The sequence below is a fragment of the Takifugu flavidus genome, chromosome 6, assembly GCF_003711565.1.
Source record: "Takifugu flavidus isolate HTHZ2018 chromosome 6, ASM371156v2, whole genome shotgun sequence".
Taxonomy (NCBI): domain Eukaryota; kingdom Metazoa; phylum Chordata; class Actinopteri; order Tetraodontiformes; family Tetraodontidae; genus Takifugu; species Takifugu flavidus.
In genome coordinates this window covers 8,243,075-8,517,056 of record NC_079525.1, presented here as the reverse complement: position 1 = coordinate 8,517,056, position 273,982 = coordinate 8,243,075, and the positions used below count along the sequence as shown (strand labels likewise).

At 45.9% G+C, this 273,982-nt stretch overlaps 23 protein-coding genes and 3 long non-coding RNA genes across 92 annotated transcripts; 11 read left to right on the top strand and 15 right to left on the bottom strand.

Moving 5' to 3' along the window:
• Positions 1-1,262: 1,262 nt before the first annotated feature.
• Positions 1,263-28,619, bottom strand: ttbk1a (tau tubulin kinase 1a). 7 transcript variants are annotated; one of them, XM_057035833.1, is made up of 18 exons: positions 28,508-28,619; positions 27,515-27,707; positions 26,236-26,280; positions 24,602-24,760; positions 24,009-24,156; positions 23,380-23,453; positions 23,043-23,183; positions 22,040-22,144; positions 20,694-20,759; positions 20,518-20,610; positions 20,045-20,170; positions 19,814-19,968; positions 19,516-19,726; positions 19,228-19,391; positions 18,796-19,136; positions 18,050-18,231; positions 2,546-3,930; positions 1,263-2,423 (listed from the first exon to the last, which is right to left on the bottom strand). In XM_057035833.1, the coding sequence occupies exons 3-18, from the start codon at positions 26,239-26,241 to the stop codon at positions 2,021-2,023; spliced, it is 3,759 nt and encodes a 1,252-aa protein (XP_056891813.1). In that variant the 5' UTR covers positions 26,242-26,280; positions 27,515-27,707; positions 28,508-28,619; the 3' UTR covers positions 1,263-2,020. The 7 variants fall into 7 exon arrangements, with proteins under 7 accessions (XP_056891813.1, XP_056891814.1, XP_056891811.1 ...); XM_057035834.1 differs by having other exon boundaries at positions 28,573-28,587; XM_057035831.1 differs by lacking the exons at positions 26,236-26,280; positions 27,515-27,707 and having other exon boundaries at positions 1,263-1,933; positions 2,036-2,423; positions 28,508-28,601.
• An 829-nt stretch (positions 28,620-29,448) lies between these two features.
• tpcn3 (two pore segment channel 3) lies at positions 29,449-38,671 on the bottom strand. 5 transcript variants are annotated; one of them, XM_057035926.1, is made up of 19 exons: positions 37,819-38,088; positions 37,280-37,362; positions 37,082-37,196; positions 36,874-37,002; positions 35,654-35,770; positions 35,374-35,492; positions 35,173-35,274; positions 34,971-35,097; positions 34,615-34,822; positions 33,619-33,763; positions 33,274-33,459; positions 32,875-32,960; positions 32,395-32,482; positions 32,251-32,320; positions 31,895-32,114; positions 31,366-31,456; positions 31,163-31,276; positions 30,571-30,674; positions 29,449-29,748 (listed from the first exon to the last, which is right to left on the bottom strand). In XM_057035926.1, the coding sequence occupies exons 1-19, from the start codon at positions 37,843-37,845 to the stop codon at positions 29,615-29,617; spliced, it is 2,265 nt and encodes a 754-aa protein (XP_056891906.1). In that variant the 5' UTR covers positions 37,846-38,088; the 3' UTR covers positions 29,449-29,614. The 5 variants fall into 5 exon arrangements, 4 of the variants coding, with proteins under 4 accessions (XP_056891906.1, XP_056891907.1, XP_056891908.1 ...); XM_057035927.1 differs by having other exon boundaries at positions 32,896-32,960; positions 37,819-38,077; XM_057035928.1 differs by lacking the exon at positions 35,173-35,274 and having other exon boundaries at positions 37,819-38,090.
• Positions 38,672-38,971: 300 nt separating this feature from the next.
• pgap4 (post-GPI attachment to proteins GalNAc transferase 4) lies at positions 38,972-42,282 on the bottom strand. Of its 4 annotated transcripts, none has more exons than XM_057036077.1 (2): positions 42,148-42,282; positions 38,972-40,688 (listed from the first exon to the last, which is right to left on the bottom strand). In XM_057036077.1, the coding sequence occupies exon 2, from the start codon at positions 40,626-40,628 to the stop codon at positions 39,456-39,458; it is 1,173 nt and encodes a 390-aa protein (XP_056892057.1). In that variant the 5' UTR covers positions 40,629-40,688; positions 42,148-42,282; the 3' UTR covers positions 38,972-39,455. The 4 variants fall into 4 exon arrangements, with proteins under 4 accessions (XP_056892057.1, XP_056892058.1, XP_056892056.1 ...); XM_057036078.1 differs by having other exon boundaries at positions 38,972-40,636; XM_057036076.1 differs by having other exon boundaries at positions 41,984-42,195.
• A 552-nt stretch (positions 42,283-42,834) lies between these two features.
• LOC130527540 (myelin and lymphocyte protein-like) lies at positions 42,835-44,267 on the top strand. 2 transcript variants are annotated; one of them, XM_057036173.1, is made up of 4 exons: positions 42,835-43,060; positions 43,461-43,628; positions 43,877-44,005; positions 44,074-44,267. In XM_057036173.1, the coding sequence occupies exons 1-4, from the start codon at positions 42,971-42,973 to the stop codon at positions 44,146-44,148; spliced, it is 462 nt and encodes a 153-aa protein (XP_056892153.1). In that variant the 5' UTR covers positions 42,835-42,970; the 3' UTR covers positions 44,149-44,267. The 2 variants fall into 2 exon arrangements, with proteins under 2 accessions (XP_056892153.1, XP_056892154.1); XM_057036174.1 differs by having other exon boundaries at positions 42,848-43,060; positions 43,880-44,005.
• A 311-nt stretch (positions 44,268-44,578) lies between these two features.
• Positions 44,579-52,883, top strand: slc8a1a (solute carrier family 8 member 1a). 6 transcript variants are annotated; one of them, XM_057035908.1, is made up of 11 exons: positions 44,579-45,133; positions 45,304-45,405; positions 45,839-45,871; positions 45,948-47,460; positions 48,318-48,424; positions 48,920-48,940; positions 49,035-49,052; positions 50,383-50,445; positions 50,545-50,672; positions 50,913-51,012; positions 52,261-52,883. In XM_057035908.1, the coding sequence occupies exons 4-11, from the start codon at positions 46,103-46,105 to the stop codon at positions 52,635-52,637; spliced, it is 2,172 nt and encodes a 723-aa protein (XP_056891888.1). In that variant the 5' UTR covers positions 44,579-45,133; positions 45,304-45,405; positions 45,839-45,871; positions 45,948-46,102; the 3' UTR covers positions 52,638-52,883. The 6 variants fall into 6 exon arrangements, with proteins under 6 accessions (XP_056891888.1, XP_056891889.1, XP_056891885.1 ...); XM_057035909.1 differs by adding an exon at positions 51,092-51,361 and having other exon boundaries at positions 45,839-47,460; XM_057035905.1 differs by having other exon boundaries at positions 44,579-45,119; positions 45,839-47,460.
• Positions 52,884-54,824: 1,941 nt separating this feature from the next.
• On the top strand, positions 54,825-64,376 carry LOC130527477 (opsin-5-like). Its single transcript, XM_057036057.1, has 6 exons — positions 54,825-55,056; positions 62,487-62,692; positions 62,817-62,916; positions 62,976-63,080; positions 63,152-63,372; positions 63,507-64,376. Exons 1-6 carry the CDS (start codon positions 54,897-54,899, stop codon positions 63,978-63,980), a joined length of 1,266 nt encoding a protein of 421 aa, XP_056892037.1. The 5' UTR covers positions 54,825-54,896; the 3' UTR covers positions 63,981-64,376.
• Positions 64,377-66,332: 1,956 nt separating this feature from the next.
• alg13 (ALG13 UDP-N-acetylglucosaminyltransferase subunit) lies at positions 66,333-79,210 on the bottom strand. 11 transcript variants are annotated; one of them, XM_057035863.1, is made up of 27 exons: positions 79,024-79,196; positions 78,859-78,911; positions 78,635-78,762; positions 78,284-78,367; positions 77,174-77,224; positions 77,051-77,097; positions 76,847-76,919; positions 76,674-76,755; positions 76,176-76,341; positions 74,516-74,579; positions 74,268-74,385; positions 74,093-74,157; positions 72,898-72,998; positions 72,371-72,456; positions 72,036-72,297; positions 71,825-71,932; positions 71,333-71,471; positions 71,097-71,265; positions 70,705-70,737; positions 70,574-70,629; positions 68,689-68,757; positions 68,499-68,619; positions 68,279-68,398; positions 67,580-67,620; positions 67,391-67,496; positions 67,104-67,214; positions 66,333-67,028 (listed from the first exon to the last, which is right to left on the bottom strand). In XM_057035863.1, exons 3-27 carry the CDS (start codon positions 78,752-78,754, stop codon positions 66,667-66,669), a joined length of 2,754 nt encoding a protein of 917 aa, XP_056891843.1. In that variant the 5' UTR covers positions 78,755-78,762; positions 78,859-78,911; positions 79,024-79,196; the 3' UTR covers positions 66,333-66,666. The 11 variants fall into 11 exon arrangements, 10 of the variants coding, with proteins under 10 accessions (XP_056891843.1, XP_056891838.1, XP_056891841.1 ...); XM_057035858.1 differs by lacking the exon at positions 78,859-78,911 and having other exon boundaries at positions 79,024-79,210; XM_057035861.1 differs by lacking the exon at positions 78,859-78,911 and having other exon boundaries at positions 71,333-71,465; positions 79,024-79,210.
• Positions 79,211-79,240: 30 nt separating this feature from the next.
• aars2 (alanyl-tRNA synthetase 2, mitochondrial (putative)) lies at positions 79,241-87,562 on the top strand. 4 transcript variants are annotated; one of them, XM_057035848.1, is made up of 22 exons: positions 79,247-79,566; positions 79,954-80,142; positions 80,245-80,390; positions 80,493-80,684; positions 80,787-80,931; positions 81,034-81,179; positions 81,253-81,361; positions 81,446-81,484; positions 81,776-81,839; positions 81,906-82,033; positions 82,190-82,328; positions 82,394-82,563; positions 82,647-82,760; positions 83,700-83,840; positions 83,909-84,046; positions 84,233-84,336; positions 85,258-85,366; positions 85,468-85,593; positions 85,670-85,780; positions 86,783-86,866; positions 86,935-87,048; positions 87,122-87,562. In XM_057035848.1, the coding sequence occupies exons 1-22, from the start codon at positions 79,360-79,362 to the stop codon at positions 87,296-87,298; spliced, it is 2,892 nt and encodes a 963-aa protein (XP_056891828.1). In that variant the 5' UTR covers positions 79,247-79,359; the 3' UTR covers positions 87,299-87,562. The 4 variants fall into 4 exon arrangements, with proteins under 4 accessions (XP_056891829.1, XP_056891828.1, XP_056891827.1 ...); XM_057035847.1 differs by having other exon boundaries at positions 81,725-81,839; positions 83,909-84,010; XM_057035846.1 differs by having other exon boundaries at positions 81,725-81,839.
• Positions 87,563-90,860: 3,298 nt separating this feature from the next.
• LOC130527429 (calpain-2 catalytic subunit-like) lies at positions 90,861-100,629 on the top strand. Of its 6 annotated transcripts, none has more exons than XR_008951042.1 (22): positions 90,861-91,406; positions 91,994-92,063; positions 94,900-95,018; positions 95,279-95,412; positions 95,573-95,741; positions 96,183-96,266; positions 96,339-96,424; positions 96,539-96,604; positions 96,684-96,844; positions 96,917-97,086; positions 97,171-97,182; positions 97,419-97,630; positions 97,850-97,886; positions 97,969-98,034; positions 98,116-98,173; positions 98,248-98,312; positions 98,643-98,711; positions 98,978-99,021; positions 99,356-99,434; positions 99,889-100,005; positions 100,168-100,226; positions 100,516-100,629. XR_008951042.1 is itself a non-coding variant. In XM_057035948.1 (21 exons), the coding sequence occupies exons 1-21, from the start codon at positions 91,170-91,172 to the stop codon at positions 100,537-100,539; spliced, it is 2,094 nt and encodes a 697-aa protein (XP_056891928.1). In that variant the 5' UTR covers positions 90,861-91,169; the 3' UTR covers positions 100,540-100,629. The 6 variants fall into 6 exon arrangements, 4 of the variants coding, with proteins under 4 accessions (XP_056891928.1, XP_056891926.1, XP_056891927.1 ...); XR_008951041.1 differs by having other exon boundaries at positions 98,640-98,711; XM_057035948.1 differs by lacking the exon at positions 98,978-99,021.
• Positions 100,630-101,358: 729 nt separating this feature from the next.
• LOC130527565 (uncharacterized) lies at positions 101,359-102,860 on the top strand. Its single transcript, XR_008951067.1, has 3 exons — positions 101,359-101,560; positions 101,666-101,930; positions 102,009-102,860. It is a non-coding gene; the product is annotated as an uncharacterized LOC130527565 (long non-coding RNA).
• A 12-nt stretch (positions 102,861-102,872) lies between these two features.
• On the bottom strand, positions 102,873-103,624 carry mrps28 (mitochondrial ribosomal protein S28). Its single transcript, XM_057036165.1, has one exon. It carries the CDS (start codon positions 103,593-103,595, stop codon positions 103,065-103,067), a length of 531 nt encoding a protein of 176 aa, XP_056892145.1. The 5' UTR covers positions 103,596-103,624; the 3' UTR covers positions 102,873-103,064.
• A 7,534-nt stretch (positions 103,625-111,158) lies between these two features.
• On the bottom strand, positions 111,159-112,898 carry LOC130527509 (protein NYNRIN-like). The gene is made up of 2 exons (XM_057036122.1): positions 111,854-112,898; positions 111,159-111,767 (listed from the first exon to the last, which is right to left on the bottom strand). The coding sequence occupies exon 1, from the start codon at positions 112,892-112,894 to the stop codon at positions 111,941-111,943; it is 954 nt and encodes a 317-aa protein (XP_056892102.1). The 5' UTR covers positions 112,895-112,898; the 3' UTR covers positions 111,159-111,767; positions 111,854-111,940.
• A 29,746-nt stretch (positions 112,899-142,644) lies between these two features.
• sde2 (SDE2 telomere maintenance homolog (S. pombe)) lies at positions 142,645-145,592 on the top strand. Of its 2 annotated transcripts, none has more exons than XM_057036040.1 (8): positions 142,645-142,802; positions 143,553-143,673; positions 143,746-143,857; positions 143,937-144,106; positions 144,179-144,293; positions 144,509-144,625; positions 144,710-145,115; positions 145,246-145,592. In XM_057036040.1, exons 1-8 carry the CDS (start codon positions 142,695-142,697, stop codon positions 145,459-145,461), a joined length of 1,365 nt encoding a protein of 454 aa, XP_056892020.1. In that variant the 5' UTR covers positions 142,645-142,694; the 3' UTR covers positions 145,462-145,592. The 2 variants fall into 2 exon arrangements, with proteins under 2 accessions (XP_056892020.1, XP_056892019.1); XM_057036039.1 differs by having other exon boundaries at positions 145,243-145,592.
• mtif2 (mitochondrial translational initiation factor 2) lies at positions 145,469-158,112 on the bottom strand. Of its 5 annotated transcripts, none has more exons than XM_057035938.1 (14): positions 157,969-158,112; positions 157,638-157,795; positions 157,409-157,535; positions 157,163-157,334; positions 156,626-156,786; positions 156,230-156,406; positions 156,015-156,154; positions 155,630-155,754; positions 146,974-147,178; positions 146,660-146,909; positions 146,415-146,576; positions 146,174-146,338; positions 145,951-146,091; positions 145,469-145,878 (listed from the first exon to the last, which is right to left on the bottom strand). In XM_057035938.1, exons 2-14 carry the CDS (start codon positions 157,791-157,793, stop codon positions 145,709-145,711), a joined length of 2,151 nt encoding a protein of 716 aa, XP_056891918.1. In that variant the 5' UTR covers positions 157,794-157,795; positions 157,969-158,112; the 3' UTR covers positions 145,469-145,708. The 5 variants fall into 5 exon arrangements, with proteins under 5 accessions (XP_056891918.1, XP_056891920.1, XP_056891919.1 ...); XM_057035940.1 differs by having other exon boundaries at positions 146,415-146,555; XM_057035939.1 differs by having other exon boundaries at positions 157,409-157,532.
• Positions 158,113-158,429: 317 nt separating this feature from the next.
• Positions 158,430-180,129, bottom strand: LOC130527384 (echinoderm microtubule-associated protein-like 6). 8 transcript variants are annotated; one of them, XM_057035799.1, is made up of 44 exons: positions 179,719-180,129; positions 179,429-179,613; positions 177,945-178,104; positions 177,776-177,874; positions 176,816-176,884; positions 176,559-176,744; positions 175,876-176,011; positions 175,559-175,760; positions 175,273-175,410; positions 174,384-174,640; positions 174,004-174,213; positions 173,764-173,931; positions 173,583-173,689; positions 173,411-173,511; positions 172,196-172,382; positions 172,022-172,127; positions 171,577-171,670; positions 171,391-171,491; positions 171,080-171,282; positions 170,809-170,920; positions 170,611-170,738; positions 170,343-170,484; positions 170,068-170,220; positions 169,859-169,990; positions 169,439-169,527; positions 169,206-169,373; positions 168,919-169,120; positions 168,713-168,839; positions 168,566-168,644; positions 168,364-168,493; positions 168,189-168,287; positions 167,997-168,017; positions 164,767-164,940; positions 164,484-164,692; positions 164,035-164,192; positions 163,801-163,944; positions 163,572-163,686; positions 163,050-163,238; positions 162,787-162,959; positions 162,557-162,719; positions 162,374-162,477; positions 162,129-162,282; positions 161,953-162,053; positions 158,430-159,414 (listed from the first exon to the last, which is right to left on the bottom strand). In XM_057035799.1, exons 3-44 carry the CDS (start codon positions 178,017-178,019, stop codon positions 159,390-159,392), a joined length of 5,730 nt encoding a protein of 1,909 aa, XP_056891779.1. In that variant the 5' UTR covers positions 178,020-178,104; positions 179,429-179,613; positions 179,719-180,129; the 3' UTR covers positions 158,430-159,389. The 8 variants fall into 8 exon arrangements, 7 of the variants coding, with proteins under 7 accessions (XP_056891779.1, XP_056891776.1, XP_056891773.1 ...); XM_057035796.1 differs by having other exon boundaries at positions 162,125-162,282; positions 179,429-180,129; XM_057035793.1 differs by having other exon boundaries at positions 179,429-180,129.
• Positions 179,508-180,400, top strand: LOC130527558 (uncharacterized). The gene is made up of 2 exons (XR_008951060.1): positions 179,508-179,681; positions 180,123-180,400. It is a non-coding gene; the product is annotated as an uncharacterized LOC130527558 (long non-coding RNA).
• Positions 180,401-189,527: 9,127 nt separating this feature from the next.
• On the bottom strand, positions 189,528-212,594 carry LOC130527382 (spectrin beta chain, non-erythrocytic 1-like). 3 transcript variants are annotated; one of them, XM_057035787.1, is made up of 35 exons: positions 212,386-212,594; positions 210,630-210,781; positions 210,224-210,397; positions 209,333-209,424; positions 209,173-209,253; positions 208,974-209,089; positions 203,617-203,729; positions 203,351-203,538; positions 203,145-203,262; positions 202,769-202,927; positions 202,360-202,662; positions 202,127-202,280; positions 201,173-202,037; positions 200,966-201,103; positions 199,710-200,466; positions 199,417-199,619; positions 199,234-199,324; positions 199,013-199,159; positions 195,179-195,442; positions 194,870-195,094; positions 194,313-194,402; positions 193,958-194,236; positions 193,748-193,878; positions 193,471-193,675; positions 192,826-193,200; positions 192,505-192,749; positions 192,294-192,432; positions 192,107-192,191; positions 191,803-191,999; positions 191,562-191,671; positions 191,392-191,440; positions 191,006-191,229; positions 190,753-190,926; positions 190,634-190,676; positions 189,528-190,563 (listed from the first exon to the last, which is right to left on the bottom strand). In XM_057035787.1, the coding sequence occupies exons 1-35, from the start codon at positions 212,537-212,539 to the stop codon at positions 190,363-190,365; spliced, it is 7,041 nt and encodes a 2,346-aa protein (XP_056891767.1). In that variant the 5' UTR covers positions 212,540-212,594; the 3' UTR covers positions 189,528-190,362. The 3 variants fall into 3 exon arrangements, with proteins under 3 accessions (XP_056891767.1, XP_056891768.1, XP_056891770.1); XM_057035788.1 differs by lacking the exon at positions 212,386-212,594 and adding an exon at positions 211,314-211,730; XM_057035790.1 differs by lacking the exons at positions 208,974-209,089; positions 209,173-209,253; positions 209,333-209,424; ... (1 more) ...; positions 210,630-210,781; positions 212,386-212,594 and adding an exon at positions 204,152-204,300.
• Positions 212,595-220,076: 7,482 nt separating this feature from the next.
• On the bottom strand, positions 220,077-227,120 carry polr3f (polymerase (RNA) III (DNA directed) polypeptide F). The gene is made up of 9 exons (XM_057036124.1): positions 226,907-227,120; positions 221,979-222,096; positions 221,842-221,909; positions 221,679-221,746; positions 221,140-221,252; positions 220,929-221,072; positions 220,570-220,677; positions 220,282-220,473; positions 220,077-220,214 (listed from the first exon to the last, which is right to left on the bottom strand). Exons 1-9 carry the CDS (start codon positions 226,966-226,968, stop codon positions 220,137-220,139), a joined length of 951 nt encoding a protein of 316 aa, XP_056892104.1. The 5' UTR covers positions 226,969-227,120; the 3' UTR covers positions 220,077-220,136.
• A 1,509-nt stretch (positions 227,121-228,629) lies between these two features.
• On the top strand, positions 228,630-241,377 carry dzank1 (double zinc ribbon and ankyrin repeat domains 1). 5 transcript variants are annotated; one of them, XR_008951043.1, is made up of 19 exons: positions 228,630-228,687; positions 229,810-229,926; positions 230,056-230,203; positions 230,360-230,456; positions 230,632-230,742; positions 230,852-230,891; positions 231,088-231,158; positions 231,230-231,330; positions 237,618-237,726; positions 238,232-238,315; positions 238,397-238,513; positions 239,264-239,450; positions 239,524-239,627; positions 239,714-239,797; positions 239,869-239,929; positions 240,263-240,408; positions 240,481-240,608; positions 240,785-240,922; positions 241,089-241,377. XR_008951043.1 is itself a non-coding variant. In XM_057035962.1 (19 exons), the coding sequence occupies exons 2-19, from the start codon at positions 229,818-229,820 to the stop codon at positions 241,231-241,233; spliced, it is 1,917 nt and encodes a 638-aa protein (XP_056891942.1). In that variant the 5' UTR covers positions 228,630-228,687; positions 229,810-229,817; the 3' UTR covers positions 241,234-241,377. The 5 variants fall into 5 exon arrangements, 3 of the variants coding, with proteins under 3 accessions (XP_056891942.1, XP_056891944.1, XP_056891943.1); XR_008951044.1 differs by having other exon boundaries at positions 240,263-240,373; positions 240,785-240,859; positions 241,089-241,240; XM_057035962.1 differs by having other exon boundaries at positions 240,785-240,859.
• Positions 241,290-244,864, bottom strand: kat14 (lysine acetyltransferase 14). Its single transcript, XM_057035919.1, has 10 exons — positions 244,606-244,864; positions 244,402-244,523; positions 244,206-244,327; positions 243,933-244,105; positions 243,431-243,865; positions 242,744-243,330; positions 242,319-242,452; positions 242,061-242,236; positions 241,803-241,993; positions 241,290-241,727 (listed from the first exon to the last, which is right to left on the bottom strand). The coding sequence occupies exons 1-10, from the start codon at positions 244,862-244,864 to the stop codon at positions 241,554-241,556; spliced, it is 2,373 nt and encodes a 790-aa protein (XP_056891899.1). The 3' UTR covers positions 241,290-241,553.
• A 146-nt stretch (positions 244,865-245,010) lies between these two features.
• Positions 245,011-245,776, bottom strand: LOC130527546 (protein PET117 homolog, mitochondrial). Its single transcript, XM_057036187.1, has 2 exons — positions 245,627-245,776; positions 245,011-245,161 (listed from the first exon to the last, which is right to left on the bottom strand). The coding sequence occupies exons 1-2, from the start codon at positions 245,765-245,767 to the stop codon at positions 245,033-245,035; spliced, it is 270 nt and encodes an 89-aa protein (XP_056892167.1). The 5' UTR covers positions 245,768-245,776; the 3' UTR covers positions 245,011-245,032.
• Positions 245,777-246,049: 273 nt separating this feature from the next.
• On the bottom strand, positions 246,050-255,750 carry LOC130527410 (CSC1-like protein 2). Of its 9 annotated transcripts, XM_057035881.1 has the most exons (24): positions 255,488-255,750; positions 255,249-255,351; positions 254,128-254,346; positions 253,920-253,999; positions 253,238-253,328; positions 253,128-253,165; positions 252,913-253,055; positions 252,382-252,433; positions 252,181-252,289; positions 252,032-252,102; positions 251,856-251,936; positions 251,669-251,792; positions 250,710-250,843; positions 250,438-250,575; positions 250,212-250,365; positions 250,037-250,143; positions 249,707-249,793; positions 249,568-249,633; positions 249,321-249,483; positions 249,071-249,176; positions 248,399-248,566; positions 247,765-247,880; positions 247,600-247,683; positions 246,050-247,502 (listed from the first exon to the last, which is right to left on the bottom strand). In XM_057035881.1, exons 2-24 carry the CDS (start codon positions 255,288-255,290, stop codon positions 247,320-247,322), a joined length of 2,556 nt encoding a protein of 851 aa, XP_056891861.1. In that variant the 5' UTR covers positions 255,291-255,351; positions 255,488-255,750; the 3' UTR covers positions 246,050-247,319. The 9 variants fall into 9 exon arrangements, with proteins under 9 accessions (XP_056891861.1, XP_056891860.1, XP_056891862.1 ...); XM_057035880.1 differs by having other exon boundaries at positions 255,249-255,559; XM_057035882.1 differs by having other exon boundaries at positions 246,050-247,499; positions 255,249-255,559.
• On the bottom strand, positions 255,730-267,619 carry srd5a2a (steroid-5-alpha-reductase, alpha polypeptide 2a). 2 transcript variants are annotated; one of them, XM_057036093.1, is made up of 7 exons: positions 267,324-267,619; positions 266,932-266,988; positions 257,944-258,177; positions 257,319-257,482; positions 256,544-256,645; positions 256,319-256,469; positions 255,730-256,237 (listed from the first exon to the last, which is right to left on the bottom strand). In XM_057036093.1, the coding sequence occupies exons 2-7, from the start codon at positions 266,961-266,963 to the stop codon at positions 256,171-256,173; spliced, it is 750 nt and encodes a 249-aa protein (XP_056892073.1). In that variant the 5' UTR covers positions 266,964-266,988; positions 267,324-267,619; the 3' UTR covers positions 255,730-256,170. The 2 variants fall into 2 exon arrangements, with proteins under 2 accessions (XP_056892073.1, XP_056892071.1); XM_057036091.1 differs by lacking the exons at positions 266,932-266,988; positions 267,324-267,619 and having other exon boundaries at positions 257,944-262,152.
• On the top strand, positions 262,209-267,335 carry LOC130527566 (uncharacterized). The gene is made up of 2 exons (XR_008951068.1): positions 262,209-263,008; positions 264,152-267,335. It is a non-coding gene; the product is annotated as an uncharacterized LOC130527566 (long non-coding RNA).
• A 148-nt stretch (positions 267,620-267,767) lies between the features above and the next one.
• dpy30 (dpy-30 histone methyltransferase complex regulatory subunit) lies at positions 267,768-269,001 on the top strand. Its single transcript, XM_057036185.1, has 5 exons — positions 267,768-267,868; positions 268,376-268,416; positions 268,493-268,540; positions 268,607-268,749; positions 268,848-269,001. Exons 1-5 carry the CDS (start codon positions 267,859-267,861, stop codon positions 268,918-268,920), a joined length of 315 nt encoding a protein of 104 aa, XP_056892165.1. The 5' UTR covers positions 267,768-267,858; the 3' UTR covers positions 268,921-269,001.
• Positions 269,002-269,092: 91 nt separating this feature from the next.
• psen2 (presenilin 2) lies at positions 269,093-273,772 on the bottom strand. Of its 3 annotated transcripts, none has more exons than XM_057036054.1 (11): positions 273,646-273,772; positions 272,895-273,034; positions 272,626-272,825; positions 272,404-272,545; positions 271,828-271,895; positions 271,537-271,757; positions 271,265-271,363; positions 270,927-270,992; positions 270,771-270,845; positions 270,024-270,139; positions 269,093-269,526 (listed from the first exon to the last, which is right to left on the bottom strand). In XM_057036054.1, the coding sequence occupies exons 2-11, from the start codon at positions 273,024-273,026 to the stop codon at positions 269,371-269,373; spliced, it is 1,275 nt and encodes a 424-aa protein (XP_056892034.1). In that variant the 5' UTR covers positions 273,027-273,034; positions 273,646-273,772; the 3' UTR covers positions 269,093-269,370. The 3 variants fall into 3 exon arrangements, with proteins under 3 accessions (XP_056892034.1, XP_056892035.1, XP_056892036.1); XM_057036055.1 differs by having other exon boundaries at positions 273,552-273,709; XM_057036056.1 differs by having other exon boundaries at positions 269,348-269,526; positions 270,815-270,845.
• Positions 273,773-273,982: the final 210 nt, after the last annotated feature.

The following is a 273,982-nucleotide window of genomic DNA, read 5'->3' as shown; positions in this document are numbered from 1 at the left end:
AATTCCTGGGGTAAAATTCCCCAGGGGGCGTTGTGGTCAATTGTTACACCTCTCACACGCCACATGTAGGTTTTCTGTAGACTTCGATGGTGAGGGTTCTGTCCTCAGTGATCTTGACTGCAGTCCAGAAAGTCTAGACTGTTTCCTTTTACATCTTCCCGGGTGAATTTTACATGCTCATCTGTTTTGTTGAGGTTATTCGAGAACGCTTCCAATTCTTGTGTTCGAATTTTGACCCAGGTGTCATCAACATATCTGAACCAGTGGCTTGGTGCAGTTCCTGTGAAGGCTGTCAGGGCCTGGGATTCCATCTTCTCCATATATAGATCGGCAACTATGGGAGATAATGTTGAACCCATGGCACAGCCATGTTTCTGCCTGTAGAAGCCTCCTCTGTACTGAAAATAGGTGGTGTTCAAACACAGGTCCAGCATGGTGCAGATTTGGGCCGGTGTTAAGGCTGTTCTTTCTGGAAGATTCTTGTCCAATAGAAGGTGCTTGTGGATGGTGTCTATTGCGCTGGTGGTAGGGATGCACGTGAAGAGTGACGTGACATCTTAAGATACCATAGTCTCTTCTGGATGTAGTTTGAGTCGACTGACCTTTTGAACAAAGTCTTGGGAGTTTCTCCACTCCTTCCAACAACAAACCAAACGTTCACACCATTTCAGGAGACCTGGTGACTCACCACCAAATGAGCCAGCAGACAAAGGGGAGACACCTCAACTGAAACTAGGTGAACGACCCTGCCAACGACTCTCGGGTGATCACCCAGATCATTAACATTCCAAAGGTACACAAGGGCTATAGTTTCAAGCACGGTCCCCAGCGAGTTCAGAACTGAAGAAGCCTTCTGGATAGAAGGCGAAACGTCTTCAAATAGAAGAAACACTGTCCAGTTGACAAAGAAAACTACCTTGGATTATCAATGTTCATGTGACTGTTTTTTATTTTTAATGATTTTAGTGAGTGTGGTCCTTACATTTAACTGAAATATTGAAATAAGTGAATGATTAAATAAATTAAATGAATGAAATTTGTTGCTAACATCATTGTTGAACTAACTCTTCTTTTGAGTAAATTCAAAAACGCTTGAGAAAATTATTTCCTCTGTTTCTCATCACAACTGGCACAGTGATTAAACTAATTAATCAGAACACAAATATCACTTATCCTCCATTGGTGCCAAAGTCTTTGAGTCTGACAGTGAACACAAAAGTAACACTGAGCATGACAGAACCTTTCTCAGCATCTTAGAAATGAGTAATAATGACAGCCAGCCTCCGCTGTCTTCTTTATTCCTCCTAAATATTGTACAAACAGATCCCCGTACTGTTAACAGGTCACCACATGATCAACCCTGTACTCATCATGCATTAAAAAAGGAAAACAGCCAACACATCAGAACAGAATGATGAAATTCATACATCACAAGGTCAAAAATAAAGACATCATTATGGGAAAATGGGTCAATTATATACAATGTAGTGCATAAAGTAAATGTAAAAATCTTCCAAAATAGAATTAAAGCACACTCATTGTCATAGCATGAGGGAGGCAGAGGTGTATATTCTCTTTATATCTTTATACTGAGTATTAATACAGGATATATGTCATTTGTCAGATTAACATACTGCAGATTGGGACCACTTCATATTTTAGGGGGTCTCTTAATGTCACCATGAAGTGAGAACTTAAGGATAGTGTTAACCATCAACAACTGGTAGCTTTGGGAGAACTTTTTTAATCATGCAAAGTGATCCAAGCAGGAGATTGTCTGACTGGATGACTGTTCATGTTGTCTACCAGCAACAGTCCAACCACTCTTGTTCCAAAGATCCACATTAACCGACCTTCCTTCCTTCTTTACTTCCTTTCTTGCTTCCCTCCCTCAGTGAGCACTTAGCCTGCTGCAGTGCTACCGTGAAGATTTCTGAAAACGTACAAAAACGCTTCAGTAAGGTATCCTTGGAAAATATATGAGGTGGATGAGCAAAATCAGCATCTAACATAGAATCTATTATCTAGAAGGTACCACTTTCTCCCTGGCATTTGGCAACCCTTGAGTAGTCCCATTTGGTTTAGGTTTGTTCTTGACAGGGGTGGTACAAGAGAAGGTCTGGGTGGTGGCTTCCTGTGAGGTGCTGCGCCGCATGGTCCCTGCAGGCCGCGGCAGGAGCATGGGGACGGTTGGGGCTCGAACTGAGAGGGGCTGCCTGGTGGGATAAAGTCGTTGAGGAGAAGGGCTGTCGGTCCTGTAGTGAGCTGAGCTGAGGCTTCGGCGCGTTCGGATCGGGACAGATGGCAGCCTTCGAGGGCTGCTTGATGGGCCGGGGGTAGAAGTGGGGCGGGGACAAGAGGAGGAGGACCTGGGAAAACTCAGTTTATTTTTTCGATGTGTGCTCAGTCCAAATTTTGGGATTCTGCAGACAAAAAATAAGTGTAAGATGTTATTTCTCAAGACTTACAAAAAGGAACTTCTACACACACAAAATTGCATCTGACTTTAGTTTTAACCAATGTGTGTCTGTGGAAACAACCATACCCATTCATCAAGAAAGGCGCTTGTTTGGTAGGGTTGGGGTCTGCCACAGGCAGGGGAGTAGCAGCAGCTGAAGATCTTTTGAATGAAGTGACAGGCCTAGGGATCCTACTCTTGGTGTCCTTGGAGCGGTGTTTTTCAGTAACCTGAACAAAGATGTTCCTTCTGGACTCTTGGGAGATGTGTGTGTCCTCCTCTGAGCTGGAAGCTCTTCTTTGCTCATCATCCCCAGACGATAATGATGATGCCCCAGAAGGCACTCTTCTCCTCATCCAGCGATTCTGCTGCTTCTGTACTAAAAAACGGGCCAAATCCGGATTCCTCGTGCGCCTTTGAAGCCATGCTGAGAAGGATGTAGACTCCTCTGAGCCCGATTTCTCCTCAGAAATGAGGACAGGAATTCGACTATGGCTTTGAGACAGTGAAGGAGCCTGGGATTCTTGTCTGGTTGCCCGAACCGTTGAAGATTTTTCACTATTTAACTGTTGTTTCTCATGGTCCTGTAAAAAATCATGCGCTTCCGCTGGTACCTTAGGTTCTTGGATCAGCTTTGGAGACTCTGAGACAGTAATTGGACCATTCTTTGTACTGAGATGCCTTTCTGCTGGTAGGTTGTTCTCTGGGATAAAAACTTCTGGACATTCCTGTATCTTAGGTCCAACATCTACTTCACAGGAATAATTACCAGCTGAAGATTTGGTGTTTTCACAGTTACTGTCCTTGATGCAATGGCCATTAGAAGGCATGATGTTTAGGTGGGATGTCTCTGCAATATGGACGAAAGTGCGCTCCACTTTAGTGAAGGGTGGTGATGCTGGAGCGATGGGAAGAGTCGGTTTCAGATCTGATCGTAAGGCAGGAGACAGGCAGCCTGTCTCAGAGGATTCCAGCTGAACTGCTTGTTCATTATGGGATGTGAGGGTGCAGGGAGTGGCCAGTTCACCATCCAGAACATGATCGGCACCTGAGGGAGATTTGCGAGTGTCTCCAGGTGAAAAAAGGACCAGGGTTTTGGAGACATCCTCGAGATCTGGGTCAGCATCAGCCACTGAGGCATGCTCTCTCGGACCCCTCTGGTCCTCTGCCATGAGTGTTGAGGCTGCAGCTTCTTGGCTTCGCTCGGGGCTCTTCTGACTGGCTTCACTGCTGGACTCACTCTTTATGACGTCACCTTCCTTGGACGCCAATGGCTCTGGGATTTCTTCTTCAGGAGAAGCAAAGCTCCGATGAGGAGATAAAGTACCAGTCAACATGACAGTGAGGAAGTCAGCTCTCTTTGCCTGGAGCTGAGGAAGGATGTGGAAATGCTTCTTCTCAAAGCTTTGTCCCTTGGTCCGATAATCTGGGGAGGATGGCGAAATGATGCTTGGTGCTGTGGGTGATGCGCCCTAGAAATAATACAAGAGCAAAGTCATTACATTTTTCTCATTGGACAGAACAGCAGCTTCTGAAGAATCATTGACACATCTTGGTGGGTAAAACCCTCAGCAGTCTAAAAATGCAGCAGCCTGACCTGTTCCAGTATGACCTGGGACAAGATCAGTAACCCTGCTGGCAGACAGCTGTGGTCAGGTGATCTGATTGGGTCTGATGTCCTTCAAACACATTTGAAGATCAACTTCTTCTGGGTTTAATGATAAACTGGAATATTCTGCATAACAATGAAAGTACCTTTGGGTTCTGATGGTACCTGCTTTTCTACCTGTCCTCTCCCTTCTCCTCCCTCTCTGCCCAGCTGGCCATTAGCAGGAGGGTCCCCCCATATGAGCCTGGTCCTGCTCAAGGTTTCTTCCTGTCAAAGGGAAGTTTTACGCTTGCTTGTTGGGGGTGAGGCCCTGGGATTCAATAAAGCGCCTTGAGACAATTTTGATTGTAGCAGATGTTGATAAATAAAGGTGAAATGAATTGAAGAGAACAATATAAATATCACTGGTCCACATTTAAACCAGTTTCATACACTCTGTGTAAAAGGATGTGACAAGAAGCCATAAGCCCCTCGTCCTCCTCCTCTGATCATCAGCAGGTTTTTGACCTGACTGGAAAGCCTCAGATTAGCTGTGACTCTGAAAGTTCAACAACTTCCCAAAGAATCAGAAATTGGAGGTTAAACGTGTCGTTGGGCTTGAACCTCTGACTTTGAGGTCTTCTGCAGAGGTTCCACTGCAGCTGCTTCGTTAGCAGCAAACAATTTACTCAGCAGATACACAGGGCAGCAAAAAAGTAGACAAAACCATCCATCCTTATCCGGGGTCGGGTCGCGGGGGGCAGCAGCCTAAGAAGAGAAGCCCAGACTTCCCTCTCCCCAGCTATTTCCTCCAGCTCATCCGGGGGGATCCCCAGGCGTTCCCAGACCAGTCGAGAGACATAGTCTCTCCAACGTGTCCTGGGTCTTCCCGGGGGTCTCCTACCGGAGGGACATGCCTCACCAGGGAGGCGTCCAGGGGGCATCCTAAATAGGTGCCCAAGCAACCTCATCTGGCTCCTCTCAACGCGGAGGAGCAGCGGCTCTATTCCAAGCTCCTCCCGGATGGGAGAGCTTCTCACTCTTTTAGGGAGAGCCCAGCCACCCTACTGAGGACACTCATTTCGGCCGCTTGTGCCCGCGATCCTGTTCTTTCGGTCATTACCCAAAGCTCATGACCATAGGTGAGGGTAGGAACGAAGATCGACCGGTAAATCAAGAGCTTCGCCTTTTGGCTCAGCTCTCTCTTCACCACTACGGACCAGTGCAGAGTCCGCATTACTGTGGACGCCACACCGATCCGCCTGTCGACCTCCTGCTCCATTCTTCCCTCACTCGAAAACAAGACCCCGAGGTACTTGAACTCCTCCACTTGGGGCAGGATCTCCTCCTTGACCCGGAGAAGGCACTCCACCTTTTTCCGGTTGAGAACCATGGCCTCGGATTTGGAGGTGCTGATTTTCATCCCAGCCGCTTCACATGCAGTGGCGAACCAATCCAGTGATCGTTGGAGGTCATGGGCCGATGACGCCAACAGGACCACATCATCTGCAAAGAGCAGAGACCCGATCCTGAGGTCACCAAACCGGACCCCCTCAACACCATGACTGCACCTAGAAATTCTGTCCATAAAAGTTATGAACAGAATTGGTGACAAAGGGCAGCCCTGGCGGAGACCAACCCTCACCGGAAACGAGTTCGACTTACTGTCAGCAATGCGGACCAAACTCTGACACCGATCGTACAGGGAGCAGACGGCCCGTATCAGCGGGCCCGACACCCCATACTCTCGGAGGACCCCCACAGGATCCCCTGAGGGACACGGTCGAATGCCTTCTCCAAGTCCACAAAACACATGTGGACTGGTTGGGCAAACTCCCATGCACCCTCGAAGACCCTGCTGAGGGTGTAGAGCTGGTCCACCGTTCCACGCCCAGGACGAAAACCACATTGCTCCTCCTGAATCCGAGGTTCGACTATCTGGCAGACCCTCCTCTCCAGTACCCCTGAATAGACCTTACCAGGGAGGCTGAGGAGTGTGATCCCCCTATAGTTGGAACACACCCTCCGGTCCCCCTTCTTAAAAAGAGGGACTACCACCCCGGTCTGCCAATCCAGCGGCACCGCCCCTGATGTCCACGCGATGTTGCATAGTCGAGTCAACCACAACAGCCCTACAACATCCAGAGCCTTAAGGAACTCTGGGCGGATCTCATCCACCCCCAGGGCCTTGCAACCAAGGAGTTTTTGGACTACCTCGGCAACTTCAGCCCCGGAGATATGAGAGCCTGTCCCCAGGCCCTGCTTCGTCACTGGAAGGCGCATTGGTGGGATTGAGGAGGTCCTCGAAGTATTCCTTCCACCGATCCACAACATCCCGAGTTGAGGTCAGCAGCACACCATCGCCACTATACACAGCGTTGACAGTGCACTGCTTCCCCTTCCTCAGACGCCGGAAGGTGGTCCAGAACCTTTTCGGGGCCATCCGAAAGTCGTTCTCCATGGCCTCACCGAACTCTTCCCATGCCCGGGTCTTTGCCTCGGCAACCGCCGTAGTTGCACTCCGCTTGGCCTGCCGGTACCTCTCTGCTGCCTCAGGAGTCCCACAGGCCAGTAAGGCCCGATACGACTCCTTCTTCAGCCTGACGGCATCCCTCACCGCTGGTGTCCACCAGCGGGTTCGGGCATTGCCGCCACGACAGGCACCAACCACCTTGCGGCCACAGCACCGGTCAGCCACCTCAACAATGGAGGCACGGAACATGGTCTACTCGGACTCAATGTCCCCCGCTTTCCCCGGGACATGGTCAAAGCTCTCCCGGAGGTGTGAATTGAAGCTCCTTCTGACGGGAGACTCTGCCAGGCGTTCCCAGAAGACCCTCACAATACGTTTGGGTCGGCCGGGTCTGTCCGGCATCCTTCCCCACCATCGGAGCCAACTCACCACCAGGTGGTGATCAGTTGACAGCTCCGCCCTTCTCTTCACCCGAGTGTCCAGAACATGCGGCCGCAAATCCGATGACACGACCACAAAGTCGATCATCGATCTGCGGCCTAAGGCGTCCTGGTGCCAAGTGCACATGTGGAAGCCTTTATGCCTGAACAAGGTGTTCGTTATGGACAATCTGAGACGAGCACAGAAGTCCAATAACAAAACACCATTCAGGTTCAGATCAGAGGGGCTGTTCTTCCCAATCACACCTCTACAGGTCACACTGTCGTTGCCAACATGAGCATTGAAGTCACCCAGGAGGACGAGGGAGCCCCCAGAAGGAGCACTCTCCAGCACTCCCTCTAAGGACTCCAAAAAGGGTGGATACGCTGAACTGCTGTTTGGGCCATAGGCACAAACAACAGTCAGGATCTGTCCCCCCACCCAAAGGCGAAGGGAGGCTACCCTCTCATCCACCGGGGTAAACTCCAATATACAGGCACTGAGCTGGGGAGCAACGAGAATTGCCACCCCTGCCCATCGCCTCTCACCATCGGCAACTCCAGAGTGGTAGAGAGTCCAACCCCTCTCAAGAAGACTGGTTCCAGAGCCCTAGACAAAACCTAAAATAATAAAAAGTTCTACAGTATAGCCTGAAGAAAGACAAGAGTATATGATATTTGCTTCTTAAAACATTTTAATGTCATTCTTGTTTGTACAGAAGCATTTCAAGATTGTCAAGATTACATACATTAATAAAAAAGGCACAAAAATGCATTGCAGTTTCTCATCAGCAGAGTCTTATCAGGTGATTTCAAGTGTTTTCACATAAAGATCTAGCACAGGCTGTACACACATAAATCCGACTGAATAACATGCTAGCAGAGGTTTACTACAAACCTATTCTCTACACCTATATATTTACAGTTAGTTTAATATACAAAAGTTTGAAATCCATGCTTTATCTGCAGAATACACAAGCAAGTGTCCAATTGTAGAAAAAAGGTATATTACAGGTGAAAGGTCATGACTCAACACAAACTCTCTTATTGCAGAACTCTGAAGGAAACATCAGTCAACAGAAACATCAGTCAACAGAGCCCCAGCATTTACAGGGCTCCAACCAGTCTTTAGCTTAGCTTAGCATGACAAAAAGCAGCACTGTCTGCTTTCAAAGCAAAGCTGAATGAAGAACTGCAGTACTGAAAGAAAGCTGTGGAATACTCTGCTAAAGCACCAGGCTAACACACTAAAAGTGGGTGTTCCTGAATCAGCCCACAGAGGACGTTCAGATCGTTTAGCTGAATCTGCATGTCAACAAGTCAGTCTGCCATCAAAATGCCAGATCAGACCAGCCAGTCAATGCAAATGACATAACCGTCAACAGTTACTGTCTGAATCCTGAAATCATCTCCTTCACTCCAAGCCTAGGCTATGCCCACTGTCATGAGTGCCACCTTCAAGAAAGACTGACAATTCTTTAGAATAACTTGGGAATTTTTGGTACTGGTGGATGCCAAATCTGTCATGCTGAACAGTCTTGGGATGGACTAAACATTGACATGTGATGAAACTCCCAAACTCAGCAGCACAGACTGACTGAGTCTTCATGCTAACACTATGCTAACGCCTGGATATTTGGATCAAGTAGCCCTTTAACACACTGCAGCAGAGCAGCAGCTCTTCTCCCATCACAGAAAATGATACCAAAATATGAAAGGTAAGCATCAGGAGACACAAAGAAAAACCTGCTGACTAATATAGCAAAGCGGCTGATATACTCATCGGAAAAACCTTCAGATTTGAAGGTCACCAACCTTCAGCCAGGAGCAGGAAAAGAACCAACATGTCACAACAGTTAATTATCATTATTTAAGTCATAGCCCACCTCTGCGTTGGAAACTGAAGATCGTTGAGTTCACTAAGAGCATTTTAGTCACTTCCTCCACTGTTCCAGAGGTGGTTAGGCAGGAAGCAGTCTGATCAGGTCTGATGAGACCAGACCATCACACCAAATTAGTTAGGATGCAAACAACATAACCATCAACAATTACTGTCAGAGGTGAGAACCAGAATGAGCACTTAACCATCTAAGTGAGGACAGATGTGTGTAAAGACTCAGTTTGAGCTAGGCTTAAGGGATCTACAATGATCTAGAATGGTCAAAGAGGGTTCTCACAATAATCAAAACCTGTGTATTTGTGTGTGTGCGTGTGTTCATCATATCTGTAAGCATCAATCATCAAAACAACATTAACTTCGACCACAAATCTAATGATCGTCTTCGAACCTCTGACTTTCGTTCTTGATTAATGAAAACATTCTTGGCAAATGCTTTCGCTTTCGTCCGTCTTGCGTCGGTCCAAGGACTTCACCTCTAGCGGCACAATACGAATTCTCCAGTGGACCCACCACCCGCAGGAGGAGCATGAAGGGTCCAGTGCAGTGTGGATTGGGCGGCGGACCAAGGCGGGGGCCTTGGCAGTCCGATCCTCGGTTATGGAAATTGGCTTTTGGAACATGGAACGTCACCTCACTGGCGAGGAAAGAGCTGGAGCTTGTGGGGGAGGTTGAGTGTTACCGACTAGATATGGTCGGCCTCACCTCCACACATAGCATCGGCTTAGGAACCCAAGTCTTTGAGGGGGGTTGGACACTCTTCTACGCTGGAGTTGCTCAGGGTGAGAGACGGAGAGCGGGGGTGGGCTTTTTGCGTGCCCCCAGACTCTCTAGTTCGACGTCGGGGTTCTCGCGGTCGAGTGAAAGGGTTGCTTCCCTGCGCCTTCGGGTCGGGGAATGGGTTCTGACGGTTGTTTGTGCGTATGCACCAAACAATAGTTCAGAGTACCCGCCCTTTTTGGAGGATCTAGGATGGACGCTGGACAGTGTCCCAACTGGGACTCCATCGTGCTGCTGGGAGACTTCAACGCTCACTTGGGCAATGACAGCGTGACCTGGAAAGGTGTGATTGGGAGGAACGGTCTGCCCGATCAGAACCAGAGTGGTGTTCAGTTATTGGACTTCTGTGCTAGTCGCAGTTTGGCCATAACTAACACCATGCTCGAACATAAGGTTGTTCATCGGTGCTCTTGGCACCATGACAGCCTGGGCCGTAGGTCAATGATTGACTTTATAGTCATGTCAGCTGATCTGCGGCCATATGTTTTGGACACTCGGGTGAAGAGAGGAGCAGAGCTGTCAACTGATCACTACCTGGTGGTGAGTTGGATGAGGTGGGGGGGAAAGCCACCGCGCGGACCTGGCATGCCCAAACGCTTAGTGAGGGTCTGTTGGGAACGCTTGGCGGAGGAACCCGTCAGGCTGGTCTTCAACTCCCACCTCTGACAGAGCTTTGATCGAGGGCGGTAGGGGACATTGAGTCTGAATGGGCCATGTTCCGCTCCGCCATTGTCAAGGCAGCTGTCGCGAGCTGTGGCTGCAAGGCCGCTGGTGCTGGTCGTGGTGGTAATCCCCATACCCAATAGTGGACACCAGAGTTGAGGGGAGCCGTCAAGCTGAAGAAAGAGGCCTACAGGTCATGGCTGGTCTGTGGGTCTCCGGAAGCAGCTGACCGGTACAGGTTGGCTAAGCGGGTTGCAGCCGCAACAGTCGCGGAGGCAAAAACTCGGGCATGGGAGGAGTTCGGTGAGGCTATGGAGGAAGACTTTTGGTCTGCTCCGAGAAGATTCTGGCAAACTGTCCTGTGCCTTAGGGGCGGCAGGCGGCAACTCGCCCACACCGTGTTAGGTGTGCGTGGGGAGCTGCTGATGTCTCCTGGGGCAATTATCCGGCGGTGGAAGGAATACTTCCAGGAGCTCCTCAATCCTACCAACACGTATCCTCAAGGTGGAACAGAGTCGGATGATCAGAAGGTGGACCATCCAATATCCGGAGCGGAAGTTGCCGAGGTAGTGGAACAGCTGCCCGGCGGCGGAGCTCCGGGAGTGGATGAGATCGGGGTATCTTAAGGCTCTGGATGTTGTAGGGCTGTCCTGGTTGACACGCCTCTGCAACATTGCGTGGACATCGGGGGCAGTCCCCTTGGACTGGCAGATCGGGGTGGTGGTCCCTATTTTTAAGAGTGGGGACCAGAGGGTGTGTTCCAACCATAGGGGGATCACACTCCTCAGCCTCCCTGGGTCTATGCCAGGGTGCTGGAAAAGACTGATAGTTGAACCTCTGATCGAGGAGGAATAATGCGGGTTTCGCCCCAGTCGTGGAACCACGGATCACCTCTTTACCCTTGCTGGGGTGCTTGAGGGGAGTTGGGAGTTTGCCCAACCAGTCCACATGTGTTTTGTGGACTTGGAAAAGGCTTATGACCGGGTCCCCAGGAGCATCCTGTGGGGGGTGCTCCAGGAGTATGGGGTGGAAGGTCCCTTGATAAGGGCCGTCCAGTCCCTGTACCGAAGGAGCAGGATTTTGGTCCGAATAGCCGGTTGTAAGTCGGACTCGTTCCCAGTGAGGGTTGGACTCCACCAGGGCTGCCCTTTGTCACCGATTCTGTTCTAACTTTTATGGACAGATTTCTAGGCGCAGCCGGGGAGCGGAGGGTATTGAGTTCGGTGGTTGGAAGATCTCGTCACTGCTTTTTGCGGATGACGTAGTTCTTCTGGCGCCATCGAACAGGGACCTCCAACAAATGCTGGGACGGTTCGCGACCGAGTGTGAACAGCAGGGATGCGGATCAGCACCTCCAAGTCAGAGTCAATGGTCCTCGCTTGGAAAAAGGTAGAGTGCCTTCTCCGGGTTGGGGAGGAGGTCCTGCCCCAGGTGGAGGAGTTCAAGTATCTCGGGATCTTGCTCACGAGTGAGGGTAGGATGGAACGGGAGATCGACAGGCGGATCGGAGCGGCGTCAGCAGTGATGCGGGCGCTTAACCGATCCGTCGTGGTGAAGAAGGAGCTGAGCCGGAAGGCAAAGCTCTCGATTTACCGGTTGATCTACGTCCCAGTCCTCACCTATGGCCATCAACGCTGGGTGATGACCGAAAGAACGAGATCGCGGATACAAGCGGCTGAAATGAGTTTCCTCCGCAGGGTGGCAGGGCTCAGCCTTAGAGATAGGGTGAGAAGCTCGGACATCCGGGAGGGGCTCGGAGTAGAACCGCTGCTCCTCCACATCGAGAGGAGTCAGTTCGGGTGGCTCGGGCATCTGGCTAGAATGCCTTCCGGACGCCTCCCTTTAGAGGTGTTCCGGACATGTCCCACCGGGAGGCGGCCTCGTGGCCGGCCCAGGACCAGGTGGAGAGATTACATCTCTCGCCTGGCTTGGGAGAGGCTGGGGGTTCCCCCGGAAGAGCCCGATGGAAGTGGCCGGGGAGAGGGCTGTCTGGGCATCCCTCCTGAAGCTGCTGCCCCCATGACCCGGATCCGGATAAGCGGCAGAAAATGAAACTAAACTAAACAAATCTAATTAGTGTTTTTGGAACCTTTAAGGTTTTTAAATGTACTGTTTTTTTTTTTTTTTTACAAAATCACTAAAAGTGAAAAGCATAAATTCACACTTTCAAAGTGAAGAACAGAATAATATCATGTACTCAAAAGTTAAAAAGTGTGACAGCATTTGTTGCCTCGGACATGTGACAAGTTGAATCCCATGTAAAATGTAACCTTCATCAAAAAGACTGCACCTCAAAATTTATCATAGTCACTGCATCTTCCTCATCCAAATAGGCTAGCTAAGTCTGGCTGAATGGTTACACCCAAGAAAATCTCCAAATCAACCTGACAGTAAGTTTGTCAAATGTTTCCTTGTCTTCCTTTCATTATTCTCTTGGCCACTAGAGGGAGCTACAAACACAACACATTGACACGCCATCATACGTGACCTCTTGACCTTTTTACTAACGACTGCAACTCATTTCTTCCATCTAGTGACCTTTCAGGTACAAAGTGCTGAGTGATGAATAGGAAGCAGCTGGATGGAAAGAAGGCAGCACAAAGACAGCAGCCATGTGGAAGACCCGATTTACTCCATCTCTGCAGGATCAAAACCAATCTGACATACCCATATGAAGAGGGCTCCGCCCATTTACAGGTATAAAGGTAAGAATGAACCAAAACAAGAATTAAAAATAAATAAATATGAGGGAGGATTCAGAAACATACAAACATATAATGCAGACGTCAGGGCCATCGTTCTCATTCAAGATGCACAAATAGGTCAAAATACAATACAAAACTCTTTTAGAAGCAAAAACGTGATCTACAGATGAAAACAACCCAAACAGAAATGACTTTTCTATGACGTCATTAAGGCCACTACTGTATTTCATCTTAAGATTTCCTAATTTACTGAGGACTTTTATTGCTATTTTTAATTTTGGTAGTTTTGATCACAAACATCAGTCTAAGTGCTACTACAACATCTGTAAAAGGTAACCCCCAAAAGCTCCTTTGCTTCAAAGTAAAAACAAATTTTTACAAACTAAAGTCACCTCATCAAAAATCCAGTGTCAATTAGCTTCAACATTCAGCACCTGTATAGCTAACTGGCTGGTGACTGTGGTTGGAAATCACCTGTGTCTGCAGCTCTAGGCTCTGGTTCTTCAGTGGTCCCACCACCACTGCAAAAATCATCAAGAACATTGGAAAGTCTAGGTTAGCAGATGCTCCCGAAAGATTTCCAGCTGACCAGATGTCCCAAAGAGTCCAGTTAGCTCCGCCATTAAATGGAGGAGGCTGTTTAAATCTGCCCAGAACTGCAAAGTCACCACGCAAGAAGAATGGAGGAGGCCACCAAGACACCTAGCGCTACTCTACCTTTGAAGGAGGTCAAAGCTTCAGTGGCTCAGAGGGGAGAGATTGTGCAGACTGGTTCTACACCAGTAGAAACTGTCAGAGAGCAGCAAAGAGAAGCTACCTAGAATTCACCCAGACATGAGGGAGCCTCCAGGATCAACTGCTAGGTTCTTTGGTCTGATGAAACAGAGCTTTTTGGACAGCAGACAATGTCCAACAGCACAGCCACACCATCTCCAGATGGCTAACCTAGAATAAAGACTAACCATCATCAGTTTGTCAAAATCTGTTTTCAGTTTGACCACAAAAGAAGCTTTTGAGTTCTTGTGTTAGCAAAGTTAGCCACATGGTTCGCTGCAGAACACAAACATGACCTTCAGTCAAAGGGTCGTCCTCCGGGAACCAAAAACCCCTGAAACAAAATGGCAAATGAGGTGAAAACCTGCTGTCAGATAAACAAATAACCACTTATGATCAATCCTTCTGTGCCCCTATTAATAAACAAGTGAATCATTTTCATTTGTTAATTAATCTACATTCAAACTTTAAAAAGTGTCATTTTTGTTTTTTTAATGTTTTAGGAAACATTTGTATAAATATTGTGACATATCTGTACACTTGTGAGTGAATCAGTTGAAGGAATTATTTGTTTTTATTCCTCTTTCACTTTTAATCGTGCACATCTGTCTCACGGCATCAGTGCCACCAAGACATGTTAAGGTCTTCCTGTCCCTCCATTCCGCACCTCTGTCGCCATGTCATCCAGAAGGTAAAAGATGTGTGTTTTCACTTTATTGCAAAGAATTCTCTCTTCATCATCATCCTCTTCAGTGTTATATGGCTGCTCTGCTTTGTGTGTGTATGGTTGTTCATCTACATGTGTGGGGTCCTAGCATGGTGATTTCACTCACTCTGTGGTGGCCAACCCCACATTTTAGGTGTCATGAATGAACATTGAGACAAAACCTGTATGTCCATCAGCATGTGTGTTGGTTTGAGTGTGTCTCCTGTGATCTCAGCTGTTTTTGTTCATTAGCTTGGCTAACATCTGCTGCAGCTGTGATCTGGACACATTCAGGACTGAGTGCCTGCTCCGAGGGCTACCCGGTACTGCCAGCGTACCCGCACGCCGTCGTACAGTGATGGCGGCAGTGTGGGCGGGGCTGCTCTCTGCTGAGCGGCTTCTCTGAATAAAGCCTCCTCCTCCGTGTGGATATTGCTCCGTCTCCAGCGTGGAGGATGAGAAGACGTATGAGGCTAGCCTTCTCAGCTGATTGGGCCGCGGATGGTGCCGCTCCTCTTCAAACTGAAAACAAACCAATCAGAGAGAGGGAGGGCGGGGTTAACAGGTGGAGACTGGAACTCATTGTATCTAAAGAAATGCTATGGCTACATCCTAAAGCTTTCTGTGCTGTCTCCTCCCCCTCCCCGCCACAGTCTACTCAGGAGAGAGTTGATTGGTTGTCACACATCTACAGCTGACTGGTCAAAGTGGGCAAAGGGCGGAGCTACAGTTAGCAGGTAGAAGGTAACAGAGAACATGCTTTCCCGTGGGGAAGAGCAGCACAAACACGTTTGTATCTGAGAGGTTCTGCAGCAGAACATGAGGAAGAGAACAAAACAAAGGAGAGAGATGGAGTGATGAAGGAACATGATGAAGAACAGAAGGGGAAAACACAAAGTGAGAGAACAGAGAGTGTTCCTAAACTGTGCTTACCCTGAAACATTCTTCTTCTGCTGTCCCAGTGCCACGCTCGCTCTGTTCTCTCCTCGGCGACTCAAACTCGAAATACTGCGTACACTTAAAGCGATAGGTGGGGGGGGGGTGCTTTTCAGCAGTGACGGGAGGAGGGGCTAAAGAAGAGTAAAGAAAGAAATAGACAGTCCTCGGCAGTCAAGTCTACCTGTGACGACGCTAACGTGGCGCTAGCTGAGTCTTTAAACACAGACGAAACTTCAGCCTGACACGGTGACGACCAGCGGTACGGAAGAGCAGGAGGACCAACAGTCATCTGACCTCTGAAATGTGACCTTGAATATTCCAGCTCAGACCAAGAGTTTGTTTCTAAATTCTGACTTCAGAATCCAGACTACCACATTTTGGATTTAGTCATTTTTACACCAATGTTTAATGTGTGGCTCTAATTCTCTTCCACAGACCAAACCTGACTCTTCAGAACAGAAAAATGAGTGAATGAGGAAAATCAAAGGTCACAAAGTGAACATGGAAAAATGACGTGCACAAGTCCATCAACAAAACCAACATCTCAGTTTTTCCAGTAAATCTAATATGCCCTAATGTTCAGCTGTTGAACAGAGCTCAGTTGTTTAATTTGAATCATCTGGTGTCTCTGGGAAATCTGTCCTCTTCTAGTTTGTGTGTTTCACTTCAGCGCTACAGAAGTTTTTGTCCACTTTACTGTTGAATAGTCAGGTTTGGTCCTCCATAAGAAAGTTTATGTTTTCATGCTATTTTATCCCAAAACAAGTCAAATGTCTTTTTTAACTAAAAAACTGACTAGTTTTTATAATCTATGTATTAGTAGTAGTAGTAGTAGTAGTAGTAGTAGTAGTAGTAGTAGGAGTAGTAGGAGTAGTAGTAGTAGTAGTAGTAGTAGTAGTAGCAGCAGTAGTATTACAGCCTATAGTGTGAGTGAAGCATGGCTAGTGGAAAAAAAATCTCAGCAATTTGAAAATTGATAAAAAGAATCAGAACAAGAACATGAAGAAGCTCTCCACAACATTAAATGAAAGCCTGCTAAGCTAGCAAAGCTAACCATGGGGACTAGCTAACATGCTCAGTAGGATCCAAGGTCATCGTGACAAGTAGCCCAAGGAACAAAATATTGTCCCTTTAGTGTTCAGTTCTGAAGTGAAGCAGAGTGAAGGGCTGCTGCTTTTCATTTGCCTACCCTTGGCCTCCTTGAACCTGTAGCTTTGTATGAAAGAAGTATGAAGAGGAATCAAGGGTTGTTGTTGTTCAGGGTTACCTTGTTGGTATGCTTCATAACAGATTTTGTAATTACATATTAACTTTTTAAGCCCTAAGGTTGTTTTTTGAAGAAATCTGCCTGAAGATATCCTCAGACGGGAACAGGTGCTCATAGGGGAAGGGAAAAAGATTCTTGAAAGTCAGTGCCATCGTCGGCTTAACAGGTTAAAACAAGCCATCTCCGTTAAAGATAAACTGTTTATTGTATATTCAGTGTTTGTAGAAGCACTCTCATGAACTGGAAACCATGGAAACCGGGAAAAGGCCACACACCTTGAATATTACGCACGGGCAGAGCTTGTTAGCATCTAACTTCAGAAATACACTTTTGACCATTTTCTCTTCTCACTGAAACAGGAAATGACCTTTTATCCCCATAATAAGAGCAGACCATTGGAAGGCTCAAGCAGTAAAGGAGCCACAGATGAAGTAGAGAGGAGATAAAAGCTTTGACTCAACAGAATCTTCTGTGAGCTCAAACCTCTGAGCAGCGGAGGGACAGATGTCAGATTAAGATCAGACCGATTCAAGAACATTTTCTCACACATGAAACCATTTTGTTGTTTCAACTTTAGCAAATGTGAATAAATGTTTCAACAGTTTCAAGTGCAGAAAAAGGTTGAAATGACAACTTTGTAAATGATAAAAGATTTAGATGATTCAAACAAGAGCGAAGAGAAGAGATTTCACTTCCTGGAAAGGGGCCGACAGCATCTGTCTAAATCCTTCTCTTGTTTTTTTGTCTTTTATTTCAGCACTGAAGAACAAAATCAAACAACTACAATTCCCATAATGCTCACAGAGCAGTGGCCAGCTGAGAGATGCTAGCTCTGCTCTTTCTCGGTGGTTTCAGGGTGGAGAACATGTGCACAGCTCAATCCACAGTACTGAGAACACTTTCCATTGGTTGTCCACCTGCAGAATGGACCTGCTGCTGGACCAGTCCGCCTCCAGCAAAACACAGGTGAAGAATCAACCACACCACCACCCAGATCTATCCAGAACTATTTTTGGACCACATCTGTAGTGCTCCTGATATGTAGAGACATAAAATACTTACAGTAATATGTTCTTCACATGTACTAAAGGAATTAGAAGGGACTAAATATAGCAGCAGTATGCTGTTAGCAGATTTTAGAAGCTAATTGTGTGCTGAGAACTTCAGGAACTCCCGGCCAGAGTATCTGGAGTTCTGGCACTCAGTTGATGGGCTGAACCATGTCATTGTGCTGGCTTGTGCTGGCTTGTCCCTGAAGTTGAATGTTGGCTGACAGGCAGAGGCACAGCTGCTGCTGTAGGGCGCTACATTTCCTCATCTGTCCACCAAAATTCTCCACAGAGACCAGGTCTCCTCCCACTGGCTGAATAAGCCTCTTACCGCTCTCTGTGGTCCAACAGGCTCCGACTCTCTTCGATGGGGACGTCCTGATGGCAGCGAGTGACACGGAGACTGGACAGGGCTTGAGATATTTCTCCTGGATCCCTCCTCCTCTGCTAGCGTTAGCATCCCTCGGTTACTCTCTCTGGTGTGGGTCTTTGGACGGACCACCAGCTCCGCTCCTGCACACACAGAGTTAGACAACATTTGAGTACTTCTGGAACATGATCAGAACTCAGCACTGGGTCCCAAAGAGGCCCAGTAGAGTACACAGACACCAAAGGGTGCACTCACAGTACCCAACAGTACCGTGACTTAACATGTTTTCCCTCTAAAGTCTGGATTATTTTCTTAGTGTGAGTGCAGCTCTAACGTGTTACAGTTGATCACATAAGCATGGTTACATACTCAACAGAGCCTCGTTTCTGGACATTTGCAAGGGTGGACTATTTTGAAAATGGGAGGAAAACTGTTTCCTTATTAAGACGCTCCTGCAGCTGCATGTAAACAAGACTAGAAATTAGGGTTTTTCTCTGTGTTAATGTGGTTAACACAAAGGGGTCTGAGCAATCCGTGCTGGAGCACACTTGGCCTGAGGGTGATGTAAGCTGGGGGAAGACAAGGGAAGGTTCGCAGTACAGTACAGGACAACTGGCCCCCAATGTAAATACACCCAAAGACTGAGCGGGGCAGCAGAAAATCTTGCTCAGCCAGTGATGATTATTTCACACGAGCAAAACTCGCACCTCCAGCCCTGATCCTCCTCCTCTCCTCCTGCTCCTCAAGAGGGCGGAGCTCCTCTGGCTCCTCGTCAGTGGTTCCTGATGTGGTTGGCTGGAAATCGCGCAGTTCTGCCTCTTTGTCAATGATCACCCACTCTTTGCTGTCAAAGTCCTCCTCCTCAGCCAGGGGAACAGAGCGGATGAAGGCGTTGCTGTGTGCCTCCTGGTCCACAGATGCCGCCGAGGCTTCCTGGTGGCCGCTGGCTTGTCTGTCACCATGGCAACCAGGCTCGACCGACAGCATCTGAGCTGGCTGGGAAGAGTAGATGTGTCTAGACGGGGAGCCAAGGATGTCTATCCTCGACCTGGATCAAGTAAAATCAGGTCCAATACATTCACGTCCAATGACCTTTAGATCTTGATCAAGATTCAATACTGAAAAGTCCAGCATCTCACCGCTGTCCATAGCCCTCCACTCGACATTCAGCAGCAGACAGACGGTCTGACTCGGGGCTGTTGACCCGGCGGTACCTTAAAGACCGGCCCTGACCAGAGGGGGAGTCTGGTGCTCCTCCTCGACCAGGAGACACGGGGCAAGCCCCCCGGCCAGCCTCTTCTTCCTGTGGTAACAAAGGTATTTAGTGGTGTGACACGGACACCATTAACAAACTGCATTTAAGAAACTGTTGACAAAGTTAAAAGTGCAGAACATCAAACATAAGATATCAAAGCTGTCAAGTCAACCTTGGTGAGGCTAATCCGGAGTCTGTTGCGGTTAAAGTCGGTGTCCTCCCAGGCCTCACCCAGTTCCCCTGAGTTTGGGAATCCAGTCTCACAAGGGATCCGGCTGCATGGGGCCGGCGGTGCATTTTCCTGATCACTAAGGTGCTCATCTTGTAGAACATCATCTGTGTTCTCTCGCTGAAGATCTCCGGGACCAGGTGTAACGATGGCTCTGTGGAAGCAGGAAGTCCCAAAAGGTTTGGAATGTTTGCTTCAGTTTTTGAACTAAATAATAAAGGGCATGGGCTCTGCTTCTTACCCAACCATGGCGACAGTGGGCCGTGTATTGTGCTGTGGTTGGGTGGAGCCACTGGTTGAAAGTGTTACATCACTTCCTCCCTTTTCCCAATCAAAAGGCTCATTCTCGGTGATAATCCTCTCCTTCATGCTGTTGTCAAACACGGACATGAGCAGCTGGACACAAAACAACAGAAAGATGAGGTGGTGGAGCTAAATAAAACACAGACTGTTTCAGAGTGGGTGGTGCTACCTGATAGTCTGGTTTGGTGTAGTAATCCAGCGCTTGAATGTGGTCCAGAAAAATATTGAATTCTGAAGGCATGTGTTTGAGCAGCATTCGATGGTCATAACGCTCTTTGATCTGACCCACCTGCTCCTGAAAAAGGTCAAAAATCCACATTCATTTATTAACCGTCCTGACGAAAGGCTCCCATTCACATGACCAACTGGAACTAAACCAGCACTCATGTGACCAACTGCAGCCAATAGCAGATCTGTGGAAAGCCTCATCGGTGCCTCACAGCCTGGCTGGGGTGTGGAAAGTCAGAACGAGCATAACATAGTTAGAATATAACATCAATCAATCAATCAAACATTAGCACAAGTGACGATTTAATAACAATCTAAAAAATGATTTGACGTGAACGTTGATCTGAGGATTGATCAGGAGTTTGTAGTTTAGAGTGGACGTATGTGTATCATCCTCCTATTTTGAAACCCTACCTTATCTTTGATCTTTCGCCATGGCAACTGTCCAACAGCAAACTCCACCAACATGTAGAACAGGGACCACAAGTCATCATGGCGACCCATTTCCTGGAGATAGACAAAATAATAGCATGGTTGGATGAGCATTGACACTAAAGCCGGCTACGAGCAAAAGTGATGCTATAACCCACCTTGTTCTTGTGAGCATTGACGGAGGCGTAGCGCACCGTCCCTCTGAAACCCGCCACGGTCCTGGGCTGAACATCACAGGAAGTACACACCGTCACATAATCAGTCGCCAAAGAGGTATTATAGTCTCACAACCAGAAGTATTTTGTGATGGCATGAGGCTGAGGCTTGTCTTTTCATTAATTTGGATTCCTATCAAGAACCTTTTTGTTTCTCAGAACTATAAAAGGCTAGCATGCTAATGAGTTAGCCTCTAGTGTTTCTGTCCCGGGGTTTAGTGCCTTGAACATGATTTATATGTAGCACTGTCAGAATGGTGAGATGCTCGCTGTACTTCTGAGGGCTTTGTGATGTCATCAGGGAATACCACAAGTTGTCATGGCTGTACTCTTTGTTGTCTTCTTTTTGGACAGGAGGAATAAATTCTAAAAATATCCAGCTTAAACACTGGCCTTTATCATCCTCACAGCCAAACAGTGTAGGCTAGAAAACACCTTATAAAAGACTAGATCAAACTGTGGTGTTTACCCTTAAATAGGAAGCTGAAGCAATGCTAGAATTAGCCTGCAAATAAATCTAGCTGAGAATAGAAGAGAATGAAAGGACTTCCAAATAATAACAAATAGATCAAGACATTCAGAATTCAATCATACAAACTAAACATCAATGTTCAGCTGGTGATGTAGCTGTGACCGTTCTGTCACTATAGAAACCACTCACGTCCCTGGGTAACCATGGAGATGATGAAGAAATGGGAGACATGCACATCAAAATCATAAATCCAAAGGAACTGTAAAAAAAGATTTAAAAAAAAAAATCACAAGACTGAAGAATAAAGTGATGAAACATAGCAGACATTCAACTGAACGAACAGAAATCATTAATCAGAGAATGGGTGATTGGTGATCAATACTGAAACAAAACCCTCTTATCCCTCAACAGCTGGACAACTATCAGGTTTATGAACTGATTCATTGAGCCACGTTCTCCAAAACTAAAACCGAAGGTAGAAATGACCAACATCATACAGTCGTTCTTTTGCTATGGTGATCTGGATAGAGAAACAAAAAACACTTTTCTACACTTTAATTTTAATTCACAATGTGCTGTCATTAAATGGACCGTTATAGTAGCTTAATGTAATAATAATAATGTAAGCCAATAATGTTCCTTTTCTTAAAAATCAAACCTGATATTTTATTTTAATTGATTTCAAAAACAAATGTCCGAGAGTCATGTTAATTTAATTTGTAACCAAACTGTGAAAACTACTGATGATGTTTGTGAACGGCCTTCAATGGTCCATCATGAACCTGATCTGCCCAATCTGCTCAGTATGGTTCCTTACCGGTCGGACCTCTCCAGTGGTGTTGGTGTACTGTCTCGCCAGACCAAAGTCCAACATGTAGCACTTCCTATATGTAGAGGGAAGGCGTCCCATAGCAAAGTTGGACTGCACACACAAACACTGGTCTGAGTGAACTGGTCTAGTGGAACCATCGTTACAGTCCTGGAAGTCTTTTTCAGCTCCCATGAATCAGAACAATTAAATCCCCGTACTCATTAATTAACATCACCAGTTATCAGTACAAAAAAGGTTCAATCGACTTTGTGGCACTTGAATCAAATTTCTTATGTTAGTTTTGGAAAGGTCCATGTTTCCTTCTCACTCTAAGACACTTGTCCCTTCCCCAAACATACACGCTATAGTCAATGACAAATCACTGACCTTTGACCCCAACTGAACCCGTAACATCAAATATGTTATGCTTGCTCAAACATGTTTGCACGTGTCAACTAGTTTTGTCCTTTGAAGACACAGCTACAATGTCTTTTGTGTGGAATTAATTTAAATGCCAAAAAGAAGCTGATGCTTCTTGACCAAGAATGCTCAGACTGTTAAAATCTGGCAAGTCCCTATTAACAGCTCCAGTTATTTACTATATAAGCCTAGTTCGTGAGACAGCTGCATTGGTATTAATTAGGAGTGGGCGAGTATCGATACCATGTATGGGGCCGATACCAGCCTTATTTCAAAGTATATACAAGGCAAAAAAGCCACTCATGTCGAGTGCGGCTCATCGCCAGAAGATGTTGGTGAAATAATAACACAGCGTGCTGCCGACTCAAACGTCGCTGCTCACATCATGAAAACATGGTGATGGTGTAAATTCTGGTTTGTTTAACTATAGTAAACTTGCTAAAACAACTCAAACAGGCCTAATTAAAGTGAGCGCTGCAACTGTTTATCGGCAAGACATTGTTAATTATGTATCCAGATGGGATTGGGACAATCCTGTAGTCCACACACGGTCAGGTCGAGAACTTGTCAACATGGCATAGTGACATACCGGCTTGATATCACGGTGGAGGAAACCCACTGAATGGATGGCTTCAATGGACTCGAGAATCTGCTTGCCGAGTCTCAAGGTGGTGCTCATGGTGAATGTTCCTCTAGGCTGACTCCTCCGCAGGTCAGCCAAGTTCCGCCCCTACCACGAGGAGGTACAAAGTCATAGGTGATCACGTTGAATTTACACCCCATGAATTCTCCAACCTATTGTGAGCTACAGAGCAGGTTAACCCACAAACTTCATCTGAAAACAGTTCCTAATGCAAAAGACTGATTTGCAACAGTGCTGAGCACCACAGCCTCTTCATACACACGTCACATTTGCCCCAACTCACCTGAAGCTGCATTACTACATAGTTGAATTTGTCGTTGCGCCCGCAGCCAATGAACTTACAGACATGGTTTTTACCTAAAAGCAGATTCAAACAAAACAAACTTTATATTACCAACATGCTAGCAAAAGGGCAGGCTATCACACAAGTGGACATCAGCGTGGAGGGAGTAAAACAGTTTTCAGACCCAGATACAATAAAAATAAGGTGAAATTCAGGGCCAGATCCTCAACCAATCAGATCAAAGTGTCAGTCCATTTCCTGGTTTCTTGTACAAAACAGTCAACTCTGAGAAACAATATTTATCCGTTTTTATGACCTTCACCTGCATCCTTAAGAGCTGTCGAACACATGGAACACCATGGCTACTAGAAATGGCAGAGGAGGACATCCATGTTCCCGTCAAGGAAAACCAATATACATGCACACTCAAATACCACTGGACACAAGAGGAACTGACTAATCTCATTTAAGCATGTGGTGTGATGGTGTGGTCCTGCTGATGACTGAAGAGATGTGACGATGCTGCTCTTATATTTGAAAACATTTAGATTTGAATTTAGAAAACTCTTCAGAAATGTTGACAGGTTTACTGTGAAGTTGTGGAGAAAGTGAAATGGTTGCTTTCTTACCTTGAAGCTTCTTCAGCACTGCCACCTCCATCTTCAGCACCTGCTTTGGTTGCTGAGCTGACTCCACCTTCAACGCCACATTCTCCCGAGTCAGCAGATCCAACGCCTCGTAGATTTCTCCAAAACCGCCTCCTCCGATCTTCTTCAGCTGTCAGAACAGGACACAATGGTCACGATCATGGTCACTGCTCCCCAAGAGCTGCAGCAGTACAGTTCTTTCTTCTCTTTTCAGAACCTTCGCTAACATGACACAGGTAGCATGCAAACACCCAACATCTAACATCCACCTTGTATGGATTCATATATGCATATACGTGTACAGGAAACATTAGCTCATGGATACAGGCATCGCACCATGTCATGTCATTTCTGAAGGTTGCTGCACTGATATCCTTTCTGTTGCGTAGCAAATATTCAGGTCCTTTATTCATCTTTATTCATCTTTTATCAATGCTAAATTCAGAAAGTCTCTGACAGTTCTGTTCCTGCTGGGATCAGGTGGAGAATAATCTCAGTTATTACAGGAAAACATAAAATCCTGTGTGTTTACCATGTGACTCCATTCATGAAAGAAGCAACATCCGTGGACTTACCACTTTCCAGCGGTCTTTGACCATACAGTTTGGTGGCAGGATGTCGGCCTGTTCAGATGTCCCGTTCATGCTGGCGTTGTCCTGGAGACCCGGAACTAGGCACTGCATCTGCCAGCCAGACAGAACACGAGCAGCTCCCAGCTTAAAAGAGCCATTTATCTGTGTGGAGAACAAAACTGTCAGAGAATCCCTGTTTTGGGACAGAGAACCCCCGGAAAGAACGGTGGTACCTGGATCCTGTACATCACGCTACCAGGACAAGCCATTCATCAGTTGATCAGGGTACAGGCTGGGATGTTAGAACAGGGACACAAAAAGCAGCCAGATGTTCAGCTGCCAAAATTCTCATCAACCTACCAGAACCACATCAAGAAGCTCTAATCAAGTTTTCAACAATTCTTCCCACTGTGCCTGGTAAAACCAGACCAACAACGAGGTCCGAATAGAGACAACCCTCTCAACACAGCAGAACCTCCACTTAGATGAGCGTCCTCAGAACTGTGGATCCTCCACAACCAAAGACTGGATTTTACAATGAGATTTTCATTTCTGACTGTAGTTCCAGACAAGCCGTCAGACGTGACAGTTGTGGACATCAGACCGACGTTTGTCAACAGAAGAAAAGAATTTATTCTCAAAGAAATGGGCTGAAAAATCATTAAGATCACAAAAGATGACTGAAGTGAATGATGACAGAAAAACCTTCATGTCAAGGAGGAAAGTAAAGAAAATAATGGAGGAGGATCATCAGTCAGGAGATACCTTCAATAAGGTTCCTTCTAAGTGAAAGCGGAGTAGTAGTCTGATCTGAAGGGTGAGCTGATGATCATGTGACCAACACGGCTTCGACATGGACATGTATGTCTGCTGACAGAAGCAGAAGATGATCTATACTCTTCTCACCCAAAATGCTCCAGAAGTGGCAGGACAAATGAGCAGAAAGAGACTGATGAAGATCCTCTAGTTAATCAGCTGACCTCAACACAACTGAAGCAGAAAGATCCACAAACCAGCAGCAGCTGATGGTGTCTGCAGGCGGAACCCCTGCTCATCTTCCTGGACTCCAGGCTGGGGGGAAAGCCCATGCTCTTCCACATGCACTGCCAGGAGGCGCCATCATTGCATGCACAGCACAGACACTAAAACCAGTATTAACCAGTAATTCTGAAATATGCAAACTGGGAAAAGGAGATGCAAGCTAAAGGAGTGGGGCTTCTCAGCACCTGCAGTGATGCTGGGATCAATCACTGAAGTGGGTGGGACCACAGAGCCATGAGTTACATCCTATCAGAACAGCAGACATAGGGCAGGCAGCACAGTAGGAACATTTTCAACCTTCCAATTTATTCAGATTTTAAATGTAGTGATTTTAAATGAATCAGAAACAGATAAATTCATTTGACTAGCGAGTGTTTTTATTTGTGTGTTAAATTGACACCAAAGCTTAAGAGCCATCTAAAGCATTTAAAGCAGAAAATCAAGACTGAACCCTGGACCGTTCATCATGAAGGGGAACAACTCTGTGGTCCTGACAGGGGCAGAACTCAAGGTGTGTTGGTTGGGGGGGTGCACTCTGCCAAAAGCCAAATTTGCAGCATTCGAGTTTTGATGTGATGAAGTCGGTCAGAGCTCACCATCATTCTGAACTTTAGAACAAATGTTCCTTTTCCTGAGTTAGCCTACAATCCAAAAGAGAAGGCACGGTTACCCATCACGAGCACGCATGCACCCGCGCACACACTTCTGTGGTATCATCACATGTCCATAAAATTTTAGCCAACTTCACCCAAAACATTTGCTGAGTGAATTCAGGCGTTGGTTTTAAAATGTTATCGAGAAACCAGCGGGACTAACAATGCAGTTTCAGATGTCTACGCCAACTAGTGAGGACAGCATTCTATGGTGCTTACAAATGTTAAGCGAGGATTGCGCTACCCTGCTTAGTGCCCTTACGTAATTTATCCCATTGTGAAAAGTAGCATAAAATTGATTCGCTTTTACAACAATACATCCCATCATCCTTTGTGGTCATATAGGAGAAGTTAGACATGTTACTTATTACATAATAATGAAGTTAATTATTACTTATTACTATTACTAATTGCTTGATAATTAAGTTAATTGTTAAGATTGCATTACAACACCAACAAATAAAGGACTGGTCCGTGTTTCATGTTTAATGATCAGTAAAATAACAAACTAAAATTACTCCAATTAAAATTACTGACAGCTCATGTTTGCTTGTGATTGGACCGTTGGGTAAAACTGGCTCCAGCCACTCATCCAAACAGCTCAATTCCTCAAAATCTTGTACAAAGTCCAAACAGTTGATTGTTAAAGATGACAGCCAACCAGGAGAATTTTCTATAATGAGAATGTCTATTTCATCACAGCGTTAGATGTGTGTTTTGGTTTTGGTTTATTTTAGTTATGTTGTGATGTGAGAGCATTAAAAAAAAAAAATCTGGTTTGGAGACATCTGAGATCAGTTAGCTATAATATTAACTTAATCAATAAATATTACACATTATGGAAACATTCTTGCTAATATAATCATTACAGTGAATCGATTAATTTAGGAGACATTACTCATTACTTTCTTTTTAATTTAAAAAGTCGAAATACTAGATAACGCTAATCTGACCTGTTTTTATTTGTACTAAAATTGTTCCACAGAACATGTCTCCTGTTCTGTCCTGCTGCTGATGGAGGCTGGACCCCCACCCCATCCCCGTGCGCAGTCATGGGGGCTCTATGCGCACGCGCAACATCACATTCTGCAGATCAATAGGTCCGGCCCAGTCTGACCCGGTTTTTAACTAAGTCAGCGGGCTCTGGTTGGGCCTGGTTCTGAACGCCATCAGGCTCGCGCACACTTCAGCTTGTTAGGGCTAGAATCAGGAACGCGCCTACCTGGCGCACCGTCCACTCCTTTTCCGCCTTTTCGTAATCTTCATCTGGGAACAGATTCCGATGCCAAATGTCCTGGTCCAGAAAACCCACCGTTCATGAAAGGGGGCAGGTTCCGGGCCTCAGACTGTCCCGTCCTCCTCCGCCTAACAGCCCCTACAGGCCGAGCAGACCGGAAATCTGAGGCAGACCGTATCTTTGAGGGCAGAATGAAAGAAAGGAGACTGGTTTCAGTAATCTAGGACCTCCTGTGCGGGTGCAGGTCCTAGTCCTCCTTCGCTGTAGTGAGGAGGGATGATCCGGTCCTTCATGGGTCTACACAGACCCGCGACAGAACCTGAACCAGAATCCCAGGCCCAGTTCTACATGGGTGTTGTTCTCTAGGTTCTCCGGATCCAGTCGGTTTGTCCGCACTGCAGCCCCGCATTCACACGCGTCAAACTCGCATCAGCCACCGTAAACCCAAACATCCGGTTCAAAATTTCATTATAAAACGTTAAATAAAACGACGGCAAGTTGTTTCCGGTCACAGGGATACTTTTTATTTATTTATTTTGTTGTAGCTAACCTCTTCGGATTAGGGAATCGGGTCAACCCTCGATACAAACATTCGACTCAATGTTTTGAGCACACTTTTTAGAATCAGTAAAAAAAAGTACTGACGCAGAAGCACAGCCATTAATGTTGACTATAAACTGTAAAGGTTTATCAGATCATCTGTTCATGTTTTCAGCAGAGAGGTGCTCTTTTATTTTGAACATCCCAACCGGATATTATGACGCACCCTTTTCGATACAACGAAATAACTTCTAAGACGACCAGGGGGCGCTGTTAAGCCCCACCGTTCAGGGAGCAGCCGAACATTCTTCGAACATCCTGAGCAATTCGAACAACATTTTTTTAAACGTTAACGGCGTCGTCAGGACATTCCGCATGTATTGTTCTTTTAGAACATAGACGTTCGACTGCTTCCGGCCTCTTCGGTATCATCCTCACCTCGGTGCCATGTTCGCTTCGCTTCGCCCGCCGACTTCGCTTTGCTTCTGCTGACCGTTTCTCACCTGCAGTCATTCTGTTGTCAATTATGGCAGAATTGAGCAGCTTCCCTCTCTTCTTCTTTCACTTACACTCGGCTTTTGTGCGCCCCCTAACGAACTGGAACAGTTACCGCGTCAGCTCGGCCTCCTGCAGCAGACCTGTGGAGTGGGTCAGAATCCGGTATTACCAGTGTTAGGGTTCGGTCAGAAAACCCTGGTAGAAGCGGATTAAACATCCCAGCACTAGAGCTTTAACAATTGATGATCAACATATTGTCTGCCTTTGATCAGAATCATCTTTAATGGTCGTGAATAAATTTGGCTCCAGTCCAACGCCACTCTTCAAAAATAAATGAAGTTTTTATACATAATACTTTTAACAAAATCTAAAAATATCTACAAAATGTAGAATAAAAGACAACAGGGATGTTTATATGAATGTTTGTGGGAGACTATCATTAACCTTTATTTTGAAAAACTAAAATGTTTTTAAAAGCATGCAGTAGTGTATAAATGTGAAGTTCAGCTGTGTTCAGGAGGGTTAGCTGTTTCGTTAGGGTTTTTGTGTGCTGGAGTTCAGCTCAACATCTGTGTCTCTTTTGAGGCATGGAGCCCGTGCTTGTGTCTCGGAAGACTGTTACTGGCCCTCCTCCTGACCCAGGACTGGTATATGTCCTGGGTAGTCAGCAGACTGGTCCAGACAGTTTTGGACTGACTGTGTTAAGTTAATAACATTATGTCAATAATGTTACCACAAGCTCACAAAAAAATTCACATTTGTACATCTTTGAAAGGAGGACCTGAAGGAGGGCGTGACATTAAACTGGTTACCATAAAGCCAATTCTTATCAACTGTGGAAAGATATTTAATATTTAATCATTAATCAATCAACACATTCATTTATGCTTGCTGGGATTTTATTAAAATAGCAAAAACTGTAAACGTATTTTCCTGCTCATTCCCATGGTAACACCATTTTTATTTTTCCATGAAAAGATTTAATTTGTGTATTCAGGACATGTTCCTTTTCTCTCCCAGCAGAGAATCATGTCCTACTGGGTGCCATCACACCGAGCCGAAGGCTGGGTTAGCAAAGTTCCCACTGCTGTCAGCTTCAATTCTGTCGTTCTCAGCCAAGTCATCCAAGTTTAGATCAGCCTCAAACATCCGTTGCAGCAAAGTGTCGACGGTCCGATACCCTGACAGGAGAGAACCGGTCAACAGATCAACACATAACAGCAACCAGCCTCCCAATGCTGTCAGAGATAAGCGATTTTTAGCAGATTTTGTAGACCCTAGCCTGAACCCTTTGGACAGGAAAAGTGGTCAGTGAAGAAGTAGAGAGACTAGAGAATAGTGGGGGTTTGCAGGGAGCATCTGGCAGAGTAACTGGCAATCTCAAAATGATGAGCCAATGAAGAGAGGAACCAGTGAATGTCTGATGCTGGTGCTGCACCGGTCTGCTGCAGTGAAGCGTGAGCTGCCCTAGAAGCTAGACGTCTGTCTAGTCAGACTACATTCACAACCTCAACTATAGTCTTCAACCAGAGGTCAAATCATGGATAAAAAACAGCTGATAATCCAGCGAAGGGTGGCTAGGCTGAGGCTTGGGGACAGTCTGAGGAGCTTAGACATCTGGCAGGGGTTCAGAGTGGAGCCCCTGTCTCTTCACACAGCTGGGATGCTGCACACTAGAGAGACTTAATCCTTTTTACTGGAAACAGTGGAGAAAGAATGGTCAGAACATCTCCACAGAATCTGCTACTCCCATAACTGACAGAAGATCACGGGATACAGCTGGTCTCCTTAACTAAAGCTGATACAATCAAAGAATCTTTGCTCGAGGGGCACTGGATTTGTCTGGTTGCTCACATTTAACTCAAAACTCAACAGCTCACATTTGGACTTAAATCTTTGGAGCATCTTGTTGGGAATAGACAAATAGTCCCCACAGTCCTAAAATTCTTACCATTCCAATAGGATTGTGAAAATCCACTCAGTCTAGATAAACACATTCTTACTTTTTGAAGCAATTTTAAACATCAGGACTGGCTTGTCCTCTGCTGTATCACAGTTGCCCTCTGTGCTGTCCATGGCATTGACCAAGTTGTCCTCTAGCTTCTCTCTGATGGATAAAATGACAGAAACAAAGTCCTGATCAGCTACATCAGTCTAATACTCAATAACAGTTACAGAAACTCTGCTACAGTTGGGAAATGGAACTCCACTTCACTTCATTCACAGATGCTTTCCTCCTCTTCCAAGCTGCTATTCGAAGGATCTAATAGAGCTTTACTACTAGAAGGCGACACAGTACGGTTCTAGTGCCTTTCTAGTTGAGGGATGAGTAGCCACTTTTATAGTACCTAATCAGCTGGGGTTCCAAGAGGGACAATGACAGTCCATTGACAGTCCTATAATGTCCTGAGCATTTTTTGGATTTTCCCTTCAAATATTTATTATGGACACGTCTGTGTCCTTTACAGTTGTGTTTGTGTTGTCAGAAGCCTTTTTAATTCTCTGGATATGAATAGATATGGATATGCCCCTGTCCAGGTGGTAATGAAGTATGCTGGAAAACCAAGGCAACTGTGTGGTGGAACAAAAACATACTGTGCCACAGAGAGCTGTAGCTCCTCGATCTTCCTCTCAACAGACGTGTGCAGGTCACTCTTCTCCACTGAGTACTCCATGAAGAAGGCCTCCAGGACAAAAGCCACAAAGATGCTAAAAGACAGACAGGATGTGATGTCACCAATTAGTACAGTCACATGATAAGAGTCAACAACATCATGAAAAAGTTTCATTTTTCTTACTTGATTATGATGATGACAACAATGATGTGAAAGACAACAAAGAAGATCCTAGCAGACACGTGAGTGACAAAGGTGAAGCCGCTACTGAGCAGTGGAACCACGATAAGGAACAACAGTCTACATGCTAGCTGGCCAAGCAGGCCCCACCCCCAGACCTTGATCATTCAACAATTCTATACCTCAGGAGCTACAGTGAAGATGAAGATTGGTCCACAAGTGGAATACAGATCCAGATCCATCTGCTGACATGGTACCTAGAGATTCTCACACACATTCATCTTCCAACCATTATGAGGACACTTCTTTTGGGATCAGACTTGGAGCTTGACCATGTTCATACTGGACCTGAGCTATGATGCTAGATTAGAGATATCAACTTCCCATAATGCCCTGGGCTACTCTCTACTAGACCAGTACTAACATCAATAACCAGACACCTTGACCACCCCCTTTTGGTTAGTTCACAAGAACGCAGCAAAACCAACAGAACCTTCATTTACTGGTTCCTCACAGAGTAGATGAAGGATATCATGCCATTGATTGACCACAGTGAGCTCCACCAGCAGGATGAAAGATGACAGAATATCATTAAAATTGTTCTTGCAGTAGTTGAGCTGAGCAAAGGAGGTTCCGTTGAGGAGGACATTCCCACAGAACAACTTTGTCGGATCATCAGATCCTTCACCAAAGTACTTGATCTTTCCTTTAAATAGTTCCATCCCGACCATTGCAAAGATGTAGTAAACCACCTGAGGAGGAGCAGAAAGAGGAGAGAACAGGGGAGGAATGTGTGAGGGGGTAGAGGAGGTAAAAGAAGAGGGTAGTTTATTCAAACTCATATCTTCTCATCTCCTCAGTGGAAGGTGTAGAAACATCATGACATACAAGGATAAGCTGTCCAAAGGTCAGGATGGCTGGGCCGACCCGTATCATGGCATTGATGATGGTACGAAACCTGCGGAGAACAGGACCTGAGTTCAGCTGTTCAGCTGCCCATCCACAAAACCCAGGAGCTTGAAGCACACAAACCTCTGAACGCTGTCCACCACCCGCACCAATCTGAGGACTCGCAGGATCAGGACAATGTCCAAGATCTGATGGCTCCCATAAAGTCCAACTGCACATGTTGCCAAAGATAGAGGTGTAAATACATGTGTGTCTCTTTATATGTGTGTGTGTGTGTGTGTGTGAGAGTGTGTGTGAGAGTGTGTGTGAGAGTGTGAGTGAGTGAGAGAGACTGTGATGCATTTAGCATTAGCCAGGCTAATTGGTCAACATTTGCTGGACCCAAACCCAACATGAACAGTCAGACTCAACATTTCCATGAACTGGTGTAGCCAACAGGCTATCATCATAACTATACTATAACTGTAATTCATCAATTCGGATATTGAATTTTTTATTTAGTATTGTGCCATTTGAAGTGATTATTTTAAAATGATCACTGAAAAAATGACATGTTTTTTTTAGTCTAGATTTGAGAATGGTTGGAAAAATGTCAAATCTTACTTAAAATTGGCAGAAACTCACATGACTTCACAGCCGAGTTGACAACTGTTGCGATGAGGGCAGAGAAGACAATAATTGTGTCAAACCTGAAACAGACAGACACATAGCTAATATACAGCTTTTCCACACTATTCTGAATTTTTTTTACACATACTTGAAAATTTGTCGATAAAAGTTTGTTGTAAGAGGGGAAAAACACCTAAAAAACCCAGTTGGATTAGCTTTTTCTAGAGCCAGAAGTGTTTTAGGGAATCACAAAAAACAGTCACCAGCATGGGTGAACAAAACAGTTTATAGAGATTTGTCTTCATTAAATAGGTTTGAAGTCACTGTCTTATTAAAATGAGCTTCTGCATAACAGTTGTGTTTTTTAGATTTAACTGGTTAAAACATCCTCACCAGTTCCACAAGTTATGACGAGAGAAAAACGCTCGGGGCTCAAACACGTAGAGCTTCAGAAGGATCTCCAACAGGTAGAGCGACAGGAACATCCATTCTGAGTCAGCGATCAGTGGATTGTCCTCGTCCAGACCAATGAAGATGGCGTTCACCAGGATGATCAGGTCATACACCATCACAAAAGTCCTAAAACAGTTTCATTTCTACATTATCTGCCACTCTCAAAAGGAGCTGAAGGTACAAGCTACATTAACTTAACTGGAAACTAGAATTATAAAACAAGCTACCTCAGCTTTGGCTCTGTACACAAGAAAAAAACAGCCAATGACAGCTGAAATCTCTCACCGATGTCGAACCAATCGACAGATCAGACGGCTGGGGACCGACAGGTAGAGGGTGGGGAATATGAAGCGCAGTGGGTGTGGCCTTGATTTGAGTGTAATGACTTCGATGTTCAGGAGGTCGGCCAGCTGCACAAATGCTACCTTCCCTGTCAATCAAACAGCCATGAGAAGAATCAGCTAATTGTTGTTAATCTTACAACATTTGACTGTTTCACACTGTGACCTCCAGAGCATGAGTGTGTGTGGTTTCTTGTACGTCAATGTGTGCTTCACACTAGTTGTAGCATAACGGTAATAACAATGAAAACAATGAGCAAGTAGGTAAAGATGGATGAGCTGTGGTGTGAGTGTGATATTCAAAGAAAAGATGATGTCCTGCAGTTTCTTGAGTTTCGCCCACAGAACATTTTTATGGTTCAGATGGTGCTAACTGTATCTCTGAAGACATCAGTGTGTTAATAAATGGTAAACAGCACTATCGTGTTGTGATACTAGAAAATACCAAAGCAGACAGCCAGCTTCTGCGTTTCTGCTTTGTGCGTTGGTCTTCATGCTGATGGATGCTAGGCTAATGTTCCTCTTGTGGTGACTCATATCCTGCTCTAGATTTAGCCAATTGATGCCCAGGAAACATCAAACCCCACACCAGGAGTATTTTAGGGTCAAACAAAGTACTACCCTCGAGCAGGGACAGGGACTTAGGCCCTGTAAATGTCCCTGTAAATAGACGTTCGGAGAAGAGTTCCTGCAGTGGAGAGCACACTTATTGAGTACCACAATCCTCATTCTAGTAGCAAAGCGAGGACATTTTTTGTGAGGATAGTGAGGAGGTAAAGTGAGGATATTTTGGCTAGTCCTCGTAACTTCACTGTTTGAGCATTAAGACATTTAAAGTTGAGGTTAGAATTGAGTTTGGGTCAGGGGTGCCTCACAAAGATAGACATACAAGGATGTGCTTGAGTGTGTGAGCATGTGTGTTTGTGTGTGTGCCTGCTACCGATGCAACCCTGATTCTGAGGGTCCAACACACTCCACAGCAGTTCTCTGTGAGCATTGCGGATATCGGGCTGAACCAGACGGACCAGCTGGTTCCAGTTAGCCTGGCTCACCACCTGCTCCTCAGTGTCCTTTCTGCGCTCCTGCAGGACAGCAAAAGCTCGAACCATTTTATGCCTTTTAGCCCTGACCAGCTGCCGTATCTCCTCCTGTCACACACAACGATGTTCATTAGGTGACCCTGTGCCTCTGACTCTCTGTGGTTTCATTGATGGAATTAGAACGTGAGGGGGTTGGACAGTGTTGAGAAGGTTGGGCGGTGTTGTGTCCTGCATCAGCCCTGCAGGAAGCAGGTACCTTCAGGTACTTCTTGTAGTTGTTGTAAACGACTGCGAGGAAGACAGACATGAAGATGTAGGTGTTGATGAGGATGTAGATAATAAAGAAGAGCGCAAACCAGGAGCTGGCATTGTACGCTGGCATCCTGACAAAGAGAAGACAGCAGAAAAGTCACTTCCTGTTGACACACAAGCTGTGGTCTCACATGGTCAAAATTTACATGACATCAGGGCTGTTGGCTGTGGTGACGAGGACATAGAGGTCAAAGATAATGTCCACATAGCTGCTGAAGTATGGAGCTCCACCTGTGGTCTTCAAATCTCTGTCCAAAAACACCAGACACATTTTTGCTGAAGTTCTGACCAAACCCACAACAATAAGCATTCACAGCCACAACCAAAGATACAAGGAGCTTTCACACCGTTTTCCGACAAGTTTGAGCGCCATCAGTGAGAAGATGAGGAGGCTGAACAGGAAGAGGAGGAACACATAGATGATCTGAGGAAGAGCGTTTCTGATGCTTCTGAACGCTCTGCGGAGCTGAAACACAGAAGAGTCGTCAGAGAGAAGCCCGGCCCCCACCAATATTCACACCCCACATGCTCCCTGTTTCATTATAACCTGCCCTTATATTACCAGTTAATTTATCATCTCTGTCCCAGTACCAGTTTGGGGGGTGTTTATGGATGACAGAATACTACCTGTCGTCCCTCGGTGACGTTAACCAGCAGAAGTGGGCGGAGCACTCTGGTCCAACGGATGGCCTGATAGCTGGAGGCCTTCAGGGCTCCGTAGATGATCATGTCGATGAGAGTGAGCTGGATAATCAACAACTCCAGTTATTGATCACTGATGGAGAACCAACACCCCATTTATGACACATATAAGACATGTAAGACTCTCTCTCTCACACACACACACGAGCACAGACAGACACAGAAACTCACGGATACACACATAGATGAGCACAGGCAGGTACACAGACACCCAAAGATACACATACATGAGCACAAGCAAACACAGACACACACATAGATGAGCACAGGCACACACGGACACAGACACACATGGACACACACAAGCGCAGGCACACACACAGACATGCACATACATGAGCACAGGCACAAACAGACCCACAAGGACGCACAGACACACACATTCACACAGCGCAGACTCACACACACAGACAGACAAATACAGAATAACACACATTTAAGGACAATTGACAGATTTCTTTCTTTCTAATTTCAGGTGAAAATGATGAGTTGTGTGTTTTTGGTTGTAAAAACATGAAGACAGATCAGACAAATGGTTCCATCCCAGCTGTGCTCACAGGAACAGGAAGTGCTGACCAAGCCAAATGTCTGGTTAAAGGTTACTTTTACAAGCATTTATGAAGACAGCTCAGCACATTCTCGTTCGCTGACCGAAATCATCAAAAAGAGGAAATAGCAGGAAATTTGCTTTTCAATGGCTGATCAATGTATCGATCACCCTGAGCGATCTAAACAAAAATGGCTGCTGTGTCGCAGCGTCATTCCAACTGTACTGACTTCATCTACTGGTAAACCTCTGAGGATCTCATCAGACTTACAAACAGATGTGGTTGGGGGTGCGCTCATGCTAAGCCATTGATCATGATGTATCAGCAGCCAAATGAAAGTGATTAGTAAACTAATCATGACTGCGATAAAAACATCCATTTTAAAAAAGGGAGAATCCATCAGTTGTTACTGACACAGAAGGGGGCGAAACACAGAAGGGGAGGGGGCTTGGATTCTGCACCTAACCACCAGTGGCCCTCACACCAACCTCTTTGATGTCGCAATGTTAGTTTGTTTGCTGCCTCCAAGTTAGGGAAAAAGTCAAGAAGAACTAAAAGAACACTGGTCATGTAACAATGAAGATAAGCCCTGCCTACCGCGACAATGGCAATGATGCAGATGTTTTTGGGGTCTTTCCAGAATTTGTCTTGAGGGATGACTCTGGCGTAGTGAACCAGTCGAAGGGTGAAGACCAGCAGACAGAGCAACTCCACCAGCATGGTGGCCTAGAACACAGAACATTGCCACTCCATCAGTCTGAACATTAGCTCGCTTCTATCCGTTTGCCGAGCATGTCGTTTTTACCCATGAGGGTAGAGGAATGACAGCAGGCTCCTCGAAGAGTGCCAAACTCAGATCCAGGATAATGAAGATGTACAGGAGCACCTGAGGCAGCCAGTGATTGTAGAGCAGATAGAGCCTGAAAAAAAACAGACACTCCAGCAGAGACAGCAACAAAACAAGGCCACATTTGGTCATGACAGTGACACGTCAGTGTCTCACCGGACTGCCTGAGGGGACGTGTCAAAGTAGATGTTCCTGTTGTATTGAGCATCTGACACGAAGACCGATGCCAGGTACAATTCCTGGAAGACAAGAAGTTACCACAACATAACAAGACGAACACTGACATGTCAGGAAATAACGCACATCAATAACATCACACGCCCAAGAAGATGCTTCCTGCTGGTCCAGAGGGCTGTAAACAATGGTGGAATTAAATGTTTGCGAGCTGTGTTGTGAGACTGTTGAACATGTGAGACCAAATGGAGACGGTTACATTACAGTGACAATGGAGCTCATGGAACTCCAACATACGGGGAGAAAACGTAAACTGCTAAATAGGAGGAGAACGCCTATCATCACAATCAAATCCAATATATTGCCAGGTAACCCATCATGCACCAGTATTCCTGTAGCAGCTGCAGGTAAGGTTTGCGAGAAAAAAGTTTGGTGAAACTTCAGTGACACTTGAAGGACATGAGTCCATTAGTTTACTGGGGTCATGTGAAACGCGCGCGAGCTCTCCACACACTACTTACCTCTTTGCTCCTTCCGTTTTCGAACATTTCTTCAGTTTTTTTTCTTTTCAGGTAAACACAAACTTTCTCTCATTGAGCGCGCGTACGAAGTGTTAAACGTGCGTGAGATGCGCCAGTTGTCGTTGTTTTAAGTAGTTCTCAGCTTATCACCATCTTTTTCACGCTTCTCTCAGTCCATCAGCTTGTCCAAGCTGTTTGTCTTTAACTCCACCGTGATGCGTTCATGGACCTCAGGACACGCCGAGTAAATGGTCACGTGCATCTACCACGAAAGCAGCTTTGTTTACTGATCAATTTATTAGAACAAACTGGTCAGAGAAAATATTGTCAAAAGTAGTCAGTGTTTATTTTCCTAACGTCCTCTGGGTTTTGTGCTTTTAAACCTAAACACTATTTTATATTGAAGTGTTTCATCCGATGAGAACTGATGTGGAGATAAAAGTTTAATGTGCCCTTCTTTTTATGACATGCTTGTATATTCACACACAGCAACACTGAGGTGCAGTGTTGCTAAAAAGCAAACAACATGACCTGTAACACTACATCACCAGTCCAAACTAAACCAACAACCCCATAAGAAGAGCGCAGAAGTGTACACGAAAATTACACACAATTAATCTGTACACGCAATCATTATCCGTTACACTTGAAGGGACTGATTGACTGTCCATGAAGGCATCCGAACCTGACGTCATTAGTCGCGTTCGAAAAGGGTGACGTAACACTGATCTTTTTAAAAAGCATTCCCGTTCAGCCATGACCTTAATGGCATTACTTGATTTAAATTAGTTCGAACAATCCTTTCCTTTTAGATCAAACAGAACTTAACGTTAGGACATCAATGCTTCCACCTTCTGGCGAGTCTGTAGCACTACATGCTGCTTTTTAATTTCCGGGTCACATCACATCACAGAAAGACTTCCGGATTAGCATGTTTGCGTAAATTTACAAGAAATAAAAGCTGTGAAGTTAAACTGTAGCTGGAGGATATTTTTTGATGAGCACTTATAGCAACATAAGACTGAATGTGTTTTTTGTCAAAAAAAAGTCAGCAGCTATTGAGTTAGCAATAAAAGTTATTCTATATAAAAATGTACACATTCATATTTTAAATCAGGAAAAAAAAGAAATTAGAATAACTTAATGAAGAAACTGTAAAAGGCACAGAGGTTTATTTCTATGATCAGATAATTATCATGCTAACATTAGCCTGACAGCCGTGTGAATGACAAAAAAAACAAAAACAAATAATCAAGTTTTATTCTAAACAGTTTCAAATGCACAAGATGATATTTTGGAGATATTGGAGCAGTTTTTTCTTAACTTTCAAAATAAAAAGTGAATCATTCTGTCATCTGTAGTAAGATTTTTTTTATATTGTTTTTCCTTTGACTTTAGAGAGATCCATTGAATTGATGTATTTTTGGATTTTTTGAGAACCTGAAATTCATATTCATGTGTTGAACGAAGTGTGTGCTCCTCAGGAGGAGATTAAGGCCAAAGTTGTCGGTCTGTCAGAATACCTAATCAGAAGCAGATTCTGAGTCAAGAAATTCTCCACCAGAAATGACTACATTTACTGAGGAATAATCTTCCCAGTGACCCAGCATTCTGCTGGGATCGATCAGCAGAATCCCTCAGAGTAGTTTTGGTCGGGATGGATTGGGCCTGACTGAGGAGAAAGCACCAATGTGGGTGACCAGGTTCGGCTCCACGCTATGAGCACGCTCTCCGGGAAGCTTCTTCATCAGTTGGTACAGGACTGTGTCTTTGGCATTCCCTTTGGTGCAGAATGAAGCATCCAGGTACTCGGCCACCCTGAGTGAGCTGTTGCCAGGGAACAGCATGGCTGGGGTGCAGCACTCAGTTGCTGGCGAAACAGCATAGAACTGTGGCAAAAGCCTTCGCACCTCCAGCAGGTAATGACGACCCAACAGCTCAGTGACAGCCATGAAGTAAAGGGTGAAGAAAAGGAGGTGAGCCCATGACAGTGTGAAGGTAAACCTACATGGGTTTAGAAGGAGCACTGTGGCCAAGACCAACCCAAGCCCCACCCACTCTAAGAGGCGATACGGTTCAGGGTTCCAGTAGCGCTGCAACCGTTCAGGGTGGTACAGCTTGACATAAAGTGTATAACGAGCAAAGCGGCGGGACAGTAGATTGGTTACTACGCTGAAGAAGTCTGGTGTGGGCAGGGCATCATCCTCCAGAACCACAATGTTCCTGGGTTTCAGGAGGTTCCATCCCTTCCGGAGACAGAACACATAGTCCCTTTTTTCTCGCTCAAAGGTGTTGATCTTCTCCCAGCTCCTGAGCTGCTCTTCAGGTGAACGCCGAATCACCTTGAAGTGGGCCTCCAGCAGGCTGGAATCCTGGTTCTCCTGGGGACCACTTTCCACATCACAGACCAGGACCTCTGCACACCGCTGCCCCCCACAGCTGTGCAGGATGACACTGAGCTGCCGCATCACCTGCAGCAGGTAGTGAAAATCCCTGCCTTCGTTTCTCCTGGCTGTCACTATGGTCACCAGCAGATCAGGATTCAGACTGATGTTTTTAAACATGGCCGGTTCTGCTGACACTTTTTGCCAGAAATGGAGGTCATCCTGGCCTTGACGGAGACTTCTCTGCAGGGCTTGATCACTCATGGAGTCCAAATACATGGACCTGATGAAGAAGTAGGAGTAGAGAAGTCGGTGTCCACACAAAGGCAAAACCACGCAGAACGTGAGCGCAGACAAAAGTAGAGCCTGGGAGACGGCGCTGGACCATCGCAACCGCTGGACAATACACGCTGTCCATCGAGGCATCAGTGAACCTTGAAACCATGAAAGCAGACATCAGCAGAGTCTGGGATTAGTCCTGCTCATCTGTAGAAACAACAGTTTGCTAGTGTAAGTGATCAGTACAGAACTAGATTACTAGGCTTACATTAGGCTAACCAATCCAAGGGACAAGCAAAATTAATAGATCTGCAACGGCGTTATTGCCAACATTTCGTAGAACAGCATATGTGTGTCAGAAGCAAATAACAGTAGAGTCAGTTCTGGTTAATGGTTGACAGCAAACATCTGTATCTTGACCGCTTACAGCTGTATCTTGACCGCTTACAGCTGTAAGAGCAATAAGAGATAAATTCTGTTGCTATTCTCCTAAACTTTAAAAGGAGCCTGGTCCCTATTCACAAAGAATCCTGAGACTAAAGTAGCTCTTAGCGACATCATACTAAGAAAAATCATAGAATACCTTGAATCTTTTTCTTAGAATTTTCCCTTTTCAAGACAAAGGTTATTCACAAAGCCTCTTGGGCCTTAAGATGTTCCTAAGGTGGAAAACTGTAAGGGCTTTTAAGAAGCTTCAGAGTGTCTTTGAAAGAGCATCAAGATGATGAGCAGTAACATGATGGAATCTCAAATCAAGCTGCTTTTCACATCGTGACTGCAGCTGAATCACCAGTAATATCATATAGGTTAACTGGTAAAATGACCAGTAAACACAACAAGAAACAGCTCAATACCCCAATCATGTGATTGAACAATGTCCAAACATTTGAAGGTGTCTAAAAATTGTTTCATTTAGCTGAGTTATTAATATTTTCACTATTACACATTTCTTAATAAGGTTTAAAGTTCTATGATGGTTGATTTTACTGTCCATTCATTTTGGAAGAACCATCACAGCTTTCAGGAGAGCTGGTCACCTTGCAAAAGGTCAACCTCACCTCCTCACAAAAGTCAAAGGTTCTGTCTCCAACTGGTTTACAGATTATCTCAAACTTCAAGACACAAACTAAGACTCCATGCTGGGAATCTTTAGGCTACGTTATTAGCTGTGAGAGCGTGTGAATATGGGCCCAGGTCTGAATCACGTGTGAGCCCTGTTTCTACCTTCTTCACACAGGCTGAAAGTGATTTTTCAGGCCTTTTATAAGAGTTTAATGTTGTTTTGTTGGACTGATTCTCCTAATGTGGGGGGAAAAGAAGATTTTCAATACTCTTTGCTATTCTTAGTTTGATTATCTTTCGTGTTATTTTGCTCTTGTTCTAGAGCAGTTCATGACTATATGTGGATGAATATTTCTGTAAAACATCGAAAAGCTAAACATCAACCATATTTTGATCAAGATAAAATAATAAGTACGTGAATGTGCAAATACTAAACTCACCTGTAAATGTGTGCTGCTCGTGCACACACACACCGCATGTAACGGGTGTCAAAAATCAAAGATCATTGACGAGCGCTGTTTGCAGTTAAATAATTTAACGCTAACGCGGTAGTCAGTGTTGGACGTTTAACTGATATGAAAAAAACAGAAAATTGAAGACTTACAGCAACCTACGCCTCCATGTTGTCTCAGTACGGAAGTGTCACTCTCTGATCTTTAGCCGCGCTGTAAATCCTTCTTCTTGGGGAACACCGCCCCCTGCTGGTATTATACATCATGAACGCAGGAATCTCAAAAACTTAGTGGATGGATGGATGGATGGATGGATGGATGGATGGATGGTTCAGACCACCATCCAAGTGTGTGTGTGTGTGTGTGTGTGTGTGTGTGTGTGTGTGTGTGTGTGTGTGGTGTGTGTGTGTGTGTGTGTGTGTGTGTTGCCTTGCAGCAACCTTAGCAAATGAGGAACATACAGGTTCTTTCAGTGTCACCAGAGTGGAACAGCTATCAGTAGATGCATTTCATTGACGTCAATGAAGGTTCTTGTCAGGAAGGTGATCAGATGCTCTCACGACAACTGATCAGCATTAATGAATTGATTTGAACAGCACACGGCTTTGATCACACATCCACACTGAACTCTGTGGCCAGATCAAACCAATCATTCATCAATATTGTGTTTGACCTCATTGACATTTTGATCTATTAAAAATGTAGAACTGGTCATATGATTTTTCTCTGCAGACCAGTCCACACTTGACCGGTTTAGTGGTAAACCAGTCAGAAAAGCAGTGTGAGCAGTTCCAATACCACTTCAGGTCCAAGGAGGCGGTGGAACCTGTTTCAGCTGGAGAACACTGAAGAGATCCTAATAAAGATAAAAGCAGTGTTTGTGTGTGGTTGTGTCTCAGCTCAGCTGAAAGTTTGTTCAGGTCCCTTCTGGATCATCAGATCCGTCAGAGCGTCTCAGGTTTCGGCAGAAGGAAGATGTCCTCTAACACCGCCATCATGGGGAACCTCCCCAGTGGGATCGGAATCTACACCACCATACCCGACATTTTCTACCTACCAGAGCTGGTAAGCTGCATGACAGTGCAGTGTTAGTGGGAGCATTGTAAGAATCAGCAAAAATTGTTAAATTTCTAACCTGAGTTTAGACAAAACTCAGCTCTATAAATAACCAGTACTCAATGGTTAACCTTCAGCTTCAGTCACAGGATCACATCAGCAGGACCTGCTGTTCAGCTAACATCTGTTTGGGTTTGAGTTTCATCCGAACCTAGTTTAACCATGTACACACACACATACACGGCAGCTTCATGTCTGAGTATAGATTTTCAGTAAGATCAATGATGGTCAGATGCTTGTTGGTGAGCAGAGATCACTAAACCAGGAAGATTGCACACAGCGAGCTCTGCCCCCACGCGTGTCAGCAGATGACGGTCATGGTTACATGATGGCTTCGCTGTTTGTGCAGATTTTTGGGGGTCTGGTCTGGATCCTGGTGGCGTGCACGTTGGTGGTGCCACAGAACCCTCAGGGCTGGGTCATGTTTGTGTCCGTCTTCTGCTTCATTATGACGTTCATCTGGATGCTGGTGTTTGCCTGTGGAGGTCATCACAACAACAGTAGCTGGGCTACAGCGGTGAGCTGTCTGTCTGCCTGCCTGCCTGCCTGCCTGTCTGTCTGTCTGTCTGTCTGTCTGTCTGTCTGTCTGTCTGTCTGTCTGTCTGTCTGTCTGAGAGAAAAAAATTCTGCCCATCAACAACATAAAAGGTTAAGTAGTCACATGACTATGATGACTACGATCAGGGCATCTGAGCGTCCTGATGTCCTACAAGAGGTTCCTCACTGAGCTTTGATGGGCAGTCTTCTTCTGCTCTTGGTCACCAGCAGGACGTCCTCTACCATGTCATAGCTGCCTTCTTCTACCTCAGTGCTTCAGTGGTTCTGGCTAAAGTTACTCTGGACATGAAAGATGGCAGCAACTTCCAGATCTACCAGCTGGACATCTCTGCCGTGGTGAGTCCACACATTCACCTAAACACACTGACCTGATGGTGACATGTCTTCACTGTTTGTCTCTGCAGGTCTTCTCCTATGTGTCCACCCTGCTGTACTTCATCCACAGCATCCTGTCGGCCATCCGCTGGAAGTCTTTCTGAGTCGTCTCTCCTACTGATCAACATTCATTCACTTCAAAGAAGCAAAGATCACAACGCAAATCAAGTCTGGAACATTTTTTGTAAAGAAAGATTTGTAAAATTAAAAACTGAAAATTGTGTTTTTACATTTTACATCAATGATTTAACAGAAAAGATGTTTGTTTTTCAATCAAATTTTGGAAAAACACCAATAAGATTGAACTAAAAATGAATTATTTTCAGTCACTTAGCATGTGACATCGGCGAGTTGGACGCCGATCAGACAACACGAAACTTTGTCAGCAGTAAACCTCTGTCCAGCAAACCACAATGCAGCTGTGAATGTTAGTTGCATAGTTCCACTCGTATTTCACAGTTAACATTAATTTGTATCAGTTTTAAAATGTTACGTTTAACTTTTTTTAAAATATCAAATAAATAATTAATCTTCCTTTCTTTGAAATATACATTTTAGTAATTTACAAATCCTTTTGTCCAAAACTACTAGCTGCCATTCTTCAACTAACTGCTAGGGAGAGGAGGAGAAAGAGAAGTGCTGTTTGGAGAGCAGGACCTCTCAGAAGAGCTGTGGCAGAGTTGTTTTGGCAACTTTATTTTCTGCTTTGATATTTAATGAGAATTTGAATGAATGCACAAACATGTACTAATTTACTAAGTCAAATTAGTAGGATGTGAATACCAAAAATGCCACCTAGTGACAACAGATTTATTTAAAAAACATTACAGGCCCCACCCCCAATGGAAAATCTCTTATCCCAGCATTCCCGGCTGCCGTTACATGTTTGCTGTTATCGCTCAACATGTTTGTGGGGTCTGCAGTGCCTTGTATGGTCACGTCCTGCTGGCCTAAAGGTGATAAGCAGCTTGGCAGCTATGTTTTAAGGGTTTTTTAAATTTAGAGCATTTATTGTGGAGACCAGTGTTTGTTCTCTCAGTGTTGCTGCAGCAACAGGACGTGTGAGGAGCAACAGGTGAGGACAGACAGGTGAGAATGATGATGCTGATGTGTAGTTGTGTTGTTGTCCCAAGTTGTGAGGAGGTCTTTCGGAGTGAACTATAGTACTCCAGTGGTGAATCACTGTCATACTTTTGTACTTCAGTAAGAGTTCTACTTATTAATAGTGCTGCCACCGTAACCAAGAACTTTATCTGCAGCCATCTTCTTCGAACATTCAGGAGAAAGGGAAGAACCGAACGAGTGGATTGTTGGATCCTGAAACTGATCAGCGTGAGATGGGAAATGTTTCTGATGCTAGAGTAAGTGAAAATTAACTGTTGCTAATACTGAGGCAAGCTTTAGTTTTCTTTTAGCCAACGCACACCTTTATCCTTTGTAGTTTCTATGTCAGAATGAAGCTTTTTAACCTTTAAAACTGACACTTATCTTTTATTATCTTTGTAACTTTGATTCCTGGTGATAAATTCATAATTAGATTCTAAAGCCAAAGCTACTGTAGAAGTATCGTGTTCTGATTCCTTCTGCTGTGACTTGAGTGGCTGACAATTCAACAAATATGAGGTTGAAGTTGTTAGGTTCGATAAGAACCTTGAGCAGTTTGCCACATATACTAGAATTCTGGTGTGGGTATGTTCAATGGGAGATGTTAGAACATTCATGAAACCTGCTCAAGATTCTAGAAACCTACAACAGGACACTCAGAAGGCAACAGCAGAACTTTTTGGTTTCCAGGTTTCACGGAGCTTGGGTGTCGCCATGCGTCAGGTGGGATGGCAGTTTTCCAGTTACCAGCTGGTCCTTCTGCTGAGCTTCATCAGCATTGATCTTCCATTGGCTGCAGGGGGAGGTTCTAACAATACACTGAAGAACAGCACCGTATGTGAAGGGAGGACCAACTGCATTGAAGGTGTCATCCTGCCAATATGGAAGCCAGAAAATCCCACCTTTACCGAGCGCCTTTCCAGAGCCACCGTTTATTTTGTGGCCTTGGTATACATGTTCCTGGGTGTGTCCATCATTGCAGACCGCTTCATGGCCTCCATTGAGGTCATCACCTCCCAGGAGAGAAAGATCACAATCAAGAAGCCCAATGGTGAGAAAATCACCACCACGGTGCGCATCTGGAATGAGACGGTGTCAAACCTAACCCTCATGGCCCTGGGTTCTTCTGCCCCAGAGATCCTCCTGTCTGTGGTGGAGGTTTGTGGTCACAACTTTGATGCAGGCGAGCTTGGACCCAACACCATCGTGGGAAGTGCCGCCTTCAACATGTTTGTCATCATTGGCCTTTGTGTGTCCATCATTCCGGAGGGACAAACACGGAAAGTAAAGCACCTGAGGGTTTTCTTTGTCACTGCCATCTGGAGCATCTTTGCCTATACGTGGCTTTATATGATTCTTGCCGTCACAACTCCAGGTGTTGTGGAGATATGGGAGGGGCTCCTCACACTCTTCTTCTTCCCTCTCTGTGTTGGATTTGCATATGTGGCTGACCAACGCCTGCTCTTCTATAAATATGTGTATAAACGCTATAGAGCAGGAAAGCGGAAAGGAGTGATAATTGAAATGGAAGGAGAACCAGAACTTACAATGCACGTGGACCTCAACTCTCATGGAGAAGACCTTGGACATGAATGCAAGGGACTGGATGACCTACTAACTGATAGGCTTACTGATCAGGTTTTGAAGCAGCAGCAAGCCGGTGGACCTCTTCATCAATGCCAGATAAAAAACCATGTGCGAGCAACCAACTATGACATCTGCTCAGAGGTGTCTAACAGCCCCTCCTCTGAGGTGTTCTTCCACCCTGGTTTCTACCAGTGTGTGGAGAACTGTGGCAGTGTAGCGCTGAATGTGGTCCGGCGCGGCGGAGACCTAAGGACTTCAGTCCTGGTAAACTATCAGACTGAAGATGGTACAGCAAGATCTGACTCAGACTACCAGTTCACAGAAGGAGCTCTTCTGTTTCAACCTGGTGAAACCCAGAAGGTCATCAGCATCAACATTGTTGATGACGATATATTTGAGGAAGACGAGCACTTCCTGGTTCATCTCAGTAATGTGACGGTTCTGTCTGAGGGAAATGCCAAGGTCTCCTGTGCAACTTTAAGTCATCCATGCACAGCAAAGATCACCATTTTGGATGATGACCATGCAGGAATCTTTACATTTGAGGAGGAGACGGTGACCGTGAGCAAGAGTATTGGAGTATTGGAAGTGAAGGTTCTCCGAAAATCAGGAGCTTGTGGCGTTGTGGTAGTGCCATACAGTACCGCACAGGGCACGGCTAAAGGAGGTGGTGAGAACTTTGAAGACACACATGGAGTCCTGGAATTTGACAACGGTGAGATTTGGTAAGTCAACCTCCTGAACCTCCTCGATCGCGGCGTGGCAAAAAAAATATCAGCCTATCATTTATCCCGTCACTTGATTTATATACAGGGCAGCCAGTTAGATGACAACTGAATTTGACATTCAGGTGACCAATTAGGCGCAAACAACGGCGCTAAATGCAGCAGAACTTACGATGTCAGCCTATCATCAATCCCGTTACTTGATTGACATATAGGGCAACCAGTCAGAAGCGCTAAGCTATTCAGCGAATTACCGCTGATTTTATGCCATCGCTAAAGCTTATGGTCATCAAAATGAATGAGGGAGCGGGACCAAGTAAGAAGACAAAAACATATCACTTTCATTCGGAATGGGAGGTGGACTGTTTTTCACAATGTCATTTTCGAAGTGCGTTGAAGATTATTAAGTACATGAAGATTATTAAGTCCAAATACTTCCACCATGACTGATGAACATTTGGAAGTGTGCTTGAGACTGGCTGTCAGCAGCTACTGTCCGGACTATGCGTCCCTGGCTGATTAAATTCAGTGCAAATCATTAAAGTAAACTCAGGCAATTACAAAAAAAAATGTTAATAGTTAATTATTATGTGTGTTTTGCAAAATTGGCTCATTTGGTTATGCAAGGTACATCAACATACATTGTACATACAAAGAATCCTCAATACATTTGAAAATTAGATGTTTTGCATTTTTGTGGTGGGTAGATCACTTTGACTTGGTCATTTTGTAAGTAACTTGCATGCTGAAAAAATGTGAGCACCCCTGATCTACAGATTCTGAAAATGTTGTGTAAATGGGGTCTAACCAGCATCACACCTCCTCTGTCAGTGATCAATTTTTTTTGGCTTCTTTAGCAAAACGATTCAGGTCAATATCATTGATGATGAAGAGTATGAAAAAAACAAGAACTTCTTCATTGAACTTGGGGACCCCCGGCTGCTGGAGATGAGTGAGAGGAAAGGTGTGGGGGGTTGCCTGACTTCCTTGGAGTGACCACACCCAACCATGACTAACCTTTAACCTGCTGCAAGTTAAATTCCAGGAAATCTGCTTAACTCCTTTAGCAACACTTATACATGTAGCACTGTTGCTGTTTCCATGGTAACAGTGCATAGACGACTAACTTGCAAAGAATTATGGGTCATGTAGTTCTAACCTAGAAGCTGAGATGCTGAGTAATTCTAAAATCATATAGAAGCAGCATGAACATTTATATGCTTCTGTGTGTGTGTGTGTGTGTGTGTGTGTGTGTGTGTGTGTGTGTGTGTGTGTGTGTGTGTGTGTGTGTGTTTATGAGGGTGTGAATAAATCTAATATGAATAAACACATGTTTATCTATCAAGACTCATAAAAAGTCCTGATTGTTTCTGGGTTTTTTTATTTATTTTTGTCTGAATAAGAATTTAACCTTTTCCTTCTCTTCTCTTCCTCTTCCCGTGATGTCACCTGTCTGTAGCTCGGCTGCTTCAAGAAGTCGGTAAGTTTCTTTGATGCTTACAGATTTGGGGTTTTACTTTTTTTTTTGCAGTTCAATAAATGTGAACTAATCTTATTGTTTCCAAAACGTCCAGGTAAATTTGTCCAAACAGGTGAGTCGGCACATTTTCTTTGGTTGGATGATGGTTTATTATTATTTTGAACTCACTGATCATTGAAACAAGTGAGATAACCATCTTTGCTGGAGAAGTTACTTCATCAATTTTATTTCTGAATATTTTCTGCTCCACTGAAGCAACTAAAGAACCAACCTACAGTCACCTCTGACCTCCTGACCCCGTGACCTTTAGAGAACTCCTCATCATCCAATCACAAATCAATCACTACCCTTTTTTTGGCCAACTCTCAATGATTAAAATGATAAGTTGAGTACCTGGTCAACATTCCATTAAAGGACTATTTTACGGCTTTATTTTGTTACTATTAAAGAGTAGACTATTGTTTATTTTACACTTTCAGCTGTTTCAGTTATGTTGTGCCAAAGCCACCTTTGAAACATTGCTAGTCAGTATAGCGCCGTCCTCCTGAGAGCTGAGGGATGCCACGTATGTTTCCATGCACTGAATTCACTTTTCCCATTCACTCAGTACAGCACAGAGGTAAATTCATTGGGAACTTTTGGTAAGTTATGCAAAAAATATTAGTTATGATATTTATAAGCAGGTCTGTGTGCTGCTGTGTGCCCGTAGCAAGTGTGCAAGTCATTTTTGTGTCACTTGCTGGGACACAACTCAATTGCAAATTGTCATTCCATGACTCGGATCATACTGTTTTCGCTCCTCAAACAGCATTGTTTGGGGAGCAACAACAGTATGAACCACATTGTGGAATAAAGCTAGCAGCAAGTGGTGGAGCAACATTTAACTTTATGTGCCGATACATTTTAGGCAAGCCATGACAAAGGAAACAAGGCCTTTACCTCAGCCAAATACTCACTGCTAATTCTGAGTCTGCGCCACGGCGAGCTTCATCATTGTCCCCTTCATTTTCCCCCTTGAGAACCAAATACAATTCAGACACAGATTCATTCATTCATTCAATTTGAACTTTCAAGCAGTTAGATTTGATACACTCAAATCTTTGTGTGTCCAAGCTAAGCGCTTACGACACAGCGTACACAATTAATTATCTCCCAGTCTTTATAATCAAGAGCAAGCTAACATCTGTATGAACTCTTTTCTTCTCGTGATTATTAACCGTTTGAGATGCAGGGAGCAAAATTTTCTGGCAGTGGAAGTGATAAGGCTACTGTGCATCATCAGAAGACTAGCACATTTTGTTTGGTAGCAGAAATGGGCAGAACACCATCTCAAAACAGTAGACAAAACTTCATATGAAAGATGGATGTAGTCTTTCAGACCTTCATTATTGGCTCATCTATTAAATGTTGACAAAGTCACCTGACTCTGTTTACATATCCAGGGCGAGACATGTACAGGAAGGTCCAGGAATGGCATCCGTCCGCCGCTATGATCAACATCCCAGGTATGTCCACATCAACGGAATGACATGGCTCCACCACCAGCTACACACCACTGCCCCCCCAACCCCCCAACTCTTCCTCTCTCTCTATGTCTCTGTCAGGGGACAAAGACGAGATGCTTTTAACCAATCAGGAGAAAGAAGAACAGAGGATTGCAGTAATGGGTCGACCAATCCTCGGTGAGCACGTCAAACTCGAGGTCACCATTGAGGAATCGTATGAGTTTAAGGTGAGCTCCCGAAAGTAGAAATAAACAATCAGAGCTCCCAGTGAGCCCAGTTTATAACAATGAGAATAAAATGCTTTGATTAAAGAGTGCTGTTTTTGTGCGATGATAGGTTTGATGACTGACTGACCGACCGACCGACTCACTCACTCACTCACTCACTCACTCACTCACTCACTCACTCACTCACTCACTCACTCACTCACTCACTCACTGATCAATGTGCTGATTTGGGTCTCTCAGAGCACTGTGGACAAACTCCTGAAGAAGACCAACCTGGCGCTGGTGGTTGGCACCAACAGTTGGAGAGAGCAGTTTGTTGAAGCTATCACGATCACATCAGGTAAGTTCTCAGATGAGTTCTGGAGCCTGGTCTGCCTCCATTAATGACATCTCTTGTGGCCCTGCCTCTTTCTGCCAAGGTGACGATGATGACACCCATGGAGAGGAGAAGCTGCCCTCCTGTTTTGACTACATCATGCACTTCCTCACCGTATTCTGGAAGCTCTTGTTTGCGTTGGTGCCTCCCACCGAGTACTGGAGTGGCTGGGCCTGTTTCATTGTTTGCATTTCCATCATTGGCGTCCTGACGGCGATCATCGGAGACATCGCTTCTCATTTTGGCTGCACAGTCGGTCTGAAAGACTCCGTCACGGCTGTGGTGTTTGTAGCATTGGGCACGTCAGTACCAGGTGTGATAGCAGGCCACCATTTATCCACTATTCAGTTCAACCAGGGAGTTAGTTCAATCAGCGCTTAGTCGCAGTTACCCTAAGTGAAACTCCAGCATGAGGGTCTAAAAGCAGATAACACGAGTCACCATGGCAACAGGTGAAAACAAGCCTCGACCCTCCTACATCTCCTCAGTAGAGGAGATAAAAGTAGTGGAAATAATAATGATGGCATATGCAGAAAATTGCTGATCATCGCTTATTTGAACACAAAATGATGCACATTTTATTGAACTGATAAGGGACTTATTTGTATTTTAATTAAACAGCTTAGTTCTGACTGTTGCTGCTGACTCCACTTTTCTGGAATGGGCTCCTCATTGACCTTTGAGACACCTGGCCGTCACCTGGGTCAGGACACAAACACAGAGAAACCAGGGAGGTCCTTCAAAGCTTGTTGTCCACCTGGTGACTCCAGAGGCTGATCGAGCATATGTTGCTTATCAGATCGACTAAGACTGACTCCAGTTCACTGGTTCTCACTCATGAACAGGGACTGGCTATAGGCTGCTAGATACGTTCATCCAATTTAATCTTAAAAAAAGTTTTATTTAAAACTTTTACAAAAGAATAATTTTTCCCTTAATGATTTTTTAAAAATATATTTATAAAAGAAGAGATTCACCCCCAGGTCAACTTCCTGTCATTTAGGAGGACTTCCTGTCAAATCAGGCTGCAGAGAACAGAGAGAGGAAATGCACCTCTGTATCACTGCACCACTGTAGTACTGCCCACCTGTATCACTGCATACCTGTGGTACACCACAGAGGTTTAGTGTGATGTTTTGACACCTATCTTGTGTCCCATGATGCACTGGGAGACCATCAGTAACTCAAGTCTCTCCCTCTTGGCTCTTGCAGACACCTTTGCCAGTAAGGTATCAGCCGTTCAGGATCAGTACGCAGACGCTTCTATTGGGAACGTGACTGGCAGCAATGCCGTGAATGTGTTCCTGGGCATTGGTGTGGCCTGGTCCATCGCTGCCATCTACCACTACTTCCAGGGAGAAGAGTTCAAGGTGGACCCAGGGACGCTGGCCTTCTCTGTCACGCTCTTCACCATCTTTGCCTTCATTTGCATCGCTGTCCTCATCTACCGGCGCCGGCCTGAGATCGGGGGGGAGCTTGGTGGCCCCAAAGTCCCCAAAATGTTGACCACCGGTCTGTTCTTCAGCCTGTGGCTGATGTACATCTTCTTCTCCTCTCTGGAGGCCTACTGCCACATTCAGGCCTTTTAGGAAGCTACTAACCTCTGAAGGTGATGACAATGATATTGGTGACGATGATGATGGTAATGTTGATGATGATGATGATGGTAGTGATGGTGACAATGATGACGATGGTGATGATGCTAAATGATGATGTGACGATGATGATGATGATGATGGTGATGATGATGATCCTGATGATCATTGATGATGATGAAATGTCAAAAACTTGATGAAGATTCATTTGAAGACATCAAATAAAACCAAATTATTGATTATTCTTTTCTTCTCTTTGGTCACATTTGTTTTTTATCAGGAACCTGATCAAGGAATCAATCATTTACTCATATACAGTATATTAATAACTCATCACCCTGGCGCACAGTTCAGAAGAACCACAGGAGTCCGGTTCCGGGACATCTGGCCCTGAGCCCATTGCTGGCTGTTGGGGTCCAGGGTTGTGCCCTCTTTGTCCTGCAGGGGGGGGTGTTGAGCACAATTGGCGGCAGCTGGCACTGCAGGCAGGCATCCTGCCGCCTACTTAGGGGTGGGTGCGTCTGCCCATCAGTGCCAGGGTGTTGGTTCGGATTTCCTTGTCGTGTGTTGGTGTCGTTCGGTTTCCCCTGTTCATGTGTTGGTTTGGTTGGTTTTCCCTTGAGTGTTTTGGTTTCCGTTGCCAGAGTGTGGTGGGGTTTGCCTCTGGTTTTGAGCTCTCTCTGCAGTCCTGGAGGTCTGCTTCTGTTCCTGAGTTCTCTCTGCAGCCCTGGAGGACTGCTTCTGTTCCTGAGCTCTCTGCAGTCCTGGAGGTCTGCTTCTATTCCTGAGTTCTCTCTGCAGCCCTGGAGGACTGCTTCTGTTCCTGAGCTCTCTGCAGTCCTGGAGGTCTGCTTCTATTCCTGAGTTCTCTCTGCAGCCCTGGAGGACTGCTTCTGTTCCTGAGCTCTCTGCAGTCCTGGCGGTCTGCTTCTGTTCCTGAGTTCTCTCTGCAGCCCTGGAGGACTGCTTCTGTTCCTGAGCTCTCTGCAGTCCTGGAGGTCTGCTTCTATTCCTGAGTTCTCTCTGCAGCCCTGGAGGACTGCTTCTGTTCCTGAGCTCTCTGCAGTCCTGGAGGTCTGCTTCTGTTCCTGAGTTCTCTCTGCAGCCCTGGAGGACTGCCTCTGTTCCCGAGTTCTCTCTGCAACCCAGGAGGACTGCCTCTGTCTTCCTTGTGTTGTCCCCCCCTTTGAAAAATAAAACCCTTTGACCCTCTTACCACCGTGTCCTGGCCTGCTCTCGGGTTCTGTTAAACCCCCCTCTTCTGTAACACTGACAGCCTGATTTTGATAGAACTAATTTAGATGGACAGAGATAGATGAAGGACAGGAGGACAAAATGAAAGAGCAAAAGATGGAAGAACTGGTTCTCAGTTTGGCTTGAATGGATCAGAACATCCAGGATGGGTTTATTGAAAAAAGTCTTTAAAGGAAATGAAAATCTAAAATATGAAGTGCAGAACTGAGGTGAGGACAGATGACATCACAGCCTGTCCACACCAGCTACCAAGGGCTAAAACCACTAATACTGCTAATACAGCTAGTACAGTACAGGATAATACATGCTAGTACAGGCCAGTAGATACTAGAGCTGGGTAAATAACCACTAGAACAGGATAATAGCCACTAGTACAAGCTAGTTGCTAGTACAGGATAGTAGATACTAGAGTTGGCTAATAGACACTAGAAAAGGCTAATAGCTGCAAGTACAAGCTAGTTGCTAGTACAGGCTAATACAGCTTGTACAGGCTCATAGCTGCTAGTACAGGCTAATAGCTGCTAGTACAGGGTAATATAGTTAGTACAAGCTAATAGTTTCTCTTACAGACTAATACTGCTAGCACAGGTTCATAGCTGCTAATACAGGCTAATACAGCCAGTACCGCTAGTACAGGCTAAAAGCTGCAAGTACAGGCTTAGAGCTGCTAGTCAAGGTTCATAGCTGCTAATGCAGACTAATACAGCTAGTACTGGCTAAGAGCTGCTAGTATAGGCTAATACAGCTAGTACTGGATAATACAGCTAGTACATTCTAAGAGCTACTAGTACAGGCTAATACCACTGGCTCATAGTGTTGGTAGCCATATTTCTTTGAGTACAGACAAAAATAAAACGAACTCTCTGGTTGGCGTTAGGACAGAAGTGCAGATAAAACCTGAGGATCAAGAGCCGTCGGGAGGCCTGTGCATGACCTCTGAGCTTGTCCTGGTCTGTTGCCAGGAGCTGAACCAGGATCAAGCGTCTATATTTGTCACAGATGAAGGGAAACATTGAGCACCTTTCCTGTCTTCATCTCAGCATCATGGCGGATAGCATCCCTCCCTGGAGGAAGAACAGCTCCATCCTGGGGGGTGGCAGAGAGCCCGCACTCTCAGACCAGGGAGAGACCATCATCGGGATCTACCTGCTGCTGCTGGGTACACACATATACACACAGAACCATCATCCTGATGAAAGCAGAATCTGCTGGAGGGCGAACTACTGATTCAGAAGATCATGGACCATGCTGACAAACTAAATCAATCCACACTTAATTCATGTCGAGAATTTTTCTTAATGAGGTCGTTGGAAGCGGGTAACACATCTCTGCTGGCAGGAGATGTTACATTGCCTTGACCAAATTAGAGCTGCATCATATCTTTTAGGCTCCTTTATAGTCACATATTGTGTGTGTGTGTGTGTGTGTGTGTGTGTGTGTGTGTGTGTGTGTGTGTGTGTGTGTGTGTTTCTTAATTTCAACAGCAGCTGCTGGTTTGTCCTGTTATCATTGGTTAGCCTGTTTACGGTAGTATTGTTTCGTCATGTTAGTTCATTTAGAGCCCAAAATGACATTGTTGCCTGTTTGTCCTTAGACCACATTCTGGATCATTCGGGATCAGCAAAACTAGAAAAAGAAGACAGTCTCTGAAAGTAATATGAACATTTATGTGAATATATCATTTTCTAAGGGTAGGAGAAATGGAGGAAGAGAGAGAGGGTGTGTTATAGAAGCAGTCTGGTCCTACAGCAGCAGAACAGAACAGTTCTGTGTTTACCCTTGTAATGAGCCTGATCAAAAAGGAAGGTTTTAAAGAAGGATACTGGGTCTGCCTCCTAGATCCAAACTGGAAATTGGTTCCAGAGAACTAGGGCTTGAGAGCTGAGGGCTCTGCCCCCATACTACTTCTGGAAACCCTGGGGACTACAAGTACACCTGTGTTTTGAGAGTGCAGCACCCTGGTTGGATGATTAGGATTTATAAGGTATTTTAAACAAGAGGGACACAGACCATGAACAGCCTCATATGTGAGGAGGAGGATTTTAAAATTTCCTCTAAATTGGACCAACTGGAGAGACTTAAAGGACTTGTTCAGCCAGCCTGTTAAAAGCCAATTACAATAATCCAGCCTAGAGGAAATAAACACATGGACTAATCTTTCTGCATCAGTTTGGGACAGGAAGTTCCTAACTTAAGTGATGTTGCGCAGGGGATAACAGACGAACCTTAAGACATGATCAATATGGGTGTGTAAACATAGGTCCTGCTTGAACAAGGTTCCTTCCAGGGGTACTGGGAGGCAGGATAATGCCACTCAGCAAGGCTTCATCACTAGAGATCATGTTCCTCAGATGTTTTGGACCCAGTGTGATAACTTCAGTTTTTTTTTAGTTCAACTGTAGAAAATATCTGGTCTTCCGGGCCCTGGTGTTTTTGAAGCAGGCCTGGAGTTTCGGGACCTGATTGGTTTGGCCTGGATCCATTGATGGATATAATTGGGTGTCATTAGCATAGCAATTGAACTGTATTGAATGATTCCTGATTATACTACTGAGAGGGAGCATGTATAAAATAAATAGGATTGGACCAAGTACTGAACCTTATGGAATTCCATGGTAGACTTTAGTGGGAGTGGGGGATTCATTGTTAACATGGACAAAGAGAGGCGTCTCTGATGGGTAAGTTCTAAACCAGTTTAAGGCAGAACATTTTATACCCAGGAATTTTTCCATTCATAGTAAGATAAGGTAATGGTCAAGTGCATCAAAAGCAGCACTAAGGACTAACAGAACAAGAATAGACATCATGCCTTTATCTGATGCTGTATGGTCATTAGTGACTTTCACAAGTTCTGTACCATGATGAGCTCTGAATCCTGATTGCAAGGCCTAAAAAAGTCTGTTGCTTTGGAGGTAGTCATATCATTGCCTGGCAATTATTTTCCGGAGGATCTTTGACAAAAAGGTAATGTTGGAGATCGGCCTATAGTAAGCCAACTCTTCTGCATATAGTGTAGTTTTTTTCATTAAGAGTTTAATTCCAGCTACCTTAAAAAAAAACTGAGGTAAAAAATCGAAACAATCAATCCTCATTTATATAGCGTCCGTTACAATCAAAATTGTTTCCAGGTGCTTCACAGAATCCCAGGGTCTGACCCCCAACAAGCAACAGTGGCAAGAAAAAACTTCCCTTTAACAGGAAGAAACCTTGAGTAGGACCAGGCTCATGTAGGGGGACCATCCTGCTGATGGTTGGCTGGGTAGAGAGGGAGGAGAAAGCAGGTAGAAGCGAGAATAGGCATAGATCATAGAAATACATTAATAATACAAGCTGCTGGTATAGGAGTTGAGTGAGTCAGCAGGGTCGGAGGTTGGCAGGTCAGCATACAACTATAAAGGCAGCTACACCTGTAGATGAATACAGATGAGGGGGGCAGAGAAACTATACAAGAAATAAAATCATCACTGATCAACAAGGAGAGGAGAGGAGAGGAGAGGAGAGGAGAGGAGAGGAGAGGAGAGGAGAGGAGGAGAGTCAGCCATGACCCAGTGGGGTGACAGAGGCCTGTCAGGTGATCATGTTTCTGGAACACAGCAGCCTCAGTCTACAGCAGCATTACTAAGATATTAACCTAATAATTAGACAACCCTCTAAATATGATAATTATGTCTAGGATAATAACTGGAACTACAGAATTACTGACAATAATCTTTTTCAAAGAGGAAGGTTTTAAGTCTTAAAAGTAGAGATGGAGTCAGCCTCCCGTACCTGCACAGGGAGCTGGTTTCACAGCAGGGGGGCCTAGTAGCTAAATGCTCGGCCCCCCATTCTACTCCTAGAGACTCTGGGAACCACAAGTAGACCAGCATTCTGAGAACGGAGTGGTCTTTTGGGATTATAAAGCATCACTGCTCCTCTAGGTAGGATTGAGCTAGGCCTCTGAGGAACTTGTAGGTCAGAAGAAGAATTTTAAAAATTATTCTAAATTTAATGAGCAGCCCATGAAGAGACCTCAGTACAGGAGTTATGTGATCTCTTTTGTCAATACCTGTCAGATCTCTAGCTGCAGCATTTTGGATCAACTGGCGGCTTCTTAAACAGTTGTTTAGACACCCTGATAATAAAGAATTACAGTAGTCCAGCCTGGAAGTAACAAATGCATGGACTACGGTAACTTTTCAGCATCATGCCACGTCAGTAGTTTTCTGATCTTTCAATGTTTCTCAGGTGAAAAAGGAACTTCTAGAGACTATTTTAATGTGTGAGTTAAAGGACAGTTCTAGGTTAAAAGTTACTTGAAGATTTCTCACAGAGAGACTAGATGCTAGATACCATCTAGAGTGATCATGTGATCTAATCTATCCCTGAGAGGTTCAGGACCAAACACCATGTCCTCGGTTAAGAAGAAGGAAATTTGAAGACATCCAAGACTTTATGTCTTTAAGACAGGTCTGAAGCTTCACTAACTGCTCTGTCTCCTCTAGTTTCATGGATAAATATAGCTGAGTGTCATCAGCATGACAATGAAAATTTATTCCATGCTGCCGAATAATGTTTCCTAAAGGAAGCATGTACAAGGTGAAAAGGATTGGTTCAAGTACAGAACCTTGAGGAACTCCATGGCTAACCCTACTGTATGAGGAGGGAACGCCATGGACATGAGCAAACTGGTATCTATCAGATAAATATGATCTGATCCAGTCTAGTGCTGTCCCTTTAATCCCAATCACATGTTCCAGTCTCTGTAACAGGATGCTGTGATCAAAGCAACACTGAGGTCCAGCAGAATCAGCATAGAAACCAGTCCATGATCTGAAGCTATAAGAAGATCATTTGTAACTTTAAGAAGTGCTGTTTCTGTGCTGTGATGAGTTCTAAAGCCTGACTGAAACATCTCAAACAGGTTGTTTCTCTGCAGGTGCTCCAGTAACTGAGTCACCACAACCTTCTCAAGACTTTAAGAGATAAAAGGAAGGTTGGATATCGGCCTATAATTTGCTAATACGTCAGGATCCAGTGATGGTTTTTTAAGCAACGGCTTCATCACTGCCACCTTGTAGGACTGGGGTACATAACCTGTCACTAAATTGATCTGGTTAAGAATAGAGCTGCCTATCATTGGTAAAACATCCTTCAACAGGTGTGTTGGGATGGGATCTAAAAGACACATGGTGGAGTTGGATTTCTGAATTAGCGATGACGCCTCAGAAAAATATATAGGGCTGAAGGATTTTAAGGGCTCGTTAGAGAACCTGTATGTTCCCACAGTCAGGTCCCCAGGTCCCCAGGCCCTGCTTCCTCACTGGAAGGTGCATTGGTGGGATTGAGGAGGTCCTCGAAGTATTCCTTCTACCGATCCACAACATCCCGAGTTGAGGTCAGCAGCACACCATCGCCACTATACATAGTGTTGACAGTGCACTGCTTCCCCTTCCTCAGATGCCAGATGGTGGACCAGAACCTTTTCAAAGCCGTCCGGAAGTCATTCTCCATGGCCTCACCGAACTCTTCCCATGCCCGGGTCTTAGCTGCACTCCGCTTGGCCTGTCGGTACCTATCTGCTCCTCGGGAGTCCCACAGGCCAGTAAGGCCCAATACGACTCCTTCTTCAGCCTGACGGCATCCCTCACCACTGGTGTCCACCAGCGGGTTCGGGCATTGCTGCCACGACAGGCACCAACCACCTTGCAGTTGAAGCTCCTTCTGACGGGAGACTCTGCCAGGCGTTCCCAGCAGACCCTCACAATACGTTTGGGTCGGCCGGGTCTGTCTGGCATCCTTCCCCACCATCGGAGCCAACTCACCACCAGGTGGTGATCAGTTGACAGCTCCGCCCCTCTCTTCACCCGAGTGTCCAGAACATGCGGCCGCAAATCCAATGACACGACCACAAAGTCGATCATCGATCTGCGGCCTAAGGCGTCCTGGTGCCAAGTGCACATGTGGACGGCTGTATGCCTGAACAAGGTGTTTGTTATGGACAATCTGAGACGACCACAGAAGTCCAATAACAAAACACCATTCGGGTTCAGATCAGATCTGATCTGATTTGAATCCTTAATCATAAATGGAAAAATGATCAAAGAATGATCTGACAGGAGTGGGTTCTGAGGGAACACTGACACATGTTCTACCTCAACACCATAAATCAGAACTAGGTTAAGGGTGTGGTTGAAGCTATGAGTTGGTTGATTTATCTGTTGAAGGAAAACAACTGACTCAAGAAATGAAATGAAGCCGTTTCTAAAGCTGTCATTTACAACGTTTACATGGATGTTAAAGTCTGCAATAATAATGACTTTATCTGTTCTGAGGACCAAGTCAGATAAGAAGTCAGAGAACTCAGACAGGAATATACAACTACAAACAAAAGTGTCTTTTCTGTCCTCCAGTTCAGATTGGTGATGCCAAGAGACAGGCTTTCAAATGAACTAGAGCCATGTTTGGGTCTAGGATTAACTAATAACTTGCAGTGATAGATTGCTGCCACTCCCCCTCCTCAACCAGTAACATGAGGAATATGATAATTAAGATAGGTGGGAGGAGTAGGTTCATTAAAGCTAACATATTCCTCCTTCTGAAGCCAGGTCTCAGCAAGACATACTAAAGGCAGATTGATTACTTCAAACAGAGATATGCTAATAGATGTAAAGAGCTCCCTAAACAGTGTAGTGGGAACAGGGTCTAAGAGACAGGTTGTTGGTTTGGGTGAAGACGTTAGTGAGGAGAGTTCTGAAAGGCCCAATAGACGCTCTCAGAATGCTGGTCTACTTGTGGTTCCCAGAGTTTCCAGGAGTAGAATGGGGGGCCGAGCATTTAGCTACCAGGCCCCCCTGCTATGGAACCATCTCCCTGTCCAGGTACGGGAGGCTGACTCCATCGCTACTTTTAAGATCAGACTCAAAACCTACCTCTTTGAAAAAGCTTATTGTTACTAATTCAGTAGTTCCAGTTACTATCATAGACAGACAAATTATCATACCTAGGGGATCGTCTAATCGTTAGGTCACATCTTAGTTATGCTGTTATAGGCCAAGGCTGCCGGGGTCCGGAAACATGATCACCTGACAGGCCTCTGTCACTCCACTGGGTCATGGTTTCCTCTCCTTTCCTCTCCTCATCAAGCAGACTAATTATGCTGATTCTTGTGTAGTTTTTCTGCTTCTCCCCCCCCCCCCCCCTATTTATTTACAGGTATCACTGCCATCGGAGCTGCATAATGACCACCGGCCCCGCTGAAGTGATTGTGCATCATATTTTTTGTGTGTGTTTCTGTGCTCTGTGCCTCTCCTCTCCCTCTCCCTCTCCCTCTCCTCTCCTCTCCTCTCCTCTCCTCTCCTCTCCTCCTCTCTCTCCCTCTCCTCTCCTCTCCCCTCTCCCCCTCCTTCTCCTTTCCTCTCCCTCTCCTCTCCTTTCTCCTCTCCTCTTCCCCTCCTCCTCCTTCTCCTCTCCTCTACCTCCCCTTCACTCTACTTCTCCTCTCCTCTACCCCTCTCCTCTCCTACCTATCCTATCCTCTACCTGTCCTCCCTCTTCTCCTCTCTCTTTACCCAGCCGGCCATCAGCAGGAGGGTCCCCCTACATGAGCCTGGTCCTGCTCAAGGTTTCTTCCTGTTAAAGGGGAGTTTTTCCTTGCCACTGTTGCTTGTCTGGGGTCAGGCCCTGGGATTCTGGAAAGCGCCTTGAAACAATTTTGATTGTATAAGACGCTATATAAATAAAGATTGATTGATTGATTGATTGAAAGGCTAATAAGAGTAAGCCTGTCCAGGCAACTACTAGCTTTAATTGTATCTGAGTCTAATATTGAGTTAGATCGTGTGGAATTAGAGATGACAGAGGTCAGATCTTGTTAGAACGTCTTCCTAATGTTTAAAGTATTGCTATTAAAGAAGCTAATGACATCATTGCGACTTAATGTGAAGGAGGAGGTGGTGGGTCCAATGGAGTTTGGGCTCTATGTCAGCCTGACTACAGTGCTGAAAAGAAACCTAGGGCAATTTGTATTTGCTTCAATTAATTTTGAGCAGTCAGCTGTTGCACCATGCTTTCTGCTATGTTTTCAGACTCTATTTCCAGGCCAAGCAGCAGTCCCTTTATAATTGTCGTGTTGTTTGTTTTAACTTGTTGAGTTAATGTCAAATTTTCAACTTCAGTCCAACAGGTAAGGACCAAATCAAGGGTGTGATTGTAACTGACTTGGTGAATTTATCCTCTGGAATGAGATAAATTTCAATACTAAGACTGCTTCTATTCTGGGTCAATGAAAATACTGAAATCACCAGTCAAATTTGGTTGTATGCTCCTCCAGATGAAATAACAACAGTAAGACTTTGAAGTGACCTCTTGTAGCAGCGCTCTGCCTCCCTGAGACCTTCCCTCACGCATCCTGTAGGTTCCTAGATGTCCTGAGCAGAGAAGCATCCTGCTTCCTCTGTGTTTGTGGCTTAGGGAGCTTCCACCCAGTCCTCTCTGAAGGTAACATGATCTGGTTCAGTGGTCCCCATCTGCTCAGGGCAGTCCTATAGCCTGTTCATTGGTTATCTGTATCTTTAACCCACTTCTCATCTGTGTCTCTGCTTTTTTTAGGTTGGTTGTCGTGGTTTGGGAACACTGTCGTCCTTTTTGTCCTTTACAGACAGAGGTCCACCTTGCAGCCAACAGACTATTTGACCTTTAACCTTGCTGTATCGGATGCAAGCATCTCTGTCTTTGGCTACTCTCGTGGCATCATTGAGATCTTCAATGTTTTTCAGGACAGTGGCTTTATCATCTCCTCCATTTGGACATGTGAGGTAGGGCCGAGTGTCCCTTGATGGAAAATACCCTGAATCAGGCAAAAAGTTGATGAAAACAGTTGCACATCTTCTTGTTGCTGAAGCGGACAGGTGATCAGAGTGGTGTTATTTGCTCCTTCAGGTGGATGGATTCTTCACGCTGGTCTTTGGTCTGAGCAGCATCAACACCCTGACAGTGATAAGCATCACCAGATACATCAAAGGGTGTCAACCCAGCAGAGGTGACTCGGGGTATGGTGGGGTGTTATCGACATGGCATTGAACAATTGCTGTGTTTCAGCTGGTCACATCAACAGAACCTTCGTTTCTGTCTGCCTGCTGCTCATCTGGATCATGGCTGGGTTCTGGTCTGGATCTCCGCTGCTTGGCTGGGGGAGCTACACAGGCAGGAAAACTCACAGCCTTGTGTTTTTGTGTGCTTTGACCGACCCCCTTCATAGTCCCACCCTTCTGCAGATCGTGGCTATGGGACCTGTGAGATTGATTGGTCTAAAGCTGCCTACTCCACTGCGTACCGCTCCTACATCATCTCCATCTTCATCTTCTGCTACTTCATTCCCGTGTTTATCATGCTCTTCTGCTACATCTCCATCATCAACAGAGTTAAAAGAGGCAACGCTCTGGCAGCAGGAGACCTCACTGATCGCCAGAGGAAAATGGAGAGAGACGTGACCATCGTAAGTCTTCAGTGTTCAGTATCAGCTATGCTAATTTGCTAATGCTATCAATCCGGCAATTGATAGCATTAGTGGTCCAAGCTGGTGACAGGTTCATGGTTATGATGGATTGATGTGGATGGTGTCTCTAACAGGTTTCCATAGTGATCTGCACAGCCTTTATTTTGGCGTGGTCTCCCTACGCTGTGGTCTCCATGTGGTCAGCCTGGGGCTTCCACGTGCCGAACCTGACCAGCATCTTTACCCGCCTATTTGCCAAATCGGCCAGTTTCTACAACCCTCTCATCTACTTCGGCCTTAGCTCAAAGTTTCGCAAAGACGTAGCCGTGTTGCTACCGTGCACAAAAGATGCCAAAGACACGGTCAAGGTCAAACGCTTCAAGACGAAGGCCGACACCCACAGACGAGCAGCCTCGGGAGCCCGAGCTCGACTTAAAGCTCATCTGAACCAGACAGAGAGGAAATACTCACCTGTGATGGAGCCTCCTTCAGCACCCAAAGCAGAACATCCACTCTCAACACCACCACATGCTAACCAACAAGTCTTCCACATTGCAATGGCCCCACCCTCTGACGCTGGCTCCGAGTCCGAATGTGAGCGACTTTGATGGCCCAGATGAACGTCAATGTCAAGAGTAGAATGCAACTTGCTGCTTAGCAAATAGTTCCTGCTTTTCTTTTTCACGAAGTTGAAAATTACAATAAATTACACTAACATACCAACGGCCCCTCAGAAAGGTCTCTGGAGGTACTGGAATCACGAACTCCCCAACAATGGCAGAAGAGAAGAGAGGAAAACCCCCTCCACCCACCAACCCACACACATGGGTGCATATATCTTGTTTTTCTGTGGTGGAGCTTTACGGTGACGTCCAGAGGCCACCATATGGTAACAACATGCTAATTCTTTACTCTTTTAGAGGGGACCTGGGTCCTCTTGGTCCAATCTATTGTGGCAGTCGATGAATGAAGTGAAAATACCTTCAATAAAAGACTTAAAAACACTGTATCTTCCTACTGACATTACAGGAGTTTAACCTCCAGAGCAGAAAGCTCCTCCGTGGGTCCTTGAAGGCGGTCGAGCCTTGCTGTGTCATCCTGGGCAAACTCATAAGCTATCAGCCTGCAGAGGGTGCTCAGTCTGAGAATTTGACTGTAACTGATAAAAACCTTAAAGAGATTGTCCTGGAGGTGGATTTTCATCAGCAGAGAGAAGGCCAGAGTGAAAAAGAAGAAGTCTTGATAAATTTGACTATCGGAGATGAGAGTCTATGAGGCCGACGGTAGCAAACAGTCCCCGATTTTAATACATTTGTTTAGAGATTTCATAGATGTGGAGCAGAAGAGAGAGTTACAGGTGAGAGCAAGAATGAGGTTTACCTGAGTCTCTGATGGGCATTCAGAGGAACCAGCAGACACAAACACAATATTGAGAAAAACTAAAAACACTAAAGACCAAGGAACCAAGTGGAACAAGCGGGGACTGGAAGTGGTATTAATCAAATGGACACTCTTTATGGTAACGACCAGCGAGTAAAAGGAGGGACAGTTGCCAGTCGACTCAACCACCTAGATGTCAGCATAATTTGATAAATTGATGTTTTTGCAGTTACTTTTTTTCTAAACTATTGTGGCACACAGGATAGCTACCATCTAAGAAGCAAATGATAGATCCATAGAGCTCAAAATCCTTTTGGGGATTTAAGGTGGGTTGTTTGTTGACCAGCAAAAGATGGATTGATGGTCCTGAGCTTCGGTGGACTCCAGAGGAAGAGTGGCCAGTTTTCAGCAAAGACGGTGACTGTTGCGGACACACCAAGTGCCCCTCATGACAAGGATGAAGAGCTCAGATACGAGATTCTCCATTTTGAATGTACAACAAGGCAATAGAGAAAAAAATTGATGACTCAGCACTTGACACGCTACCTGTAAATCACTTAATCCACTGCCAATCCCTGGCATCATTAGTGCCCCCTAACATGAGGCTGTAGAAGTGTTGGCTTCCCTTATGCTTCTTCGCCAGCGATCGTATGGCACAAGAAACACATTACAGAGATATAGCTGTTGATGGCTCATTATATAAAATATGAAAGCTAAACTATGAAAATTTAGTTCATATAGTATTCGTATTTGAACATTTAATAGTGACATAAAGCCCCGCCCTCATCTGAGGCCCAGTCAAACCTGGCCTCTGGATGTAGGCGGTGCAGCACTGTGTCCGTTTTGTAGTCTCTTCTCAGTATTTTAATGGTAAAAGTGAAAATTAAAAGATAATAAAAAAACGGCAAAGTTAAATTGATAATGAGTATAAAAATCACTGGAAAAATACCATTTATTTTTTCATTTTATTTATTTTCTTTCCATGACCTGCCTCTTCTGAATGCACATGTAGGTCACGATAAGGTTGAGGCGTGTTGAATCCTCAACACGTTACTATGTCTTCCAGGGCTAGTGGATGTGGGCAAGACCTGGCAGCTTGGCACTGTAAGGTCTTGATGTTCTGACTGGCCCTGAGCACAAACACCTGACTCACTCATCCATCCCACTTGGTTGAAAAGACCACTTCAAATTCCAGGAGGTTGTGATCTTTGGACAGTGGAGATCCCCGCTGAACTGTTACTATGACTGTGGGACAAACCACTGAATGTTATGTTAATGAATCAAAAAAATAAAAAAATTTAAAACAATCTTCATTTTCAGCATGAGCTTTCTAACAACCCTGTTAGTACAGCACTGATGTTACAATGTCAACCTTGTTGAACAGAGACACCATGATTGTTAACATGTTAATTGAGTTATTTTAGCCCTAAAACAGACTGATCAAACTCTAAAACCATATTAAATTATCCTGTCATTAAGGACCCCAGCACTACCTACAACTGTAGTGGTTATGTCATGGCTGCCTCAGACCCAGGGCATGATGGGTAACTGATCACATGGTTACAGAGGATGACAGAGCCTGCTGGTGATGTGAACTTTATTCACCCAATAACAAACAAGATCAACAAAAATACATCCCATCATAATTACAGGGACTGACCACATAAACAGCCCCACTCCTCTTTCATATTGGCTGGTCTGGACTCCAATCAAAGTGTTAAACACAGTCGCCTTTTTTGTTGGATTTTTGCACTCATTTTCATGGTAACAGACATCCATTTTCAGTTCTGTGTGTGCCTAAAGTCTCAGTTCAGAAGAGCTAAATTTAGGTTTTAATGAACATTTGAACTTTTTTTTTTTTTTTTTTTAACCAAGATGAAATTTAGCGGCTCTTGGGCTCAAGCTAACTATGTGCTAAATGGTTGGAGGAATATAGTGTGTAGTTGTATGGTGGGGGGACGGGGTGGTGAAATACCCAACAATGTGGGTGGGGTTGGGGGTAGGGCAGTAAAGTCTTGGAGCTTGGCTTCCTGCTGGTAATGTCCCCCAGTGTGCAGAGGGTGGGACACAGGCATAATAGGAGGGATGATGAGAGAGGTGGGGAGAATGAATAGTGTGTGAAGGTAGGGGAGGGGCAGCAGACAAGTAGGTGGGAGGGAGTGGCGTTTCATATGGCAAATGCAAAAGTTGTGGAGGTGCCAGAGAATCCTGGTACAGAACAGAGGAGCCTGGGTTAGTTGGGCTGATGAGGGGGCCTTCCATGGAAGGGGTGGGGCCTGATGAGAGGAAGAACATCAGTTGATGTTTGTTCTGGTCTGATCCATCATTTAATATAGGAGAACCATACTGACCACTGGCACCAGGTCCATCTGTCTGCGCATCCATGCTTCTGGTAGATTCTGGGTAGGGAGATGTAGGCGGGTGGGGTCCTCGAGCTGTTTCAGTGTATAAAGGTGGAGCAACTGGGAGAAGAACAGAACCAGGTCAACGGTTCTAATTCCTGTGTGTTCGCAATGAAGAATTGTTGCATAGTGTACTAACAGAAATATGATAAAGCTGATTTTCTAAAGCTTTTCCAAGGAATTCAAGCACCTGTGCAAAGCTGTGAGGTAGCCACCAACACGAGAGGGTGCATTACCGTGAGAGGGCGACTCCTGGCTCAGGCAGGGCACGTAGTGCTGGAAGGGGCCCTCTGCTGAGTTGGTAGCATATGCCTGCTGCTGCCAGTAGCTCTGGTGGTACCACTGGGAAGGAGGGACAGACAGATGGACAGAGATGTGAGTCACTGCACATTTGTAAGAAAATAATTCTAAGAGAAATCTCTTACTTGAACTCCTAAATTGAAATAATACTGGAGAACTCTGCAGTCTGTCAAGACGTAGAGCACACACACAGACAGACAAGCACACACATTAGGCAGTTAAAGTAACCAATGACCGTTGAGCGATTGTGGCTCCAAGTCACCATATCTGGCATCAAACCACACCTGGACCACATCTGAAACCACCCTCTTGTTCTATTTCCTGCTCCCTACATAGTAAACAGGGCGAGTAAACTACTAGTGACCACCCTGATTAACCAAAAACTGTGGTACTCGTATCAATACCGCCAGATCTATGTCAGCACTGTTCAAGTTAATTTATTTGTTCAACTATAAAACATTAACTGGTTGCTTGTTGATGTTCTATTGTGTCATTAATAGTTAATTTGTTATGCAATAATTAGCTTTGTGTCTAGCTTCTCGTGTGCGACCGTAATGTTCGATGGGATATATTTCTTTGAGGCGGGATATATTTGGTTTGAGGCGCATCAGTTGTGCACTATTTTTCTAAAGTTCATTATAGGAAAAAGTGTACCAAGTAGGGTGGTGCAATGATCCTCATTTAACATTCAGGCACCCTCATTAGTGCAGTACAGGTAACAGAGGTGGTTTTGGACACAGGCAAGAACTTGCAGATCATTGAGGGTGCAGATATAAGACTGATTGGTGAGTTAGAGATAAGATGGACAAATAAGACAAGTGGACCTCTGGGCAAATCACTTCCATTAGGGTCGTAGGAGTAAGGAGGTGGAGCCACCACTGAACACAGAGCTTCTCCCAACTCATTAACCAACCAGGGTGAAGCAGCTGGGATCATCATGGCAACTGGGGGGGGGGGGGGAGAAATAATATTCATTCTAGCAGCACAAGTGAGAGAGTGTGTGGTGGGGGGGGGGGGGGGGGGGGGGGGGGGAGACACACGGACCTGGTCGTGACTGTGTGTGTGTGCTTGCTGGCAGGTGAGCTGCAGTCACTCGTGATGAAGGTGAGGAGGGGGAGGATGAAGAGGAGGAAGGTGAGGAGCAGATGACAGCAAGTGGTTTGACCTGAAACAGTCATGATGTCAGGTGTTGGTAGATGATTTGAAGCACTCGTATTGTGAAACTCATTATTACCTGCTGAGTGTAGCAGTAATTCAGCCCTGGTCTTGCTGGGGAGTCTGTGGTTTCTCCTTCCTGCTCATCCTTTCACAATAAGATGAAAATGACTACAGGTCAGAATGACTGTAAGGAGACAGCTTGATCTTGTCTGATTTCCCATCACAAGTTCATCTGGCAGCTACAATCATATTTTTCCCTAAACAGTCATAGCAAAACTAAACAAACTGACCTGATGGTCAATCTCATTAAAGGAAGCAGAGATTAACAGATATACATACAGTATGTACACATATACATTAATATACACTGCTCAAAAAAAAAAAAAAGAAAAAAAAAGGAACACTTTGAAAATACATCAGATCTCAATATGAAAAGGGTAGGGCAATGTCTTAGGAACGAAAGGATGGCAGATCTTTTAATGGAATTAAAAGTTTTCAGCCTCTAGAGGGCTTATTTGTATACACAGTCAAAAAAAATCAGAGTAAAATACTGTAATGTTGCGGCAGGCTAGTTAATTTTTCCAAAATTCAATTTCTGCAACTCAAAATGCTTGTCAATATCTTGTGTGGCCCCCATCTGCTTGTATGCAAGTTCGACAACCTCGTGGCAACCTCCTGAGAAAACGGATGGTGCCTTGTGGCATGTCTTCCCAGATCTGTGTAAGGGCATCCCTGAGCAGGAACCTGGCGGTGCCTAATGGACAGAACATAATGTTCCAGAGGTGTTCTATCGGGTTTAAAATCAGGTGATCATGAAGGCTACACAATTGTATCAATTCCTTCATCCTCCAGGTACTGCCTTTCAATCATCAGGAGGAGCCCAGGACCTACTGCATCATTGTATGGTCTGACAGTGGGTTGAACGATTTCATCCCAATACCTAATGGCACTCAGACTGCAATTTTCTAGCCAGTAGAGGTCTGTGCATCCCTCCGTGGATATGCCCCAAGAACCACCACCAAACCTGAATGATGTTGCAGGCAGCATAGCTTTCTCCTTGTCTTCTCCAGACTCATGTCTATCACAGGTGCTCAGGGTGAACCTGCTCTCATCTGTGAAAAGAACAGGGCACCAGTGGCGAACATGCCAATTCTGATGTTCTCTAGTAAATGTTAGTCGAGCTCCACAGTGCTGGGCAGTGAGCACAGGGCCCACTGCAGGATGTTGGTCCCTGAGGCCACCCTCATGAAGTCTGTTTCTGAGAGACGGTCACACTAGTGGCCTGCTGGAAACCATTCTGTAGGACATGATCAGTGCTCAACCTGTTCCGCCTTGCACAAAGGAGCAGGTATCGGTCCTGCTGATGGGTTGAGGACCTTCTACGGCCCTGTCCAGCTCTCCTAGAGTGACTGCTTGTCTCTTAAAATCTAGTCTCTTCTGGAGATTGTGCTGGGAAACACTTTAAAATTTTCTTGCCATGGCACGTGTGGATGTGCCATCCTGGAGGAGTTGGACAACCTGTGCAAATTCTGAAGGTTTAAGGAATCACCTCATACTGCCAGTAGTGAAAATGACTCAAGCCAATACCAGCACTAGTGAAAAACCAGCCAAAAAAGATATAGAGGGAGAAACTTAAAATTACCTCCACGTAAAACCAGTCCTGTTTTGGGGGTTTTCTCATTGTTGCCACTCTAGTGCACCTGTTAATTCCATCAACACCAATACAGCTGAAAACACCCTCTGCTACTTTACCATTTCATTAACAGTCAGGTTCAACTGATCTCATGCTATGCAAAATAGAAAAAGTGTGACTGACACACAATTTTAGGCTTTAGAAAACTTCCTCCTTTACCAAATAAAAATAAATACATTTAAAAAAAAAAATAAAAAATAATCAGTAGAAAATGAGACATTGGCTAGCAGTCTCAACTAACTGGTTTGAGTTGGAGGTCAGGTTTTACCTGATTGGCAGTTGGATCAGCAGAACTGTAAACACCTGAGGTTGAGTGGGTCTGATCTGCAACAGATCACACGTCATTCACTTCCTATCTGCTGCTCAAGAGTCAGACATTTGTCACTTGACTTCACTAACCTTGACTCGCATAGATGTAGTCTGTGAACTCAGCTAACAAACAGGAAGCAAAAACAAATAAGGACTTAAAGACTTTACTTTGTCCCAGGTGACGGACCAAAGATCAGTCCTGTAGCCAGCCACCAGCATGCTGTGGGAACTTTCATCCTTAAAGACTCAGATCAATTATATGAAGATACAAAGGTTAGCTTATAATTTTTCACTTCCTTTGCAATGTAGCACAATAAAGGGTAAAACCATTTAATTGTGCAGCTACAGAGACTGATTTAATGACCAAGATGATGTTTAAAAAATACAATATTAAATATATATATATATAAATACAATATTACAATATTTTCAATTTCAAGAGATCAGGAGAAAGATGATCACAAAGATTTACTAAATCTTACCGTGATCCTCCACAGTGCAGTTCTCCAGCTCCTCCTCTGATGAACACACAGGTGTATTTCCAGGTGGCAGTGAGGATGGGAGGGGTCCAGGGCCTCTCTGAACCTGGTATGTGGAGCTGGAGGTTCCAGGTGGAGCTCGCATGGTGGGGGATGGAGGCACTGCTGGACTCTAAAAATGAACATCACTCAGTAAGTTACTGACTCATAGGTTCCTATAGCTCATTTCCTTTTCTCACCGTCAAAGAGGAAAAGACAGCATCGCCACCATCATCGAGCTGGTAGTAGGCCATGGCTGGGTCCAGGTCTCCAGGCTCCCCCACAGGGAAGCTAAACTGACACTCTTTATTCAGAGCTGCCAGCTGGCGACGACTGCGCCTTGACAAACCATAGTACTATCGTTAGACCTGAGCCGAAGGACCTGTGGCTTATTCATGTCAAAACTCAGGAGTAATTTTCACCCTTAGTTGTCATTACACCCTGCTCCTGTGGGGGCAGCTGCTGACCTTTATTCATTAAAATGGCTGCAGCCCAAAGCATTTTAAATTCAGATTCACATTGGAGAAAGCTGCAGTCGTCACACCTTTGCGACCTTCCTCCTGAATCCCAGTTTAGATCAGCTAATCTTTTCACACCTTCAATGATTATTCATTGAATCCATATTTAAAGAGAACAACAAACTTATCCAAATTCTTGGCCACAATCTCTGACAAATGATTGTTCGTGGTTACCGCGACCTGAAGGTGTAGTTGTCGTAGTCCTGGCAATACCGTCTTCCAGGGTTGTAATAGGTCAGCTGGGGACCAATCAGATGACGGTTCAGAAAGCGAGCAGAGCTTCTGACCAGAATCCATCAAACAAATAAATATACACAGGCCGTCAGTCCAAATGTTCAGAGGTGTGTTAGTCATACAAACACATGAAACACAGATCAAACCTCACCTGGCTGCTCCGTAGCGAGGTCTGGCTGTTGGGGGAGCTTGGCGGTGAGGGGAAACGTAAGGGTCATAAGATATGGCCGCTGGTGTTGGGGGAGGGGGTGGACGAGGAGCTGCTGCTTGAAAACGAGGTGGCAGCCCAGAGGTTGCCGGAGTCCCATAGGAGCTCGGTGGTGCAATCAGGAGCTCCGCCCCCTTCACACCACTGCTACCGCGTGACTTTCTGAAGTAACGATGCCGGTGACGCTGACCTCTGGAATCCAAATCTGACAAAAATAAATAAATACAGTCACTCAGTCCAGAGGAGCTAGCAGTCAGTCAATCACAAAACATATGTACCAAGTTCTCCTTTTCGAGCAGGAGCAGCAATGTTCCAGGCAGGAACTGGATTGACGGGTTTAAGATCTGTCAGAGGAACCAAGTGCCTGATACACAGAGGGTTCAAGTTAGAACATTTCAGTTTCATCTCACCTGTCAGGTGATCAATAAGAGCCCTCCCACTGATGTCATGTGAAATGGTTGTTCCAGACTCTGCAAGAACTGACATTTGTTGATGAGAAACAGAACATTGGTTATGACCAGGACATTTCATACACAGGAAACTCAAGTGGTGACCTCCTGTCCCAGGCCCCTCCCCCTGCAAGACACATCATGCTCTTTGGCCACAGATGAATGTGCCATGTTTGTTGCTCCACAAAACCATCAATTACTGTTCAATCTTCCACATTGTCTATGCCCACTGAATTTCTGACCACTCACTCAATTGGTCTTAGACACCAGCAGACGAAAAAGATCTGCTGGTTCTTCCAAAGAAAGGATTGTCTGGTTTCTTGCAGAGTGTAGGACAGCATGAAAGTGTGTGTTACTTCTCTCCAAGCTCCTCAATGAAGACGGTGACGGCTGACGTTTGTGCTCCTACTTCCTGGATGAAGGCATTGTAGTACTTCCCTTTTGGCTCCAGGCGTACCTGAAAACACATCTTTTCTAAGTTCCCAAATAAAAAGGATCCAAGTTCAGAGCGTTCATCACTCCTCTGAATCATTTCTGGAAAATACTTTTGGTCCAGGCAGTCTCCTGGGATGACTCGGCACCACAGCAATAATCACAAATGTTCAGTCAGAAAATGATGATGATGTCCAGTTACAGTGCCCCCTGCAGCCACTTAGAGACAAAGACTTGTGAAGCCTGAAGTTGAATATTGACCAAGAACCATGAAATAATAAAAATGAAGATCAGCAGTTTGCCATGGAGACAATTCTGATGTTGTCCAGGAGTCCAGCCTCAAAGTGGGTGTGGTTGCTGCCAGCTGATTGGTCCGAGGATCTGAGGAATCTTTTCGGTGCATTGCTGGATATAAATCCAGGCGGGAGAAACTTTTTAATTAAATATTCACATTCCAATAGGTGAATGAACTGATCGGAGACCATGTGCCCATAAGGGTCCGGGATAGAACCAATGACCTAACTGGAACTGAAACTCCAGCCCAACCACACCTACAGGCGTGCATACAGCTAAAGCTAGGCTGCTGTGTGTTCAAACCTGGTCAAGTATGTGATACAGCATCAACTAAAGGAAAGCTGAAATCACCATCAGGAGAGGTCGAAATCAACGTGAACACCAGACACCAACTAATTCACGTCTCATGGCAGCAGCAGACCAAACACATGGCTGCAGGAACCACAGGGTTTCTGACTGAACTCCCAATTGCCAAGCCAAAACTGAAAAGCTGGGACTGGTAGTAGAAGCTATATGTTGAAATATCCAGGTCATTGCCAAGGTGCCCTTCAGAAGGGTACTAATCCAGTCGACAGCAAATCCCTCAGCCTGACAGATCTGTCAGTGACATCATGTGTTCCTCCTCTATGGAGACTAAGGTTGTCAATCAATAACTAGTCTAAGGAGCCATTAAACATTCAACTCTACTTTTATGCTCCCTAAACTAGAAGAATCTCAGACCCAACAGGAAGATTTGTGGGGCAACAACAGCATACGACAATGACAATACATCGCAGCTGAGACATGAGACGTATGCGACGGTGCTGGCTGGCTGGGCGGTGTTACCTGACACTTGTCTCCCAGGAAGTATTGCCTCCCTGCAAACACCATGTACTCCGCCTTCTGCATCTCTGTCAGCACAGGACACGCCTCATGTGTAGTGATGTCAATGATGATCTCACACTCAGGACTTTTGACATTTCCATAGTTGATGCAATCAGTTGTTCAAGTGACAGTTTACCTTTACAGTTGTCCTGCCACACATCGAACTCCAAGTTCCTGTAAACATCTCTGTCCAGAGACTTCATCACCTTGTAAGGTAGGGAGAGTCTGGAGAGGGGCGGGGCTTCTGAAGGAGGCTGTGCAATGAAAGCCACAGAATTCATCAGGTACTTAAATTTAGAGCAGAATCAGGAAATAAAGAAGTTGCTTCATCAGGTAACACAGAGCACCCTCGATCTTGCACACACTAGCGGTCACATGACTCACCTTTGCATCATCGCTCACAGATAATTTCTCCTCAGAAGCTCCACCCACCTCTGACTCCTCCCTGCTGGTGAAAGAGCTAGGGTTAGTTTTTTTGGACTATTTAAAAAAGGTCCCGTATTATGTAACATTTAAGAGAACTAATATTTCTCCGAGGCCCCCAGAAGTGCATTTTAAGTCTGTGCAGGAAAACTATCCCCATCTTCCAGATCAGGGAAATTTTTGGATCAACACATGTTGAATACAGTGTTGCGTGACCTCTGACAACTGTGTGAAACAGATGAAAATCAGCATAATATGGGACATTTATCACACATAATTTTTAGTTAGTCATGAAAAAGTGCATTTTTCATTACTGCAGCAACACAGGAAGAAAACACCCGCTGAGCTGGATATGCAAGATCACATTGTGCATTTTAACATCGCAATCCAAGAGGTGATCTTGGTGATGAGCAATGAAAACATTCGTGGGTGTAGAGCAGGGGTGGGGAACCTCCGGCCTCCGGGCCGTATACGGCCTACGAGACCATTTCTACCGGCCCGCAACGCAATAAGATTTTTATATTTTATATGTGCACTTATACAGTGGGACCGTTCGCTAAACTCCGCGAGCTGCGAGTAGCAGCGGTAGCGTATTTTTGCCTTTCGTATCCTGAAATTTCTTTCGTAACGAGGAAATATTTTCCCGTTTTCTGAGATAAAACAGACGGTTATGTTATGTCCGAGTCAAGGTCAGGGTCAGTGAACACAGCATGTGATGTACGTAGTGGGCTGGACTGATTTACACGGACGAAAAATGCTTAGCGAAACACGCTAAACTCGACGAGTTGAAAGGACAGATGAGTTTGGATAAAATTAACGCTCTTCGCCGGAGTTTGGAGGCTCAACAAGCAGCTTTCACACGACCATGTACCGACAGAGAATATTACGCGTGCAAGTTTTGTGGTGAGTGAATTAATAGCCACGAAGCTGAAACCTCACGCCGAAGGAGAGTTCGTGAACGCGCCTCGTAGCCGCCGCTGAGGCGCTCGCGCCGGACAAAGCTAAATTGTTTCAAAGCGTGAATTTTTTTTCGTGAATAACTATTGAACTAAGACATATATTGTTATGATTCCAGTGGCTAACGGTATGTTTTTATGGTCAAGGAATCTAAATATGTAGTCAAAGTATATGTGGGACTAATATTTATGGTGGAAATCACAATATGCCAGGAATTGTTGCGCTTGGCGGAGGTCTGCGCTCTCCGAGTGCTTTCTAGTTGTTGTTGTTATTATTGTCTTTATCTTTCTTTCTTTTTCATTTATTTTCTTGATTATCTTGTTGTATTGCAGTTTTTGTGAGTAGAGGCCTCGAACAGGCCCTTACGGGTCTCTTGCCTCAACTCTGCACCTCTTTTTATTGTTTTGTATGATCATGAAAACATATTTTACTTGTCATTTTATTCTATTTTTTTGGTGATTTTTATATGCATGTGTGCTAAATAAATAATTCAAACTCAAATGCAGCAATCATGAGACTTAGTAACACAGTAATTATAGACTTTTTTTTTTTTGCATCCCTAGGTATGTGTTCATAATAGTATGGCCCTCGGAGGACTTTATAAAAATTGAAATGGCCCTCGATATGAAAAGGGTTCCCCACCCCTGGTGTAGAGTATGTGTACCTTTGATTCCTGTCCTCTGGAGTGTCATAGCCAACATCAATATCACTACACACGGACAGGCTGTTTCTGTAGCGACGCCCTCCGACTCTAAAAGCCTCCATTGCCTGGCAGAGCTCCACCTCCGCCAAACCAAACACTTTGGTATACAGCAGCTCATAGAGGAGAGCTATAAACAAACATTGAACTTAGCTTGGTCCACAGAACAACCCTCCTGCACATGTCCAGACTCCAGTGACGAGAAGTCAAGTTTCAGTTATGACTCAGGTGATTCACAGCTGCTACATATGTTTTTCATCCAACCAGTCCTACAAGGGCTGTTATCCAGGCAACTTTTCTGTTCTACCCAGTTTTTACAAAGGAAACTGGGATCCCAGGTGAAAGCAGGCAGGATTGCAGGCTCTGTAGGACTGGGTTGATGACCACTGGTTTATGTTACTCAGGTGATGCATGTTAGCAGTCATCAATGGTTGTGAAAACATCTCAGAAGGTTGCACTCACACTGACAGTGGGCAGCAGACATGGGGTAGCTCTTCGGGTAAACTATATCATAATGTCCATTAATGGAGCAACACAGCGTTACCTAAGCAACAAGCAAGGTAGCACTGAATCACATTTCAGGCTGTGAAACCCACTTCAGTTCCATATTGCAAGAAAACATTCAATTGCTGCACCTTGTCAACAAAGTCCGCCTCTGTAATCACTGTTGCCGATTTTCCCGGATAACGATAGATCTGGAAGCACCGCCTACATACACAAAACACTGTTAGCATAGCATTGAGACAGGAAACGGTTGCTGAATTAATGTGATATCCACCACATTCAAATTATATCTTAAACACTTGATAAATTGGACTTGTTACTTGGGTAGTTCTCACCTGTACAGCTGAGACAGAGCTTTTATCTCCACCTGACCCACCGTCTCCTGAAAACACCATCACTGGGCATCAACACCTGCCACGATCATTGAACCATTAACACCCACATGATGACAGACTCACCTTTGGGTCCTCCAGACGCTCCAGGTACTTCTCGAAGGATCCTTCAACAAACTGACATTAATGAAACAAGAACAGCTTGATTCGGATTCTTGACACAATTCCTTCCATGGTTAAAGGCCTCAAACAGCTCAGTAACAGGTCAGCAACAAGCAGGTCACTATGTGACTTGTCAATAAAGTTGTTTGAAACTCAAACCATCAAACATGCCAGTGCGGTGAAACTTAGAGAGTAAATGAGATAAAACAAACCATCCACTCTCTATGGACAGGGGCTTCTTGGACAGTTTCTAAAGGACAGAAACCTCATTGACCGGGTCAATGAGAATTGAGAATAAAAATATCAATAAAAATATTGGCTGATCCGATGTAGCTGGTCAGACCGGCAGGAAACCTCAAACGAATGACTCTTCATTTCACCTTGTGAAACTGTAATTTTGCAGTTGATGTTTTGGTAAGCCGTTTGTGAGCAGTGTGATATGTTGGTTTAAACAGGACATAAGGGGGTGATTTACAGTAGTGTCACACCGCGGCGGTATCACTATCAACTGCCAAAGAGCACTACTCCACATAAGTTGGGTTTTTTGCCCAATCAGTGGCTGGTATTGACAGTTGTTACAAGAATCAATACTATGAAGTAAAACAAATCGGCCGCATACCTGGTATCAGTACTCACCCATCCCAATTAACAGTGTTTTCTGCACCAGTCCAAACACACTTTTACATCCACTCATGTAATCTCAGAGTGTTCAGGCGTTTATCACTAATGGGCACACCACCCTCAGGAATGATCTTGTGGACATTAATGGTCTCCCAGCATCACCTCTGTGGGTAGCCAACGGCTACAAAGCACTAAAAACGTGCATATGCCAACGACCAAGTTGGTGTAGAGCACAGCACATTCAGCTTAATCAAAAGTTAAAAGTATGCACACTTCTGTGCATACACACCCTTATCCCCGAGGCCCCTGCTCTGCGTACGATCTGGTCCCTCTAAGCCTTTGTTCGTTTGTGAACGTTGCTCTCACTTATTTTAACAAAAAAAAAAATGATGAAGTCCATCTTGACATGAACCATCAAAACTCCTAAAACAAAATAAATCTGAATCGACTCACCGGTTCAAAGTTGCACCTGTTGGCTCGCATGAAGTTGGCACAATCCTGCCGGATCTTTTGATGATAGTTCTGAGAGTAATACAACTAAACACAAATGAAGTTTCTTGAGGATGTATTAGCAATAATCGGTATTCTACTCATTTATTTCCTTCTCCCTTTAACGCTTCGAACTCAGATTAAACTCATGGCGCCTGCTGGAAAAAAAAAGGTCAACAATTCATTACAAATTGTCTGGTCTCCATGGTAACAGAGAACGCCCTTAACTGAAGTCTCCTCATCAGTCCTTAATTACTGTATTTCAGTTTAATTGCTAAACACGGCAGCGGCTCCCATAGCCCCGTGCTAGCCCACCTGTTCTGATACGGCTCGGAACAAACTAGATGCGTCTCGGGCCACCATCTTCCGGTACAGACCCAGGCTGCACAGGTACTCGTCCATGTTAGCGAAATATTTTTTAAGGCCTTTCTGCATCCCTCCACCTGTATGATAAGAACACAACACACAGAAAAGACGAGTTGTGACTTTACTACATGCACCGCCCGCACACACAGGTGAGTTTAATCACAGCTGATCACCTGCTGTAGACACGCCCACCGCCAGGCGCGCTTACAAACCAAAGCGGCGAATTCTGTAAACAGTTCCCAGCACAAAATGGTGTACAAATTTAGAATCGGAGCCATACATTAATTCGTAACATTTAAACAGGAATGTGAGCACTGCGACTTAAATCAACAACTCACAAAAATGTACACATATTATGACTCCGTCGATCCTTCTTCTAACCATTTTTCCCTTACGGGGTCGCAGCGGTCACAGGGACCTTAAACCTTACTGCCTCCGGGTCAGAGGCGGGGTCGCCCTGTATCATTCTCTTGGATTCTCGTGTATAAACATAAGTCTAGCCGTCAGCACCTGGTGGCAGTAATGTAACGTTATCAGGAGAATTAAGTCTAAGAAGAAGAACTCAACGGCCGCGCCTGCGCAGACAATCACAACAGCCTACTGTCACCGTGTGGGTCGTCATGATGTCGCTCTGGCTCAGCTCCATCCGTGTTTAACCGACTTCTTTGGACCAAATGACTCTTCTCCGGAGGATCGGTGGCTTCTCTGTTCGCTCATGTCGCTCCTTCAGCGGCTGTGCTCCGGAGCAAACCGCTACCTGGGTTCGAAGTACCTTCGTGGAATTCTTTCGGCAGAAATATGGACATCTCCTGGTTCCTTCCTCCCCGGTCCGACCCAGATTAGACCCCAGCCTGTTGTTTGTCAACGCCGGTATGAACCAGGTATGTGTGGACCAGCACGGTCAAGCCAACCAACAGTTCGACAGAAGCTGAAAAGGACAGAGGGTAAATAGCTGGTTATACTGGGACAAAGAGGGTAAATGAACTGCTTATTATGGGACAGGTAAATGACTGGTTACACTGGAACAGAGAGGGTAAATGGACTGGCTACATCGGGAAAGAGAGGGTAAATGAACTGGTTATTCTGGGACAGGTAAATGACTGGTTATACTGGGACAGAGAGGATACATAACTGGTTACACTGGGATAGAAAGGGTAAATGAACTGGTTATACTGGAATATTCTTTTCAAGATGTGGCATTTTATCAGTTGTGTTGTATCTGGATCCAGTAAAATGGCTGCTGTGTCCTGAGTGAAGTGTTGTTTCAGTTCAAGCCCATCCTCCTTGGGACAGTTGATCCACGCAGCAAAATGGCGTCATATCGCCGTGTGGTCAACAGTCAGAAATGTGTGCGTGCTGGTGGCAAACACAACGACCTGGAAGATGTAGGTCGTGACGTGTACCATCACACCTTCTTCGAAATGCTAGGAAACTGGTCATTTGGAGACTACTTCAAGGTAAAGATGGAATTGTTCCTGCTGTGGGACAAATGAAGGAATGTTTGATCTTCAGGACAAAGAAAATAGGTGTTATCTAAAGAACATGTAATCTTTGTTCAGGAAGAGGCATGTAGCATGGCATGGAGCCTACTCACTGAGCATTATGGGATACCAGCCAGCAGACTGTATGTGTCTTATTTTGCTGGAGATGCTGCCTCAGGTCTGCCAGCAGATGAGGAGACTCGACACGTCTGGCTGGACATTGGGTAAGTCCTTGTCCCACCATCATCCTCCATATAAGGACCTGTCTGAAATGGTTACCTTCAGCTTTACCTTTTGGGCTTTGGGTGGGTCTCTTCTGTCCTCAGGGTTCCTCCGAGTCGCCTACTGGCTTTTGGCTTGAAAGACAATTTTTGGGAGATGGGGGACTCAGGTCCCTGCGGTCCCTGCACTGAGATCCACTATGACCATGTGGGGGGTCGTGACGCCGCAGCTCTGGTCAATGCTAACGATCCTGACCTGGTTGAGATCTGGAACTTGGTCTTCATGCAGTACAACCGGTTGGTACTTTAACCCGAAGCAGTGAAACCAGTTACTTGTACTGGTCAGTTCCCAGTATAAAACTCTGTGTGTGTGTGTGCGTGCGTGTGCGCGTGTGTCAGGGAGGTCAACGGCAGTCTGCGTCTGCTCCCCCAGTTCAGTGTGGATACTGGAATGGGACTGGAGAGACTGGTGAGGGTCCTTCAGGGAAAGAGGTCCAACTATGACACAGATCTGTTCACCCCACTGCTGCACGCCATCCAGCAGGTGCTGCTGTTTCTGCTTGGCCCATTTTGTTGAATGTTGTAAACAGACACCCTGGAGTGTTGACTGAGCATTGACTATTGCTATGCTGATGTATACCACCAGAGGTCAAAAGTGGGGCCTTATCGCGGCAGCATGGGCACAGCAGATGCAGGGAGGGTGGACATGGCATACAGAGTGGTGGCTGACCACATCCGCACACTGACAGTGTGCATCGCTGATGGAGTCTATCCAGGCATGTCAGGAGCAGAGTGAGTCATAAGTGTGTCATCTGACTTGGAATCATCCAGTCAGTGCTGTGGTAATTGTGTCTCTGTTTGTCAGGTTGGTCTTGAGAAGGATTTTGCGGCGGGCTGTCCGTTTCTGTAACGAAGTACTTCAGACCCCCCCAGGAACGCTGGCCAGCCTGGTTCCCACCGTCTGCCATATTCTGGTGAAATACATTTCCCATAATCCCTTTGATCAGTGAAGAGAGTAACACAACCATTTACCAAACTGTTGATTTTTTTGTTGTCAGGGTAATGTGTATCCGGAGCTCCACCAGGAGTCCAACACGGTGAGGGACACTCACAGGATGCTGAACCAGCAAGGTTACAATGGAGACAGTTGTGATCACATGACCTCGGCAACCCCATGTCAATCCATTCAGTCTTTTTTTGCCTTTGTGTGGCTTTTCTAGTCAGTGTTTTTCTAGTTAGCATAGGAGGGACCAATGACACATGTTTTACCTGCAGTTCTGGAACAGGAAGTTTGTCACCAGACGATTGATTGATAGCAGCAGCTTCTTCTTCCTCAGATCATAAACATTATCAATGAGAATGAGCTTCACTTCCTGTCATCACTGCAGCAGGGCAGCAGGGTGATCCATCGAACCCTCAGCAAAAAGGACTACAAACATGGAGTCTTTCCAGGTCAGCAGTTTTTGCAGCTGCAAATCACATCAAACACCTTAACTTATACATGTGCCTGTGTGTCAGCTGCTGTGGCCTGGTCTCTGCACCGGGACCTGGGCTTCCCCCTGGACCTGGTGGACCTGATGCTGGAGGAGAGAGGGGTCCGTGTGGATCACCAGGAGCTGAACATACTGATCACTGAGAACAACAAGGTGTTTAGTCCTTGGCACCCAGGTGCATTTTGGGAAGATATTTCTTGCACTTTAAAAGGAATCGGATCCAAAAATATATTTTATATTTCGTCTGTGATCCATGTGTATGTGTCACCTTGGCTGTTGAGCTAAAATTCAGTATCGCCTCTGTCTCAGGTGAGGGGGCGACTGCAGTCATGTGATGAGAGTAAGCTGACGCTGGATGTGGCCACCCTGGCGGAGCTGCAACGCCTCAGAGTGCCTCACACTGATGACAGTCTTAAATACCAGTACCACCTGGAGGGTGACACATACGGTAGCTCCCACTGGGATGGCTAACGCATCTCTGTTCCGGCTGTACTAACGCATTGGTCCCTCCAGTGTTCCCACAGTGCCATGCCACTGTCCTGGCTTTGTATGACGGTCAGACTCTGGTTGCTGAAGTCCCCGAGGGTCGGCGCTGTAGTGTCATTCTGGACCAAACCTGTTTCTACACTGAGCAGGGGGGGCAGTCACACGACCACGGCTACTTTACCAAGAATGAGCTGCCGGTCAGATGAGTACAGAGGGAAAGGGAACTGTGGGAAGTGGCATGGTTCATGTGAGATGTGACTCCATCTGTGTGATTTCTTAGGACATGCCTTACACTGTGGAGACTGTGATCCAAGTTGGGGGGTATGTGGTCCATCAGGTGACTGCAACAGACCACCTCAAGACAGGAGATCAGGTCCAGCTTCATCTGGACAAGGTAGTCTTCACATGCACACAGTACCATTAACCTGTTTAGTTGATGAGTGTGTTCTACATAACCATGTAGAGCAGGGGTGCTCACATTTTTTCAGCATGCAAGCTACTTACAAAATGACCAAGTCAAAATGATCTACCCACCACAAAAATGCAAAACATCTAATTATTTTCAAATTTATTGAGGATTCTTTGTATGTACAATGTATGTTGATGTACCTTGCATAACCAAATGAGCCAATTTTGCAAAACACACATAATAATTAACTAATAACATTTTTTTGTAATTGCCTGAGTTTACTTTGATGACTTGCACTGAATTTAATCAGCCAGGGACGCATAGTCCGGACAGTAGCTGCTGACAGCCAGCCTCAAGCACACTTCCAAATGTTCATCAGTCATGGTGGAACAGTATTTGGACTTAATAATCTTCATGTACTTTATAATCTTCAACGCACTTCGAAAATGACATCGTGAAAAAAAAGTCCATGAAAGTGATATGTTTTTGTCTTAGTTCCGCTCCCTAAATCATTTTGATGACCATAAGGCCTTTAGCGATGGCTTAAATTCAGAGGTAATTCGCTGAATAGCTTAGCGCTTCTGACTGGTTGCCCTGTATGTCAATCAAGTAACAGGATTGATGATAGGCTGACATCGTAAGTTCTGCTGCAGCGCCGTTGTGTGCGCTTGATTGGTCACCTGAATGTCAAATTCAGTTGTCATCTAACTGGCTGCCCTGTATATCAATCAAGTGACGGGATGAATGATAGGTTGATATTTCACGCCGCGATCGACCAGTACTACCTCCGCGATCGACCGGTAGATTGCGATCGACATAATGAGCACCCCTGATGTAGAGGATTAGGGTGTGACTATATAGACTTCTTTTTCTGAACACCTGATGACTTGATGGTTCCTCTTTGGAACTTTTCTTATCCTTCAGATCCATAGACTGGCCTGCATGGTGAAGCACACAGGCACCCACATCCTGAACTTTGCCCTGAGGAACGTTTTGGGTCCCACAGTTCAACAGAGGGGATCACACGTCTCAGCCGATCGTCTCCGCTTTGACTTCAGTGTCATGGTCAGGCAATTGATTGTTATTGGCACCTAGGAAGTCAGAGCTGCTGAGTTATGGTTTATAATCCTCAGGCTTCACTGAGTGTGTGTGAGCTGCAGCGGGTCGACAAACAAGTGTCTGACATCATTTCAGCCAACCACAGCATCTACAGCCAGGAGATTCCTCTGCGGATGGCACGTAACATTCAGGGTTTGAGGACAGTAGACGAGGTCGGTTTGCCTGCCTGCCTGCCTGCTGCCTGCCTGCCTGCCTGCCTGCCTGCCTGCCTGCCTGCCTGCCTGCCTGCCGCCTGCCTGCCTGCCGCCTGCCTGCCTGCCTGCCTGTTTGCCTGCCTGCCCGCCCGCCCGCCCTTCATGGCTGTATTCCTCTTTTAATGTGTGTGTGTGTCTCCACAGGTGTATCCTGACCCGGTGCGTGTTGTTTCAGTGGCAGTGCCGGTCTCTGACCTGTTGGTTGGACAGCCAGACAGACAGACATCTGTAGAACTCTGCTGTGGAACGTGAGACGCGTCAGATGATCAAAGAGTAGCTAAAGAATGCAGAAATCTTTGTTTCTCATGTAGAAAGTGTGACCACACATGGAAATGTTCCCATCTAGAGGAGTGACACCTTTCCTTTTACTGTCCAAACATTTAGAACATATTCCCATTGTAGGCATTTAATACTTCAAGACACAAGCCACCATGTCATGTGACTAAACTACCAGCTTCCTGCTAGAGCCACCAAAGCAGAGCTGTAGGGGAGTGAAGAGAACCTAAAGAGGGAAAAGACAAGTGCTGTTAGGAGAGCAGGAGCTCTGAGAAGGGTTTTGGTTGATTCACACCAAAAGTGACAAAGTGGCCACAGCGACGGCAAAGCTCCCGCAACTGTATGTGTCACTTATGTTTTTCTATTTCCTACAATCTTTAACTGTAAACACACACATTTTGCCTCAGCATACAGACGCAGCCTGTTAGCTGGTTTACACGTCCCTCCGGTAGTCCACATCTTGCCAGATGTCCCCACAACCCCCAACACCTTCTGACAGGCATTATACTTTAGTTTTGTGTCTTTTCAAAAAGGTCAAATATTTGGATAAAGACTGCGAATATTCATTTTTCCTCCATTTTCTTTCTCCCTTTTAATTTTTTTTTGCTTTGGGAAACCGACTCGCCTGTGATTGGCTGTTGCCACAATCACATCACGGCTCATTTGCATGAAGTGGAGCTTCTCTCAGCTTCACCCTCACCCATCTGTGTGAGCGTTCATTGAAAATGAATGGCAGCCGATCACTGCTGTCTCTTGTGGTGTGAATGCAGCTTTGGAAGCTGTGTGTTGAAGGAAGATAGGATCACCCCTGTTTGAGGGTTCACAGGTTCAAGACAAATAGAGCTACAGCCACCAAAAGGGTTTGGTCAGTCATTCAGACTTTGTCTTCTCAGTCATCTGCTACAGACTGGAGCCATCAGGGATCTGTTGATCATCTCTGAGCAGCAGATTGTGAGGGGAATGAGTCGGATCATTGCTGTGACGGGACAGGAAGCCATACGGGTCTGCTATTGACATTTTAAATAGAAGCCTATTCTGTAAAGCTTATGAAGGTGGGTTTATCTTCAGCAGACGACCTGATGGTGTTGGTGTTGTTTCTCCAGGCCCGAGAGGCTGGTCAGCTGTTGTTGCAAGAGGTTGACTCTCTAGCAGCCAGACTCACAAGCTCAGCCTCCAGCAGCCTCAACGCCGCCCAGCATCTGGCTGAGCAAGTTGGAGTTGTCTCTGATGTATGTGTACTACCCATAATGCATCAGAGCTCAGGAGATGTGGAGATGCTGACTGAGGCTCTTCTGTGTCTGACAGGCTGTGGATAACACCGCCATCCCTCAGTGGCAGCGCCGAGAGCTACAAAGCCGCCTGCGAACACTGCAAAGGAGCGCCAACACTGCTGTCAGGAAACTGGAGATCAGAGAGGTGACAACCATGCACACATACACGCCTAGCTCCATCCTACCTGCAGGAGCTAGTGATACCTTATCAGCCCAATAGACCGCTCTGCTCTCAGAATGCTGGTCTACTTGTGGTTCCCAGAGTTTCTAGGAGCAGAATGCGGGGCCGAGCATTTAGCTACCAGGCCCCCCGCTGTGGAACCAGCTCCCTGTCCAGGTACGGGAGGCTGACTCCATCGCTACTTTTAAGATCAGACTTAAAACCTACCTCTTTAAAAAAGCTTATTGTTACTAATTCTGTAGTTCCAGTTACTATCATAGACAGACAAATTATCATACTTAGGGGGTTGTCTGATCATTAGGTTAACATCTTAGCTATGCTGCTATAGGCCGAGGCTGCCGGGGTCCAGAAATATGATCACCTGACAGGCCTCTGTCACCCCCCCACTGGGTCATGGTTTCCTCTCCTCTCCTTTTCTCCTCCTCATCAAGCAGACTAGTTATGCTGATTCCTGTGTAGTTTTACTGCTCCCCCCCCCCCCCCTTCTCTATTCATTTACAGGCATCGCCGCCTTCAGAGCTGCATGACGACCTCCGGCCCCGCTGACCCGCTGTATAAATAGTGTATTTTTGTGTGTGTTTTTGTGTGTGCTCTGTGCTCTCTCCTTCTCCCTCTCCTTCTTCCTCTCCTCTCCTTCTTCCTCTCCCTCTCCCTCTCCCTCTCCCTCTCCCTTTCTCTCTCCTCTCCTCTCCTCTCTCTCCTCTCCTCTCCTCTCCTCTCCTCTCCTCTCCTCTTCTCTTCTCTTTACCCAGCCGGCCATCAGCAGGAGGGTCCCCCTACATGAGCCTGGTCCTTCTCAAGGTTTCTTCCTGTTAAAGGGGAGTTTTTCCTTGCCACTGTTGCTTGTTGGGGGTTAGGCCCTGGGATTCTGGAAAGCGCCTTGAAACAATTTTGATTGTATAAGATGCTATATAAATAAAGATTGAGAGGACTTTCCTCAGTGTTGTTTCCTCATGCATTATTCAGGCTGCCACCAGTGCTCAGTCTCTGCTGGAGAAGAATGGCAGCAAGGACCTGCAGGTGGACTCTGTGAACACAGACAGTCTCTCTGTGAGTAAACCTCCCACAATGCACCAGGGCTGATGACATCATCAGTGTGATCACCTGTGATTTTTCAGATTTTGATGAAAACGGTGAATCACCTGAGCACTGCTGCTCCTCACAGTCATGTGATGTTACTTGCTCACCAGAAGCATTCTGGGAAGGTTCTTTGTGCCTGTCAAGTTCCTAAGGTAATATTCCACATCATCTGATGACATCACATCAGGGCAGGTTGGACTGATTTTCCTCTTTCTCACAAATCAGAGCTCCACATTTCTCTCAGCTTCTGATTGGGCAACAGCTGTGTGTGGTCACCTCGGCGGCAGCGCTGGGGGCTCGGTGTTGGTTGCCAAAGGAACAGGGAGCAGCAGTGACATCAGCGAGGCTGTGAAGTGGGCAGAAGAGTTTGCCCTGGCAAAAATCAAGCCTTCACAGGGGTGACAACATCACAACACCTGCTGACAGGGAGTGTTTGTGGGGTCTGGAGGGCGGAGCCACATGGATTACCTGTTAGAATGCTCACTGTTAGCACTTCTGTACCATGAAGGACTGCTGGCTCCACCCACAGCTGCATTCAGACATTTGGTTAAATATAAAGTGCTTTGATACTTAGGCTGAATGTTTGTGTTTGACAATGATCATAATCTGACTATATTTATTCCGGAATAACCGACTAAGAATAAACTGGGTGTTGCTGTAATCACATTCACTGGGACCAATCAGAACTCATCAACAATCATCAAAATTGATCCTCACATCGACTCGCAAATACACCAGAAAGGATCAGTGACAGGAAGTGCTCAGTCATGTTAGCTCACCTGTCCAAGCTAAAACTTGACACAGCTATATAGGTCATCGGTCACCACAGGAAACACACTGGTGTTTCTATGTTCTGTTACAGGAGGGACAATGACAAGATCACATGACCACAACTCATCACAGGGTTCCCATTAGGTCAGTTTATATGAATCAGCCAATTAGAGGAAGACTCAGGTACTTCTTGAGGCATGCTGCCAGAGACAAATAGTTTGAGTTGAGCTGAAGGTCGGTCATGTTACTCTGAAGATCCTCTGCAACTCATAGCACATCTCACGGCATTGCAGCACAAACTGCTCCATCAAAAGACGATGGGGAAGATCCATGTTTGTAAAAACGTCAGACTGGCTTCTGTGCTCTGAACGACATGACAAACCAGAAGGGAAGGCAACAGCAGGAGGCCCAGACTAGACCTCAGATTGTTAGCAGACACTGGTGGGGATACAAGATCAAACAAGTGCTTTTAAGGTTAGCAGTAGTGTTTTAAAATCACTCCCCAAATGCAACAGAAAACCAATGGAGAGAGAGACGAGTCTATTAGAGTGATTTTGCAGTAGCGTTTTGGATGTGTTGGAGTACATAAATAGTAAAAGAAAAAGGTACGCTGTTACCCAAACAACAAACCATGGGTGACAAGTGACCTGAAGGCCCTTTTGAACAAGAAGAAGAGAGCCTTCACTGCTGGGGACCCGGCTGAGCTCAAGAGTGTACAGAAGGAACTGAAACGCAGTCTGAAGGAGAGCAAGGACACCTATAGGAAGAAGCTGGAGGAGAGACTGGAGAGGAACCAGACCAGCGATGTTTGGAGTGGGATGAGAACAATCACTGGCTTCCAGAAGAAAGGAATACGCTCAGCTGATGGGAACGTGGACCAAGCTAATGAGTTGAACCAGTTTTTCAACAGGTTTGATTCTAGCTCCCCCTCCCCCAGCTGTCCCAATATTCCTCTGGATAACAATGGGTCCCCTTCACACCTCTCAGAGCCCCTAACATCTCTGCCAGCTTCTTCCCCCTCCCACCCTACATAGATTCCAACATGTCACCCATCCCCCCGACAGGACTATCCTTCACGTCTGGCCAGGTGAGGAGAGAGCTGGAGAGGCTCAACCAGAGAAAGGCTGCCGGACCGGACGGCATCAGCCCACGAGTGCTGAAGAGCTGCTCCAGGCAGCTCTGTGGAATACTGCAGCACCTGTTTAACCAGAGCCTTCATCTTCAGAGGATCCCAGTGCTTTGGAAGACATCCTGCCTGGTCCCGGTGCCGAAGAAGACCCGTCCTGTGGCACTGAGTGACTACAGGCCAATAGCACTGACCTCCCACATTATGAAGGTCATGGAGCGGCTGGTGCTGTCACACCTCAGACCTCTGGTGAGCCCCCTTCAGGACCCTCTGCAGTTTGCCTATCAGCCCAAGGTGGGGGTTGATGACGCAGTGATATACCTGCTACAGAGGGCTTACTCCTCCTTGGACAGACTAAACACCACAGTGCGGGTCATGTTCTTCGACTTCTCTTCTGCCTTCAACACCATCCAGCCAAGACTGCTGAGGGCTAAGTTGGAGAACATGCAGATGGATGCTCCCCTTGTTTCTTGGATCGAGGACTACCTGACAGGTCGGCCACAGTTTGTGAGACTGCGGAGCTGTGTGTCCGACCCCCTGATGAGCAACACAGGAGCTCCTCAAGGAACTGTGCTCCCCCCCTTTCTGTTCACCACCTACACAGCTGACTTCCAGTACCACTCTGAGACATGTCATCTCCAGAAGTACTCGGATGACACAGTCATAGTCGGGTGTGTGGAGAATGGACAGGAGGATGAATACAGGGACCTTGTGGAGAGTTTTGTCAGGTGGAGCAGGGAGAACCTTCTGCAGCTCAATGTGACCAAGACGAAGGAGATGGTGGTGGATTTCAGAAAAAGCAAGTCCCCTCCCTCCCCAGTCTGCATTAGTGGGAAGGATGTGGAAATAGTCTCATCTTACAGGTTCCTGGGTGTTCAGCTGGACAATAAACTGGAGTGGTCCACAAACACCGATGCTGTCTACAAGAAGGCCATGAGCAGACTCTATTTCCTCAGGAGACTCAGGTCCTTCAGTGTTTGCAGCAGGATGCTCCACATGTTCTACCAGTCTGTCATGGCTAGCACCATCTTCTTTGCTGTAGTGTGCTGGGGTGCAGGCATTAAAGCAAAGGATGCCAACAGATTTAACAAACTCATTAAAAAGGCAGGGTCTGTTGTTGGATTTAAACTTGCTAACTTAGACGAGGTGGTGAGGGACAAGATGGTGCTGAAATTGCGGACAATCATGGACAATCCCTCCCACCCCCTCCATAACACAGTGGACAAACTGAGAAGCAGCTTCAGCAGCAGACTCCTGCAGCCTCGCTGCTCTAAGGAACGGTACAGGAAGTCATTCCTGCCGTCCGCCATCAGACTGTATAACTCATCCTAACCCAGCCAATAACAATAACTGTGTAATGCTTATGTTGTAATTTTATTTCTATTTTATTCTATATTTATGTATATATGCTTATAATATGTATATAGTATGTATATATATATTATATATATATATATATGTGTGCTTATAATATATGCTGAATATATGCTTATAACATTCTAATCTTATCTGTATTTATTTATTCTGTTTCTATACTTTGTATAGGTTGCTACTACAATTCAATTTCCCCACGGGGATGAAAAAAGTACATCTTAATCTTAATCTTAAAACAACTGGGAAGAAACAAGGGTGCGGCTGTAGCTAGTCATTGTGCAAGCTAAGCTAATGCGTGTAGTTAGAACAGGAGCCGCTAACCTTTAGCGTCATCTTGGTGATACTATATGATACTATAGGCTGAGGCTGCTGAGGTACAGAGACCTGATCACCATATCTGTCTGTAGGTATCACTCCCCTCACTGACTGCTCAGTTTTCTTAACCAGATGATGTATAACTAAAGTTGAATATAAAATTTGAATGTTGTAAAATATTTTTGTCTCTTTGAATATCCGTGAAAGTTTTTTTCCCTTGACCTCTTTAACCCTTTCAGGGTCCTGGGGGTACGGCAGCCTATCCCAGCTGCATACAGTTGAGGGGAGGGTAGACGTGCTCATCGCAGGGCCCTGTGTGAGCATTTGGGGGTCGGTATCTTGCTCAAGGGTAGCAGTGCTCTGAAGGTGTCCACCTGCTACCAGGACACCTTCTAAATTTTGCCGACATTTGGGCTTGAACAGAAACCCCTCCGCTCCTCCTGTAGCCCCCTACCGTCTGAGTTGTTTGGGGTTTTTGAATATATGTGTAAGTTCAGTTGGTTAGATCTCTTTAGCGAACTCTGTCTCCGTGTTTGCTCACTTTTTTTTCTTCCTGACTGTCGTCTTCGATTGGCCACGCCCCTGGATGTGGTTTTGGGGCGGAGGTCTGTTCTGGAGTTTTAACGGAGAAAAAGTCGGCTGTTGTGAATTTTCCAAACTTGTCCGGATACTTTTTACTTCATCATCATGTCAGGTGTGGCGTCCACTCTGGCCAAGAAGCGGGCCCTGGCAGCAGGCTTCGGTACCAACGCCAACGCGGTTCCGTACCTGAATCAGAACTTCGCGGCTCTGCGTGCCGAGTGTCTGTCTGCGAGGAAACTGTTCTGCGACCCGGCCTTCCCCGCCGCCCCAGAGGCCCTGGGCTTCAAGGAGCTGGGCCGGAGTTCATACAAAGTCCGTGGAGTTACCTGGAAGAGACCCGCGGTAAGAGTAACCGGGTTTGGGTCCGGCTCTGGGTCTGGGCCGGGGCCCGTGGGGTGTGGTGGTGTTTTTTGGGGGTGGGGCGGTTGGTACAGTACCCGCAGTGGTGCTCAAAAACAGCTTAAATCTAGATGAAGTACTCTGTGTAAGCTGTGATCGAAGTACTCTTGGAGGGTTAGAGTAATTAAGGGTTAGGGTTAGTAAGGGTTAGGTTAGGGTTAATTACCCTCCCAACGAAGTACAAATACCACACTGATGCAGCACTACAGTAGCTTTTAACAGAGTATCTACAATACTGCATTTGAGTACTGCACTCGTTTATGATGGATCATCTCTGTCCGTGCGCACTCGCACGGTTCAGCTCAGCTGTGATACTGTTTACATGTATGTCAAATACATGAAGTACTGGGCCAGCGCTGTCAGAGATCCTACATACTCAACAGATGAGTCATTACAAAGTCTAAACAGGATGTTCCTGCTTTTTCTGACACACGCATTTTAGTGTTTAGTTTTTTCAGGGTTTTATTTTTTTAAATTTAGATCTTTCTGATTTTTCTTTTCTTTTAACACTGAGTTCATTCATCCATCAGGAGCTGGTCTCTAACCCCGAGTTCATCATGGGCGGAGCCACCAGGACCGACATCTGTCAGGGGGCTCTGGGTAAGTTTTGTACTTTAGGCTATCCTGAATGCAGCGTGACAACACAGGTAACGCTCTTCTGTCCAATGGGATGGTAGTTTTAACACCTGTGACTCATCATGTTCAAACGTTTGTCTGTCCGTCCATCCATCCATCCATCTTCTGCTAAAGTTGCACTATGTGATCTTGTTTGAAACAAATACAGAGCAAGTTACGAACAGAGCAACGAGTCATTGGTTAGAACATGGTTTGTTATGTTTTGGTGGACAGTCTGTCCCCAGCGTGTGTGATTTTGACAATAACAACCGCATGTTGACTCCAATCGCTCTGAAACCATGCAAGGCCCAAAGTGCACCTTTAGTTGTTCCCGATGTTGATCCCTGGGCGATTCTGACCACAGAACCTGAACAAACTAGGGATGGGCCAATCTGATCCAGTATCGGGTTCCGATACGATGTAATTCACTGATTGGAACTTTCAAATCCTGTGACGGGTGCAGTTTGGACCCAAATGCAGCACTCTGGAAAGCTGGACCGTAGTAATGACTTTTATTAACACACGGGCAAACAGGAACTCAGGCAGACAAGGAAACACAGGAAATAGTCCGTTCTTCAGGCTCTGGGCCCGCACAAAGTCTATGGGTTGCAGGCTCGGGGAGTGGGACGAGCAGCAGCGAAGTCGGGGCCGGGCGGAGAAGTCTAAACCAGGTGAGCAGACAGGAACCAGAGACGCTGAGGCAGAAGTCGTAGTCAGAGGCAGAAAGCAGGTAGGTTGTCCGGGGAACAGGCAAGGCAGGCAGAACGAAGACAGGCAGGGTCGGTAACGGGTAATCCGGCAGGGAAACAACGCTGGAAAGTCTCGCATGAAAGCAGAAGAACAATCTGGCACTGAGTGAGTGTGAGGCTGGAGAATATATACACTGGTAGGTGAGCTGATTGATGAGTGAGGGCAGGTGTGGTGATCAGTGACTGAGAGCAGGTGTGGTGATCAGTGACTGAGAGCAGGTGTGGTGATCAGAGGGTGTGGTGTGAGCAGGGCAGTGGAAAAGTACTGGGACAGGAGGGAACTGGGGAAAAGGGGCTGTGACAAATCCAATCTGTAAAAATTTGCAATCCATGCGTTATGTCTGTCCTTTAATGTTGTTTGCTGAAATGACTCTGCAAGTGATTCCTGGCTGGTCTGCAGCTGGCTGCAAACTACAGAATGGATTTCCTGAATGGATGTGTGTCTTAAGACATTAGAGAATGGAGATACTGTTCCACAATTTGCAGCCAGCAGGCTCAGGCTAGCAAACTTTTACACACAATATGTCTGCTGTGTCTACACTGTAAATGTCGCAAAGCAAGATCCAGCAGCTCCTTCGTGAGGTACAATACCATTAACGTAATCAAACTTCTGAAAAAGCACCACATGAGAGAGAGCATGAGAAATATTCAACCAAGGGGCAGAACGATGAAAACAACTGTTAGCAATCATTTCTGAATTGGTTTTCAGGATGGGATTTTTCCTGTTAACATGATTTCCTGTTTTTCTGACCTGCTACTCTTGGTATCAGATCCAAAGTGGAAAAAATATGGATCCATGTGTCTCTTGAACCAACCACAATTTTCTGAGTTCATACAGAACCAAAACCATTGCCATGAAGCTTGACTGTTCAGCTGAGACGTCCAGTCAATATTCAGGTTCAAAGAGGTTTCATCATTTAGTCCTCAGAGACATCTCAGTGAAGTCGGCGCCACATAGAGTCCAGCACTTATGCTAAACAAATATTCTGCTGGCACCATCACGCTCGTCTGTGATTGGCTGAGGCGGGCTCTATTGTTTTTAACAACCACCAAGGAAACACACACCCAGCACACGCGCACACACACACTAACATGGACACCCACAGTTTGTTGTCATGACTCATAAATGTCTCATGCCTTTTTTAGCCCAAAGCAACTCTGCTTGTGAAACAGATTAAGACAAACACAAACTCGCTCACACAGAAGTCTTCAGCTGCTGATAGTAGGAATCAGTCTCGGAGTGAAACACCTCAAAGATCTCATGGATAGCTATGGACATGGATAGCATGGATAGCTCATGACGCCAGTATTATTATAATTTTTAGTAGCATGTTAGCATAAGCAGCTACAGATCCAGTTCTATGTTCTACTGAGTTTAACATTTACCTGATGCCAAAGGTGGTTAAAATGATAATGACAAACACTAGGAGCATTTCTAGACACCTTGGAGGGCCCAATAGAAGCACTCCTACCAGGATGAGGATTCAATCCAGAAATCCTTTTGAAATACAAATGTGCAAAAATTGTATAACATACTAAGTTCACTTATTTCTATCTTAGTCTGCCTATTCTGCAGAGAAAGTGAAGTGCTCCCCGTGGCTCAAACTGGAATCCTAACCGTTTGGCTAATGTGCTGCTGTGTGGATGAGAACCTGTCCAGCAAACATATCTCCTCCTTTGGTTGATTCCAAAAGATGTGATCTGAGTTTCTGCTTTGGTCATCTGCTTCTTTCCATGTCTAACCCTACTTAGAACACCTATAACACATTATTGTGTATAAAATCCAATAATTGTATGAAAGTGCATACATTTGAAATGATAGCTGAAAGCTATTAAGGGGCCCTGTGTGTGTGTTGGGGGGTTTCCTGATGCATGGACCTTACAGTGGCTACAGCAGTTCAGTTAATTTCTCATTGATGTATAGTGACAGTGTCAGCTGTCCCTTGGGCCCCCTTCTACCTCGGGGGCCCTAGGCAACTGTTGTGCTGACTAGACTTTGTTTGGCACTGTTTTTCTTTTCGCTGCCTTTGATCTGGTTGTAACGTTGCAGTGTGATTGACTGAAATGTTCAGGTGACTGCTGGTTGCTGGCCGCCATCGCCTCACTGACTCTCAATGAGTATGTGATGGCCAGAGTGGTTCCCAGTGACCAGGGCTTCGGTGATGACTACGCAGGCATCTTCCACTTCCAGGTAACAAAGAACTGTTCTGTCCTGACAGTCCTTTTCAAGTAGAAGAAGAGAACATCTGCCCACATGTTGTAATTTGTTCTCCATGATGATGACTGAATGTTCTTTACCATCTTAATCAACAGTTTTGCTCACACATGTTAGTGGCTATGCAAGTGAGGAGCTGTGATGTTTAGATCCAGGGGCAGATGGAGTCACAGATGTAAAGCCAATTAAAATATTCTTTAATGTGGAGCGTGTGTGTTTTGTCTTGCTGTCTGTAGTTCTGGCAGTTTGGCGAGTGGGTGGACGTGGTGATCGACGACCGTCTGCCAGTCAAAGACAATGAGCTGATGTTTGTCCACTCTGCAGAAGGACGAGAATTCTGGAGTGCTCTTCTGGAGAAGGCCTATGCCAAGTAAGAGCAGTCAGTCGGTGGATGTGTGTTGTCTTCAGTCACACCTGTTGAAGCACGTGAAGCATCTGCAGCCTGTTTCAACATGTCCAATGCAGAACAGTCACACGTGTCCATGTCCGGATGCATTTGTGGGCCTTCAGCCTGTGTCTTCTGCTCTCAGAGTCAATGGCTGCTACGAAGCTCTGTCTGGTGGCTCCACCACCGAAGGTTTCGAAGACTTCACCGGAGGCATCGCTGAGAACTACGACCTGCGCCAGCCTCCCTCCAACCTGTTCCAGATCGTGAAGAAGGCCCTAGAGGCTGGAGCTCTACTGGGCTGCTCTATCGACGTGAGGCTTTTAAAGTGGTGAAACAGGATTTCTGACAAACTGGTCCCTCTGGCACACCTGTAATGTGTGTTACTTTAAAAATGTGAAGCTTTTCACCACTTCACAAGATGAATGAAGGGGTGAATATGAAAAGTCAGACTCATGAGACACTTAAGCTGCTTAAAGTTCATGCTAACATTGAGCTAAAATGGTTTTAAAGTGATGGTGATTACTGGTTTGTCCTGATCCCAGTGAGACATTTGATCACTGCGGTGGAGCTATGAACTCAGCATCACAACCATACCTGGAAAACCCCTGTGTTCTCCCAGAGGAGTTATTTTGGAAATACTGTGCTACATGTCAAAGAAAAACAATGTTTCATTCAAAAAAGTGTTCTCTGTAGTCTGAGTTCTTGATTTATAGCAAGTTTTACATCTCCGGAAATCTGTTGCTTTGGTGCAGATCACCAGTGCGGCGGACTCTGAGGCGGTCACCCGTCAGAAACTGGTGAAAGGCCATGCCTACTCCCTGACAGGAGCTGTGGAGGTGACGTCACTTCTTTGGTCATAACACAGAATGCCGATGGAACGATGTGCAAATCCAATCTTGTACTTCCAGGTGAACTACCGGGGCCGTCAGGAGAAGCTAGTGCGGATGAGGAACCCGTGGGGTCAGGTGGAGTGGACCGGTGCATGGAGCGACGGGTACGTCAGTCTCAACAAGCTTAAGTGTCCTCACAGTCATCTTCTAATAAAGCGCAACCTCCTCCATACATCATTTGATGTCATGTGACTGTAAGTGTGTCTTCTTTATCACAGGTCGTCTGAGTGGAACTACATGCAGGGGGACTGTCCACATGCTAATGCCGAGGACGGAGAGTTCTGGTAATGCAGCCTTCCTACGGTTCTGCTGGGTTCTGTTTGTATCTTTAGAGTGAGAGATCCTCTTGTTCCGCCTCTACAGGATGTCCTTCAGCGACTTCTTACGCCATTATTCTCGTATAGAAGTGTGCACTCTGACCCCCGACACCATTTTAGATGACTCTGTCAAACATTGGAGCGTCAGTAAATTTGATGGCACCTGGAGAAAAGGTTCCACTGCCGGAGGCTGCAGGAACCACCCCTGTAAGTTCTGTCACTACCCATGAAGACACCTGCTGCTTTCCCTGTCAGTTGACTCTGACGTTTGATCGACAGACACCTTCTGGATGAATCCTCAGTTTGTGATAAACCTGCAGGAGGAGGATGATGACCCAGATGATGGAGAAGAAGGATGCAGCTTTGTGGTTGGCTTGATTCAGAAGAACCGCAGGAAGCTTAGAAAACAAGGCGAGGACATGCACACCATCGGATTCGCCATTTATGAGGTGTTTGGAGAGGAGATGCAGAAGAACCAGTTGATTCTCTAGTTGATGCTCTAGCTAACCTTCTCCTGTCCTCCTTCTTTTTAGGTTCCAGAACAGGTAAAGGGAGGCACTCAGCAGGGTCAAAGGGTGGCACTCAGCAGGGTCAACCTGTTTACGATAACAATAAACAAATCCTGATCGTCTCCTTTTGTTTTGTAATGTAGACAAAGTGTGACCAGTTAAATTTCCACTGTCTTTGCTGGTGACCAGGATCTTTGATCTGTGAACAGACCAAGTGCGGGTTGTTTAGTGAATGTGTGAAATACACAGTCTGTGTTGTGACCTTCCTCCAGTTCAAAGGTCAGCGTGAAGTACACCTGGACAAGAATTTCTTCCTGAGCCACGCTCAGACAGCCAGGTCCGAAACCTTCATCAATCTGCGGGAGGTGTGCTCTCGCTTCAAGCTCCCCCCTGGAGAGTACCTTATCGTCCCTTCCACCTTTGAGCCGCACCAGAATGGAGACTTCTGCATCCGAGTGTTCTCCGAGAAGCAGACAGACACCCAGTAAGACTCTGATGTTAGGGATACTGGTGGGTCTCTGAGTCTCAGCAGTGCTCCTGTTTTCCTGTTTCTCCTGAGGCAGTTCGTGTTTACTTGGTTTTCAATGGAGCTTTTGAGACCTGTGCAGTGTGTGTATCTGTGAGTGAAATGGTGACCTGTTTAGGGAAGAGCAACAGTATTGGGACACGGCTGAGTATTTCTAACCTTGCGATTTCCCATCAGGCCTTGTGACGACCCCATCAACGCTGATTTGGATGATGTGAGTGAGTTCTTGGAGGTCTGTGGGGCACTAAAGTAAAGGAGCCACAGCTAATGTGTCTGTTGTCATGGTAACTGTTCAGGAGACAGTATCAGATGAGGATGTGGATGCAGGATTCAGAGGTCTCTTCACAAAACTGGCAGGAAACGTACGTCTGTAATTGTGTTTTGTGGTCTACAGGTGATGACACAATGGAGGTCAGGTTTAAGTGTGTGCTTTTTTTTTTCAGGACATGGAGATCTCTGCAGTGGAGCTCCAAACCATCATGAACAAGATTGTTGGCAAACGTAGGTGTCGTTTCCATACAGGTGCTCAGGTTTTTCCTCTGTTCACATTTACACTTCCTGTGTCCTCCCCACAGGAAGTGACATCAAAACCAATGGCTTCAGCATGGAGACCTGCAGGGTCATGGTCAACCTGATGGATGTATCCTTCACCATCAAGTTGTTTAAACTTTGTCCCACCAGAGAGAAGAAAATTCTCTTGCTGAAGTTAAACTTCAGAGTTTGCACTGAAGTCCTGGACATCCTGACAGTGTCATTTAGGAACTATTCATTGTTTCATGGCGAATCGTCACAGATTGGACTGAACTGATGTTCATGGCAACATTCTGGCCGCTCACCTGCTGGTTCCTGGCATAGTTTTCCCCTACAACCCTGAGTAGGAATAACGGGAGGCCAGCAAAAGATGGAGGGTTTGGGGGGATTGGAAGGCATTGACATGGGTTTGTTTCACATTTCTTTAACTTAGCAGCAGGACAGTGGAAATGGAAAGCTGGGCCTGGGAGAGTTTGCCACCCTGTGGAAGAAAATCCAGAGATACCTAGTGAGACCTAACTGTCTGTCAGTGTGTCTGTCTGTCATTACCTGTACATGACATTTTCAAAAACCAATTATTGCCTCAATCCGACTGTAACTGGACAACTTATTGTGTGTAAACTGATATCACAGCTTTGTATCTGACTAAGACCCCAGATAATGAGCTAGTAGAATGATGGTCCAAAACCTCCACACTGGTGTCTGACCCTGGAACAAAAACTTTTAAGAAAGCTGGCATTAGCATACGACATTCTTGTCTCTCAAACTCACCAGGACCAGGAGGGCATGTCAACGTCTTCTCATGTACAATCAGTGAGGTAAACTTTAAATAAAGATTAACAAAGCTGTGCGATTATTCATCCTGTTGTTGGAAGGGCTGCTCCACTGTCTGACTCCACTTGTTTATCTGATGTAATAGGTCAACTAGAAAGAGGATATATTAGTCTGCTGTAAGACTCCTAGTGCCCCCCTAGTGTTGGGGAGGACGACATGTTCCCCTCAGTTATCCAACTTTATCCGTTGCCTGTAAACTGGGACAAGGAACCAATTCAGAGCAGACACCAAAGTCCAATTATGAGCATAGCTGGATTAAACTGAGCATGGAAACATACTGAGTAAGACTGACTGAATTGTTTGCCTTTGTGTCTGCAGTCCATCTACAAGAAGAACGACATTGATAATTCAGGGACGATGAGCACACCAGAAATGAGGGTTGCCTTCAAAGATGCAGGTTGGTAAAAGCATTGTGATGGTTGTCTGTGATGGTCCTGTTGTTGTGACAGTCCTGTTATTGTGACAGTTGTCCTTCATCCAGATCAGATTATGTTCAATCAAAATTATTTTTTAAAATCTGTAATTTCAGCATGTTTTAAGAAGACAATGGTGGATGACATCACCACCCCAGAAAAAAAAAAGCTCTTGCGCAGTGTATTGACAGTGATCTCTGATAAGCTCGCTTCTGTGGCTAGCTGAAATACTCCTTCTTCTGGGTTTATATTAATGGTTGATTTCTGTGTCCTCCTGCTTTCTGGATTGCGTCACTATGCTGATGGTATGTTACTATCTGAGGTTTATTAGAATCGTTAGCATCAGATCCTGCAATGTCATCATCACAGTTCTTGACAGTGGAGTGTTAACTGTTAGCATCAACACAATAATGCAAATGCCAATGGTTCTTGTCCAAGGTTTCACCCTCAACAATACCATCTATCAGCTGCTGGTGGCCAGATACTCTGATCCCAACATGACCATTGACTTTGACAACTTTGTGGGATGTCTGATGAGGCTGGAGATGATGTTCAGTGAGTCAAAAACAGCTCCTAGCTAACAAGCTAATGCTTCCATTACTTTATAGACAATTGTAGAGCTTCAGCAAAAATCAAGATTCCTCTTTGAATCAGTTGGAACTTGAAAGCAGCACCTTTCAGGAGAGCTTTGATCTTCAAATCAATTTCCATTTTCAGGAATTTTCAAGAAGTTGGATGTTCAGAACAGCGGCTTGATAGAGCTGAACTTCCAACAGGTAAGACCAGAGGGAACATTCTGGGTCTTCTCAAGGACTTGGTGACAACTTGTCTTTGTAGATTCTCAATCATCCAGGTCATTGTATCCAAGGTAGTTTTCTATGTCAACTGGACTGGGTTTCTTCTCTTGAAGACGTTTCGCCTTCTATCCAGAAGGCTTCTTCAGTTCTGAAGAACTGAACTGAAGAAGCCTTCTGGATAGGCGAAACGTCTTTAAGAGAAGAAACCCAGTCCAGTTGACATAGAAAACTACCTTGGTTTGTGACAACTTCTCTCTTCTTCCTGCAGTGGGTGAACTTCTCCATGGTTTAAACCCCATTTGGACTTCCTGCAGGATCCCATGTCACTGACTTCCTTTCTAAAATCATCACTAATCAATAAATGTATCCAACACTCCGAAAAGTGGTGTCAGAGTGTTTCTTGTGATGTGCTGCAGGGGGTGTCAGCAGAGTACAGACCACATGTTCCACATTTTTCCACAGCTCAGGAGCAGAACTAGTGCTGGATTGGCCTGGCAGTCATGAGCGTTACTGGTTTCGCTGGGATTAACGGGATTTTAACTAGTGCCAGAAATAGTGTCCTGGGAGCCAATCAGAGAGCTCAGTGGTGACATCATCCTATCATTGAGCCGAGATCATCTTCAGCAGTAAAAAGCAAATAGTTTTAAGAAGCCTTGAAGAAGATCATTTTGGTTTATTGATCAGTTACAAAAGGTCCGATTGAATAATAGCTGGTTTGGATCGCGTAATTGATTGCATTTTTTCCATGTTGACGGTGATTTCTGCCACCGGGAAACTGGACCTGGACTAGTTGTTGGTACTACAGAGAGTGCTGAGTCAGCTGTACTGCTGCCATTATCAATGCTGTTGAGTGTTATTATTTGATGACGCCCTTACCCTATTGGTTACGGTACTGTATTTTGTGGTGTCATACAATGTTTATGAACTTTATGTCACCTGTAGGATGTGACGTTGCGCAGCGAAAGCTCCTTGTATGTTCCGGTTAAGAGCGCGAGAAGCCGAGTAGTTCCTGTTCCTATAATAAAGAATATACCACCAGGCTAAAGTCACTGAAGGGATTCGCTTACCTGCGTGAGGTCAGCGTTTGATTCCGCCTCCCTCCAGGCGAGTACCTGATAGTTCCGTTGACCTTTGAGCCTTCAAAGGAAGCCGACTTCCTCCTTAGGGTGTTTACAGAGAAGCAGGCTGAGACTGGGTGAGTATTTCAGTCACAAATGTGAGGTTCATCCTCTGAGGAGGCCCATCAGCCTCTAAGGATGTGACTCTAACGGAGTGAGATGGACGAAGAGGTGGAGGCCATCTTTGACCAGGAGGTAAACATGTCAGCCTTTCCTTCTTGTTTGAGTTAATTATTCAATAAAGACGCAGCATTTCAGATAGCATGGCAGGGTATGCATGGATGTTCTTCACTTTTACAGGTCCAGGAACTCTTTTCTTCAGCTGGAGAACTTGAGGTCGACTGGACTGTTTCACCTCTTGTCCAAGAGGCTCGTTCACTTCTGAAGGAACTCCAGTTAATGCTGAAGAGAAGAAATCAATGACAGGATGAACTCGGAAAGTGTGTTTTGGGAGCTCACTGCTGCCATAGTTTAGGTTTATGTTGCTGTCGTGATCACAGGAGATCTTTGGTCAGAGACATTTGACGACTCCATCAGGTCCACGTTTGCTCAGCTGTCTAGAGACGTGAGTTTCTCAAGTCATGCATGTTAGTTTTGCACTATTTATACTAAGCTAAATGCTGCTGTTGAATTTCATCATCAGGACATGGATATTTCAGTCCAGTAACTCAGGACCATACTGAACTGAGTCGTAGCAAAACGTGAGTCCACACACTACCATCTGCTGGAGAAGCTAATGCTCGGGTTCAGTGAAGCCACCCAATGAGTGCAGTGAATGTAGCCCCTCCCACAGGATTCTTTTACTATAGGAGAAGAGATAAGGGTGGGTTCTTTGTATTTGGGCTCCATCATGGATGTATCCTCACCCACTGCTGGCTCTGTCTGTGGGCTGCACCCAAAGCATGCTGGGTATTCATATGGCATCTGTTTGTTTCTCTACAATTTGCTCTTCTTCAGTGGTTGAACATGTGTTGACCTCAGCTGCATCACAGAAAGACGGTAGCGCTTGTTTGGGCCTGCTGGAGTTACCTGCAGGAAGTGGCTGGTGTCTGGATCCAGCACCAGCACCCAAACTAGGCCCTTCCTAAAACATCCATGTGTTTTTGGCTTAATGTGAATGAATATGGACCTTCAATCTTTGGGGTTAGTGTCCCTAACAGATACAGCAGCTGAGACTCATTGGTAACCATGGGTGACCAGCCAACTCTGCTAATGAATTAATGTCCAGAAGTGTGAAAATAGTTAAACTCATCCTTCCTGTCCTTCTCTTAAATCAGTGGCCTTTTGTGATCATGTGTGGCTGAAGACTCTAACCACCCCAAAAGGATGATGACAGGAAGCCAAATAATCATTATCCATCATATACAAATACAAAATAAATAACGATTTATCACAAAACTCTGCAAATACTGTCATTCAATGGTTGAAGGTTTGAGTCCATGTTTTCCTGATATCCATGCAGGTTTTCTCTAGTTTCCTCCTACTCTTCTAAAGTATGAACATCAGATGTTTTATAACTTTTATTGCTTTAATGAAGCACTCACAATAAACGTTAAACATTTCAGCTCTGATGGTCAGACAGAAAACAACCTTTTTCTGCGGTAGAATCCACATTTACAAGACGATTGTCTTTACTTTATAACATCATTACGTTTTCACACCGGTCTTGGGTCTCTCCTCGCGCAAACGTGGTTCTAGTTCACCGGCCATCTCTTCCGTCCAGTGGGCTGAGCAGGATGGCCTGGGCCTCCAGCAGGGTGGTGTCCGTGTCGGCACCCAGAAAGCGGGCGGTGAGCTCCAGATCCTGCAGCCGCAGACGGACTTTACTGCCTCGCTGCAACTTCTCCCAATTCGGTGACCGCTGACACACACAGTGAAACTTCCCACCAAAGTCGATGTAAAGGTCATCCCCGACCACTCGGAAGATCCGCCCGACGACCACTTTATCCTTAGTCGGACCCATCTGGATCAGCGGGGATCGGCGGAGCAGCGAGGCGAAATTCTCCCTTGAGGATGAGCCACTGCCGCCCGCAGCGCTCTCCGTCTCCCTCCGCATCTCCGACTGCACTTCGAATGCGACTGCGAAGCCGGTTCGGGGTTTGTTAAAGGCGGACTGGTCAGTGTCAGAGGGTCCGTTGGACACCGAACAGAAGCGCATTGAGGAGGCCCTGGTGACGTTTAGGCGAAATCCATTCCTCGGACTGGGGACAAGTTTACACAAGGCCGCCATCTTGACCCCACAAAGAAGAGCGAGGAGCGTTTCCGCGGACAACTTCCGGTAGTGAGGACACGCCCACAGCACTATCTGGCGGTTCCAATACTCAACGCGGTTGGACACCCTTTTTCATTTCATTTTTAAATCATGCAGTGCATAAAATATTAAGGTGGAAAATTGGAAGCAAATTTGACAGGAAGGTAGATAGATAGACAGTGTGTATAGACAGACAGTATGTATAGACAGATATACTGGTGTGAGAGACAGTCCAGACATTGACAGTGCTCTGCAAGCAGTTTCTGATATATAGGGTGATTGAAGAGGAACAGTAGAATGTCCGGAGGATAGTCCTGCCTGCTCCAAAGGAATTAAGTTTCCGTAGGAGTTACTGTCTCTGATGGCATTTCCTGAGGACCTGAGCACCACTAAACAAGTGCATGCATTGAACTCATAAAACCTGGATGTGATTCAAGCCCAGGCACTGAGAGATCGCAGTGGGGCTTTGAAGACAACACCAGTACCTTCTTTATAGGTGGAGATGAGAGGATGTCTCTGGGGTTGGGAAGGAAGCAGCTGATGGTGAATTACTGGGCAAACTTGCAGGGATACAGTACTTCTCCCACAAAAGATGTTCTGCAGGAATGCTGGGAGTAGAAAGAGCCAGAGGGAAATATTTGGGTGTGTAGGGAATGATGTGAACTGGGAGGGAGGAGACAGGAGGGATGTGAATAAGGATAGCTGCAGAAGCAAAAGGTATTGGGCTTAATAGAATTCATTAGAATACTGTATATGAAGTTCTTCAGGAGAGGAGGAGAGAGAGAGAAAATTTGAGAATTTGAAAGAACTTTATTCACCGCTCTTACAAGGAACATCCATATAATTTAGATCTTTAAAAATAAGAATAAATCAGAATAAATAGATACATATAAATAAATAATCTATCTAATCTACATGAGCGCATCTCCAAGCTGCAAAGAGTAACCTGCTAAAAAACAAAGGACATAATTAAAACACCAGACCTGCTCAAAAGAGTCCAGATCTCCGGCTGCCTTGTGAAAGTTAAAATCAATGAGAAGTCTGGACTTGATCATATTACTACACATGATGACAGGTTCAACAATAAAACCCTCTACCTTCTTCCTATGGCTTTAATACATCGCCATCTTGGCCTGCCCTAAAACAAAGTTTAAAAGCTGACACTTGTGCTTCTGATGACGTGTGTATCTAAAACTAAGAAGAAAAGACTGCTTGTTAAAACATTCCCCACACCTTGAAAAAATTTGTAGAAATAAAACAATGGTGAAAGTCACTGACATTCATAAAAAACAGTGAAAGATTGTCTCTCTGTGGTCACAGAAAGGGCACCATTTTGGTAATGGTTGACACAAATGAGTTTACTGGGAGGATGCTATGGAGGACTCACCAGTGGAGGTCAGCATGTCTCTTAGTAGGCCATCCAACCCCGGCGCTCTGCCATTTTGTAACCTTAAGACGGCAGCTTGGAGCTCTTGCAGGGTTGTCCCTGCTGCCAACCCTGTGTTGTGTCCTCGCTGACCTGAGAGAGACCCCTGAAGAAGTGTTCTTGCACATCTGGATTACTTGATCACTCACTCCTATAGAGGTTTTTATAAGACCCAACAGCGTAATTCCAGATCTCAGACGAGTCTGAGATTTTGGAGCAGCCACCACATAAGGAGTGAATGATTGTAAGTTCTTCTCTAGTCCAAAGAAGAAACAGGAGGGAGCATCCATCTGGGAAGCAATCATAAACCTGAACCTGACCGGAGCGCCCTGGGCTGAGATGCCCAACAGGTTGGTCAAAGCCGACTTTTTTGACTTGAGGGCATTAAGTAGCCCCATGTTTTCTGTAAAAACAGCTGAAATGCCAATAGGCACTCTTTACACAAATGTTCTTAATAAAAAACAGGACAAGACACAAGACAATGATCACTAAAACCCACAGGATTGATAAAACACCTCTTGAAAATATTTAAATGTGGTCCAGTGTGGCTAAGGATAAACTCATTCCCCTTCTGTGACTGTAACTGTACTGCCTTCCCTTCATGTTAAAAGTCCTCCACACATTGGCCAACTCCCAACTCTCTATCAGCCGTCCAAGCATGTGGGCTGAAGCTGGATGTGGCTCAGGATGGTTCCTGTCTTGGCGAGTATTTTCCATGCAGTTAATTATCCCCCCCTCCCTAAAAATATAAAACCATCTTCAACAGCATTTACCACAGTCACTTAACTTGTTTAAAAATGCTATTCTCTCCAGCGGGTTAGTGGGAGCATAAACATTTAAAAGTACAAGTTTCACATTTTCTAAAACAGCTTTAACTTTGCTTTGAATGATTTCATCAACAGTAAAAGAGACAGGTAGAAACCTCCTAGCAAATAAAGCCCCCCCCACACTTAGACTGGACTGATGGCTTAAAATGGCCTCCCCATTAAAAGCTCTCCTCCATTCACTTTTTATGTTGGGACAGCTGTGGGTTTCTTGAACTAGAATACTGTCAATATGCTTAATGTCTATTCATTTAAAAAGAGTGTCACTCCTAGCTCCATTAAGGTTTAGGGTGCTGATATTAAAATCACACATTGAATAAGGGCAGTGAACTGATTCCTGAAAGGGTAAAAAAACAACAACCTAGAAACCATCATCGTCATTGATGAACTGGTTCTCAACCCTTAAAACCTTTTTTCTTAAACTATCGATCTTGTTGGATCACAATATTGTTGAGTGTGTCACTGCTGATTGTTTATCATATTTTTTTTGTGTGTTTCTGTGCTCTGTGCCTCTCCTCTCCTCTCCTCTCCCTTCCTCTCCTCTTTCCCCTCCTCCTCCTTCTCCTTCTCCTTCCCCTCTCCTCTACCTCCCCTTCACTCTTCTTCTCCTCTCCTCTACCCCTCCCCTCTCCTCTCCTCTCCTCTCCTCTCCTCTCCTCTCCTCTCCCTTCCTCTCCTCTTTCCCCTCCTCCTCCTTCTCCTTCTCCTTCCCCTCTCCTCTACCTCCCCTTCACTCTTCTTCTCCTCTCCTCTCCTACCTACCCTATCTTCTACCTGTCCTCCCCCTTCTCCTCTCTCTTTACCCAGCCGGCCATCAGCAGGAGGGTCCCCCTACATGAGCCTGGTCCTGCTCAAGGTTTCTTCCTGTTAAAGGGGAGTTTTTCCTTGCCACTGTTGCTTGTCTGGGGTCAGGCCCTGGGATTCTGGAAAGCGCCTTGAAACAATTTTGATTGTATAAGACGCTATATAAATAAAGATTGATTTGATTTGATTTTGCTGATCCACGTGTTCTCTGAATGAAGACTTTAAGGAGAAAAATGCCAATTTCAAAATGTATTTAGCAAATAGAATTAATTCAAGATACAAATATTACAGAGCTCTGGGCCAGTTCAAAACCCTACAATAACAAAGTCAATTGTCAATGCATGAAGTCTGACAACCTAAGTATCCCTTGACCCAGTCGTTTATAGAAACAAATGGGCAAATCATTGATGCTAATCCAGTCCGATGTTGTCCTCTGATTGGATTACCTCATCTTCTCCTTCCAATTCCATTGGATGCTGGCACAGTCCTTGTTCTCCATTGTTTTTAACTGTTTCCCAGATAGCCAGGTCAAAGTTCATATTCTGCAGACGAACTTATCAACACCACTAAACTATGCTGCCCAGTTTTACGATGGGTTGTTTAACACTTTCAGCCTGACCGTTTCCACTGATTACAGTTATCTAAACAACATGTCATGTCAAGGAAGAGTCAACTGACTGCTTATCTTTATTAAATTTACACTAATGATTATATTATCCCTAACATCTAAACTATTTCTAACTTAAAACAGAAACGTATACAGGAAACAGACATTTCTTTTCAGCCTCAGCTAGGCCAATACTACCAATTCATTGTCACCTCCCTTAAATCTCTCCATCACTTACACCCTAAGGGAAGGGTTTCCCTTCGAATTTGAGCCATCTGGTAAGGAGGAAGTTGCTTTCCTTCAATTGCAGTTATGATTAAATGATTACATAAAGAACAAATACAAGGAATACAACAGCAACCGCACAAAATAAGGCTGGCTGTAGCAGAAATTAATGAAATCAAAACAGATACAATGATTTTCCATTGACCAAACATTCTGTCCATCCATTTTTACAAATTTGATGCACGTCACTGTACATACACAAATAAATGTCAGTGTTCCTCCAAATTGCAGGGTCCCCACAGCCACCTATGACCTCCATTAGTCAAACTGAAATGTCGTATCACTCTCTTTGATGTAATCAGGAATTAATCACCCCTGTGTAACCTAGGCAGATCTCTCCCACGTTTCCTTGAGATACTTTCAGGAGGACAGCATGTGAGGTCTGCTCTGCAACTTCAAAGGGACAAGTCCACTTGGGCTCTGACCACTTTCGCTTGATGACTCTCAGGAGTACCCACTCAACTGTGTTTGGAATTCCTGGATCCTCACTGACTGTGGTTGCAGAGGTGGCCTGTTGGGAGAAAACTAAGAGAGTCACTTTTAGTTGATCAAAATAAGTTTTTTATTTCAAAAAGGTGCTGGGCTAGCCAATGGATTTTCTGCTCCTGGACTCGAAAAGGGCACACCCCGCTCGAGCTCAAAGGGAGTGAATCCTGTCTGGGAGCTAACAGAGCTTCTTACTGACATCAAGGTTATTGGAAGCGCCTGTGTCCATTTCTGCATTTCTGTGTTCAGATCTGCAGCATCATTACCTTTAAGAGTTCTCCTTGCTATGACCTTTGCACTTTACGACTGCGACCTCTGCTGGCTCCTTAAGTGCCTGTGCCAATCAAATCAATCTTTATTTACGGTATATAACGTCTTATACAATCAAAATTGTTTCAAGGCGCTTTCCAGAATCCCAGGGCCTAACCCCAGACAAGCAACAGTGGCAAGGCAAAACTCCCTTTTAACAGGAAGAAACCTTGAGCAGTACCAGGCTCAGAGCATAGAGCACAGAAACACACACAAAAATACACTATACAGCAGGTCAGTGGGGCCGGAGGTCGTCATGCAGCTCCAAAGGCGGCGATACCTGTAAATGAATAGAGAAAGGGGGGGGGGAAGCAGAAAAACTACACAAGAATCAGCATAACTAGTCTGATTGATGAGGAGGAGGAAAGGAGAGGAGAGGAGAGGAGAGGAAACCATGACCCAGTGGGGTGACAGAGGCCTGTCAGGTGATCATGTTTCCGGACCCCGGCAGCCTTGGCCTATAACAGCATAGCTAAGATGTGATCTAATGATTAGACAACCCCCTAAGTATGATAATTTGTCTGTCTAAGACAGTAACTGGAACTACAGAATTAGTAACAATAAGCTTTTTCAAAGAGGTAGGTTTTAAGTCTGATCTTGAAAGTAGCGATGGAGTCAGCCTCCCGTACCTGGACAGGGAGCTGGTTCCATAGCAGGGGGGCCTGGTAGCTAAATGCTCGGCCCCCCATTCTACTCCTAGAAACTCTGGGAACCACAAGTAGACCAGCATTCTGAGAGCGGAGCGGTCTATTGGGCTGATAAGGTATCACTAGCTCCTCCAGGTAGGATGGAGCTAGGCCTCTGAGGACCTTGTAGGTCAAAAGAAGGGTTTTAAAAATTATTCTAAATTTAACGGGCAGCCAATGAAGCGATGCCATTACAGGAGTTATGTGATCTCTTTTGTCAATACCTGTCAGAACTCTGGCTGCAGCATTTTGGATCAACTGGAGGCTTCTTAAAGAGTTGTTTGGACCCTGATAATAAAGAATTACAATAGTCAAGCCTGGAAGTAACAAAAGCATGAATTAACTTTTCAGCATCATGCCGCGTCAGTAGCTTCCTAATCTTTGTGATGTTCCTCAGGTGAAAAAAGGCACTTCTAGAGACTAATTTAATGTGTGAGTTGAAGGAGAGATTTTGATCAAAAATTACTCCTAGATACCTCACAGAAAGACTAGATGTTAATGAGATACCATCTAGAGTGATCATGTGATCTAATCTATCCCTGAGAGGTTCAGGACCTGAGTTTCCTGAGTTAAGGAGGAGGAAATTTGAAGACATCCAGGACTTTATGTCTTTAAGACAGGTCTGAAGCTTCACTAACTTCTCTGTCTCCTCTGGTTTCATGGATAAATAAAGCTGAGTGTCATCAGCATAACAATGAAAATTTATCCCATGCTGCCGAATAATGTTCCCTAAGGGAAGCATGTACAAGGTGAAGAGGATTGGTCCAAGTCCAGAACCTTGAGGAACTCCATGGCTAACCCTACTGTATGAGGAGGGAACACCATGGACATGAGCAAACTGGTATCTATCAGATAAATATGATCTAAACCAGTCTAGTGCTGCCCCTTTAATCCCAATCACATGTGATCAACTTTATCAAAAGCAGCACTGAGATCCAGCAGAACCAGCACAGAGACCAGTCCATGATCTGAAGCTATGAGAAGATCATTAGTAACTTTAAGAAGTGCCGTTTCTGTGCTGTGATGAGCTCTAAAGCCTGACTGAAACATCTCAAACAGGCTGTTCCTCTGCAGGTGCTCCAGTAACTGAGTCACCACCACCTTCTCAAGAACTTTAGAGATAAAAGGAAGGTTGGATATCGGCCTATAATTTGCTAGTACGTCAGGATCTAGTGATGTTTTTTTAAGCAACGGCTTAATCACTGCCACCTTGTAGGACCAGGGTACATAACCTGACAATAAAGAACCATTGAACTAGTCCAGGATAGAACTGCCTATCAATGGTAAAACATCCTTCAACAGGTGTGTTGGGATGGGATCTAAAAGACACATGGTGGTCTTGGATTTCTGAATTAGCGACGACGCCTCAGAAAAATATATAGGGGTGAAGGAGTTTAAGGGCTCGTTGGTGAACCTGTATGTTCCCACATTCAGCACATCTGGTGATGGTCCAGTTGTTGGGATGGCCTGGTTAGCTTTCTCTCTGATAGCTAGAACTTTATCAGTGAAGAAGCTCATGAAGTCTTCACCACTAAGGGAAGAAGGGATATGTGGATCTAAAACACTGTGACTCTTAGTTAATTTGGCCACAGTGCTGAAAAGAAACCTGGGGTTATTCTTGTTTTCTTCAATTAAAGAAGAAAAATAAGCTGTTCTAGCCTTACGGAGGGCCTTTTTGTAAACTAATAGACAGTCTTTCCAGGCTACATGATAGCTGTCTATTTTACAAGAATGCCACTTCCTTTCCAGTCTTCGCACTTTCTGCTTGAGGGTCCTGATATGTGAATTATACCAGGGGGCACACCTCCTCTGATTTACTATTTTCTTTTTCAGGGGGGCAACAGAATCAAGCGTGATTCTCAGTGAGGTTGCTGCACCTTCCGCAATAGAGTCAACCTCGGCAGGGCTTAGATTATAATGATTTATCCCTGGGGAAACACACGGTGGTCCAGGGATTAGCACAGGGATCACTTCCTTAAACTTAGCTACAGCATTATCTGAAAGACATCTGCTATAGTAAGACTTTGTTCTGAGCATAGAAGAATCCTTAATCATAAATGTGAAAGTTGTCATGGAATTTTTAGCCGTTTGGAGAAGAAAAACTATTAATCTAAGTTACTGCGTAGGAGATGGTTTTAATCCAGTCAGTCGGTCAGGATACACACACCGAAGCATGCGGAGAGATCTCTGCTCAATGTATACAGTTCTGATCTTATATAGTTGAAGGCCCGCCCCTGAGGTGCAGACGTCTTCACAGCATGTGTTTGCTGCATACACAGGACACAGGACGCCAACACAGTAGGTGTGCACTGTATGCACCTCAGGAGTTTGGTGCCTTCACAGCGGGTGTTCCGGCTGGCACAAGAATTTGAATGCCTGAGGATGTCCCCCCTCAGTCCTTTGATGCTGGTCTTCCTTCAACCTTTGTTTCCATGTAAATGATTGAGGAACCAAATGGATTCCGTCTGCTCTCCCAGTCTCCATCACACCCTTCCTTTTGTTCTCAATTTACATTTCACAATAGAATACCATTTCAATTTCCTCCTTTTGTATACAATTTACATTCCACAATCAAATTCCATTTCAATTCCCCCCTTTTGATCCTACTTGGATCAACCTGATTTTGACAGTAAACTTGAAATACATCAGTAACTTAGTTCATCTTTATAATCCTCTTCCAGTCCACATTCAGATGAATTGTAAAGTCCGGTTTCTTGAGTGGTGCTAGGGAGAAGATGAGTAGTACTGCTGTGATTGATATCACACCCAGGACACACAGGAATTTCCTCAGGATCAGGTCGGTCCGTCGCCTGGGATGCAAAGGCTTTCCTTGGAGGCTCCTCTTGTTCTTTCGTTGGTGGCTTGGCACGCCACTTGGAGCAGCAGGGACGCTAGTTTCACTCCCTACTGACTGGCTCCTTCGGCTCTGGCACCTTCTTGCAGTGGGACGCGTGGATCCACGTTGCTCTCTCGGCTACTTTCACCGCGGTCTGAGTCACCAGCAGAATTTGGAATGGGCCTTGCCACCGTTTCTGGTTCCACCTGGTCCTCCGGAAGTCTTTGATCACCACGTAGTCCCCTGGATGTAACGGATGGAGCTGTTGGTCCGCTGGAGACGGCAGTGCTGCTTTCACTCGTGCCCGGATTTCTGAAAGAGACTTAGTGAGATTTCTACAATAGGTTAGTACAGAGCTCTCGCATAGTGTCGTGTCTGGGAGGGTCGCCTGCGGAGGGGTGATGCCTACGTTCGGGATTCCTGCAAAGAGAATTTCAAAGGGACTCAGGTTAGCTCTTCCTCTCTTGCGCATTCTCATATACATTAATGCCAGGGGCAAAACCTTAGGCCATGGGAGGCCCGTCTCTTCGCAGCACTTTGCCATTTTTGCCTTCAGGGATCCGTTTTCTCTTTCCACAGCTCCACCACTTTGGGGATGATAGGCACAGTGTCTTTTGATATTTATTCCAAGATAAACTGAGATTTGCGTTAGGGCCTCGTTTACGAAATGTGCCCCGTTGTCGCTCGAGAGTTTTGCAGGGATTCCCCACCTAGGAATTATTTCTGCCAGCAGTGCTCTTGCTACTGAGTTTGCATCTGCTCTGGATGTTGGGATTGCTTCTACCCATTTGGACCACATATCTACAAAAACCAGACAGAATTTTTTACCTTCTGCTGGGTGTAACTCTATAAAGTCCATCATTACATGCTCAAACGGTCGGGTTGGTGGAGGATGAGCTGCTTGTGCTGAATTTGATGTTGGTCTTCCGGGGTTGTGTGTAGCACATACTACGCAGGCTTTACAAAATTTCTCAGCCACTGGGGTGAACCCTTTTGTGAACCAATGCTCTGACATAATTTCTAGCCTTTTGAGGCATGGTCGAGACCATGAGTCAACTTGGCGTAGTGATGGAAAAGAGCAGAGGGCAAGCATGGTTTGCCATTAGGGCCCATCCAGCCGTGTTGAGTATGGACTGCCCCCACCTGGCGCCAGAGCTGCTTATCCTTCTGTGTGGCAAGTGACTGGATGGCAGACAGAGAGGAGGGAACCGTTACCGCACAGAGAGTGGACGGTGTGCTTGGCAGGGCAGCAGCTGTTTTTGCTGCTTCATCTGCACGAGCGTTACCTGCAGATATAGGGTCAGAGAGATTAGTGTGAGCGGTCCATTTACAGATTGCGACCTGTGAGGGGAGAAGGACAGCGTCCAAAAGAGCCGCCACCAGCCGATGATTCAAGATGGGAGCGCCGTCAGACTTGAGGAAGCCCCTGTGCTTCCACAATGCTCCAAAGTCATGAACTACACCAAAGGCGTACCTAGAATCAGTGAAGATGGTAACTGACTGGTTGGCTGCGAGGTGGCAAGCTCTGGTAAGGGCCACCAATTCAGCGGCTTGAGCTAAGTAGTTGGACGGTAATGATGCAGATTCAACAGTGCCGCGGGAGTCACAGACTGCGTAACCGGCTTTGCACCGGCCCGTGTCCGCATCCCGGGATGCTGACCCATCGACAAAAGAACAAGATCAGGATTGATAAGAGGTTGATCCATGAGGTCAGGACGTGGGGAACAAGACACAGAGAGTTCCGTCACGCAATCAAGAGGGTTGCCCTCCTCCGGGATGGGGAGGAGGGTGGCTGGATTCAATACATTGCAGCATTTGAACATCAAACAGTTGACAGACACACAAACAGACAAGTTGACAGACGCAGCGCAGCGCATGGGATCCCAGTACATAGTATCAGTGGTGGACTGAGGCTTGTGCGTAGAAACGCTCCTCATAATTTGTGTCCTGGCTCGGTGCGACGTGGGCAGTACAGTGCACTGCATCATCTGTTTGCAGATGTGCAGCAGGGCCCACTCTGCCTTTTGCCCATTGTAGTAGCACGCTTGACTCTGAATGGGGCAGCCCCCAAATGCAAATCCATTTAAACTCCGGAACAATAGATGAACATACGAATAGGTTAATCACGTTTGCGTGTGGATGCTCCCGTGGTGGTGTGGTGTGATACTGTGCCTGAATCGTGGTTGGATGCTCCTCAGCCGGCTCCACCTCTCTTTCTAGTCAGTCCAATTGTTGCCGTGGTTCCGGGTTGATAAGGCAGCGGGTAGGTAGTTTCAAGAGAGGCGGATGGCCCGGCGTCGGATTTCCAGCTGTCCTGCAGAGACGGAAAAAAAGGGGGAGAAGGGGGAAGGGGGAGGGGGAGGTTTCTGCTCGGGCTTGGCTACCTTAACTGTCCCTACTTTTAATTGTGTCATTGCCTTCTGACATTGCTTTCTCTCGCGGTTATCACATTCTGTTTCCCAACATTTCAACTTTTCTTCCATATCTATCATCACGTGTAATTCTTTTGCTGATATTTTCTTTCTGCTCATCATTTCATTCCTTTTCTTATTTAAATTGTCCCTCAGGGTGGACAATTGTCGCGCACTTAACGATCCTCCCTCTGAAAACCCATACTGTTCACACCACAACCCGACATATGCACAACTTTCCGGCCCGTACTTCTTAGTCATTATGTCCATTACTGGAGACAGTCGGTCTCCAGAACCACGTTCGACTCTTACCTTACTCTGCAAGGTTCCCATGGTAACCTGATCCTGTTTTATTGCAACCTGATCTTATTTTTTTTATTTTTTTAAAAAAAAATTCACAGGGCTTCCCTTTAACAACCTGGTCTTGCCTTTTCTTGCTCACAGGATTTACGTTTTGATACCTGGTCTTGCCTTTTTTCTTGCTCACAGGATTTACACTTTGATACCTGGTCTTGCCTCTTTTCTGGCTCACAGGATTTACACTATTACCTGGTCTTGCCTCAATGATCTCACAGGACTTAATTTCGTAACCTGATCTTATTTCTAATAAATTCACAGGGCTTAATTTTGTAACCTGATCTTATTTCTAATAAATTCACAGGACTTCATTTCGTAACCTGATCTTATTTCTAATAAATTCACAGGACTTCCTTTTGATGTTTACTTATATTTGTAACCTGATCTCGTCTCAAAGGGCTCACAGGATTTTCGTATTTATTTAAGCTGTTTAGCGGCGCTCGCCGGTTAGCAGAGTAAGGTTAGCGTCTATCCTACGCAGTAATTCGTTCCAAATATTAGGATAAATACATCTTACCAATTTAAATTCAGCCGTGGAATTCGAGGAATCCTGTGACCGTCGATCGGGACCGACTGGGTCCTCCTCCGTAAGATTGCGGGGTTTGAGGATGAATCGTCTTTGGTGGATTCAGGTGGCCAGCCCCTCAGTCGGGTCCCGACGGACGTACCCAGGATCCCACTTCTGACACCAAGTTTGTCATGGAATTTTTAGCCGTTTGGAGAAGAAAAACTATTAATCTAAGTTACTGCGTAGGAGATGGTTTTAATCCAGTCAGTCGGTCAGGATACACACACCGAAGCATGCGGAGAGATCTCTGCTCAATGTATACAGTTCTGATCTTATATAGTTGAAGGCCCGCCCCTGAGGTGCAGACGTCTTCACAGCATGTGTTTGCTGCATACACAGGACACAGGACGCCTACACAGTAGGTGTGCACTGTATGCACCTCAGGAGTTTGGTGCCTTCACAGCGGGTGTTCCGGCTGGCACAAGAATTTGAATGCCTGAGGATGTCCCCCCTCAGTCCTTTGATGCTGGTCTTCCTTCAACCTTTGTTGACCACCGTGTGTTTCCCCAGGGATCAATCATTATAATCTGAGCCCTGCTGAGGTTGACTCTATTGCTGAAGGTGCAGCAACCTCACTGAGAATCACGCTTGATTCTGTTGCCCCCCTGAAAAAGAAAATAGTAAATCAGAGGAGGTGTGCCCCCTGGTATAATTCACATATCAGGACCCTCAAGCAGAAAGTGCGAAGACTGGAAAGGAAGTGGCATTCTTGTAAGATAGACAGCTACCATGTAGCCTGGAAAGACTGTCTATTAGTTTACAAAAAGGCCCTTCGCAAGGCTAGAACAGCTTATTTTTCTTCTTTGATTGAGGAAAATAAGAACAACCCCAGGTTTCTCTTCAGCACTGTGGCCAAATTAACCAAGAGTCACAGTGTTTTAGATCCACGTATCCCTTCTTCCCTTAGTGGTGAAGACTTCATGAGCTTCTTCACTGATAAAGTTCTAGCTATCAGAGAGAAAGCTAACCAGGCCATCCCAACAACTGGACCATCACCAGATGTGCCGACTGTGGGAACATGCAGGGTCTCCAACGAGCCCTTAAGCTCCTTCAGCCCTATATATTTTTCTGAGGCGTCATCGCTAATTCAGAAATCCAAGACCACTACGTGTCTTTTAGATCCCATCCCAACACACCTGTTGAAGGATGTTCTACCACTGATAGGCAGTTCTATCCTGGACCAGATCAATGGTTCTTTAGTGTCAGGTTATGTACCCCGGTCCTACAAGGTGGCAGTGATTAAGCCGTTGCTTAAAAAACCATCACTGGATCCTGATGTCTTGGGAAATTATAGGCCAATATCCAACCTTCCTTTTATCTCTAAAGTTCTAGAGAAGGTGGTGGTGACTCAGTTACTGGAGCACCTGCAGAGGAACAGCCTGTTTGAGATGTTTCAGTCAGGCTTTAGAGCTCACCACAGCACAGAAACAGCACTTCTTAAAGTCACTAATGATCTTCTCATAGCTTCCGATCATGGACTGGTCTCTATGCTGGTTCTGCTGGACCTCAGTGCTGCTTTTGATACAGTTGATCACAGCATCCTGTTACAGAGACTGGAACATGTGATTGGGATTAAAGGGACAGCACTAGACTGGTTTAGATCATACTTATCTGATAGATACCAGTTTGCCCATGTCCACGGCGTTCCCTCCTCATACAGTAGGGTTAGCCATGGAGTTCCTCAAGGTTCCGTACTCGGACCAATCCTCTTCACATTGTACATGCTTCCCTTAGGGAACATTATTCGGCAGCATGGGATAAATTTTCATTGTTATGCTGATGACACTCAGCTCTATTTATCCATGAAACCCGAGGAGACAGAGAAGTTAGTGAAGCTCCAGACCTGTCTTAAAGACATAAAGTCCTGGATGTCTTCAAATTTCCTCCTCCTTAACCCAGGAAAAACTGAGGTCATGGTGTTTGGTCCTGAACCTCTCAGGGATAGATTAGATCACATGATCACTCTAGATGGTATCTCATTAACATCTAGTCTCTCTGTGAGGAATCTAGGAGTAACTTTTGATCAAAATCTCTCCTTCAACTCACACATTAAATTAGTCTCTAGAAGTGCCTTTTTTCACTTGAGGAACATCTCAAAGATCAGGAAGCTACTGATGCAGCCTGATGCTGAAAAGTTAGTCCATGCATTTGTTACTTCCAGGCTGGACTACTGTAACTCCTTATTATCAGGGTGTCCAAACAACTCTTTAAGAAGCCTCCAGTTGATCCAAAATGCTGCAGCCAGAGTTCTGACAGGTATTGACAAAAGAGATCACATAAGTCCTGTAATGGCGTCGCTTCATTGGCTGCCCGTTAAATTTAGAATAACTTTTAAAACCCTTCTTCTGACCTACAAGGTCCTCAGAGGCCTAGCTCCATCCTACCTGGAGGAGCTAGTGATACCCTATCAGCCCAATAGACCGCTCCGCTCTCAGAATGCTGGTCTACTTGTGGTTCCCAGAGTTTCTAGGAGTAGAATGGGGGGCCGAGCATTTAGCTACCAGGCCCCCCTGCTTTGGAACCAGCTCCCTGTCCAGGTACGGGAGGCTGACTCCATCGCTACTTTTAAGATCAGACTCAAAACCTACCTCTTTGAAAAAGCTTACTGTTACTAATTCAGTAGTTCCAGTTACTATCATAGACAGACAAATTATCATACTTAGGGGGTCGTCTAATCATTAGGTCACATTCTAGCTATGCTATTATAGGCCAAGGCTGCCGGGGTCCGGAAACATGATCACCTGACAGGCCTCTGTCACTCCACTGGGTCATGGTTTCCTCTCCTTTCCTCTCCTTTCCTCTCCTCATCAAGCAGACTAGTTATGCTGATTCTTGTGTAGTTTTTCTGCTTCTCCCCCCCCCTATCTATTTGCAGGTATCACTGCCATCGGAGCTGCATAATGACCGCCGGCCCCGTTGAAGTGATTGTGCATATTTTTTGTGTGTGTTTCTGTGCTCTGTGCCTCTCCTCTCCTCTCCTCTCCTCTCCTCTCCTCCTCTCCTCTCCTCTCCTCTCCTCTCCTCTCCTCTCCTCTCCTCTCCTCTCCTCTCCTCTTCTTTCCTCTCCTCTTTCCCCTCCTCCTCCTTCTCCTCTCCTCTACCTCCCCTTCACTCTACCTCTCCTCTCCTCTACCCCTCTCCTCTCCTACCTATCCTATCCTCTACCTGTCCTCCCTCCTCTCCTCTCTCTTTACCCAGCCGGCCATCAGCAGGAGGGTCCCCCTACATGAGCCTGGTCCTGCTCAAGGTTTCTTCCTGTTAAAGGGGAGTTTTTCCTTGCCACTGTTGCTTGTCTGGGGTCAGGCCCTGGGATTCTGGAAAGCGCCTTGAAACAATTTTGATTGTATAAGACGCTATATAAATAAAGATTGATTTGATTTGATTTGACTTTGTTTCCATGTAAATGAATGAGGAACCAAATGGATTCCGTCTGCTCTCCCAGTCTCCATCACACCCTTCCTTTTGTTCTCAATTTACATTTCACAATAGAATACCATTTCAATTTCCTCCTTTTGTATACAATTTACATTCCACAATCAAATTCCATTTCAAAGTGATCAAAGAATGGTCTGACAGGAGTGGGTTCTGAGGGAACACTGACTCATGTTCTACCTCAACACCATAAGTCAGAACTAGATCTAGGGTGTGGTTGAAGTTATGAGTTGGTTGGTTTATCTGCTGGAGGAAATCAACTGACTCAAGTAATGAAAGATGTGTAAGACTACAACTCTGCATCCTGGTCTGGACCCTGGATTGTCAGGTCACTTTGGGTCTAATAAAATTAGCCAAATTACTAGAAATGAGAGAGGCACCATCCCGTGTGGGATGGACACCGTCTCTTCTAATCAGACCAGGTTTTCCCCAAAAAGTGCTCCAATTGTCTATAAAGGCCACCTGGTTTTCGGGGCACCACCGTGACAGCCAGCAACGAAGCGACGACATGCGGCTAAACATCTCATCGCTGGCCAGATTGGGGAGGGGACCAGAGAATGCTACGGAGCCCGACATCGTTTTTGCGTAGTTGCACACCAACTCCAGGTTAATTTTGGTGACCTCCGACTGACGAAGCCGGGTGTCGTTGCCTCCGACATGAATAATAACTTTACCAAATTTACGTTTACTTCTCGCCAGCAGCCGTAAATTTGCTTCTATGTCGCCTGCTCTGGTCCCCAGAATGCACTTGACTATGGTCGCTGGAGTCGGCTTCACGTAGCGCAAAACAGAGTCGCCAATTACCAGGGTCGGTTCCTCAGCGGGTGTGTCGCCGAGTGGGAAAAAAACGGGAAGCGGGTGGTGGTGCACCGTGGGCCTTTGTTTTGGGCTACGCTTCCTGCGAACCGTCACCCAGCCGCCCTGGCTAGCCGGCTGCTCGGCTGCTGCCGGGGAATCGCTAGTCACCAGTCACCACCACTGTGAGTCTCCTGTACAAACATTACATTAATCATCTTTAAAATCATTGTTTCTCCTCTCTGCCTACGTTTATGTTTAAACTCCCAATCTTAAAACTACTCATTAAAAGTGGGAGATAAAACAGAGAGTTATAAAAGTAATGTGGTTAAAAAGCTAAAAAAGTGCATTCCCCATCAAAATTAACAGATTTCCCTCCTAAATTTTAGAATCAGTTTCTTTAGGCTCTGGGGTAAAGCACCTAGAAACAATTTTGATTGTAAAAGACGCTATATAAATAAAATTTAATTTAATTTAATCTAAAAGCCTCTTGATCAGTAAAACCTGCCTCAGCCTTGTTCTTAATGTGGCATCTGGCAGAAAGATAAAACTGTTATTTTTCAGGAAAGTGATGTTCAATATTTACTCCTTGTGTAAATATTGAAAATACTCCTTGTTTTTGTTTCTTGTGAAAACATTTTGAACATTTTAGGAAAGTAATATTTCTCTTCCCGATTACCCTGATGAAGGGTCTGATGAAGGTCCCCATCGTCAGACACAGAGCCCTCGCTGTCACTGCTGTCTGACCCCCCTAGGTCCTCCACCTGTCTGTCGTCTCTTTTTAGCCTTGACAGGACCAGGCTTGTTGCTGCTGCAGAGCCTCGGTGGAGCTGGAGACCAACCAGCATCCTACTCCATCAGCTCCACAGCTTCTGCTGCCCCACCATAGCCCGGCTCCTCTTCCTCACCCACTTCACCTTCCTGAAGCCCAGCTTCCCCCTGCTCATTCACACATTCACCTACCTCCCCATACACTTCACTTGTCTCACCCTCCTGTGCACACAGTTCACCTCTTGCACCCACCTGTTTGCCCTCACCTGTGCTCCCATCACTACTCACCCTGGCTGTCGCCCCATCAACCCCATGCCCTGGGCCCTGGTGATGGATCGCCCAGCAGCGGCTCTAGGCTCCGTTGTGGTGTGTGGGGGCTCAGCAGCAGTCCCGGGTCGTTCTCCTGAGCCAGACGGAGCCACATTTAAATTAAATGTCCCGCTTCACCACAGTCAAAACACTTCATGTGTGGCGACGAGGCGAATAGGACACAATCAAAGTCCTCCACCTGGACCTGAAAGCACACATTCAGATCCTCATTGTGGTTGTTGAGGATCATTAAGAGCTGCTGGCAATGAGACACTACGTGTTTCAATAGTGGAGATTTACATCCAGACATGACCTTCCTCAAAGGAGAAACAATCTTGCTATCTCTGCACAACTCCCTGCAAACCTGTCTGTGATGAATGGGGGCACATTCAACAGGATGACTTTGGTGGCCAGGTGGCTCAGAGGCAGCACCGCCTTCCACCAACACTGATACCGGCCTCCACCAGCCAGCCCCGTTCATCCGGGCGGCCGACTTCACGGACCCGTGTCCAGTGACATCTCCCACAGCCAGGGCCACCTCCTCCATGGTGTACAGAGACCTGGCCCCCACCTTAACACCATGTCTCCGTGTTAACCGGGAGAGATACCCGCTAGCACCAACAACCACCATGGCGTCAGATGCCAACCAGCCAGACAAACACTGGCTGGTTCCACACAAAAACACCAAAAAACGAAACTAATAAACTGAAACAAGACACCACCAACACCTAAATAAACTATACAGAGAAAAGCACAGCTAGAAAAGGTTGAAAAATTCCCAAATTAGAACATTCTCAGCTCACACAACGCTCCTCACAGAGAGAGACAGAGAGAGACAGAGAAAAGGGAGACATAGAAACTTAATTAGAAACTGGATGGGTACCTCAGTTGTTCACACTGCTGGCTTTTGCTGGCCGCTACATGCCTATACTTCAGAATGAGCAAAACCATAAATGAAAGAGTCATACCGTCATACAGAGATTGCCTGGGAAAACAAGGTCTGATGCAGGTGTCGGGGGCAACCTGATGTCAAACCTGATGGCTACTGAATGAAGAGAGAACAGCCATAACACCAACCCAAATCTGCACCATCTACAGAAAAGGCTCCTACGGGCAGAAACATGGTTGCGCCATAGTTGCCAATATATACATGGAGAAGGTTGTCCAAGTGTCTGTCAGGTTCCCAGTTTCTGGGAACTCTTTTGCAGGGTTTCTCCTGCGGGGGGCGTGGTGGAGCCATGCCTCAGCCACAGGTGGTGCCGGGGACTGGCGCACCTGCAGACTATCATAATCAAGCCACCTATTTATGGACTGTTCTCACGGTTGGCCAGCGTTGGCGTGTTTTGTCGTTTTCGGAAAACCCCAGCTGTACCCTCCTGGACTTTTGTGAGACTGTTTCCTTCGTGGATAACTTTTGAACCCGTTATCGGATTATTGTTTTTTCTTTATCCTTCATGGACTGCTTGTGTCGTAGGTTTACGTTCCCTGTTTTGATTAAGCACCGAGTCGTGGTCTCCACGCCTCTTTTTGAGTTCTACAAACTTTAATAAAGCTTCTCGGAACGATACGCCACAGTGTCCTGCCTGCTTTCGGGTCCTGATACAACTACTCCTAACATTACACGCCAACCAACATGGATCCGGCGGACCAGGACGCAGTGCGCCGTACATTGGAGGCTCAGGGAAAGTTGCTGGGTCAACACGACCAGCTTCTCACCGACATCTGGACCTCTCTCCAGACTCTTAACGCCAGCGTTACGAACCTGCTTGCCTCAGGACGAGCGGAGCTGGCCCCGCCTCCGACCCCCGCGGAGGCGCCGAGAGTCACGTCACAGCTGTTCTTGGCTGCACCACGGGAGCCCCACGTTCCTGTCCCGGAGCGATATTCCGGAGAGGCAGGTGCGTGTGCCTCATTCTTGCTCCAGTGCTCGCTGGTTTTTGACCTCCAACCCCTCACCTACCCCAGCGACAGGGCAAAGATTGCCTTCATGGTGAACCTACTCTCTGGGAGAGCGGCGCAATGGGCCACAGCCGTGTTGGAGAACCAGACCCCCGCGTCCTCTAGTTTTCCGGTTTTTACGGCCGAATTAAGACGGGTTTTTGATCATCCCATTCAGAGCAGCGAAGCGTCCTCCCAAATTCTGTCCCTGCGCCAGGGTCCCAGCTCTGTCGCTGACTATTCAATTCATTTCCGTGTCCTTGCTGCCCGAAGCGGCTGGAACGACGCGGCGCTTCGGGGAGTTTTTACACAGGGGCTTTCCGACGAGCTGAAGGACGAGTTAGCAGCGAGGGAGCAGCCGGAGACCTTGGAGGCACTCATCGGTCTGGCTACTTGATTGGACAATCGACTTCGGGAGCGACGCCGGCAGAGGATGAGCGAGCGGACGGTGAGAGCTTCTGGGAGGTTCTCCAGGCCGAGGGAGACCACCGGGGACTCGTCAGCCTTCGTCCCTGTCCCAGCGCCTGAGGCTTCAACCTGCGAGCCAATGCAGTTGGGTCGAACACGTCTAACCCAGTCGGAACGTCGGCGCCGGCGCTCAGCTGGGTTGTGCGCCTATTGTGGCCACGCAGGCCACTTCCTCAACGACTGCCCGGTGCGGCCAAAAGATTAAGCTCGTCAATGCCGGCAGGAGTGCTGGCGAGCGGATCATCCTCCTGCTCACCCCCCGTCCGTCTAACCCTCTCCGGCACGCTCCTTTGGGGGCAGGAGTCGGTGCCAACTACCTTCCTGGTGGATTCGGGTGCAGACGGCAACTTCATTAGCCAGGACCTGGCCCGGCAGGCTCGCCTTCCCCTCGAGACGCTGCCCGAACCGAAGACCATTCTGGGTCTCGACGGAGAGGTCCTGGCTAGGATTACCCACCGGACCCAGGCAATCACCCTCATCATCTCTGGAAATCATCGGGAACAGATCCACTTCTTCCTCATCCGCTCCTCCTCATCCCCTGGAGTTCTCGGGTCCCCATGGCTGGCCCTACACAACCCTCAGTTTGACTGGCCAACCGGGAGGCTGGTGAGCTGGAGCGTTAACTGCCACACCAACTGTTTGCGTTTGGCGGTCACCTCCTCGTCAGGGACTCCGGCACCCGCCCAGGAGATTCCCGATCTGTCCCGGGTTCCGAGGGAGTACCATGACCTAGGCGAGGTCTTCTGCAAGCAGCGGGCGCTCTCCCTTCCGCCCCATCGGCCGTATGACTGTGCCATCGATCTCCTCCCCGGGGCCACGTTACCGTCGAGCCGACTCTACAACCTCTCCAGGGCGGAACGGGAGGCGATGGAGAATTATATTGGAGAGTCCCTAGCTTCTGGCCTGATCAGACCCTCCTCTTCTCCAGTTGGCGCTGGTTTTTTCTTCGTGCAGAAGAAGGATGGAACCCTGCGCCCCTGCATTGATTATCGGTCCCTGAATGAAATCACAATCAAAAATAAGTATCCACTGCCCCTCCTCGACGCGGCCTTCGCTCCTCTACACCGGGCCCAGATTTTTTCTAAATTAGACCTTCGGAGCGCATACCATCTTGTGCGGATTCGAGAAGGGGATGAGTGGAAAACTGCCTTCAACACCCCTTTGGGCCATTTTGAGTATCTTGTGATGCCATTTGGACTCACCAACGCCCCCGCCGTGTTTCAGGCCCTTATCAACGACGTGCTCCGGGACATGTTAAATAAGTTCATCTTTGTGTACCTTGATGACATTTTGATCTTTTCCGAGTCTGAGGAGGAGCACGTCCAGCATGTCCGGCTCGTTCTCCAACGGCTCCTGGAGAACCGACTTTTTGTTAAAGCTGAGAAATGCGAATTCCACACCACCTCCATCTCTTTCCTGGGCTTCGTGGTGGCGCGGGGACAGCTTTCACCAGACCCAGCCAAGGTGAGGGCGGTAATGGAGTGGCCAACTCCTTCCTCCCGAAGGCAGTTGCAGCAGTTCCTGGGCTTCGCTAATTTCTACCGTCGCTTCATCCGCGACTACAGCAAGGTGGCTGCCCCGCTCACCAGGCTCACTTCCACCCTACTAAGCTTCTGCTGGACTCCCGAGGCCGAAACTGCTTTCAGCAGACTGAAGGGCCTGTTCTCGTCGTCGCCTATTCTCACTCACCCCAACCCCAGTCGGCAGTTCGTGGTTGAGGTGGACGCTTCAGATGTGGGGGTTGGGGCCGTCCTGTCCCAAAGGAGCGGGGAGGACCAGAAGCTCCATCCGTGTGCCTTTTTTAGTCACCGGCTCTCACCCGCAGAACGGAATTACGACGTGGGAAATAAGGAGCTCCTGGCCGTGGTCCTGGCGCTCCAGGAGTGGAGGCATTGGCTGGAGGGCGCCACCCAGCCATTTATCGTATGGACAGACCACAAGAACCTCACGTACCTCCAGAACGCCAAGAGGCTTAATTCCCGGCAGGCTCGGTGGGCTCTATTCTTAGGGAGGTTTTGGTTCACTCTTACTTACCGTCCTGGATCGCGTAACCTAAAACCCGACGCCCTTTCCCGTCAGTTTGCCTCCGAGCCTGGGGAGATGGACCCGGACCCCATATTACCCCTCTCCTGCATCCTGGGGGCTGCATCCTGGCAGGTGGAGGAGAGGGTCCGCGAGGCCCAGCAATCTGCCCCGGATCCTGGGGGATGTCCTCCAAACCGGTTGTTCGTCCCGGGGGTGGTGCGCTCAGAGGTGCTGCACTGGGCCCATTCGTCAAGATTAACCTGTCATCCAGGAGTCAACCGCTCGTTACACTTCCTCCGGCAGCGTTTCTGGTGGCCCTCCATGGCCCGGGACACCAAGGACTACATAGCTGCCTGCCCGGTTTGTTCTAGGGGGAAGGCCTCCCATCAGCCACCGGCAGGACTCCTTCAGCCCCTGGAGATTCCTCGACGACCATGGTCACATATAGCAGTGGACTTCATCACCGGCCTCCCTCCTTCCCAGGGTCATGAAGTCGTTCTCACCGTGGTCGATCGTTTCTCTAAGTCGGCCCACTTTATTCCCCTACCCAAGCTCCCGTCGGCAGCTGAGACTGGAGAGCTCTTGGTCCAGCATGTGTTCCGCCTCCACGGATTACCTACTGACATAGTTTCGGATCGGGGTCCACAGTTCTGCTCACAGGTTTGGAGGTCCTTTTGCTCGGCGCTGGGAGCCTCGGTCAGTCTTACGTCTGGGTACCATCCACAGGCCAACGGGCAGGCCGAGAGAACCAACCAGAGCCTGGAGGACGCCCTAAGGTGTGTGGCAGCCCAAGACCCATCCTCCTGGAGCACCTACCTGCCATGGGTGGAGTACGCCCACAACTCCTTGGTTTCTGCCTCCACTGGTCTGTCTCCCTTCATGGCTTCCCTGGGCTACCAGCCTCCATTGTTCGAGGGGCAGGAGGAGGAGGTTGCTGTACCGTCAGTGCAGGCCAACATTCGCCGTTGCAGGAGGGTGTGGAGGCAGGTCCGTTCGGCTCTACTGCGGACTTTCTCGTCGATCCCAACTGCAGGCCAATCGACACCGGACGCCAGCCCCCGCCTATCAACCAGGTCAGAAGGTCTGGTTGTCCACCAAGGACCTTCCACTCCAGGTCGAGTCTCGGAAGCTGGCTCCTCGCTTCGTGGGTCCCTTTGAGGTGGATCGGATGGTGAACCCTGCAGCCGTCCGCCTGAAGCTTCCCCCAGCGTTGAGGATACACCCCACCTTCCATGTTTCCAAGGTAAAGCCCGTTGCAGAGTCGGATCTGGTTCCCCTGTCTGACCCTCCACCTCCTCCCCGCATTGTGGACGGAGGCCCTGCCTATACGGTCCGGAGTATCCTGGACGTCCGCCGACGAGGCCGTAGCTTCCAGTTCCTAGTCAACTGGGAGGGGTATGGTCCGGAGGAGCGATCATGGGTTCCCCGCCGGGTCATTTTAGATACCAGCCTCCTCCGCGATTTCTACCATGCCCACCCGGAGGCGCCCCTTGAGGGGGGGGTAATGTCAGGTTCCCAGTTTCTGGGAACTCTTTTGCAGGGTTTCTCCTGCGGGGGGCGTGGTGGAGCCATGCCTCAGCCACAGGTGGTGCCGGGGACTGGCGCACCTGCAGACTATCGTAATCAAGCCACCTATTTATGGACTGTTCTCACGGTTGGCCAGCGTTGGCGTGTTTTGTCGTTTTCGGAAAACCCCGGCTGTACCCTCCTGGACTTTTGTGAGACTGTTTCCTTCGTGGATAACTTTTGAACCCGTTATCGGATTATTGTTTTTTCTTTATCCTTCATGGACTGCTTGTGTCGTAAGTTTACATTCCCTGTTTTGATTAAGCACCGAGTCGTGGTCTCCACGCCTCTTTTTGAGTTCTACAAACTTTAATAAAGCTTCTCGGAACGATACGCCACAGTGTCCTGCCTGCTTTCGGGTCCTGATACAACTACTCCTAACAGTGTCCTGTGACATCCTTGACAGTAACCGCCCCAAGCCACTGGTTCAAATGTGTGGACGACACCTGGGTCAAGATTCAAAGACAAGAATTGGAAGCATTCTCAACCCATCTCAACAAAACAGATGATTATGTCAAATTCACCAGGGAGGATGTAAAAGCAGACAGTCTGGACTTTCTGGACTGTGCAGTTAAGATCGCAGAGGACAAAAACCTCACCATTTAGGTCTACAGACAACCCCCACTGTGAGAAGAATTATTGTTGTTATCGTTTAAATGCTATGATGAGTAGATTTAGAGTGTTTAAGGAATGTGTGAATGTTTAAACTAAGTGCTGGAGCTGTTTATATAACCAGCACTTAGAGGTACCCTGTTCGATAAGACAAGGAGGTCGTAAAGATGGGAAAAGTAGATAGGAAACAAGGAATCGTGAGGTCCTGATTGATATAAATCTTGTGTATTTGCTAATGTTGGATTGCAATACCTCTCGTGTGTCACTGCCAATCCGCGTGTTCTTTAAATGAAGACTTCAAGTAAACAAATGCCAATTTCAAAATGTATTTAGCACATAGAATCAATTCAAGATACAAATATACAGAGCTCTGGGCCAGTTCATAACCCTACAAACAACAGAGTCAATTGTCAGGGCATGAAGTCTGACAACCTAACTATCCCTTGACCCAGTCTTTTATAGAAAGACATATGTAAATTATTGATGCTAATTCAGTCCAATCCAGTCCTTCTTCTTGGGTGACCTCATCTTCTTCTTCCAGCCTCCTTTGGTGTTGGTGCAGTCCTTCTTCTCCATTGTCTTCCCAAATGGCCCAGTCAGAGGCCATATTCCTGTCCAGGAACTTATCAATCACCAGTAAATTATGCTGTCACGTTTTACGATGAGGGTCTACCATTTCCTGTCTGCCTGGCTCCAACTGTCTAAGCAGTATTCATGTCAAGGAAGGGTCAACTGACTTGCTTATGTGTATTCCTACTAAAGATTATATACTATCCCTAACTTCTAAACTAACTGTAACATAAAACAAAAACATATAGTATAACACATGCTAATAAGATAAAAGATGCTAACAAGATAAAATAATTCTCTTCAATCCCCCTTTTGGCCTTGCCTAAGCTAGGCCAATATAACAATTCATTGACCGCTTCCTTTGCTGTAATCAAGAATAACAGAAGTTTAATCATGGTGCCATCTTCTTTAGATGTTTCCGGATCTGTCCAAGTGTTCTCTGTGGATTATCTGCTGGGGTACATTGATTCCAGTGATACCAGAGTTAGGGTTAATGTGTTAGGGTGTTAGTATGTGAGGATGTTAGGGTTAGGGTTAACATGTGATGTTCACTCTGCAACTTCAAAGGGACCAGTCCACCTGGGCTCTGACAACTTTCACTTGATGACTCTCAGAAGAACCCACTCAGCTGTGTGTGGAATTCCTGGATCCTCACTGACTGTTGTTACAGAGGTTGCCTGTTGGGAGAAAACTGAGAGAGTCGTTTTTAGTTGCACAAAATAAGATTTATATTTCATAAAAGTGCTGGGCTGGCCTATGGATTTTCTGCTCCTGGTCCCGGAAAGAGAACACCCCTCTCGAGCTCAAAGGGGGTGAATCCTGTTCGGGAGCTAACAGAGCTTCTTACTGACATCAAGGCTATTGGAAGCGCCTGTGTCCATTTCATTTCGCTGAGAGCACATATCTTGCCAATTTTGCTCTTCAGTGTTTGATTCATTCTTTCTACCTGCGCCTAACGCCTTCTCTACTTCTTGTAAATCTTTATTCTTAAAATGAGTTCCATTATCAGACCTAATTTGTTTGGGGAAACCATGTGTTGGATGAATCAAAAATTTAATAACATCTCAAAATCCTCTTCTGATTTTCTAACTATTGCATAGGCAGCTTTCAGCCCCTCCTGTGGGTGTCTGAAACAACAGCCATCTGTGATTAGTATTTCATCTGGATCCTTTAACGGCTCCGCCTTGAGGTCTACTCTGGTTTTTTCACCTTTCTTCCCTTTCTCCTCACATCTGTGTGGTTCGCCCTCTCCTATTCCATCTGTCATATTGATCCCTTCATGTGTGTATGTTATGTGTGGTGCCGTTAAAATCTTGTCCATCCTGGTCTGTCTAAGTGAGGTCATGGTGAATGCTGCTGAGCTGACCGGTGATACCACACTATGTGTTGTAAGAACTGTCAGAGCGTAACCCATCACTAAATGTGCTGTTTTTTGTAAAAGTTTTGCTACCCTACCACTACATGCCTTACACATGGTGGCTGCCTGTTTTCAATGGGGTCCAGCATTATATTTGCATACGTTATTACTTTCCTTTCACCCCCTTTTTTCTGAAAGAGAACACCATTTACTGTATGTTCTCTTTCAAAAACATCCCAAAAAAAAGTATCTTTATATTCCGGAATGGCAAAACATGCAGATGTCGTGAGTGCCTGTTTAAGAGCAATGAACGCTTTCTCTCCCTCAGTTGTCCATGTTAGCCGGGCTGCCAAATCACGCATTCCCTGTTCATTCACCATTGCACGTAGGGGCGTAGTCTTTTCTGAATATGTAGGAATAAAATGTCTACTATAGCTCGCGAGACCCAGAAATGACAACATTTCCTTTACAGTCTCTCATACCACTCATTCTGTTCAGCAAAGTCGACCTGCGCAGCCATACCTTCAGGCCCAACACACAAACACGATGATGTAATCATCCAGAAACTTCCCTGTAACTTTTCTCTAAACGCATCCTGATACACCTCATTATTCTCACGGTCATAAAACAGGGTTACATGATAGGGATCAATTGGCGGGGCAAAGGGACTCAGCATCAACAACCAGGGCCTCCAGCTCTGAAACAATGCCACAACACCGACACCAGGTGAGGTCTCAGGCTCAAGTTCTCCCCAATAAATGTCCGCCCACACCCCCTGTTCTGGAGAGGGTGTCGGACTCATCAGCATTTGTCCCTTCACACCTTGGTGTGAAATACAGCAGTTCAGTTTCAGTCCATTAGGAAATTGCACCACAAGACCTTTATCTCCGCACAGAATAGCTGCTCCTGTCTTCACCAGGAGATCTTGTCCCAACAGGTTGATCGGGCAATGTGATGAAATCAAAAAAGGGTGCAACACATTCTGACATTAGGGCGAACCACCTGAGCTTCCTCTCTAAATTCATTTTTTCCTAACTTATCTTCAACCTCTTCCTGTCCCTGTTTAATCCTGGTGACCTGTCTCCAAAGTTCCCACACTGTCTCATGTAACTCCTGCATTTCTTCATCTCTGTCCACATCTAACTGACCACTGTTAATAGTCAAAACTGGCAATTGATACGGGGGTGGGGAAGTGGTAGTAGGTAATGCTGATGATAAAAAGTGGTGTTAAATGTCAGTGTCTGGTTTGGATCTTCTAATGAAGGCTTCTCTACATTGGGCACTCGTGTGACCCCCCTAGATCTGCAATAGTGCACTGCTGCACCTGCCACAGCCACAACATGTATCCTTCGACGCTTATCTTCTAACTCCTTACCTTGTTTTTGCCACGATTTTCCTGCTATAAAACCTAATTTTGGCTTATCAAGATGATCCTGTAATATGGTGTGAGTTTCTGACTCCCACTTACACAATGCTTCAGCTAAATTAACCTTAACTCACCACCTGATCAAGAGTCCACTTCCACTGTTCTTCCACAGACCGGGGATAGGGAGAACATTCTCCCTGATCCCAGCACGATTTACCACATTCCAGTTCCATCTTTAACTATGCTCCCAAGTGAGATTGAATGTGAATGACTCCAACGGTCAACTCAATGCCTCAGTGAAACAAGCTTCTAGACCAAACTTCGTTGGTCCGGTTCCACTCTGGGGGTTAATTCCCAAGGACAAAGAGCCTTTTAATTCACGTTCACTCTGGCGCTTTTCCAACCCACACAAAAACACAAATCTTGGGCGTCGGGAGTGTCCATCCCGTCAACTGCGCTCCGAGTCCCAACCCAAATCTTTTTCATATACAGTGCTGTGTGTACAGCAATACAGCACTGTACAAGTTCCGGTTATTCTAACCGTCTATTCCCTGTTTTTTCAACAGTACTTCCGGACTCTAACCGTTTATTCCCTGTTTTTTCAACAGTACTTCCAGACTCTAACCGTAATTCCTGCAGTCGTTTCAATATTTTCTATATTTGCATCTGGAATTTATAACTAGGACACTTCAATTGACAGTGACGACAAATTTGGAAATTGCCAATGTGCAGAACTTTTGATTAAACAGGTGTCTGCTTACCTTTTATTAGAGATCCCTTTGTCGTCAGTTGTCCTCCAAAGTGACCGTTGTTGAATTCTTTGCCTCAGATGACTTCTCTGTCTTCATCACGTCGGGGTCACCAAATTGTTGGATTGCAATACCTCTCGTGTGTCACTGCCAATCCGCGTGTTCTTTAAATGAAGACTTCAAGTAAACAAATGCCAATTTCAAAATGTATTTAGCACATAGAATCAATTCAAGATACAAATATACAGTGCTCTGGGCCAGTTCATAACCCTACAAACAACAGAGTTAATTGTCAGGGCATGAAGTCTGACAACCTAACTATCCCTTGACCCAGTCTTTTATAGAAAGACATATGTAAATTATTGATGCTAATTCAGTCCAATCCAGTCCTTCTTCTTGGATGACCTCATCTTCTTCTTCCAGCCTCCTTTGGTGTTGGTGCAGTACTTCTTCTCCATTGTCTTCCCAAATGGCCCAGTCAAAGGCCATATTCCTGTCCAGGAACTTATCAATCACCAGTAAATTATGCTGTCACGTTTTACGATGAGGGTCTACCATTTCCTGTCTGCCTGGCTCCAACTGTCTAAGCAGTATTCATGTCAAAGAAGGGTCAACTGACTTGCTTATGTGTATTCAAGGTAGTTTTCTCTGTCAACTGGACTGGGTTTCTTCTCTTGAAGACGTTTCGCCTTCTATCCAGAAGGCTTCTTCAGTTCTGAAATCGCTTGGGAGAGAGCTTGAAAATATATAGCCCCTGTGGACCATTTGCATGCTAATGATCCGGGTGGTCACCTGAGAGTCGTTAGCAGGGTCGTTGGTCGGGTCGTTCACCTAGTTTCTGTTGAGGTGTCTCCCCTTTGTCTTCAGAACTGAAGAAGCCTTCTGGATAGAAGGCGAAACGTCTTCAAGAGAAGAAACCCAGTCCAGTTGACAGAGAAAACTACCTTGGATACAATGACCTGGATGACTGAGAATTTACACAGACAACTTATGTGTATTCCTACTAAAGATTATATACTATCCCTAACTTCTAAACTAACTGTAACATAAAACAAAAACATATAGTATAACACATGCTAATAAGATAAAAGATGCTAACAAGATAAAATAATTCTCTTCACTAAATACATTTTGAAATTGGCATTTGTTTACTTGAAGTCTTCATTTAAAGAACACGCGGATTGGCAGTGACACACGAGAGGTATTGCAATCCAACAAGTTAGAGCTACATTTCCACCACAGAACATTCCTGTTTTCAAGGGAGATCCAATAGAATATCGTCTCTTCATGAGTGCCTTTGAACATAACGTAGAGAGCAAGACTGAAAATAGCAAAGATCATCTTTACTATTTAGATCAACACACCATTGGACAGCCTAATGACTTAGTGCGCAGTTGCTTTCACATGATCCAGAACAGGGCTATCCTGAAGCCAAGAGACTTTTGAAGGACACTTTGGGGATAAATACAAGATATCCATGGCTTATCTGGACAAAGCTTTAAACTGGCCCTTCATAAAACAGATGACAGCAAGGCACTCGAGTCATACGCCCTCTTTCTCACAAGCTGCAGTAATGCAATGGAAGACCTTGAGTACTTAGATGAGATGGAAAATGCTGCCAACATGCGCACAATCATTGCAAAACTCCCCTACAGACAGAGAGAGATTCAGGAGTTGCCATAGACATTCAGAAAAGACAAGATCGACAGACAAGATTCAAAGATGTGGTAGCATTCATCAACACGCAGGCAGAAATGGCATCACACCCTGTGTTTGGTGAAATCCCAGGACAAACAAAACAACAGACAGACAGCAAGACTGGAAGGACAGGCGGAAAGAAAAGCATCAAAACACTGGCCATCGAGGTAAAACCACAGAAAACTGAGAAAGGTGTTGTGGATGGAAACAATAAAATTGAGGAGAAAGGAACTGAAGAGAATTGTCTTTATTTTATTAGCATGTGTTGTACCATATGTTTCTGTTTTCTGTTATAAGCACTTTAGATGTAAAACGTGACAGCATAATTTACTGGTGATTGATAAATTCCTCAGCAGGAATGAACTCTGACCTGGCCATCTGGGAAGACAATGGAGAAGAAGGACCGTACCAACACCAAAGGAGGCTGGAAGAAGAAGATGAGGTCACCCAAGAAGAAGGACTGGATTGGACTGAATTAGCATCAATAATTTACATATGTCTTTCTATAAAAGACTGGGTCAAGGGATAGTTAGGTTGTCAGACTTCATGCCCTGACAATTGACTTTGTGGTTTGTAGGGTTATGAACTGGCCCAGGGTTCTGTAATATTTGTATCTTGAATTCATTCTATTGTAAATACATTTTGAAATTGGCATTTGTTTAGTCTTCATTTAAAGAACACGCGGATTGGCAGTGACACACGAGAGGTATTGCAATCCAACAGAACACACGTGGATAAAGCCTTTAATAAACCTTGTATCTTCTGTCAGGGAGATCATACAATGGAACAATGCAAAAAACTTCAAAAAATGTTGCACAAGATAAAGTTGGAGTTCCTCAAGGGTAAAGGACTCTGCTTCAGTTGTCTTACAGCAGGACACATGAGTAAGGCCTGTGAAGAAAAGAAAAGCTGTCAGATATGTTCAGCAACACACCCTACACTCCTTCACAAAAAGCAGAAACCCAAAGACTCATCAAGGGAAGAGGCTTCGAAGATGGAGCTTAAAGACGAGTCTCCCAAAGTGGTCAGCGGATTTGTGGATGCAGGGGACATGGGCCCCCAGACTGGGGCTGGGGGCACTGATAGCATCCTTCGTTCCTGTGAGAGTAAAGGCAAGGAAGGGAAACAAAGTGCTGACTTGTTATGCATTCCTGGACCCAGGAATAATGCTTCCTTCTGCACTAACAAGCTGGCAAATGACCTTCACCTGCGAGGAAAAAATGTGAACATCCTACTCACCACCATGGGAGAACAAAAGACGGTCTCCTGCAAGGCTGTACCAGACCTAGAAGTGAGCAGCCTGGAAGGCGACGACTTTATCGAGCTCACAGAAGTTTTTGCACAAAAGGTTATCCCTGTGAGTAAAGAGAACATTCCGACTCAAGAAGACATGGATAAGTGGCATCAAACATCAGACATCAGAAGTCGGACAAAACATGGATGCCCACAGATCAAGACTCCATCTTCTCTGTCTGGCACCGCGCAAGTGGCAGCCTGTAACAACAGCTCCTGCTCACCTTCGAGCTTTTCTTTACTTTTTCTTCTACACCTACCTGCGGAGAAACCGCACCTACTACTTTTGTTTTTGTGCGTTCGGTTTGTTTTATTTACCTTCATCATGTATGTAAGACTTATGGAGTTTGCACTGGTGGCTCTACTCGTTTTTTCACTTTTTGATACTGCGTCCGGAGACCGCCCTGCGGAGCTCTGCGGCGCTGCCCAAGGAGCGACCCGATGTGCCCCCCGAGCTGAGGAGGAGGAAACGGGGATGCCGCACCGGGGTCGAGCGCCGTGCCAGGAGGAGACGCTATCGGCCCGTCCTGCCCTCCATCATCATGGGGAACATCAGATCTCTCCCTAACAAGATGGACAAGCTGGCGGCACTGACCCGGCATCAGGAGACCTGGCTAACCGCGCAAATTCCGGACACGGCCGCACAACTTGAAGGATTTACTCTTTTACGGGCAGACAGAAGCAGGGAGAGTGGTAAGATGAAGGGAGGAGGACTGGCAGTGTTTGTGAACGATAGATGGTGTAACCCTGGGCACATCACTATCAAGGAGCAGCACTGCTGTAAGGACATCGAACTGTTAGCCGTTAGCATGAGGCCTCACTACCTACCGAGGGAATTTACACATGCCCTCGCGGTGGTTGTGCACATCCCCCCCTCTGCTAACGCTGATGCAGCCTGTGATGTCCTGCTCTCAGCAGTGAGCAGGCTGCAGACACAACACCCTGACGCCCTCCTCCTCATCTCTGGAGACTTCAATCATGCCTCTCCATCATCTTCTCTGCCCAAATTTACCCAGTATGTCACATGCCACACCAGGGACAATAAAACACTGGACCTCTTCTATGCCAACACCAAGGAGGCATACCACTCTCTCCCACTCCCTCCCCTGGGCCGTGCTGACCACAACCTTGTACACCTCCAGCCTGTGTACAAACCTCTTGTGCAGAGGCAGCCTGCTGTCACCCGCACAGTGAAGAAATGGTCCGAAAAAGCCGAGGAGGTCCTGAAACACTGCTTCGACACAACCCTGTGGGATGTATTCAGCGACAACCTCACCCACTGCATCACGGACTATATTAACTTCTGTGTGGAGAACACCGTACCCACCAGGACTGTATGGAGCTTCTCCAACAGCAAGCCCTGGATCACCCCAGACATAAAGGCCCTCCTGAAGGAGAAGAAGAGGGCATTTGTGTCTGGAGACAAGGAAGAGCTGAAGACTGTGCAGAGGGAACTGAGGAGGAAGATCAGACAGGAGAAGGACAACTACAGGAGGAAGATGGAAAACCAGCTGCAACAGAACAACATCTGTGGCGTATGGAAGGGACTGAAGACCATCTCGGGCTTCAAGGAGCAGAAGTCCCAACCTGTGGGTGACCGGGGTGGGCTAACAACCTGAACTTGTTTTTCAATAGATTTGATCAGGTACCCATCCCTCCCCCAGCCCAGTCTCCTCAGCTGCTACCCCCGCCACTGTCTGTGCCCCCAATAGACTGTTCTTCCTGTCCCCCCTCCCCCTCTCTCATGAACTTCAGCCCACACATTCCCGACACTTCACACTCTGGCCCATGCCCATCCCCCCCACCAACTCCTCCCTGCTCCAGCCTGTCCCTCACACCACACCAGGTGAGGAAGGCCCTGAAGAAGAACAGGGCCAGGAAAGCGACGGGTCCAGATGGCATCAGCTCCAGGCTCCTGAAGTCCTGCACAGACCAGTTGTGTGGGATCTTCAGTCACATGTTCAACCTGAGCCTGAAGCTGGGGAGAGTGCCACAGCTGTGGAAGATGTCCTGCATCGTCCCAGTGCCGAAGACACCGCACCCCAAGGAGCTCAACCGCTACAGGCCGGTAGCTCTGACATCTCACCTGATGAAGACGCTGGAGAGACTCATCCTCGCCCACCTGCACCCACTGGTGAGCTCCTTCATGGACCCGCTGCAGTTCGCCTACCAGCTGAGCATCAGGGTAGACGATGCCGTCATCTACCTCCTCCACACCTCCCTCACTCACCTGGAGAAGGCTGGAAGCACTGTGAGGATCATGTTTTTTGATTTCTCCAGTGCGTTCAACACCATCCAGCCCAGGCTGCTGGGGGACAAGCTGCAGGTAGCTGGGGTGGATCACCACCTCACAACATGGATTCTGGACTACCTCACACAAAGACCACAGTTTGTGCGTGTGAAGGGCTCCGAGTCAGATCGGCTTCTCTGCAGCACTGCTGGGAACAGTTCTGGCTCCTTTCCTGTTGACCCTCTACACCGTGGACTTTTCATACAATACATCTTCATGTCACCTCCAGAAGTTCTCTGACGACTCTGCTGCTGTCGGCCTCATCACTGATGGGGACGATACGGAGTACAGAGAACTTATTCAGGACTTTGTGGACTGGAGCCTGCGGAACAACCTCCAGATCAACGCTGGCAAAACCAAGGAGCTGGTGGTGGATTTCCGCAGGCATAACAACCCCCTGCCTGCACCGGTGAACATCCTGGGAACGGATGTTGACGTGGTGGAGTCGTACAAGTACCTGGGTGTTTACCTAAACAATAACCTGGACTGGACACACAACACAGACGCCCTTGTCAAGAAGGGCAATAGAAGACTGTTCCTGCTCAGGAGGCTGAGGTCTTTTGGAGTGCAGGGACCACTCCTGAGGACTTTCTATGACTCTGTGGTGGGATCAGCCATCTTCTATGGGATTGTCTGCTGGTCCAGTAGCATCACTGACAGGGACAGGAAGAGGATGGACAGACTGGTAAGGAGGGCCAGCTCTGTCCTGGGATGTCCCCTGGACTCGATGGAGGTGGTGGGAAACGGGAGGATGATGGCTAAGCTGTCATCCATGCTGAACAACACATCCCACCCCCTACAGGACACCCTGACAGCACTGGGCAGCTCCTTCAGTGAGCGGCTGCTCCACCCTCGCTGTGTGAAGGAGAGGTATCGCAGATCTTTCCTGCCGGCTGCTGTCAGACTGCACAATAAACATAATGCCCGCTAACACAATCTGAATATTATATATTCTGATATGTATATTGTATTCACCCTCTGTACTATGTACAGGTATACAGAGGCCGAGTATCCATTTACCTGGATTATTGTAAATATACATCCTCTTTGTATATTCCAAATTCTATTCTATTCGATTTCATCTTATTTTTCTCTGCGTGCTCTTGCTGTTGTTGCACTGTAAATTTCCCCGTGTGGGACAATAAAGGACCTGAATCTGAATCTGAAAGACAAATCGCATTTCTGTGGCTCAACTGGATGAATTATGGGCTCAGCTGGTCAATGGTCACTACTCAATCAGGTTGCTGTTAAAAAACAAAGATGTGAAAATGCCCAATAATAGAGCTGTGGCAGAGCAACGAGCGCTCAACATGAAGAAGAAGCTTCAGAGGAGCTTCCAGACGTTCAAAGACGACTACGTCAGCTTCATGAACGACATGATCAACAAGCGCTACGCTGTAAAAATGAAGACCTAAAACGGAGTGATGGAAAGGTGTGGTTTATTCCGCATCATGCTGTTTACCACCCTAAGAAGAAGAAAATACGAGTGGTATTCGACTGTGGCACTTCTTACCAAGGAACCACACTCAATGAACAACTACTTCAAGGGCCTGACATGACAAGCAGTCTCATCGGCATCTTAACAAGGTTCCGTCAAGACCAAGTCGCAATAATGTTGGGCGTAGAATCAATGTTCCATCAAGTTAAAGTACCACCAGAAGACGCTGGCCTTCTCAGGTTCCTGTGGTGGCCGGACGGCGACGTCTCACAAGAGCTGCAAAAATACAGGATGGAGGTCCACTTGTTTGGCGCCGCCTCCTCACCAAGCTGCGCGTGTTATGCTTTGAGAAAATGTGCTGAAGATAACAAAAGCAGTTTTGATGCAGCTGTAGTGGAAACGGTTTTGTGTAACTTCTATGTTGACGACTGTTTGAGATCAGTTGCATCCGAACAAGAAGCAGTCAAGTTATATCAAGACCTGAAGGCCATCTGTCAAACAGGAGGATTCAGACTAACAAAATGGATGACCAACAACCTGTGTTGTCAAGCTTTCTACAAGAGGACAACAGAAGTCAAAACCCTCGACTTCGACCAGGAATCACTCGCCATGGAGAGAGCCTTAGGCGTACTGTGGTGTATCCGGTCAGATCAGTTTAAGTTCCAAGTCAACATCCAGCAGAGGCCTCTCACCCAAAGGGGAATCTTGGCAATGATGAGTTCAGTCTACGACCCACTGGGGATGTTGTCTCCAGTCGTACCGCCTGCCAAAAACATTCTCCATGAATTGTGCAGATTGAGAACAGGATGGGACGATGCTGTGCCAGACCATCTCGCACAACACTGGTCAAGGTGGATGGAAGAGCTTCAGCTCACCAACTTTGGAGTGGCGGTCCAGAGTTTGGAGGCTCAACTACACCACTTCAGTGACGCAAGCGAAACAGGCTACGGTGTTGTCACTTACCTGGTCCAGAAGAACAGCAGCAACCAAAAACACTGCACTACATCATGGGGAAGGCAAGGGTTGCCCCTCTTAAACCCATAACTATCCCGCGGCTGGAGCTGACAGCAGCTACCTTAGCTGTTAAGGTGGACACCATAATAAAGAAAGAACAGATTCCACTGTCAGATTCCAAGTTCTGGACAAACAGCACCGCTGTACTCAAGTACATAGCAAACGAGAAGAACAGATTCAAGACATTTGTGGCGAACAGGGTCGCTATGATCTTACAAGCATCAAGAGTGGGGCAATGGAGCTACATCAACTCACGGTTGAATCCAGCTGACTACGCTTCCAGGGGTCAAAGGGTGATTGTGTTCACACAGAACAAAGTATGGATCTCAGGGCCGCTTTCCTCAGCAAGCCAGAATCAGAATTGCCAGACCAGTGTGTTCACTTGGAGGAGCTTACAGTGGTAGATCCTGAGGCCAAGAAAGGCATACTCGTTAACGCTACTACAGTGGAAGAAAACACTGATGTAATGCAACAACTAACAGAACAGTTCTCTTCCTGGATACGGCTAAAAAAGGCGGTGGCATGGCTTGCTCGAGTCAAAGGGACACTGGTGAACCTGTCAAAGAAGAGAAAGGAAATGAATGAATCATACAAGGACCAAGAACAAGTGAACAAAGAAATGACAAGCTATAAGAGAAGTCTCAAACAGACTTACCTGACTCTGGACGATCTGCGACAAGCTGAGCTGGATATCATCCGTCATTGTCAGCAAAGGAAGTTCCAAGAGGAAATGTCTACTCTTCAGAGGAAAGAGCCCGTCAAGAAAGGCAGTCGAATCTTCAGACTGAATCCGCAACTTCAGGAGGGAATCCTTTGTGTTGGAGGAAGGTTAAGTCGAACATCCATGCCAGCCGAAGCCAAGCACCCGATGCTCCTGCCTAAAGACCATCATGTGGCTTATCTGATTCTCCAGGATGCACATGAGCGACTGGGACACAGCGGACGCAATCATGTCTTGTCTCATGTACGTCAAAGTTACTGGATCATCAATGCCCTCTCAACAATCCGGAAAATGCTGTCTCGCTGTTCTATCTGTCGAAGACAACATGGTGCATCAGGCACACAAATGATGGCGGACTTACCGAGAAATAGACTTGTACCGGATGAACCACCTTTTACCAGAAGTGGAGTGGATCTCTTTGGACCATTCAATGTAAAACGAGGAAGATCCTATGTAAAAATATCTGATACGGAGAGAAAGATACAGAGTTATCTTTACCTGTCTTGCAAGTCATGCAGTCCACATCGAAATGGCGACATCACTGGAAACAGACTCCTTTATTCATGCTCTGCGTCGCTTCATTGCAAGAAGGGGTCAAGTGAAAGAAATGAGATCCGACAATGGGACTAACTTTGTCGGAGCTGACCGCGAGCTCAGAAAGGAAATAAAGGAGTGGAATACTTCACAAATTGAGAACATCTTGCTCCAGCATGACATCAAATGGAGAAGGACTGTTATGTACCTGGTTGGGTTATAGAACTGAAGAAGCCTTCTGGATAGAAGGCGAAATGTTTTCAAGAGAAGAAACCCAGTCCAGTTGACAGAGAAAACTACCTTGGATACAATGACCTGGATGATTGAGAATCTATACAGACATCTGGTTGGGTTATATTTGCTTTGTGTTATTAAAAAGAAAGACTTTCTTCAAATAAGTTGTAATTGTTTCTGCCCTAGAAAGCAATTAGGGGCCGGGTATGTAGAGGCAGAAGTACAGTTCATGGTTATGCAGTTCATATTATTAAAATGTGTTAAGAAAATGCATAATTCAATAATATAAGCACAGAGAGATTTAATAGTTAATCATTTCATTTATAACTTTATAATGGTTAAAAGGGTGAAAAGGTCTAATGGAATTCATGTTTTTATGTGATTTCGTATCTGTTGATAAAATTAGTGCTTCTCCTTTAAGACCGGATAGAGCCAGGTGTGCCTTTTTACTGTCAGCGGGCAGTCAGTGCTTGAGAGCTGGAGAAGCAAATGGTTTTCTTAACTCTCTCTTCTATAAGTAATTAGTTGCAACAAGTGTGTTAGCCAGCCCCAAACGTTTTGTAATTTTGTGGAAATAAACCTGGAGATTTTTTATATTTTTTCTTCACTACAAAACGTTTCCTGAGTGGATTTGTAGAACTACACAGCTGAGCTACAGACACCGCTGGTGGAATACAACTTCTTGCTAGCATTAGACTGATGAGTAAGCCACTGCTAGATCTCATGCTAATCAAACCTCTATACAACCTCTCCATAAAAGAATGGCCCAACACAGATGTGCCACCTTTTAAGGTCAGAACTCAGCAGTACACCTACACCTAAAGGAAAGTGGGCACTCATTTGAGGACAATCAAGTACGGGTGCTGGCCAGAGAAGATCGCTGGTTCGAGAGGGGCATCAAGGAAGCCATCCATGTCAAATTGGAAAAACCATCCTTAAACAGAGGTGGCACTTCCTATCACCCACAAACAATGCAGTCCTCCTTTCCTTCCAACAACAATCCAAAAGTTCTCACTGTTCAAAAGGCCTGGGGATTCACCACCATGTGACCCAGAAGACAAAGGGAAAGTACACAAACTAAAACTTGGTGAACGACCCTGCTAACGGCCCTGCTGACGACTTTCAGGTGACCACCCAGATCATTAGCATGCTACTGGTCCACAAGGGCTATATTTTCAAGCTCTGCTCTTACCTTGGATAACTATGACCTGGATGAATGAGAATCTTCACAAACATCGACTGGAACAAGACATTCACAATAGCACCCACTGGCCAGCTGCTGAGTGAATGCCTCAGGCAATAAAAGCCCAGCAAGGAGGAGGAGCTTGAAGGGCTATCATGGAAGGACAAGCCCCTGCATGGTATGTACCACCGACAAATTGAGGAAGTGGCTGATATCGATTTCTTCACATGTTTTCTTCTGTAGCATCACTGCTCATGGCTGCACAAGAACAGAACCTGAACATCAGAGCAATAGAGGCCAAGGTCTGCCATACCAAACAAGACCCCAGGTGTATGGAGAAGCCCCTGCGACACTCCAGCATATCACAGCAGGGTGCAAGATGTTGGCAGGCAAGGCATACACATCTGCACTAAGTATGGACTGGAGCTCCCAGGGTCCAGGTGGGAGACACCCCAGAAAGTGATAGAGAACAAGCATGCCAAGATCCTGTGGGACTTCCAGATCCAGACAGACAAGATGGTGTTGGCCAATCAGCCTGACAGTGGTGGTAGATAAACACCAGGAGACAGTGATGGTGATAGATGCAGCAATCCCAAGTGATAGCAACATCAGGAAGAAAGAAAATGAGAAGCTAGAGAAATACCAAGGGCTGAAAGAGGAGATAGAGAGATTGTGGGGTGTGAAGGCACCAGTGGTCCCAGTAGTGATTGGGACACTAGGGACAGTAACCCCCAAGCTGAATAGATGTCTCTAACAGATACCAGGAACCACATCAGAGATCTCTATCCAGAAGAACGCAGTCCTAGGAACAGCTAGGATCCTGCGTAGAACCCTCAGACTCACAGGCCTCTGGTAGAGGACCCGAGTCTGAAGGAGGCACCGCCCAGGAGAGTGAGGAAGACATTTTTCTATATATTCTTCTTTTATCAACTTTCAAGAGAAACTGGGGGAGATAAAGACTATTAGATCTTGGGTCTATTATTGTTCATTGACACTCCAGTACATTAGATGGCGGTAATGTACATTTGATGAGATGCACTCGCCAATAAACTGAAAGAAGACCAACGAAGAAGGAGCCTAGCGCATGCGCATTATCATCTTTGTAGTTACAGCTGTATGAAGATGGAGGTGTTCGTGAGGACTTCGATGTTTAGTTTCGCCAACTGGAGTTTTACAGACGATTCTGTCGTCAGAGAAGTTCTGGATCGATTCGTCCAAAAGCAGGTTGGATTTTGTACCGAACATGGCTAACCCCCCTAAAAACTGTGCGGCAAAACTGATTAAAAAATTGATTAAACCTCTCCGGGTGCTGGCGTTAGCTTTAGCTTTCCGTTAAGCGGGTGTTAACGAGAGGCAAATGTGTATAAACACTGTATTTGCGTGTATTTGAGTTATTGAAATGTTTACTCTAACAGATGTTCACACATGACCGAATGTCTCAATATATCGATTGTTAATAAGAGACTATTTGACTCTTATTTAATACTTTTTTGGATTGCTATATGAAGATGTTTAAAATTGACTTATACTGTACTTTTAAAGTCGTTCCTATACTGTTGAAGAATGAATCCAAATATGTCCGATTGTAAATGAGAATGTTTCGAAAAACGACGATGTCTTCAACTATCCTGTTTTCCCATAGTTCAAGGAAATTGAAATTCTGAGATTAGGATGAAACCAGAAAATATTAACAGGATTCATTTCGACAAGTTGGACTTTTGTTAGCGCAAACACATTAAGTTTGATCTTTTAAGCAAAATTGTATTCAATCGTTGATTTTTTTTTTCTCTGACGGTCGGCGTTTGTCTTTATGTCAGCAAAATAACTCAAACAGATTAGCGAAATTAAATTAAAAATAAATGTTGATAATCGAGGAAGATTGGTTTTGGTGATGTTCTGGATTATCTCAGCTGTCTTCACTTCCTGTCAGCATTTGCTTTTGTTTGAATGGTGTGTGTGCATGTGTCCCTGTAGGGTTGTGGTTCTTCAAACGATTTCTACGTGGTCCGAAATGGTCGATTGTCGAATCTGGACGAGCCTCTGCAGCGTGGAGCGATCTATCACCTGGAGCCGCGGCTCTGTGGTGGTAAAGGAGGTGTGTTCCTGATGCACCTTTCAACAGGACATCTGTTTTCTTCTGTAGCATCATAATGATCTGTTGTTTCAGGGTTTGGCTCTATGCTGCGAGCTTTGGGCGCTCAGATCGAGAAAACGACAAACCGTGAAGCCTGTCGAGATCTGAGCGGCCGACGCCTGCGAGACGTCAACCATGAGAAGGAGTAAGATACCAGGTCTGAATAGTTTGAAGTCAGAAAAGCTGTCACCTGGGATACCGATTGTGTGTCTCCTGTAATGAAGGATGGCCGATTGGCTGAAAAAGCAGGCAGAGCGTGAAGCAGAGAAGGAACAGCGACAAGTGGAGCGTCTGCAGAGGAAGCTGAGGGAACCCGAACATCGTTTCAGTGACATGGAATTCCAGCAGCAGTGTCACGAGTTATCAGAGCGACTTGAAGACTCGGTCATCAAAGGTAGGTGTTGGTCGGCGCTCAACCCGCTGGTGGCGGCTCCTGTCCCCCTCTCTAAGTAGTGTTACATTTCAGGTCTGCAGGTGTCCTCTCGTGGTCAAATGAAGGCAGGTCACAGTTCAACTACAAAAAGACATAACTTGAGTCAGAGCAAAGAGCCGCATGCAAAGAAGATGATGTCAGAACTCTGGTGAGTGGGCCTCTGGTCGGTGCCGGGCACCCACTAAAGCTTTGATGTATCGTTGGATCAAAACATCTCTCACTGTGATTAATCCCTTCACATTTCTAAAACACAAAGCTCTCAAATGCCTTGTGAACTTTGACCTTCCCATGTCCCATGTTTCCTGCAAGTTTTTGACTTGATGTTGGTGCTGGTGGTTTTTGAACTGGTCTCCATGGTTACAGGACAGGACTGGAGGAGCTGCAGAGCTCAGAGGAGGATGACAGCAATGAAGATGACTACGTCTCTTTCAGCCATATTTCAACTGATTACATAGCAACAGAGAGAGAGCAGATCAGCAGGTAAAAAAGTGGTTGCAGATGTTCAGATCTTCTGATTTTATTAATTAGATTTTAGCTCATCCAATCAAACTACTGGCTCTCCAGAGACCACGAGACCAGACTATCAGACCAGCAGGATGGTCCAGGACCCTCCACAGCCCAGGAGACCAGACCCTCAGACAATCTGGAAGGTCCAGGACCCTCCACAGCCCAGGAGACCAGACCCTTACACCAGCAGGAAGGTCCAGGACCCTCCACAGCCCAGGAGACCAGACCCTTACACCAGCAGGAAGGTCCAGGACCCTCCACAGCCCAGGAGACCAGACCCTTACACCAGCTGGAAGGTCCAGGACCCTTCACAACCCAGGAAACCAGACCCTTACACCAGCAGGAAGGTCCAGGACCCTCCACAGCCCAGGAGACCAGACCCTTACACCAGCAGGAAGGTCCAGGACCCTCCACAGCCCAGGAGACCAAAAGACCAGGAGAATTTGAAGCATCACAGCAGCAGGTCAGTAGATTTTATCCATTCAAGTCTTCAGAATGTTTTTACTAGGCGTACTTTTACCGAGTCAACATCTCAACAGTCAGACCAGGTTTCGATCATATAGTGATCAGGGTGGGTCTGATCCTCTCAGCAGGTCCACCACAGGCTGGACCTGGCCACGGTGACATCTGTGGAACATCTGGAGATTCTGGGTCTGGATGTCCTTAAGGATGAGCTACGGTGTCGTGGTTTAAAGTGTGGGGGGACGCTGACAGAACGTGCTGCCCGCCTCTTCTCCATCAGAGGTCTCACACCAGAGCAGATCAACCCTGCCTTGCTTGCCAAGCCCACCAAGGCTAAAAAGAAGTAATGAGATCTTTTTAGTGATCTTGCTGACAAAACTTTATTCACAAATTAGAAGGCAGGATCTTAAAAGCTTCAGTTATGTTTATTTTATACTGTATGTTCCTTTACTGTCAAATTAAATTGTTCTTAAACTGATGTTTGTGGCCTCTAACATTCAGGGACAGTAGGAATCTTTACATTCATGTTACAGGACAGGCAGCTCTCGGCTGTTTACTGCTACAATAAAAAATGATGGAAAAAAAAAATCTGCATTAGAAACCAGGGTCCCAGGAAGTGACCTGCGGCATCTTCACGTCCTCAAAGCAGACGACGATATCACCAGGTCTGAATTCGACGTTGCCCTCAGTGGACAGGCCACATTCCATCCCCACTTTCACTGTCAGGACATCCTCTTTGTGGTGTTTCAGGGTCGCCAGAGAGCCTGTATAAGATCAAGTGAAGGTCAGCATAGCCACTTGGTCCAGGTTTGAGCTTCTGTCCAGCTTTGACTCACCCTCCCAGACAGCGTCTTGTTCTCGCACCAGCCTGAACTTCAGGCGACGGTCCAGCTGACCTTTCTGAACACGACAGCCGGCAACAGGAACCTTTTTCTTCCCCACAGTGATGTCGAATGTGGCGAGCACTGTGGCTTCACCTGGACCGCCACCGACGGTGACAAAACAGGTTAAGTAGAGGAACAAGGTGCTCAGGACTCAATGTGCACGTGCCGAACTTACCGAGGACATTCTCTGAGGTCAGCGGAGGCAGTTTGGCACTCAGCTCGTTCTTCAGCTCATCAATCAGTTTATAGATGACGGCGTGAAGGTGCAGTGGGACGCCGTGTTTGGCCGCCAGTTGCTGGACTGCCTTACTGGCCTCCACGTTAAAGCCGTAAATGGAACCTGGAAGAGCAGTGAAACACACCTCCTGTTGGAGGCTAAGCGTCGTAACGGCATCTTAGGTTACCCTGAACACTACCTGAGAATATTTCTGCCATATTGACGTCATTCTCTGAAATGGCTCCGATGCCAAAATGGAGGACTTCCAGCTGACACTGTTCCTGAGCGTCATAACTATCCAAAATATTCAGGAAGGCCTCCACTGACCCGTCCACGTCCCCTGTAGAGACAAGTGTCCAGGCTGACATGGAGCATGTTTTGATGGAAAATTTCTTATGTCAGTGTTTCATTTTTTCTGAGAGATTTGCAGAGCTGTGCGAGTACCTTTGATGATGAGTGGCAGCTTCAGCTCATCGCTCTGCGTCCTCTCGCTGGTCCGCGTAAACTTGCTCTTGTTGGCTCGATACAGAGCCGATTTTCTCTGTCTCCAGCTCAGGTGATCAAGCCCCTCCCTCTCCTTCCTGTACTGCTCCAGGTGTTGTTTCTGCTTCAGCTCAATGGTGCTCTGCTCCTCCACCATCTTCTGCCGTTGCTCTTCGTAGTTCCTCCACTCCACCACTTCCTTGGCTCGCTGCTGCTCCACAAAGATGTTTGGTTAACAGCTGCTCACAGCTTCATGGCCTGGAAATCACGCTCACCTCAGATTCAACCTCCAGGAGAAGTTCTCCAGCAGAGGGAAGGTCCTTCCAGCCAACCACTTCCACAGCAGCACTTGGTCTCGCCTCCCTCACTGGCCGCCCATTCTCATCAAATAAGAAACGGACTTTAGCCCAAGTCTTCCCTGCCACCAGCACGGTGCCATGTTTCAAGGTTCCCTGCTGGACGATTGCCGTTGTTACGGGACTGAGGAAAGATGAAAGAATCTTGACTTGAAGATCAAATACAGAAATAACAACAGTGCTAATGGTTAAAATAAGAAGTGGTTCGGATAATTTGGACAAGCCACACCCCCACAAGCAGGCTGCAGAAGTCAGCTGACACCAAACCAACCAGAATATGAATTTAAAGCTACACTTTGTCGCATCCTGGTCAGCTTTCCACAAACAACTCAGACTATATAATTGATAATTATGTAGTGTTGCCAATGACAACCACCAACAATCAGTGAGTGGTGCTGTAAAGACATGTAGATTTATTGTGTGGGGGATGCTTGTGTTTTTTAAAAATAGTTAACAATGACGCTACATCAGCACGACCAGTCCTTTGACCACTGACCCGACACCAATGTTGGACTGTCAACGGTCATGGTTACGGTTACCTTATAACCCTCAAATATTAGATCTCTTGTGTAAATCCCTGTTAGTGCACGACCTGATAGCGGATCATCACATTGATTTATTTTGTCTAACTGAGACCTGGCTTCAGGAGGAGGAGTATGTTAGCTTAAATGAATCTACTCCTCCTACCCATCTTAATTATCATATTCCTCGTGTTACTGGTCGAGGAGGGGGAGTGGCAGCAATCTATCACTCCAAGTTATTAATTAATCCTCAAACAAAATATGGCTCCAGTTCATTTGAAAGCCTGACTCTTGGTATCACCCATCTGAACTGGAAGATAGAAAAGCCACTTCTGTTTGTAGTTGTATATCGGCCCCCTGCTGGGCCACATTCAGAGTTCCTATCCGAGTTCTCTGATTTCTTATCTGACTTGGTCCTTAGAACAGACAAAGTGATTATAATTGAAGACTTGAATATCCATGTAGACGTTATAAATGACAGCTTTAGAAATGGCTTCATTTCATTACTTGAGTCAGTTGGTTTCCTCCAGCAGATAAACCAACCAACTCATAGCTTCAACCACACCCGAGATCAGATCATTCTTTGATCACTTTTACATTTATGATTAAGGATTCTTCTATGCTCAGAGCACAGTCTTACTATAGCAGATGTCTTTCAGATAATGCTGTAGCTAAGTTTAAGGAAGCGATCCCTGCGTTGATTCCAGGACCACTGTGTGTTTCCCCAGGGATCAATCAATCAATCTTTATTTATATAGCATCTTTTACAATCAAAATTGTTTCAAGGTGCTTTCCAGAATCCCAGGGCCTAACCACAGACAAGCAACAGTGGCAAGGTAAAACTCCCCTTTAACAGGAAGAAACCTTGAGCAGGACCAGGCTCATGTAGGGGGACCCTCCTGCTGATGGCCGGCTGGGTAGAGAGAGGGGGGAGGACAGGTAGATGATAGAATGGAGAGAAGAGGAAAGGCACAGAGCACAGAAACACATACAAAAATGCACTATTTGTGCAAGCCGTCGGCCGAGGTCATCATGCAGCTCCGAAGGCGGAGGTCATCATGCAGCTCCGAAGGCGGTGATACCTGTAAATGAATACGGGGGGGGGAAACTACACAAGAATCAGCATAACTAGTCTACTTGATGAGGAGGAGAGGAGAGGAGAGGAAACCATGACCCAGTGGGGTGACAGGTCTGTCAGGTGATCATGTTTCTGGACCCCGGCAGCCTTGGCCTATAACAGCATAGCTAAGATGTTAACCTAATGATTAGACGACCCCCTAAGTATGATAACTTGTCTATGATAGTAACTGGAACTACAGAATTAGTAACAATAAGCTTTTTCAAAGAGGTAGGTTTTAAGTCTGATCTTAAAAGTAGAGATGGAGTCAGGCTCCCGTACCTGGACAGGGAGCTGGTTCAATAGCAGGGGGGCCTGGTAGCAAAATGCTCGGCCCCAATTCTACTCCTACAGACTCTGGGAACCATAAGTAGACCAGCATTCTGAGAGTGGAGCAGTCTATTGGGCTGGTAAGGTGTCACTAGCTCCTCCAGGTAGGATGGAGCTAGGCCTCTGAGGACCTTGTAGGTCAAAAAAAGGGTTTTAAGGATAAGGATAAAGGATAAAAGACTTTATTGATCCCACATCGGGGAAATAGCACGTTACAGCGGTATAATACAGAAGTACTAAAAGAAAAAAATAAAGACTCTTATATTATGTACATTGCTATGTACATTGTGCGGTATATACAGAAATTAAAATTATGTACAGAAGGAGTGTCGGACGGTGTGAAGAAAAATTAAGGTGCAAATAAGACATTCCAGAGGTAGGATGATTAGTTATTGCAAATATGCCAATCCTGGGTTATTGGTGCTACAATTAAGTGTTGTGCATGTTGAACAATCTGACGGCAGTTGGGATGAATGCCCTGCGGTAACGTTCCCTTTTACACCGTGGGTGTAACAGTCTGCTGCTGAAGGAGCTGCTTCAGGCCCCCACAGTCTCGTGTACGGGGTTAGAGGGGGTGTCCATAATTGATGTCAGCTTGGTTAACATCCTCCTCTCACCCACCTCCTCAATGGAGTCCAGAAAGCAGTCCAGGACTGAGCCAGCCAGTCTGACCAGCTTGTTGAGTCTCTTCCTGTCCCTCTCTGAGCTTCCACAGCTCCAGCAGACCACAGCGTAGAAGATCACCGATGCCACCACAGAGTCATAAAAAGTCCTAAGCAGTGACCTGCACACTCCAAAGGACCTCAGTCTCCTCAACAGATGAAGACGACTTTGGTCCTTCTTGTACAGGGCGTCTGTGTTATGAGTCCAATCCAGTTTATTGTTGAGATGAACATCCAGGTATTTGTACTCCTCTACGATCTCAATGTCCAAACCCTGGATGTTCACGGGTGCAATGTGAGAAGCCTTCCTACTGAAGTCGATCACCACCTCCTTTGTCTTGCTGGTGTTGATGCGCAGATGGTTCAGTCCACACCAGGCGACAAAGTTGGTGATGACCTCCCTGTATTCCAGTTCGTTCCCCTCAGACACACGTCCAACGATGGCTGTATCGTCGGAGAACTTCTGGAGGTGGCAGCTGTCCGAGTTGTGGCTGAAGTCCGATGTGTAGAGAGTGAAGAGGAAGGGAGAGAGAACTGTACCCTGCGGTGCCCCCGTGCTGCAGACTACCACGTCGGACTCACAGTCACAGAGCCTCACATCTGTTGGTGAGGTAGTCGGTGGTCCAGGCAGCTAGGTGACAGTCGACTCGGGATCCCTCCATCTTCCCTCTCAGCAATGATGGCTGGATTGTGTTGAAGGCACTGGAGAAGTCAAGGTACATGACTCTCACTGTGCTCCCGGTGCTCTCTAGGTGTAAGAGTGACCGGTGCAGCAGGTAGATGACCGCGTCATCCACACCAATGCCTGGTCAATATGCAAACTGTAGAGGGTCCATCTTGCTGTCCACCAGCTGTCGGAGGTGGGTGAGAACGATGGTCTTCATCAGGTGAGAGGTTAAAGCCACTGGCCTGAAGTGGTTGGGCTCCCTGGCGTGCGCAGTCTTAGGAACCGGAACCACACATGATGTCGCCTGAACTTCCCTGGCGTTGCTCCCCTTGAGGCGCTCCTCCAGCTTCCTCCTATAGCTGTCCTTGCCTCTCCTTAAACCCCCTTCTCAGCTCCTTCTGGACTCTCCTCAGCTCCTCCTTGTCCCCAGATCTAAAAACCCTCTTCTTCACATTCAGCAGGGCTTTTAGATCAGGGGTCACCCAGGGTTTGTTGTTGGGGAAACACCGAACCTTCCTGGTAGGCACGGTATTTTCAACACAGAAGTTGATGTAGTCCGCGATGCAGGTTGTCAGGCCGTCGAGGTCCTCCCCGTGAGGTTCACATAACACATCCCAGTCTGTGGTGTCGAAGCAGTCCCTCAGAGCCATACTGGTCTCCTCAGACCAGCTCCTTAGATACCTCTTGGTGGGTGGTTGTTTATTCACCATAGGTATGTATGCAGGGGACAGATGAACCAGGTTGTGATCAGAACGGCCCAGCGGGGGGAGGGGGGAGGAGGTGTATGCATCCTTGGTGTTTACATACATTAAATCCAAAGTTCTATTGTCTCTTGTTTGGCATTTCACATATTGGGTGAAGGTTGGGAGAGTGGAGGACAGAGAAGCATGATTAAAGTCACCAGAGATGAGGAGGAGGGACTGGGGGTGCAATGTCGGAAGCTTTGAAACTATGGTGTGTACAGTCTCGCAGGCAGCAGCGGCATCGGCCGATGGAGGGATGTACACGGTTATCGCGATAACATGCGAGAATTCCCTCGTGAGGTAATATGGCCGAATGCTGACCACTAGCAGTTCAATGTCTTTGCTGCAGTACTGCTCCTTCACCCTGATGTGCCCTGGGTTACACCATCTATCGTTCACAAACACCCCCTCCTTTCCTCTTACCGCTCTAATTAGCTTTCCTGTCCGCTCTCACAAGTTGAAAACCGTCCAGAGTTAGGTGTGAATCTGGCGAGAGTCCATTCAGCCAGGTCTCTGTGAAGCACATGAGGCTACACTCCAGGTACTCCCTCTGTAGCCTGGTTAGCGTCGACAGCTCATCCATCTTATTAGGGAGAGATCTCACGTTCCCCATGATGACCGACGGTATGTATGGTTTATACCGTCTTTTCTTCTCCCGACGCTTCGTCCCTGCTCTGCATCCCCTTCTCCTTCACCTTAATTCCGTGGGGATCACCGGTATTTCCGCGGGGAGTACCCTCGTGTTGCTCAGTGCTAACAGCTGTTCCCGGGTGTAAACAATGGAGCCATGGTTGAAGGGGTCAGCCGATGTAGATTTAAATAGTCCCAGAAGGACGAAAAGACAAAAAGATAGTCTCGCAAGTTGTACACCCGAAGGTGCACACGTCCGACCGAGACTGGTACAAAAGGATGCACGAAAAAAGTATAAAAGCACACTAAAACATGTAAACACGCTCGGAGCTACTGTAACAAGCTGCCACTCGTGCGGTGCCATCTTGGTCTTTAAAAATTATTCTAAATTTAACAGGCAGCCAATGAAGAGACGCCAGTACAGGAGTAATGTGATCTCTTGTCAATACCTGTCAGAACTCTGGCTGCAGCATTTTGGATCACACTGGAGGCTTCTTAAAGAGTTGTTTGGATACCCTGATAATAAAGAATTACAATAGTCCAGCCTGGAAGTAACAAATGCATGGACTAACTTTTCAGCATCATGCCGCATCAGTAGTTTCCTGATCTTTGTGATATTCCTCAAGTGAAAAAAGGCATTCTAGAGACTGTTTTAATGTGTGAGTTGAAGGACAGATTTTGGTCAAAAGTTACTCAAGATTCCTCACAGAGAGAATAGATGTTAATGAGATACCATCTAGAGTGATAATGTGATCTAATCTATCCCTGAGAGGTTCAGGACCAAACACCATGACCTAGGTTGACTATTGCTGAAGGTGCAGCAGCCTCACTGAGAATCACGCTTGATTCTGTTGCCCCCCTGAAAAAGAAAATAGTAAATCATAGGAGGTGTACCTCTCCTGGTATAATTCACATATCAGGACCCTCAAGCAGAAAGCGCACAGCCTAGAAAGGAAGCATTCTTGTAAAATAGATAGCTATCATGTAGCCTGGAAAGACTGTCTATTAGTTTACAAAAAGGCCCTCGGTAAGGCTAGAACAGCTTATTTTTCTTCTTTACTTGAAGAAAACAAGAATAACCCCAGGTTTCTTTTCAGCACTGTGGCCAAATTAACCAAGAGTCACAGTGTTTTAGATCCACGTATCCCTTCTTCCCTTAGTGGTGAAGACTTCATGAGCTTCTTCACTGATAAAGTTCTAGCTATCAGAAAAAAAGCTAACCAGGCCATCCCAACAACTGGACCATCACCAGATGTACTGACTGTGGGAACATACGGGTTCTCCAATGAGCCCTTAAACTCCTTCAGCCCTATATATTTTTCTGAGGCGTCTTCGCTGATTCAGAAATCCAAGTCCACCACGTGTCTTTTAGATCCCATCCCAACACACCTGTTGAAGGATGTTTTACCATTGATAGGCAGTTCTATCCTGGACTAGATCAATTGTTCTTTAGTGACAGGTTATGTACCCCGGTCCTACAAGGTGGCGGTGATTAAGCCGTTGCTTAAAAAAAACATCACTGGATCCTGATGTGTTAGCAAACTATAGGCTGATATCCAACCTTCCTTTTATCTCTAAAATTCTTGAGAAGGTTGTGGTGACTCAGTTACTGGAGCACCTGCAGAGAAACAACCTGTTTGAGATGTTTCAGTCAGGCTTTAGAGCTCATCACAGCACAGAAATCGCACTTCTTAAAGTTACAAATGATCTTCTTATAGCTTCAGATCATGGACTGGTTTCTATGCTGGTTCTGCTGAACCTCAGTGTTGCTTTTGATACAGTTAATCACAGCATCCTGTTACAGAGACTGGAACATGTGATTGGGATTAAAGGGACAGCACTAGACTGGTTCAGATCATATTTATCTGATAGATACCAGTTTGCTCATGTCCATGGTGTTCCCTCCTCATACAGTAGGGTTAGCCATGGAGTTCCTCAAGGTTCTGTACTTGGACCAATCCTCTTCACCTTGTACATGCTTCCCTTAGGGAACATTATTCGGCAGCATGGGATAAATTTTCATTGTTATGCTGATGACACTCAGCTTTATTTATCCATGAAACCAGAGGAGACAGAGAAGTTAGTGAAGCTTCAGACCTGTCTTAAAGACATAAAGTCCTGGATGTCTTCAAATTTCCTCCTCCTTAACTCAGGAAACGCAGGTCCTGAACCTCTCAGGGATAGATTAGATCACATTATCACTCTAGATCAGGCATGGGCAAACTACGGCCCAGGGGCCACACGCGGCCCGTTAAACGTTTTAATCCGGCCCACCAAACTTGAAAAATTAAATGAATAAACCTTGTTAATGTTATATTTTCACTGCAATTCTGGTGTTTTCCCACTAGAAAAAAGACAGTCAGGAGGAGAGTGATGGTGATATCCTGAAGGATAACAGAACTTTCAGTGCTTTAAAATAGAAATGGTTATTAATTTTTTTTTTTAAAAGGCATAATTTATTCATTTGATTGAAGTGTTTTAAGACTCATTCCAAAGTAAGATATTTTGTTGTAATGCTTCTCTTCATTTGCAATTAAGCCACATGTTTTCTCCATATCCCAAGATGTGTATTTTTTCTCCAATGAGGTGAGGTTACCAAAGCACTCCATCCATCCATCTGCTCCTGGTCCGGCCCCTTTGTCAAATGTTAGAACCCATTGTGGCCCACGAATCAAAATGTTTGCCCACCCCTGCTCTAGATGGTATCTCATTAACATCTAGTCTCTCTGTGAGGAATCTTGGAGTAACTTTTGACCAAAATCTGTCCTTCAACTCTCACATTAAAACAGTCTCTAGAAGTGCCTTTTTTCACCTGAGGAACATCACAAGGATTAGGAAACTACTGACGTGGCATGATGCTGAAATGTTAGTCCATGCATTTGTTACTTCCAGGCTGGACTATTGTAATTCTTTATTATCAGGGTGTCCAAACAACTCTCTAAGAAGCCTCCAGGTGATCCAAAATGCTGCAGCCAGAGTTCTGACAGGTATTGACAAAAGAGATCACATTACTCCCATACTGGCGTCTCTTCATTGGCTGCCCGTTAAATTTAGAATAATTTTCAAAACCCTTCTTTTGACCTACAAGGTCCTCAGAGGCCTAGCTCCATCCTACCTAGAGGAGCTAGTGACACCTTACCAGCCCAATAGACCACTCCGCTCTCAGAATGCTGGTCTACTTGTGGTTCCCAGAGTTTCTAGGAGTAGAATGGGGGGCCAAGCATTTAGCTACCAGGCCCCCCTGCTATGGAACCAGCTCCCTGTCCAGGTACGGGAGGCTGACTCCATCTCTACTTTTAAGATCAGACTTAAAACCTACCTCTTTGAAAAAGCATATTGTTACTAATTCTGTAGTTCCAGTTATTATCATAGACAAATTATCATAGACAGACAAATTATCATACTTAAGGGGTCGTTTAATCATTAGGTTTACATCTTAGCTATGCTGTTATAGGCCGAGGCTGCTGGGGCCCAGAAACATGATCACCTGACAGGCCTCTGTCACCCCACTGGGTCATGGTTTCCTTTCCTTTCCTTTCCTTTCCTCTCCTCTCCTCTCCTCTCCTCTCCTCTCCTCTCCTCTCCTCTCCTCTCCTCATCAAGTAGACTAGTGATGCTATTTCTTATGTAGTTTTTCTGCCCCCCCTTCTGTATTCAATTACGGATATCGCCGCCTTAAGAGCTGCATAATGACCTCCGACTTTTAAGGGGAGTTTTTCCTTGCCACTGTTGCTTGTCTGGGGTTAGGCCCTGGGATTCTAGAAAGCGCCTTGAAACTATTTTGATTGTAAAAGACGCTATATAAATAAAGATTGATTTGATTTGAACACCATCTTCAGTTTTACTGGGGCTGGTGATTTTGCAAATCAGCATCTGTGAGCGCCTGAAGAGTTGACTCCACCCACCCTTTTCCACGATTGGTGCGGCTCTCAATGACCACACCCTCCACAGGCCCATTGGGTGCCGCCTTCAGCTCCAGAATCTCTGCCAACGCCACCGTGGCCTCGGCCAGAGCCAGCAGGTTGTTTCCCTGGCAACAATAACATACATACAATCAGATTTCTCTGAGGGAGGATCAATGAAATGACAACAGGCTACTGATGCAATTCAGGACTGATTCATAACATTTCTGATCACCTCTGAAGCTCATGTGGGTCTGACCTCCTGTTGACCCCAGTAATTAAATCATCGTCATAACAAAGGAAAAATCACTTGTGTGGTTGTGAAATAAAGAGATTCCAATCAGAAATCTGAGCTTGTGATCATGTGACAGATGGGTCATGTGCTCACCTTGAGGGCAGAGACAGGGATGGCCTGAATGTCACCTCCAAACTCCTCACAGACAACATTGTGAGCCAGCAGCTCCTGTTTAACCCTCTGGGGGTCAGCCTGCGGTCTGTCACACTTGTTAATTGCCACAATCACTGGAACTGAGATGTCACAGTCAGCTGACACAACCACGCTACCCACTGCCCTCAGCTCTGACGCACAGGTACAACTCACACCTTTGGACTTCCTGGCATGCTGGATGGACTCCACCGTCTGGTTCATGACCCCATCGTCCGCCGCCACCACAAGGATGATGATGTCAGTGACACTAGCTCCACGTGCTCTCATGGAGGAGAAGGCAGCGTGGCCAGGCGTGTCTAGGAAGGTAATCTTCTCACCTGAAGGCAGTTGGACTGGAGAAGAAACACAATCTTCATTGGAACTGAAGAAGCTGTTACGCTGGCTGTTTTCCCTCAATAGGACATAGAAATGTTGACAGTGACCCTATAACTGAGGCTCCGCCTCCCTCTGTTACTAGTGGCCACAAGGTGACAGAATGGCTAGACTTGTATCAGGAACATCTGGCTTCTTTTGAGGGTAAAACCATGAAAACCCAGGTGGGATGAACATACCCAGAAAGGCGCCAATGTGCTGCGTGATGCCACCAGCCTCCGTGGAGACAATCTGGCTCTTCCTCAGGCTGTCTAACAGGGTGGTTTTCCCATGATCCACATGACCCATAATGGTGACCACAGGAGGGCGTGGTACCAGCAGGGATGGGTCAGCTGGAGGTCTAGCAGAGGTCAGAGGAGCAATCTGATTAAGTCAAGGTGAAGATTTAGACCACAGTAGCTCTTCCTCAGGACTGGATGGGACGTCTCCGGTAGTGCTATCACTGTGAGGCCTACTGGGTTTGACTTCTACACTCATTCAGCATTCAGACCTTCAGCAGCTCTGGTTGACGGATCATCTGACTCTGCTCTGACCTGTCTGAATCTTACTCATCAGACAAATTGGCCTCCTCTCCAGATGGTAGTCATGAACACAGGGTGCGTGTCTCTAACATGATGGATGCCGTCTGTCGGCCAAATGAGAAAGTATACATTCCCCTCTGGTCCTGTCAGCATCTGTCCTCTCTGTCCCCCTTCCTTTCTCACCCATCTCCTCACCTGCGGCGAGCGTCTCTGTTGGGTCGCTCTCTGCTCTTGCTCAGTTTGGCCCATCGGTACTTCATGCCTGATCGCGTCACAACTTCTTTGATCCATTCCTCCTCTAACACGGAGGCTGGCTCCAGAGAATCCAAGTCCAGCGTGGTGTTGAGCAGCGCCTCAAATATGTGATCTGAAAGACACAAAGCAAACTGCTGAGCTCTGAGTGTCCTGGTGCTGCGTCTTGCGGCTGCTAACCTCGCTCACCTGTATCTCTGTTCATGGCTTGTGCCAGCGAAGCCACCGTCATCCCATGATGAATCTCCACCTCCTGCTTTTCCACTTTTGTTCTGACCTTCTTAACCCTTTGGTCCTTATTTTGACTTCTGACCTGCTGAAACATTAGGTTTGCCAAACTCTGACCTGCTGAAACATTAGGTTTACCAAACTCTGATCTTAAGGGATAAACTTTTGTCCACCAACACTTCAGGGTCACCTGTGTGAATGTAAACTCCCTGGTCTGTGAACACGTGAAAAGTGGGGCAGGGCGCCAAACTGGGCTGAGTGGTGAGGACAGAAGGTTACCCAGTACGGTCGGGTCACTGAGGACGAGCCGCCGGGCCCCCCGCATCGTTGATGACATCACGTTCATACCTGCAGACAGACTCTTCAAATGTTCTCGAACAGAAAGGTTTGCGTTCTAATGAGGCGCAACTGACGCTAATGTTTCTGACGGTTTCAAAACAACTTTTTTTTTTTCCTTCCGCATGTAAGCAACCGTCTGAGAACTGTGACGCAGCTTCCGAAGAAACGTAGTGTCTTCTTACCTTCAAACGTTCTCCTTTCAACTCATCCTGGTAAAACCTGTCAGCAAAGTTACAACCCAAGATAAAACTGCGTCCGGGAGCCGACATGACAAGTCCACGGAGCGACCCGGAACAAGATGTGCTAACGACGTCACTTCCTTTATAGAATACGCGTCATTTCATTGATTAAGGTGCGTTATACTTTTACAACAAATATTAGAGTAAATTATTCTACACATTCTTACGGTCATCTGAGTTTTTATCATTTATAAATATTATTTTTCATCCTTCAGTAGTTTGATTTAACAGTTCATTAAAGCAAATTATCTCAGAACTGAATCTTTTAAAGACATAAATCGCTTTGGATCTTCAAAGAATCGGACTGCAACTGCATATTAATGTGAGCTATGGCTTAAAAAATAAATCAAAACAATCCTGAAAGTCAATTGAAATTAATTGAAATAAAGTTATACAGGAAACAATTCTGATAAAAATTTAAACATCAGACTGAGACAAGTTTTATTGTTCATTTTAACATTTACACATGAAACAGACACTTTATAAATTCACAAGTAGCATTAGCAATGCCCCATAAAGTATTTCTAACATTTGATTTTTTTTTCATGTCACTGTTTTATATTTATACTTTTGATCTAAATTATTTCAACGTCAAACTGTCTGTGTATATTCTCAACGTCAAAGTGTTTCTCTGCGGCTAAGAGTTTGTAACATTTGCTCCTTGAATCTATTTGAAAATATAGACTATAAATATCCTTTTTTCTTCCACAGGTTAACTGAACCTGAACATTAAAAAAAAAAAGAATGTGAGCACAAACATTTGGAAGGAAACAAAACTGTAGCAACCACAAATGTGACGGGTTGAAAGGTTGCTTTAAAATATTTGAAAAATAAATAAATAATTAAATAAAGTCTACAAAAAAGAATTTTCTGATTAATCACTTTAGCATCACATTTCCAAGTTTTCTTTGTACAACACAAACACAACACAGCGCCACCTGGAGGATAAATGAGCTATGGTATTGTTTTAAATGCTTCTGCTGCTGGAAAAGTTCCATAATCTCTACCTAAGTTTTTTCTATTTTGAGGTAGGGTTTTGGCTTTTTTAAATAACTTTTTTTTTTCCAATCTGGATTTTTACTCAGTGAAACACAGCTGTCATCATCACACACAAACTTCTGGTTTCACACTGAAAAAGCCCTAAATGATCAGATTTTATAGCACCTGACACAGAAATGTTTGGTCAGTTTGTGAAAAGGCACAAACAGCATCAACATCAGAGCTGCTACAGCCAAACTCAGAGACCAACGAGCAAATACCTGAAATATAAACCATTGTTTGGAAGAAGAGACGGACGGGTGAGTTGTGCAGCAGGAATAGGATGAGTTCCTCTCCTGAACCACTTCAGCAGCTTTCTGAAGATCTCACTGACACTTCCACACAAACAAACTGGAACGAAACAGGAGGGTGAGGATTTAACATCCAAATACAAAAGACCACACATTGGATTCAGGAACGTGTGACAATTTTATAGTTGATTCTGTGACGAAATCACGGCGTAAAACTTTTTTCTAGAGAAGCTTTCATACAGGAAAATGGAGCACAAAGCGCTGCACAGGTTAAAGGTTCAAGGACCACCTTGAACCTGAACCTTCACTCACACGCTCACACTTAATCATTCACACTCACGCAGTCACACAACCACTCACATTCATGCAATCTCACACTCACTCACACAGACGCAGACTCACTCACACACATGCACTCACTCAGACTCACTCACGCACTCACACATACTCACTCACACACACCCACAGGCAAATGCTCTTAAAAGGCAGCACTGAGGAACCAGGTGAGGGAAGCCTTAAATGAAGAGCCGTCCACACCAGGAGGCCTCGTGGGCCAGGGTCAAGAGCGATACTATCACAGGGGAGCGCCCCTGCCATGACAGATAGAGAGGGCCCAGCCCAACTCAGACAGGGGAGCAGCCCTGGCTCAGCTCCCAGTGTGGAGTGCTGCCCGGGAGGAAAACTTTGGAGCTAAAAGATGAAACAAGTAAAACAGAATAGATAGAAGCAACGTTTCAAAATGCTAACAATTATAAAAGTAAAATAAATAGGCCTTTATTGTAATTGTGGGTAAAATGTGCAGGAAATTATCTGTGTGAAGCTGTTAAAATCAAGAATAAAATCAGATGGTTAATAATAAAGGTCTTGTTTAAAAGGGAGTGCACATAAACAAGAGCCACATTACTGGTCTGTGCTGGACTGGACTCGTTGGGTGGTGGTGGGATGATGGCCTTAGTCTGATCTTCGCTAATTCAGAAATCCAAGTCCACCACATGTCTTTTAGATCCCATCCCAACACACCTGTTGAAGGATGTTTTACCAATGATAGGCAGTTCTATCCTGGACCAGATCAATTGTTCTTTAGTGACAGGTTATGTACCCCGGTCCTACAAGTTGGCAGTGATTAAGCCGTTGCTTAAAAAAACATCACTGGATCCTGATGTGTTAGCAAATTATAGGCCGATATCCAACCTTTCTTTTATCTCTAAAATTCTTGAGACGGTGGTGGTGACTCAGTTACTTCACCTGCAGAGAAACAGCCTGTAGAGCTCACCACAGCACTTACTAAAGTCACTAATGATCTTATAGCTTCAGATCATGGACTGGTTTCTATGCTGGTTCTGCTGGACCTCAGTGTTGCTTTTGATACAGTTGATCACAGCATCCTGTTACAGAGACTGGAACATGTGATTGGCATTAAAGGGACAGCACTAGACTGGTTTAGATTATATTTATCAGATAGATACCAGTTTGCTCATGTCCATGGTGCTCTTCATACAGTAGGGTTAGCCATGGAGTTCCACAAGGTTCTGTACTTGGACCAATCCTTTTCACCTTGCACATGCTTCCCTTAGGGAACATTATTCGGCAGCATGGAATAAATATTTTTATTGTTATGCTGATGACACTCAGCTATATTTATCCATGAAACCAGAGGAAACAGAGCAGTTAGTGAAGCTTCAGTCCTGTCTTAAAGACATAAAGACCTGGATGTCTTCAAATTTCCTCCTCCTTAACTCAGGAAAAACTGAGGTCATTGTGTTTGGTCCTGAACCTCTCAGGGATCGGTTAGATCGCATGATCACTCTAGATGGTATCTCCCTAGCATCTAGTCTCTCTGTGAGGAATCTTGGAGTAACTTTTGATCACATAACTCCTGTAGTACAGGAGTTATGTGATCTCTTTTGTATAGGACCATCTGAAGATGTGATCTCTTTTGTACAGGACCTGTACTGGTGTCTCTTCATTGGCTGCCCACTGGGTCATGTTCTCCTCTCCTCCTCACCAAGTAGACTAGTGAAGTTATTTCTTGTGTAGTTTCCCCCCCCGTATTCATGTACAGGTATCGCCACCTTCATAAGCTGTATACTGACCTACTGACCTCCAACCCCGCTGACCCACCCAACCCAACTCTACCAGCAGCTTATTTTAATTAATATAATGTATTTCTATGTTCTACCTATTGTATTCTCTCCTCTACCCGTCCTCCCCCTTCTCCTCTCTCTCTACCCAGCCAGCCATCAGCAGGAGGGTCCCCCTATATGAGCCTGGTCCTGCTTAAGGTTTCTTCAAGCTTTTCCTTGCCACTGTTGCTTGTTGGGGGTCAGGCCCTGGGATTCTGTAAAGCGCCTAGAAACAATTCTGATTGTAACAGACTCTATATAAATAAAGACTGACTGACTGACACCGATTATTACTGGACATCACCAGTCCAACAACGACGGAGTCTGTTGGAAATGATGGGGGGTGAGAGAAGATTGTGCGATGTGGTTAGACAGACATGGATGGGTGAAGCTCTGTGCTGGAGAGTAAAGCAGTGGGCTGGTGCCTGAAGGGGGGTGAATGAAACTAAAAACACTGTTTTCTGAAAAACACGGGGACACGATATTACTGCCGAGGCATGTGAAAGCATCATCACCTGCAGTCGCTGCCGCCGGCGCTGATCACATACTTATCATCACAGGAGAAGCGAACGTTGGTGACGTGAGCAGAGTGACCAAAGTAACGCTTGTGTTTGGCCTGGTAAAAGATCACAAGTGCTGGTGATGCCTTCCAATGTCTCCGGGAAGATTGGCTCTTCAAAAACTCACGTACAAACTTCTCTGCGCAGGGAAAGTCGAAGAGTTTGATGAGGCCAAAGTCATCTCCGCTGACGAGGTTGAGGCCGGCGTGTGAAACACAAGCACAGTTCACGTCTGCTTTCTCCGCATTCCGAGGCCAAATGCCCAGAATCTCGTCACCAAGGATACTTGAAAACAGGAAGTTGATCTATTATGCTTGTCCAGGATCTCTGTCACATTCGTCAGTGCAGCATGTAGTAAAAGAGGGAAGCAGCTCACCTGGTCCAGGTAGCCCAGGTGATCTTCTCTATCACACTCTGCTCTGAGACCATCTTTCCTGAGGGAACTTCATACACCTGCCGACTGTAGCTGCTGCTGGACACCTGCAAAAGAAACACAAATGTGACTGGAGCCCTGAGAAAAGGTCAAGGGTCAGAAAGTCACCATGTCAAAGCTGAAGACCTGAATGTGTCGGCTGTCAGAGGAGAAGTCCATCTGGATGACGAAGCCCAAGATATCTTTACAGTAGCCAATCCGGTTGAGCGATGGTCCCAAAGAAAGGTCGTAGAAATCAACAGCGCTGTCCATCGAACCCACCGCCAGGAAGCGATTGTCCGGACTGAAGCTGGACCACAACCAGGCTTCAGTGCACATGCACCTGAAGCTTCAACAACAGGTAAAAGGTGACCTACCAGATATCCTGGATGGCAACACTGCGATCTCTCTTCTTGCCCCACACAGTCAGAGAGTTGACCAGCAGGATGATGAACTCCCCATTCTCCATCCCGATGGAAACGATCTCTCCGTTAGGACTGTAGGACGTGCACTTGGCAGGATGGCCCAAACTTACCTTGTTTAGAAGTTTCTGACACGAAGGAGCAAGAGAATGTGATTGTGACAATTGTGATGAGGACTCAGAAGAACAAAAATATCAGGCATATGCAGCTTCCCCCACCTTATCAGCCAGGTCCCAGATACGGATGGTGCCATCATCACTGGCAGAGATGAAGACATCTTTGAAAGGATGAGTAGCCAGACCCCAGATTCCTCCCTGAGTGTGACCATTGATCATGGTGTTGGAGGCTGCGTTCTTTTCCCCAACCTCTATGATCTCTCCATCTTTGGTTCCTACCAAGATTTTACCCTGAACATCAGAAAAGAAGAATCAGATCGTCAGATGAGGGATTTTCCTAGCAGCATTAATGACAAAACTAAAAACTAAACTAAAAATCACAGCAAACTGTAAACACTGGAACCTTCACTCATGACTGAGTTTCCATGACAGACAACTTGATAAACCAAAGTCAATAAAGAAGAAACTAAGCAACTGTGGAACTCTGGGAGGTTTTCAAAATCCTTTCTGCTTGGGATTGGAATGACCAACATGACATCATCACTCAAACAAGCCATGGTGTCATCAGAAGGCTAATATGACACCATCTTAGTGAGTGTTGACAGGTAGCAGATAGTCTGGTACCTTCCCTCTGCAGACAGAGCGGACGTTCTCCACAGGCTGACCCGTTTCCAGCTGGAATGCACGGCAGCGCTTCATCTCCTGATCCCACAGCTTGACGGCTCCACCCTCCTTGGTCCTTGGTGATTACAAAGACAAACACCACAATATCACCCCCACCCTGATGATTGTGGACTGACACTGATGACTGACCCTGATGACTGTAGACTGACCCTGACGACCGTGGACTGACCCTGATGACCGTGGACTGACCCTGATGACCGTGGATTGACCCTGATGACTGTAGACTGACCCTGACGGGCGTGGACTGACCCCGATGACCGTGGACTGACCCTCATGACTGTGGACTGACCCTGACTCCAGGTTTGCATCTGACCTGTCAACATATTATAGAACACATCACTTGTGTGTCAGATGTGTCTGATCTTCTGCCCCCTGATCCCGACGACCTGCTCAGGGTACTTACGGACGTTCCTTCCCACCGGTCACAATAAGGCCGTCCCTCAGGGTGGTGTACATGGTGAAGACTGGACCACTGTGAGCTTTGGCCACCACTCGCACCAGGAAGTGTTCCCTCCAAACATACACATCTCCATTGACAGCGCCAGTGAAGGTCAGGTTATTCTGGAGGAGAAATGGGACTCACTGCTGAGTTTATGTCTGAGCAGCACTGAGGGTCGAACCCATGGCTGCTCTGTGACTAATCACAATGCAGAAATGCGTCTGAGGAAGTGGCGCCATCTCTGTTATTATTGAGGGAACAATCATTTATAGTCACATCTGAGGATAAGCTACAGTAACTCAGGTCACCTCTGCCCCAGGTTAATGTGTTTGGACTGCCTCAGTTAACTGGGACAGCACCCACACAGCCTTGCTCTCTCACTCATTCATTTAAAAAGCTTTTAGACATCTTACAGCACCAAAGGCAACAGACAGCATGGTCTGCATCCGTCCATCCTCCAGTGAGCTGATCACTCCCTTCTTATACATGAGTGAACCTCCAACCAGAGTCCAGAACTTGATGTGTTTGATTCCTACTGAAACAAACTGGGTGTCAGAGTCTGGTCTGAACTCCACGACGAAGATCCGCTCGGAATGTCCAGCTTTACTGGTCACCCTGGTCCCTGCAGGAGGGGGCAGTTCCAGATTAACCCTAAAGACACATACTGTCTATGATGCCACACAGGAACCCGGGTACCTTCTTGCCACCTCCACACTGTGATGGTGTGATCAGGTTCCACTCCAACTGAGAGCAGAAGCTTTCCTGTGGCACTGAAGTTGACATAGCCAACCCCTTTAGCATGGGAGCAGCGAAGGATGGACAGAGTCTTCTTGGTCATGGCGTCCCACACATGGATAGATGGAGCCATTCCTGGGATAAGAGATCAGAACTGAACAGACCAGACAGGAACTACAGCAACAGAACCTCTATTCTTCAGTGGTCCACTTGTCCTGGACTGAAGCCATGTGACTCAACAATAGGCATAATCAATAAGCATTCTTCTGGCTGTTTACAAAGTACCGGTAGAAGAAAAATGTGTGGCAGAGCAGATTGTCCGTCAAATAAACAGCAGCTCCCCCTCTCTCCACGACATGCTATTTGGTTTCAGATTCAAGCATTCAACTGAAATTGCTACATGCTTCTACACTGAAGAAAATTTTTAAAAAAATTCTTGATAATGGTGAAGTTGTAGGGGCGGTGTTCTTGGACCTTGGGAAAGCTTTCAAAACAGTAAATCGCTCTGTTCTTCTTAGACATCTCTCAAAATTTAACTTCTCTCACAACACTGTGAGCTGGACTGAACCATGTCGAATCATATTGATGGAACGCAATCTGTATCAGTTAAAAACTGCAGATCTGATTCTCTTAGGCTAACCTTCGGAGTCCCTCAGGGATCAATATTAAGCCCCCTTTTATTTAGCATTTATATCAATGATTTGCCCACTGTTTGTCCTGAAGCTGAATGCTTAATGTATGCAGATGACTTTTTTTTTGTTGTTGTTCATGGTTGTTCCAAAGACACTGTTGCTGCTACACTCTCTAAAACAATGTCCTGTGTCACAACTTGGTTGCAGGAGTGCTGTCTACAGCTAAATGTTTCTAAAACTGTAGGCAGGTATTTCACTAAAACAAATAAAGTATCACCTGACCCCAAAATACATGTTAATGGAGAAAAGAAATTGTACAAATTACAAATTGTCAGCCAATATAAATATCTTGCGCAAGTAGATTCACAACTTTCCTTTAAAGTCCATATTGACAAATTATGCAAAACAAAATAAGTTAAATCTTGCAATTCGAACTGTAATGTCAACTGAAGCCGCAAAAATTAATTTGCATTCATTGATCCTTAGTCACTTCAATTATTGCCCTAACTAGTTGGTCCCATGGTCAGAGTGCAAAAAATCATTGGAAGTCTTGTAAAAACAAGCAATTAATGTTAAGGATAAAAATCCTCGGCACTCATTATCACTGTGCAATTTTAAAAAATACAGTCTTTTGAAATGGGACAGTCTTCGCACATTTGCAGATTTAAATTTGATTTATGAAGTACTGCATGATTTGGCTCCAGATCCTCTGGCAGAGTTCATCAACCAAAGAAACAGCTGGGAGCATGTCACTCGAGGCTCTTTCAGAGGTGATTGTTTAATTCCTCTGCGCAGGAGCACTTTCAGTAAGTCAGCTTGGTCAGTGGGGAGCACTAGGGAGTGGAACTCAGTAATTTGGAGGTTAAACTGCTCACAACATAAAAGGCCTTCACAAAAAAAATTTAAATGTGGCTTAGAACACCTACATCTGTCACAGCTGCGGGCAATCCCGCCCGCGAGTCAGTTCGCCCCGCGCACCTGTGACGAATCGGAACACTAATGAGCCCCCTTCTTAGTTCCTGGAGTTACGCTGCCTCCCTGCCAGATCATCGTTTGTGGTTCTGATGACTTTCCAGCGTTTTCCTGTTTGCCTGCCTGCCCGGTTCCAACCTTGCCTGTTCCTGACCATTCTATCCTGTCTGCTCCCCAGTAAATTCTGTCTGCCTTCTGCCTGGTCTCGACCCTGCCTGTCCCCGACTATTCTATTCCGCCGGCTCCCCGGTGAATCCTGTCTGCTGTCTGTTCCTGACAATAAAGCTGTGTTCAGTCGAACTCTGGTGTCGTATTTGGGTTCTCGTCTGCTGCCTGACAACATCGGCCAACATTAAAAGACAAGCCCTTCATAATGTTTTGATATTGTGATTGAATGACATGTTGTGGTGTCTTATTCTCTCTTAATTGCATAGTAATTGTTTAAATATGTATTTTGTACTATATTTTGTAGGTATTGTGCTCTGTACTCCATTAAAAGTTTGTTATTTATATGTTATTAGTTACATTAGCGTCTAACCATGTTTTTCTCTTGTATATGTATTTTATTGCTTTTTACACCATGTTTAGGGGACTACAGATGAAAACTAGCATGTAATCATGTGTTTTATGAAATTGTATTGTCCCCTCTCAAATAAACTTAGATCAAGATCAAGCATTTGGCTATGATGACCTGGATGACTGAAATCCTGCAGCTTAAAAAGTGAGAACTGTGTCTCCTGTGAGCATCCAGGCAAACGTTCACCTGTGAACTTTTAGGTTTCAAAGATATCCTGGACCAAAGGTACTAAGGCTGTCAGGGTAGGGAGAAGCGTCAAGGAGGAGGACATGAGGAGATGTAGGTCAGGAAGCACTGAGGTTCACACCAGATCCTGAGATACTGACGGATCAAAACTACCGGTAAGTCAAATGAGTCAGAGTAATGTAGAACTGTAGAGAGCATAGGGCAGAGGGGGTGTAGAACATCTGGAACCATTCAGATAAACATGAAAGGACTCAACAGGACACATCCCATGGAGTTAGAATCAGATCAGAGGAACTCAGATCAGCCTGTGTCAAAGCGCACGGGGACACTTAGAAAGAGGTGTTACTATCGGTGCCCCCAGCCGGGATTGTTACTATGGTGACGAGCACAAAGGCCTCCAGTGGCGCTCCATCCACCACCTTCACCTGAACCTGAGCCTCAATCATCTCTGAGAGCTCCAGTAGAACCAGCAAAGAAGAATTTGGATCTGATAAGAAGTCATTCGCACCAGGACAAGAAAGCCTGCATTTATGTTCCATTGTTCTAAGTTCTTGAGGAAGAACTGCCCTCGAATGAAGACGTTTAAAAATGAAAAACACAAAACAAGAAAAGAGCTGGAGAAAGCACACCTGGACAGTAATTTTTACACACATGTTACATGTGGGCACAACGCAGTCCCCCCACAGCAGCAGCCTTAGCATTAACAATAGCACCAGGCTAGCCACTGAGCTACATCTGACAATAACAAGATGACACTAAGATGAGCAGCCAGACTGTGGTGTGTAACACAATCAGAGCAGCAACATGAAGAAGGGGGGTCTTACCTGGCAGGTCAGTGATGTCACCTGGTGATGAGGTGAGCAGTGACAATGAGGAAGCAGCAGAATTGAAAAGAAATGCAATGGACAAAAAGCAAGCAATCATGCACATCAGGACTCCATTATGTTCAGTTAGCATCAGGCTATCTCCTGTCAGTTATTCTGTGTGTCGCTGTGTATCAGTTTTCTCTCACTCACCAATCTGTCCCGTTGCGATGATGTTTTGGTATTTTGGGTGCTGATTGACGGTCAAACAGAGAATATCATCAGTGTGCTCCAGGTAGAAGCTCTGAGTTCCTGTCGGGAAGCAGGAAGTGTTCAAATCACTACAGTAATGTTAGGCTCCAGACCTGGATGGTAGCACTCATCTTACCGGCAGACAGACTCTGGAGGACCACAGTGGCGGCAGTGTGGAAGATGATGTCAGCGCCATCGTTGAGATAATGCAGGTTGTTCCGACAGTCGAAACCTCTGTAGCCAAAGACGTGATCCAGCAGCAGCTCCTGAAAAGCCATCAGAACAGTGAGAGCATCGGGACAAAGTCCATAATGGCTGGACTCTACAAGCATACTAACCTCCACTACCTTCTTCTTCTTTGTCACATTGTTCTTCAGCACCTTGTCTGGCAGTGGAGCAGCTCGGCTAACTGGAGGTCTGAACCAGAAATGGGTTCAGGCTCATGTCGGAATGCTGAGGTTCTGATGGTTCTGTGTCTGATGTACCTCTCCTCCACTGTGAGCTCTCTATGCTGCAAATGAGGTCTGTTTCCTGACATGTTCCTGATGCTGGCAGAGTAGAGCTTGGTAACATAGTCCACCACCTTCTCACGGGCCACATCACTGTCGTACCCTGAAAACATGGGCCATGCCATGAGCTCCTCGGCTGCCGTACGACAACCTCCAGGGAGCAGCGTATTAGAACACATTACCTCCATCCTCCTCTGTGTCTTCGTCCGACTCCTCGCTATCCACACCTTTGCTCTCTTTGTGACCTGAAGAATCTCTTGCCCAGATCATCAGAGCTGTGTCAGCCCCACCCACCGACAACAACAAGGAGTCATCATTGGACCAGCGCACATTTGTCACGTTGGTGCTGTGGGCTAAGTATTTCTTAAACTTGGCAAACTGGCCCTGTGGTCAACAAAAACATTTCCAAATGGATGCAGGATGGCGATAAAACTAACACCAATGTCACAGTGACAGGATGGCACCTCACCCTGGAGGGGAAGCTGAATAGCTTCAGAAAGCCAAAGTCGTCTCCGGTAGCAAGAAACTTTCGATCTTTGGTGAGCGAGGCGGTGTTTACCAGACCAAGTGTTGGCCAAATTCCCTCACAGGTTGGTCCCAGAACACAGGTCCAACTGGCCCAGTCCAGCTTCTCGAACTGGAAAGAGGATCAAACTGTGTATGTGTGCAGATGTGCAAATAGGAAGAGGCACGCAAGCTAACCTCCAGAACGCTGATGTTCTGCCTTCGTCCTCGCGGAGCCTCGAAGAACAACTGTTCTTTAGCGCCAGTGTTCACCTGCAGCAGCTTACCTGAAATACAAAAGTGTCAGAGCTGCAACTCACACATGACAAATCTCACCATCCTGATATTAACACCACAGTGATCTATCCTATCTAACATGACTGCAGCTCACCACAGCTCATGTAAGCTAATGAGGTTGGAAGCCCCACACTGCATGTAAGAATGGAAAAGCTAGCAAAAACAATCTTTTTGTAGCTAACAGCCATGTTATCACTTTAACAAACTAATGTTAGCCTGACAGAAAAGCAGCTGTAATGCCAAAATGGCCGTCCCCTTGCTCATCTGAATAGGGACCCTGAGTGTCACGTCACACTATTATCAGAGTGAGTGTGTGATCACCTCTTGAGTCCCAGTCAATGTGTGTGATGTAGCTGCTGGCTCCTTTACAGATGCCCACTCTCTTACTGGCCAGGACGTTGTAGATGTCCACAAAAGAATCATGGGACGCAACAGCCAGGTACTTCCCCGTGTCTGAATCACACCGATGTCATTCAGCACCAAATATCCAATCACTTTTCTCTTTACACTTGTGTGCCGCCTTCAGGTACCTTGGGAAAACCGAATATCTGAGATGAGCTCCTTGCGGTGATGGAAGGTCACCATGTCCTCCAGCGTGTCAGCGTTCACCACTAGGAAGCTGCCGTCATTCAGTCCCACTGCCAGAGCTTTCCCATCAGGAGAAAAGGTGCAGCACCGCCCACCTGACAGGTGATGCAGTCACATCACACACACACACACACACACACACACACACACACACACACACACACACACACACACAGGTGAGTGGTGGCTCACACACATACTGACTCCTCCCCCTCACCTTTCTTGAGCTTGCGGACAGCAACCATGCGATGATTTGCTGACAGCTCCCAAATCCGCAGAGTTTTGTCATCACTGACGGTGGCGCAGACAGGAAGTAGAGGATGCGCTGCCAGACCCCAAACTTCCCCCTCCATGTGTCCCTGAATGCAACATTTTATACCGTTGTCATTCCTATGATGCATTCACTAAGTGTGGTAAACACTGGCATCGGGGACAATGGTTGGTTTTTGGGACATTTTGGATTATCGATGGTGTTGGTGTCAGACCTGAACCAGCACCGTCATCAAGCCGCTCTTGTCAATCTCCAGGATCTCTCCATTTTTGGTTCCCAGCAGGATATGACCATGGCCCAGCGTGATGGCTCTGATGGACGGGTTATCCTCCAGAAGCAGACCTGAAGAAAACAAAGCCCTGGTCATGATCACATTGTGTGTTTCTGATGTCATAGGTGGGAGACGGAGAACCTTTGGATGATGGAGACAACGCAGCTCTCTTGATGGCGTACGTCTTCAAGCACCTGTCAAACATGTCATCCCACAGCTCCACCACGCCGTCCTTCCCCCCAGTTACAAAACCCTTCATAGGAGACACAAATCTTACATTATGGAGAGACCTCACCTTTTTCTCAGTTCTCATTCTCCTCTAACACCTCTGATACAGTTGAGGTTCTGTTTGCTCTAGAAATTTCAACTCAGGTGAAACTGTCGGTACAGTTGCTGGATGGGATGACGTCACCTTGTCCAGGGAGCACATGGAAAACACGGGACCATCGTGGGCCTTGATGGTCTTGATAAGAGTTGTGTCCCTCCAGATGTAGATATCTCCATTGGTGGCTCCAGAAAAGACCAAGTCCTCTGAGCGACCAAAACATGTCGACATCATGGTCTCCAGCTTTCCCAGGTTCCCAAAGATCCCTCGCTTAAAGGTGAGACCGCCCCCTACAGTAGACAAAAAGGCCATCATCCATACTGAAGGAGAGCATCCTGAACTTGGAGCTCAGGCTCAGGGCTAAAGCTCAAATCAGACAGGAGGAAAAGTTGATAAACCTGAATGTTGCCAGAACTTGATGTGCTTCATGCCAACAGTGACCAATTTGTCTGTTCTGAATGGGTTACTCTTCACTACAAAGATCTTCTCCTTGTGACCTCTGAAGAACAGTTGAAAGAATAAAGTTATGAGGCTGCTAATGTAATGATTCTACACAGATGAAAATGGGTTCTGAACATGTTTACCTGGCCTTCGCCAGTCTCTCCCCTTTCTTCCAGTCCCAGATAACAATGGAGTGAAATTCATCGATTCCCACAGAAACCAAACTCTTTCCATCAGCTGAGACACAAGAAACAGACATAATCTGAGAGAGTGGACAGAGGGAGACAAAGACAGACACGAAGAGAAAAAAGAAAAGAGAGCCAGAGGAAGCTGTAGCTAATGTTTGTAGGTGAGACACAGTAGAGGTTCTCCCAGGTAAACAATTATCACCAACCTTACTTGCTCTGTGCTAACAGCCTAACAGGCTACAGTGTGACACTCACATGCTGCATCGATCTGTGTCGTGCATTGTGAGTCTCAAAGACTGTCTTTGGTCCCTGCTGCCATACTGACCCCGTGTCTGAACCCAAAGCTGACGCCTCCAACAGCGAGGGGACATGGCTTTACAGACAGACTGCAGGGACACACCTGTGAACTCCAGCGAAGATACGCCCTGACTGTGGTGTCCTTTCAACAATGACAGACACTTCAGAGTCTGGATGTCCCACACGTGAATAGCTGCGTCTCTGCCCACCTAATCACACAACACCCAATCAGAAACACTCCCAAAGGAAAAGCCCTTCTTCTGACTATGCAGACTACCTGTGCTGAGGCCACAAAGTCTTTGAGTGGATGGACAGTGAGACTGAGGATGTCGTCATCGTGACCAAGGTAGAACCTCTGACTGTGCTGCAAGCGATTATAGATGATGGCAACAGCAGCCACATGATACACAACCTCTCCTGTCTGGGTGTAGAACAGGTTGTTACGGCAGTCAAAGCCCCGATACCTGAGGATGCAGCAGACAAGGACCAATAAACAGAGACAAACATGAGAGGCAGTGACATGAATCTCTAATCTCATCTAATCTCTGTGAGAAATCTTAAAAGTAAAGTTTGACCAAAATCTGTTCTTTAATTTACACATTAAAACAGTCTCTAGAATTGTTTCACTTGAGAAACATTGCAAAGATCAGGAAATTATTGACACAGCATGATGCTGTAAAGTTTGTCAATGTATTTTTACTTTCAGGTTGGAATAATGTAATTAATTATGATCAGGATGTCCAAACAACTCTTAGAGAAGCCTCCAGTTGATCCAAAATGCTGCAGCCAGAGTTCTGACAGGTATTGACAAAAGAGATCACATAACTCCTGTACTGGCATCTCTTCATTTTTAAAAATCTTCTTCTGACCTACAAGGTCCTCAGAGGCCTAGCTCCATCCTACCTGGAGGAGCTAGTGACACCTTATCATCCCAGTAGACCACTTTGTTCTCAGAATGCTGGTTTACTTGTGATCCACAGAGTCTCTAAAGGTAGAATGGCGGGCTGAGCATTTAGGTACCAGCTGGGTCATTCCTTTCCTCTCCTCTTCTAACAACTCTTTGAGAAGCCTCCAGCTCTTATACCAGCAGTTTGTTATAATTAAAGTACTTGCATGATCTCTGGCTATTCTCTCCTCTCCCTGTCCTCCTCCCTTCTTCTCCCTCCCTTCTCCCTCCCTACCAAGCCAGCCATCAGCAGGTCCCCCTACAGCCTGGTCCTGCTCAAGGTTTCTTCCTGTTAAAGGGGAGTTTTTCCTTGCCACTGTTGCTTGTTGGGGGTCAGACTCTGGGATTCTGTGAAGCCCCTAGAAACAATTTTGATTGTAAGTGATGCTATATAAATTATGATTGATTGATTGATGGAAGGTCAAAGGTCAGGGGGGTCTTTGGGGTCAGGGTAAACTGAGGTTGGACTAAAGGCAAAGTGTCATCAAATGAGAATGCAGGTTTTTTAGACTCCGCCTCCTTCAAAGTAGTGATGGAGGTGAGTACCCGTGAACAAACTGCAGACGAAGCCCCTCCTCTGGAGCCTTCTGTCTCTTCAGGGAACCAATCAGCTTCTTCCTGAGCTGAAGCAGGTCCTCCTTATACACCTGAGAGCAAAGAGTGTGTCAGCCACACACACACACACACGCACGAATAGGAATGGTGGGTTTTCTTTCACCTGCCGGTTGTAGCTGGTCTGCGCTTCCTGTTCGATGTCTGAATCCAGCTCTGGGACGTCGGACACGTCTGAATCCGACTCGCCGCTGTTGGAGTCGGCGTAACCCTCTGAAAAAACCAGCAGAAGCCTGAACCTACCTGCTCCACCACCAGACACAAACTGGGAGAAAAGAAGATGTTACCTTGTAGGAGGGGCTCCAGGACCCCATTCATGACACCCTCTGGCAAGAACCTCCACTGGAAAACAGCGTGATCGGCACCTCCAGTGCTGACGACCCACTGCAGGTCGTTGGACCAGCGCACATTAGTCACGTGAGCAGAGTGACCAATGTACTTCTTGAATTTGGCTCCTGTTAATGCAACCAAACACAGACAGTCATAAAAGGTTCTTCCAGGCTGAATTTATTTTAAATGAGTCCAACCTTTCTTAAAGCAGGGGAACCTGAAGAGCCTGACCAGGCCCAGTTCGTCTCCTGCCACCAGCACAGCGTTGCTGTAGTTGGCATCCACAGAGTTCACGTCTGTCAAGTTGGAGTATTTGGGCCAGATACCGTTGACCTCGGCTCCAACCACACCTGTCCATGTCATCCAGTGGATCCCTTTAGCCTCCTCTTTAGGAACCAATTTTCCTGCTGTAGGGCCCAAAAAAGAACAATGGTCAGAGGTGAAGCCTCAAAGGAGAGACTAGGTGATACAGGTGAGAAATAGACAGATGGACGCACGGACAGACAGTTATCTGAGAGCTGTGTCATCCTGCTAACTTAGCCATAAATTGGTGACGTTTTGACCCTGGCCTCAGTACCTGGTGTTCTGTAGAAGAGGCGTTCTCCAGCACCATCATTGGTCTGCAGGAAGCGGCTGTCCACTGACCAGTCCAGGTGAGTGATGAAGGACGTGGAGCGACTACACTCGCCCACCTTCTTATACCGCTGGGCAACAGCGTAAAGATCCACAAAGCCATCGTTGGATCCCACAGCCAGGAAGGAGCCATCGGGAGAGAACTTCAACTCATGGATCACCTCCTTCCTGTCTTTGATGTGCACCACCTCGGTCATGTCTCTAAAGACATAGGGTAGAAGACATCTGTCCTGACTCAACTCTCAGAAAATCTTGACAACACCTTAAATCCCTCCAGAACCCTCATCCGGTGACTGTTTGGCAGCTCCTTTAGAACTCAGCTGTACTCGATTACTTGACTCTTGGTTGTTCAAGACAGCATCAAACGGGTTACTGCATCTGTGTCTAGGTGTGATAAGCTCTTTGTGTTCCTCAACAGAAAACCAGCACATCTCTGAGGTAACACCACAGCACACCATAGGCCTCCACCATCAGACATCTCCTCCACTGTCCAACAACAATGTTGCCTGAGGTGAACTTTAACCAGATAACATTTTTTACCTGTTTCTCAGCTTCTCATGTCCGTGTGCATGCATGTGTGCACAGGAGCATGCACCAAAGTATGAAGATGACATAATACCAGGGAGCCTCTTGTTCACTCTCTGACATTGTTATGTCTGAACACCCAGAAATAATTATGGGTAAGGTAGTCCTCCATGACAGACCTCCAAGGTTTAAGACGAAGTTGGTCAGGTTGGAACGGTACAACGTAAGCAACAGTAATATTCAATGTAAACTGTTCTAAAGACATTTTCACCAATTCACAACCAGCACAAACAACAGCCTGAGGTCACCTGACACGCAGCACGGTGAAGGATCCATCCTTCATACCCAGAGCCAGCTGAGACCCATCGTTGTTGAAGGAAACACTCCGAACCGATTCCTCCATGTTACAGCGAGCCAGCAGAGTGTGATCAGCAAGACTCCACAGCCTGACAAACACACGCAGACACGCACGCACACACACACGCATTCACACACACACACACACACACAAACACACAAACAGGTGTGGAGATAAATGAGATGAAGATAAATGAGTACATAAACACCTGAGGAACAGCAGGGGGTTCTACCTACCGGACAGACCGATCATCACTTCCTGTCACAGCCACCGGCTGTTTGGGGTGCAGGTCAAGAGCCCACAGCTCCCCCTCACTGTGACCTTGCATCAGTAACACTGGTTTGTCTCGATCCCTCACCATGATCTCAAAGATTTCACTGTCCTGTGTTCCTGCCAAGATCCGGTCAGCCTTCCAGCAGACACTGCGGATGGACAGACCTGAAACAAGAACACAACGTGTGTACGTTAGGGCGGCAGTAGACGAACATCTAAACCAGCATCAAAGAATCACTGAAGCAGGAGAATGTCCACTAGTGTCCATTCCCAGTCAGACCTTTGTATCCGTGCTCTACCTCCCTCAGGTCAATCTTGGTGATGGGTTTGAAGTCCACGTCCCAAAGTCGGATGCAGCCGTCTCGTCCTCCTGTGGCAAATCCTTCTTCACAGGCATGCATGCTGAAGATCCCAGCCTGGAGCAAACAAGACAATTGTTGACATTGATGTCACAGTGAAGACAGAGACACTTACAATACAAATGCAACCATAAGGTCAACACAATTACACCATTACACCATCGGCGAGACACTGAGGAGAAGACAGGGAGCAAAGTTGGAGGTGGCATAGATAAAGATGCCGAGGTTCTCTTTGAATCAGGAACGAGAGGATCAGAAATGGCAACATCAGAGAAGTGGCATGTTAGAAGTTCTTGACATAAAGCCCGAAAGGCCATACAGATGTTTTGGACATTTCCTGAACGGGGACATTCAAGGTGTTGGTCTAAGTTTGCTGAGGATGTAGCTGCCAGGCAGGAGGTCCACAGCAAGACGTGAGATGGCTATATAGACGTAGTTAGAGAGGACATGAAGGAGTACAGAGGTGACAGAAGAGACTGAATCCCTGTGGAGAACCCTGAAGGGCACAGCTGGAAGACTGACTGGATTCCATATGGAAACCAGCATAAACACACTGGGTATGTGGGTCTGCACCGCACCGCTCTGAAGGTTCTTAAGGACTCACCCCATGTGCTGCCTGTACCGTCCTGATCAGAGTGATCCCTCGCCACACATAAACATCTCCATTCAAAGCTCCAGAGTAGGTCAACTCATCTTTAGCAGCAGAGACACACAGGATGGTCTGCAGATCTCCCATCTTCCCAAAGACGCCTCGCTTTGGACTCAGAGCGTTTCCACACAGAGTCCAGAACTGCACACAGGACAGACATGACAGGAAAAGTTCACGAATGGCCAAGGTGACATTAAGACTTCCTGCCTCACCTTAATGTGTTTGACTCCACAGCTGATGAGACGGCCAACCTGGAATGGATCCCAGTTTACATCAAAGATCTGTGGACAGGAAATTGGATGAGGACGTCTCATCAGCCTGTTCTGTCACATTGACTGTGTGAGGGTGTGTATGTGTGGGGGGGTGTCTGTTCATGGGTTTCAGTGTGCATGTGTGTGTGTGTGTTAGGGAGAAAAGGATCAGTTTTTTCCCCGTGCTGTGGCCTTCAGAGAAATGGAAGCTTCAGTTTACTTGCTGCAAGGGCAACCCACATGTCTGCAGTGTGAGCTACAAAGTGTGAGCCTTGATAAGGTTTATTTTATATTAGCACACGAACATGTAAGATTACAATAAGCGTAAGTGTAAGCGTCACATGATAAAGTGTCACATGATAAAACAAAGCATGATATATACAAAAGGAACATATAAGAAAATGGGGGATGGAGTGTTACAGGATGGTCAGGTTGTCCCTTTCTATACTGAGGCGATAGAACATCAGTTAAAGCAGGTCACAGAGTTCTGCACAGGAGTGATAATAAGCGGTTGCAGCATTGCTATATGAACAGTTTGAACCTAAAAGTGTGTCAGTCAGTGCATCTGGGGAAGAGTGTGTGGGTGTGTATGAGTGTGTGCGGGTGTGTGTGGATGTCAGTCTGTGTGTGTGGGTGTGTGTATGGGTGTCAGTGTGTGTGTGTGTGTGTGTGCAGGGGGGGGCATGTGTATGGGTGTCTGTGTGTGTAGGTGTGTGGGAGTGTTAATGTGTGTGTGGGTGGGGGGTGTTGGAGTCAGTGTGTGTGGGTGTCAGTGCGAGTGAGGGTGTTGGTGGGTGTGTGTGTGTGTGTGTGTCGGTGTGTGGGTGTGGGTGTGTTTGTATAGTTTGCAGTGGGGACCATCAGAGTCTGTCTCAGAGTCCATACACAAAGGCAGACAAACATCACTAAACTTTCTCATACCCTATCTGAGTGTCCTGTTGCTGTGGCAACAACCCGTCCTCGCCTCCAGTCCCACACTGCCAGTGTGTTCTTGGCATCGAGACCAACTGACACCAACCGCTGGGGAACACAGAAAAAGTGTGTGGGCAGAGCCTTGCAACACTAACACCATGTTAAAGGTGCGTCTCACCTGTCCTTCTGCATCAAAGGCCAGACAGGCAACTCCATGGGTGTGGACGTCCCTCAGGATGGACACCGTCTGCATCCCATAAGTGTCCCAGATACAGATGAATGGGTCTTTTCCTACCTGACCAGTGGCCACCTGGACCTTGTCTGGATGGATGGCCAGACTGAAACACAGACGGGTGAGAAGGGGATCTCTCCTAAATTACAACTTCCTGTTTACAAGTTTCAACAACAACAAACAAAATTCATCGTTTAACAAAAATAAAACATGGCTGAGTTTGACATTTAAACATGGTTCTGCACAAGAAATGATGTCACACTGCCATGTCTTGTGTTGTTTTATGTTTTAAAGGCGGAATTCTTGCTAAACTAAAGGATATAGAACCTACATAGATGCCTCACTTCACTTTCTCTGGGTCCCCGGATGGTCAGAGAGTTGAGAAGGAGCCACTAGACAGGAGAAGACTCTGCCCATTTCATCTAAGAGATGAGCATCAGACCAAATCCATCCACTCCCTGAAGAATAAAGACCTGCTTTGATTGGATGGATCCATCAGAAACATCATGGGGTTCGGTAACTGGGAGATTAAGGCCGTCCTGATCCTTCACTGTGTCCACCATCTTCATAATAGTCTCCCACCAAGGTTGCTCTTTTGATTAGTCACTGCTGCGCCTCCCCAAGTTCAGGACCAACAGACTGGGGAACTCATTCATCCCCCGAGCCATCAGGCTGTTCAACTCCTCACAGGGGGGGAGGAGGGCCAACAGGAGAACTGGAACATTTTTATAGTTTTATATTTATATTCATATTCTATTTTTAATTTATTCTATTTTATTTCTTATTTTATTATATTTTTTATTATCTTTAATAGGTTTAATGGGGTGTAATGGTGGTGGGAAATTTTGTAGATGCTTGTAGATCTTTGGAGATGCTAATTTCCCTGGTGGACACCCCCTAAAGGGATCAATAAAGTACTCTTAAATTACAGTAACCAACATTTTAACGGTTGCATGTGGAGAGAAAGCTATGACATAATGAAGAGATGATTAAAAGATGATGAGATCTCTATTTATCCAGCTGTCCCTCCTGGATGTGCATCCAGTCATCTTGCTCCAGCTGTTCAAGGATTCCCTTAGCTTGTAGTTTTCAGAGACGTGCACACCCAGATGTACTGGAAAATGGCCTCAGCACATGGCTTTCTGGGGAGAAGCTATCAACCAGGTCATCTCATAATAAAACACTGGACTGGGAGTGCTTTGAAAACGTTCTCCATGTCCTCAAATGGCTTACAGAAACCAGGATATAGCATAAAGATGTCAACCCTTATATAATCACTATAATTAACTAAATTCAATATCATTGACACCGCAGAATAGTTTGAAGTCCCCCTCTAGGTCCTGTTAGGCTGCGGACTTTGTTAAGTGTCTTGTTCCATTTTAATTATGTTCCACATGTTCCTACCGTATTATCAACTTTTTTGTCCTTACCTGATGATATCATCATTGTGTCCCAGGTAGAACTTCTGGGTGTGGTCTCGGGTATTGTAAACCACGCCCACTCCGGCTACAAAGTACACCACCTCTTTTCCCGCAGTGTAGTACAGGTTATTCCGACACTGGTGGCCCCTGTATCCATGGATCCACTCCAGCCTTAGCTGGCAGCGTGGCGCCGTCTTATCGGACATGTCGGTTTAGAACCAGAACATCAGAGGGCCACAAAGAAGCGCAGCAACCAGGAAATGTGAGGAGCGCTCAGATTTTGCATCTGACGGACAAACCTTAGCAGTACCGCCAACGGGAGTCCTTGTGATGGGATGGCAGCAGGAATTTCACGGGAATCTGAGCCATTCTTTTAAATTGGGGGCAGATGTTTGATTGTCCAGAGAAGGGACATTCCTGATCTTACACAGGGCGAAGAAACAAACCTGTGTCCATCATCAGAACCATTTCAGCTGGTTTGGATGTGAAGATGATGTCTATCGAGTTAGAACGTGCAGAGAACACTGGCAGCGGCAAAAGAACCGTGTTTAATCACAGGTCCTGTTCGTCAGCAGTCAAATTGGGAAAATTACAGAACGTGTTCAGCGTCTTTTCGGGAGAACTCCGAGGAACCAAAAATGTGACCCGGGTTAATTAAATTAAACTGTAAATAATCCTCAAATGATTTGTGTTCGAGTTGCAGAGACGCAAAATCCCCCCGTCGTTTCCATCTGAAATCCGGAGAGTACAGCAGCGTTGCCGGTCGGGTCCGCCTCCCACAGCAGAGAGCATCCGGCCCTCACCTGCCTCGGAACCCCGGCCAGGAGACCCACACCCGATTCAGCCAGAATCCTCCAAAACGAAAGAAGTGAAGGAATACTGGGATATTAACGGGAATTCCAGGAATCACTGACCGTGTAGATTACAAGCAATTCTACTTCCTGTAAGCATTTTCAAAATAAACGACCGGCAAGACTCCAACGTCTGTTCTAAAATGTTCCTTTTAAGAAACACATTTTAAAAAAAGAACCTATTCATACGTAAACTAAAAAATATGCTGAAAGCTACCTTGGAAATGTTCCGGGAATATCAGCTGGGAATGATGACATTTCCATTCCTGCCCCGGGTAGAGGATCCGGGTAAATGGAGAAAAGCAGAAGTGCTTCTATTAAAGGTTCCGTACTATCAAACACAAATGCAAACAAAAATGTATTCAGTTAAAGCAGAACCATTCCGTGCGAATTATTATTTAATGATTATTTTAAAAAGAAGACATGTCCAAAATTTCTGTAGTTAACTTCAGTTTCCGGTTATAAGCAAATAAAAGCGAATTTCTTTAATTACATGTATTTGGGTTTTTTTGTTTTGTTTTGTTTGGGGGGTAAAAAGAACAGGTTGTTGCGCCTATGTTGTGTAATTTTATACTGAAAATCCAATTAGCCGTTTCCGGCTAACCAGCACGAGCTGCAGGCTCGCTGAACGTCAGGTCAGGTGCGGTTTTATAGGCGTGGAAACACTACGTGACCCCTCGGTATGATGGGAGTTGTAGTTGCAACGTTATTCTGTTTTTATCTATTGACAAATGTTTAGAAAAAAACAGCATCTTCTATTGTTGTACCGGATACGAACGGGCAGCGACGTCAACAATGCAATGGTATGTTACAGAAGACATAACAAAAATAAGTAAAATGAGGAAAATAAATGCATTAATAAATATTTAAGTAACCACAGTTATTTAAATATAGAACCTTGAGAACTTCATTCAATTTTTCTCCTTTGCTAAGTTCTAACGTTTCATGGCATTTGACTTCATTGAAAAGCAACCAAAAAAGACGGATATTTGGTCTTGTTTTCAAGAGACAGTTCTTAAAGATGTTTGTGACAACGATGATAATAGTAAATGCCAGGTTATTTGCTGGATCTTTCACACATTGTGTCAAATTAAATACTTTCTTTTGTTAGATTAGAGTTCTAAACAACAACAATACTCCTCAAGTTTCCTGGTGGTGAGCTCTTAAAATAATACTGCAGTTTCTGCCACCGTCCTCACTGTCCTGCATGATTTTAGCTGTTTATTGTTCTCAGACCAACTTGGCCCTTTGTTACTGTCAGTTTTTGAAGAATCACTTTCACTTAAGACCTTACCTCTAACTACGGTATGCATCAGGCAGTTATTTCTGTAATTATCAAAAAAGGGAAAAATCCCCTTGAGCGTAATTCATTTCACTCAACTCCACTCCTTAACACTGAGGCAAAAATACTCGTCAAAGTTCTGGCACATCAAATGGAGGGTGTTCTTCCTTCCACTATCTCACTGGACCAAACAAGCTTTATCAAGAATCATTACTCCTTTTTCAATATTAGATGCTGTTTTAACATCCTTTATAGCCATCTCCACCAGGTGTGCCCAAGTCCTTTCACTTGATGCTGAAAAGGCATTTGACCGGGTGGAACTATCTTTTCAGCACAGTGGAAAAGTTTGGATTTGGCCATATGTTCATATCATGGATTAGATTATTATATACATATCTAAGGGCTGGTGTTCATACTAATAATAATTTATCCTCTTTCTTTAAGATTCAACGTGACACAAGGCAGGGATGTCCCTTATCACCATTCCTTTTCGCGATGTGAGGGTGAAGTTTTGATCACCCGCGCTGTTCGTTCACCAGACTCAGATCAACCACGCAAACAACAGGAGTTCCTTGCAAGGGAGAGCTGAGCAGCAGTTCAAGCTTCCTCTGTCAACTCCGTTCGTCTGCTGCTCGCTCACCTCTTTTATTTGGTGCACACAGGATTTATGTCAATCTGACCTCACGATTCCTTCTCTTCCTATCTTTACGACTTCCTCGTGTCCTTGAACATGGTACCTCTCAGTGCTGGGTACACAACAGCTCCAATACTTGATTCAAACACTCATACATTCCTTTTCTTAAACTCTCCTTAAACACTCTAAATCTACTCACTATAGCATTGAAACGATAATAGTAATAACAACAATAATTCTTCTCACAGCGACTGCAATGGAAACTCTAGGTTCAGCGCTGAGGCAAAAAACTGACATCAAAGGAATCCAACAATCAGGGGAGGACCATAAAGTCTCACTTGATGATACGCTACTATATATTTCACATCCCTCTCGAGTCTTCCTAAGCTATTAATAGGTCTTGCTGACAGAATTTGGTAAAGTATCTAGCTACAAGGTAAATATTCAGAAAAGTGAGCTGCTGCCTGTTGGCACTAGCAACAATGACATATCCTTAAATACACTTCCCTTTAAACTTTGTCCCAAAAAATTGAAATACCTTGGCATATGGGTTACAGACAAACATAAAGATCTCTATGCTGCTAATTATCAGCCCCTATTATCGAGTCTGAATCAAAACATTGAACAATGGGATCTCCTGCCTCTCTCTTTGGGTGGAAGAATTAATATAGTAAAGATGAACATGCTGCCTACATTTTTATATATACACTGCTAAAAAAAATAGAGGAACACTTCAAAAACACATCATATCTAAACGGGGGGAAAATGATCTTGAATATCTTTCCTGATAAAAAGTAGGTGATGTATTAGTAACAAAATGATGCCGCATAATTTGATAAAAATGAAAATAATCACCCTATAGAGGAGGGAAAATCAAACATTGTCAAAATGTCATTGTAGCAACCCAAAATGATTCTCAGTAGTTTGTGTGGCCCCCACATGCTTGTACACATGCCTGACAATGTTGGGGCATGCTCCTAATGAGACAACGAATAGTGTCCTGGGGGTTTTCCTCCCAGATCTGGACCAAGGCATCACTGAGCTCCTGGACAGTCTGAGGATCAATCTGGCGACACAGGATGGACCTAAACATAATGTCCCAGAGGTGTTCTATTGGGTGTAGGTCAGATGAACGTGGGGGACACTCAATGGTATCAATTCCTTCATCCTCCAGGAACTGCCTGCATACTCTAGCCACATGAGGTCGGGCATTGTCGTGGACCAGGAGGAACCCAGGTCCCACTGCACCAGCGTAGGTTCTTACAATGGGTCCAAGGATTTCATCCGGATACCTAATAGCAGTCAGGGTGCCCTTATCTAACCTGTAGAGGTCTGTGCATCCTTCCAGGGATATGCCTCCCCAGACTGTAACTGACCCACTACCAAACCAGTTATGCTGAATGATGTTGCAGGCAGCATAATGTTCTCTGCGGCATCTCCAGACCATTTAATTTCTGTCGCATGTGCTCAGGTTGAACCTGCTCTCATCGGTGAAGAGTACAGGGTGCCAGTGGCATAGTTGCCAATTCTGGTGGTCTATGGTAAATGCCAATCGAGCTCTACGGTGCCAGGCAGTGAGCAAAGGGGCCACTACAGGACGCCGGGCCCTCAGGCCACCCTCATGGAACCTGTTTCTGATTGTTTGGTCAGAAACATTCACACCAGTGTCCTGCAGGAGGTCATTTCGTAGGGCTCTGGCAGTGCTCATCCTGTTCCTCCTTGAACAAAGGAGCATATACCAATCATGCTGAGGGTTTAAGGACCTTCTATCAATCAATCAATCAATCAATCTTTATTTATATAGCGTCTTTTACAATCAAAATTGTTTCAAGGCGCTTTCCAGAATCCCAGGGCCTGACCCCAGACAAGCAACAGTGGCAAGGAAAAACTCCCCTTTAACAGGAAGAAACCTTGAGCAGGACCAGGCTCATGTAGGGGGACCCTCCTGCTGATGGCCGGCTAGGTAGAGAGAGGAGAATGGGGGAGGACAGGTAGAGGATAGAATGGAGAGGAGAGGAGAGGAGAGGAGAGGAGAGGAGAGGAGAGGAGAGGAGAGGAGAGGAGAGGAGAGGAGAGGAAACCATGACCCAGTGGGGTGACAGAGGCCTGTCAGGTGATCATGCTTCTGGACCCCGGCAGCCTTGTCCTATAGAAGCATAGCTAAGATGTTAACCTAATGATTGGATGAACCCTTAAGTATGATAATTTGTCTGTCTATGATCATTTGTCTATCTATGATAATAACTGGAACTACAGAATTAGTAACAATAAGCTTTTTCAAAGAGGTAGGTTTTAAGTCTGATCTTAAAAATAGAGATGGAGTCAGCCTCCCGTACCTGGACAGAGAGCTGGTTCCATAGCAGGGGGGCCTGGTAGCTAAATGCTCGGCCCCCCATTCTACCCCTAGAAACTCTGGGGACCACAAGTAGACCAGCATTCTGAGAGCGGAGCGGTCTATTGGGCTGGTAAGGTGTCACTAGCTCCTCCAGGTAGGAACTAGGCCTCTGAGGATCTTGTAGGTCAAAAGAAGGGTTTTAAAAATTATTCTAAATTTAACGGCCAGCCAATGAAGAGACGCCAGTACAGGAGTTATGTGATCTCTTTTGTCAATACCTGTCAGAACTCTGGCTGCAGCATTTTGGATCACCTGGAGGCTTCTTAAAGAGTTGTTTGGACACCCTGATAATAAAGAATTACAATAGTCCAGCCTGGAAGTAACAAATGCATGGACTAGCTTTTCAGCATCATGCCGCATCAGTAGTTTCCTGATCTTTGTGATGTTACTCAGGTGAAAAAAGGCACTTCTAGAGACTAATTTAATGTCAGAGTTGAAGGACAGATTTTGTTCAAAAGTCACTCCAAGATTCCTCACAGAGAGACTAGATGTTAATGAGATACCATCTAGAGTGATCATGTGATCTAATCTATCCCTGAGAGGTTCAGGACCAAACACTATGACCTCAGTTTTTCCTGCGTTAAGGAGGAGGAAATTTGAAGACATCCAGGTCTTTATGTCTTTAAGACAGGTCTGAAGCTTCACTAACTTCTGTCTCCTCTGGTTTCATGGTTAAATAAAGCTGAGTGTCATCAGCATAACAATGAAAATTTATCCCATGTTGCCGAATAATGTTCCCTAAGGGAAGCATGTACAAGGTGAAAAGGATTGGTCCAAGTACAGAACCTTGAGGAACTCCATGGCTAACCCTACTGTATAAGGAGGGAACACCATGGACATGAGCAAACTGGTATCTATCAGATAAATATGATCTAAACCAGTCTAGTGCTGTCCCTTTAATGCCAATCACATGTTCCAGTCTCTGTAACAGGATGCTGTGATCAACTGTATCAAAAGCAGCATTGAGATCCAGCAGAACCAGCATAGAAACCAGTCCATGATCTGAAGCTATAAGAAGATCATTAGTAACTTTAAGAAGTTCTGTTTCTGTGCTGTGATGAGCTCTAAAGCCTGACTGAAACATCTCAAACAAGATGTTTCTCTGCCGGTGCTCCAGTAACTGAGTCACCACTACCTTCTATAGAATTTTAGAGATAAAAGGAAGGTTGGATATCAGCCTATAGTTTGCTAAGACATCAGGGTCCAGTGATAATGATTGATCCCTCTGGAAACACACCGTGGTCTTGGGATCAACGCAGGGATCGCTTCCTTAAACTTAGTTACAGCATTATCTGAAAGACATCAGCTATAGTAAGACTGTGTTCTGAGGATAGAAGAATCCTTAATCATAAATGTAAAAGTGATCAAAGAATGGTCTGACAGGAGTGGGTTCTGTGGGAACACTGACACATGTTCTACCTCAACACCATAAGTCAGAACTCGATCAAGGGTGTGGCTGAAGCTATGAGTTGGTTGGTTTATCTGCTGGACGAAACCAACTGACTCAAGTAATGAGATTAAGCCATTTTTTAAGCTGTCATTTATATTGTCTACATGGATATTAAAGTCTCCAATGATAATAACTTTGTCCGTTCTAAGGACCAAGTCAGATAAGAAATCAGAGAACTCAGATAGGAACTCTGAATGTGGCCCAGCAGGGGGCCGATATACAACTACAACAAAAGTGGCTTTTCTGCCTTCCAGTTCAGATGGGTGATGCCAAGAGTCAGGCTTTCAAATGAACTGGAGCCATGTTTTGGTCTAGGATTAATTAATAACTTGGAGTGATAGATTGCTGCCACTCCCCCTCCTCGACCAGTAACACGTGGAATATGATAATCAAAATGGGTAGGAGTAGTAAATTCATTTAAGCTAACATACATACCTCTATAGTGTTAAATATATTATTGTTGGTGGATGAGGGTTCTATGGAAGCAGCAGAGAGGTGTGCAAGACTACAACTCTGCATCCTAGTCTGGCCCCTGGATTGTCAAGTCACTTTGGGTCTAATCCCGTGTGGGATGGACACCGTCTCTCCTGATCAGACCAGGTTTTCCCCAAAAAGTGCTCCAATTGTCTATAAAGGCCACCTGGTTTTCAGGGCACCACCGTGACAACCAGCGACGAAGCGACGACATGCGACTAAACATTTCATCGCTGGCCAGATTGGGAGGGGACCAGAGAATGCTACGGAGTCCGACATCGTTTTTGCGTAGTTGCACACCGACTCTGTTAATTTTAGTGACCTCCGACTGACGAAGCCGGGTGTCGTTTGCGCCTACGCTTCCTGCGAACCGTCACCCAGCCGCCCTGGCTAGCCGGCTGCTACAGCTAGCGGTCCAGCTGTAGCTACGCTAGGCGGCTCCGCAGCAGCTAGCTTCTCCTGGCTACCTGACGCAACTCCAGCTAACTCCAAGCTGAGGAACCGCGTCTCAAGCTCACCAAGTCTCGGCTCCATAGCCGTAAATAAACTACACTTTCTGCACCTAGTCCCTTCACTGAAGGAGGCAGAGGAGTAACTCAACATTTGACACTGAACAAAGACACCGGGTGAACAGATGGTGAGGCCATGCTAATGCTAATAGTCGGCGGAGCCCTGTATTTGTTTAATATGGGTTATTTCTCACTGTTATCAGGCGACTAGAATGTCCCAAGTGTTCAAATTTTAAGTAAAGTTAATACAACACACCAAGTGTTCAATTTTAAGTTAAGTGAATACAACACACCGTGCACAGTGCAACCAACGAACGCTTGAGAAGACAGGAAGTGACGCAATACGCTACCCAATCAGTAAATGCCATGGTTCTACGGCCCTGTTCAGCTCTCCTGGAGTAACTACCCGTCTCCTGGAATCTCCTCCCTGCTATTGAGACTGTACTGTGAGACACAGCAAACCTTCTTGCAACGGCACGTATTGATGTGCCATCCTGGAGGAGTTGGACTACTTGTGCAACCACTGTGGCATCCAGGTACCGCACCATGCTATCAACAGAGATGTTGATCCAAGCCAAATGAATAGCTACAGCAGTAGAAAGTCAGTCAGTAAAAAATCAGCCAAAAGACATGAGGAGGGAAAATATCAGTGGCATCAACCTGGAAAGCCATTCCTGTTTTGGGGCCATCTCATTGTTGTACCTCTGATGCACCTGTTCTTGATTTTAACAACAAAGCAGCAGAAACTGATTAACAACCCCCTCTGCTACTTAACTGACCAGATCAATATCCCAGAAGTTTAACTTAGGTTGCTATACTCTGATTAAAAAATGTTCCTCTAATTTTTTTGAGCAATGTATATGATTGCCTTCCGGTCTTTTTAACTAAATATTTCTTCACCAAATAAATAATCAGATATCAAGTTTCATTTGGAACAAAAAAAAAAGCCCCAGAATAAAAGAAGTCAGAGACCTCGTTCAATGGAAAGGATGGTACTCCCTAATTTCTTGTATTATTATTGGGCAGTAAATAATAGAGTAATGTTATGTAATGGACGGGCAACGATGATGACAACATTGCCACTCAATGGCTGAATCTTGAGAGGTCATCTGCAATTTCCATCTCTTTAAAAGCCCTACTGTGTTCCACGTTACCATGCACACAGCCTCATTTCTAACTTTACTTCTAATCCTTTTGTTGTGCACTATGTTAAGATTTGGAACCAGTTTAGAAGATCCTTCTTGCTTAGAGATTTATCTCAGGCCACACCAATTGCAAAAAACTGTATGTTTACTCATTAATAGATGAGGTCTTTGTTGGCCGGTCCAGAAGAGGTATAGCTTGACTGTCTGATCTGTATATTGATGGCAATTTTGCCTCCTTTGAACAGTTGGTACAGAAATATATAACCAGGTCACATTTTTACAGATACCTGAAACTTAGGAATTTTCCATTCACAAACTTAAAATGTTTTCCATTGTGTCTCCCAACCTGTCTATTAGATTCAATTTTCGATTGTAAACTAGTTAGAAAACGAACTGTTTGAATGGTATATGAAACGTATTCTCACAACTTTATCTCTTTAGACTTCCTGAAGAATATGTGGCTGACATATTTAAATGAAGCAATCACAGATGACATGGCACAAAATAATACAGGAAATATACTCATCTTCCATTTGCCTTAGACATTCAGTTCAAGATTGTACACCAACTCCATTGGTCTAAAGTTAGACTTTCCAAAATCAAACCTGACATAGATCCCATTTGTGATCAATGTGGAAAAGATCCAGCTACTCTCTTACACATGTTTTGGACATGTTCAAAGCTTTGCACTTTGTGGCAATCCATTTTCGATACCTTTTCTAAGATTTTTGGGAAAGAATTGGCACCGTCTCCATCCATTGCACTTTTTAGTGCAGCGCAGATGGGCTCCCAACTTGAGATAAAGGAAAAAACATTGCCGACCTTCTGTTCTCTATTAGCTAGGAGGCTTATATTTTTGAAATGGAAGGACCTAACAACTCCAGAATACAGTCACCGGATTAGGGAAATAATGTACCATATCAAGCTGGAGAAAATCAGATATACAATCAGGGGATCTACTCGGAAATTTTATAATATTTAGCAGCCTTTCTAAACATTTGTTGAGGATATGGAAGCAGGCAACATAGTATTGTAAATTCCTACCATTATTTGTTGCCATTTCCTCTTCACTTGGCTATGTCAATTATGTATTTAGAGCTCTGTAATTTAAACTCTTCCCACTACAAGTCTGTTTTGTTTTTCTGTGGAGGATGGGTGGAAGGGATCTACTGTTCTGTTTTGTTGGATTTATATTAGGTTGTGAACTGTAAATAAAAAAAAATAAGACCTTGATCAAAAAAAAAAACATGTTAGCTTAGTTCGTACCTTTGTCACAGTAAAAATACACTGCAGCATCTGAACAACCTGTCTGTTGTTGCAGAGTTAACGATTATTAATGCATTAGGCTAATGATTACACATCAAGGGGTCAAAGTTTAAAAGTTTTAATGGTATCCGACATTTAACAGACAGCGTTAGAGTCTACAGGTGCACTATACATGAGAAAAAGCATGTTTAAATATTCTTCATTCCTACAGATGGAAGTTCTGATTGTGCAGCAAGAAGGCATTAGCGTCCACACACCTCGGTTACAGCATCCATACAGTGATGAGAGCAACACGAGTATTAAAGCGCAATGACAAGCAAGCGGCTTTCATCATTTAGAGGTCTCATCTCTGGTGTGTTCCCAGCATGCAAGTGGATGTTTGGACATCACACATCTTCTCAAGCTGATTGGCTGATTTCAAAACTGAAAAGGTACAAAATAACACCATTGGTCCAATTTCTGAGCAGCAACAATAGAAGCCATCGTGTACGATGCCACAAAGACAAAAACAACCCAACAGTGTGGTCGCCATGACAACGGCAGCTGGGGTTAGGTTGTGATGTAACCAGAGGAGTTGTCAGACGCACATTAGGAGGAAATGCTTTGAATTTTTTTTATTTTCTAGCCTCCAGGTGATATTTCATATTTCATAGAAAAAAGGCTTGGCCAACAGAAATTTGGATGGAATAGTGCCGATTACAAGGTTTCTTCATAGCTTTGAGCAGCTTTATTTGATGATTCCATTTGAGGGATCTGCTAACTGTGATGATCAAACCACAAATAATAAATTCTGAACTGGTGTCATGCACTTTTCTCTACCTGGTCTGTCTGACTTACGTGACGTTAGCGAGCTGTCTGGACAGACATGCTAGTAGAAAAGACTGTAGAGTAGCTAAAAGCTAAAGACCACCTTTCAGTTATACGAGGCTGCTCTTCTTCACTGCTTCTTCTTGCTGAACAGACTGAAGCGTTTCTCCTTCTCCTTTTCCTTCTCTCTCTTCCCAGGACTTGATTCTGAGGCCAAAGTCACAGCCGGCGGCATCGTCTGAGCGCGGCCCAATGGCGGCGTGTTGGGGCTACTGCCGTGGTCCCCGGAGGCAGTGTTCAGGATTGCCTGGATCCAGGAGCTCATCTCCTCCTGCAGGGTGCCACATTAGTAAAGACAGCAGAAACAACTGAGAAAGTTGTTGTCACAGATGGAAACATACCTCATCTTTGGCTTGGAACAAGTACTCGTTTCCATCGGTGAGTCTGAAAGAGACGAGGACAACAAACACGTTACCATGGCAACCACATTACCTCCAGGCTGGGCACGTGATGGTCTCACCTAAGTTTAAAGACGTGTTTTTTCTTCTTGTAGTCCGATGCTATGTCACAGGTCGCCTCCTTTAGGCTGACAGGGACTTCATTGTGGTACGAGACCCCCTGAGCCGCCGCCTTGCTGTCTTTGTAGAAGCCCATCTCACCATTGGTGATGACACAATACACATTGTGCCAAGATCTACCAATCACAGAGCAGCAAGGTCACGATTATACAGTAGTTGATGGAAGGGGATCCACTGCTTTTTTCAGTATCTCACCTGTTGGAAGCCTTTTTATTATGCCCCTCCCACTCATGTTTGCGGTGCAGAAGTCCTTCCAACTGAGAGGGTCCGATCAGGTCCTGGTTCTTAGAGGGCAGTGTAGATGACTGGCTCATCTTCTTCTTCCTGCCTGTGGTCGGCGATGCACCAGGACTTGGCTCCTTAGAGCTGCGTTCAGCAACGCCATTTATCACATCCACGGAGTCGACGCCATCCTGGGTCTGAACAGGAAGACGGAACCACTTCAGTGACCTGGATATTTGCTTATTGAGCTCATCCTGTCTGAAGTCTGAATCAGGATATCAGGTCGATCCAAACAAGTCAGAGTAAGACGCCGAGAGGATGTTAGCTTTGTTAACAAAAACAGTAGCTGAGGTACCGACCAGAGGGAAGTCCTGGTCCGATGGGAGCCCGTTGAGAGAGGCCGGAACACTGTGGGGACAAAACCACCTGAATCAGGTAGAACATACAGGTCTATGTCGCTCTCACTCACACACACTCACTCACACTCACACTCACACTCACGCACGCACACACACACACACACACACACCTTTGCTTCTGAAACTCTGCCTCCTGTGGAGTAACTGACAACTCTGGAGGTGGGGGCTTCCTCTTCCTCTCCTCCTCCTCCTGCTGTCTCCTCACCTCCAACAGTTCCATCTGGAGACCAGATGATGAGCAGCTGTGATTGGCTGATTACTGCTGGAAGCCACCACCGATGTTCTCTTACCACCCACGTTTTGTTACAAGTACTGATTTAACACAGGTGTTGTTTGTCCCTCTGTGCTTACCGTAGTCAGCCTCTCTAGGGCAGAGAAACGTTCCTCCCAAGTGGCAGCAGACTTCTCAAAGGCTTCGTGCCGTTTAATGAGCTTTTCCACCTCATCCACGCTCTGCCCCATCTCCCGGCTGGCCAGGTAAGGCTCTTGCCCCAGGAGCCAGGCCTCGGCCACGCCAGCATCACGGGAGAACTGGTGCACCTCAAGAACTGAGGAGGGGACACATTGAGACCAAAATCAGCCTTTAGCAGTTCCCAGTCTGGGGCTGGTCCCAGCCCCAGATTGAAATCTGAAACAGGCTGTAAGCAGATCTTACTGAGTCGTAGCCACTCCCACCGATCCTCCCACTTGTCAATCATCTCTTTCCTCTTATCTGTCAGCTGCAGCAGCTTCTCTTTAATCTGAACAAGAAGCACAAAAACAGTAATTAACGAGTAATCACATCCAGTCAGGCTGTGGAAGGATTTGCTGAGCAGCAATAAAAACGGATGGACCCTCCTCACCTCCTCAGCCGCGTAGTGCTTCCTGGCCAGCAGAGTTTTGCCCAGCTCGATGCAGGAAGTGAAGATGTCGTTTCGTGCATCTATCTCAGCCTTGATACCCTGGTGGTTGTTCATCAGGAGCTCAACTGAAGACACATCTCTGAACACACACACACACAGTTACAGATGTATTCAGCTGCCACAACAGCCAGCAAGGGGCAGCAGACTCTACCTGGGAACCTCTTGAGCCTCTATGAGACGGATCACATCCTCCATCCACAGCATGAGGTCCCTCACCATGCTGAAGAACCTGAACTTGTCACCAGTGTCGAGAAGGCGGAGTCTGCGCTCATCACAGGCCTCCAGCAGACTCCTCCAGGCTTCCAGTACCTCGCTCTCTCTGCGCTGAATGTCATCTGCTTTGTCTCCAGCATATGCTGACTGAAGGCGGACCGCATCCTCCTGCAGCTGTCTCACCTACACACACCATCACAGCTCAGTCCAAACGTTCCCCTCATTCCACACAATCCTCACACTTGTTCCAAAAGCTGACCTGTGTTCCCAGAGCCTGGATGTCATGTTCGAAGGTGGTGTGCATCCTCTGAAGAGTCTCCACTGTGTTTTGATCACGACCGTCCTCCTCTGGCAGCTTTTTCTGCTTGTCCACGATACGTCCCAGAATTTCCTTGGCGTCGTGGTAAAACTTGTGAAGCTCAAAGGAAGCAGCGAGGATCTGTGTCCTGGTGTCAATGAGCTCCAGCAGGTCCGCCCACGCCTCGTTTAGCCCGTCCTTCCACTCCGCAACCGTCGCCGCATCACCATGACCACTGTTAATTAGCTCATCTGCAAGACGGTTGACGGTGTCCACACGCTCCTGACCGATGTTCCCGGTGTCACGGGCGAACTCCCGGAAACGTTCCTGCAACATCTGAGCAGAGATGAAAGCATAAAGCCGCAATACTGTCAAAGTACTAATACAGTCCATTATCATCTACTCATCATGGCCTGAGTAGAAACAGCAGTAACAGTCATAGTAACAGCAGTAGTAACAATGACAGTCACAGTATTAACAGTAGTAGTCACTGTAGTAACAGTAGCAACAGTGGCAGCCACAGTAGTAACAGAAGCGTTCACAGTTACAACAGAAGCAGTAGTCATAACACTAGCGGTAGTATTGGTATTTGTGGCTCTAATTTACCGTCACGTGTTCATAGTCCTGTCCAAGCTCATGTGATCCAGCCACCACCTCCCGCTCAGCAATCCACTGCTCCAGGTCGTCTACCTCTCGGTTTAGCTGGAAGAGGCGGAGCCTCTCATCTAGTTTTCCCCGCCTCTCTTCCGATAGGTCCTTCAGGCCAGCATACAGTTTATCGACCTGTGATTGCCGCATGCTGATTCGCTCACTGCCGCACAGAAACAGACACAATTACCACGGTGATGACAGCCAGCCTATCCAGGTCCTGCTGAGCATTTACCTCTCAGGATGTCCCTCAGCCACCAGGCCTCTGCTGGTCTTGGACAGCTGGTGAACTGTCTCAGCATAGTCCTCCACGGCCTGTTCCACAACCTGATGCTTTTTCTGCATGGTGACGGCGCTCTGCTCATCCTGATCAACACCGTATTCTGAGGTCAGCTGTCACCAAGAGGAAGGTTTATAGACATGTTGTTGGACATGAGCTTCTCACCTTAGCTTTCTCCTCTGACATCATGTACAGCTCCTGCTCACTCATCCAGGCCTCAGCTTCTGCTGCATCAAAGTAGTACTGCTGGGCATTGTGTGCCTCCTGCAGGCGACTATGGCGGAGCTCTACCTCCTTTCTCAACTGACTCCAGAGCTCCTGCAGTTCCATCAGGCGCTGCTGGATTCCACTGGTGCCCGAGGCCTCATCCTGCAGAAGGCTGTGGCTACGCTCCATAATGTCATCAGTGCGAGGCTGATGACCCTGGATCTCCTTCTGCAGAGTCTGAAAGAAAAAAAGACAAACTGGTTCTTGATTACCAATTATCAGCCTGATCAGGTGATCACCGCTGAACTCTCACCTGGTTCTTTTTGATGAGGAGCTGGACTGTCTGTAGATTGTATCCATGTTCAGTAGAAGTTGCGATTGCCATTCTTTCCTGAACCCACAGCTGGAAAACAAAGAGCTATCAGCTAATGTTTGTGACATCACAAATGCTCTGATGGTGGGATGACATGATTTTGCCCCCAGTCTTCCAGAGCTTAAGCATAGAGGTAGAGCTTCTGAGGCGAGAGATTTAACCTAGCATGAAAAAAGTTGTAGCTCATGGTAAGGAACTTCTCCAACTTCCAGTACCATATTGAGTATATTATATTTTCCCATCGGGGGGGGGGACACTTTTCTGATGTACACGTGTACTGGAGTCTGGCTGTCTCCATATTGCGCAATATAAACTTACTTCCCGATTGGTGTTTTGTGGCTTTTCATTTAAAAACGTATCCTGAGTGCTTTTTGGACAAAATCTTCCACGACACTCGCAAATAGGCCATAAACAGGAAAACAACCACAGGTCAAAGGCATCATGATCACATCATCAGCAGCGAAATCATCCGAGGCCACCTCTGCCGCCGTACTCACAATCTCATCCTCAACGTCACGATTAAACTGGTGAACTTCTCTGGATGCCAACAGCAGGTTCCTCCGCCGTTGCAGTGGCTCCAACAGCTCCTGAAACTTCTTCTCCAGCAGCTGCCGCCGTCCATCCACCTCGTCGGTGTCCTTCACCTCCTGACTGAGTGCCTTTACCTGGCTCTGCAGCTCCACCACCTCCCGCTGACGCACCTCCACCTGGTTCTCCAACATCTGTAGCAAATATAAACACAGTAAGTTCCACCAATGCCAGCCGACAGATGCGTTAGAGGACTAAAGTGCTCCAGGCTCACATACCTGCTGCTTCTTGAGCAGAATACTGACAGACGTCAGGTCTTTACCGTAGTCGTCAGACTGGATCTGACCCTCCAGGCCACCCATCCACTTGTCCAGATCAGCACAGCTCTGTGTGAACAGCTCTGCTTTGTTGGCATCGAACAGGCACTGAGCTTTGGTCTGAGTGGTGGACTCCAGCTCCTCCCACATCGTCTGCAGCACCATCATCTTCTGCTTCACCACTTTTTCTGTCTCTGGTTTCTCAGATACCAGCAACATGCCATTCTGCAGTGTGACAAAAGCCATTGGAGCTTCACCTAACTGAAGATGTTGGACAGAACAGCCTGGGCTCAGAGCTACAGTGATGGACTGATGAGACATGCAGGACATAAACAAGGTCCAGAGGACTTTTTAAAGACCTTTGAGACAATGAGATTATCTCTGCTAATTAAAGAGCCTTTTAGTGTCAAAAGACAACTAAAAGATTTAAACTCAGAGTTGCTGAGGACAATTCTTGTCTTCTAAATGTGCATGAATTTGTCAATATTTCCTTCCAGAAGAGAAACCTAAACAGTGAAACCAGCTAGATTTGACATGTGCGAGCCAAAGACTATTCCACTTCAGTCACCTTGTACATGCTTCCCTTAGGGAACATTATTCTGCAGCATGGGATAAATTTTCATTGTTATGCTGATGACACTCAGCTTTATTTATCCATGAAACCAGAGGAGACAGAGAAGTTAGTGAAGCTCCAGACCTGTCTTAAAGACATAAAGTCCTGGATGTCTTCAAATTTCCTCCTCCTTAACCCAGGAAAAACTGAGGTCATGGTGTTTGGTCCTGAACCTCTCAGGGATAGATTAGATCACATGATCACTCTAGATGGTATCTCATTAAAAATCTAGTCTCTCTGTGAGGAATCTAGGAGTAACTTTTGAACAAAATCTGTCCTTCAACTCACACATTAAATTAGTCTCTAGAATGCCTTTTTTCACCTGAGGAACATCACAAAGATTAGGAAGCTACTGACGCGGCATGATGCTGAAAAGTTAGTCTATGCATTTGTTACTTTCAGGCTGGACTATTGTAATTCTTTATTATCAGGGTGTCCAAACAACTCTTTAAGAAGCCTCCAGGTGATCCAAAATGCTGCAGCCAGAGTTCTGACAGGTATTGACAAAAGAGATCACATAACTCCTGTAATGGCGTTGCTTCATTGGCTGGCCGTTAAATTTAGAATAATTTTCAAAACCCTTCTTTTGACCTACAAGGTCCTCAGAGGCCTAGCTCCATCCTACCTGGAGGAGCTAGTGATACCTTATCAGCCCAATAGACTGCTCCGCTCTCAGAATGCTGGTCTACTTGTGGTTCCCAGAGTTTCTAGGAGTAGAATGGGGTGCCGAGCATTTAGCTACCAGGCCCCCCTGCTATGGAACCAGCTCCCTGTCCAGGTACAGGAGGCTGACTCCATCTCTACTTTTAAGATCAGACTTAAAACCTACCTCTTTGAAAAAGCTTAATGTTACTAATTCTGTAGTTCCAGTTACTATCATAGATAGACAAATTATCATACTTAGAGGGTCGTCTAATCATTAGGTCACATCTTAGCTATGCTGTTATAGGCCAAGGCTGCCGGGGTCCGGAAACACGATCACCTGACAGGCCTCTGTCACCCCACTGGGTCATGGTTTCCTCTCCTCTCCTCTACTTTCCTCCTCCTCATCAAGCAGACTAGTTATGCTGATTCCTGTGTAGTTTTTCTGCTCCCCCCCCACCCCCTATTCATTTAAAGGTATTGCCGCCTTCGGAGCTGCATGACGACCTCCTGACCCGTTGTATAGTGTATTTTTGTGTGTGTTTCTGTGCTCTGTGCCATGCCTCTCCTATCCTCTCCCCCTCCCTCTCCTTCTCTCCTCTCCTCTCCTCTCTCTTTACCCAGCCAGCCATCAGCAGGAGGGTCCCCCTACATGAGCCTGGTCCTGCTCAAGGTTTCTTCCTGTTAAAGGGGAGTTTTTCCTTGCCACTGTTGCTTGTCTGGGGTTAGGCCCTGGGATTCTGGAAAGTGCCTTGAAACAATTTTGATTGTATAAGACGCTATGTAAATAAAGATTGATTTGATTTGAGTCTGTAGGGGACTCTCAGAGGGTTGCTGGTTCAACCCCCGATGTGGGCTATACGTGAAAGTAGGAAGTCCCAGGACACCTTCAGAGCGCTGCCAAGGTACCATTGAGCAAGGCAACCAACCCCCAAATGCTCACATTGGGGCCTTGAGATGAGCTGGTACACCCTGCCTTCACCCAGGGCATGCTTCAACACACTCCACCTCCCCCCATGACCCACAAAGGGAGGAAAAAACCTCAAACAACATCTTTGCCACAAACATATAATTCAGGCCGGAAGAATGGTCCATCTTCACTGCGGGGGTCGGACCCCTTGGGGACGGCACAAATTTCAATCGTTGCATAATCATTGTGCAACAGTGACGTCACCCAGGGAATACCAACAGCAAAAGTCATAACAAAGAAACCAATGATGAGGACGGAGGTGAAGATGGATGAGCTGAGGTATGATATTCTAAGAGATGATATCCTGCAGTTCCCAGAGTTTCGCCCACATAACATTTTTATTGTTCTGATCGCTGCAAACTGTGTCTGTGAAGACAGCGCGTTAATAAATGGTAAACAGCACTATCGTGTTGTGATACTTGGAAGATACCAAAGCAGACAGACAAGTGCTGCGTTTCCCCTTTGTGTGATACTAGGCTAATGCTCCACTTCTGCTGAGTTACACCCTGCTCTAACTTTAGCCAATCAGTGCCCAGGAAACATCAAGCCCCACCCAGGAGTATTTCAGGGCCAAGCAAAGTACCTACCCTCGAGCCAGGACAGGGACTTATGCCCTGTAAATGTTCCTGTAAATGGAGTTTGGAGAAGGTTCCTGCAGTAGAGACACGCCTATTACATAATATGTGCAGCATTAACGGCCCCAAAAACAGATTTTAGTCTGCCTTGACAAAGATGGAACCAACCATGTTGTGAGAAACGGACACCAACCAACCATCTTAACTCTAAATCCCGTTTCTGTCGCTTCCTCTGTTGCTGGCAAGAGGAAGCGTCAGAATTGTACAAGAGCCTCTCAGTGATGATCACATGACCTGGGCAGGAAGCAACTGTGTTGCAAGCAGTGATGGAGGTTTTAGCTAACTTAGCAGGAAGCTCCAGACTTGTACAGAACAGTTGTCTCAGAAAGAACCACTTGAAGGGGTATTTAGCTGGTCAGAAGGGGTAGTTATCTGGTCAGAAGGTGTATTTAGCTGACAGAAGGGGTATTTAGCTGGTCAGAAGGGATAGTTAGCTGGAGCGAAGGGGTAGTTAGCTGGTGAGAAGGGGTAGATAGAGGGTCAGAAGAGTCAGGAGTGTTTAATTGCCGTGTCTCCACTTCGATGAGCACAAATAGGTCACATGGCAATTAACATCAATCAGTCATGGTAATTGAATCATAGCAACTGGACTGTTCATTAGTGGCCAATAACGAACCCCACTGTGCCAAGGGAAGTTTCGAAGACCCACATAATGAGGGGTGGAGCAACCAACAACCTGGTGACTGAAGCTCCAAATGTATTAATGGCTCCTGAAGAGTATAAATATCTGGAATTCCCCACAGACAGAACTGATGAAGCCTCTTTGATGAGAGGTGAAACATCATGGAACTCAAACAGTCCAGTTGCTATGATTCAACTACCAGAATTAACTTGACCTGGATGGCTGAGAACCTTCACAGACATCAATCAATATTACTAACCTGGTCAACACATACACGAAGCATTTGATAGCATGTTTGTGGTTGTGTTCTGACCTTCTGGATCTTCTGGAGCCATTCTTTGTTGGACTGCAGCTCAGCCATGAAGGCCTGGTGTTTCAGCCACTTGCTGTGCAGATTCCGGGCCTCGTCGTAGCTCATGTCCTGAGCGGAGAGCATCTTCTCATTGATCCACAGAGACAACTGGACACAAAGGCATGATTAGTTTTTCTCCTGACACCTGAAGTTTGCCTGCTGATGCTGGATTAGGAGCTGACCTCTTGGCAGTCTTGTAAAAACTTCTGCAGGTCTCTGTTGTCCTTCAGTCTCATCAGTAGCTCAACTGCAGCCTCTCGATTTCTCCTTTGTCTGAAACATAGAAGATGATTTTCAGAGCTGTCTCTGTCCTGCTCAGTCAGCAGGTCCAGGAGGCCCCTCGTTACCAAAGCTCAGTGACCTACCTGCCGTCAATGGAGGCCACTCTCTCCTGTATCCGATCAGCGTTGATGTTGCCATCACTGGTGAGTCTTCTGCCGGCCTCCACTACGAAATTAATTTTATCTTCGTTGGCATCCATAGTGGTCATGAAGTCCTCATGTATCTTTATGGCAGCTTCTGCACCTTCTAAAGTTGTTGGCATTTCCGTATGAGCCAGGACGTATTCCTGCAGGGCAACAACACCATACAGGCACATGGTAAGCCAAACGTGTAGAGCAAGACCAAATGCCAACTCTGGGATATCTGTGGAGCTTACCTGGTTGTTGAGGAAGGCCTCAGCTTGCTTAGTGTCCCTGAGGAACAGCTGGTATGCGTGAGACTGGGACAGCAAGTTCTGCCGGTTCTCCCACATCTTGTGCAGCTCGTTCCAGCCAGTATCGAGGGCCTGCAGCCGTTGTCTCAGGAACATGTACTGTGCATCTGTCTGGCCCTGAGTTACCATCTCTCCCATGTCCCGCATTTTCTGATAGTCCTCCTCATAGTTGTGGATCTCATTCTTGATTCCTTCATGCTGGGCCATTAGTTTCTCTGCCTCAGCCAGAGTGTTGGGCATGTCCTCAGAGGCAATGGCTGTCTGAGTGCGCGAGAGCCACGACTGAAAGTCATCTAGCTCACGCAGAAACTGCTGCAGTTTTCTTGCCTCACCCAAAGACTCCTCGCGGTTCTTCAGGGTGTTCTTCATCTCATCCCAAACTGTGCTAATCTCCACAAGCTGCCCTGTGATGGCCTTGGCCTGGTCAGGATGCTGCTCTCCCAGTTGCTGAGCCTCACCTCGCAGATCTCTCAGTTTATCCTCGATGGCAGCCAGGTCACGCTCCATTCCTGTTAGTTTGCGCTGCAGTGCCATTACTCCAGTGAGGTCATTGCCCAGCTCCTGGGTGGACTCAATGACCTTGGTCTTCTCTATGATCCAGGACTTGGTCTCATTGCACTCAAGGTGGTAGTTCTGAACTCCTAAAGCAGAATTCAGAGAATCCTTCTTCTGGTCCACTAGATCACGGAACTGGCTCCACCTGAAGATGAAAAGATAATCAATCAAGCTTTATTTGTAGAGCAGTCTAAACATCTATACCAGGAACCAAATAAACAAGAAATAAGTGAAGTAAGAACATAAAATGAAATCAAGCCAGATGATGATAAAGTGTCAGCATTTACTGTATTTAGAAGGGATAATTCTAGAGCTCAGATCCAAAGTGTTAACCAGTAGGAGCCCCATGAATGAAGCAGGACATGTGAACTTCTAATGGAACCTTCCCAAGGAAAGTGGAGATTGGCTCTAATAAATGAGACCAGTCTGTTTTTCCACCCAAGACTGAGCTGGGAGCCAGAGCGAAGGCTCCAGCATACATTTGGACCAGTTAAATGTTGAGCAGCAGAACTGGAGCTCATTGGAGGCTGGACAGAAAAGACTGACTCCTGAAAAGCCTTACAGAAGTGGAAGCAGGAGCTTAGACAGGCGTGAGCTGCCTTCTCCAGATGTTAGCAGGTTCTGACCCAAACATCTGCCTCTACCTGTTATTGAGTTTGTCCTGTTGTGTCCTGATGTCCTTTTCACTGGGGTGACCGTTGTGCATCAGCTGTCGAGCGATCTGGTTCACCACAGCAACCCGAGATGCCTGGTTGTTCATCTCCGGCTCCAGACTTTCAAACCTGTCACATTAAGAGTGCTGTTAAAGAGACTGAACATGTGACATCTTGACGTTCTTCCTGAAGTCCTACCTGTGCTGGACCACTTCCAGGTCTTCCAGTTTTTCAGGGATCTCCATGCTGTTTAGCCACTGCTCCTTCTCATCGATCCAGACCTCACACGCGTTGGCCTCACTGAACATTTTGTAGAGGGCCAGAGCATCCTGCAGTGCCTGCTTCCTCAGTTTCGTCAGTTCCGACACTTCCTTGTACCGCTCCTCAATGCCAACCAAACGAGCGTGCACGTCCTGGTCCTCCTCTCTTGGCAGGGAGGAAGCTTGCTCGTGGAGGGAGTCGATGACAGACCGGTAGCTGCTTACCTCGGCTGCAGCATCCTTGTGTTTTCTGACCAGAGCTTGTGTGGAGAACTCATCATGGCCCGTTTCCCCACTGGAAACGATTCGCAGAGCATCCAACATCCAGGTATCCACGTCATCTGCGTCAGCCTGGAACTGGTGCAGCACCAGAGCCTCCTCCAGACAGTTCTTCCTCACAGCTGCCAGGCGCTCCAGCGCTGCCCACTGTGCCTGCAGGTCATCCAAGCGATCCTGGATTTTGGTAGCAGCAAAGTGGTGGGCCTCCACCATAGCCCGACCCTCTGCCATGGTGTGCTGGAAATGGCCAGCACGGCCGCTCATCTCGTCCTCCAGAGCTCGCTGCTGACTGAGAAGGCGCAACGCCCCCGTCAGATCCTTGCCGCGCTCATCGGTGGACAGAATCTGCTCCTTCTCACGAATCCAGCCCTCTTCCTCAGCCATTTCCCAAAAGAACTTCCAAAGTCGTCGAGATTCTTCCAAGCGGGCACGGCGTTCCGCGGCCAGTTGGGTCAACTCCTGGTAGCTGAACTCCAGGTGGGAAACTCTGTCCTGGATGACCTGTGGGTCACAAGGCTTGTAGCCTGGAGAAGAGAAGCTGCCTTAGTTCGAAGACTGGATAGAAACCCGGATTACCTTCAGCTTCTGAACTAAGCCATCGGATGCTCCTCACCCTCGTTGGTGATTGCATACTTCTTGGCACTGGTGTTAACAACCTTCACCCTCTCAGCCTGGATAGAAATGTCAGCCTCCACAAGAGCATGTTTCTGCAGCAGGTCCTCCACACCCAACAGATGTTTCCCATAATCTTGAGACAGCAGCAACATCTGCAACAGGACAGCAAAGATGAAAAGTTTCACAGATCACTTCTTCATTATGGAAAAAGCTTGAAGAACCTCAACGCACCTTCATCTCATCCATCCAGTCCATTATGTAGAGCATCTCCTGGAAAACTCTCTGAAGGCCCAGGTTCATTTCCAGCCTTTGTCTCCGGGCCTTCAGCAGCTCCAGCAGATATTCCCACAGCCGGATGACATTGTCCTTTCTGGCAGTGATGCGTTTAATGTCATTATAGCTCTCAACCTCCAGCTCTTTCGCCACAGCGACAACAGCCTGGACCCGCTCCTCATACGCCGCAATGTCTGTCTCAATGGCCTCATGCTTCTTAGTAGCTGCCTCCACGGCCTGAAGGTCAAACCCAAAGTTGTCCTGAAGAAAAAGAGATGTCAGTCTCTCCATGAAACTAGCCGCAGGTGTGCTTGCAGGTTTGAGGTTTGGCCCGGTTCAGTAGAAGCTCACAGTTCCACCTCCTTACCTGTGAGACCAGTCTCTGGTTTTCACTGAGCCAGGTCTCTCTCATGGCAGCCTTGCGGTCAAAACGCCTGGCAAGTTGTTCCAGTTTCTCCTGACGAATAAGTTCTGTTCTCAGAGCCAGCTCCCTCTCGTGTTCTGCCTTCTCCAGTCGCTCCCAGGCCTTATGGACAACCAACAACATGGATTTAGCTGCTAAAGCAAATGTACATCTAGAAAGGTGGACCAGTGGCTTCTTCACAGAGAACAACTGTTTTTGGTTCACAACGTTTCCATGAGTGTTTAGACAGCTGCTTATAAATTAAATGTATTATTATTATTATTATTACTGTTATTAACATCAGCTAACAAGTTCACTAGCTAACGGCAGCAGATCAGACCTTGTTGATGTCTGAAATGAGTTTTCCCTCTCGGGGCATGTAGACCTTCTGGTTGTTAGCTCTCATCTTACTCTGAATGGTGAAGAGAAGAACCTCCAGGTTCCCCTTCTCTGTGAACCTGTAGAGAGGAAGTGAAACAACATGAATTAATGCGATTGGATTGAGAAGACCGGTAAGACTGATGAACTGAAGGAGGACATTCTGACTTTGGAGGTTTCTCCACAGTTCTGTAGGTGTTGAAGGCCTGAAGCTGCTGCTGGACTCCAATCAGAGAGTTGGCAAACTTGCGGTTGTTCAGGATGATGATGGTTTGTTCAATCCATTCTAGCAGGTCTGAAGCCAGACACTCGTACTTCTCAATCATCTTCTCAGCCTCGATGGCATGGTCCAAAACCTGGATGTATGGATGAGTTCAGCCAATGCAAATGGTCGATCAGTAAATGATTCCCCTGTGATTAGTGCAGTTCCTGACCTTGCCAATACGTTTGCCCTCCACTTTTAGCGCCTTCATTTTTGAGAAATAGTGATAGTAGGTGACCACGTAGGTGATGACCGACTTCTCGTCAGGATGATCCACGCTGATGTCTGACACACAAATGAGAAGCAGCAAATGGTTACCTTTGGAGAGAGGTGGACACCAAAGAAAAATGGACTTCTCCTGAAGATGATGACATAGAACAGAGGCTTTCGTAAATCCGATGAATTTTCTTAAGGATTTTAACCCTTTAAGCGCCGAAATCGCAAAATTGCGACAAGCAACATTGTTGAATAAAACGGACTGTATCTATAAATGTGGTGCCGAATCTCGTTACTAATTTTCACCAGAAGATGGCAGACATGTGTACCTGTAATATGAGCAGCATCTTTGGCCGTGGTTCTATTCAAAGATTTGGAGTAAAAAGAGTAAATAACCCTCAAGCGCAGAGACATGGCGGCGAAGCAGTGGTAGTAGTGCTGAGCATAGCAAGAGCAAAATGGAGCGAAAGAGTGTTTTTTCATTTACTCACGATGCCGAGAGGTCGGTTTACCGTCGACCAAGTACTTCGTCAGGTACTGGCTGACTCCGATTCCGAGGAGGAAGACATTCAGTTGTCCAGTGAAGCAGAAACTGATGTGTGCCATGGTCCACAATCAACACATGGTATAGCGGAGGCTTCACCTCAGCGTGGCGGCATTTTGCGAACCCCAAGTAGAGGACGTGGTACCCCGAAGATGGTACCCCGAAGGACAAGACACCAAGACATAAACAATGTAATGTTGTTTATGCTGTACAGTGCCAGGAGGAATGCAAGGAACTGTACATTGGTGAAACCAAACAACCTCCCCACTGAAGAATGGCAAAACACAGACGTGCCAACTCTTCAGGTCAGGACTCAGCAGTCCACTTACACCTAAAGGAGAGCGGGCACTCCTTTGAGGACAGCCAAGTACGAATACTGGCCAGAGAAGACCGCTGGTTTGAGAGGGGTGTCAAGGTGTTGATTCGGTAACATATTGTGTCACTTCCTGTCTTCTCAATCGTTCGTTGGTTGCACTGTGCACGGTGTGTTGGATTCACTTGTGTGTATTGGATTTACTTTACTTCCTTCACTTTACTTAAATTGAATACTTGGGATATTCTAATCACCTGATAACAACAGTGAGAAATAACCCATATTAAACAAATACAGGGCTCCGTCGATTATTAGCATTAGCATGGTCTGTTTCACCCGGTGTCTTTGTCTGTTCAGTGTGTGAAATGTTTAGTTACTCCTCTGCCTCTTTTAGTGAAGTGAATAGGTGCAGAAAGTGTAGTTTATTAACGGTTATGGAGGCGAGATTTAGTGAGCTTGAGACGCGGTTCCGCAGCTTGGAGTTAGCTGGAGTTGCGTCAGGTAGCCAGGAGAAGCTAGCTGCTGCGGAGCCGCCTAGCGTAGCTACAGCTGGACCGCTAGCTGTAACAGCCGGCTAGCCAGGGCGGTTGGGTGACGGTTTGCAGGAAGCGTAGCCCAAACCAAAGGTCCACGGTGCACCAACAACCGCTTCCCGTGGCTAATCGTTTTTCCCCACTCGGTGACACACCCACTGAGAAACCGACCCTGGTAATTGGCGACTCTGTGGCGACACACGGGATGGTGCCTCTCTCATTTCTAGTAACTTGGCCAATTTATTAGACCCAAAGTGACCTGACAAACCAGGGTCCAGACCATGATGCAGAGTTGTAGTCTTACACACCTCTCTGCTGCTTCCATAGAACCCTCATCCACCAACAATAATATATTTAACGTTATAGAGGTAGTCTCTGTTCCACGGTTAAAAGTTCACCAAGCACAGAGCAGGGGAGCGGCCAATCACCATAATCTTATTAAAATTAATACCAAAGCACAAGTTGGAGAAACTAAGATCACAATTAAATGTGGACTGTTAAATATTAGATCTCTTTTGTGTAAATCCCTGTTAGTGCACGACCTGATAGCAGATCATCACATTGATTTATTTTGTCTTACTGAGACCTGGCTTCAGGAGGAGGAGTATGTTAGCTTAAATGAATCTACTCTTCCTACCCATCTTAATTATCATATTCCTCGCGGTACTGGTCGAGGAGGGGGAGTGGCAGCAATCTATCACTCCAAGTTATTAATTAATCCTAGAACAAAACATGGCTCCAGTTCATTTGAAAGCCTGACTCTTGGCATCACCCATCTGAACTGGAAGACAGGAAAGCCACTTTTGTTTGTAGTTGTATATTGGCCCCCTGCTGGGCCACATTCAGAGTTCCTGTCTGAGTTCTCTGATTTCTTATGTGACTTGGTCCTCAGAACAGACAAAGTCATTATCATTGGAGACTTTAATATCCATGTAGACATTATAAATGACAGCTTTAGAAATGTCTTCATTTCATTACTTGAATCAGTTGGTTTCGTCCAGCAGATAAACCAACCAACTCATAGCTTCAGCCACACCCTTGATCGAGTTCTGACTTATGGTGTTGAGGTAGAACATGTGTCAGTGTTCCCACAGAACCCACTCCTGTCAGACCATTCTTTGATCACTTTTACATTTACATTTATGATTAAGGATTCTTCTATCCTCAGAACACAGTCTTACTATAGCTGATGTCTTTCAGATAATGCTGTAACTAAGTTTAAGGAAGCGATCCCTGCGTTGATCCCAAGACCACGGTGTGTTTCCAGAGGGATCAATCATTATCACTGGACCCTGATGTCTTAGCAAACTATAGGCTGATATCCAACCTTCCTTTTATCTCTAAAATTCTATAGAAGGTAGTGGTGACTCAGTTACTGGAGCACCTGCGGAGAAACAGCCTGTTTGAGATGTTTCAGTCAGGCTTTAGAGCTCATCACAGCACAGAAATGGCACTTCTTAAAGTTACTAATGATCTTCTCATAGCTTCAGATCATGGACTGGTTTCTATGCTGGTTCTGCTGGACCTCAGTGTTGCTTTTGATACAGTTGATCACAGCATCCTGTTACAGAGACTGGAACATGTGATTGGGATTAAAGGGACAGCACTAGACTGGTTCAGATCATATTTATCTGATAGATACCAGTTTGCTCATGTCCATGGTGTTCCCTCCTCATACAGTAGGGTTAGCCATGGAGTTCCTCAAGGTTCTGTACTTGGACCAATCCTCTTCACCTTGTACATGCTTCCCTTAGGGAACATTATTCTGCAGCATGGGATAAATTTTCATTGTTATGCTGATGACACTCAGCTTTATTTATCCATGAAACCAGAGGAGACAGAGAAGTTAGTGAAGCTTCAGACCTGTCTTAAAGACATAAAGACCTGGATGTCTTCAAATTTCCTCCTCCTTAACTCAGGAAAAACTGAGGTCATGGTGTTTGGTCCTGAACCTCTCAGGGATAGATTAGATCACATGATCACTCCAGATGGTATCTCATTAACATCTAGTCTCTCTGTGAGGAATCTTGGAGTAACTTTTGACCAAAATCTGTCTTTCAACTCTCAAATTAAAACAGTCTCTAGAAGTGTTTTTTTTCATCTGAGGAACATCACAAGGATTAGGAAACTACTGACGCGGCATGATGCTGAAAAGTTAGTTCATGCATTTGTTACTTCCAGGCTGGACTATTGTAATTCTTTATTATCAGGGTGTCCAAACAACTCTTTAAGAAGCCTCCAGGTGATCCAAAATGCTGCGAGATCACATAACTCCTGTACTGGCGTCTCTTCATTGGCTGGCCGTTAAATTTAGAATAATTTTTAAATCCCTTCTTTTGACCTACAAGGTCCTCAGAGGCCTTGCTCTATCCTACCTAGAGGAGCTAGTGATACCTTATCAGCCCAATAGACCGCTCCGCTCTCAGAATGCTGGTCTACTTGTGGTTCCCAGAGTCTCTAGGAGTAGAATGGGGGGCCAAGCATTTAGCTATCAGGCCCCATTGCTATGGAACCAGCTCCCTGTCCAGGTACGGGAGGCTGACTCCATCGCCACTTTTAAGATTAGACTTAAAACCTACCTCTTTGAAAAAGCTTATTGTTACTAATTCTGTAGTTCCAGTTATTATCATAGACAGACAAAATATCATACTTAAGGGGTCGTCTAATCATTAGGTTAACATCTTAGCTATGCTGCTATAGGCCGAGGCTGCCGGGGTCCAGAAACATGATCACCTGACAGGCCTCTGTCACCCCACTGGGTCATGGTTTCCTCTCCTCTCCTCTCCTCATCAAGTAGACTAGTGATGCCATTTCTTGTGTAGTTTTTCTGCCCCCCCCCCCTTCTGTATTCATTTACAGGTATCGCCGCCTTCAAAGCTGCATAATGACCTCCAACCCCGCTGACCCACTCAACTGGCAGCTTATTCAATATTCAATATAATGTATTTTTGTATTTCTATGCTCTATGCATCTCCTCTGCTCTCCTCCCTATTCTATCCTCTACCTATCCTCCCCCTTCTCCTCTCTCTCTACCCAGCTGGCCATCAACAGGAGGGTCCCCCTACATGAGCCTGGTCCTGCTCAAGGTTTCTTCCTGTTAAAGGGGAGTTTTTCCTTGCCACTGTTGCTTGTCTGGGGTTAGGCCCTGGGATTCTGGAAAGCGCCTTAAAACAATTTTGATTGTAAAAGACGCTATATAAATAAAGATTGATTGATTGAAGGAAGCTGTCCATGTCAAATTGGAAAGACCATCCTTAAACAGAGGTGGTGGGCTAAGGCACTTCCTATCACCCACATACAATGCAATCCTCCACTCCGTCCAACAACAAACCAAACATTCACACCGTTTCAGGAGACCTGGTGACTCACCACCACGTGAGCCAGCAGACAAAGGGGAGATACAGCAACTGAAACTGGGTGAACGACCCTACCAACAACTCTCGGGTGACCTCAGTCCTCGAGGGCCACGATGCTGCCGGGTTTTCTATCCCACTGAATGCATTTTCAGCCTGGTAGGACAGAAAACCTGGCAGGATCGTGGGCCTCGAGGACTGAGTTTGACACCCATGTGACCCACATCATTAGCATGCTGATGGTCCACAAGGATTATATTTTCAAGTTCTGTCCCCAGCGAGTTCAGAACTGAAGAAGCCTTTTGGATAGAAGGCAAAATGTCTTCAAAAGAGAAGAAAAACAGTCCAGTTGATACAGAAAACTACCTTGGATAACTATGACCTGGATGATTGAGAATCTAGAAAGACATACTTTCAAGTTATAGCCTTTGGAAATCTTGATATCAAAATTGTATATTTTCTTGAAAAAACTCTGGCGCCTAAAGGGTTAATGTTCTGGCAGAGGTCAAGAACCAAACATTTACATAGCTGTTGACCAGTGGCTCAGTTCTGGATCATGGGCTCTCTTACCTTCAGGGTCCAGAAGCTTGGTGAGTCCCAGGTGCTGTTCAGCCAGGTTGAAGGCATTTTGAAGGTTGTAGTGAGCATTGGACTTCTTCAGCTTGTCAAAGTCAACCAGATCAGGTCTGAATAAGAAGAGGAACAATAAAGATCAGAGTTCTATCTGGTCTTGAAGAGGTTCTGAAGGTCTCCAGGACCACAGTGCTACCTGTGCTTGTGGATCAGAGCATTAAAGGCCATCCCGTCCCTCCAACTAGTGGTGAAGTTATGTATGTTGACGTTGGGATATCTGCAGAAGAAATGCACCTCAAACTGATGATGCTGTCACAAGCTGGTTGTCATTGGTATTAAATGAGGTCCAGTCTCACCCTGCTGTCTTCATCTGACACCAGAGCAGCAGAGCATCTTTAGCTGATCGCTTCTCCTTGTTGTCTTCGGTCTCCACACTGATGTCCTGAATCTGAAAAAAACACCCAAGTCACACCTGAGGCACACCTGTAGGGCAGAGTGTTTGCCTCTGACAGATCCAAGGTAGTTTTCTCTGTCAACCAGACTGGGTTTCTTCTCTTGAAGACGTTTCGCCTTCTATCCAGAAGGCTTCTTCAGTTCTGAAATCGCTGGGGAGAGAGCTTGAAAATATATAGCCCCTGTGGACCATCTGCATGCTAATGATCTGGGTGGTCACCTGAGAACTGGTGAAAACAGAGAAAAACAGAGAAAACTACCTTGGATACAATGACCTGGATGACTGAGAATTTACTCTGACAGATGTGACTCAACAGAAAAAAACTGACCAAGGACAGAGGTGGACAGGTAGGACCCCAGCTCAGGGTTAACACTCAGCTGTGATGTGATTGGAGGATGTAAGGAATGTGATATCACCTGGACACACCTGTTAGCCAAACATGACCACAGCAGGACTTTAACCTGAACTGAAGCTTCGCCCAGTCAGAGGCCCTCTGTCAATATGTGCTAAAAAGGGACATGGCCTTAACTCTAGAGTCATTAGGTTCGTGTCTGAAGAATAAGAGTCATACAAACGTGTGTGTGTGTGTGTATGGGCGAGTCTATGTGTTGGTGTGTGAATGTGTATGGTGTGTGTGTTGGTGTGCATGTGAGTGTGGTGGTTTGTTTGTTTGTGCGTGTTGGTGTATGTATGCTGGTTGGTTTGTTGGGGTGTGTGTATGTGTGTGTACTGTATATGCATGTGTGTATGTGGTTAGGTCGAGAGTTACCAAGAGTGCCAAGGTATTGAATACCTGGAAACGGAGAATAATGGTCCAGATGAGACCCAGTGTCAGCCGGTGGTTGCCATCGACAATATCATGAGAGCCCATGTTTTCCAGGTGCACCCTCTGCTCCTTTAGGAACTGCAGAGCTTTGTCCACATTTTCCAGACAGTGAATACGCATCCGACCTTTGGTAGGTTTTGGCTGGAGCCACAGAAGACAAAACACGAGGCACCAACAGAGGGAAATCACAATTTGTTGTTCTTGTCTTCAGGAAAAACAAAGTAGTGGCTACATTCTTCTACTGGACTGTCTCAAGTCCAGAATCAGAGAAACAACATGCTGTAGGTGTAGGAGGTGGATCAGGGATCGTGCTGGTGGACCGCTGTGTATAAGTAAGTGTGTGTGTGTGTGCGCGCACGCTCCAAGTACTGACCAGTCGCTCTCCTGACAGAACCTCCAAAAGTTTGATCAGCATGCGTCCATCTCTCAGGTCCATGTAGAGGTCTGTGATCCTGCAGGACACTCTGGACAGGTGAGAGTTCACCCACTTAGTGAAGGTCTTCTTCTGCACCGCTTCACGCTCATCTGTGCTCATCGCACGCACACACGCACACACACAGATTTCATTAAGTCATTTCATTGAGTCATCATTCACACCCACCAGTACAGTTGACACATTGCTGTGGCAACAGGCTGATTTCTCACTATTTAATGATCTGGTTACGCTTGATCATTCCAACAGATCTTTTAACATCATTCAGGTGTTTAACTTCCACCCGAGGGACACAGAAGGTCACCAGAAGGAAGAAGACTGTTCCCTCAGGTGTTTCTTCTGACTGAAGCCTCCTTCACTGATCGGTGATCAGATAACCATCAGATTGGGCTCCACCCCCATCAAGACCTGACCTGAGCTCAGAATCGAAAGTCACATCTACATAGCTGGTTTTATGTCACACAGAAAGAAAAAATAAGGAAATCAGACATTTCCTTTGAAGTGATCCATGAAATAAAGTGGAATTATTTTTTTATCTGTTAACATTTACGAACATGCTTCTGAAGACAAAAGCAAGCAGACAGATGTTGGTCTCATCCTGCCATTCCTTTAAAGACACATTACCTTGCAGCTGCTTGAATCGACCTTCCAGAGGGTTGTAGCTATGCTCCAACACAGGTGATTCTTGACACTCCGTCACCTCCATCGCTGCACCTCCACGCCCACGCTCACACACACCACCCTCTTAGCTCAACAACACCGTCCTGCTACAACTCAACCTGCCCACAGCTCCCAGACCAGGAAACATCACCGCTCAGCCAAACAGGTCAAAGTCCTCACACCTACAATCTGGAGGTACAGCCGAGACTCTAACGCAGGTTTAATACCACTGAAGAACAGACCACTGAAGTAAGAAGACAGGACGTCCTCATGCTGTCAGAACAGGAAAAGGAAAGAGTCCAAAGGTCAATGTGACGCCACCATGCGTGTGCATATGTATGTGCGTGTGGAGAGAGAACAATCAGTAAGAGCTGCCAACAGGAAAATTCAACAGCAGAGAAATGAGTGGTGTAGCCACGCAAACACATGTGCAAACTCACACACAAGCCATGCCCACTGCCAACACCGAAGGAGGAGCATCACACTGTAAAATTCATCCTCTTACTGAACTTTTAGTCCCAAGTTTGTCATCCCAGTATCATCATTCTAGCTGGGGACAAAGGTCAAATCCTAATCCTGGAGAAACGAAACACTGGTGGAAAAGAATTAAGAATTTAGGAGCCAATAATCAGACTCAGAGGGTGCTGATGTATTTGTGTTACTGTGTGTGTCTGTGTGCCTATACTCAGTGTTTCCCTTCATTGTCCTTTCACATTCCTGACTGAAGGACAGGAAGTAAGAAACAAACATCCTGCACATGCACACACTATGTGACCTCAATGACTAACAGACAGCCAATCACAGAGCTCCATCTTTAAGAACAAAGAACCAGAACCACACCCGCATCAGCTGTGATTTCCTAGATCACCGCTGTTTAACAGGAAATTACATCACATTCCAGCTCATGGACACTGCAGAGAGCTTTGGGTGTTTTGAAACTTGGTGCTGAGATTACCCATAACCCACCTCTGTGTGAAACAAAGATTGAGCACATTGGAGCATGTTTCAGAGGGAATCATGGCTACGTGGCTCCTACCTGCGAGTGCCTTGATGCGCGAACGCTCAAAAAGGCGAGCCGAGCTGTTCTCGTTGTCCCAGTCATCGTCCCAGCGGTTGTTGACGGTGTCGATGCTGCTGTACTGCTGCTGCAGCTCCATGTGGTCGAACTCAGAGGCCACTGTCGTCATCATTACCTTTTCTGCCTGACGCAGAGACACATCAACATGGACAAGTTCAGGCCCAGACCTACGGAACAAACAGGAAGTCAACCAGACTCTCAGCAGATTTCAGATGAAAGTTGCTGAAAATTATGTTTTCTTCTGCAGAAGGTGCAGCAGCAGTTGGCTCCACCATCTTTACTTGACTTTACTGTCAACTTCAATTCTCTTTGTCTGCTGACAGCCTCTTGTCTTCGAGGATGACATTATCGTCTGTATGTCCTTTTAATAAGCACAAAAAAACACAACACAAACGGATCAGCAGGGGCGCCTAACCTAATGTACGATCTGGAGCTGTGTGTGTGTGCACTCTCATTGGCTGCCTGCTGGGCGAGCTGACTGAAACTGATAGAGGATGTAAACATGAGACAAGCCATCAGAGCACTCAAAACATTTAAAGGATGTCTGCTGTGAGTCTTCATCCATTAATGGATTTTACTTCCCAGAATTCTCTGCTGTCTGATGGAAAGTCTGGATGAGCTATATCAATAGCAGGCATCGTGCGGGGACGATGACACCAGCCTTATTTCAACGAATCTGTACTCATAATAACTGACATTACCAGCTGCCAATACTCAAGGCAAAAGGTTCTATGGGGTAGTGCTGTTCACCAGAAGATGGTGATGCCGCATCCTATTCATATCAATGTAGCACTCAGACACAAACATGGCTGCTCTTGTCACCACAATGCACACTCTGTAAAATGAAAGTTCCAAGAGGTGGAATGAAGAGTCTTTCCAACGGTCTGATTGGCTACATCGGATCGGCTGATATTTTTATCTGTAATATGCAGAGGGGATGCAGAGTTGTAGTCTTACACACCTCTCTGCTGCTTCCATAGAACCCTCATCCACCAACAATAATATATTTAACGCTATAGAGGTAGTCTCTGTTCCACGGTTAAAAGTTCACCAAGCACAGAGCAGGGGAGCGGTCAATCACCATAATCTTATTAAAATTAATACTAAAGCACAAGTTGGAGAAACTAATATCACAATTAAGTGTGGACTGTTCGATTTTTTTGTGTAAATCCCTGTTAGTACACGACCTGATAGCAGATCATCACATTGATTTATTTTGTCTTACTGAGACCTGGCTTCAGGAGGAGAAATATGTTAGCTTAAATGAATCTACTTCTCCTACCCATCTTAATTATCATATTCCTCGTGTTACTGGTCGAGGAGGGGGAGTGGCAGCAATCTATCACTCCAAGTTATTAATTAATCCTAGAACAAAATATGGCTCCAGTTCATTTGAAAGCCTGACTCTTGGCATCACCCATCTGAACTGGAAGGCAGAAAAGCCACTTCTGTTTGTAGTTGTATATCGGCCCCTGCTGGGCCACATTCAGAGTTCCTGTCTGAGTTCTCTGATTTCTTATCTGACTTGGTCCTTAGAACGGACAAAGTCATTATCATTGGAGACTTTAATATCCATGTAGACATTGTAAATGACAGCTTTAGAAATGGTTTCATTTCATTACTTGAGTCAGTTGGTTTGCTCCAGCAGATAAACCAACCAACTCATAACTTCAACCACACCCTAGATCGAGTTCTGACTTATGGTGTTGAGGTAGAACATGTGTCAGTGTTCCCTCAGAACCCACTCCTGTCAGACCATTCTTTGATCACTTTCACATTTATGATTAAGGATTCTTCTATGCTCAGAACAAAGTCTTACTATAGCAGATGTCTTTCAGATAATGCTGTAGCTAAGTTTAAGGAAGCGATCCCTGTGCTAATCCAAGGACCACCGTGTGTTTCCCCAGGGATAAATCATTATAATCTTAGCTCTGCTGAGGTTGACTCTATCGCAGAAGGTGCAGCAACCTCACTGAGAATCACGCTTGATTCTGTTGCCCCCCTGAAAAAGAAAATAGTAAATCAGAGGAGGTGTGCCCCCTGGTATAATTCACATATCAGGACCCTCAAGCAGAAAGTGCGAAGACTGGAAAGGAAGTGGCATTCTTGTAAAATAGACAGCTATCATATAGCCTGGAAAGACTGTCTATTAGTTTACAAAAAGGCCCTTCGCAAGGCTAGAACAGCTTATTTTTCTTCTTTAATTGAGGAAAATAAGAGCAACCCCAAGTTTCTTTTCAGCACTGTGGCCAAATTAACTAAGAGTCACAGTGTTTTAGATCCACATATCCCTTCTTCCCTTAGTGGTGAAGACTTCATGAGCTTCTTCACTGATAAAGTTCTAGCTATCAGAGAGAAAGCTAACTAGGCCATCCCAACAACTGGACCATCACCAGATGTGCTGACTGTGGGAACATACAGGTTCTCCAACGAGAACACACCAAACACACCTGTTGAAGAACCTGTTTTACCATTGATAGGCCGTTGCTTAAAAAAAACATCACTGGATCCTGATGTATTAGCAAACTATAGGCTGATATCCAACCTTCCTTTTATCTCTAAAGTTCTTGAGAAGGTGGTGGTGACTCAGTTACTGGAGCACCTGCAGAGGAACAGCCTGTTTGAGATGTTTCAGTCAGGCTTTAGAGCTCATCACAGCACAGAAAAAGCACTTCTTAAAGTTACTAATGATCTTCTCATAGCTTCAGATCATGGACTGGTCTCTATGCTGGTTCTGCTGGATCTCAGTGCTGCTTTTGATACAGTTGATCACAACATCCTGTTACATGGAACATGTGATTGGGATTAAAGGGACAGCACTAGACTGGTTTAGATCATATTTATCTGATAGATACCAGTTTGCTCATGTCCATGGTGCTCCCTCCTCATACAGTAGGGTTAGCCATGGAGTTCCTCAAGGTTCTGTACTTGGACCAATCCTCTTCACCTTGTACATGCTTCCCTTAGGGAACATTATTCAGCCGCATGGGATAAATTTTCATTGTTATGCTGATGACACTCAGCTTTATTTATCCATGAAACCAGAGGAGACAGAGAAGTTAGTGAAGCTCCAGACCTGTCTTAAAGACATAAAGTCCTGGATGTCTTCAAATTTCCTCCTCCTTAACCCAGGAAAAACTGAGGTCATGGTGTTTGGTCCTGAACCTCTCAGGGATAGATTAGATCATATAATCACTTTAGATGGTATCTCATTAAAATCTAGTCTCTCTGTGAGGAATCTAGGAGTAACTTTTGAACAAAATCTGTCCTTCAACTCACACATTAAATTAGTCTCTAGAAGTGCCTTTTTTCACCTGAGGAACATCACAAAGATTAGGAAGCTACTGACGCGGCATGATGCTGAAAAGTTAATTCATGCTTTTGTTACTTCCAGGCTGGACTATTGTAATTCTTTATTATCAGGGTGTCCAAACAACTCTTTAAGAAGCCTCCAGTTGATCCAAAATGCTGCAGCCAGAGTTCTGACAGGTATTGACAAAAGAGATCACATAACTCCTGTAATGGCGTTGCTTCATTGGCTGGCCGTTAAATTTAGAATAATTTTCAAAACCCTTCTTTTGACCTACAAGGTCCTCAGAGGCCTAGCTCCATCCTACCTGGAGGAGCTAGTGATACCTTAACAGCCCAATAGACCGCTCCGCTCTCAGAATGCTGGTCTACTTGTGGTTCCCAGAGTCTCTAGGAGTAGAATGGGGGGCCGAGCATTTAGCTACCAGGCCCCCCTGCTATGGAACCAGCTCCCTGTCCAGGTACGGGAGGCTGACTCCATCGCTACTTTTAAGATCAGACTTAAAACCTACCTCTTTGAAAAAGCTTATTGTTACTAATTCTGTAGTTCCAGTTACTATCATAGATAGACAAATTATCATACTTAGGGGGTCATCTAATCGTTAGGTCACATCTTAGCTATGCTGTTATAGGCCAAGGCTGCCGGGGTCCGGAAACATGATCACCTGACAGGCCTCTGTCACCCCACTGGGTCATGGTTTCCTCTCCTCTCCTCTCCTCTCCTCTCCTCTCCTCTCCTCTCCTCTCCTCTCCTCTCCTCTCCTCTCCTCATCAAGCAGACTCGTTATGCTGATTCCTGTGTTGTTTTTCTGCCCCCCCCCCCTCTATTCATTTACAGGTATCGCCGCCTTCGGAGCTGCATGACTTTGGTCAAAGGGATGTCAAAAGTCAGACGGATCTCATCCATGTTGGTGATGTGGCTGGGTGCGGTTATCTTGTCGCGGCAGTAGGTGCGGAAGATGGCCACCGTCTCCTGGTAGTCTGCGGGCAGCCGCTGCGCAACAGTTGTCCTTGCGCGTATGGGGAGATGCCGCCTCCTCATAAAGCGAAAACACTAAGATTGCTCGATTGCCATTTTCAGCCGCATATTCGATGGCCTGTAGTTTAAAGTAAGCCTCATTCATACGCGTCTCGCTTGACTGGCGCCATTTTAGGGGATCCTTACGCGTAGGTGTGCCGCTACTCGATTGGCGGAGCGTTTACCATAGTGCACCCACCAAAGGCGCACAGCAGATTTTGGAACTCAGTCCACACACAAGGCGCTCCATATTATAAGGCACACTGTCGATTTTTGAGAAAATCTCAGTGTTTTAGGTGCGCCTTATAGTCGTGAAAATACGGTAAGTATCGAAGACCCCTACTGGAAACACATCAAAGTCAGAGGTCAGTAACTCTGTACTGTTTATTATTATTTTATCAGTAGTGTCACAATTTCACTGGCAAATGTTAGAGAATGTTACCAGGTGACAAGAAAAAATAACCACTCATCAGAGCAGTGGATTTCTGTTCAACTTTATCTTCAAGACTCAAACGGAGGAAGAACCTGAGACAGAACACATGTTTCCCTCAGCAGCACCAACAGGAAGTGAGACTGGCCCTGCCCTCTCCCTCCAGACTCACATCACTGCACATTCCTCAAAGATGACGTGCATGTGTGCACCAACGTGTGGGCCCCTCCCAACCCTGACCAGTGAGGAGTTGGATCAGGTCTTTGCAGACCAGAACAGACCTTGGCTGGAATAGAGGAGCTCCACCATCAGGAAACAAGTGTGTACAGAAGGAAATAAGGCTTCTCCCTTCACTGTTGAGTGAAGAGGGCACACCATCAACCACGGTCTACATCTTAGAAAGGGGGGTGTGCCAGAATCGTTGACAATCCAGGAACAGCTGAAGAAGAATGACCTCTGCTCACTGCAGACAGTTCTCCTAAACTGATCCCAAACAAAAACCATAAATCATTTGTGGTCATCAATCACAAGATTACACAATAATTCATTCAACCTCAGAGGTTATCTTACAATAAATTCTACTAGCTCCGCAGGAACTGGATATGTCTCCTCTGCAGCAGTTCATGGAACACAGCAACAGCATGTTAACAGGAAGTGCATGTGTCTCCTGTAGTCCAAATACTCTACTTGGTGTTACTGGTTCCTGGAATTCTTCCACATCTCATAAACACAAACACTAGAAAACAACTGGAACCCCAAATAAAATTCAGTTCATGCCGACAGAGCTGCTGTTGTTGGACATCTTGTATGTTCTTGTAGCCGTTAAACACAGAACCTTGGATCGGTCTCGCCCTGACAGATGGACCGTTAACAGCAGAATGCCGTCCAAGAACTGAAAGGTTTAGTTCCTGTGCAGCTGACTCCATAAAACCACCATCATATTTAGCATCTGATTTATCTAGTAATTAGTAATAGTTGCTGAGTAGCAGACCAAACATATTACTGGAACATTGTACTATCTGATGTGTGATAGTTCATTAATTTTCCTTCCAATCCCACTTTTAAAAAATGGTAATTTGGTTACTTACATATTACGTTTTTACACGTATAAAATACTAACACGTACTAATATTGTTAACGTTAATAGCGAATTTGGAAAAAACATGAGGTCATCAGTGTGGGACTTTCTGGGTGGAGAGCTTCTGGCCCAGGGCCCCTTCTGGCCTGAGCTCGGCCCTGCGTGCGTGGCTTCAGAATGCTTTTGAGGGGTTAAATAACGGTCAAAGCTACGTTCTCAGACATGATTCAGACCGTCGCTGTGGGTCCGCGTTCTGGTTCTGGGCCCACCACGGCCTGCTCACCGTCCCGTTACAATTTGGAGGTGGAAGAGGAAGAGGGGGGCGGGGGAGCGTATGTGTGGTTTATTGTCCGCGCGCGCGCGCACACACACACACACACACACTCACTCTCCCCCTCCTGCTCGCGCAGCCACGCCTGTTTTCGCCTCCATGGCGCACCGTTATTATTCCCCATCTTCGGCCGAGACAAATGGCAGCTTGCTGGGCGGAGGGGAAGTACAGAGCAGGCTGTGAACGTACGGTCTGAGGCGCAGCGCGGCCCTGCTACTGAGGCCGGAGGGGCCGGGGGAGAGGAGCCAACCCCCGGGGGAGACCGCCGCCTCACAGAGCGGAGACGATACCAAGATTGTAGGAAAACGGAAGATTAGAATAGCGAACAGAGCACTGGTACCCGAACAGAACCGAGCTGAGACCGAAGAGGAGAAAATTGGCTCACCAGTGGAGAAGAGCAGCGAGGAACCGGAGCTGAGCTGGAAAACAGAGTCTGCAGAGACGCTTCGACACCAAGAGGACGGAGCGCCAGACTGCTGCCGCTGCTGCGGGGGATGATGGGAAAGAATCCGCACTGCTGCCTCTGCCGCCTCCTCCTCCTCCTCCTCCTCCTCAACAAACATTCTCCTGCTTTACTCAGACCACGTGACGCATTAAGGGTCATACCTGCCCACCGTTAGCGACATAACCAACAGGTTCAAGTTCTGCTGCGCTTTAACATTCATTTTTCAGAAATATTTTTATTGTAGCAATTCCAGAAATATGGAGTGAACAGTGAAATAGTTGACTTTTTATTCCTCCTACATAAATCAAAAATAAACCTCGGCCTGTCCTGGTCAAACCTGTGAAGGGATATTTGTCATGTAGGGGGCGCTGCAGGGTAAATGCTGCTTTTGTTTCAGTGTTTGGGTAGACTAGACCCCACCCACTGACAAGAAGCCCCGCACACCCCGACTCCGATCGGTCTTGTCTCACGTTGCTCTATATTGAATCGAACTCAAAACGACACAAGTTCGGCTGCCACACACCAGCACGAATTCAGCCGAATCAGAAGTTCTGACCAAATAACAAGTTTAAGTTTCTAGGAAGGGCTGATGGAACCGGCAGCTGTTTCTGGGGCTCATGGGTAATGCAAGCTTGATTCCACTTAAACTGAAGCCTGTCTGGCTGCTGATGTCAGCGCAGAAGCCGGTAGAGCCTGATGGAGGTTGGTGATGGGAAGCGGACAAACTGATCCTTCAGAGAACAGTCATTAGTACAATGAACCTCAGTCATCCTTTCCAACGGTCAGGGTAAGTTTCTCAGGTTAAAATTTAAGCTCAAACGAGGCTCAACTGGACGGACCATTTCTTTTCCACCATTTGTTTACCTTTTAAAACCAGGTGGACTTCACTCTTTCCTTGTGATTTTAAAAACAACCATTTTAATTTTCTATTCTGAAATTTTACATTAAATGAAAAATTCCAGCATAAATATTCAAATTCTGACAGTGGTTGTTAAAAGTGAGGTTTGAAATTATGTTTCAGGGAGACACAAGACTTCCTGAGGCTGAACTAACTGATTTATTAGAAATGGGCAGAAAAGAGTTGTGGAAAGTGTGATGTCAGAAGTCCAGCCACTCGGTGAGGTAGATACAGGTGGATGGAGAGATTTCACCACCTTCGTGACAGTCGTCAAACACCTGAGGAGAGGAAAGATTACATCAGACCCTCTCTTGGCTTTTGCAACACTCAAGGGTGTGCTGTTACCGGGCAGAGTCCACAAGGTGTCCTAATGAGGCCTGTGGGCTGGATGACAGCGTTGACACCGCGGTACAGCTTCACCTGTCCATCTACACTGCCCACCGTTCCCTCCTTGGCCGCAATGACCGTCATCTCCACCTTCCCATCATAGATCAGTGTGTTAAGGATGGTCTCGATGTCGTCCATAGACAGGTCCACCTACAAATCAGCCAGGAGTGGGCGTGTCAGCAAGGTGCTGAGCCTGTCATGCTAATAAGTAAATCTTAATCAAGGGACATGGCTTCCAAGCATCACCTTACTAATTCCCAGCTCACAGATGTACTTCCACACCTCATGTGAAGTGGCAAAGGAACTGTTCCTCTGGACCATGGGGCTGTGTTTACTGTCCCTGGCTGCTTCAGCCTGAACACATTAGAGATGAACATCTTTGATGGTAAAGCATCTGTGTGGCCGGACCTGCAGCAGCACCCCCTACTGGCGGTCCTGCCACACTACAACCAGAGAGTGACAAGCCACAATCACCAATCACCATCCATCCATCATTATCCCTCTATCCACCGATAAACCAACCACCCATCCTTCCACCGAGCATCATTTATCCATCCATCCACCCATAATCCATTCATCCATCTATCCATCTGATGTTTTCATACTTTACTCTGCAGAAACTTGAAACACTGCTGGTTGAGGACCTCTACAAACTCTGATTCAAAGTCCTGGTCACTGTACCAGGCCCCGCCTGTCACCGAGCGGTCTGGCTGCAGGTTGTACAACATGTACACCTTCTTCTTGGATGCCTGCAGACAAAGATGTACAGCGAATGTGATCTTCAGTCTCCTCATTGATGACTGTTTAGATACTTACAGCCACTGATTTCACAGCTTTAATGAGTTTTTTGCTTTCCAGATTCTTCAGGATTTTATTGATTTCTGTCAGAGGGAGGTTGCTCTTGAAGCGAATGTCTCTGCTCCAGATCCCTGCAGCATGGAATGACATGAAACACATCACTCAAAAGACCATCTGCTGAGAGAGAACAACAATATTCCCCCTGCAGAGCACTTTACCTCTAACAGGAGCTCAACAGAGACCAGGAATTACAGCTGGTGACAAGGCTATGCTGCATGCTATTCTTGCATCAATACATTATTTTAAGTGAAAAATGTAAGCAAGGTATAGACATTCAACTTTTTAAAACTTCATCCAACACATCGTGTTTGGCTCCTGCATCTTTGCTACTTTACTTAAATTATACAAATGACCGTAAAAGTATAGACAGTTATTACAATGTGACACCTCAGAGAGCTCATCCTCTCTAACACAATTCCATACTTATATATCTTCAAAATCATTCCGATGGGTTACATTCGCTTTACTGCCTGGCCTTCTAGCCTTTTTGGTGTCACCTTTGTTTCCTGCATCTTCGATGATCTGATAGACCAGTTTCTCCTGGTTGTCGGATCCTTTCATCTTACTGAAACAACGGAAACTGCCATCAGCATTCATCCGCCAACACCTGAAGCAGACAGCCATGAATAACGTAAAGGCCGGAGGCCTCGGCTACCTTACCTGGTACTCTGCAGATCCTTCATCCTATATAAGAGACCAGAGCTATTCTTCAGCAACTCCAGCTGACCCTGCAACAGGTGGCATCATGAGGATCACATGCAGTACAAACAGGAGCAACTTTTCAAATTGCAACTGACCAATGACAGCAACTTGTTGATAGCCATGGCTCTCTGCTGTGGCTCCAGATGAGGCATGTCATTCTGAATCACCTGGTCTGTGATGCCATGAGGAAACTGTTGACACAGTTCTGTGATCCTACACACACACACACACACACACACACTGAGATTTCCATATCACTCCATGGAACAAACCAAGTGGATGCTCACAGAATCATGTCCAGCTTTAGAAAAGCAATATTTGAATATTCCAGGTGGAACTACCTCCATAGACAAACATAAGTTATTATTCACGTCGGAGCAAACGACACCTGGCTTCGTCAGTCGGAGGTCACCAAAATTAACATAGAGTCGGTGTGCAACTACGCAAAAACAATGTCAGACTCCGTAGCATTCTCTGGTCCCCTCCCCAATCTGGCCAGTGATGAAATGTTTAGTCGCATGTCGTTGCTTCGTCGCTGGCTGTCACGGTGGTGCCCCGAAAACCAGGTGGCCTTTGTAGACAATTGGAGCACTTTTTGGGGAAAACCTGGTCTGATTAGGAGAGACGGTGTCCATCCCACACAGGATGGTGCCTCTCTCATTTCTAGAAACTTGGCCAATTTTATTAGACCCAAAGTCACCTGACAAACCAGGGTCCAGACCAGGATGCAGAGTTGTAGTCTTATACACCTCTCTGCTGCTTCCATAGAACCCTTATCCACCAACAATAATATATTTAATGCTATAGAGGTAGTCTCTGTTCCACAGTTAAAAGTTCACCAAGCACAGAGCAGGGGAGCAGTCAATCACCATAATCTTATTAAAATTAATACCAAAGCACAAGTTGGAGAAACTAAGATCACAATTAAATGTAGACTGTTAAATATTAGATCTCTTTTGTGTAAATCCCTGTTAGTGCACGACCTAAAAACTGAGACCTGGCTTCAAGAGGAGGAGTATGTTAGCTTAAATGAATCTACTCCTCCTACGCATCTTAATTATCATACTCCTCGTGTTACTGGTCGAGGAGGGGGAGTGGCAGCAATCTATCACTCCAAGTTATTAATTAATCCTAGAACAAAATATGGCTCCAGTTCATTTGAAAGCCTGACTCTTGGCATCACCCATCTGAACTGGAAGGCAGAAAAGCCACTTTTGTTTGTAGTTGTATATCGCCCCCTGCTGGACCACATTCAGAGTTCCTATCTGAGTTCTCTGATTTTTTATGTGACTTGGTCCTTAGAACGGACAAAGTCATTATCATTGGAGACTTTAATATCCATGTAGACATTATACCGTATTTTCTGGACTATATGTTGCTCCGGAGTTTAAGTTGCACTAGCCAAAAAATGCATAATAAAGAAGAAAAATAGATATATAAGTCGCATTTTGGGGGAAAATTTATTTGAGACCAAGAACATACTGTACATTTCATCTTGAAAGGCAATTAGCATGGATTAGCAATAGGGTTACGGTATGCTAACGTAACAAATTCAGCTACATGACCCACAACGAACTGAGTACGTGTCTGCTTTGTTAACGTAACATATTAACAGTTACTCAGATAACTATAGCATAAAGAACATCCGAGCAAGTTTACCAAACGATCAAGTCTAACTCCATAGACGAAGCACCGCTTCTTCTTCTGCATCGCTAAAAGAACTCGTTCCTCGAGAACACATGCCTAGAGCGCCATCTTGTGGTTGTCAGTGTGAAAATAACGAACATGTGAAATTCTGTAATAATGTATTTATTTAAGTCGCTCCGGAGTAGAAGTCGCACCCCCTGACAAACTATTAAAAAAGTGCGACTTATGGTCCGGAAAATACGGTAAATGACAGCTTTAGAAATGGCTTCATTTCATTACTTGAGTCAGTTGGTTTCCTCCAGCAGATAAACCAACCAACTCATAGCTTCAACCACACCCAAGATCTAGTTCTGACTTATGGTGTTGAGGTAGAACATGTGTCAGTGTTCCCTCAGAACCCACTCCTGTCAGATCATTCTTTGATCACTTTTACATTTATGATTAAGGATTATTCTATGCTCAGAGCACAGTCTTACTATAGCAGATGTCTTTCAGATAATGCTGTAGCTAAGTTTAAGGAAGCGATCCCTGCGTTGATCCCAGGACCACCGTGTGTTTCCCCAGGGATAAATCATTATAATCTTAGCCCTGCTGAGGTTGACTCTATTGCTGAAGGTGCAGCAGTCTCACTGAGAATCACGCTTGATTCTGTTGCCCCCCTGAAAAAGAAAATAGTAAATCAGAGGAGGTGTGCCCCCTGGTATAATTCACATATCAGGACCCTCAAGCAGAAAGTGCGAAGACAGGAAAGGAAGTGGCATTCTTGTAAAATAGACAGCTATCATATAGCCTGGAAAGACTGTCTATTAGTTTACAAAAAGGCCCTTCGCAAGGCTAGAACAGCTTATTTTTCTTCTTTAATTGAAGAAAACAAGAATAACCCCAGGCTTCTTTTCAGCACTGTGGCCAAATTAACCAAGAGTCACAGTGTTGTAGATCCACGTATCCCTTCTTCCCTTAGTGGTGAAGACTTCATGAGCTTCTTCACTGATAAAGTTCTAACTAACAGCGAAAAAGCTAACCAGGCCATCCCAACAACTGGACCTTCACCAGATGTGCTGACTGTGGGAACATACAGGTTCTCCAACGAGCCCTTAAACTCCTTCAGCCCTATATATTTTTCGGAGGCGTCTTTGCTAATTCAGAAATCCAAGACCACCACGTGTCTTTTAGATCCCATCCCAACACACCTGTTGAAGAACCTGTTTTACCATTGATAGGCAGTTCTATCCTGGACCAGATCAATGGTTCTTTAGTGACAGGTTATGTACCCCGGTCCTACAAGGTGGCGGTGATTAAGCCGTTGCTTAAAAAAACATCACTGGATCCTGATGTATTAGCAAACTATAGGCTGATATCCAACCTTCCTTTTATCTCTAAAGTTCTTGAGAAGGTGGTGGTGACTCAGTTACTGGAGCACCTGCAGAGGAACAGCCTGTTTGAGATGTTTCAGTCAGGCTTTAGAGCTTATCACAGCACAGAAACAGCACTTCTTAAAGTTACTAATGATCTTCTCATAGCTTCAGATCATGGACTGGTCTCTATGCTGGTTCTGCTGGATCTCAGTGCTGCTTTTGATACAGTTGATCACAACATCCTGTTACATGGAACATGTGATTGGGATTAAAGGGACAGCACTAGACTGGTTTAGATCATATTTATCTGATAGATACCAGTTTGCTCATGTCCATGGTGCTCCCTCCTCATACAGTAGGGTTAGCCATGGAGTTCCACAAGGTTCTGTACTTGGACCAATCCTTTTCACGTTGCACATGCTTCCCTTAGGGAACATTATTCGGCAGCATGGAATACATTTTCATTGTTATGCTGATGACACTCAGCTATATTTATCCATGAAACCAGAGGAAACAGAGCAGTTAGTGAAGCTTCAGACCTGTCTTAAAGACATAAAGACCTGGATGTCTTCAAATTTCCTCCTCCTTAACCCAGGAAAAACTGAGGTCATTGCGTTTGGTCCTGAACCTCTCAGGGATCGATTAGATCGCATGATCACTCTAGATGGTATCTCCCTAGCATCTAGTCTCTCTGTGAGGAATCTTGGAGTAACTTTTGATCAAAATCTGTCCTTCAACTCACACATTAAAATAGTCTCTAGAAGTGCCTTTTTTCACCTGAGAAACATTGAAAGATCAGGAAACTACTAACGTGACATGATGCTGAAAAGTTAGTCTATGCATTTGTTACTTTCAGGCTGGACTATTGTAATTCTTTATTATCAGGGTGTCCAAACAACTCTTTAAGAAGCCTCCAGGTGATCTAAAATGCTGCAGCCAGAGTTCTGACAGGTATTGAAAAAAGAGATCACATTACTCCTGTAATGGCGTCTCTTTATAAATTTAGAATAATTTTTAAAACCCTTCTTTTGACCTACAAGGTCCTCAGAAGGCCTAGCTCCATCCTACCTGGAGGAGCTAGTGACACCTTAACAGCCCAATAGACCGCTCCGCTCTCAGAATGCTGGTCTACTTGTGGTTCCCAGAGTCTCTAGGAGTAGAATGGGGAGCCGAGCATTTAGCTACCAGGCCCCCCTGCTATGGAACCAGCTCCCTGTCCAGGTACGGGAGGCCGACTCCATCTCTACTTTTAAAATTAGGCTTAAAACCTACCTCTTTGAAAAAGCTTATTGTTACTAATTCTGTAGTTCCAGTTACTATCATAGACAGACAAATTATCATACTTAGGGGGTCATCTAATCATTAGGTTAACATCTTAGCTATGCTGCTATAGGCCGAGGCTGCCGGGGCCCAGAAACATGACCACCTGACAGGCCTCTGTCTCCCCGGGTCATGGTTTCCTCTCACCTCCTCTCCTCCTCCTCAAGTCGACTAGTGATGCTATTTCTTGTGTAGTTTTTCTGCTCCCCCCTTTCTGTATTTATTTACAGGTATCGCCGCCTTCAGTGCTGCATAATGACCTCCAGCCCCGCTGACCCACTCAACTGGCAGCTTATTCAATATTCAATATAATGTATTTTTGTATGTATTTCTATGCTCTATGCCTATCCTCTCCTCCCCTCCCCATTCTATCCTCTACCTGTCCTCCCCCCTTCTCCTCTCTCTCTACCCAACCGGCCATCAGCAGGAGGGTCCCCCTATATGAGCCTGGTCCTGCTCAAGGTTTCTTCCTGTTAAAGGGGAGTTTTTCCTAACCACTGTTGCTTGTCTGGGGTTAGGCCCTGGGATTCTAGAAAGCGCCTTGAAACAATTTTGATTGTAAAAGACGCTATATAAATAAAGATTAATTGAGATTGATTAATGGTAAACAACACCGATATTCATGGTTTTAAAGCTGTTGCAGTAGCATTAATACTCATTATCACAGGACGGGAGAACTGAATTAACGGGGTGTTTCTAACCTGTTCTCGACCTCAGCGGGGTCTGAAACACTCGTCTCCCTCTTCACTTTCACCTCAGCCATCCTGGCTCTGATGTCTGTTGTCCCGCACGTTGTTACAACTGCTGTTGGCTCCCGTTAGCTCCGTCCGCTCATTTAGCTTTGCTAGCTACTCCGTTAGCATGTTGTCGGCTTTCGGGGTCCTCGGTTATAGGCGTGTCCTGAAAAGTGCCAGTTTTGAAACTTTTAAAATGACGTTCCTCATTTTGAGCTACGTTTGAGCTGAAGTGATGTTTGTAAACATATTTTTATCCTACAGTTGTTTTTGAATTATTTTATGTTAATTTTTTGTGAGAGAAGCTTCTTCTGAGATAGAATCGCTGTCATTATGTGAAGCTGAAACACAAACTACATAAAGCAGCCCTACAGTGTCACCTTAAAAAATTATCTCAGGATAAACAGGAAGTCATGCTCCTGCACAGAACGTTTTTATAATATAATCAAACTCATAGCAGGAAAAAGTTTCCAAATTTCAGGCTCCTGGCTGTATTACTGAAACTGGAAATTTTTTTGTATTTGTATGTATGTATTTGTTTAGTACAAATTTGACCCCGATACCAAAGTTAAAGCTCAAGCCATTAGGTAGAGCACACTCCAAAATTTATTCTGTAAAATACAAATTTTAAAAAGCTGTGAGCTCTTTCTGTGAGCCATCACAGCAAGTGTGCATTTAATGCAAAGAGCCATTTTCATTGCAGTTTGTCACTCTCCATCAGGAATAGGGCACTATAACTTTACTGCTTTTGTTAATGTGACATGTGTCCAAGAAATCCCAATTTTCTGCTAATTTTAAACCAACACACCCAGCCTTGGGAATTACAAATATGATTAAAGATCAAAGAAGCTTTGTCATCTGATCTTACAATGTAAAAAGGTCAAAGGAGCTTTGAGCTTTGCTTCAAAGTAACTTACTGCATTACAACTATGTTAGGTTGTAGTTCCCCTCTTTATTGCTGCAATCAGCTAACTTCAACTAATGCCAGTATCTAGACAGAAATAAATCATTACGGTAAGATGTGGAAAATAAGACACTTGAGTCTCTGCATGAAATACAGGGCGAACAAAGTCTGTGACTCAATCATGGTGTTTCCTTCTGTGCGTATTTTGGGTGTGAAAATAATTTTACAATCTTATCCTCCACTATAATGCAGGGAGGACGGACAAGCTGTCAGGATATAATGTATGTTCTTTAAAGGCTACTGGTGCACCTCATTTGCTGTGTGTGGACAACAGAATTTCCTGGTCATGTAATTGTCCATCTATCTATCATCCATCATCTAACAAAGTCCTCGACATGATAAAAACAGAGCCAAAAATAGAAAGCATTAACAACAAACATAAAACAATAAAATGCAGCCTCTCATAAGCAGCTAAAAATGCAACCGAATGTTTTTAGAAGGCTTTTCAAAACCGGAAATGAGTCAGACTGTTGTGGGGCGTGAGGGTGGAGTACCGGTAGGTCCGACAGGTAAACAGGGGCAATGTGCACGAAGACATTTAAAAACAAATAAACGAATTTTAAAAACAAGTACGAAGCCGAAAAGCAGGAAGCCCATTAAAAGACAAAAAACAATGTTTGGGACAAGAGAGCACAGTCCAACATGGAAGGGATCATACGGAAATGACGCGATGGCGTCACTCAGTGTTGTTTTTGCACAGCCAATAGCGATGTTCCTTATTGAGGCGTTGGCAGCTATGGTGACGCTTCCTCAAACAGTCGCCGTCCGACCTTCAATCAATGGAGTAAGTACCGTTCTCAGCGTTTTAGGTTGTTTATGGGACATGTGCACGGAGGAAAGATGCTTTTATTTCTTTATTCCTTCTGCAGCGTTTAACTAAATAGTAAATGGGTGAGAAAAGATTTAAAATTGTTTAATGTGGCGAGATGAGGAGATGGAAATGTGGAACTGTCTGCAGGTCTTATGAGGGCTTCCTGGTATACGGAAATTTAACCGGAATCCTTTAGATTTTGAAGATGTTATGATTCACTGCGATGATGTGGACACTCAAGGCTTCCACTTCTTTCCCCTTGATTTTAACTCAAGTGTCAACCACATATGTGAACTAGGGGCTGGGAGTAGTTCCAGAGAAACAGGCCAGTGCCTTGGAGAGGAGGGTCTGTTTGAGAGTTGAATGTTGGATTTAGGAGGACCAGTGTAGTTTTCGTCCTGCTGTGGAACAGAGGAACAGAGCTGCAGTGATGGTTGGCCTACACCAGGGCGGCCTGATTCTGTTTACCCTTTATGCCCCTCTGGGACTTGGAGGCGATCCTGCCCCAAGTGGAGGCCTTAAAGTATCTTGGGGTCTTATTGACGAGCATGGGAAGAATGGAGCAAGAGATCGTCAGACGAGTCCATGCAGCATCGAGAGTGATGCGGACCTTGCATTAGTCTTCTGCGGTGAATCAAAAGGCAAAGCTCTTGATATGTTCTGTCCATCACCTGTGGTCACCAGCTGTAGTTAGTGACCGAAAGAAAGAGCTGAAGCAGCTGAAAATGAGTCGGCTGTGTGGACTCTCTCTTAGAGACAGGGCAAGAACATCAGTCATCTGGGAGGGGTTCAGAGGTGGCTTGGGTCGAACTCCTTAAGCCTTCCTGGTGAAGGTTTCTGGGCAGGTCCAACTGGAAGGATGCCTGGGGGAAGACCCAAGATACACTGGAGGGTCTCTCAGCGGACCTGGGTCTGCTTTGGGAAGAGCTGGACAAAGTAGCTGGGGAGACAAAGTCTTGGCTTCTCTGCTTAGGTACTGCCCAGTTAAGCAGTAGAATGTGGATGCATGGATGAACTGTTTGTTTTTAAGCCCTGACCCAAGAGCCATCATGTTTAGGGCCCTAATGATGTCCCCTCTTTCTGTGTGATTGACAGGTGTCACCATGACTGCAGGAGTGGTGTCAGCACCATTCATCATTGCCAACAGCAGCCTCCACACGCATGGTTCCAGGAGAGACATTGATACCGACACACCTGTTTTCATCCAGTCAGGTACAAATCTGGAAACATTGTGGAAAACTGGAAACATTTTCCACCTCCAGCTTCAGATCTTCTCTGAACTGTAGAGTCTGGCAGACAGGTGAGTGTGTTCAGGGGTCAGATGTGTTTTTGCTTCTGCAGATACTCCTGGAGTGCTGATTTTCTACACTCTGGATGGTTCGAAGCCAGATATGGTCCAGTGTGGCTCAGCAGCCAGAGTCAGGAAGTACAGCAAACCTATCCGGCTCCCTGCAGGTCGAGTGACTGTCAGAGCCATCGCTGTTACCAGGTTAGGGTTAAAGCTCCATCAACGCCTACTAATTAAATATTTCACAGCAAGATGGAGGAATGTGTCAAATCCCACATGCAAAAGTCGAATTACCACCAAAATCTACGCAGTCAACAGGTGTTTATGCAGGTCTTAACTCGGCTCTTCTGTCTGCAGTGATGGCAGAGAAAGCTCAATCGTAACCAAGATGTTCATGGTTCAGAATCGAGATTCAAACAAGAAGGGAAAAGATGTCCTGCTGACCAATGAGCAGGTAACCAAACCTCCACCTCAGTCGTCGTGGTCACAATAGGCTGAAGTTACTAAATTGAAAAAAGCTGCAGTTTTTGCTTCGTCACAGTGATGTGTGTTCTGATGTTGCACAAACTCCTGGGAGGAGATGATTACTGAGCATAACATGTTTTAATCTTTCATTCACTGACCTGAAGGCAGAGGTTCAAAAGTCATCAGAAACAAGATCAGAAAAGAGTCCAACTGCATTTGATTCCCGAACGTGCATGCAGCCCTATCAGCCCTCTGTCCCAGCAGAAGCTTTAAATGTTGGTAGTGATGCCCCCTATCTGTAGAGCCTCAATGTTCACTCATGACTTTTAATTAACTGAAGTTTAGAAATGCATCTTCATTCTTCTTCCATCATTGTTGTTTCAGAATCTATGTGAAGAGCCCCCGTATTCTGCTGGATTTTCAGGTTTGTTACCTTTGTGTGGGTCTACCTGTGAAACCTAGTTTTGTATACAGATGTGAGGTTAGCTGGTGTGTTGCTGATGAGCAATCACAGATAGGGGTTCCCAATCGAGTCGTCTGATGATTCAGACACCGGCAGTACAATCGAAACGTGTTCATGTTACTTCTGCGTCATCAGCTCATGTTTTTGTTTCCTTCAGAACTCTGGATGAGGGGAGATGTTTCCTTTAAATCTCTGACTGCTGCTGCCCAAAATGGATCTCAATTCAAGGTAGGCACAGAACCTGAACCTGTTCTTCACTTGGAGAAGAAAGACATGTGTGCTGACCTTTGTTTTTTCAGAATTCTGACCCACTGATGCAGGCAAGCAGGACAAAGATGTCAGGACTCAGCCAGGAATCCAAGTATCTGCAGGACAAAGAGGTCATCACGAACCTCCTGCGGTATGAACTGAGCTGCTGATGAGCACCTGTTCAACATGTGATTAGCTTTCTGTTCACAAACATGATCGTAACACCAAAGCATGCTGGGAAATTTAAGCTGAGGATTCTGAAGGTAGAAAGTGGCCTGAGCTGCCCAGCAGCGGCCCAGAATGGGGATTAGCTCTGTTCTGTGGTCTCAGATCTGGGCTGCCAGGACTGATACTGCCAGGTCCGCATCAGCGTCACTGGTGGTGGTGGTGGCTGTATGATGGCGGTGCAGAAGATGTCACCATTATTGTTACAGATTGGGAACAATTGGATGTCTTGGGTGAGAGTTCTGTTTGGTGTCAAAAGGGTCATCTGCAGTGTTACCTGGGGGATAGTAAGGTGTGTGACAACTGTGACTGTGATTGAGGAGCTGAGGGCAAATTGTTTTTTGTTTCAACATTTGTGCAGTTTTCTGGTTGAAAACTTAATTCTTTCTTGTGGCTGATTGTGCGTATGAGTTATTTTCCGTATTTTCCGGGGAGGGGAGGGGAGGGGAGGGGAGGAGAGGAGAGGAGAGGAGAGGAGAGAGAGGAGAGGAGAGGAGACCAGACCAGACCAGACCAGACCAGACCAGACCAGACCAGACCAGACCAGACCAGACCAGACCAGAGGCCTGTCAGGTGATCCCGGCAGCCTTGGCCTATAACAGCATAGCTAAGATGTGACCTAACGATTAGACGACCCCCTAAGTATGATAATTTGTCTATCTATGACTGGAACTACAGAATTAGTAACAATAAGCTTTTTCAAAGAGGTAGGTTTTAAGTCTGATCTTAAAAGTAGCGATGGAGTCAGCCTCCCGTACCTGGACAGGGAGCTGGTTCCATAGCAGTGGGGCCTGGTAGCTAAATGCTCGGCCCCCCATTCTACTCCTAGAGACTCTGGGAACTACAAGTAGACCAGCATTCTGAGTCTGTTGGGCTGTTAAGGTATCACTAGCTCCTCCGGGTAGGATGGAGCTAGGCCTCTGAGGACCTTGTAGGTCAAAAGAAGGGTTTTGAAAATTATTCTAAATTTAACGGCCAGCCAATGAAGCAACGCCATTACAGGAGTTATGTGATCTCTTTTGTCAATACCTGTCAGAACTCTGGCTGCAGCATTTTGGATCAACTGGAGGCTTCTTAAAGAGTTGTTTGGACACCCTGATAATAAAGAATTACAATAGTCCAGCCTGGAAGTAACAAAAGCATGAATTAACTTTTCAGCATCATGCCGCGTCAGTAGCTTCCTAATCTTTGTAATGTTCCTCAGGTGAAAAAAGGCACTTCTAGAGACTAATTTAATGTGTGAGTTGAAGGACAGATTTTGTTCAAAAGTTACTCCTAGATTCCTCACAGAGAGACTAGATTTTAATGAGATACCATCTAAAGTGATTATATGATCTAATCTATCCCTGAGAGGTTCAGGACCAAACACCATGACCTCAGTTTTTCCTGGGTTAAGGAGGAGGAAATTTGAAGACATCCAGGACTTTATGTCTTTAAGACAGGTCTGGAGCTTCACTAACTTCTCTGTCTCCTCTGGTTTCATGGACAAATAAAGCTGAGTGTCATCAGCATAACAATGAAAATTTATCCCATGCTGCTGAATAATGTTCCCTAAGGGAAGCATGTACAAGGTGAAGAGGATTGGTCCAAGTACAGAACCTTGAGGAACTCCATGGCTAACCCTACTGTATGAGGAGGGAGCACCATGGACATGAGCAAACTGGTATCTATCAGATAAATATGATCTAAACCAGTCTAGTGCTGTCCCTTTAATCCCAATCACATGTTCCATGTAACAGGATGTTGTGATCAACTGTATCAAAAGCAGCACTGAGATCCAGCAGAACCAGCATAGAGACCAGTCCATGATCTGAAGCTATGAGAAGATCATTAGTAACTTTAAGAAGTGCTGTTTCTGTGCTGTGATGAGCTCTAAAGCCTGACTGAAACATCTCAAACAGGCTGTTCCTCTGCAGGTGCTCCAGTAACTGAGTCACCACCACCTTCTCAAGAACTTTAGAGATAAAAGGAAGGTTGGATATCAGCCTATAGTTTGCTAATACATCAGGATCCAGTGATGTTTTTTTTAAGCAACGGCTTAATCACCGCCACCTTGTAGGACCGGGGTACATAACCTGTCACTAAAGAACCATTGATCTGGTCCAGGATAGAACTGCCTATCAATGGTAAAACAGGTTCTTCAACAGGTGTGTTTGGATGGGATCTAAAAGACACGTGGTGGTCTTGGATTTCTGAATTAGCAAAGACGCCTCAGAAAAATATATAGGGCTGAAGGAGTTTAAGGGCTCGTTGGAGAACCTGTATGTTCCCACAGTCAGCACATCTGGTGATGGTCCAGTTGTTGGGATGGCCTAGTTAGCTTTCTCTCTGATAGCTAGAACTTTATCAGTGAAGAAGCTCATGAAGTCTTCACCACTAAGGGAAGAAGGGATATGTGGATCTAAAACACTGTGACTCTTAGTTAATTTGGCCACAGTGCTGAAAAGAAACTTGGGGTTGCTCTTATTTTCCTCAATTAAAGAAGAAAAATAAGCTGTTCTAGCCTTGCGAAGGGCCTTTTTGTAAACTAATAGACAGTCTTTCCAGGCTATATGATAGCTGTCTATTTTACAAGAATGCCACTTCCTTTCCTGTCTTCGCACTTTCTGCTTGAGGGTCCTGATATGTGAATTATACCAGGGGGCACACCTCCTCTGATTTACTATTTTCTTTTTCAGGGGGGCAACAGAATCAAGCGTGATTCTCAGTGAGGTTGCTGCACCTTCTGCGATAGAGTCAACCTCAGCAGGGCTAAGATTATAATGATTTATCCCTGGGGAAACACACGGTGGTCCTGGGATTAGCACAGGGATCGCTTCCTTAAACTTAGCTACAGCATTATCTGAAAGACATCTGCTATAGTAAGACTTTGTTCTGAGCATAGAAGAATCCTTAATCATAAATGTGAAAGTGATCAAAGAATGGTCTGACAGGAGTGGGTTCTGAGGGAACACTGACACATGTTCTACCTCAACACCATAAGTCAGAACTCGATCTAGGGTGTGGTTGAAGTTATGAGTTGGTTGGTTTATCTGCTGGAGCAAACCAACTGACTCAAGTAATGAAATGAAACCATTTCTAAAGCTGTCATTTACAATGTCTACATGGATATTAAAGTCTCCAATGATAATGACTTTGTCCGTTCTAAGGACCAAGTCAGATAAGAAATCAGAGAACTCAGACAGGAACTCTGAATGTGGCCCAGCAGGGGCCGATATACAACTACAAACAGAAGTGGCTTTTCTGCCTTCCAGTTCAGATGGGTGATGCCAAGAGTCAGGCTTTCAAATGAACTGGAGCCATATTTTGTTCTAGGATTAATTAATAACTTGGAGTGATAGATTGCTGCCATTCCCCCTCCTCGACCAGTAACACGAGGAATATGATAATTAAGATGCGTAGGAGGAGTAGATTCATTTAAGCTAACATACTCCTCCTCTTGAAGCCAGGTCTCAGTTTTTAGGTCGTGCACTAACAGGGGACAGGACGGGACGATGACCGAATGTGGTGACAGATCTGGACCCCGGCAGCCTCGGCTTATAGCAGCATAACTAAGATATTGACCTAATAAATAATTAGACGACCCTCTAAATATGATAATTTGTCTGTCTAGGATAATAACTGGAACTACAGAATTACTGTACTATAAGTGTTTTTAAAGAGGAAAGCTTTAAGTCTAATCTTAAAAGTAGAGATAGATTCAGCCTCCCGTACCTGGACAAGGTGCTGGTTCCACAGCAGGGGGGCCTGGTAGCTAAATGCTCGGCCCCCCATTCTACCTTTAGAGACTCTGGGGACCACAAGTAAACCAGCATTCTGAACCAGCAGTCAGAAAAATTATTTAAAATTATTCTAGATTTAATGGGCAGCCAATGAAGAGACGTTAGTACAGGAGTTATTCGATCTCTTTTGTCAATACCTGTCAGACCTCTGTCTGCAGGTCAGAAGAAGAACTTACAAGGGAAGATTATTCACTCCTTACGTACGAATAGCTGCTCCGGAATCTCAGACTCATCAGAGACCAGGAAATAGGCTGCTGGGTTTTATAAGAACCTCTATAGGAGTGAGTGGTCAAGTAATCCAGATGTGCAAGACAGCTTCTTCAGGGGTCTCCCTCAGGTCAGCGAGGACACCAACACGAGGTTGGCAGAAGGGATATCCCTTCAAGAGCTCCACGCTGCCACCTTAAGTTTGCAAAATGGCAGAGTGACGGGGTTGGGTTCATCAGTGACAATGTCACTTTTAATCAGATATTTTGGAACTCTCCAGTTCATCGGTCACACAGACTGGTCTTATTTCCATAGACCAGGAAAAGGCTTTTGACCGGATTGAACACCAGTACCTGTGGCAGACCTTATCTGCCTTTGGATTCAACTCTGTCTTTATAGTTATGGTCTGAACACTCTATAGTGACATTGTGAATGTTCTAAAGATCAATGGTGGCTGAGCGCTCCCATTGAGATCCAGAGAGGGGTGAGGCAAGGCTGTTCTCTCTGGGATCCTATATGCGATAGCCATCGAGCCTCTGTCTTACAAATTGCTAGCCATCGAGCCTCTGTCTTACAAATTGCGACAAAAACTAGTTGGCATAGATCTACACCAGTGACCCGTGCCTTTTAAATTGCCTGTTTATGCTGAAGATCTTATCGTTTTAACCAATTCACAGGAAGAGATTGATGTTTAAACAAACATTATTAATGAATTTGGTTTTATTTCATCAGCCAAGGTGAACTGGGGAAAGAGAGAGGCTCTGATGGCTGGTGGGGGGCTGGGAGGAGGTCTCACACTACTCAGGGGTCTACAGTGGAAGACAGGAGAAATACGGTACCTTGGCGTCTTCCTGGGGGAAGGGGATTTTATGGGGAGAAACTGGGAAGATTCCCTAGAGAAAGTTACAGGTCGGCTGGAGAAGTGGAGGTGGCTTCTCTTGAAGATGTCCTTTAGAGGTCGGACACTCATTGTGAACAATCTGGTCTCTTCCACCCTGTGGCACAAGATGATGTGTGTTGACTCTCCGGCTCCCCTCCGCCCGATTTAGGCGGAATCCCCGTACTGGCTCCAGTAGGAGCCGGTCCTACGGGGGACCAAGTTGGAACTTCCCAGTTGGGCAGGGAAGTCGATGGCCTGGAAGATGGAGACTGCAAGAGCTGTCACACTGGGCCAGGTGGTGGTGTTGATGGGCCCTCAGATCGATGACCCCTCTGGCCTTGCAGCCCAGCTGGGTTTAAGTTCACTGAGGACTGTGCAAAAACTGCTGGAGAACTGGAAAGCCAAGCTCTCCTGCCAAGACCACCTGCTCCTGACCTCATCCACAGCCACTGTGGTAGAGGAGGAACCATTCCCTGCCATTTTACTGGCACCGGATTTTAAAGACTGCTCAGGTCCCCTTTTAAAACCTCGCCATCTGTTTCTATACAGGATGTATCTGGAAAGACGCTGTATAAGATGTTGGTGAAGACCGTGAACAGGCATAGACTGAACCGGAGAGCTGAAATACCCTAGAGAAGGTCCTCTGGCCTGGCTCCAGACTGCAGGCCCCAGTGGAGGTTGCTGTACAAGCCTTCACTCTCTAAGAGACACGCTGACCTCCACTGGAGAGTCCTCCATAGTATCTTCCCAGTAAACTCATTCATATCAGCCATTAATGAAATGGTGGACGACAAGTGCCCTTTTTGTGACAATAGAGAGACAATCTTTTACAGTTTTTTTAAATGTCAGCATCTTTCACCATTGTTTTTATTTCTAAAAGATGTTTTTTCAAGGTGTGGGGAATCTTTTAAGCAGTCTTTTATTCTTGGTTTTAGATACACACGTCATCAGAAGTGCAAGTGTCAGCTTTTAAACTTTTTTTTAGGGCAGGCCAAGATGGCAGTGTATTCAAGACATAGGAAAAAGATAGAAAGGGTTTTTATTGTTGAACCTCTCACCGTGTATATCAATATGATCAAGTCCTGACTCATTGATTTTAATTTTCAAAAGGCAGCTGGAGATCTGGACTCTTTTGAGCAGGTCTGGTGTTTTGATCATGTCCTCTGTCTTCTGGTAGATGACTCTTTGCAGTTGGGAGATGCACTCATATAGATTAGATAATTTATTTATATATTTATTATGAGTGAGTGTTTTTAAAGATCTCAATTGTATGTTCTTTTGTAAGGGTGGCAAATAAAGCTGTTTTCAAAATTCAATTCTCTCTCTCTCCCTCCCTCTCTCTAGGTGTGCTCACTGTCTCAGTGCTCGTCCTTCAGATCAATTCTCTCGGTTCTGTCCAAACTGTGGTGCTGAAGTTTCAGAACAAAGACTTTCCCCTACAGTTGTAGAAGAGGTAAACACAAAGTGTAGCATTTTCAGTGATTTTAGGCATGTGCACCACAACTGCAGACACCTGAGCCTGTGTGACTAGATGCAGACCATACATAGGCATAGAAGAAGAACAAAGAGTAGAAAAAGAATCATAGCAACAATAACTACATTTTTTTTAGCTTTGTAGCTCAGGGTTGCTCTATTGAAGCAGCTCCGCCTCGTCATCTTTGATATTCAATTTTAAAATCCCTGTTGTGTTGAAAATGTTCACTGTTGTGATTGCAAGCTTCTTGATACACGTACGCATGTTTGGCTCATTACTGTCACTGACTGGCCCAGCTGATGTACTGCAACATGTAAGTTGTCCATTTGCAGTTATTGATTTCAATAAATTATCATCTGCACAGGGAACTGTGTTACTCCAACTCTGAAAACATTGTGGAAACAAGATCTCTCTCTCTCTCTCTCTCTCTCTCACTCACACACACACAAACACACAGGTTCTGACTGACTTCATTGCTGTGTAGGAACACCGAGTGTGTAGTTGCTGTGGCAGTGGAAATCCAATCAACATGTCCAGTTGCTTGACCTGTGAGAGTTATATGCAACCAGTAAGAAACCAACACCACACACACACACGCACACAGTAACAACCTTGAGTGTAACATGCAGGTGCTTGTGTGTTGCTGTAGGTGGTGTGCAGCAGCAACACTCTCTCAGGCCTGACAGCAGGTAGGAGGTGGTGCTGCTCCATCTGTAAATGGTTGAACCACCATAAGTCCGGATTCTGCAGCTGCTGTGGCTCAGAGGTGAGTACAGTACAAAAATCAAACACATGTAGAGACATGTGACACGTGTGCTTTTACCTCTCCCATTGGAGACGGTACCCATCATCAGGTACCGGTACTAGCTAAGTTAATCTACTGATGTTAGCGGAACAGGCTAGACATCTGTTGATGATTTTGTCCTAAGCTAGTCAAGAGAGTGAAGCACTGTGGAAAATGTGTCCTTTCAGCCTGTTTGCGCAGCCACATTTGTGGTTTGTTGGCGTTGTGCAGTGAGCGATCAACCTGGTGCTTTACACTGCACAGCCTGTAGTGTTTCCCTGAGAGGGCGGACCCTGCCCACAACAAACAGGGTCCCTACAGCGCCACCTGTTGACAACACCCTCAATAACAACATGGTAATGAGAGCTGACGAGCAGAGATCATTCATGTTAGAAGACTAATTTCCCCCCCCCCCCGTGTCTCCTGAGATCTAAGACTGGTAAAAATGGTTCTTCCTGAGAAAAAACAGATGTGTCTCACCAGCAATAAATGATTACAACACATGGATTTGATGGTTCTCACTGATCTTCATCACCTCGATCAACTGAATAAATTAAAATCAGTGTTTTCATCAGTGATTATGGGCCAAAAGTGAAAATGTGTTCAGGACAATCTAAGGTGAAAGACAAATAATCTCTGCTGGTGCAGGACAGAGTGTTGTTCAAAATACCTTAAAAGAAAAAATTATATTTGAATGAAAAAAAATCAGTTTCCTGCTATGTCACCTGGCAGGCCACTCCCCTATCCGAGTGCACTTGGAATATGGCCACACCCACTGCAGAGAAATCCACACAGACTGTTGGACTATATTACCCATCAGCCACTCAGATGCAGAAGGAGAGAGAGAGGGCGCTATTGCTCAGTCGCCAGTCAGTCGCAGACCGCCATCCCCCAATGACCTCCATCAGCCCAGGAAAAGGTGTAACACTGAGACCGACATCGACACCCTTTGCTGTTCCATGACAGATGCCAGAGTGATTCTGTGTCTGCAGGCTACTGGCAGAGGCAGCTGGACCATGTGTGTGCTCACCTGAGGAGTTACACTCAAAACAACACCCCTTTTAAGGCTCTGTTGGGAGATCCTTGTATGGGCGAGGTGCTCCCACACGAACAAGACATCAAATAAGCCCAGGTATTGACCTGATTCACCTCCTGTCTAATGAGGTGTCCCCTCTCTTCCAGCTGGTTTCAGCTGTTGTTCAGGAGGACCACCAGCATCTCACTCTAACCATGAGCTTTGCATTGGCAGGACAAGGGAAGAAGCAGGTTAGTTCTGCATCTGCCAGATAACTGACCGCAGTCCCAAAACAGCTTAACAAAGGTGCCTTTGTTCTCAGGGGAACGCAGCAGGTGAAGGCGTGGAACCATCAGTGCTGCCTGCAGGTGGCAACAGTCTCCGTAAGAACCGGCTCTGGCTCACTTCCTGTTTATGCTGCATGTTTTTTTGTAATGCTAACCCAGCAGCACCAGCAAGTTTGACCTTAACTTTACCTGGTACCAGATGTGTTTTTGTGGTCCGCCTGCACGTCCCTGCTTTTCCAGTCCCTGCCCTGGGGGTGGACAGTTTGTGTTTTCTCACTGGCAGATTGACATAAATATATGGAAAGTGGAGAATTACTATGTAGACTCCACCCACAGACCATGTAATCATCCTGGTAAATCTACCCAGGCAGATAACTCTGGCAGCCCATGCTAACGAGACACTCACATTTATTTTCGTGTGACTGACAGGAAGTGATCCACTCCCAGCGGGAACCAGATCCTCCACACACAAACAGATGCAAAGCCCTCAGCTGCAAGTGAAGGATGCTCAGCTAATGAAGGAGCTGGGTCCAGGACGAGGTCAGTGCAGCATCGTCCAGCAGCTCCTGGACCAGGTACAGGACGGCCAATCGGCATCCTCATCTCAAACTGCCAATATACCAAGTGCTCTCTTTACGAACCCCCAGGGAGCAGACCCCACCTGTTGCCACAGTAATGACCGCCACGCTCTAGCTGTAGCTGTTCTGAATGGCCACCATCAAGTACTTCCTGTTTTAGTGCAGCAAGGAGCCAACATCGACCAGCAGTCTGGACCGTAAGACCAAGACCTCTACACACGTGCATGCAACAAACAGGGACAGGACATGACCACCTGCTTCTAGAACCTTCTGAGTTTTGCTCACACTAGAACATTCTGCTACTTTCATATATCCTGCGCGAAACACAGGTGAAAGGTCGTCTGAGTCTGAAACAGGTGACTGTCATCCTCAGGATGAAGAACTCGGCTCTGCATGAAGCTGCAGCACTGGGCCCTGAAGGTCTGCAGTGTGCTCAAGTCCTGCTCAGGTGATGCTCTGACTGTGACCCACAAGAGCCGTCATGGCTAAAAATATGCAAAGAGACACAAAGGTGTGAGATAGAGGCAGAGGACAGGAAGTCATAATGAAGCTGCTGTCAATCTTTAACTTTTATGTTCGCCAACATTCAGCCTTCTTCACTGATGACCGACAGATTTGAAGCTCTCATACATTTATTTTGACAGCTCTATGATTTCCTGTTTCTTTATGGCTTCCAGCTGTGGCGCAAAGGTGAGGAGGAAGAACGCTAGTGGTCAGACGGCGTTTGATCTGGCCGTCAACTCAGGCTGCAACAACATGGTAGCGCTGCTGGCTGCTCAGATTGGACTTTCCTTACTGGACAGACTGGCTAAACAAAAATGAAAAGACCTCAGCAGCTGGCTGAGATTTACACCATTTCTACAATCAGATACAGGAGCAGCTGTTATTGCATATCAACCACTTTGGTTGTTGCATTTTATTATTGTGATGCATTCAGCTTCTACAAAATAAAGAAAATCACAAAAATTCTTCCTGATGAATGACAACAGCTGGATTCAAGTACACAAGTACACACGTACACACACACGTACACACACACGTACACACAGATTTCCATGTCACTCCATGGAACAAACCAAGTGGATGCTCACAGAATCATGTCCAGCTTTAGAAAATCTCAAGGCGTAGTCTGTGAAGTGGACTCAGCGCCGGAGGCGTAGGAAGAAGGCGTGCCGACACTCTGTGCTGTCCACAGGATAATATTTATCATAGAAGTCCAGGATGTATTCTTCTGCTTTGAAGCCAAACTTCTGGTAGAGCAGCATGGCTGGGTTACTGGCTGACACGTGCAGCGTCACGTCTTTTCCCATACACGTCTGAAAATAAAACAAAGACCACTGTGTCAACACCCAGCAAGTGTCTGATGGCACAGCCACACCACCTTTTATCACCTGGATGAGATGGTAGATCATGAAAGTGCCGATGCCTGCTCTCCTCCACTCAGGATGGACCAACAAGAAGGAGATGTAGGCCTCATTGTACTTCACATCTGGTACCATGAAACCAAAACCAACCACAACTTTCTTATAGAGGACCACCACACTGAAGTCAGGGTACTGCAGACACTCGGAGAGGTCCACGCCTGCAGCAGGAGCACACGTGATCAGTACGCAGACATGAAGAGCACGGGGATGGCCACGAAACGTTACCTGGCCAGAAGCTGTCCTGACACATGGCGTTGACGGAGGGGACATGGCTAGGGCGCACATAGCAGTAGTCAATGGGGGCACTGGGTTCGGGCAGCCAGTTCGGGTGCTTCCTGTGAGGGTAAGCTCTGATCTCCTCCAACAACCTCAACTTCACCGGACGGCTCTCATAATCCCGTCTGAAGAAAAGACACAGCTACAACAAGTGTGCGAGCAGGAAACACTGCCTGAGTCAAGGGCCAAAGGGAAAATTGCTTTTACCTAATGAAGGGTTTGAGGATGCGGGACGTGTACGGGCTCTTGATGCTCAGGTCCAAACTGTCTTCTGCTCCCATCAAACGGTGCCAGAAAGATGCGGACTGCTGCCGAACACCTATTCTTCTGGGAACACTGGTCTGAATGGACACACGCGTTCAATACGCTTTATTTTCCAGCTCACTAAAGGACAACTTTAATCTGAAGCAATACTGATTGAATCTGTTCAACATCAACTGTTGATCCCTACAGGAGGACCAGAAACAGAACCAGACTGTAACAGTTCAGGGGAGAAGCTGTGATTGGTCCTCACTGTTTCATGTCAGCGATTTGTAGACAAACGTGAAGTTGTTCAAGAGGACAGAGTTGAGTGAAAAGAGCCGCTGAATGACGGACAAACAGGCAGTGAAGGATGGGACATAGCACTGTACCTGGAAGCGATCAAGAATACGCAGTTCCTTGCTGTTGGTGCAGTATTTTCCCAGGATTCCATTCTGTATCTCCACGCCTGCGTTGTGGGCAGCATAGATCCCCCCCACCAGGCTGAGTGTTGTGCTGACAGCCCGGTCCATGTCCAGCAGAGATAGCCCTCTCTGCCTCTTGGCCTGGCGGACCTGCAGCTTGCTGTGGAGCCGTTTGGCCTGTGGGGTGACGGCTAAAGCCAGCGGACAAGCCTCCAGGCGGCACAGCAGCATCTTCTCCTCATAAAGACTGAGCAGCGTCATGTGAGCAGAGTGGCAGGTGGTGCCTGCTTCACTTTCTTTCTCTGCATGCGTGACCCTTCTCCGCTCAGGTCCAGCAGTATCCCCATTGGAGACGACAAGGCCTTGGCACTGTCCCATTGGTTCTTCAAAGTTCTCCTCACACTGGCGGCCTTCATCATCCTCACTCTCTGCCTCACATTTAATGTGACTTGAAGCTACGCAAAGTTTCTTGCGAGCAATAAGACCACTACTGGGTGGAGGGATGTACTCCATCCCTGGGTCAATAATTCCTTCTACTTCCATCTCCTCATCATCTAGAAGAACCAGCACACAAAAGGGACGTCCATTGGTGTTTATGTACAGCTCAGCTGACCAGATCAGTGACAGCGGTGGTGGTCAACAGTGTGGTCTTACCATGGAAGAGGGCCTGGGGGGGCATCGCGTCAGGTATAAGGTCAGCCTCTGACAGCAGGCTGGGCGTTGCCGAATGAGAGGCCGGCGTACCCGGAGCCGAGAAGTCGGGCGAAGGAGATGGTGACGGGCTAGTGAGAGGCGTTCGGTCCGACGAGCTGAGCGAAGAGAAATCAATGACCTCACCTTTCTCCAGCGCTATGTCGGGCCGACGGCTAGTGTTGACCCCACGACCTCCACCCAGTTTGACTGGTGTAGAGGACGAGCTGCGGTCTGTGTAGCTGCCTCCGGCCTCCTTCTGAGCCCGCCGAATATCTTTGGCCTCCTGTGTGCGAGAGCGTTTTTCCTTCAGCTGCATAGCATTCTCCACGGGGTTTCTGGCCCCGCGCTTTCGTAGGCCCTCTACAGTGATGATTGGGTCCAGGACAGGTTTGCAGGCTGCACATGGAAGAAGACCTTCAGTGTCATCTAAACTAAAACATCCTGGATTCCAGCCACATCCCACCTTTAGCCTTTGTTGTTGATTTGTCCACCTCTGGTCTTAGGGTTGGAGGTCGGTTCTGGACCAGCTTCCACCAGCCAGGTTCACCAAACTCCTGCGCTCCTGAGCGAAAGTAAGTGGGACTTCCAACTGACAGACACCCAGCCACTGTGCTCCACCAGGTTGAAGTCTTTTTCCTGTACAGAAAAGAGATCTCCATGGCAACAAAACAACAGGATTTCTGAAAAAATTGGGACAGAGGAACGATTTCGGAGTCAAAAACAGGAGTCCAGTGACCTTGTTCCCAGGAGAAAATTCCAGTGTCGGCCAATAAAGGCACAGATATCTTCTTTCCAGCGAAAGTATCCCTGACGCCCAGTCCCTTCCAGAGACAGGTTGTACATGGCCAACATCACCACCTGAAAGGAAATACCAATACCATCCTTGTCAGAGCAGCTGAAGCTGTCATGCGCAGGACAGCTGTCACTGTTACCTGTTGCCATGTCAGTCTCATCCTTTCAAAGCTCTCCGTGCCATTGTCAGAACAGCTGCAGCAGATGAACTTAAAGAAGTTGTCACCTTTCAAGTAGCTGGGCTGCTCCCCATGAAGCTGGGCTGCTTGACACACACAGAGCGCTGTTACAACACAATGACATGTCTGGCAGCTCTGTCGCCAAGCTGCAAGTGGCTGGCTCACCTGCAGGGATCCAATTGTGGCAGCGGTCGCAGTAGAAAGACATGTCCTCACAGGCCCAGCCTCCGTCTGCATCATCACCCACGTCGCTGGTCAGAGAGTCTCCACTCTGATCGTGTGACAGGTCCAGAGATCCCTGGTCTTCTGACTCCACGATTAGGAGAGTCTCTCCTTCCACCTCGCCCTCCTCCAGACCTTCTGAGGCTGATGTACAGATGGCCTCGTCTTCAGCTGCACCGAGCTGCTCACCACTGCTGTCCATTACACCTGTACAGGAAGCACATCCACACACAGTGACATGTTACCCTCTTGCATGTGGAATGTGTCGTGATGTCAGGATGGTTGACCCTGCCCGGGTTTCTTCGGTGTGTGGGAACATTGACCCGTCTAGGTCATCAGTGATCTCACCAGGCAACTGTTGTTGGTGGACCTACGTCTCCCTGCCCTGTCTCTCGTACTCCAGTTGTCGGGTCAGAACTCTTTGCTCCTCCAGTAACCTCAGATTCTCCTTCTTCTTTTCCAACCGTTCCAGATCTCTGAGCACACCGTCGTGTAGACGCTGCGGGTATAAATGTGACCAGAAGTTTGGAATCGTTACATCATCACCATGGTTACTAAGGGAATTTCATCCCCGAGTTACTCAGGGAAATTTATTTAACCAGTCGTCCATTAAATAGTCAGGTTTTAGTTATTTCAACTCAATTTTTAGAGACTTAGAAGGGCATTATATTTCCGTACAATCTACAGGTTTCTTAAAACATGAAAACAAATTGATTCAGCTGAACGACTCAAACGTAAAAACTGTATTCTTAAAATCAAACTATTATAAAGTAAATATTTTGGGTATTGGCACCCAGTTGCACCATCAGATCTATTTTATGGGTGTGCTCTCTAAATCAAAGATGTTTCGCTCCTGCTCCTTACTCGGACCAACGGGACCTTCGCTGATCGCTAGACCGTTACTGTCGAGCCAACATGCAGCTTGTTCGGCTTTTATTACGGCGGTCGCTTCCGAAAGTCCTACCTGCCTGTCCCAAGTCTGTTTGAGGTGGACAGCGGTCACGGTGCTCAGCGTCAAAACCACAGAAACTCCCAAGACCACTTTAGAAGCTCTAGACATTACGTTCCTGTTTGTCTTCGTTAGCCAGCTGCTAACACTTAGCATCCAGGTTGGCTGATTCTTCTTTAGTTTAGTTCCCTAAAACGGAGCTGACGCGGTATCACCCCCACCTGGTGGGTAGTGCACACAGCAGGTAAATAACAACTGAGTCATGATAATCGAAGGGAATGAATACGTACAACCATCAAATGCACACGTCACAAAATATGCTGTGAATAAAAAACAATTTAATTCTTAAATATACTGGGATCCAATCCCCGTCCCACTATAACCAGCCCCAGTATAGGCAGTCTGTTTCCACAGATAACTTCCTATCAGGAGACAACCGCAGATGAAAGCAGATTTTATTGATCAAATATCATAAATCACGGTAAGAAATGAAAGGGTGAATAAACTCTTTGTGTGAGCGGTGGTACAGATCCATGGATATTTACAGGCTGTATTTTGTCCATTCATTATTTTCATGCTTCACATTCTTGAAGCGTGAAATTACAAAACCAAGAAAAGCAAAAACAAGCAACAGTTGTTGATAACTTTCAGCTGCACAGTAGCATCATCTCTAAGCTGTCTGCATTCATGTAATAATCTTCATTATCACGTGATTCATTCAGCACATTACAAAAATATTATGCTTCTCTTCTTCTGACAAGAGGAATCAGTGAACGCTGCTCCAGCCCACAGGAAGTGGATCAAAAACAATCAACCACAAGAAAAATTACCAAAAACAGAAAGCAATAAAGCTTTTTCAAACCATTACAACCATGACAACGACACACTTGAAAACATCAGGTTCCCCGTTCTGACACACGTCAGATGATTGTGAAACAGGAAGTCTATTTATCAGACCCAGTGCAGCAGAAACCCAGTCCAGCAGGGTCCATTTCACAGCGCCGGAGTTCATCATAAAAACATTGTTTCACCCACGTTTCACATCTGAGCATGAACGTCACTGATCGACAGGGCAGGTCCTCCAACCTGTAGCCACCACAGGGCCGCAGCTGTGTGCAGGTGAACGCACAAACACAGAGACATACAGGTGTGAGTTGTGTGAGTGGTCGAGAGCAAGAACATTATTGTTTTTCAAAGGTTCTGTCTGATGAGAACCGACACAAACGTTCCCGCCATCGGGTCCCATGATGTTTGTTCTGAACCTCAGACCTGGACTTCACCAACAAGCAAAACTGCTCTGCGAATAGGTGGGAAAATCCACAGTTTCCATGGAAACACAGGAGTGAGGTTCTTCTATGTTACCAGCTGATGCAGAATGTCTGATGATGTCAGAAGAACCTTGGTGACAGAACTGGTCCAGCCTTCCCAATACAAACAAACGAACGAACAAGGCTGGTGGTTTCATACAGTGAGTTCCTGTGGAGAGCAACGTTCAAGGTTGGGGCGTTTTAGGGAAAAGTGAGAGGGTGTGTGAGAGAGTGTGCGAGCTTGAGTGTGTGTGTGTCTGTGTGTGAGAGAGCTTATGAGTGTGGGAGTTTGTGTGAGTGAGAGTTTGTGTGCGAGTGTGAGAGAGACGGTGAGAATGTGTGTAGTATATTAGTATAGCCACTCCTTTAGAACAGCCCTTCCCCTCTAGCTCCGCCTCCAACTACTGATGGACCTCGTTAGCGATGAGACTGTCCTCCCCTGACTGAAAATCCGCCTCATTTATGTTGTTCCCTCCATTCATCATCTCCTCATCCTGGGATGAGGTCCGGTCCTCCTCGCCACTGCCACCGCCGGGCTCCTCAGTGTTTGGGTCCTGGAGCACCTGAGCAATATACATCTGCTGCTGTGGGACCAGAAAGACCAAAGAGTTCCTTTGTGACTGTTCTGGTGTACACGTGGATGTTTTCACCGTGGCAAGAGGCGGCTAAATCCCAACTGACCTGAGGTTTTGTGGTGGGTGGCGACGAAGGCCGAGGTGGACATCCATTCTCGACAGCATCTATGTTGCTCTCCTTGGTGTCGATCTGACGCACACACAAACAATCAGATGTGCTATGAAGTGATGATGAACATCGTGTACGGGTGTGACCAAGAAGCTACTCCACCTTGTAGTTGTGAGCACTCAGGTACTTGAAGTGTCCGAAGCAGACGTGAGACAGGCAGACCACGATGGTGATGATCAGCACCACAAGAGTGAACATGGAGGTCGGTGTCTCAAAGCCTGTCGCCACACCACATTTGAATTAGCACAGTTAGCATTTCCTAACCCACAGTTGGATGTGTCTCTCTGCTGGTTGTGCAGCAATGATGTTAGCAGTTAAGCTAACAGCAGCATTGGTAATGAATCTGATGCTTCAGAGCAGGAATAGAGCTGAAGCTGCACAGGAAGCACTTTGTTTGCTAGCTGGATGCTAACATACTAATGGAAATGAGCAGTTACTAACTTTATATTGCTAACTTAGTGAGCTAATCTCCAAGAAGTCTAAAGGATCAAAACAAAAACCAGTGGTTTTTGCTAGACTCCAATGTTTCATCTAAATGATCTGATAATGTGATTCAAATCAAACATTTTAACCATTTTTATTTCTTGTTATTGATCCTATCAGTCACAAATCTGCTTGACAACACTGATGAACTTCCTGTTTGTGTTACATTTAAACTCTTCCCCCAACAACAATCGTATGGAATGTGGTAGCATGGTGCTTTTGTGTACGTGATGAGCTTTTACAAAGGCTTCACCTGTGCGTACAGTAGAGAAGAAGAGCAGCCAGAAGAGGCAGAGGATGGGTGCAGCCACCACCTGGGTGACAGCTCCAGAGTGGATCTTCTTGTCCAGTTTGGAAGGCAGGTAAGCGTAGTACATGTTGTATCGATCCACAAGGTGTTTCAGCAGCATGTACATCAGACCTGCAGGTAACATCAGTACTCATTATGTGACATCATCAGTGCACCGCACCAGCACACGTGAGAAGGCTCACAGGCTACAACCATGTTCTTGTGCAGAAAAGAGTCTGAGAAGACGACAAAGAGAACATGGACTCAATCCTGTCTCTGGGATGCTAGATTTGTGGAGGAAGGTTTGTATTTATTCACATCTACTAGCATTTCATGCTAACACTACCAGCTCCATTTCTATGGGTTTTTTAGCAGCTGAAGTGGTGGCAGCTGTCACACTGTGACATTGCCATCCTAAATTTCTAACGCATCAGAGTTTTATCTTTGGCCATGAACCCATGGCAACAGCCGTTCTTGACCATCTCACACTCATAAGACCACTGTTTTAGAGCCTGGACCACAATGGTCGTCTTTCACCCGGGACCACCCAAAAAGTGTTTACGATTGACTAATGTTAAGCTACAGTACTGTAAGAGTCATGCTAGTACAGTCACCAAAGAAACAACAGAGACAGACCGAACGGAACGATGATCGGACAGGTAATGCTGTAGGCCATCACCACTGTGAAGACATTCATCATCCATGCATATGCAGCTCCAAACTGGAACTCGTAGGCCTGGTGCTGCAAAGACCAAAGACAGGGTCCCGGTTCAGATCCAGCAGTCCCACAGAAAGAACAAGTCCTAGATGCACATCCACCTCCGATTATTCTTCCTTTACCCATTACCATCCATAGCTGACTAGCTACTTCTGTTTCAGTCCTCACCCGCTTGACGTTGCGGCGGTCAGCAGCTGAGCGAGCCAGGCACAGCCGGATCATGTACATGAGCAGACCCGGGATCCTCAGCAGGTCCATGGCGTTCCCGATAAATGCTGAGGCGATCACATAGTTGACGAAGAACGCTCCATTATCAGGCAGAAAGACACACCTGCAAGGACATGAGGGTCCGGACTTTGGTCATTTTAATCTTATGATATATTTCAAAAAGTTTTAAAGATAATGACAAACGTACTCAAATCTGACTGTTCCGTCAGCCAAGAACTTCTTATCAAAGAGCCAACGGAAGAACACGTCCAGACTGACAAGGACAGACAGGTTTCAGTGAGGACGTCAGGGACTTGTCGGTTAGCATCAGTCAGCAAGTTAATCACCTGCTGAGTCCCAGAGATGGCAGCAGCAGAACCATAAAGATCAGAAAGGTGTAACACTTGTGCATTGTGGTCCTGTTTTCTCCAGACCTGCAGCAACAGACCGGCAACACCTCACACCTGGACCGGACTACAATGCAATAGACTAGACTAGACTAGACTGGACTGGATTTATTTTCTTACTCATCCTATCAGTATAAATTTACAGACTGTTGTGAACCTGAGTTCTGGTCAGGAAACACAAACTACAGCAGAAACTGGAGCAGCAGTTCCACCTTTAGCTGTTACTGAGAAAAGCCTTGATAGAATCTCACAGTGCTGGTGCTCTGATACCTGGTCCAGTGGGCCTCAAAGAAAGCAGAGTAGTAGACAATAGTGGGCAGCAGAGCAGAAAAGGCCCAGAGCAGGAGAGTCGGGAAGAACTGGGTAATGATGGGATTCTGAGCAGAAGCAATAGGGTGTTAGCGGTGAATTATTTTAGAGCTAACGTCCATGAAGAAGTTCTTACGTTCAGGTACTCCACAGGTTTGGTCACATTGAACTTGTCCATGGTAGAGATGATTATTGCAGGTGTGGTGAGGAAGAAGAGCAGGATGAAAAGGATGCAGTTGATGATGAAGCAACGGATCCACCAGGAGATCCCACCCAGTGAGAGATGTTCCCTGCAGGAGGAAAGATCAGCTTACCAAGGCTGCAGCTGTTTAGGAGATCTGAACATTTTTTTTGTCATGTACCAGCGGACGTTCTGAGGGTCGGGAGCATAAGAGACATTCCAGTTATGCACATGAAGAACTTCACTCAACTGAGAAGACCGTGGCTCTTGTCGACACCGGCACCCCTGAACCTGACACGCATTAAAGTCCTTCAAAATACTGTGAAGAAACAACAGGCTGAGTCAACAGCGGGAGGCGGGGCCAATGAGTCAAAGCTGACAGAACGTCTGCAGACAGTTGGTGGGACGAGCTGGTGTTCAGGTGGAGACAGGTTCTGTTTGTTCCGTACTTACATGGCCGTCATGGCCTCATTCTGGAAGGTGACAAAGGCCATGCCCAGAGGTTTGGTGTGGACCTTCTCCTTCTCCTTCCTGTACTCCTCCTTCAGCTTGACTTCTCTCCTGGTGTAGAAGCTGACAGCTTCCTCCTGCACAACAACACACAATCCTCGCTAAGATGCTAACAGAGGGACATGCCCCCGCACACCGGCAAACCGAACAATTAGGTTAAGGGCTGGAGCCAGCTCTGCATCTGGAAAACAGCAGTAGCAGTAGAACGTTGACTATCAACTATAGAGCTCTAACTGTCAACAGTGGAACCTTAACAGTCAACAGCAGAACCTTAACCTTCATCAGTAGAACCTTAACCATCAACAGTAGAACCTTAACCATCAGCAGTAGAACCTTAACCATCAATAGTAGAACCTTAACTGTCAACAGTGAAATCTTAACTGTCAACAGTAGAACCTTAGCTGTCATCAGTGAAACCTTAACCATCTGCAGTAGAACCTTATCCAACATCATTGGGACCTTAACTGTAGAAACTTAACTGTCAACATTTAAATTTTAACTGTCAACAGTAGAACATTAACTGTCAACAGTGAAACCTTAACCGTCATCAGTGGAACCTTAACCATCAACAGTAGAACCATAACTGTCAACAGAACCTTAACCATCAACAGCAGAACCTTAACTGTCAACAGAACCTTAACCATCAACAGCAGAACCTTAACTGCCATCAGTAGAACCTTAACCATCAACACTAGAATCTTAACCGTCAGTGGAACCTTAACTCTCAACAGTAGAACCTTAACCATCATTAGCGGAACCTTAACCGTCAACAGTAGAACCTTCACCATCATCACTGGAACCTTAACCATCAACAGCAGAATCTTAACCATCAATAGTAGTGTGTGCCTGCTCCTGGAAACACTGGGGGAGCCTTTGACAACCTGGATAAAGGTTTGCGTCACCTCTTCACAGCCAGCGATGGCACAACAGCAGAGGTGTCCACAGGGTTTGGTATTGATCATGGTGGGAACGTGTTCCTTTGCCATCAGGTCAGTGAAAAACTTCTTACTGCGTTCCACCTTCTTCCTGAAGAGATGAGAACATGTGGTTGACGTGAACGTGCCAGTGACTCGGTTTCTGCTGACTTACCTCTCAGCATTCAGAGACATGAGTTTGGCCACATTGTAGCAGATCCGGGCCTCCAAAACAACACAGTTCTCATACGCCTGTCTGAAGAACCAGAAGAACATAGGGCGTACAAAAAATGGTGACTATGAGACAACCAGAACTACCCATGTCCTTCCAGATTCAGTGAAGGAACTTACTCAAAGTGTTGTTTGATCTGAGTCTCCTCAGCATATCTGGAGATGCTGTTGATGAATAAAGTGCGTTTCACCTGCAACACATGAACCTGTTCTGAGTGCTGATGAAGACAAAGATGCAGACGAACCTCTCGACTGTTCCTCCTTCCTACCAGGTCGTCCTCCTTGTAGTGCATCTTTGAGGTGTGTCTCCTCATGCTGTAGACGGTCAGCAGAAGGTACATGAACGCAAAAGAGGTGTGCAACCACAGGAGGTTGGTCCTGGACACAAACCAGAAGACAAAGGTGTCTCTTCATTTCAGCTCTTTGCGCCAAGCTAAGCTAAGATAAGTTAAGCTAAGCTAAACACTCACCCTGACTTCAGGTTAGCGATGGTGGTGCGTCCAAAGCTGTAGGCATTGTTTTCTGGAACGAACATCAGCAGATATTTAACGTCACACCTTCAGACACTGACATGAACTGACGCTTGATCAGTAGCCCCCACAGAACTCAGCTAAAACCAGGACCAGAACAGAGGCTACCATTCTACCAAAGAACGGTAAAGAACCTGAGGGAACACCTAACTGTAACACACCGATCTTTATCTGATCCTCAAATTCAGAGAGAACTACAGAGCTACGGACCTACAAGGCTGGTACAGTTCTCCTGTTACCTTCTTTAGAAGGAGGTCTAGAAGCTCCTTGGCTGATGTAAGCGTCTTTACTGATAATTCTAACTAAAATCAGAAGACATGAACAATGCAGGTGGTTAAACAACCAACAAGGAGAGAAAACCCTTGTCAACAGACACACGGACGAGTCCATCCCAGATGTCAACTTGCTAGAGGGTTCTCTATCTGTGTGGTAACACTGCACAGACACCTGGAACCACAGATGGCTTTTTACCCAGAAGGTCCCCAGAGAAGTTGATGGGGAGGATGATGCCAACAGAGAGGACACCTATGACCACCAGCAGGCCAATGATGTGTCGCTGGAAGGACAGATAATGGACAGCATCCTCGCCACATTTCTCTCGGATCTCTTCATCCCTGAAGGACAATTCAAAAGTGTCACATGGTGGCGATAGTTAGTCACCTGATCCCTTTGAAGATGCTACTCACTTTATTCTGAAGATGGCCGTCAACCAGGAGCAGAAGCCCTGCGGGGAGAAAAACAACGATCACACAGGGAAGGTTTACAGGGAAGAACCATGGCGACAAAGGTTCTTTACATTGTCTCTCTGCTCAAAGTCAACCGAGCTGGAGACGGAGGTCAGGCGCTCGTATCTGTCCTGTGTCTCCGAGTGTGGCGCTGTGGAAACGCTGTAGAACACAACAGGAAGGAAGGTTAGTGTGTTCTGACTGTTTTCATTACTATGGTAACACACAGGCACATAGAGAGGAATTGGAACCTTTTCAACTACAAACAGTTTTTCTTCTCTCAAACGGATTTCTGACCAAAAACACAAACAGAATGGGGTCATCAGTGTGCTGCTAAACAGCCTACTAGCACGTCACAGAGTGAAACATTGAGCTACAATAGAGGCGTTACCTTTTCACCGGCTCATAGTTATTTCTGTCTCTTCTTCGGCTACGTTCAGTCAGAATAAACAGCAGTGTTAACATCCTTTCTGTTAGCATTAGCACAGATGCTTTTTTAGAATGAACACACACGTATACACATGCACAAGCACGGAGGAGTGTTTGTTGCCACCTGCTACACTGAAGGTAAGATCTGGTGCATCTGTGCACCAATCACAAGGCTTATCATTGGGCATCACCAGATTTATGGTCATCATAAAGACCATGTGATCAACCAGGAGTAACAGGTCAATATTAATAAACAATAAACAACACCCAAATGCTACAAAAGAAGCGAGTCTCTGTGACTTTCTACCGACAGCTACATGTTACCTGTCGGCATCAGTGACAAGTGCCAAACGGCCATAGTCCCACGCCACCTTCCTCAAAATGGAAAAGACAAAGAGCAGCACCTGCAAACCAAAGACTTCCTGTTAGAACAGTGTGTAACAGAACAATACAGTTTCCAAAATAAAAGTTTAACCATATCTGTACTGTTTGAGCCGCATTTCCACAAAAAATTTGTCTCGTGTGTGTTTACCAGGAAGCACATAAAGTCAAGGGCCAGTACGGTGGGTACACCCCCGAAGGGCAGCCCCTGCAGCACGGTGCTGCGGATGCGGGCGGAGTAACAGTAATCTTTGGAGCCAGTCTGGGCAGAGCAGTTGTCCAGACTGTTGCACGGCTGGCCGCCGCCAAATATCGCCATGTTGAAGATCAAAACTCTGAACACGCTCACTCCTGCATCCTTGCAGAGAACCTGAAGGAGGAAACGTACAGCTGTAGCAAAATTTCTCTGGTGCCATGGAAATACTTCCTTTATTTTCACTGTCAAGCTTACTACTGTTTTACAGCAGTTAGACTGTCAGGATAAAAGCAGGAGCAAGTAAACAAACTGATCCTCCCAGTTTTGATTTCAAGTTAATTCGCTGATGATGAACAGCTCCAGTTCCTTTATTAAGGTAGAAAATGAGCCCAAAGTTAACGCTCATTAGCGTGCTCACAGACCAAAGGGTTTGTCCCAGGAAGCCACCTGAAAGAGCAACCAGGACAATGTGAGATGCCTCTGAACTTAGAACCACAGAATGGCTCCAACACAAGGAACCACAAAGAGTTCAACATTCCTAAGGCTGTAATATAGAATCAACCACTCACACAAGAAGTTAAAGTTGAGAGCCAAGAAAGCAGAAGGAGCCAAAGGGCCATTCAGCTCTGTGGCTCCACCTGGACTGGGAACCACTTTGAGAAGACCAACTGGCGACGTCGTGTTGATGGATGGTCCAGCATCACTCTGGAACAACTATAAGTCTGTTGGAGGTCTGATCCGGATCCAGGCTATGCTGCGGCAGAGCTGCAGCCTGAGAGTCGCATGCGGAGGGTCGTCCTCTGCGGACACGTTACATAAGCAGCACTCTCACTCAGCAGCACTCAGGGTCCGGCTGGATACAGGAGTCGCAGTCAGGCCTGACAGACACCGAGAGCCGCTGAGCTGCTCACACAAAGCCTGCTTATAATAAAGCAGCTCAGGAAGCTGCAGCAGAAATAAACTCATTAGAATAAACCCGAATCTGAGCGTCCGCTGCTCTAATCAGCGCACAAAAGCACCGTCCGATTCTCACAGAATCATCTCGCAACACACACGATCCACGCCCGTAGAATCACCGGCAGCTCCGCCCGCAGCTTGATCCTCCACCCGCCGATCATCCGTGTCCGCGTCAAAATGGAGCCGGTGAGTTTCCCCGACAGATATTGAGCCGAGGAGCCGCTGGGGGGAGGAAGAGGGAGAGAAGAAGGAGAAGGAGGGGGAGAAGAAATGGAGAAAAAGAAGAGTAGGGAAGATGGGGAGATAAAGAAGGAAGATAGGAATAAAAAAGAAAGAGAAGAATATGTGTTGTCTGAACCGGTTCAAGCTGGATGTTTTGATTGGTGCAGTTCTGCATGTGGTAACGTCAGGACTTTAGTCTCAGATGGGAGGAGGAGATTGCTATCATCATCTTCATCATCACCATTGTCTTCCTTGGCTGGAGTTTGTGATGAAGAACAGCTGCTGTACAGTTTTCAGCTTTCTGGTGATTTGACTGATCTGATGAGCACAACACGAACTCTGGACACAGAACGCACAGGGCAGGAGAACGTGGTCCTCTTCCTGGTTAAAATGCATTTTATTCAGTAGACTTTTATGCAGTAAACTAGAAGCACAAATCTGCCAGAAACAAAAAGGTTCCTTTAAAAATGGAGAATGTTTGAAACTCCAGGTGAAAGTTGAAGTGGAGTTATAACCTTCAGTGACTAGAGGATACCCAAGGTCTCCGCTGTTGGAAGCACCTGAACTGTCTTTTTTTTTTTTAACCGTACCTGCAGAAAGATCAAAGCCCACTGAAATAAATTGAAGATAGAAATAAAATTAACAAAAAAAGGAAGCTGATTCCCTACAGGTGGTGACAACTTTCACAATAAAAGCCATAATCATTCCTCAGAAGATGATTCCAATTCGTTATAAAAACAATTTCACATTTTTCCTGCAGATGGACTAAGGGTCACATGATGTCCTGTACAGCTGTAGGCAATACATCATGGGGCAGTTTCACAGAAGGAAGGGAATGATTGCAGCTCTGGAATGAGGGTAGTCTTCAAACCTCTGTACGTAGTCCCTGCAAGAGAGAGCAGAGGGTTTTCTGTTGTCATGGTCACTGGGGTGAACAAGTATTTTGGTTATATCAACAGGCACACACCTGTGATGGTGGTAGGCTCTGGGTCCAAGGGAGCACACGGTGAAGAAGGTGAAGGCAAATGCAGGAAAGGACCAAGCGACCACGGTATAACCGCACCACTCCACAATCTCACCCAGGAAATTCGCTCCAGACACCAGCTCAAATATTCCACCTGTACAGCAGCAGAGAACAGCTCAACAGGGTGGACAAGCACTGCAGCAGAGGACAGATGTGGAACCACTGTACCACGAGGAATCCTGTACACCAACTCTCCTGGCTTCCTCAGGTTACGCAGGATGTGGTCGCTGTGAATGTTGATGGTCATTCCAACCAGGAAGAGAAGAAAACCTGCAGCACAAGCAGATAGTGACACTGTTAACAGGAAGTGATGGCTCCTCCTCCAGCTGTGTCCTCGGTGGATGCCGGTATGGAGGTCTGAGGCGGTTTTCAGGAGGTTAATGACAAGCATCTGCTCAGTCTTTATCTGTCATGCTCAGTTGAGTCAGAACATTCCTCACAGACCAGTTCAGCAAGTTCTGGCTCAAATCCACACAGGAATATCAGATTTCAACTGGTATGAAAGAAGGTTTCCTCAGAACAAGGAGAGATCTTCAACTTTATCTACAGATATCAGAGGAGAAACCTCTGCTAGAGCTTCTGTCCATGACCAAGTGAGCCACTAGCAGTCAGGTGTGACCTCTGCATCAGCTGATGAACCACAACGGTTACACAGGTTCAATGTGTTTGCATCTGCATCTGTCTGTTCCCACATTCCTAGAGCTGAGCCTCGTCCTGGTTCAGGTAATCTCCCTGTTCCTGACACAAGAGTGTCCTTTGATGTGTCAGTTCTTCTGCACTGCGCCATCATGAGACTCCAGGAATCATTTATTTCCTGGTTATTACTACTGTGTTTCTCTCAGATGATTTCACCATTGTTGCGAACCTTGGTCTCCATGGAAATGGCTGCAAAGGCTTGTGGGTGATGACAGAAATTAAGGGGAGGTTACGCAGTGACATGTACCTACGGCTTTGTGGGCCCGGGGAGGCCAGGTGTCCTCATCAGATGTGCAGTGCAGCAGGTGGTGCCCTTGCAGAAACCCATTGAGGCAACAGAAGAGAGCAGCGAAGAGTACAATTTCCACTGGGACGGGTCGTCCTTGGGTCAAGGAAGCAAAGATGAAGCTCCTGCAGGAGATGAGCAGCAACCATCGACTAAACTTCATCTTCATCATCTTCTACCATGAAAACATGGTCGACACTTTTTCATCAAAAAGAAATTATTTTTGGTTAAAGTTGTGTTTGTAAAACTGATTCACCTGGTAAGATCTTATAAGTAAAAATCCTGGCATTTCCTGGAGTCTTTTCGGTCCTCCTGGGGCCCTGCCCTTTCTGGGGCCCAGCCCCTCTGTCTGACTGCTGGTTTTAATGTAGTTTTAAAAGTTATTCAGTGATAAAAATGGATTGTTGATTCCAGGTTGTTTGTGTATGTGTTGGATGTGTAAAGTCCACAATCAGTGATGCTGCTTTAACGTGAGGAACTGCCCGGCAATGGACACGCAAACGCACACGCATTCGTGCGCATACACAAACACGCACAAAATGCGCGCGCGCGCTCAAACACACATCACAGCAGGTTCTCTACTCACCGGTGGAAATAGTGCAGCAGGAAGGCAAACAGGGATACACTTGCCCTGGCCCCGGTCTCTGGGCTTTGCAGCAGCAGTACCAGCGGCACAAGGAAGGCGGGGACCTCCTGCAGGAACCAGGCCAGTTTGGCCGGAAAAGTAGGTCCTTCTGCCGGGCTGTAACGGCCGTACTGGGCGGGGATCTGCCTCACTTGTTGCAACAGGTAGACCAGACCCCCAAAAATCAGAGCCCAGCTGAGGAAAGACACGAGCGAATCCTGACATTCCATCACAGGTCCACAGTAAGCTGAACCCTGAGCTCCAAGACTCGGGGAGATGGGTGGAGAGGAGAGAAAGAGTGGAGAGAGGGGGAGAGATAGAGAGTGGAGAGAGGGAGGAAGAGAAGAGAGAGGGAGAGGGTTCCCAAACTGTTGTTCATAAACTACAGAGAGCGAACTTCTGCTTTCACTGGTCTCGTTCCAGCACCAACCGACGTACTTCCTCTGGTTGTTCAAATGTCCTCCAGGCGGTACTTTTACCCTTGGCGATGTCTGGGTATTCATAAATATTAATAAGGAGCCGTCCTCCGATTGGCCGAGGAGAGACGTGATTGGCTGCTGCTGCTGTTTTTCATCGAAACTGCTGGACTTCATTGATGTAACTCTAATTACTACTAACTACGATTATAGCAGCTTAAATACAACCAGATAAGAACAGTAACCAGTGACCTGAGCAGGTAGAAACTGCACTTCCTTGAAACTGCAGTTTCTACCTGTGTGAGTGTAATAATGTGTATCACACATATATTACTACCCTGGCAATTTTCCAAATGCAATTTCATGAGCCCATATTGTCTTCATAATGGGACATGGAAAAACATTTAAAAAACAAAATATTATATTCTAATATTTTGAAAGCAAACAAGTTTTTTCCCCACTGCCTTTGTTTTAACTGTACAGTGATTTTGATCTCATATGTGGCATCAGATGGTTGATGGTTAGAGTGTGATGATTCCATTTTACAGAGATGTGGATCAGGAGTGACGCTGTGGAGACGTGCAAGCGTCTTCAGATAAGCTACCGACTCACTTCAGTTAATGACTAATGTTGGGTGACAGACTACAAACTTGTTGCCAATGAATAGTTTTACATAACCTCAGACTGTGTTCTCCATACCTTTGACAAGCTGATTTTCTTGGGATTTTCTGACCTTATACCAGGGAATATTCTTGATTTTTTTTTTTTTTTAGATTCAGACTGTTATTAATATTTATGATATTTGGACCAATAGGTTGGCAGCTTTTATTAATATTTATGAGATTTCAGGGCTTCACCCAGGAACAAACTATTGCCCTGAAGACAGACACGTGGGGGTGGCTGTGAAGAAACTTTACAGGGTAGTGTCCAACAGCACCATCTATTGGTACCAATAGAACTGCAGCACTATCTGAACAAGTCAGGACACACCGGACCTCTCAGGTCAGGGGATTTTGACCTTTCCAAGGACCAAGGCCAAGGGACTTTGACCTTCCCAAGGACCAAGGGATTTTGACCCTTCCAAGGATTAAGGCCAAAGGGCTTTGATCATAAAGCTTTATCCCATTCATTACTGCCCTCTACTGTACTGTACCGCTGGCGTCCATGTCCTTAACCACAGGACTATTACCCCCGCCTCACAGCTCTGAATAATGAAGAGAATTATTATATCTTGTTAGCATCTTTTATCTTATTAGCATGTGTTATACTATATGTTTTTGTTTTATGTTACAGTTAGTTTAGAAGTTAGGGATAGTATATAATCTTTAGTAGGAATACACATAAGCAAGTCAGTTGACCCTTCCTTGACATGAATACTGCTTAGACAGTTGGAGCCAGGCAGACAGGAAATGGTAGAGAATTCAACAATGGTCACTTCAGAGGACAACTGACGACAAAGGGATCCCTAATAAAAGGTAAGCAGACACCTGTTTAATCAAAGTTCTGCACATTGGCAATTTCCAAATTTGTCGTCACTGTCAATTGAAGTGTCCTAGTTATAAATTCCAGATACAAATATAGAAAATATTGAAACGACTGCAGGAATTACGGTTAGAGTCCGGAAAATAGACGGTTAGAGGCCGGAAGTACTGTTGAAAAAACAGGGATTAGACGGTTAGAGGCCGGAAGTACTGTTGAAAAAACAGGGAATAGACGGTTAGAGGCCGGAAGTACTGTTGAAAAAACAGGGAATAGACGGTTAGAGTAAACCGGAACTAGTACAGCGTTGTATTGCTGTATACACAGCACTGTATATGAAAAAGATTTGGGTTGGGACTCGGAGCGCAGTTGATGGGACGGACACTCCCGACGCCCGAGATTTGTGTTTTTGTGTGGGTTGGAAAAGTGCCAGAGTGAACGTGAATTAAAAGGCTCTTTGTCCTTGGGAATTAACCCCCAGAGTGGAACCGGACCAACGAAGTTTGGTCTAGAAGCTTGTTTCACTGAGGCATTGAGTTGACCGTTGGAGTCATTCACATTCAATCTCACTTGGGAGCATAGTTAAAGATGGAACTGGAATGTGGTAAATCGTGCTGGGATCAGGGAGAATGTTCTCCCTATCCCCGGTCTGTGGAAGAACAGTGGAAGTGGACTCTTGATGAAAAGATATTTCCCCCTCCAGAGGTGAAGGTCAATTTAGCTGAAGCATTGTGTAAGTGGGAGTCAGAAACTCACACCATATTACAGGATCATCTTGATAATCCAAAATTAGGTTTTATAGCAGGAAAATCGTGGCAAAAACAGGGTAAGGAGTTAGAAGATAAGCGTTGAAGGATACATGTTGTGGCTGTGGCAGGTGCAGCAGTGCACTATTGCAGATCTAGGGGGGTCACACAAGTGCCCAATGTAAAGAAGCCTTCATTAGAAGATCCAAACCAGACATTGATACTTAAAACCACTCTTTACCCATCATTACCTACTACCTCTTCCCCACCCCCGTATCAATTGCCAGTTTTGTCTATTAACAGTGGTCAGTTAGATGTGGACAGAGATGAAGAAATGCAGGAGTTACATGAAACAGTGGGTGAACTTTGAAGACAGGTTAGAATGATCAAACAGGGACAGGGAGAGGTTGAAGATAAGTTAGAAAAAAATGAATTTAGAGAAGAATCCCCGGTGGTTCGCCCTAAAATCTCCCAACAAACTATATTTAAAAAACAGGACAGTCAAAAATCTACATTAAATGTCTTTAAAACACTTAACAATCAAACAAAACAAGTGAAAAGAGCTGATCTCTCAGGAGGATTTGCCAGGGCTGAGCGCAGGGAGGAGAAGGCAAGACTGATTTATGGCAGTGATAAAGAGGAGAGTGAGAGTAAGACAGACACCCTCAAACTTCCGGCTACATTTATTGGGGAATTGGAGCTTCAGGAGCCTGTTGAATCTCAGACAAAATTATATGAAAAAGATCCAGGTTCAAGTATGGAAAATTATGAATCAGAATCAGGGGAAGATAGTGAGTGTGAGTATAGAGGTTTACCGTTGACAGGGGCCATAAACAATGAGGAGGTGAGTTGAACAGGAATACACACAAGGAATAGGGGGCCCGTTTCAGAAAGACCACAGCTACAGGCCCCTCTGATACAGAAAAGAGGACAGGAACCGGTATATGTTCCATTTGCTATCACAGACATTAATTGTTTAGTGGATAAGATGCCCCACCTGCAGAGGGAGGCGGCAAGTGGATTTCAAGCCTTTTTAGTTTAACACAGAGCATGCAGTTGGTGATGGGAGACTTTAGAGGAATTTTAGGGAGACAAGTGTCTCGCTGGGATTTGGATAAGGTTGAGGTAGCAGCAGGTATTAAAGATAGACCTAATGCTGCACGTTTTGGCCCTTGTGCAACCAGGGTTGGTGAAGCTATGAGACAGATATTTTCAGTATCTCCAGGAGCAATGCAGAACTTAAGATTTAAGTGGGAGGAAAGGGAGTCGGCACATGGATTCCTTACAAGGTGTAAAGAGGAATGGATGTGTGCCACAGGGTGCCATCCTGGTTCAGATAATTTACACACCACTTTGTTCCGTCAGGCCATAATTTTAGGACTTCCACAGTCAGTGAAAGAAGCCATGGAAGGAAATCCTGACCTTCCAGGCAGTACGGCAGATGTCTGGGAGAGACATCTCTCTCACCACATCAACACATTTAAAGTTAAACAACAGGGAAAGAAAGAGGGGGTGATGACAGCGCAGGAACAGCTCCTAAAAATGCAGTTAGATGAGGCAAAAGCCTCAAAAAAAAAAAAAAAAGCTTAATGATAAACGAAAGGAAGAAAAACAGATGGTTCAGCAGTTTCCTCGGCAGGTGCAGCCAGATCCATTAGGTCCGCACCAAGATTTTGCTCCGATAAACCTGTATTGGGTCAGTCCAAGGGGAGGCATGCGTGGGAGACGCGGCGGGCAGGGATACGGCTTGATGGGCGGGTACTTAGGCCAAGATCAGTGTCATGCCTGCAAAGGGTATGGTCATTGGCAAAGGGACTGTCCATATCACAACTACCCGGAGGTACCAGGCAGTGTTCCACCGTCTCATGGAATTTATCACCGGAGCCGATCTCATCTGACACCGTCGAGCTTGTGGGGTTCTCAGGGAGCCCGGAGAGACTGCCGTTTTCTGTGCCATTAGTGACTCGTTTTGCTGGACAGACTGTGTTGCACCCCTTTGTCATTTCACCACATTGCCCTATCAACCTGTTGGGACGAGATCTCCTGGTGAGGACAGGAGCAGCGATTCTGTGTGGAGACAAAGGTCTTGTGGTGCAATTTCCTAATGGACTGAAACTGAACTGCTGTATTCCACACCAAGGTGTGAAGGGACAGATGCTGATGAGTGTGACACCCTCTCTAGAACAGGGGGTGTGGGCGGATATTTATTGGGGAGAACTTGAGCCTGAGACCTCACCTGGTGTCGGTGTTGTGGCATTGTTTCAGAGCTGGAGGCCCTGGCTGTCGATGCTGAGTCCCTTTGCCCCGCCAGTTGATCCCTATCATGTCACTCTGTTTTATGACCGTGAGAATAATGAGGTGTATCAGGATGCGTTTAGAGCAGGGGTGGGGAACCTCCGGCCTCCGGGCCGTATACGGCCTACGAGACCATTTCTACCGGCCCGCAACGCAATAAGATTTTTATGTTTTATATGTGCACTTATACAGTGGGACCGTTCGCTAAACTCCGCGAGCTGCGAGTAGCAGCGGTAGCGTATTTTTGCCTTTCGTATCCTGAAATTTCTTTCGTAACGAGGAAATATTTTCCCGTTTTCTGAGATAAAACAGACGGTTATGTTATGTCCGAGTCAAGGTCAGGGTCAGTGAACACAGCATGTGATGTACGTAGTGGGCTGGACTGATTGACACGGACGAATAATGCCTAGCGAAACACGCTAAACTCGACGAGTTGAAAGGACAGATGAGTTCGGATAAAATTAACGCTCTTCGCCGGAGTTTGGAGGCTCAACAAGCAGCTTTCACACGACCATGTACCGACAGAGAGAATATTACGCGTGCAAGTTTTGTGGTGAGTGAATTAATAGCCACGAAGCTGAAACCTCACGCCGAAGGAGAGTTCGTGAACGCGCCTCGTAGCCGCCGCTGAGGCGCTCGCGCCGTACAAAGTAAAATTGTTTCAAAGCGTGAATTTTTTTCCGTGAATAACTATTGAACTAAGACATATATTGTTATGATTCCAGTGGCTAACGGTATGTTTTTATGGTCAAGTATATGTGGGACTAATATTTATGGTGGAAATCACAATATGCCAGGAATTGTTGCGCTTGGCGGAGGTCTGCGCTCTCCGAGTGCTTTCTAGTTGTTGTTGTTGTTATTGTCTTTATCTTTCTTTCTTTTTCATTTATTTTCTTGATTATCTTGTTGTATTGCAGTTTTTGTGAGTAGAGGCCTCGAACAGGCCCTTACAGGTCTCTTGCCTCAACTCTGCACCTCTTTATTGTTTTGTATGATCATGAAAACATATTTTACTTGTCATTTTATTCTATTTTTTTGGTGATTTTATATGCATGTGTGCTAAATAAATAATTCAAACTCAAATGCAGCAATCATGAGACTTAGTAACACAGTGGTTATAGACTTTTTTTTTTTGTCTTTTTTTTGCATCCCTAGGTATGTGTTCATAACAGTATTAAAATTAAAATGGCCCTCGATATGAAAAGGGTTCCCCACCCCTGGTTTAGAGAAAAGTTACAGCGAAGTTTCTGGATGATTACATCACCGTGTTTGTGTGTTGGGCCTGAAGGTGTGGCTGCGCAGGTCGACTTTGCTGAACAAAATGATTGGTATGAGAGACTGTAAAGGAAATGTTGTCATTTCTGGGTCTCACGAGCTATAGTAGACATTTTATTCCTACATATTCAGAAAAGACTACGCCCCTACGTGCAATGGTGAATGAACAGGGAATGCGTAATTTGGCAGCCTGGCTAACATGGACAACTGAGGGAGAGAAAGCGTTCATTGCTCTTTAACAGGCACTCACGACATCTGCATGTTTTGGCAGTTCTGGAATATAAAGATACTTTCTTTTTGGATGTTTCTGAAGGAGAACATACAGTAAATGGTGTTCTCTTTCAGAAAAAAGGGGGTGAAAGGAAAGTATTAATGTATGCAAGTATAATGCTGGACCCCATTGAAAACAGGCAGCCACCATGTGTCAGGCATGTAGCAGGGGTAGCAAAAGTTTTACAAAAAACAGCACATTTAGTGATGGGTTACGCTCTAACAGTTCTTACAACACATAGTGTGCTATCACTGGTCAGCTCAGCAGCATTCACCATGACCTCACTTAAGCAGACCAGGATGGACAAGATTTTCACCGCACATAACATACACTCATGAAGGGATCAATATGGCAGATGGTATGGGAGAGGGCGAACCACACAGATGTGAGGAGAAAGTGAGGAAAGATTAAAAAAAACAGAGTAGATCTTAAGGCGGAGCCGTTAAAGGACCCAGATGAAATACTATTCACAGATGGCTGTTGTTTCAGACACACATAGGAGAGGCTGAAAGCTGCCTAGGCAATAGTTAGAAAATTAGAAGAAGATTTTGAAGAAGTGGAAACAGGAAACCTAACAGGTAAAGAGTCAGCACAACTTGCAGAATTGAAGGCAGTTATTAGAGCATTAGAAATATCAAAGGGAAAGAGAGTGACCATCTATACAGATTCAGCATATGTAGTGGGAGCTAACCAGTTAGAACGTTGTCAATGGTTGCGGGCAGGTTTTAACACAGCATCAGGCTCTCTTATAAAACATGAGGCAGAGATGAGGCAAATGACACAGGCACTCATGGAACCAGCGGAGGTCGCAGTCGTAAAATGCAAAGGTCATAGTAAAGAGAACTTTCTGGAGGGAAGAGGTAATGAGGCTGCAGATCAGGCAGCAAAGAAGGCTGCAGGTTATAAACCAAGCCACAATTTGTTGTTGGTAGAGAAAACAGTTCATGAAATGCTTCCAAGATACGACAGGGAAAGACTTAGTTGTGATCAAGAAGAAGCTTCTCCACATGAAAAAACAGTTTGGAAGGAAAAGGGGGGCTGTGAAAGTTGAAGGAATTTGGCGGGTCCCAGACAGAAGACCTGTTCTCCCGCCCGGTCTGTTAGATGCCGTTCTGGAAGAGGCCCACGGCCTGACACACTGCTGGAAACCATGAATGATGCAGAGAATGTTCAATATGCACACACTTTAATGTAAAATCAACAATTCGACCACATGAGGGCAAGTTTCCAGTTGCCCCCATGACAGGGCAAGAAAATTATAGATTTCACTGATATGTTAGATCGAGTCAATGGGTTCTGATACCTCTTGGTGGCAGTGGATGCATACACTGGCTGGCCAGAGGCGGTTCCCGTAAAAGCGGAAGATGCAAAAAGTGTTATTAAATTTTTGATTAATCCGACACATGGTTTCCCCAAACAAATCAGGTCTGATAATAGAACTCATTTTAAGAATAAAGATTTACAAGAAGTAGAGAAGGCGTTTGGCGAAGGTAGAAAGAATGAATCAAACACTGAAGAGCAAAATTGGCAACATATGTGCTCACAGTGGGATGAAATGGACACAGGCACTTCCAATAGCCTTGATGTCAGTAAGAAGCTCTGTTAGCTCCCGAACAGGATTCACCCCCTTTGAGCTCGAGAGGGGTGTTCTCTTTCCGGGACCAGGAGCAGAAAATCCATTGGCTAGCCCAGCACCTTTTCTGAAATATAAGCCTTATTTTGTTCAACTAAAAACGATTCTCTCAGTTTTCTCCCAACAGGCAACCTCTGTAACAACAGTCAGTGAGGATCCAGGAATTCCACACACAGCTGAGTGGGTTCTTCTGAGAGTCATCAAGTGAAAGTGGTCAGAGCACAGGTGGACTGGTCCCTTTGAAGTTGCAGAGTGAACATCACATGTTAACCCTAACATCCTAACATACTAACACCCTAACACATTAACCCTAACTCTGGTATCACTGGAATCAATGTACCCCAGCAGGTAATCCACAGAGAACGCTTGGACAGATCCGGGAACATCTAAAGAAGATGGCACCATGATTAAACTTCTATTATTCTTGATTACATCAAAGGGAGCGGTCAATGAATTGTTAGTATTGGCCTAGCCTACGCTAAGCCAATACTAACAATTCATTGCCCTCTACTGTACTGTACCGCTGGCGTCCATGTCCTTAACCACAGGACTATTACCCCCGCCTCACAGCTCTGAATAATGAAGAGAATTATTATATCTTGTTAGCATCTTTTATCTTATTAGCATGTGTTATACTATATGTTTTTGTTTTATGTTACAGTTAGTTTAGAAGTTAGGTATAGTATATAATCTTTAGTAGGAATACACATAAGCAAGTCAGTTGACCCTTCCTTGACATGAATACTGCTTAGACAGTTGGAGCCAGGCAGACAGGAAATGGTAGACCCCCATCGTAAAACATGACAGCATAATTTACTGGTGATTGATAAGTACCTGGACAGGAATAAGACCTCTGATCTGGCCATCTGAGAAGACAATGGAGAAGAAGGACTGCACCAACACCAAAGGAGGCATGGAAGAAGAAGATGAGGTCATCCAAGAAGAAGGACTAGATTGGACTGAATTAGCATCAATAATTTACATATGTCTTTCTATATAAACTGGGCCAAGGGATAGTTAGGTTGTCAGACTTCATGCCCTGACAATTGACTCTGTTGTTGCTAGGGTTATGAACTGGTCCGGAGCTCTGTAATATTTGTATCTTGAATTGATTCTATTTGCTAAATACATTTTGAAATTGGCATTTGTTTACTTGAAGTCTTCATTTAAAGAACACGCGGATTAGCAGTGACACACGAGAGGTATTGCAATCCAACAATAAATACCTTTGAAACCCACTGGATTCCTTTGCGAATGTGTTGTGGCTGACGGCATAACTTGGAGGCTGTTACTCGGGTGAATCCCAGCCCAAATCAACACACAATCCTTCAAATTCGCGCTCAGCAATAACCTTTGTTGAAGAACAAAGCATCAGATCTCTAATCTTGATTCTGTCATCAGAACCACAGTCCATCATCTGCCAGCCCAGAGTAAACCAGTCTGATTCATGGATGAAACAATGTGAAAGTCTCATTCCTCCTGCTCAGGGATTCCACCATTCTTGCTGTTGCTAATGTCCCTTTCACTGGAACCAGCGATCACATGATCTTCTCCAGTGGCTTACACTCTCTGAACTGAACTGGATTCCTAAGAACACAGTACATTGTAGTCCCCGAAAGGCAGATTTCCATACTACAAACGCGTAAATTCAATAGGAAAATATTTTCATTTTATATACATCTGCACACACCGGAAGCGATACTTCTTGCGTCACTGTGACATAGAGATGGCCAGCGCTTTTGCGCACGTCTCTAAACGAACATGGCGGACGGTGAGTTCAACCATTCCCTCCGTTTTTCTGCTCGCTTCTGTTTGAGCTCTTCTCAGACTTCTTTAATAGCGGCTGCCATCCCCGAAGAAGCTCCATTAACTGGCGACTCCGCGTATGGTAGCGTGGTGCTAACAAAGCTAACCCTAACCTCTACGAAAAGTTTGGCTCATTCAGAACCAGAACCAGCGCGGTCGGTTCTTTTAGTTGTATCTGAACAGAACAAACCTGCAAGGAAAAAAACAGCCTTTTGGTTAATTAGACGGAAATTTCGGCTTTAGAAGAATGCATAAAAACCGCCAGTTAAATGAGGATCTGCGGATCGATTCCTATTCATCAGTGTTGAAGTTCTCCTTTTGACTTAAAGATATGAGAACATCAAGTTAAAACATCAGGAAACGTTTTCATTTAATTTTCTCTTCAGTGAAGTGTGAAAGTGGATTTTAGTGAATCAGCAAACTTGAGCAGGTAACAGATCAGGCGATCCTCACACTGCTACTTCTCTTACAGACCACACAGATGCTGAACAGTCAATGGAGGGCCATACACCTGTAAGTCTCACACACACACACCTGTCTCTCTTTCACTCACACACACACACACTCACGATTTTCTTAAATTCTTCAGGTGTCTGAAAACCCTCACACAGAGTACAGCCTGACCGAGAACATCCAGGTAACACAGACAGACACACGGAGTGTGTGAAAACAGACTCCCAGCATGCTTTGCTTTGCCCCATAGAGGACTTTGGAGAGTGAGAAGGCGAGTGCAGAGAAGATGCTGAAGCAGAAGGTAGACCTGCAGGCTCTGCCCACAAGAGCATACCTGGACCAGACCGTGGTCCCCATCCTGTTGCAGGGCTTGTCGGTGCTCGCCAAGGATAGGTCAGAACCAGTTCAGGCGTGTCAGGACCTGGACTGAACTGAACGTGGTTGATGTGGAGTTTGATTATAATCATTGATCTGCTTTCCTTTTGTTCCAGACCACCAAACCCTATTGAGTACCTGGCTGCCTTCCTGCTGAAGAACAAGTCCCAGTTTGAGGATAGAAGCTGAACTGGTCTGGCCTCCTTTGTTAATAAATATGTTCTGTTGTTGTGTTTTGTTTTTTAACTTGAATAAACATCTGGATGTGAACCTGCTGTCTTTTTCACTGGAAACCGTAAAGTGTAGTTCTGAGGGTGAAGTGCAACAGCGCCCTGTCCTGACTGACCAAAAGGACAACATGTTTAAATCAGCTACATTTTATTTCTATCTTAAATCTGAACTGAATCAGACATGATTCTAAATAATTTTACAACTGTAGCATGTCATGTTAGGAGATCAAACATAGAAAAAGAATCCAAATGTCTTTGTGATTGCCCACATCACTTCCAGCAGCATGCTGGCCTCAGAAGTCCAGAACTTTCTTCCTGAACCGCTGCAGCACCCTCACTCCATCAGGCAGGATGCTCGAACAGAAAGCAACTGTCAGCGGGTGGCCAAGACGAATAGGAGCATGTCCTGTCAGATATAAAACTGGTGAGCAGCCAGGTTGTCCATAAAAGGTTGGACGAGGAAGTCAGTAGAGAAGTAGAAGATCAGGCCAAAGGTGATGGAGATGGGCAGCGCTGGTAGAGCCTTCTTAAAGATGGCCAACAACAGCAGCGTCAGACACAGACCCTGAGACAGTTGAACAGCATAGGTGAGTCAGCCACAGGTGAAACAACTTCAGAAGGGTTCTAGCCTGGTTAAATCACCACAGCAGCATCTGCTGGTCAACAGCTGCAGGAGCCATAGAACCTTCTCCTATCTTCACCTTCCACACAGACGCATCACAGCACTGACATTCAGGTTTGTTCATGTCAAAGTTTGTTTAAAGGAAATTTTCGATCAAATCCCTTTAAATGCACCCTGACTTTCTTCAGAACACAGGTGATACACACAGGTGTGTTAGAGTGATGACAGCTGCTGCAAGCTAGGCTACATGCTAACGCACACAGACCAGCTACTCATGTACACACACATTCACACACCCAAAGACACACACGCCCACTCACATTCTCACACAAACACGCACTCATGCACACCGCCCGCCCGCCCGCACACCCACACACACACACACACACACACACACACTAGGACCGCTCTGTGACAGTTGAGAACAAACTCAAACCTACAATCAGAATGGCAACAAAGCAGGCCAGTGTAGTGTTCCAATCTCCACCAGTTGCTGCAGCTTTTCCCACCAGAACACTGTAGAAGATGAAATCTCCAAGGCCGAGCTTCACACCTCCTGCACACAAAAACAAACACTTTGTGATGGTGGAGGTGGACCTACTGGTAGAAGGCTTGTGAACAATCATAAAACTGGTTTGAGCGGAGATTCAAAGTTCTGAATGAGGAAGAGGGATCAGCAGGCTTACCAGCCTGGTCACCTCCTGAAGGTAAAGCCTCAACTAAAAAAGCATGAGTGTTTCACCTGATGTGGGTTTACTAGCAGCCCCCAGCTGCCTCCAACACAGAGGTTAATTACCCCAGGGAAGCAGAGTGTTGCTTCCAGGCACCTTTATGCACAGGAACAGGTCCTGACTGGTGGATTATTGCTGCCCTAGGAGGGTTTATGGGGCTACCGCTGATCCGGTATTGTTTAGAGGTGCACCACTTGGAGCAATCAGGCCCCCTGCTGTAAAAGCAGCTCCCTGTCCAGGTAGGGGAGGCTGACTCCCTCTGTCCTGTGGGATGAAGATGAAAACTTTCCTCTTGGTTTTTGTTAGAAGTGGGCTGGGAACCTAAGACCCTTCACAGGTGGTTTGGGGCAGACACAAGGTAGACTCTTGTAATGCAGTTGTGGAAGACCTCCATGTTCTCCCAGAGGAGCTGGAGGATAGCGTGAACGCCCCCATCATCCCCATGACAGAACTCACGGTCTGTCTCCGGCTCGGTCTCTGCAGGTGAGTGTGGACTCAACTGCTCTGTGCAGCTCTGCATCACTTCCTCGTCTAAAACAACAGCAAAAACAACAGGAAAGTTCAACTAATTTGTCAGACTGTTGCAGACACTTCCCATGAGTCCTCGCTCACCTGTTTCGCGTCCAGAATGTGGAGCATCCACTGGTTTGGCCATCCCCACCGCCCACATCATGGCAGCTGACAAAAAAAAAAACAGCAGATATGATTATCGCTCATAATGACTGCTCCATCAGCGCCACCATCAGGCCACTGATGGGAACGTTAGCATTCATATTTCTCCTCCCACCTATTTTGACCTGTTGACATTATACAATATGACAATAACACAATGATTCTGAAAGGGCTCCCGGATCATGCTGGGGCTGGTCCAGCAGAACCAGTGCAGCTACAGATACATAAATCATTTGAAGCTCAGAAGAAGAGGCTTGAAAACATGAATATCTGCTAACAGGAGTAAATGAGAGCAGGAAAGATGGGCTCGTTCCGTTCCTGAGCCGTCTCTACCAACATCCGGAGAGGACCTTTGGGCGACAGGACGGCCACCAGGTCTATAAGGCATGACAGGAAGAAGAAAAGAAGTCTGTCAAATGTTGCCTTCCGACATTTAGAGCCACCGTAAAACTTTATTAAAATAAAACATAACAAAAAATACAAACAAATCCCATAAATCTCTTATTTTAAAAAATCTGCAGAAACAACTTTGAAAAGCAACTTAAGTCACCGTAAACGGAGATGGCTCCCAGGATGACCCAGGCCGACCACTCAGGCAGATACTTGATGAAGACGAGCGCCATGAGGGCGCTGATGAGGATCAGGTAGATCTGCTGCAGCTGCAGGGGGCCTTTCCAGTGAATGCAGATCATACCCACCGCCCCAAAATTCCAGATCAGCAACCCCACTGTAGGGTAGTCCATTGCCACGTTGTACGTTTTAAAGACCTCACTACAAACAAGAAGAGCGCCATCACAATCTTCAAACAGGAAGGGAAGGATGACCAATGCTGAGGACTCACCCGAGGTACATGAAGCTGAACCAGAAGAGCAGCATGAGCGAGGACAGGATGAGCCAACCGTGGATGAACTAAACATAAAGGCATTGACTCAGACAGCACCCACTAACAGCAGGAGGCCCAATTACAATGTTTGTGCAGGCAGGTTAGCAGCCAGGTGGTACTCTCTGATGGGTCGGGATGACCTCAGGTGAGCTACACAGTAACAACATCCTGCATGGGTTTTACATTAAAACCCTATTTAAATAATGTTGTCAGTCTTGTTTTCATGAAGTGCATGAAGTGTACAGTGCTCGCTGCATGGTACTGTAGCATGAAGCATAGGGTTAGCATCCTGAAAGGAGCGCCTCTTGGTCTGGTGGACACCAGCAGGATGCTCTGTTACAATATTATCTTATGTTTCTGATAATTGATGTGTGTAGAAATTTTAAGTAATCTGGGTCAGAAAAATACTGTATCTGTTCGCTTTCACCGAACGTATTTCAGCTAGTTACATGTGATAATTAGCTTCGAAGTCTGAAAGTGTGATCCAGACCCTGACTTGAGTGTGTAAAATGGTTTAGATGAAAACCAGCTAACCTTGTAGCAGCGGTATTTATAGAGGACAACCAGGAAGATAGTCATGACCACAATGACACTGATCATGATGATGGTGTTAAGGACGGAGTTGAGGAGCCGGCGGCCAACAGATGACGTGTTCTCAGTAAATGGCGTGTAGATCCTGCGGGGACAGATGTTTGTGTTATTTGTGGGAAGAACATTCCTCCAAGTGGGGACCTCAGAAGCCAAAGGTGGACCTACAGCTGCTGGTCGCTCTTCTCTGAATAGAAGCTGACTGACTTGATGGTGGTGACCACAACCACCATGCAGAGGGTGACGGGAATGAAGAGCATGATCACGTGTTTGGCTCCATACTTAAGAGTAAGCTCCTCATCATCCATGTCTATGTCCTGGTCTGAACCCCCGCTGTCAGGTGGTCCCTCTCTTCTGTTTCCTGCCATCTTGACAGAAGGTCAAAGGCAGTGAAGATATTTTGACCAATAAAGGCAAGTCAATCAATAAATGTTTACCTGCTTGCATGGCTGGGCTATGGGCGACCTTGGATCAACGGTCGGCCTATAGGAAGGTACTGCTGGGTTCTGTGATGGAACCAGTGCTGACCTCTCGTTGTAGGAGTCATCATCACTGTCTGAGGAGTTCATGATTGGAGCTGAAAAGAGCGCCACACATGAAACTTCTGTGCACAGGTTGGCGTAAATGCGTGTTTGGAGCCAGGCGCAGGTGGGTCCTGTCAGCGCCCCCACGCGCACTTCAATCAATCAATCTTTATTTATATAGCATCTGTTACAATCAAAATTGTTTCTAGGTGCTTTACAGAATCCCAGGGCCTGAACCCCAACAAGCAACAGTGGCAAGGAAAAACTCCCCTTTAACAGGAAGAAACCTTGAGCAGGACCAGGCTCATGTAGGGGGACCCTCCTGCTGAGACCACGCTCCAAAAAGATCGCGGAAAAAAACACCGATCCTACGTGTGACGAGAGATGTATTCCTGCGTTTATAAGGTGCTGCGTTTCAGAGGACACTGACACACACGAGAACAGGCACACGCAGACAAAAAAAAATCAGACAAACGCGGGCATGTCAGGTGACCTCAAACTATGGTTAATCCTTTACAAAGTATAAAATAGTAAGACATTTTCTATATCTGGAGATTGTTAATCTGTTACCATGGGTCTCGAAAATCTGTCCTGACCCTTTAAATCGGATGTTGTCTGGACGCTGGGATGGTTATCCGCATCACGTGACCGTCCGAGACCTTACCTGGCGCTGCTTGAATTCTGCGGACTACAGTTGGACTTCAATCAAAAGAACCGAACCAGGATCCGCTCTTCCTTCAATAAGTACCACCCTCTGATCCCGGAAGCAACGCGCAAGTCAGCTGTCACCCCACGTGATGTTTAAACGTCATAGGTTCACGAGACCGTTCGAATGGCGCCAAGGAACGAAAACGACCCATTTAAATTTAATCCTAGTTGGACATGAAGGAAACTAACACAAAATATTTTATCTTATCATATAGAAAGGTAAAATAATAAAACGAAACAAATTTATAATTTAATGCGACATTTTTTACCAAGATTCTTTAAAAATTTAATCA

Bases quoted from the DNA above. Each gene is read 5' to 3' on its own strand.
- ttbk1a (XM_057035831.1), bottom strand. From the start codon at position 28,582: ATGACTGCAGGTGAGAAACGGTCAGCAGAAGCAAAGCGAAGTCGGCGG. The intron at 19,392-19,515 runs GTTGACTTGACA...TTGTTACCACAG, and splicing joins TCCGGATTAGCCTCACCAAG to GAAGAAGAGGCTGGCCGGGG. The intron at 19,137-19,227 runs GTGAGATGCTGG...TACTTGATCCAG, and splicing joins GTGGAGGGCTATGGACAGCG to GTCGAGGATAGACATCCTTG.
- tpcn3 (XM_057035926.1), bottom strand. From the start codon at position 37,845: ATGTTCGAAAACGGAAGGAGCAAAGAG. The intron at 35,771-36,873 runs GTAGGCAGGGCT...TTGATTATCCAG, and splicing joins GCATCATTGCCATTGTCGCG to CTCACTCTCATCGACATGAT. The intron at 32,961-33,273 runs GTGAGGATGTTT...TGTCTGTTTCAG, and splicing joins CGTCATAACTTGTGGAACTG to GTTTGACACAATTATTGTCT.
- pgap4 (XM_057036077.1), bottom strand. From the start codon at position 40,628: ATGCCTCGATGGACAGCGTGTATTGTCCAGCGGTTGCGATGGTCCAGC.
- LOC130527540 (XM_057036173.1), top strand. From the start codon at position 42,971: ATGTCCTCTAACACCGCCATCATGGGGAACCTCCCCAGTGGGATCGGA. The intron at 43,061-43,460 runs GTAAGCTGCATG...CTGTTTGTGCAG, and splicing joins TTTTCTACCTACCAGAGCTG to ATTTTTGGGGGTCTGGTCTG. The intron at 43,629-43,876 runs GTGAGCTGTCTG...CTTGGTCACCAG, and splicing joins ACAGTAGCTGGGCTACAGCG to CAGGACGTCCTCTACCATGT.
- slc8a1a (XM_057035909.1), top strand. From the start codon at position 45,382: ATGGGAAATGTTTCTGATGCTAGA. The intron at 45,406-45,838 runs GTAAGTGAAAAT...TTTGGTTTCCAG, and splicing joins GAAATGTTTCTGATGCTAGA to GTTTCACGGAGCTTGGGTGT. The intron at 47,461-48,317 runs GTAAGTCAACCT...TGGCTTCTTTAG, and splicing joins TTTGACAACGGTGAGATTTG to CAAAACGATTCAGGTCAATA.
- LOC130527477 (XM_057036057.1), top strand. From the start codon at position 54,897: ATGAAGGGAAACATTGAGCACCTTTCCTGTCTTCATCTCAGCATCATG. The intron at 62,693-62,816 runs GTAGGGCCGAGT...TTGCTCCTTCAG, and splicing joins CCTCCATTTGGACATGTGAG to GTGGATGGATTCTTCACGCT. The intron at 63,081-63,151 runs GCAGGAAAACTC...ACCCTTCTGCAG, and splicing joins TGGCTGGGGGAGCTACACAG to ATCGTGGCTATGGGACCTGT.
- alg13 (XM_057035858.1), bottom strand. From the start codon at position 79,069: ATGGTTAGAAGAAGGATCGACGGAGTCATAATATGTGTACATTTTT. The intron at 74,386-74,515 runs GTGAGTCATGTG...TTCATTGCACAG, and splicing joins CTGTGAGCGATGATGCAAAG to CCTCCTTCAGAAGCCCCGCC. The intron at 72,457-72,897 runs GTAACACACACT...TCTGTGTATCAG, and splicing joins ATTGAGGAGCTTGGAGAGAA to GCACTTGGTTCCTCTGACAG.
- aars2 (XM_057035846.1), top strand. From the start codon at position 79,360: ATGACTCTTCTCCGGAGGATCGGTGGCTTCTCTGTTCGCTCATGTCGC. The intron at 79,567-79,953 runs GTATGTGTGGAC...GTGTTGTTTCAG, and splicing joins TCAACGCCGGTATGAACCAG to TTCAAGCCCATCCTCCTTGG. The intron at 82,761-83,699 runs GTAGTCTTCACA...CTTATCCTTCAG, and splicing joins TCCAGCTTCATCTGGACAAG to ATCCATAGACTGGCCTGCAT.
- LOC130527429 (XM_057035945.1), top strand. From the start codon at position 91,170: ATGTCAGGTGTGGCGTCCACTCTGGCCAAGAAGCGGGCCCTGGCAGCA. The intron at 96,425-96,538 runs GTACGTCAGTCT...TCTTTATCACAG, and splicing joins ACCGGTGCATGGAGCGACGG to GTCGTCTGAGTGGAACTACA. The intron at 96,845-96,916 runs GTAAGTTCTGTC...TTTGATCGACAG, and splicing joins AGGCTGCAGGAACCACCCCT to ACACCTTCTGGATGAATCCT.
- mrps28 (XM_057036165.1), bottom strand. From the start codon at position 103,595: ATGGCGGCCTTGTGTAAACTTGTCCCCAGTCCGAGGAATGGATTTCGC.
- LOC130527509 (XM_057036122.1), bottom strand. From the start codon at position 112,894: ATGTCAGAGCATTGGTTCACAAAAGGGTTCACCCCAGTGGCTGAGAAA.
- sde2 (XM_057036039.1), top strand. From the start codon at position 142,695: ATGAAGATGGAGGTGTTCGTGAGGACTTCGATGTTTAGTTTCGCCAAC. The intron at 144,107-144,178 runs GTAGGTGTTGGT...GTTACATTTCAG, and splicing joins TGAAGACTCGGTCATCAAAG to GTCTGCAGGTGTCCTCTCGT. The intron at 144,626-144,709 runs GTAAAAAAGTGG...CTGGCTCTCCAG, and splicing joins GAGAGAGAGCAGATCAGCAG to AGACCACGAGACCAGACTAT.
- mtif2 (XM_057035938.1), bottom strand. From the start codon at position 157,793: ATGAACGTGATGTCATCAACGATGCGGGGGGCCCGGCGGCTCGTCCTC. The intron at 156,787-157,162 runs GTGAGGAGATGG...GACCTCTGCTAG, and splicing joins AACAGAGACGCTCGCCGCAG to ACCTCCAGCTGACCCATCCC. The intron at 145,879-145,950 runs GTGAGTCAAAGC...GATCTTATACAG, and splicing joins ACAAGACGCTGTCTGGGAGG to GCTCTCTGGCGACCCTGAAA.
- LOC130527384 (XM_057035793.1), bottom strand. From the start codon at position 179,625: ATGTCCGATAAGACGGCGCCACGCTGCCAGCTAAGGCTGGAGTGGATC. The intron at 172,128-172,195 runs GTAGTCTGCATA...TTGTGTGATTAG, and splicing joins ACTTTGTGGCCTCAGCACAG to GTGGGCAGAGACGCAGCTAT. The intron at 168,288-168,363 runs GTAAGATGAGTG...GCTTCCCGACAG, and splicing joins CCTCCAGAGTCTGTCTGCCG to GAACTCAGAGCTTCTACCTG.
- LOC130527382 (XM_057035787.1), bottom strand. From the start codon at position 212,539: ATGATGACGACAGTGGCCTCTGAGTTCGACCACATGGAGCTGCAGCAG. The intron at 202,663-202,768 runs GTAAGGAGGTGG...CTTTTTCTTCAG, and splicing joins ACCAGAGACTGGTCTCACAG to GACAACTTTGGGTTTGACCT. The intron at 194,237-194,312 runs GTGAGAGTTCAG...TTTTTCTTTCAG, and splicing joins TCCTCATCAAAAAGAACCAG to ACTCTGCAGAAGGAGATCCA.
- polr3f (XM_057036124.1), bottom strand. From the start codon at position 226,968: ATGGCTGAGGTGAAAGTGAAGAGGGAGACGAGTGTTTCAGACCCCGCT. The intron at 220,474-220,569 runs GTGATGCTTGGA...GCTGATTTGTAG, and splicing joins GTGAGCTGGGAATTAGTAAG to GTGGACCTGTCTATGGACGA. The intron at 220,215-220,281 runs GTAACAGCACAC...TCCTCTCCTCAG, and splicing joins CACCTTGTGGACTCTGCCCG to GTGTTTGACGACTGTCACGA.
- dzank1 (XM_057035962.1), top strand. From the start codon at position 229,818: ATGACTGCAGGAGTGGTGTCAGCACCATTCATCATTGCCAACAGCAGC. The intron at 231,159-231,229 runs GTAGGCACAGAA...TTGTTTTTTCAG, and splicing joins AAAATGGATCTCAATTCAAG to AATTCTGACCCACTGATGCA. The intron at 231,331-237,617 runs GTATGAACTGAG...CCCTCTCTCTAG, and splicing joins GTCATCACGAACCTCCTGCG to GTGTGCTCACTGTCTCAGTG.
- kat14 (XM_057035919.1), bottom strand. From the start codon at position 244,864: ATGGACAGCAGTGGTGAGCAGCTCGGTGCAGCTGAAGACGAGGCCATC. The intron at 244,524-244,605 runs GTGAGCCAGCCA...TGTGTCAAGCAG, and splicing joins CCACAATTGGATCCCTGCAG to CCCAGCTTCATGGGGAGCAG. The intron at 244,106-244,205 runs GTCACTGGACTC...TTTTCTGTACAG, and splicing joins AATTTTCTCCTGGGAACAAG to GAAAAAGACTTCAACCTGGT.
- LOC130527546 (XM_057036187.1), bottom strand. From the start codon at position 245,767: ATGCTAAGTGTTAGCAGCTGGCTAACGAAGACAAACAGGAACGTAATG. The intron at 245,162-245,626 runs GTAGGACTTTCG...TTATACCCGCAG, and splicing joins AACAGACTTGGGACAGGCAG to CGTCTACACGACGGTGTGCT.
- LOC130527410 (XM_057035881.1), bottom strand. From the start codon at position 255,290: ATGATCGGCGGGTGGAGGATCAAGCTGCGGGCGGAGCTGCCG. The intron at 248,567-249,070 runs GTCTGTCTCTGT...TGTTACCTGCAG, and splicing joins TCCGATCATCGTTCCGTTCG to GTCTGATGTACATGCTGCTG. The intron at 247,881-248,398 runs GTGAAGCCTTTG...GTGTGGCGACAG, and splicing joins CTTCTCTACTGTACGCACAG to GCTTTGAGACACCGACCTCC.
- srd5a2a (XM_057036091.1), bottom strand. From the start codon at position 258,575: ATGAAGTCCAGCAGTTTCGATGAAAAACAGCAGCAGCAGCCAATCACG. The intron at 257,483-257,943 runs GTGAGTAGAGAA...CATCTCCTGCAG, and splicing joins CTGCTGCACTATTTCCACCG to GAGCTTCATCTTTGCTTCCT. The intron at 256,238-256,318 runs GTGTGTGCCTGT...TCTCTCTTGCAG, and splicing joins AGAGCCTACCACCATCACAG to GGACTACGTACAGAGGTTTG.
- dpy30 (XM_057036185.1), top strand. The intron at 268,417-268,492 runs GTAAGTCTCACA...TAAATTCTTCAG, and splicing joins CAATGGAGGGCCATACACCT to GTGTCTGAAAACCCTCACAC. The intron at 268,750-268,847 runs GTCAGAACCAGT...CTTTTGTTCCAG, and splicing joins TCGGTGCTCGCCAAGGATAG to ACCACCAAACCCTATTGAGT.
- psen2 (XM_057036054.1), bottom strand. From the start codon at position 273,026: ATGAACTCCTCAGACAGTGATGATGACTCCTACAACGAGAGGTCAGCA. The intron at 272,546-272,625 runs GTAGGTCCACCT...CTGTCCCCGCAG, and splicing joins GAGAAGAGCGACCAGCAGCT to GATCTACACGCCATTTACTG. The intron at 270,140-270,770 runs GTGAGTTCTGTC...TTTTGTGTGCAG, and splicing joins GACCGAGCCGGAGACAGACC to GAGGTGTGAAGCTCGGCCTT.